This window comes from Cnephaeus nilssonii, assembly GCF_951640355.1.
Source record: "Cnephaeus nilssonii genome assembly, chromosome: 16".
Taxonomy (NCBI): domain Eukaryota; kingdom Metazoa; phylum Chordata; class Mammalia; order Chiroptera; family Vespertilionidae; genus Cnephaeus; species Cnephaeus nilssonii.
This window is the reverse complement of record NC_137087.1, coordinates 40,161,606-40,427,635: the sequence shown is the minus strand read 5'-3', so window position 1 is coordinate 40,427,635 and position 266,030 is coordinate 40,161,606. Positions and strand designations below refer to the sequence as shown.

General features: G+C 48.0%; 2 protein-coding genes across 15 annotated transcripts in view; both read left to right on the top strand.

The window, feature by feature from the left end:
- The first annotated feature begins 27,591 nt into the window (after positions 1–27,591).
- Positions 27,592–252,394, top strand: SORBS1 (sorbin and SH3 domain containing 1). 14 transcript variants are annotated; one of them, XM_079792953.1, is made up of 29 exons: positions 27,592–27,746; positions 87,718–87,812; positions 136,800–136,846; positions 138,997–139,065; positions 142,812–142,967; positions 152,075–152,187; positions 162,000–162,144; positions 166,634–166,663; positions 172,018–172,190; positions 174,269–174,332; positions 186,530–186,577; positions 186,698–186,827; positions 188,446–188,560; positions 193,779–193,862; positions 197,662–197,727; positions 198,278–198,379; positions 201,151–201,200; positions 209,927–210,099; positions 210,614–212,086; positions 212,752–212,837; positions 215,836–216,003; positions 219,756–219,802; positions 222,180–222,294; positions 222,430–222,555; positions 224,434–224,625; positions 226,153–226,917; positions 238,234–238,292; positions 241,327–241,439; positions 244,136–252,394. In XM_079792953.1, exons 3-29 carry the CDS (start codon positions 136,837–136,839, stop codon positions 244,201–244,203), a joined length of 4,740 nt encoding a protein of 1,579 aa, XP_079649079.1. In that variant the 5' UTR covers positions 27,592–27,746; positions 87,718–87,812; positions 136,800–136,836; the 3' UTR covers positions 244,204–252,394. The 14 variants fall into 14 exon arrangements, with proteins under 14 accessions (XP_079649079.1, XP_079649085.1, XP_079649087.1 ...); XM_079792959.1 differs by lacking the exons at positions 197,662–197,727; positions 198,278–198,379; positions 210,614–212,086; positions 226,153–226,917 and adding exons at positions 141,324–141,419; positions 158,167–158,529 and having other exon boundaries at positions 27,626–27,746; positions 142,812–142,940; XM_079792961.1 differs by lacking the exons at positions 197,662–197,727; positions 198,278–198,379; positions 210,614–212,086; positions 226,153–226,917 and adding an exon at positions 158,167–158,529 and having other exon boundaries at positions 27,626–27,746; positions 142,812–142,940.
- A 12,310-nt stretch (positions 252,395–264,704) lies between these two features.
- Positions 264,705–266,030, top strand: part of PDLIM1 (PDZ and LIM domain 1) — a 32,162-nt gene continuing 30,836 nt past the window's right edge. The window contains exon 1 of the mRNA XM_079794131.1: positions 264,705–264,927. Within this exon, the coding sequence (XP_079650257.1) occupies positions 264,832–264,927 (96 nt within the window). The 5' untranslated portion in view covers positions 264,705–264,831. The remainder of the gene's footprint in view (positions 264,928–266,030) is intronic.

Genomic DNA, 266,030 nt, shown 5'->3' with positions numbered 1-266,030 from the left:
CTTGGTTCCGCCACTTACTTGCTGTTTGACCTGGGGAAAGTCTTAAGTTCTCTGAACTTTGATAATGCTTATCTATAAATGGGCTTTGTGAGATTATAGGTAAAGCACTCGGCACAATATCTGGCATATGGTAAACCTTCAATAACTGCTGTTATTATTGATTCTGTTCTAAGGAGTAGCTTTCTCTTAGTTCTGGATATTACGCTTTTATTTAAAGTCCAAACATCCATTTCTAGAAAATCAGGTGGAGACACTCTTAAGAGATATCTACAGTGTACCAGGCACTAGAATAAAAGCCTTATGCCACAACAAAATGAGTGAGGGCATTGTGATCTCCTATTTGACAGGAGCAGAAAGTGAGGATCAGAGAGGGTGAGTAAATTGCCTAAGGCCACACAGTTGGAAGTGGTAGGACTTGGATTAGAACCCAGAAACTGGGCGTCAATGCTCATAACCGCTACGACAGGCTATAGCAGCAGCGTTTTCCCAGAAGCTTCTTGTACCTTAGTCCAAGGCAAGTTGTAAGGAAGGCTGAAGAAGGAGGTTGCCATAGCTACTAACTGGACCCCTTTGCGAGTAATCAGATCCTCAGTCTGCTCCAGTTTTGCAAGAGGAGATGCTTGTCTGGAAACTCTCCTCAACACCTGCCCCTGGAGGGAGCCAGCCGCACCTGAATTATTTAGAGCGTCTCTAGACACCTGATATAATGAGCAGGTGTGGATGCTTCTCCAACATTGCCTGACATGCCTTTACTTACCCCTTTCCCCCTCCCCCTTGTTGCCTATGAAGAAAAGGGAGGCATCGGCTATCTCCACATTGTGTGTCTACCTCCTCCGCCATCCCCCCTCCTGAAAATTATTTGTTGGAAATGGACTGTTTTTCTGCAAATTTCAAATCATGTTGATTTGAGTTTAAATTGGTGGTATAAACAGGACCCTAACTAGTGAGTGTATAACTTGTCTTTTTCTATTGATACACAGTTCCTTTTCCTCTATCCTAAACTTACACAAATAAAACCCAAAGACTGAATTTGTACAAATGAAAAAAACACACAACAGGTATAAAAATATTCATAGTTTAGATTTCACCTATGTAAAAGGAAACAACTATACTTAGAGAAAGGGGAGGGAGTATGAATACAGAGGTGTCCCATGGCCTATAATTGTTAGGCCATCATAGCACAGGGAATAGCACGATAGCAGTTATACGCAAATTCTGTGATCAGGGCCATGAGCTTTCTAGGATCCGCTCCCCACTCATGCACCCTCACCTGTTGCTTACATACACCCCTCGCCTTGACGATCCATCCATCCATCTCTCCCTTTCTCTCGCTTCCTGTTCAGGGGCCAGTGCTGTGGGCTCGCTGTGCAGTGGGAACTTGTCCTGGGAGGGAAGAATTGCTTCCAGGTCTGCTCCTCATCCTCTCCATCTGGTCGTGAATGTATTGTTATCAGCATCCTTTGTGGTACCCTGATTAGATTGTAATGTGAAATCAAATTGAATCCTAATTAATAATATTGGAATTTTATATCTCTTTATAGTGAACTATTTGAAAACAATGAGCCATTACAAATCAAAGAGTATTGACATAGGGTAGAGGCTCACCACAAAACATTGAATAGAAAAAAGCTAGACTATGAAAGAAGTATAATTGACATTTCCCAACGATATTACATATATATTTGGTCAGAAAAAAGACTGGAAGAAAATATATCAAAGTATCATGAGTGATTCTTACTGAGAAGGGAGGCTGTTAGTGAGTTTTATTTGTCATTATATTCTTCTAAGTTTCCCAAACTATTTTACTGCTTGAATTATTTTTAGACTATTTTTCTTGTTTTCATCGCTACTGATCTTTATTCCTCTGGGAAATTCTTGGTACAATGGTGAAAATAAAATTGGTGATAACAGTTTTTGAAATCAAAAGAGAGGCTTATTTTTCCATCCCATCCCCCTTTGCAGCCTGCCTTTTGCAGACAAGAAATCAAGGCGCAGGGCCTAAGTTCAGACAGGAGCCCCGGCCACTGCCTGTTTGGGGATTGTGGCCTCAGAGGAGAGGCTGGACTGGCAGCTGCAGGGAGCCTCTAGCCTGGGCTCTGTCTGTCGCTGAGCTGGTTTCACCCACTTTGCAGGAGAACTTCAGAAAACCAGAGGGGCATCTGCTCCAGGCACTTCACCAAACTCTGGTTTCCCTTCTCTAACTCGCAAATAAGGCTACATCGCTGACTGTGTTTCCAGATTCTGTTTCAATGCAGACAATTAGATGGTAAATAATTCAAGAGAACGGAAACTGGCAAAGTGGTGTGTGATGTCCAAATAGCTATCTTGTTTACCCTCTGGTGTAAACTTCAGGCTCGCCTGCAAATCCGGAGCCCAGGAGTGGGTAAAATGTGCAAACACAGGAATTTCCCTGCTTGCATTCCTTCCCACCTGTGAGCATTGTCCGGAGTGAGGACAGTTTCCCAGCTTGATTCAAGTGAAACAGCATAGCATGGCTTTGGCAGTCAGATTTGATGACTTCTCAAGCAAGTCTGAAGTTCCTCCCACAGGGTTGAATTTCCAGAATCCAGAAGCATCCTCTTCTCTTTGGGGTGAGGTCTCGTGATCAAAGTGGAGGTCTCAGCAGTATCACCATCCCTCCGCTCCCTCTTCCTTCTGAGCAGTGAGGGAGCTACTTTCACCAGGTCCTTCTAAGCCTGCCCATCATTCAATAAGCAGTCTTATTTAAGGCTCTTTGAGTTACAGGTAACATAAACCACCTCCACTTTGCTTAAGAAGAAAAGGATAATGTATAATATGGACACAGGGTACCTCAGAAAGCCCAAGGCCAAAATAAAATGAAAGGAAGGAAGGAAGGAAGGAAGGAAGGAAGGAAGGAAGGAAGGAAGGAAGGAAGGAAGGAAGGAAGGAAGAAGAAAGCTCGCCCAGCCGCTCAGGAGACAGGAACTAGCTCAGCAAAAAAGAGTAATTAATGTGTGTGGCTCAGGTAAGCAAACCACAGTGAGCACCAACGACAGGAGTCGGGGCCGACAGCATCTAGCCCAGTGGTCAGCAAACTCATTAGTCAACAGAGCCAAATATCAACAGTACAACGACTGAAATTTCTTTTGAGAGCCAAATTTTTTAAACTTAAACTTCTTCTAACGCCACTTCTTCAAAATACTCACCCAGGCCGTGGTATTTTGTGGAAGAGCCACACTCAAGGGGCCAAAGAGCCGCATGTGGCTCGCGAGCCGCAGTTTGCCGACCACGGATCTAGCCCCTGGAAGCTCCTCTGCCTCTTCTCCATGTGGGAGGGCTTCATTTCCTGCTGGAGACTGGCTTCTTCCATGCACATGGGACATAACCAGTGGAACCTCCAACCTCTTCTCAGAGCTTTCCCCACCTCCCAAGTATTAAAAGGTTCTTGGCTCCACGTTCTAGTGCAGGAGGACTGTGGTTGGTCCACTTGGGCTGCCTGTCTCCTTGCTGCATGTAGTGATAAAGAGGAGGGCCTTGGCATGATTTGGCTCATTCAGCCATACATCATCCATATGTCCTGGCATTCATGTCATATCTGCATGACCATAGTGTGGTTAAGTCTTTTTTTAAAATATGTTTTTTTCTGATCTTTAGAGAGAGAGAAAGTGAGAGGGGTAGAAAGAGAGAAACACGCCCCCTGCTGAGGATCGAGCCTACAACCCGGGCATGTGAATCAAACCAGTGACCTCTTGGTTCATGGGTTAATGCTCAACCACAGAGCCACACCGGCCGGGCTGTGGTTAAATCTTGAAATAATTTCATAGGACTTCTTCTGGATAGGATGGGGTATGTAGCAACAAGCCAGTGTTCCTGCTGAAACAACTAGAAACATTGGGTAAATTATAAAATCATATTTTTAAAGACATTGGATTGATGTAGCAGCAATGAGGACTAATGAACTAGAATTCTGGATAGGAGAGAGTCCTTTGTAAATGAGCTGATAATTTTCTTCCCTGGGGGGGGGGGGTGTTTGCCAAATCTGGGTGCAGGCCTAGGATAGAGCTTGGTCTGGGCATAAGGTCTTCACTCGGACAAAAGGAGACCAGTAGGGCCTTGATGATCAACGTGATCTAGAGGAGTGTAACATTGGAATCTACAGGACTCTAGGCACATGGTCCGTTTTCCCCAGGGACATTTGCTGAATTCTGGGATGGAGCAGGAGCGGCTGGGCTACAGGTGTCTAATAGCAGAGGGAAATTTCCCACAGAGTTATAGAACACAGGAAACAAAATCCTGTTGCAGGGAGGAGGGCCGCATCAAACATAAGATGGCTATCCCCTTCAGGACATTTGCTACATTTTGAAACTGTGTGGGGCAAGAGACCAAAGAGCTTAAGCTCCTAAGAACAGAACTGAACCTTCCACAGGCTTTCAGGGTTGAGAAGACTTTGGCAGGCTGTCAGTCAAAAGACTGAGTGGGCTCCCCCAAGGAACAAGATGACTCCAAGTTGGACTGGGACTATTAAAACTGCCATCCAGCCCCGACGCAGCTGAATCCCTGGCCAGATTGAGGTGATCGGTCCCTCACCCCATTTGCTAACAGAAGCAAAAGAGCATCGTCACTGGAGAAAACTAACATCATGTACAACCCCCACGGTTATTTTATACAGCTATAAGATACTGCAAAGAGCAGAAAAATATGACGAATAATTCAGAGAAAAAGCAGACCCACGAATGATTCTGATAACTGAGCTAGCAGACCAGGACTTTATAATAGGGATTATAAACATGTTAAAGAAAATGTGTTTTCACAAATAGGGAAAGATAAAGAATTTCAACAAAGAATTGAAATCTATAAAAACAAAACAAAACAGTGAAGTCTACCTCTTCTCACTTCAAACACTGACTCGGGATGTCTGAGCCAGAAGGACCACACTGCCCTGGCATTTGCAGAAGTGCCATTGTTGCCCCATGTGTCGTAAGTCTGAATGCTTAGAGCTCTACATGAAGGTACATTCACCTCTGCCCCATGCTCCCACCCAAGCCTTTCTCTTCCCCCACAGCCTCTGAGAGACCTGGAGGCTAAAGACCCCCGTTCTCAGCTCCGTCCTGCATCTGGCACCGGAGCCAGATGAAGCAGGGATATGCTGGGGCTGGGCAGAGCAGAAGCTGGCCCCAGGCCCGGGACTCCTGGGTGGTGACTGGTGGTGACTCGGTGCACCCAAACCCAGGATAGGGAGTCACCCAGTCAAGCTCCCCTGGAGTTAGGGTGTCAGGTTACCCTCCCCTATACCTTACTTGTCAGTCCTAGGTGCCTCTCGAAACTGCACCACCCAGCTGAGGAGCAGGGAGTGGGGATGGGGATGGGCGGGAAGGTAGTTATCGGGAAATCTGTCTGTCTAGACGCCCATTTGGGTTGACGTGAGAGGCCAGCTTTAAACTGAAGCAGGCACTCTTTTCCGGACTCCCCAGGGCAGAAGCTGTGGTTATTGTCACCCATTCCCCACACACCCACCCCATTCAGTGGCAGTCTCAGCCCTCATCCTCGGGCCTGAGGGGACTCGTTGGTCCCACACACATCCCCTCCCTCCTTGACTCAATCAGCCACCCACCTTTCAGAGAGTTTTCCTATGAGACCCCAAAAGAAAAAAAAGCACTTGGTATCCCTGTGTTGCTAGGGGAAGCCAAGGACAGGGCTCCTGTGTCCCAGGTCTGAGGTCAGCGCTAACAAGGACCGTAGACATTATCTCAGAAGCTGAGTCGACGGAAAGTAAGAACCTGTCACAAACTTCCAGGAATGAGATGAGCAAGTGCTGGGCTGTAAAGGACAGATGGTGACTGCAGTTACGAGTGCTGTGTTAGGTGTTTGAAAGTTCCTAAGAGTGTAAATCTCGAAAGTTCTCAACTATGTGAGGTGATGGATATTAGCTAAACTTACTGTGGTCATTATTTTGCAATATATACATGCATCAAATCATTGTGTTACACACTTTAAATTAATGCAATTTTGTATGTCAGTTATATCTTAATAAGACTGGAAAGAAAAAAAGAAAGTAGGAACCTCAAACACCACTGGAGTTGGGCCAAATGTCCCTACAATCCCAGTGGCCAGTGATAGAATAATTAATAAGGATTATAACTTCACTGAACTCAAATTCCTTGAATATATTTAAAGCCAGGAGTCTGTAATAGCACTTTTTAAACCCTCATTTGTCATCTTTTGAAGGATGCTAGCCTATTATTTTGAAACTGGTAAAGAAAGGGAAAGAAACAGCATTTACTCTGCCATCTCTTTCCAGCTGTGTATAAGGATAGGGATAACCAGGTTGCTGAAGGGAAGTGGTTCTTTATAGAAATGTGTCCGCGAATAAATGAAGAGATGAAGCTAAGAAATGAAGTTAGCATATCAACATTTTTGCAACTTGCAATGAAATCATGGATCTAGACAATGATCATCAATGGTTGCTAACATTAAAAAATATATATATATGCCAAAACCGGTTTGGCTCAGCAGATAGAGCGTCGGTCTGCGGACTGGAGGGTCCCAGGTTCGATTCCGGTCAAGGGCATGTACATTGGTTGTGGGCACGTCCCCCGGTGGTGGGTGTGCAGGAGGCAGCTGGTCGATGTCTCTCTCTCATCGATGTTTCTAGCTCTCTATCCCTCTCCCTTCCTCTCTGTGAAAAATCAATAAAATATATTTAAAAAAATATATATATATATAAAAGGGCATTATATGCCTTCTGATGTAAATACAGAAAACTACCTATGAAGCATTCTTAAAAATTCAAAAAGGACCTAAACCTGATCAAGCCTTTTGACTTAACTACCATTTTGTAGGAAATACAAAGTTCATGTATTTCCTTTGAAATACTGTGGAGAGGCAACTAGCAATATACCAACTGTGGGAAATACTGGGACAAGAGACCAACTCCTTTCAAAAAGCAAATCACAGGTGGGTGGGTGTGGCCGGGCGGAGGGGGGTGGCGGGGAGGGGTAATTACAGAAAACAATATACATATCACCCAATTGCAATGTTTAGATCCTAATGTAAACAACCTCTAAAAAAAACATTTTTATTTTTTTAAAATAAATCTTTATTGTTCAGATTATTACAATTGTTTCTCCTCCCCCCCCATATCTCCCCTCCTCCCAGTTCCCACCCATCCCTCTGCCCTTACCTTCCCCCCTCGCTATCCTTATCCTTATCCTTATCATAGGTGTATGATACTGTCCAGTCTCTTCCCGTACCCCCCCACACAGACACCCCCTTCCCCTGAGAATTATCAATCCACTCCCATTCTATGCCCTTGATTCTATTATGTTCATCAGTCTATTCTGTTCTTCAGATTTTTAATTCACTTGACTTTTAGATTTATTTGTTGATAGGTATGTATTTGTTGTTCATAATTTTTATCTTTACTTTTTTCTTCTTTTTCCTCCTTTTAAATGATACCTTTCAGCATTTCATGTAATACTGGTTTGGTGGTGATGAATTCCTTTAGCTTTTTCTTATCTGTGAAGCTCTTTATCTGCCCTTCAATTCTGAATGATAACTTTGCTGGGTAGAGTAGTCTTGGTTGTAGGTTCTTGCTATTCATCACTTTGAATATTTCTTGCCATTCCCGTCTGGCCTGCATAATTTCTGTTGAGAAATCAGCTGATAATCGTATGGGTGCTCCCTTGTAAGTAACTAACTGTTTTTCTCTTGCTGCTTGTAAGATTCTCTCTTTGTCTTTTGCCCTTGGCATTTTAATTATGATGTGTCTTGATGTGGTCCTCTTTGGATTCCTTTTGTTTGGGGTTCTGTGCGCTTCCTGGACTTGTAAGTCTGTTTCTTTTACCAGGTGGGGGAAGTTTTCGGTCATTATTTATTCAAATAGGTTTTCAGCATCTTGCTCTCTCTCTTCTTCTGGCACCCCAAAAATTCGGATGCTGGTACGCTTGAAGTTGTCCCAGTGGCTTCTTACACTATCTTTTACTTTCTGAATTCTCTTCTCTTCTTGCTTTTCTGGAGGCGTATTCTTTACCTCTTTGTATTCCAAATCTTTGACTTGATTCTTGTGTTCCTCTAGTCTGCTGTTGGGTCTCTGTATAATATTTTTTATTTCAGTCAGTGTATGTTTCATTTCTAGTTGGACCTTTTTCATATCCTCGAGGGTCTCATTAAATTTATCGGCTTTTTCCATGAAATTCTTGAAAAACCTTGTAACCGTGGTTTTGAACTCTATGTCCAGTCGTTTGTTCTCCTCCATTTCTTTTTTTTGGGATCTGTTTCCTTGCCTCCTCATTTTCGCTGCTTCCCTGAGTTGGTAAGGTAACTTTGTGTCCTATTGGTTCAACAGGTCAGCCTCCCAGTTACCTGAGGTGGATGCTCTTGGTGCACCCCTTTTTAGACTGAGTGTACAGCCTTGTTGTAGTTAAGTCTTGATTGTTGTTGGTGTCACTGGGAGGAAGTGACCTCCAGGCCAATTGGCTGTGAGGACCCGCTGTATCTATAAAGGAAGAATTGCTATGCTGGAGACACGTTTATGGGCCGGGACTTGTTCCAGTAGGGCTTTGGCGCTCACTGAGTCTGCCTCTTGAATGTGTCCCTTATGAGAGTAGTTGAAATCTGGTGTCGTCTCACACTGACCACAAGATGCCCTCGTTTCTGGGTCTCCAATGGGGTGCAGGTCAGCTACTGTCTGAGGCCACTCAGCAGGAGTTACAGCAAAAACTGCAGTTTTCTCCTCTTTGCTTGAGTGGTTTTGGAGCAGTCTGACTGGAACTGCAGTTTATTTGGTTAAGCTGCCACAGGGCAGGCCATTTATATGCAAAAGCTGCTGTTTGGAGCCTGGGCGGGTTTGTAGAATGTGTGGGGCGGGTCTCAGGGCGGGGCGGGTCTCAGGGTGGGGCGGGGTCTCAGGGCGTCACTAGGCTAGGGCGTGGCAAACAGCAATGGCTGCTAGTCTGCCTTTTCTGCCTTTTCTGCCTTTCCACGTTTCCAAGTCCCTGCGTCCCACGCTCTAACGCAGTAAACACTGATTGCTGGGCACACCTCTGCAAGAAAGTCACTCTCAGTTTCCAACACGATGGCCAAGAGTCCAGCTTCTCCCCGTAGGTGTATGGGTCCCCCGCGTGTCCCCAGAAACTGGATTTCAGAGTGATGGGGAGCTTATCTCCCTTAGGGTTGGAAAAAAAGCTGCACGTCCCTTCACCCGCCACCAGCCCGATTCACGCGCCTCCGTACCTCAGGCCTTCCGCGTTTGTTCTCTCTTTTTCCTTCTTAGTTGTAAATCTACCATTCAGCCAGCTTTCCCGTGGTTCTGGGTGGTAGACGCTTTGTCTTTTAGTTGTATTTTTGAAATTGTTGTGCGCGGCGCAGTTTAGTTGTTTAACTTTGCCGCCATATTGGTTCTGTCTAAAAAAAAACATTTTTAGGACACAATTAGGGAAATTTGAATACTGAATTGACATGATATTTAAGAAAGTATTGTTCATTTTTCAGGTGTGATGCTATTCTATGTGTAAAATACCCATCTTTCAGAGTGACACATTGGAATACTGGTGGGTGAAATTATATGATGTGTGGGAACTGTTTCAAAATAATCTGAGAGGAGGTGTAGAGGTCAGTGGGTGGGAGCTGGATGATGGGCACGTGGAAGTCCAGGCTGTGTTCTCTCGGCATCCGTGTATGTTTGAACCGTAAAGAGAACTTGGGGAGGTGCCAAGCTGGGTGCTAAGGTCGCTTGGATGAAGCAGGTACCATCCCTCCTCCAGAGTGTCCTACATACAGACTCGTTCCCAAACTCTTAGCACAGAGCCCTCTCTTATTATTCTTTTTCCTAGCAAGCTCCATCTTTGAATTATTCTGCTCACTAAATAAATGCATTTATTATGTCATAATTTAAAAGTACTATACCTTTGAAGTGGTTTGAAACATCTAGACATTTCTTCTTTGTGAGCCTTAAAGGAGGTCTTGCCTTAGAATCCCAAAGTCATCCAACTGTTTGCTTTTACAGGGGTGGAAACTGAGGCAGACAGGGAGACTGCCAAGATCACCAGTTGGCGGAGGTGGGACTGGAGCACTGTCCTCCTGACCTTAAGCCCCCTGCTTTCGCCCAGTACACCGCCATCCGGTGAGCTTGGGAGGTGTTCTGGGACTGCGTATATAGTCTGGTTTACTGTGCTAGGCACAGTCGCTTCGTCAGCCCATCATCTTCTCTTTTTAAGGCTGAGCCATGCCAGTGCCTTCAACTTTTCTTCCTAGATTTTGTTTACTCGCCACCTCTGAGGCTACTCCAAAGCCGCCTGACACATTACCAGCGTGTTTAAATCCCCCCCCGTTGATAGGTTGCTTAGCACTGATTTTCCTCACCCATCTTAAGCATGAAATTAAGAAGTGAAGCAAGTCAACTCTTGGTTTTTCAGGGGCATGTTGGCCAATTTCCCTTCACTCATGGTAGAAACAAAACCAAAACCCCCAAAGCCACCATGCACAGCAGGGGTAGAAGAGCAATCGATAGATGCCACACTGGGTAATCTTGATGTCCCTTCCTTCCACCAGGCCCACAGTATGAGCAAGGTCGCTTATTGATAAATACTCTATGCATGAGAGTTTAGCACTTTATTTTGGATGCTTGTCACAAACACTTTCACAGAGGTTTCCCAGTGTTAAAGTGCCCCTCAGCAAAGTTTCCATTGCAACTTCTCCTCCATCCAGAAAGAACCTCCTGTCAAAATGGCAGACTGCATCTCCGCCCAAGCCTTCTGTCCAGCTGACAATGTAGAGCAAGGAACCAACCTCGCTGCCAGTGTTCTCACATGCAAGATTGAAATCTTTAAAAGCCCTTTTGGATGGTACTGTGGTCAACTCTTGTCTCTGTTGGGAATTATTCGGTTTCCTTCCTGAATTTCCATCAGGGGGAAAACGAGGCTTGATCTGCCCACAGCAAGAACAAGTGGCTTTCACAGCAGCTGATTGGAATGGGAAACTGGGATCAGATCCACCTCCAAAAAGCTTTCACGTGAAAAGGGATGAAGTTTCAGTTATCTGCTCCAATTCAAGAATCTCCAAATGCTTCTTGAAAATCCAGAATTGTTTATTTAGATCAATAAAAGAAGAAAAAGAACTATAACTAGAGCCAAGTTTTGCATTGCTACCCTCAAGGGCCCATCACGAGGGCAGAGTATGAGGAGTAACTGTTAGCACTGTGGCCGTCCCTTGGGACAGGAAGCTCCGTCATCCCCCAGCCTGCACGCTTGGCCTCAATTCTTTCTCCTGATATTCCCAGGCTACCTCCCCAGCCAACCTTCTCATCACCCTGCCTCCCTGATTTTCAGTGCTCTGCTTCCAGCCTAGAAACACAAGCCCAAATAACCATAACTACACATTATATACACTTAGCAAACCCGACATGGAAGAGAATCCCCCGCATTGGATAAAGACTACAGAGCACAAAACCTAGGGGGGGAAATCATAATTAGTGGCAGAATATTAGAAGCATTTCCATTGAAGTCAGGAACAAGAGAGACAACTCCCTGTGATGTACGAATACAATGGGCTAGAAAGGGAATGAGAAGCATACATACAGGTGAGAAGGAAAGAGGGCTTCCTGTTTCTCCTGTCCTTACTGCTAACAGCTCCACTTCTGACCTTGATTTTAACCACTCGGTCTGTGGCAAGGAGCAGATGGGAATGGTCTGATCCTATGTGGCAACTACCAATTTTACCATTACCCGGTTGGTCATTTCCCTTTAGCTATCTGCAACCAAGGCAGGAGGCAGAAGCCTATCTAATAAAAAGGGAATATGCAAATTGACCATCACACCATAACAAGCTGGCTATGCCCACAGCAGAGGCAGGGATCCCGTAACACAAGATGGCTGCACCCACAGTGGAGGCCAAGTTCCCGTAACGAGCCTTAATGAACAATCAGCAGGGATCTGAGGCTGCGTGGTGCTGGGCCAGGGCAGGGGACCTGAGGCTGCGCCCCCCGCCTGGTGGGGCTTGACAGGGGACCTCAGGCCGTGCCCCCCGCCTGTGGGGCTTGACGGAGGACCTCAGGCCATGCCCCCCACCCGTGGGGTTTGACAGGGGACCTCAAGGCGCGCCCCCTGCCCCGGCCTGGGCCAGGGAACCTGAGGCTGTGCCCCCTGCCTGGTGGGGCTTCATGGGGGACCTCAGGCTGAGCCCCCCACCCTGGCACCAGGCCAGGTGACCTGAGGCCACGCCCCCCACCCAGCAGGGCTTGATGGGGGTGGAGCCGACCGGGTCTGGATCTAGCCCAATGGGGGTGGGACCAACCGGGTCTGGGTCTCGCATGATTTTGAGGCACATGTAGGTGGGCGGGGACTTGACTCTGGTTCCTGTGGCACGCCCCCAACTCTGACAGGAGGAAGATTTTCATATACATTTTACTAATTTTCTTTCTTCTCTGACACTTCTATTATAGAGAAAGGGCAAATAGCAATATTAAAATATTTCCTATAATTAATTCCCTTTTAATGTGCACGAATTTTGTGCACCGGGTCACTAGTAGGAAATGAAAAGAACACACCAAACTTAACTGGTTAGAGTTGCATGATTTAAAAAAAGATGCGGGGTTGGGGGTGGGGGTGGGACAGGAAGCAAGAAAGAATTAAGTGAGCAAGAAGGACAAGTGAAAGAGAAAGGGTAGACATGTGGATGAGTAGCCAGGAGTAGGTTAGAGAGCAGAATCCTGACATGGAGGGTGATGATGAGAAATGGGAAGAAATAATAGCCAGGAAAACATCTGGATACAGAACCTGGAAGCCTTATCATGCCTGGAGGAGCGTGGAGGTGTCTGTGATGGAACTCGGTTAGCAGGAAGGTTTGAGTGGGAAGAAGTCGCTGTGGGGCACGGAGATCTCAGGTCAGAGGTAGAGTTTGGGGGAGCTCCCAGTCCTCAAAGATGTGCCAGGAACTCTGCTAAGTGCTTTACACCCATCGCCTTATTTAATTTAACCCTTACACCAACTCTATGGTGTAGGTGCTCTTACTCCCCTCGCCCCCTTCTATAGACAAAGGTATTAAGTATTTTGCCTAAGATCAGTCATCTAAGAGTAAGGGGAGCTGGGATTCAACCTGGGTCTGCTGACTCCAGAGCCCTGGCTGGTATCTCTGCAGCTTCACTCCTCCAAATCCTTATCTGGCTTGACCCAGTTTACCTTCCAAGGTTGGGTGTATTCAGGGTGCTGTGGGAGGGATCGCTATGCATTCCTTGTGTGGGTAGGTCAAAAGAATTTTTTGGGGCCTAGTGAAATTATGGAGCCAGTGGCTCTAAAATCCGTGTCCAGTGAGGAACCTTTGGAGGAGCTGGGGCTGGTTAGTCCAGAGGAGAGAAAGGAGGGACATTGAGCATCTGACATGGAAGAGGTGGCCATCTCCTGAGTTGGTCCAGAGGGGAGGGTGGCTGGTGTGACCCAGAAGCTGATTACAGCTCAGCCTTGGGTCAGACTTGCAGGTAAGGCTCTCTGAAAGTGGGATGACCTGTAGAAGCTCCCCATTGCTGAAGGCGTCCAAACCAAGGTTCTGCCGTCCATTTATCTATTCATACTCATTTTTGTGGAGAACCCACAATGTGCCATCTCTACTCCAAGCATTGGGGTACAAAAGGTAACAAGACAAATGTGCTCACTCCTTTTCTTGAAATTTCATTTTCGTGGAGAAAACAGACAAACAAATAGAGAGACAATGATATAAACTACTTGTAGGTCATGATGTGTGTTATGAGGGAACTGAGGTGGGAAAGAAGGGAGGAAACTGGAGTGGACCTTGCCCTGCTCCATCAGGGGTCCCTGCTGTGGTTTCCGCATGTCAGTCACCCAGCTTCTGTGCACTTGCGTTATAAGGACCAACTCGGGCAACTTTGTTCCAAGGACACACAGCCCTTGGGCCACTGGGGCTGGAGCTCTTTGCCCCGTGCACAGAGAGCTCCTCCTGCCCACTGAGCCAGGACTTAGCTGGAAGAGTGGGGGTGGGAAAGCCCAGCCCTTCGTCTTTAGGAGGGACAAGTCTGGATGCAGCCTGGGCCTCCAGGCTTCTTCCTTGCTTGGTGACTGCCGATTCCCTGCATGGCTCCCCTCATTCACGATGGGTTTCTCTTGGGTGCACTTTTTATTTTATTTTATTTTTAATATATTTTTATTGATTTCAGAGAGGAAGGGAGAAGGATAGAGAGATAGAAACATGAATAATGAGAGAATCATTGATCAGCTGCCTCCTGCACGTCCCCTACTGGGGATTGAGCCCACAAACCAGGCATGTGGCCCTTGGCCAGAATCGAACCTGGGACCCTTCAGTCTGCAGGCCGATGCTCTATCCACTGAGCCAAATCGGCTAGGACTCTTGGGGGCACTTTCTAGATAAAACACTTGCTCATGAATCTGCATGTCTCAGGGTCTGCTTCTGGGGAGCTCAACCTAAGATAGGGAGAGAGTCATGATCTGATTTACATTTTTATTTTTTTTTTTATTTTTTATTTTAAATATATTTTATTGATTTTTTACAGAGAGGAAAGGAGAGGGACAGAGAGCTAGAAACATCGATGAGAGAGAAACATCGACCAGCTGCCTCTTGCACGCCCCCTACCGGGTATGTGCCCGCAACCAATGTACATGCCCTTGACCGGAATCGAACCTGGGACCTTTCAGTCCGCAGGCCGACGCTCTATCCACTGAGCCAAACCGGTTTCGGCGTGATTTACATTTTTAAAAGATACCCTGGTTCCTGTGAAGAACAGGCTATAAGATGGAAGCATGGAATAAGGAGACCAGTTAGGGGCCAGTAGTCTGGGTAAGGGATGAAAGAGGGGACAATGGTCATAGCAGGAAGAGGAGAGATTTAAGATCTCTTTGGAAGATGGAATTGACCAGGTTTGCTTGGACATGACTGAAGGAAAGAAAGGAATCCAGAATGTCTCCTAGATTAGATAAGTACACGTCGGGCTGTTATGATTAGAAGTCCTCTCATTGGGTGGGAGGTGACTTCAAAGGCCATGTGTCCATTTGAAAATCCACCTGCAATGGCTGGATTTAGCGACCAAACAAAAGACAGGCGTGAGAGATGGCTGCACAGGAGAACAAGCATAAAAACAAGGGAATGTACATAGACGGGCAGGTGGCTTGCAGAAATCATTAAAGTAGCCCAGTGTGTTTCTATTTCCTGCTCCCATAGCTCCCCTCCCACTTGAATCCAGGCCATGCCTGGGGTTGTGAAATGTGCTGGGCCTTTCTCTAGGAGGAAAGTGGTGGCGTGAGAATCATGCTGACCTTCTTGGCTTGACTATCTCATGTTCTTGCTGACTATTCACCTTTCTTTTTAAAAAAACATATGCTCAGCTGTTGTTATTAACATTTACTGAGTACTAACTAAGTGCCAGGCATATATATATATATATATATATATATATATATATATATATATATATATATATATATATCCCCAAAACATGTATCACACTTTAACAGCTGATAGAACAATTGGTGTTTCTTTTCAACCAGACTTAGGTTTGAACAGAGGAAATTCATCCTAAAATGCTACTGGAAGTTTGAAAATGCAGTTGAAGTATAAACACTGCCTTTATAATTACGCAAAGTGTGTGTATATTTTGGGGACAATATATATTTAACCTTCATGACAACTCTTTGAGGTGGTGTTCTTTCATTCCCCTTTGGAACTGAAGCCATCATGGCTTAGCCACTTGTCCAAAGTCAGGTAGCCTGAGAGTGGCTGAGCTGGCATTTGAACCAGAAGTCCCACAACAGACCCCAAGTTCTCCACCAGTATGATTCAACTGACTGGAGATAAAACAATGTTCTCAGGACAGTCTGAGCATTTCCTCTGCCTTGGCAAAACTCCAGGCACTCACGGCTGTCAGCCCTGGGGCAGTGGGCAGGTTCTCACGGTCTCTCCACAGACACGCCCACTGCCCTATGTTCCCATCCAATCCCAGAGTCCCAGGTCTTCAGGGCACCCATCTAGCTCTGCTCTACAAAACAGGGCTCCCCAATCTCTTGTATTTCTAGTGAACAATCCAAGCTCTTGAAGAAGGCAGTCCCCTCTGTGGTTATGGAATTTCCTTAGGACCCCAAGGACACTTGATTGGGGCACATCAGATCCATTGCACCCATGGTCCCCAAAAGGCAAGTAGGTAAACAATGTCGTTGACTGTAGGGAACTCACAGTTAATGTCTAACATGTTGTCCTGGATGTTCCCAATTCTCTGGAGACTTCAAGGGCCTTTTTTAATTTAAGGGGAGCTCCTCAAGGCCAGAGAAAATGCCTGCCACAGGTGAAAACAGCCTAAATGTCCAAGAGTATTTAACTATTAGTTACCTCACGAGTATAACATTCCACATCACAAAACATTCTGGATCCATGGTTAATAATGACTATATCGAAATAGTGAAATTAATTAATAGTGAAAAAATAACTTACTCCGAAGTCTATCTGCAAAGGCTACATACTATGTAATTCCAACCATATGACATTCCGAAAAAGGCAAATCTCTGGAGCAGTTATAAGATCAGTGCTTGCCAGGGGTTTGGGTGGAGGGAGGGAGGGAGAAAGGTATGATGAACGAATAGGTGGAGCACAGGGAATTTTTAGGGCAGTAAAACTATGTAATGATAAATGCATGTCATTATACAATGGTCTAAACCTACTGATGTACAGCACAAAGAGTGAACCCTAATGTAAACTATGGACTTTAGTTAATAATGGTGTATCAATATTAGCTCAATTTTAACAAATGTACCACACTATAGCAAGATGTTAATAATAGGCGAAACTTTGTGTGTGTGTGTGTGTGTGTGTGTGTGTGTGTGTGTGTGTGTATGTGTGTGTAAGGAGAGGGTGGTGAGAAAGTATATGAGAATTCTTTGTACTTTCTACTCAACTTTTTGGTAAACCTAAAACTGCTCTAAAAAGTGAAGTTTATTAATTTAAAAAATGATAATCTATATTTCAAATATGCAGAGAACATGAACACATATTGATTCACCACATAAGTTTATCTTAAGAGATTGCCATATTTGTTTTAGATCACGTTTTAAAGAACAATATGTAGAAACCAGTATCTTTATACCCTCCCTAAATTTTGACCTCTTTCCTCCCTCCCCAGAGAAAATTCCTTCTATCCATTTTTCTATCTTTTTACACATCTGATGACATTAACAGTATGTAACATTGTTTTTGACCTTTTACTTCTTAAAAATTGAATTATATTTCTGACTCTGCTAATTACCTTTTTATTACTCTTATATTAAGAATTAGTATTTCTTGATGCATTGCAGCTCTTGTTTATTCATTTCAAATGCAGTATAGTATTCCATCTGCATATACCACAATAGGACATTTTAAAGTAATATTTTAGACTGTATCTTTATGACATAAGGAAGTATTCCTAATGTTAAATGAGAAAAACAAGATATAAAATGTTATTTATAGCATGGCATTAAAAATATATACATACAAAATACTGTAATAACAAGTACAAAAAAGCTAAGGACTGTCACTTTGGGGAGAGAAAGTTCATATTTACTTATTTGTCAGTTAAAGTTAACATACAGTATTATATTAGTTTCAGGTGTACAACATAGTGATTAAATATTTATATGACTTACAAAATGATCACCCTGATAAGCCTAGTATGAGACATAGTTATTACAATATAATTGACTACATTCCTTATGCTGTACTTTATACCCCTGTGACTGTCTTTTTGTTTGTTGTGTTTTTAGAGTGTGAAGTGAGAGCGAGTTTATTAGTGACGCAGTGAGACAGAAAGTGGCTACTCCACAGATAGCAGTGGCTACTCCATGTGACTGTTCTTATAACTGGCAAGATGTACTTCTTAATCCCTTCACCTTTTTTTTATCCATGTCCCTACCCACCTCCTATCTGGCAATCATCAATTTGTTCTCTGTATCTAGGAGTTTGTTTCTGTTTTGTTTGTTCATTTATTTTGTTTTTTAGATTCCACATATAGGCGAAATCACATGGTATTTCTCTTTCTCTGTCTGACTTATTTCACTTAGCATAATACCCTCTAACAATGCTATTTTTGGATTGTGGGATTATGAATAATTTTCCATATTTCCTAAACTTTGTACAGTGACTAAGTGTTGATTTTCTAATTTTTTACAAAAGTAAGACTAAAAGCATGCAGTGAGACTGAAACAGGAGTTTGAACTGTGTATCCCACAAAAGTATTACCTCCCTCCCTGCCTCATTGGCCGAGCCCCTGGCGAAGCTGTGATCAGCCCTGCCTGTGTCACCCAATCACCTCTCCGGGGCAGCAGCTGACCCTGCGGCTCCCTGTCCCCACAGCTGTACCTCCCTGGTCTCTGCGGCACATTTGGTTGTTGGTTTTTGATGCCTGATATCCGCAACGCAATTACGGGACTGGCTATAATTACGCCTGCAGTGGTATTATAGGATTGGATATAAATATACTTGCTACATGTGAGGAGGGTTTATTTCTGTTCACAGTTTACCATCTGGCTGCGGTACACCCGTTCCTCACTGAGAGGGTGAAGAGCATTGTCCCAGCTAGAGGTGAAATGGGAGTCAGATTGGAGGCTTTAAATAAGCAACTTCTGCACAGTCCTCTCAGCACCTGTGATGGGGCCACCGGGCCAGGAATCCCAGGGGAGAGGCAGCAGCTTTGAGCAGCTTTGTATTGGGTCTGTATTGTTCGTTCCCTGCCCCGAGCTTGGAATGAGGCTCAGCCAGGCCAGCTCAGACCTTCCTAAGCCACAGTTCTCCTATGCAGCCCCTCTCCCTGCAGAGGTACCCGTGTCACCACCTTCTGCCTCAACTTCCCTCTCCAGCTCAAGTCCTACATGTCCACCTGCCTGCTAGGTCATTCCATCTGCCTGTGCTACAGCCACATCAACAACATCCAGAATTATTTCTTAGATGCCCAAACAAGGTATTTATTCTGACTTCTCTATTTCTCGTAATGGTACTATCACGATCCTGTCATCCAGGGGATCATATTTTTTGTTGTGTTTTCTAATATCTCTTCATTGATTTCAGAGAGGAAGGGAGAGGGGGAGAGAGAGAGAAACATAATGATGAGAGAGAATCATTGATGGGCTGCTCCTACATGCCCCTTACCGGGAACCAAGCCTGAAACCTGGGCATGTGCCCTGACCAGGAATTGAACCGTGACCTCTTGGTTCATAGGTTGATGCTCAACCACTGAGCCACACCAGCTGGGCTACATGGTCTTGCTTTATTAAAAAAATTCTGCATGGTGAGAAATTTGGCAGAATGTAAATAAAATTTAATAGAGATGATGAAAAAATTTTTTGCTTATCAATAGTTTCTAATTTTTTCACAATGATTAAATTTTACTATTAGAATACTTAAGAGAAAATAAACCGAGTGGCACAAAAATAATAGGATATTAAAAACATCACTCTAGCCCTAACCGGTTTGGCTCAGTGGATAGAGCGTCGGCCTGCGGACTGAAAGGTCCCAGGTTCGATTCCGGTCAAGGGCATGTACCTTGGTTGCGGGCACATCCCCAGTGAGAGGTGTGCAGGAGGCAGCTGGTCACTGTTTCTAACTCTCTATTCCTCTCCCTTCCTCTCTGTAAAAAATCAATAAAATATTAAAAATAAATAAATAAATAAATAAAACATCACTCTCTATTTTATGTGTTATACATGTGAGTTAATGACATAATACTTTTGTGACTTGCTATCTTGAAAGTTCACCATTGTGTTCCTTGCTAATTACATCACCTGTTATAGGGGTGGTTTAGAAACACAGAGGTTTGTGTTTACTTATAAAGCAGAAAGGCCTCACTTCTCACAAATGGTGGCTGTCCTGGCCTCTGCGTTACAGCCAACAAATCTTGGCTTTTTTTTTTTTTTTTAACCAGCCTCTGGACACAGGAAACCCTGGGTGAGGGAGTTCTCCTGGCCTGGCCTACGAAGCTCAGACCAGAATTGCCACAGAAGCATTGAAACAATAGAATGTGATGTCGTGGGCATCCCAGGAGGAAATAACGCTAGATTGAAATGCGTGTTTGCATCATTGATTTTCCCTGCTGATTGAGCCCTGTGTATCTCATTTGGCAGATCCGCTGCAAAGTGCATGAACTGTTTGTGCCTCAGTAGTTGCCAGCAGATTGATTTTGCTAGGATTGCGAGTTGGCCATCTTGAACTGCAGCCTGCAGAAGCCTCCTCCGGGTCACAACAGCCACAGCAGCCGCGGCCACCGGAAAAAGGGACTGAGAGCTGTCCTCAGGCCTCAAAGACAGCAGGGCCTTAAATCCTTTCTGCAGCCAGGCAGGATAAAACATGGCCGTGTGAGAAAGCAGACAAGGGTCTCTTCTGCTCTTTCCTTTCTCTCTCATGTATCCTCCATGGTATGTTCTTCCTCTTGCCCTCAAATCTCTCCCTCTCTCTCTCTTTTTCTCTCTTCCTGTCATCTTAGCCTCCTCTTCAAAAGCAAAAAAACAAGGGTAACATTTACAAAAAGAAAACATAAAATAAAGACTAGTTTGTAAAACAGTGAATGGTGAACTACTTGCAATAAAATGATCAGAGAGAAAAGCAGAATGTAAAACTAACCATGCAATATGGCATTGCTTTTTAAAAGTATACAGAGGAAAAAAAAGGTGAAAAGGAAGAAAGCAAGCCAAGTGGGAATAGTGGTAGCTTTGGGCAATAGGAATATAGATGATTTTCTTTTTTTTCCCTTTTAAACGTTTTTGCATTTCAAAATTATCTAAAACGATTAGTAGCATACTTATCCTCAGGAAGTTTTTATAAAAATAAATACAGTAATAATACACACATAAACAACTAAAGTGGCCTTTGCTTTTCATTCAGCAAGGTGTATTGGCCTCTGCCATTTAAAATAACAGAAACCTGACACAGACAATAGGGTGGTGAAGGCCTGGGGTGAAGGGTGGGGGGCGAGCTGGAGGAGGTCAATGGGGAGGGGGAGAAAGGGGACATATGTAATACTTTCAACAATCAAGATTTAAACAAAAATAAATAAAAAAACAGAAACCTAACTCAAGCTAATCTGGCAGGTCCTCAAAAAGTTAAACTTAGAGTTACACATACCATATGACTTAGCAATTCCACTACTAGGTATATACCCAAGAGAACTGAAAACATATGTCCACATAAAAGCTTGTACATGAATGTTTATAGCAGCATTATTCATAATAACCAAAAGTAGAAACACCCCAAATGAATATGAACTGAAGGGATCAACAGATTGTGGTAATACGTACAGTGGAATGTTATTCAGTCATAAAAAGAATCGAATACTGATACATACTATAACAAAGATGAACCTTGAAAACAGTATGCTAAGTAAAAGACCTAAAAGGCTTGGATTGATTTTGCTAGGATGGTATGATTATATTGATATGAGATGCCCAGAATAGGCAAATTTATAAAGACAGAAAGTATATTAGTGGTTGCCAGGCACTGGCAGGAGAGGGAAATGGGGCTAACGGCCAATAGATGTAGGGTGTTTTGTGTATTTGTTTGTTTGTTTACAGTGATGAAAATGTTCTGGAATTCATTTCTAGTGATGGTTGCGCAATCTTATGAATATACTAAAAACCACTGGATTGGACACTTTTGAAAGAGTGACTATTCTGGCATGTGAAATATATCTCAGTTTTTTAAAAACAGGGTGTCTGTCACCCTGTCTTGTCATTGCCTCTATGTTTATTGGTCTCTCCCCCTAGGTTGTGAGCCTCTTGAGGATACGGTCCCATCCTTGTTCCCTGGTTCTCCAGCGCTGGGTGGAGGACCTGAACAGAGCAGGCACATGAAGCCAGTTAACTGGGTGACTAGAGAGTCGCCTCCCCAAAGCCCAGGGCCACCTGGCTGGCTCTGCTCCCACCCTCCTGAACCATCCGGCTGTTTGCAGCCCTAGTCCAGGTATGGAACCAAAGTGTGGAGCAGCCTACAGTTTGAATAGCAGCTGGTGGAATCACATTGCTTTACACCATCGAGCCTTGTCCAGGGTCACAGTGAGTTGAACAAAGGGGCTGCGACTGACCGTTCAGGGGTCCTTACTCTCCTCCTGTTGGAGGGTTCACCATGCATAACCCTCCTTCTCTGCAGGTGGCAAGCTGGGCTGCAGCAGATTCCAGAAACCCGGTTCTAACATGCGGTCTGGTTCTGCTCCATTTCTAATCACGGTCAGATGAACAAGTCCTTGGTTCCCTTGGCCTAAGGGAGGAGACAGGTAACTGTCTGCTTCTCTTTTGTACAAAGTCCAGTTGCCCTCTCTCCCTCGGCTGGGGGAAATGATTCTTTCTTACTTACTTTTTTTTTTAGTTTCCATTTTTATTTATTTATTTATTATTGGTTTTGGGTTTGGGACATGATTCTTTCAGTTTATCTCCTTCTCACAGACAGAGCCAGATAAACAGGTAGGTTGTGCAAGCACTGCTTAGGTCACCAGTTATAAAAGGACTCCCACCTCCCCAGAAATAGGACTTTCCCAGACCTCCTGTCACAGGGAGCCACGTGTGCCTGGCTGAGTGGCGTGGTGCAGCCAGTTGGGGAAGCAGGCAGTGAGATCCCTGAGCAGATGGCTCAGTGGCAAGGGACGGGCACGAAACTGCCATTCATAGCAATGGGCCCAAGTAAGCTAAGGTTTAGGACAGTGATGGGCAACCTTTGGAGCTTGGTGTGTCAAACTTCGCCAAAAAACTGAGCATAACTCGGGTAGTGTGTCACTTTGAGAAAAAACATTATTTCGCGATATTTATAGTTTAAATAACATAAATGTATAATTGTTATATATAATTGTATTTAATAAACCTCAGCGGCCGCGTATCATCAGAAATGGCTACGCGTGTCAGTGCTGACACGCGTGTCATAGGTTCGCCATCACTGGTTTAGGAGATGGCAAGATGGTTGGGGGAGGACCGACCTTTGGAGAAGGGGCCGTCACCTCACAGGCATTCCTGCCGCCTCCCTCCTGCCCTCTCCCCACACTGCGCTGGGCATCTCCTCCTGGTAAATGCTGGCAAACTGTGACTAACTGTCCAGGGCACCATGTGACTCCATTGGCCCTGTGCAATGAGTTTCCTCAGCGAACTCTTCCAACACCTCTGCAAGCTTCCAGCTTGTCAGTGGTTCCCTTAGTAACATTGCTGTTGATTTTTTTAACCTTGTTAAGGTTACATTCGTTTAGTGAGGCTAGGTTGCCCCATTTCTGAAGTTTTATTTTTTTTCTTCAGTCCATTTAATGATCTCTCTTGCCATCTCCCTCACCCCCCCCCCCCCGCCCCTTTTTCTTCACCACCCTCTTTTTCCTCTCCTCTCCCTGCTTATTCCTTCTTCCTGGCTTTTTTCGCTAACCTTAAAAATGATTTTTTTCAGGTAAACACTTCATTAACTACATTACTTCAGAGTAGTGAGTCTTCTGAAGTAAACTCAGCATATTCCCATTGATGAATCCTCTGCCCGCAGCTGCCTTCAGGCGCTCCCCCCTCTTGTGCCCCTCCCAAACCCCTGACCTAGGGCAGGCCATTCTATTAATACAGTGGGAGTGGACAGACTTGTCCTGTACTTCGGATTTCTCGCAGAGGTTTACCCAGGTCAACATTTTAAATGTCTTATTTTGACTACTTCATAGCATGAAACAATCTCAAAGTCAAACCTTACATACCTGGTCAAATACAATGCAATTGTATAGAATGGGGATTCTATTATGTACACATGTTTTTATCCAACTAACAACACAAGACATGTTGGAGGAAGTGCTTTTAGACTGATAAACAGAGGCCTATGACTAGACTTTTGGAGTTACGGATTTATGTTCATTTTGGCCCTGCTTCCCAAGCACAGCGACCCCCACGGCCCCTCTCATTTCTACCTGGCCCCGAACATTCCTCCTGACCAACCTCCACGCATCTCACAAACGTCCCCTAAAGCAGCATCCCCAGCATTGACCTCCAAAGAATATAGAATTCTTGGACCTGGCATTCCACGATGTTCAAATCAGTTTAAAAAAATTTTTTTTAAATTGATTTTTAGATAGAGAGGAAGGGAGAGGGCAAGAGAGGGCAAGAAACATTGATGTGAGAGAGAAACATCAATCAGCTGCCTCCTGTACCCATCCTGACCGGGAATTGAACCCGCAACCTGGGCATGAGCCCTGCCCGGGAATTGAACCAGTGACCTTTCGGTGCAAAGAATGAGCCGCACCGGCCAGGGTTCAAATCAGTTCTGTGCCCTCAGTAATCTACACAGCGCAAGGGGTAGATTCGCTTTTTCTCCTGCTCCCTCTTGTAATGCCTCACACTCATGGCCCACTTCCTCCTGCCTGTTTATGATCCTGGCTTGTGAGCTCCACTCGCCTGCCTGATATTTTTACTTCTCTCCAACAGCAGAAGGACTGCTGGGAATAATCTGATGCACATGAAGAGAAAATGAGGATTTACTAATAAGATTAAATTAAATTTAAGCAGACTTTTATCAGTGTGTAAAGCACACTGCTAAGCACTGTTTGAGATGAGCCTGGACCTCATGGAATTTACAATCTGGGGAGAGGATGAGGAATAAGACTACCCGTACATACATGAGTTCCTGCCAAATACGGTGAAGTCCATGAGAAAGGAATAAATGAAAGCAGGGGTGCTCACGTTTCCCTAGGGAACCAGGAATGAGACCATGTGATATAAGTGAATGGTTGGGATGGAGAGCGGAAAGCCCTGAGCTTTACTCCAGGCTCAGTCACTGGTAAACTGATAAGGCCCTAGTGTTTCTCCTTCCCAGGACAGGCCCTCGTAACGTACAGGGCCCAGTGCAAAATGAAAACGCAGGGCCCCTTGTTAAAAAAATGAAGCATTTCAGGATGGTGAGAGCAGAGCATGGGACCCTTCTCAGCACAGGTTGCACATCCAGGGGCCTGGTCTTCTAGGGGCCTCTGCTAAGTCAGGGGTTACCTTTGGGAGGCACGGAGTCAAGTGCCACCAGTGCCCAGCACAGAGCCTGCTACTCAGACGAACCAGTGAATGACTGGAAATAAGAATGAATTGACATGATTACCTCTGATGATTTCTTGGGTTGCTTTCACTGTTAAAATGTTGTTAGACCATGATTCTGAATAATTTCTGGAGGAGACATTTTAGATGAATCTTAAAGGATAGGATTTTTCTTTCTCTCTGTTTTGCCCTCTTCCCTTCCTTCCTGTTCTTCCTGTATTTTCCCATTTAGCTCACATACTTTAATGGTAATGGTAGGCTTTACAGTGAGAAGCGCAACAGTCACACAGACTGGGACCAGCAGAGGAGTTCACATTTGAAGACTTTGGCCTCATTTAAGATTCCTTGAGGCATACATCAGATGCCCACGGGCAGAGTCTGGTTTTTCATTTTAAAATTATTTTGTTTTATTCTCATTGAACAAGTGGATAGATGCTTTTGAAGAAAAAAAATCAGAAAAATATAGAGGAGCAAAAAAATACTCATAATCCCATTAGAACTATTAGACATAGTTCTAATGGGATTGCAGTATAAAACTAGTTTTCAACTTACTTTTTCATTCAATAACATATTATGAGCATCTTTATGTGTTAATAAGTGTCACTGTACTCCTTTGTTATGGCTGTTGGTATTGTGTCATTTGGTTGTATCATAATTTTCTTATCCAGTCCACTCAATTGGATATTTGAGTTGTTTTGATTTTTTTTTTTCTATTCTAGATGGTGTTGCTCTGGCCCTGGATGGGTAGCTCAGTTGGTTAGAGTGCTGTCCCAATAGGCCAAGGTTTCAGGTTTGATCCCTGGTCAGGGCACATACGGGAATCAACAAATGAATGCGTAAGTAAGTAGAACAACAAATCAGTGTTTCTTCTCTCTCTCTCTCTCTCTCTCTCTCTCTCTCTCTCTCTCTCTCTCTCAAATCAATCAATAAAAAGTTTTAGATGGTGTTGCCCTGAATTTTCTAGGTAGGCAGCTTACTTAGTCTCTCTACCTGTTTTTTTCCTCCTGTGTGGAAAACCTCAGGATAGTTCTAGTATTCCTCCTGGGCTTGTTGTGTTGTGTCAGTGAGTTAATGCAGGTAATGCTCTTAGGACGAGTACAGTACAGAAGAGTGCATAGCAGACTAGATGTGCTCGATAAAGGCCTTTTTATTACTCTACAGGCCCAGAAGGAACCGTCTTGCCTATGTCATGGAGTAAGTTAGTAAGGGAGCCTGGGGAGCCTGATTCCTAGTCTAGCGTTCTTCGCAAAGCAGCAGGATGAGGTGCAAGTGGAGAGCGGCCTGGGCTGGGGTTCCCTAGATTGAGCCGTTTTCTAGTGGTGCCTTGTCTCCTCAGCTGTAGAGTAAGCCCCCAGGTGGCGAGGGGTCTTCTAAAATTCTATTTTTTACACAGAAGAGGACAGCAGGTGCTCAGCAAAGGCTTGTCACCGTTACTTGACATCTAAGTATGTTAGCAGATGTGTTTCCCATCACCCTGTGCAGTCCTCAAGGCCGGTCTTTACTTTGCCACACACAGCCTGTTAACTGGGCATGTGCCCTGGCTGGAGATTGCCAAGGGCAGCTGACCAAAGTCAGTTCTGTTCAGCCCAAGGATGACTGGGATGTCCAGGGATGTGGGAAGCTAAGTCTGGAGGGAGCAAGTTCCAGGCCAGCTATTCGCTGGCCCTGTGCCCTTGGATAAGCAGAACTGGAGGTCAGGATGGCATGGTACAGTGGTTAGCTCTGAACTCAATCTAGTACAGTACTCTTTTCTCCTTGCACATTTCCCTGTTTTATTTTGTACACCCTACTTTTCACATTGCAGGTGATCTTGTTTATTTATTCACCTGTTTGTCTCCCTCACTAAAAAGGAGGCTTCATGAGGGGAGGGCCTTGCCTGCTTGGTTTTTCTGCAGTGACCCAAGGGCCCAGCACATGCCTGCCATGCAGCCCCTGAATAGATGTGTTGCATGAATGAACACTCAGAGCCTGAGTTCAAATCCTGATTGCACCGCTTTCTATATGACTTTGAGCAAGCCATTCAAACCACACCTCCGTTTTCCTGCTTGGAAAATAGGGATTAATAACAGTGCCTCTCTTATAAGGCTATGAGGATCAAATGAGAAAATACACAGGAAGCATTAAGCACACTGGCTGGTACAGGGTATAATAACGAGAGTAGCAAACATTTATGTATCTTGACAGCCAGACAGTGACTTAAACGCTTTACCTAGGCTAACTATACTCATCTTCACTACATCCTATTATTATACCATTTTACAGATGAGCAAACTGGGGCACAGACGTGAAGTAATATATGAACTCAAGACATGATAGCTGTTATTTTTTTTGTCCAAGGTTCCTTCTCAGCTTCTCGTGGGCGATCCCTCCGAAGGGCCAGAGGGCGCGCCGCGCCAGCCTCCAGCCTAGCCCGCTGCGGCCCCGACTGAAAGGGTAACGGGGCCCGCGCGCGCTTCCTCTGCCTGAGAACCGCGGGCCCGCGCGCGGGGCTGACAATGCCGCGGGGCGGGGCGGCGGGGCACTTCCTCGCCTCCCATTGGCGCACACGCCCCTTCCTGTCACCACTGAGCCCGGCCCCGCCCCCTGGCCCCGCCCGCTGCCCGAGCGCCGCCGGAGTGGACGGTTCCAGACGCATGCTAATGAGGGGGCGGCCGCCGCAGCCCATTGGCCCGCCGCGGAGTGTCGGTGAAGTCAGCGCCGAGTCCCAGAAAAACAGAGCGGGGCCAACTGCAGCGTGTAGTGCGAGCGGGGCAGGACGCGCGCTGCCCGCCCGCCCGCCCGGCGACCCGCAAGGTAAGCCCGCGCCAGCCGCCCGCCCGCCCGCCCGCGCTCACCCGGTCCGCTGCGCCGGCGCCGGGGGCGTGCGCCAGCCCGGCCCCCGCGGGCGGCGCCTTTGTTCCGCGCTCGGAGGAGGCGCGTTTAAAGGGCCAGCTATTGGAAGGACTTGGGGGACCCCCTCCCCCCGAGCATCCCCCGTAGTCACAGGGAAACCATGGCCCCCCATGGCCGAACCCTCCTTCCTGTCACTCTTTCAAGGAAAGTTCCCCAGGGTGCGGGGGTTCTGGGAGGTTCCAGGGTTTTTTTTTTGGTGAGTCGGGGGTACGTGCGATCATGGCCTCGGTAGGAAAGAACGCCCGCCAGCTTCAGGCTGGCTGCAGCATGGGCGGTGGAGGCGACATCAAAGCCCGGGTGGGTCCGCGGTGTAAAGTGAAACTACCGAGGAGCGAGAGGCTCCTCTGCCGCAGCCAGGGGAAGGAAGGAGCGAGCGCAGGATGGAGGCGTCTCAGGTGTTCCATTCATCAGCATCCTTCTGGAGGAGAGGGCGGCGGGAGGGGCCAAGGACGACCGGTCTGGCCTAGCGCCCGCCTGAGTGAGCGGGTACATGTGTGTGTCCGCGTCCGGGGACAACGAGCCTCCCATCCGCCCATGCTCCATCCCCCAGCGTGACTGGCAGCTCATCACCGAGACGGGCAGAAAGCGACTCCCTTCTCCGAATTCCCCGGGCATCCCCGGCTCTCCCAGGGCGGCTTTACGACGTGGCTTCCTTGATAAGCGGTGGCTCCGTTCAAGATAGAGGAGGAAAGAGGCTTGAAGTCATTATGTTCCTTTCATGGAGGAATGTGCTGTCGAATTCTGCATCCCCCTGCATCCGCTGTCGTAAGATGGCTTTGAAATTCACCAGTGCATGCTTTCTTCAGGCAGACAGAATTTATTACGCTCTTGCACTGCTACATAAAAGCAGGAGGGATCCCACTGAGAGTGGCTCGCTTTATCCAGACCCTGGGTCTTCCCGGCATGTTCTGGCTGAGCCCTTGGATTTTTGTTTTAAACTGAGCGCTAGGATGCTCCTGTTGTCACAGAGCAGACTTGCTGAAATTGGCCGCATTGATTTCACCATCAATAGGAGGGAGTTCATTTAGCGATATCATGGAACTATTCTGGCCTGCCAGGCATCTGACATCACCCCCTTTTTCCTCTCACAAGTGAAGGCCAGGGATGGCTGGTCTGTATCCACTCCCCTCCTTGTTGGTTTGTTCTAGCTCCTCTAGATTTCAGTTTTATGTTTTTGGCTTGGTGGTGATCCAAGAGAAGGGGGTCAATTAAAAGAGGGGTGGGCAGCCAATGTGGACAGGCACCTCAATGACAGAAAACACACACTGGACATTTTCGGACTCCAGATGTACAGCCCTTAAGAGACATAGGTGAGATAGGTGACCCTCTAAGGGTGTGTGTGGGGTTTGGCTGTGAGGGAGGGGTGGGAGAAGAGGATGCTGCCAGCAATTTTCTGCTCCACCCTCTTGATGCTCCTTAAATAGCTCCTTGCCAGCCAAGCTCTGATGTCCCAGGCTCTTTCCCCCACCCACAGGGAGGAGTTGGTCTGTTAGCTGGGCACTATTAGAGTTGATGGTTGGTTAGTCAAGGGTTCGTTCTCCAGGATTGCTGGGAGCTCATTTCTCAGCTGGAGGGAACTAGCTCTGGTGACTTCCCTACAGGGTATTAGCAACTGAAAAGAAATGCTTCCTACCCCATAGGGTGGAGAGAAGGGAGGGTATTGTCATTTTCCATTGGACACCCACCCCCTCTTGGCCCTCTCCTCCTCTGACCTGCTTTTTACTGTTCTAGTTGGAGAGTTGCTGTGAACTTTTCTGAAGGGCTTGGGGATGTTGGGGGGTGAGGAAGGAGTTATGGGAAAGGACGAGCAGGTAGATGCTCCTTACTGGCAAAACAAAGAACTGTTCAGCTCTCTCCTCACTTCCCCTCTCCAAAATAGAGTTCAGTATAGATAGCAGGGTCTGGGGTTTTCTTTGCAGAGAATGAATGGGCAGGGCTCAGGAAAGCAAGCTTTTATGAGGCCGCGTTAGTGAATCATCTGGTCATCGGATTTAGTTCTAGACCCTTCCCTGGACATGGACATGGATTTGCTGTAGAGGGCACTCACTGGTAACTTAGGATTTATTCTGTCTCCGTGAAAAAGGAAATGGATGGTCTCAAAAAGCTTTGGTGGAGAAGTTTTGGACCAGAGGCAGGACATTTGGCTTTGATCCTAGCCACCAACCTGCTTTGGGCTTTGGGCTAATAGTGGCTTTGGCTCTCTGGGCCTTGGTAAAGTGGAGGGCTTCGGAGCAGACTGTTTCCGGGGTTCCTGACAGAATTACTGTTCTTAGATTCAAAAGTACAGTTTGTGGTGGCATTTTTAGATTTTTTTTTTTTTCTGTTTGCTAAACTGATGTTAAATCCACAATATTGCTCAATGGCATGAATGAAGCGTTTCAAGACTCAAGCTTCTGTTGGATTCAGACTCAGCTTTTTCTTGATTAGTGTGATTCTTGAGGTTTTATTGTACGTAAATAATTCAGAGCTAGAACTGCCCAGAGGAAGAGGCGCAGACCCTCAGAGTGGGTGGCTGGCTGGGCAGATGAGGGTGGGATGGTAGAATGCTGAGGGAAGGGAGTTGCTATAATTCATTCTCTTTCTCTGTGTGCTTAACTCATAGGTTAACTTATGGTTACACAGGTGACTGTTTAGATATTTAGATATTTAGAACATGAGAGTTGGAAGAGTCCTCTGTGATTGCCAGGTTCAACCTCCCTCACTGAGTAACTTGAAGGGCTGGAAGGTTTGGTGATTTGTCTGATGTCATACAGCTAGCAAGATGCAGAGCTGGGCAGAATCCCTGATGGACATAGACTCTAGGTCTTGCGTTCTAAATGTACCTCTGAAGCCCCGCTCCTCTCACAGAAGTGATTCTAAGATGGGATAAAGTGAGGAGGACATAGGGGCTGAAGACCGGAGAGGTTGGAGGTTGAGGGCACTGGGGAGGAGGTTGAGGGCAGGTCAGGTGGGGAAGGGGAAACCAGACATCACGCTTGGAGGAGAAAGGATGGAACTGGAAGTGGGGAGAGGGGCTCGATCAGCTGTGAAGTAGCAGATTTCTGCAGCCCTGAGAGCGAAGTTAGTACGAGAGCCTTGGCCCAGACAAGGGGTAGGGTGGGTGGCCTCAGTCCAGCCTGGGGCTGGGACTAACTCCGTGTCTCCTTGGGAGCGCTCCTGTGGACCCTGCGATTGCAGTGTGGAGGCTGCTTCATTTCAGGGCCAGCTGAGGCCTTTGGAGCCACTGGGGCTCCCTGAACTTGAACATGTGGAAAGTCAGGTGTGCTGGTGATGATGCTGGAGAATGCTGAGGTTGGACTCAGTTCTGCTGAAGTCCCAGTTTTTTGTTGTTTTTTTCTTTCTAATGCAGAAAATGAAAAAAGTTTTCCATGGAACTTCTTTTCAACTCAAGCAGCATTTTCTCCTCTGACTTTCATTGCACGTTTTTTGAGGTAGTGTTTCATGTACTCCTTTTCAGAGGAGATACTTTGAAATGACTGACTAAATTGTAGCTCATTTGGGGGGAGCTAAGTCTCAGAATGTTTCAATGATCAATTGAAGAGCTGTGAACAGTTGTTACCCAGATCTGTAACCATCAGAGGCATAATAGGTGATAATACTTGGAAGTCCATAGCCCAAACCAACAGCTGGCCATGTACAGTATAATCCACTTTGGCTAACTCTGGCGGCCCAGGAAGTGTCTCTGCGGATGTTAGTTGTTCCTTCTTGTTGTGTATGGTTAGGCATGTGTCTGTCCCTCTGTCTCACTATCTTCCCATCCTTTTCCCACATCATCCTCTTCTGTATATTTCTCTTTCTCTCCTGTTGTATTTTTCTCTTTGCGACTCCTCCCCATCCTTTCTTTACTGTCAATGATGTAGCTTTGTAGTGTATTTTAATGTATGTATTGTGTCATTAAAATTTCATCTTCTCTTTTTTTAATTTGAAATCAACTGAGTTCACTCATTTTGAATGTGTATATGTGCTTTACACACAAAACAAATAAACCAAACCCAATTGAATTGCTTTTTACTTCTGTGTGGTCTTCCATTGATCCCCCATCCTCTCTCTTTTGTGGTCAGTAGTGGCTCTTTATAGAAAAAAAAAAAATTCCCAACTCACTGTCATGTGGCTATTGTTATAACAAAAAACAGCTATAACAATGGAAAAAGTTTCCACCCTAGTATTGTGGACACAAGGGACACCCTCTCCCAAGAGATGTGCCCTATTTCTTGACTTCCTGCCCTAGAAGCCTATCTGCAATGTATTCTCTAACAGACGCCTGCACTGGAAGGGGCTGGGGTGGGGGGTGGTGGTGGTGGAGCTGGGCTCTTGTTGGTGGATCTGGTCATGCGTACAGAGGGGGAGGTGGGCAGGCTTATGGCCAAGAGAGCACTCTTCAGTCCTTGGAAGTGTCTCTGTGGATCCTTTAGTGTTCCCTCTGAAAAATTCAGTGCAATGATTTGACTTTGTTTCCCCAGGCTGAGCTAACCCACCCAGCAGGAGCAGCACCCAGGCCCCTTTGGAAAAGAATAAGTCGCTTCCCAACTTTCTGATTCTTGTTGGTTAGGACCCAAGGGGTATCTTGTGGTGACACAGGGAGGGTAGGCAGCCACCGACTGGTTGCTGGTGTGAGGTCCCAGCTGCTTTGATGGATGCATGCTTTAGCCATTTAAACGTTTCTTCTGACTCTGATTAATTACCCAGGAGATTGAGTCTTGGTGCTCATGGTCACCAAGTGAGCCTCCCAAGCAAGAAATCCCCTTGAAGTCTCCAGTTTTGTATGTTAAAAAGTCACATGAGTTTTGTGTTCTATAATATGTGCTGGTTTTAGTATAAAAGCATTTAAAATGCTTTACTGTTGAGTACAATTGATGGCCCAGGAAAAATGTGTTTCTCTTGGGCCTTTACCTGTCCATGTCCCCACTAAATATTCATAGCAGACTCTGTACTCCATCCAGAAAAGCCAGCTGTGGGGCAGGTGCCACATCTGGTGGTGTTGAGAACTGCCCCTCCAGCCTTTTCCGTGGGTTCTGGCAGGCCCAGTGAGGCCCCAGTCCTTCAGAACTCTTCCATGTCCCCTGAGACCAGGACTTGTCCCCTCACCAGAAGACCTTTTTCTCTTTTATCTGGCTGACTCCTCCTTCTCTTTTTAGACTCCCCTGACATCTGAAAGAAGATTTTCTTCCCTAGTTTGCTTTTTAGCAACAGCTGGTTCCCTGTCGATCTTCTCCACCAGATTGTGAGATCTGGCAAGAGAGAATCTGCATTTCATCTTCTTAAATTAAAGATGTATATATGCATATTCAGTTAAAAGTCAAATAATACCTCAAGGCTTATAAGAAGGCTGTGTCCCCCTCATGCTGGTGATCCACTTCCCAGTCAGTCACCGAACATGATTTTCTATTACTGAAGTAACAAAGTACCACCAACGTAGTGGCTTAAAACCACAGAAATTTATATTACAGTTTTGTATGTTCAAAGTCTGAAAAAGGGTCTCACTGGGTTAAGATCCAGGTGGTAGCCTGGCTGCATCCCCTCATGGGAAGAATCTAGCTTTTTCCAGCTTCTAGAGGTCACTTGCATTCTTGGCTCATGCCCCCCTTCCTGTCTTCCCAGCCCCAGTGGCCAGGTGAGTCCTCCCATTGCATCACTCTGCCCTAACAGTCACATCTTCTGAATCCCTTCTTCTTCCTCTCTCTTCCACTTTTAAGGACCCTGTGATTACTTCAGGCTCACCTGGATAGTATAGGGTAGTCTCCCTATTTTAAGGTCAGTTAATTAGCACCTTTAATTCCATTTGCAATTTTAATTCCCCTTTGCCATGTAACATGTTTATAGGTTCAGGGATTAGGACATAAAAATCTTTAAGGGGCAGTTATTCAACCTACCACAGTCATTTCCTACTCTCTTAGTCATTTCTCCTTATATTACTATCATTTGTATTCTATTATAATACTAGAGGCCTGGTGCACGATATTCGTGCACTGCGGGGGAAGGGTCCCCTCAGCCTGGCCTGCGCTCTCTCACAGTCCGGGAGCCCCGCAATCGATCGCCCCGCCCACCCACCGCAGCACCACCAGCCGGGTAGCCTGGGCCTCTCTCTTTGAGGCGATCGATTGTGGAGATTGCCCAGCAGAGGAAGGCCCTGCCCACCTTGCCAGGGCTCTGTGATTCATCGCCATACAAAGAGAGGTCCTGCCTTCCTGCTGCAGTGCCGCCAGCCGGGTAGCCTGGGCCTCCCTCTTTGGGGCGATCGTGGTGTTATGGCGGGGCCCCCCAACCAATTGCATTGTACCCGCCTTGGCTGGCCTGGCGCCAGTGCGTGTCATAGTGTGGTCTTCCAGACGGTCGTTCTGCTGTTTGGTCGTTCGGTCAATTTGCATATTGCACTCTAAATATTATAGATACTAGAGGCCTGGTGCACGGATTCGTGCACCAGTTGGGTCCCTCAGCCTGGGCTGTGCCCTCTCACAATCTGGGACCCCTCGAGGGATGTTGGACTGCAGGTTTCAGCCCGATCCCCGCAGGCTAGTTCTGAGGGACCCCACTGCTGCACAAATGCATGCACAGGGCCTCTAGTATGCATATAAGATCTTTGGTTAATCTCTTTCTGCCGTCCACTTTGCCCCCTTTCCTCTGAGATTCATCAGTCTGTTCCATGTTTCCATGCCTGTGCATTGAGTGTCTGCCCCCTGGTGGTCAGCGCATGTCATAGCTACCGGTCAATCGGTTGAAAGGTTGCTTGGGGCTTTTATATATATAGATTATTTGTAAGTTATCTGTTTATAAAACTGGTTCCTGGTTGTTCATTTTAAATGTTATTTCTTCATGTCCTACTTCGGACTAGAGGAACCCATATTGCCCTCGTTTCCCCTCCCTTCCCCACATACCGGTACTTCCCTTCCTCCCTGTCCTCCCATTAAGGTTACCTCACAGTTTCTATGCTCTTTTGAAATAAAGATTCACATCCTTCAGTTTTTGGAAAATTTCTTTGACAGTTCCTTTTCTCCATTTTCTGTGTTTTGTCTCTGGAACTCACATTAGTTGAATGTTGGACTTACTGGGGGTCGAGTTAGTAATTTTAAAATCTTTGATTTTTTTGTTTTGTTTTCCATTTTATTTTTGTTTTACCTGTTGAGAGATATCTTCCGCTTTATCCTTAATTAACCTTTCGAATTTCTTATTCATGCTTTTATGATTTTGCATGAAACATACTTGCGTATTTTACTTTCTAGAATTCCCTATTTTCTGAATGCTCACTTTTCTTTCTTTTCTAAATACATCCGTTCTTGTTTCATGGGTGCAGTAAGTTCACTTACAATGGGTTTTTGTTTGTTTTGGGCATTTTTCTGCGGTTCCCCACATTGTCTTTGTTCCCCGAGTCCCTTTTTCTGCTTGTCTTGGTTACTTTATTTCCCACTGGAGCCGTCCTTCCGTGTATGCTGATCACTGAGTTGTCCATTTGTACTTTAAGAGTGGACCTGAAAATGCTGATAGGGCATCAGTGCGACAAGGAAGGGGTTGTTAATTTCATTGTAGGGTGATCCCTTTTTTCTGCTGGGGACACCGAGGTGTCAGTGCCTATAGACCCTTTCTCTGGGCATATTGGGTTTTTTTGGAGAGGAGTTTGCCTGCGGGTGTCATAGCTTGGCTGTCCCGCATTCTGGGAGCCTTGGTGGGGAAGGAGGCTGGGTGTATGGACTTTCACTCAATGCATCTATTTTCTGAAAGTTGCCCCCCTTTCTGGCTACCCCCCCCCCCCCCAGTTGTGTGTCCCTCCCTCAACTGTGTCTGAATTTATTTATTTATTTTTTTATTATTTTTTAAAAATATATTTTATTGACTTTTTACAGAGAGGAAGAGAGAGGGATAGAGAGTTAGAAACATCGATGAGAGAGAAACATCGATCAGCTGCCTCTTGCACACCCCCCACTGGGGATGTGCCCGCAACCAAGGTACATGCCCCCGACCGGAATTGAACCTGGGACCCTTGAGTCCACAGGCCGACGCTCTATCCAGTGAGCCAAACCGGTTTCGGCGACTGTGTCTGAATTTAGAGTGTCTAGTGTGATTTTCCTAAACAGGGAACCTTCACCTTCTGCTGGCTAAGGAAGGGGAGTCACCAGACTGAGGAGATTGCAGAGGGACTCTGGCATCTGATTGCTCTTTGTACCAACTTTTAGCAGGCTGTCCTCTTTTTTATCCACTCCTGCTTCTCACAGTCCTTGGTGCCTCCAATTCCTGCGCCGTCTCCTGTTTCTGTGGCATAAGTTGCCACTTGTTTAGTGGTTTCCTCCCGTTTGCACTTAGCAGAGCAGACGAAGCAGAAACCTAAAATCAGCTACTGCTTGGTGGTCAGCTCTCTGCCTTCCAGAGTTCTGTTGACATTTCTTGCCTGCTGCTGTCTCCTTTTCATTAAACAAAAGAACAGACCTCGCTTTTAGCGGGGTTTGGGAGAGAGCAGAAATAAATATGGCTGTTCAACCCTCTGATTTGACCAGAAGTTTGTTTCATCTCTTCATTCAAGCCTTTAACTGGTGCCTGACATATAGTATATTCCCAAGAAATGTTTGAATAATTGAATGCACGTTTCTAAGATCGTATGCATACGATAGTCATCAGATTTCAAAAGTCCCAAACACACAATCTTACAAAAGTAAACCCATGTTTTATTCTGAGATAGACATAATAACAGGCAGATCTTGCCACTCGCTGTGCTATCCGATGAGAAGCAAGGGGAGACAGTGTATAGATTGTTGAGCTGGTGAGTGACAAGGCCCAGGTGCTATCTTCAGTCCCATCACTAACTACTCGGGTCACCTTGAGAAGTCCCTTAACCTGTCTGTGTCTTGGTTTCTTCAGCCATAAAATGAGCTGTTGGTAAAGATTTGAGTCAGGGCCCTGGCTGGGTAGCTCAGTTGGTTAGAGTGCCCTCCCATACACCAGGATTGTGGGTTTGATCCTTGGTCAGGGCAAGAATCAACCAATGAATGCATAAATATATGGAACAACAAATTGATGTTTCTTTCTCCCCCCCCCCCCTTCCTTTCTCTCAAATCAGTCAATCAATCAATATAAAAAGATTTGATTCTGTTTACTGCACTGAGTGCCTACTATATGCAAGGCATGGTATATATGACTGTTACAGCATATGTCACTGAATTGATTGTGCTTGGCTTATACCTTTCTCCTGACTGTAGTTCAGTGCCGTCCACAGCGTAAAGGCTCTGTAAATTTGACCTCTTACTCTTTCTGGACTGTGGGCTCCTTGTGAGGACCACATTGTAGTCATCTTTGTATCTCCTGTGTCTGCCACAGTTCTTGGTGCATAGGAGGTGTATGTTCGGTTTTTCAACTTAGAAAGAGTACATCAAGGAAGTATGAAAACGTGAGTTGCTCTGTCAGAATCCCCAGACCCTACTCGAAGAATGAGGCCTCGCTTTCTGGGAGTTCAGCTGCGCATGCCCTGGCTCATCTACAGAGCCCAGGGGTCCAAATGGTTGATCTCAAAGTTGGCAGAGATAGCAGTTCTGGTCTATAGCCTGGACAGTAGAGGATTATTTCGCCCAAACAGATTGTAGTTATGTGTTTAATCGGCCTCACATTGTTATGAGTTAAGATCAGATTCATATTGACTAGGAAAATGAATGACAGCTATAATCCTGCATTTATAGTGTTTAAAAATGTTTAAGCGCTTTTTCATAACTTATTTTGGTTTTCCCAAACTTGTGAGCTAATTGCTCGGACCACTAAGTAGACTACTCCGGGGTCTATGCTGGGCTCTGGGAATACAGTGATGACCAAGGAGAAACGGCACCTGCCTTCCTGGGACGAATAGACTAGAGCTGAGTTTTCCAATATGGTACCACTAGCCACACGTGGCCATTTAAGTTTAAGTTAATTAAAATGAAACACAATTTTAAATTCACCTTCTCAGTCACACTAGCCACATTTCAAGGGCCCAACAGCCATATGAGGCTCGTGGCTGCCATATGGCAGCACAGGTCTAGAATGTTCCCATCATCTCAGGAAGTTCTCTGGGGCAGTGCGGGCCTACAGAGCTAAGAAACTGTGTTGCTGGACCAGGCATCTGTGATGAGCTGTGTTTCACAGTTGAGGCAACTGAGGCACAGAAAAGCCACTTGTTTTAGGCCATGTGGCCGGATGGGCCTGACGTGGGAACAGCTCTCTTGTCTTGGAGTTTGGCTCTTCTCTCCCTGAGGTGAGTTAGGGGCGGAGGCTGATAAGAGTGTGGGCTCTGCACTTGGGCTGCCTGGGTTCGCACCCTGGCTCTGCTGCTTCCTGGGGCAGTTACTGCTCTGTGCTTCAGGTGCCTCACCCATGAAATGGAGACAATAATGGGCCTGCCTCATAGGATTGTGCAGAGGATCCGATGATCCAGTTAGGCAAATCTTTAGAGCTGTGCCTGACACATGGAAGTCACGCAGTGGTGCTGGTTGCTATATTGCGAATGAGAAGTTATTGGCAGAGTCTAGGAGGCATTATCCAACAGGAGACTGTGGAAGGGGAAAAGCACACAGGCAGGTGAGGCTGAGTTTGTAGAACGACCTGACCACCTGGAGAGGACGTATAGCCGGACGTTTCTAAGCCAGGGCTGCTCCCGTCATGTGAGCTGATGTAAAAATGCCAGCATGTTCACCAGACCCTCTGAGTCCCTGTACTGGTCACTGGTACTCTGCACAAGGATCCTTTTGATGTCACCTTCCTCCTTGTCCGCCTCTGCCCACAGCCCTTTCTCCTGTCCCCAAACGCCCCTTCTCCCCTCTCTGTATCTCCACGTTGGAGGGGTGGGGTCACAGACATTTACCATCACCCCTGGGAGCAAGGGATTTGCCAAAGGCGTGCAGAAGGCAGAAGGGCCAGAAGCCCTGTTGCCACTGTTGGGTCAGCAGTTGGACCCTGGCCTTTTCTTCAAGGTTTCTGTTGTGTGGTGATTTGCATTCCCATCATCACTCAGTCTTGTAAGCAGGTCCGTTTCATGTATCAAGGTGTCCTAGAGGTGCCCCATTTTGTTGGGTGAAGAGAAGGAGAGCTCTATGTTAGCCCGAGGGATGGGAGGGCGCCCCGTGTGATGGTTGAATCCCTCACATGTGGCTCTTCAATTTAAGAAGTGCTCAATAGCCAGTTTCATTTCATTCATTAAGCAAATATCGGTGAACAGTGTAGACATGGGTACTGCCCTCCTGGAGTTTATTTCTTCATTGACACCAAGAGGGCTAGGCTCTTTCTTATCTTCCCCAGCAGGCATTCAACAGTTTGCTTCAGGTTTTGAAGTAGGAAGGTTTCAGTATGACAGAGTGTGTGTGTGAGGGAGGGGCGGTGAGGGCATGCTAGACACATAACCCATGTGGCATCTCGCCTTGCCCGAGTGAGGCACACAGGACAGCTAGTACAGAGAGGGCAGTGCCGGGCCAGGAATGACCTGCGAGGAGACGGTTCCTGACAACCTGGGTTCTCGGCGTGGCATAAAAATCCTGCCTGAGGACCAGCACCCGTGGTCAGGATGGAGTGCTTGGACCTTAACCTGTAACTGGCTCTGCCAGCCTCGTTCCTGTTTGGGCTTTTCCATCGTGGGTGACGTTCGAGCTCGTAGCAGCTGTTAGCAGGAACGAGCCCTTAGATCCAGAAGCACCCTCTGCCTGCTTGTCGATGTGAAAACTCATTACTCATTTACTACTGTATAATGCCTTTCTCATCGATTGTTAACATCAGCTTGCAGGCCGGCCGTTAAGCTTGGATTCCTAGTATGAAGGGTCACTGGGACATACCTTGTGAAATCCAAACAGTTCCTCTTACTGCCGGGAATTTGCGTGGGACCTGGTGTCTGTGCACACGAGCGGTTTCCTTGACTGGCGTGTGAGTAGATGGTTCGTTGGCAGATTGCTTCTCCACGGAGTGCTTGTCTTTAGTCGGGGCAGAGCTAGTGTTGGGTCACTGTTTTCTGTGAGCGCAGCATGGTGGTCAGGGGTTGTAGGTGCTTGTAACAAACTGACAGGAAAGTGGGAGCATTTTTGTGGACATTGATGTTAGGGGGTCTTTCCAAGATGATTGTAACGTACATGCACTGCTGACTCTTCTGTGCTTGGGTTTCTCTTTATAGACAATGCACACAGGAGGCCGGTGGTAGGAGACTGGGCGGGATCTAGAAGCCAGGGATGAGGTAAGAGGCCGGAACTGAGCTGGGAGATCTGAGCCGCTGCCCCAGTGGCCCGGGCAGTGGGCTTGAGATCCAGCCAGAGATCTGGACGGAGAAGCCAAGGCAAAGTAGGAACCGGGCTGCTGTAAGCAGGACAACATGAGTAAGGCTCTGGAGAAAGCAAAATCCCAGCAGGGTCAGAAAACAGAGTCGCTGGAGAAAGTCGGGGCTCGGGAGAGCCGAGGCCTAAGCAGGGTTTGGCGGTGGTTGCCGAAAATCAGGCTGCCCGGCCCACAAGCCTGGGGCAGGCAGTCTCAGGCCTTTTAGGACTATTTTGCTTGCTTTGTGGGGCCTTTATGCTGGACATGGCACAGGAGTGAGCCAGCACTGGCAGGTGTGAGGGGGCGAGGCCCCCCAGGAACTGGGAAATGTTAGTCATGCCTGAGCACTGACAGAAGATACAGCTCCTCCTCGAGACAGCTGCCGCGGGAGGAGGCCCCGCCGCCCGCCAGCCTGCATTAGGATCTATGGTCCTGGTCTTGTCTTTAATTATTCAAGGCATGGGCTATTTAAATGCTCACCTGAAGCATCACGGTAAATAATTTTCCCTTCCTGGGGTGAGAGGAGCTCCGGTAGAGAAGAGTTTTGCGGCTGTGGTTCTAGATTGCCCAGGTTGCTCCCTTAAGGAGCAGGCACCTGGCAACCAGGAAGCCCGGAGGATGCCCTGACGGTGGGTGCGCACCTCCAGACTGTCTTTCCGATTGGCATTCTATTTGTGTAAGTAGGGAAGGAAGAACCGTGCTGTTACATGATGTGAAATATTTAACACGCTCCTTAAACCATTAAACTGCCCAGGAGCCTTTGATTGGTGGTGCCCATGGCAACATGCATGGTTTTCAGAGGTGTCTTCCTGGGGCTTTTGGGCTCCTCAGAGGGAGTGGGGGTCCTGTCTGTGGGAGGACTGGGCAGAGGCAGGGCTGAGTGACCCCTTCAGAGGTCCGCAGCTGGGCGGTGGTCCTGGTAAGTGGAGAGGAGTAAATGGGAAAGAAGAATGCGCCATCCTTTGGGGGCCTGTTCACTCGTTCACTTCGCTGGCCTCTCCGTCCAGCCTCAGGGCTTATTCCCATTCCTTAGCCGGCAGTGCGCTTTCCTCCCTTCACCTGGTTAGCGCTGCTCCTCCTCCGGATTCACCTGGAGCAGCAGAGGGGGCAGCCTCTCTGACCCTTTGGAGCAGGATAAACCCTCCTGCGTGAGACTCTCATGAGCATTCCTCACAGCACCATCTCAGCTGCTTTGTCCCACTTGGTTAGAAAATCATTGTTTCTGCCCAGCCCTCCAGTCAGTCAGTAGGATGGATCCATGATGACAGTGGCCAGGCTGTTTCTCTTTACCTTTCTACCCCCAAAGCTGGCATGTCCTGGCCCACAGTAGCTGTTGTCTATCTGTGGTGTAAGTTAGTTCATTTGGTAAGTTTTGGGTTCTGTACCAGAATCTGGGAATACAAAGAGAATAAACCTCCTTTGCTGTCCTTGTTGTTTGTAAACCAGAGCAGTGGTGAGCTCTCAAGATACCCATTGAGGGAAGGAAGAAAACTTACCAATTGAAGTTCCACTTATTCTTTAATTCAGGTATGGAACAATGTAGCTTTCCTACTTATAAAACAGAGTTGTTAACTTATAAGTGAGTATGCTCAATGCTATTTTACTAATAGAAAAGTGTGACCAAAGAGTTGAGTGACCACTGGTCTGAAGGGAGACGTAGGCACATGAAAAGGTTTTTGTGTCAAAATGTTATAAGCACTAAGTAAGGGCAAGTACAGGGTACAGTGGGGGCCACGCATGCAAAGGCAAGGGAAGGCTTAGTGCATTGGGAGAAGCCCATATATTTCATTTTATTTTAAAAATCTACCAGGCCCAAGGTCATTCAGCCCCTCTCTTCATGTAGAGGGGAAGGGGAGAGGCCTGGGGATCGGCTGTAAGCTCTTTCAGGCCCCTCTCAGGGTTAGGCTTCTCCATAAAGTTCTCCTTCATCTGTTCCCCCCCCGGGGAGATTTTTACCGTAATGCCATTTAGTTCCCTCCGTGGACTGTATTTTCTGGGTCACAAAATTGTACATGAACAAGAAAATGGAATACAGTGTATGTAAATATACATATTTGATGTATTTATTTAACCGGTGTAATCATATATACGCCTTTCTTTTCTTTTTTGTTTTTAAGTCCCAGGGCTTGAAGTAATTATGTAATTAGAATCCACATAGAGTATGGCTAGATAAGGTGTAATTAAAGAGGAAAGCCTAATTTTGGAAGAATGATAAGAGGTCATTTGACTCAGTCTGGGCCCAAATCCAATCTTGGAAGAACAGTAAGAGGTCATTTGGATGTACAGAGCTTGAGGCCACCCAGGAGCCCAAACTGGCCTGAGAATTGGACAGATTCTGTTTCAGTTCACTGTGAAAGCTATTCATTGAGCATTTATTGGTATAGGGTGTTGCGGGAGGTCCAGCCATGAGTAAAGAAAAGGTCTGGGTCTCGGAGGACACCGGGGGACATTGGCTGGAGAACAACTAGGAGGTCCCAGGGTGTAGACGTGAAGACTCCAAAGGGTGGGGGGTGGGGGCTGGGGGAGGTGAGGTGGGGAAGGATTCACAGAGTAGGTAGCCTTTAATAAATGCCTTGAACGGTAAGGAGCATTTCAAGAGCAAGGATAAGAACTTTCTGGCATATTAGAGGCACTCAGATAATATTTGTGGAAAGAATGCCAGGCTGAGTTTGGAGGTGGAAGGAGCATGGCCAAGTTGTTGGGTGGCCATTGCCGTTTGGTGAGGGTAGAGCTCATACAGCTCTGGTGGTACGGTGGCAGCAGAGGCCAGGAGGGCTTAGGCACCAGGCTTAGGCAGTGGCGACTGAGCGAGAGGAGTCAGGGATTGCTGTGGGCCATAGAGGTCAGGGGAGGTGTCCTCATGGAGGGGGCCTTGGACAGAGCCTGGAAGAACCCATTGGATACGGGAGAGGGGAGAAGGTAAGACTTGCCCAAGGAGGGGAGTGATGGGCCAAGGTCTAGAGAGGGAGCTGAGAGATGATCATCCAGGAGAGAGGGGAGGGGGCACAGAGGGGAGCAGGCCGATGCTCTATCCACTGAGCCAAACCAGCTAGGGCTATCTGCAGTGGGTTTTTTTTAAATCACTGAAGGGTTACTGGTCTTGGTGATATGAAGAGGAGAAAAATAAGGCAAGGGAAGAGGTAGAGGTGACTGCAAGCTTCCTAGCCTGGGAGAGTGGTGACACCTGAGACAGGAGGGGGCCAGCTGGTGGGAAAGAGGGTGTGGGCAGAGGCTTGGTGTGGCTGGAGCCTGGAGACTACTGCTCTATCCCCAGCTCTGCCCCTGAACTAGCGGGGAGACCTTGGGCCAATGTCTTTATCTCCCAAGCTCCGTTTTTTTATCAGGAGGCCCCTCTGCCTTGTGGCTCCAGCTCATCTCACACAGTGGAGTCCTTAGTCTTGGGGCTTCTGGGCTGGAGAATTGTGAGGCCGTTGCGTGGAGGTGAGAGAAGAAACCGCCCAGTCCTCTTCCTTGTTTTCCTGGAGTGTGGCCGAGGTCAGTGCTCCATTCTGGGGCGGCACAGGGCTGGGTAGTTAATCTTCCTGAATTCACTGAACGGAGATTGTCAGGGCAGGGAACTGGTCATTAGTGAACCCCTTACCTTCCTGCTCTCCCCTGCCCCACCCCCACTCTCCATGCCTGTCTTTGGGAAACTTACGGCTTTGGACCTTTAGAAATAGGGTCTTGCAGAGAAGACTTCCTGGCAGAGGAGGGCTTGGGCAGAGCTTGGGAAAGGACTGAAGGAAGGCTTTCCAGAGGAGATTGACAGGGACTTATGTTACAGACTTTAAAATAGTCCAGACAGAAGGCATATGCTTTTTGAATACCTTGTGTGTGTACCAGCTCTGTACCAGCTTTCATGATCTTTGTTTCATAATCTTTCCATCATTTCTGCTCTCTACTATCCCATCTTACAGAAAAGGCAACAGGATTAGAGAGATGAACTAATCTGTCCAAGGTCTCAGGGCAACAAATACCCATTTCTACATTCTGCAATTACTATATTCTACTGGCTTTTGGGGGAGCCCAGGGAAAAAATAGAATGATTTGTCTTTATGATCCTCATTCCCAGTTAAGCACTTACTTGAAATGTGGTCCAGCTGCCATCCGTACGGCAGCGTTCCAGTCCAGGGCAGCACCTCAGAGACGGGTGGGGCACTCGGAGCTCAGCGGCCGTCGTTTTACAGACCAGGAAACTGAGGCCCAGAAAGGAGGAGGGACGTGCCAAGGTGAGGGGCAGAATGGGAATGAGAGCTGGAAGAGTCTGGGGACTTTGAGACTTTTTGGCTCTTTTAAGGCCTCCCTGTGGAAAAGTTTGTGTATAGACGACAATGGAAACCTTTGTCAGGAGAGTTGGTCTGGGCAGGGTTGGATCTGAAAGGTCCTCTGTGTGTGCGCGCTCTCTTTCCTTCACTTTAACCTTAGATGCCTTTGAACCAGCAGGAAGGATTCCTTCAGACCAAAGGTTAAGACCAAAGGCATTTAACAGGTGGAAAGGGCGTAGGAAGGAGGGGGAAGATCAGAAGCCACCGAAATAGAAGACTTAAACTCTAGGCTTGGCTAAATGGAATGTTCCAGGCCTGCAAATAATCTCCCACATTTATTGAATGCTCATTGTTCCATTCAATCTTTATGTCATTTTATGTAACTGCCATGACCTCCCCTTGAGGTGTAGGGGCTGTTTTGCTGTTCCCATTTTACAGATGAAGGAGCTGAGGCTCAAAGAGGTTGAGTGACCTACCTAAAGCCACGGAGTTAGTAAGACATAGAGCCAGGACTCCAAGCTAACCTCCTAAGCTTTCTGTAGGACTGGGAGCTCCAGCTGTCTTCCGTAGTAGTTCTTGGCCACAGGCAATCTTACCCCGAGGGCACATTTGACAGTGTGTGGAGACATCTTTGATTGTCACAGTTTAGGGGATGCTACTGGCATCTGGTGGGTAGAGATGCCAGTAGCATCCCCTAAACCTCTTACAATGCACAGGACAGCCCATGACAAAGAGGTGTCCCACGCCAAATGTCAGTGTGCTGAGGTTGGGAAACCCTGCCCTTCGGGGACCTGGTTATATTTTTACCTCGGAGTGCAGGGCTGGTGCAAGGCCATCTGGAAAGCCCATCTGAGGAACCTGAGTTATTCCTTTAGCTCCAGAGACTTATGCTGTATGTTAATGAATGTTTGCAGTGTGGGCCCCTCGCAGGCTGAGTTCTGAGGGGCCAGGGTGGTGGTAGTGGAGGGTGGAGGCCAGGAAGAAACATCCCAGCAAGGCGTGTCAGGCCAGGGTGGCTCAGGGCTGCAGATGAGCTGGGCAGGTGACAGGTGTGCGGGGTCCTGTCCAGGCTGCTGAGAATTGACTTGATTGTTTCTCTGTGTGTGACTGAAATAAGAACTCAGATCCAGTTAATCGTCTATTTTTTTTCTTCCTTAAATGCCTCTATTAAATGATTGCTATGACTAGGCACTATGGGAAAGGCCTGAGAAAGGGGTACACATGTTACGGATGTACTTGGATTCAACTATGCTGCTGGCCAAGCGCCCTTGCTGCTAGTTACTGTTTAACTCTAGTCTGCCCCATGCCACTTAGGGCAGAAAGACAAACAAATTTGGGGAAGTCCCAGGACTTGGCCTTCACTTGAGCTTCTGCGAGCAGCTTTATCTGAGCATTTCTGTGGTTGAATAGGTCAGATCGGGTAGCCCCGTGCCCTGAGGGGCGCTGCTGGGGCAGACCTGAGGAAGGAATTGCTTTACTCGCTCTGCTCTTACTGCAGGCCCCTCCCTCTTCAGGTCAGACACAGAAAAGGAGTGTCTGGGCCCTTCTCTCGCGTGAAGTACATCACCAGGTAAGGTTTTTAGCCTCAGTAGCAGGCCTCCCTTTGTCTTCCCTTCCAAATTTCCTACCATGGTGCCCTTCGAAACCCTGCTGGCCTCACTGGTGGAACAATCACCCACTTCCTGTCCATCCCCTGGGCCCCACCCCGAGACCTCCTTCTCCAAGCTCTCTAGCCACTCCAACTTCAGGGTCACCCCCCTCCTCCAGACACCTCTGCCCAGTGACTCCTTTGGTCCTTTATCTAGTTGTTGGGCTCTCAGGGTCACCTTCTGACCTCTGCAGTGGCTCAGTCACTAACCAGCTGTGTGCCCTTGGTGAGTGAGTCACTTAACCTGGAGAAGCGACACAGTGTTGAATCAGGTGACTTCAGTGCCCGTCCAGCACCAGTGTCGGGGGAGAGTCCCAGTTGTAGAACCTGGCCAGTGGGAAGTCATGTTTCCCTTTGATCCCATACAGATTCGTGAGAGCTCAGAACTGGTGTGAGGAAACTTTTCAGACTAAATAAGTAAACTTTTTCATATTAATTCTTTACTCAATAAATGTTTGTTAAATGCCTGCTATATCCAAGGGTGTGTGCTGGGTTCAGCAGGGCTGGAAGATGGGTGTCTTGGGCTTTGCCTTCAAGGAGCTCACAGCCTTGTGGGTTGAGGGTGAGGTGTCTGTACAAAATCACCACAGAGTAGACTCTCTAGCTTCTAATCTCCCTGTGCCCATCCTTGGTACCAGCTGTCACAATTGTGTACTAGTACACACACACACACACACGGATTAAAGTTCCATTAGAGGTGGACTTTTTTCAGTCTTCTTCATTATGTGTCTAACATAATGAGCAGTCAGTAAAGATTTGTTAAATGAATGCAATAAAGAATGGTACCATTTGACTTGGGATTTGAAGGGAACATAGGAGGAGAAGAGGCACATTACTGACTGGCCAGGGATGGGGAAGGACAGAGGCAGGAGGAGGAAATGGCGTGAGCAAATGCACAGAGGTAGTGAAGCCTGCGGCATGCTGGGTAACGGCCAGACCATTGGGGTTGGATCATGTGGTATGGTCAGGATGCAAAAAGTGATGAAGGTAAGCTGGGCCAGATGGTGGAGTGTCTTGAATTCAAGCTTATACTAAAGGGACTGGATTTGTCCTACAGTAGGATGACCTCACATTGTAGTTTCCCAGGGTGATTGTGAATAGTGCCCCCTTTCACTCTCAAGTGCCCGTGTTTGGGTGGACAATTACATGATTCTGTGAGGAGCCCTGAGGGTTCATAGTGGGACATGGTCAGCTGACCTCTGGGAGGCAGGAGTTGAGACATTCTCCAGGACCTGTGTTTCAGGCCTGAGCCCGAGGAGCGGCAGTGTGAAGGGAGGAGACGGTTACAAAGGAGACTAAAGGCCAAAGTGCCAGCAACATCTTTAAGAGGCTCCAGAGCAGCTCTTCCAAAGAAAGACCCGTCCTAAAGCTCAGGCATCCCGGAGACGCGCTTTTCTAACTTGAGTTATGACTGATGAGGAAAAAATACACGTGTGTCTTTTCTGAGCAATTAAAAGTCAGAGGAGCTTCTCCCAGGCTCTGAAACGTTCTGGTGAAACGCCCTGGCATTCACTCTCCTAAACCCCAGCATTGTTCCTTGGAATTTAAAATAGGTTATGAATGTGCCTGATGTCAGGAAAGATAAATCTGTGAGGAGGACCGTAGTCAATACATTTCCTTTTTAAGTAGAAACAATATAAAGAGCTTGATTCAGCCCGGAATCAATCTCACTTTGTTGCCATGATTGTGTAAAACCTGAACTGCTTTCTGTCTGTCACACTGTTTATATCCCCGGCGTTCCCCATCTCCGCGGCCGCACGGAGTCCAAGCCTTTTTAGGCCATGCACAGCGCTCCTCTCCGGCTGCCTCCCGGTGCGCTGCGAAGGGTTGTGCTGTGAGCGGTGACTTCATTGACTATCTAGGGGTGCTCTTCCGGGTGGCTATTCACTGGTGCCCCCAAAGGAACTTTTTTTTTTTGTCCAAGAGAGTTAGAAGGCTAAATTCTTGGGCTTTTTTTCCTTCCTATTCAAAAGATTGTTACATTTTCAAATAGTTGATACAGATGGTTCAGAAAGCAAAACACTATAAAAATGTATGCATGGAAAATTTTCACTGACAGCCCGTGATGTCTACTTCACCCCCTCTCCCAACCTGGACCCCGTTAGGTGGGCCCAACATACATTCCAGGGTGCCCATGACAGTCCTGGTTTGTGTTCTTTGTGCCAGTGGGTGATCAGAAACACCCTCTCTCATTCTCAAATGTGTCCCTAATTAGGTGATAACTGATACATTCCCCTACAGATTGATAATCACTTTTATTAGTTTTTTTATATGCTAGTATTCCTCTAATATTTCTCTATGCAGACACACACATAAAGTGAGGGGTGGCTGACACTGCCTTTGTCATTTCACAATAGGTCCTGGAAAACCGTACCCGTGGAAATGCAATGTCCTCATTCTGCTGAGCTATCTTTGGCTAGCAGTGTTTGTAGAGACTGTCAGGCAGTGTCTTTTCTTTGCTTTATCAATTTAATTGCTATTTAGGAGTGGCCTCTGTTTACATAGGGAGAAACAAAAGGCTGTGGGAAATGAAGCTAGTTTCCTTCACTCAGGAAAGCCAGTTCAGTAGTGAACTCATCCAGGAAGACCTTACTAAGCACCAGCTTTCTGCCTAAGATGGTACCAGGCAGGTTGGATGAAGTGGCCAAGTGCTTCAAGATCCAACTCAGATGCTCAGCCTTCATGAAGATGTCCCTGATTCCATGGCCAGAATTCTTGGCTTCTCTGTCCATCCACTGCCCATTCATCCAACCACTGTCCGTTTCATCAACCAGCATCCCTGCTGCTTCCTTCCATTCACTGAGTACAACCGGCATTCCACAGGTGCTAGGGCCTGTGCTAGAGACGTGGAGATGGACAAGACGAGCTCCTGCTGTAGGAGACAGAGACGCGAGTGAACGGGCAGTGGTTCATCTAGGCAGCTGGTATCCTGCAAAGGCCTCTCTAAATCAGTGCCTGCCCCTCCCTTCAATCGTTTTCTTCCCATGCTACGTGGTCTCTGTCCCCCCTCCATCCATTACATGGCCATGGTAAGAAGCCTCCTAACTCTGACTGATGTTGAAAAGAAAGAGCTGTGTGAAGGGGAGCCCCGAGTCCCACCCCTCTGTGCTCTTGGTTTCTCCCTTGGAATGAGGGGTGTGGGTATTTGACATTTCAAACGCAGTGATTTCAGGAATCAGCCTGGTGGCTCAGCCAGCTCCTTCTTTTATCTTCTAATAAATACAGCTTCCCCTGCAGTTTCCTGGTGCCGCAGAGGGTGATCGGTCCAGGATAAGAAATAGCCGGGCCAGGAAAATGACCTTTTAATAAAGTTGAAAGGGCCATTGGGAGAGCCGGGACGGCCAGATGGATGGCTGTGAGCCACTCTGGCCTGTGCCATGTCACCGAACGAGGCCCAGGTATGACTCCGGCTGTAGCTGCTGAGGAAAGGAGTAGTCGGGTTGTAATGGAAGAGGGTTCTGGCTGAATGTTAGCAGATGTTTTTCTACAACTGTGCAGAGCAGCCTTTTGTGGGAAGAGGTGAGATTTGTTTGACAACCACACTCCCCTCGGTTCTTCCTGCAGTAGCTTTTCACAGGAAATAGGCAGAGGGATGGTGTTTCTCTGGAAAGTCCATTTTGGACCAATGCTTAGGGTGTTGACTGTGTGCCTGGCCCCACTGGGTATCTCTACCTTCCATTAAAGCAGTGGTTCTGAAACTGGGGGGAGCCCCGCAGTCAGTTAAAAATGCATATTACTCCCTAGTGGGACCCAATAATCGGTATTTTTAACATGTTCTATAGGTTTTATCCAGATATTTTAAGCTACAAGGAACAAACTCCAGCTCAGATTGGCTGACAGGGCACATCACTGCCTCTCAGACAACTCCAAGGCCCACCATTATGTGGACTGCAGTGTGAATTGTGTCCCCGGGGGTTGTGCAGTGGGGCGGTTCTGAACCCCGAGATGGGGCAGGCTTCAGGATTGATGGCTTCAGTGGCTTCGTGATGTCAACAAGGCCCCCGGTTCTTCCCACCTCTGCCATCTTGGTGCTAGCCTCGTCTGCAGGCTGGGAATATGACTGGCATTTCTAAGCATCTCAGGCACACTGCCATCCAGAGGAGGAAGGGGGGCGTAGATTGATTTCTCTCTGAGGCATGATGCCTCCTTGGCTGGAGCTGGGTCACATGCCCACCCCTGAGCCAATCACTGAAGGTGCTTATACTTTGGGAGCTGTCTGGGGAAGGGGTGGGCACCCTAGCAAAGTGGAGGCTCTGTTAGCAGGGAGGGAGGGAGTGAGGGAGGGAGGGGACTGGGAGCTGGGAAGGCATCCACGGGCCCAGTGCACAGGTGGTTTGCAGACCACACGCCAAGGTACATTGCGTCACGTCGTCCCGAGCAGTGGTAAGGTTATCTCTGTTGTGCAGATGAGGAAATGACACTCACTGAGCTTCAGGCTTAGATAACACACCCGGAGGTTGTGCGGGTTGGGAGTGAGGGAGCGGGTGTTTGAGAGGCCCTTTAGCCCTATGAGAGCAGTCATCCCTTTCTCGCCTTCCTGAGGTCTCCAGGCAGCCCCTTCATTTCTGATTTCTCCCCCACGACTGCGGTTATTCATGCGGCAGGCCTTCCTGAGTATTTCCTAGGGAAAGACTTCTCCAGACATAAGACAAAAGATATATTTTGCTGCCCCCACCTCCACATAGGCTGTGCCCCAAAGCAGTTGAAATAATGATACCAGCTCAAATTTTGGGGGGCTACCCAATTCAGCCCCCTGTGCTAGGTATAGTGCTGACATTATCTCTAATCCTGGCAACAACCTCTGAAGTTAGGTCTTATTATTGGTGTGTTTTTTGTGTGTTTCTTTTTTTTTAACAAAGTACTTTAAAAAAGATTTTTATTGATTTCAGAGAGGAAAAAGTGAGAGAGATAGAAACATCAGCGATGAGAGAGAATTATTGATTGGCTGCCTCCTGCACGCCCCCCACTGGGGATCAAGCCTGCAACTGGGGCATGTGCCCTGACTCAGAATCGAACCATGACCTCCTGGTTCACAGATTAGCGCTCAAACACTGAGCCCGCCAGCTGGGCTTATTATTCGTGTTTTATGGATGGGGAAATTGAGGCCCAGGAAGGTGAGCTGGCAGTGGGGGAGCGAGGCTGGCTGACTGCCTGACTCAGATGGTGCCGCTTCTCTACCCCACGCTGGGGCTTATCAGCAGCTGCCAGCCTTCTTACGCCCCCAAGGACGGTTCTCAGGGAAGAGGGTTTTAGGGTCAAAAAAGTTCCAAAGGAGCTGAATGTTTCCTATGGGAATAATTCTCAGGGCACTAGGAAAAAAATATCCTGAGCATAATAAACACAAGAAAGAAACAGGAAGTCTGGTTTGTTATATGGCAGTAAAATGTGAATAGGAAGAACTCTCAACAAAGCCTGAAGGTTTGTTGGATTTGCAAGTGGAAGGCCATGGTTGAGAGGGTAGGACAGGCACTCTGGGTTCAGGAGACAATAGGTAAATGGTAGACTGTGCGGCTGCAGTAAGGAGTGTTGGGCAGAGAATCTGAACACCCCGCTATTCCCCAGTTCTGCCTTTTTTTTTTTAATCTTTATTGTTCAGATTATTACAATTGTTCCTCTTTTTTCCCCCCATAGCTCCCCTCCACCCGGTTCCCACCCCCCTCTGCCCTTAGCCCCCCGCACTGTCCTCATCCATAGATGTACGATTTTTATCCAGTCTCTTCCCGCACCCCCACACCCCTTTCCCCCCCGAGAATTGTCAGTCCACTCCCTTTCTATGCCCCTGATTCTATTATATTCACCAGTTTATTCTGTTCATCAGATTTTTTATTCACTTGATTTTTAGATTCACTTGTTGATAGATATGTATTTGTTGTTCATAATTTTTATCTTTACCTTTTTCTTCTTCTTCCTCTTCTTAAATAATACCTTTCAGCATTTCATATAATACTGGTTTGGTGGTGATGAACTCCTTTAGCTTTTTCTTATCTGTGAAGCTCTTTATCTGACCTTCAATTCTGAATGATAACTTTGCTGGGTAGAGTAATCTTGGTTGTAGGTTCTTGCTATTTATCACTTTGCATATTTCTTGCCACACCCTTCTGGCCTGCGTAGTTTCTGTTGAGAAATCAGCTGACACTTGTATGGGTGCTCCCTTGTAGGTAACTAACTGTTTTTCTCTTGCTGCTTGTAAGATTCTCTCTTTGTCTTTTGCTCTTGGCATTTTAATTATGATGTGTCTTGGTGTGGTCCTCTTTGGATTCCTTTTGTTTGGGGTTCTGTGCGCTTCCTGGACTTGTAATTCTGTTTCTTTCACCAGGTAGGGGAAGTTTTCTGTCATTATTTCTTCAAATAGGTTTTCAGTATCTTGCTCTCTCTCTTCTTCTGGCACCCCCATAATTCTGATGTTGGTACGCTTGAAGTTGTCCCAGAGGCTCCTTACACTATCTTCATATTTTTGGATTCTTTTTTCTTTTTGCTTTTCCGGTTGGGTGTTTTTTGCTTCTTTGTATTTCAAATCTTTGACTTGATTCTTGCGATCCTCTAGTCTGCTGTTGGATCTCTGTATATTATTTTTTATTTCAGTCAGTGTATGCTTAATTTCTAGTTGGTCCTTTTTCATATCCTCGAGGGTCTCACTAAATTTATCGGCCTTTTCTAGAAAATTCTTGAAAAACCTTATAATCGTGGTTTTGAACTCTATATCCAATAGTTTGCTTTCCTCCATTTCTTTCATTTGTGACCTATTTCTTTGTCTCTGCATTTTGGCTGCTTCCCTGAGTTGATAGAGTGGCTTTGTGTGCTAGGTGTCCTATAGGCCCCAGTGGCTCAGCCTCCCCAGTTACCTGAGGTGGACACTCTTGGTGCACCCCTTTGTGGACTGTGTGCACAGTCTTGTTGTAGTTAAGCCTTGATTGTTGTTGGTATCACTGGGAGGAATTGACCTCCAGGCCAATTGGCTGTGAGGATCAGCTGTGTCTGCTATGGTAGAACTTCTGTGCTGGAGACACCCTTATGAGACAAGACTTGCTTCAGTGGGGCTTTGGTGCTTACTGAGTCTGCCCCCTATGGATCTGAGGAGTTGTAATCTGGATGGTCCCACTCTGACCCCTGGGTACACAGGCTCTTGGATCTCCAAGGAGGTGCTAATTTAGCCTCTGCCTGAGGCCACCCAGCAGGAGCTTTGGAGAGATCTGCAGATTCCTCTTCTTTGTCTGGGTTTTGGAGGTGCCCAGATGAGGCCCAGCTGTGAAGCAATGCAAGCTGCTTTGGAGCCTTGGGCCTTCTTTTGGATGTTCTGGGTCTGACTGACTCAGCTGCAGTTTGTTAGGTAAGTTTAAAATTCAAAGGACCAGGCCATTCATATGCAAAAGCCTCTGTGCTCAGCTTGGATGGGGCGGAGTCTCAGGGCGGAGCAATCAGCAATGGCTTCGTGGGGCCGGGATCTCAGGGTGGAGCTAATAGCGATGGTTTCCCGTCAGCCCTGCCCTAAGAGGCCCCTGGTTCTCAATGTCCCGTGGTAATCGCTGCAAGCACCTCTGAGAGAAAGCCGCCCTCGAGTTTTGCCCGCTGCCAGACAGTCCAGTTTCTCCCAGTATGAGTCTGGGTCCCCAGAGTCTCGCCCAGAACTGGAGTTCACAGCAGTCGGGAGCTTTTGTCTCCCTCCGATTGAGAAAGCCAGCCGCGTACTCAGTTGCCAGCCCTCTCCGCGCGCATGCCTCTGTACCTCTGCCTTCTGTAGCTCCTCTGAGTCTCAGTGTGTTTTCTCTTTCCTTCTAGTTGTAGAATTTCCACTCAGCCAGCCTTCCTATGGTTCTGGATGATGTCCGTTCTGTCTTTTAGTTGTAGTTTTGAAATTGTTGTGCGAGGCAGCAGCTTAGGTGTTTACCTATGCCGCCATCTTGGTTTCTCCTCCAGTTCTGCCTTTGAGACACGTAAAATGCAGCTCTGTGGGCAGGGGGAGCAGAGAGGTAAAGGGTGGAGTAAGCCATGTCAGCTCTACAGGGCTTTGCAAAGGTGATGGCGTGTCAGGGGGAAGCTCCAGAGTTGACACTTTATAGTTTTAAACTCAGTGCAGCTCTACCTGGTTGTGAGCTGTTCATTGCCTAGAGTGCAGGGGCACGTCAGAGCCAGTGGAGGGCAGATGTTTGGCTTCCGCCTCATCTCAAGGAGAAATCAGCTTTGCCTGAAAAGCCCCTTTTTAGCTCTGGACATTTGGAGTTCCTACTTGGCTGGTTGCCTGGCCTGTGCCTCAGGGACTATTGTCCACAGATGCTCAGGGGAGATAACCACAATGCAAAGTACAGAACTTGGCTGCTCTGGGGAGGATCTTGGGGGCTCAGGAAGTTCTGGATACCTGGGAGGTGGGAGCTGAAGATGTGTGTTGATGGTGGACCACAGGTGTGTGTGTGTGGCGGGGGGAGGGGGCATCCACAGGTGAGGCCCTTTCTAATTGTAGACAACACACCCCTGATCACAGTGGCTTTGGAGAGACAGCGACTTGACTTTATGAACAGAGGAAGTAATAGGGAATTTTTCCCCCAGTGAAGTACACCTGCAACTTTAGAGTTTTGAGTCTGTAGCAAGATATTTAAAATAAGTTTCTCCTTTCCATCCTTCCTACACCACCTCTCCCCCCTCCACTCCCCCCCCCCCCCCAATTTATAAAAAATTTGTTAAGCAATTTTTGCATGGCAAGCTGAGCTTGGTACTGAGGTTTCAAAGACCAAAATCATTGCCTTCAAGGAGGAGTCTTGTACGTAAACAGAACCATTATAATGCTGTGTGATAAGTGCTAACAGGTATGGACAGGGTTCTCTGGGAGAGATAGGAGGGAACACTTGATTACGTGTGGTGGGGGAGGGGCAGTTATTTCTCAGAGGAGGTGACACCTGAGCTGGGGCTGGAAGGCTGGGAGAGAAATGTGCCAGGTGCACCAGCTTCTTGGAAGGGATTCTAGACAGAGGGCGGTAATAGCTTTCATCTGACAATACGAAAAGTTCATGGAAGCCTGCTGTGTGCTGGCGGTGATGCAGGGATGGATGGGACTCGGTCCCCGCCTGCAGATGCGCGAAGTCAGCGGTGGATCGGAAATGACCGTGCAGGTGGCAGTACGATTGGAGTGTGGACAGAGTCCTGTGGAGACATAGGGGCCCTGCTTAACTTAGTTATTGGCATTCGCTATTCATTCTTCTGCTCAGGAAGGTTCTTTCTTTGCAGGTTTTTGCATTGGTGAGAGGCTCTGTTTAAGAAGCTAGCTTGCTGCCTGCTGCCCTTAGGGGTTGGCCATGCCCTTCAGCAATTTGGATTATACTCTGACATTTGTTTAAACTTTGATTTCTTCCTCCTGGTCTTAGGAAGTTGGACTTGGGCAAGGCATTGCACCTCTCTGGGCTTTATTTTTCTCACTTATGAAATAAAAGGGCAGTTGGACCAGGCCATTGTTTCTCAAACAGCAGTGTAGGGACCACCTACTTTAGAATGGCATGGTACCCTGCGGGGTGGCTCAGTGATTAAGCACCTACCTACAAACCAGGAGGTCATGGTTTGATTTCCAGTCAGGGCACATGCCTGGGTTGCAGGCTCAATCCCTAGGAGGGGGTGTGCAGGAGGCAGCCATCAATGATTCTCTGTCATCATTGATGTTTCTGTCTCTCTCTTCTTCTCCCTTCCTTTCTGAAATCAATAAAAATATATTAAAAATAAAAAGGAATGGCATGGTGTGTGGAAGTCCTTGTGCGGTAGCTCCGCCCCATTCGTACTCCAGATGCTTGGGAGAGGGGCCTGGGAGTCTGCATTTAACAGGCACTCCAGGTGGTTCCTAGACACCTTGGAGTTTTGGCACACCTGGACTACATTATTTCAACCTAATCCTTTCAGCTCTGAACTCCTCAGCCATAGATATGTGCACAGGAACTGGAAAAACAAAGTGTTAGTTTCCTGATGTTTTGCCCTTGCAATGGTGCCTGCAGCAAGCTGCTCCTGGTCGAGGTGTCCCGACTCTGGGCAGCTCTGCTTGTGAGCTGTTCGCAGGCGGGTTTGAGATTCCTTAAGGAAGGAAAGCCTTGCTGCCAGGCACCTGAACGTGGCTGTCAGAATCTGTTTAGGAGCTGAATCGTTACAACAAACACCCGTCTCAGCTTTGCAGCTCTGGCTCCGCAGTGTTTGACTGGCTTCCCTGTCCCCAGCCCTTCTCACTGGCCTCCTGCATTCTGACGAGGTCATTTGCCTTGGCGAACTGAAGCCAAGGTTTCATCTTCTCTTTCACAAACGGCGTCTCCACTCCGGTTCCCCTCAGATCATCTTTGTGAGGTTACTAAGCGAGGCGCACACGGGTTTAATAGCTGCTGCATGTGTTCTCATTTTTTGAAGGTCTGAAAACAGCTTTTAATGCACAAGTTAGTAAATAAGGGCTTCATATAGCTGCCTGGGAGTTGCTCCAGTTTCTTGTCCTTTCCCCTCAGAAATCTCCTGGTAGCCCCTAAGACTCCACAGCGCCGGTGGTGTTGAGAAGCTGTTTCCTAAGAACCTCTCTCAGCTGGACCCCTTCATACCATTCAGGTCCCAGGCGAGGCCATTCTTGCCTGTTATAAAGATGAAACCTCGCACCTAGTATCTGAGATCTTAAAAATTGAGAACGCTTCTCTGGATTTGGTTCTGTTAGTCTGTGTTGTGGTTTTCTTTATTGAAATCAATCTGTAAACACAGGATTCTACACTAGTAAATTCTGATGAACCCTTGGATGTTACTCAGGTGGGAGGAAGAAGGCAGAGCTGGGCGTGATCCTTCCCTCTATTTCCCGATTCTCCATCCATAGTGGGTGCCCAACATGTGGCTGTTGGGAGCATGGACTAAAAAGAAAAAAAAAAATAGGCTGATCATTAAACTGGTAAAGGCCTGGCATTCAGAAATCGGATCAGTGTGAATTTGAATTGACCCTTAGTTCTTCCTTAAGTTTAATTTTCATGGAAATATCCGTTAGATGCAGGATTAGTTGCAGTGCAGAATGAGAGAGAGGAGAAAGGACAGGTGTTGTATGCATTTCAAGTACTTTGTTACATCTGTTAGTTGTTCATTATTTGCAAGTCATTTTGTTAGATAATCCCCAGAGCTTGATTAGCAAACCCCTTCATTTTGTGTTCAGGGAAACTGAGGCACGGGAGTGAAGTAAGGAGTCTAAGTTTACATACTGAAGCTATTGGCAGACTAGTTGACTAATCATCAAGAAGGATTTATGGAGTACTTCGTGTCTGCCGGAATACACGTGAATTAAACTGTATCTTTGTAAATGCTGTCAGAGGGGATGGAGGTCACCTTGGAGTGCATAGTTGCTTTGTGACATTTCTGTCACTTGGCTGTCACTTGGCTGTTTGGCTTTTGCTGGTGTCTCTCCAAGGACAGGGAGCTCACTGTTTACGGAGGCACTTCATATTATTTTTTAATGTTTCTAATTATTACAATTCTTTAATATGAGGTACAGTCATCCTATCTTATAATTTTCTTCTTCAGGACCCATGTCTCACTATATTTACACCCTGATTCATTCGTTCATTCAAGCATATGTGTTGAGCACCAAGTATGTTGTAGGTTCAGGAGGAATAAGAGAAAACAAGGTAGAAAAGGTTCCTGCCTCCTGGAACTTAGAGCCTGGGGTTGGTGCACTGGAAGGAACATTGAACTAGATGTCAGAAAACCTGACTGCAAGCTAAAGAAAATGACTAAAATAGAAAGAAAGGAAAAAGAAGTGAAGGTTTTTTACCACTTGCACACTGTATGAACTTAGCTAAGACACTTGATTATCTGTTTTCACTTCATTTTCTAGAGGACATTATCTCAATTGGACCTTTCAAAGCCGTGAAAGTTCCTTGGAGTGATGTACCTTATAAAATGTTAGTTGCTGTATATTTCTAAGAGTAGTACTAGCTCTTGCTTCCAGAGCAGAGTTCTCAAAGTGTAGTCCCCACGTCAGCAGCATCACCTGGGAACTTGCTAGAAATGTGAATTCCCCAGCACCACCCAGAGGTGCTGACTCAGGAACTCATGGGTGGGGCCTGGACCAGGTTTGCCAAGGGCTCCAGGTGACTGATGCCTTCCCTGCTTGGAGAACTATGCTGTGTGTAGACTACAGCAAGAGTTCTCAGTCATGGCTACACATTGGAGTCACCAGAGAGGGGGGCTTTTACACCTGTGCCTGCTGTGCCCTGACGAGGCCGATGAGAATCTGAGGTGGGGCCTGTGCAGAAGCCTCCCAGGCCATTCTGTGCAGCCAGGGCTGGAGGGACTCCGGGTTGTGATAGTGAGGAGCTCATATGGTGGAGTTACCCAGTTTGGGTTGTGTCCCGGCTCTGCCCCTTATCAGCTCAGTGGAATTTGGCAGGAGGACTCTGGCCTCAGTGTCCTTATCTGCATAATGAAGATAAAAATGCCCATCCCTCAGGGTTGTCATAACAATCAAGTGGGATATGTGTGCAAATCTCTGAGGATGTGTCCGGCATGTGGTAAATGAAATAGGACTGAACTTATGGTGGTAGCTGTAGGTATTTGAAGCTGATGGTGCTCATCTCTTCTCTCAGCCCTCTTTTTTTCACCAGGACCACTCCACAGATAAACTCGAGGAAGTTTAGAACTGCCCCTTAGCCCCTTTACCTCTTTAAATAATTTTCGGTCCCCTCTTTTGGGAAACTCCATGACTTTCTTTAAAAACCAAGGTCTTGCCCAGCTGGTGTGGCTCAGTGGTTGAACATCGGCCTATGAACCGGGAGGTCCGTGCACATGCCCGGGTTGCAGGCTTGATCCCTAGTGGGAGGTGTGTGGGAGACAGGGAATCGATGATTCTCTCTCATCATTGATGTTTCTATCTCTTCCTCTCCCTTCTTCTCTGAAATCAATAAAAATATATTAAAACAAACAAACAAACAAAAAAAAAGCCAAGATCTCATTTGACAATATCCATCAAAATTACAAATGCATTTGCTTTCTTTCCTTGTTCTTGGACTTTGTCCTACAGTTCTTGGACTTTGTCCTACAGATATACCTTCACAGGTGAGAAATGATGTATGTTTATTCCTTACAACATTGCTTGTAGGAGCAAAAGACGAGTAACCTTAGTGCTCATCATCTAGAATCCCCACGCAATCGACCCCTGTGCGGCCGTGGGAAAGAATGAGGCTGCTCTTCTAGTACTGTGGTGGGCCTCTAGGATCTATTTTTCATATGAAAAAAGTAGAGTGTGGAACTGCATATATGATGTGCTACCAGTTGTGCAAAAAAAGGAGAGGACAACATGTGTTTATTTGCCTGTATATACATAGAGAGCCCATGGAAGGGCACAAAAGAAATGGGTCATACTGTTAGCCTTTGAGGAGGATACTGGGTGGAATAGGAACTTTTCACTATAAACCACTGGGTGCTTTTTAAATAACCCATTTAAGAAATTTACTTAAAAAAACTGTGGTGTCCTGAGCTGAATCCTCCACTTGTGGCCTGACCGCTGTGAGGTGCAGTGGGAGTATTACCATTTTTCTGGGATTTGGACACCGTCCTACTTTTGATGCCATTGAAGATTGCATTACTCTTGGCCTGTGGGCTCCAATGAACCTTGTGGTCAATGACAGTACCCAGCTCTGTTTCCCGTGAATGGCGGCCAGGGCAGGTCTGATGGACTCGAGGAAGTTTAGAACTGCCCCCATCCTGGACTTGCACAACCAGCTTTGTGTTTGGCCAGAATTAGGTTGCCGGGAGCATTTGCATCTTGATTCTGTCATCTATAGTATTAGCTCCTCTTCCCAGTCTGGTGCCATCTGGGGGTTTGATGAGCCTGACTCCTGTGTCTCTCTTCAGTCAAGTGATTGTTAAGACATTGGACAGGTCGTGGTGAAGAATTGAACCTTTCTCTACCTTGTCGTCAAGCCATTAAAGACCTCAATATGCGCAGATGTTTAATGTGCGCCTGCTATGTGCCAGGCACGTGCTAGTGCTGAGGGTACACAGGAATGAGACAACCTTCCTGCCTGAAAAAGGATAATCATCTGGAATAGAGGTAGGAGAACTTTTTTCTCTAAAGGGCCATAGGACATAGTTTTAGCTTTGTGGGTTGATCTCTGTTATAACTACCTAACTCTGCCCTGGTAATGCCAACATAGCCATGGACATGTAAATGAATGGCATGGTTGGGGGGCTAGATGCGGCCTGTGGGCCATAGTGTGCTGACCCCAGGTCTAGAAGGAAGACAGACTAGGAGCTCAGTCAGGTTTAATACGTGCCATGAGAGGGATATGTACAAAGTACAATTGTGGCCCAAAGGAGGCAGAGATGTACATTCTGTGCGGGTAGTTGTTCAACGGGCTAGATAGTCGTACGCTAGTACAGGCTGACTCGGTGTCACTAATTTACCTGTCAGGGAATCACTGGACATTTTTCTAGTTGCTTTGCTGAAATCCAGATGCATTTTCTCTCTCACATGCCACCTGGTCTGCCAACTTGGTAATCACGGCAAGAAACAACTGGTTGCTTTTTGCCGTGACTTGGTCATCGTGTACCACATTGCCTTTTCCCAGTGTTCCCATTCTTTTCTAAACGTCCCCCGAACCATTTGTTTTATAGTTTTGCCAGGACTCTCTTAGTTTGTTGTTACCAGCGCTTTTTCATTTGGAGATGTCAGGGTGGCCCCTTTCCTGCTTTAAAACTGGCCATGTCTCATGCTGTCAGACCCCTTCCTCCTCTATGCGATTTTTAAGCTGGTCAATCACGGTGCTAAGAAACTTTCATAGTCAGTTAAATATGCGTGAAAGAATTATATGTTGTCTAAAGAAAATTTGGAACCACATCAAAAGTCGAAGGAATGCTAAAACAAACCAGTCATGGTGCGCCACTCCAACTTGGCCCCTGTTAACATTTTGGTGTCGTTTTTGCCAACTATGTGAAAAATAATCCAAGTTTACAGTCAGACTGCTTTGGAAGGACTGAGGTCTATCAGGGGAGCCTGATGTGTAGGCCCATTAGGAAAGTGTCAGAGGAGCATGCTTCAGAGGATAGTGGACGCAGAGAGGACGGAAGAGGTCAGTTTCACCTGGGCAAGGGGGTGGCTGGGAAAGGCTGCGTAGAACAGGTGACCCTTGATAAAGCAGAAGTAGTTGTTGGAGGAACAGGAAACAGTTGTATATAAGCTACAGTCACAACCTTGCTAAATGTATATGAAAAAATCTGCAAGGAAATGTCCCCAAATAAGACCGTGGTAGAAGTATTGGTGAATGTGGTTTTATTTTCTCTGGTTTTTCAAATAGAACTATATTGCCTCTTGTTAGTATTTTTCTTAGCATCACACACATGTGCCCCGGTTGGTCGGCAGTGACTCAGGGTTGCAGAGCTTGGCTGCAGGTTTGCTGCAGAGCCAGGAGCTCGGAGCCAGACCGGCAGTACCCATGCACCCCTGGCATTGCCATCTGTGGTATCTGAGGACAAAGTAGAGAAGCTAATAATCCTCTGATAGCCCCGATCCCTGGGAGTCATCTGGTGTTATCAGTGAAATCTGAAAGTTCTAGACAAATCTTGGATGTAACTTGAATAAAACAGTACAGATTGCTTCTTTGCAAGCCAGCCTGATTAGGCCAGACCTTGCTTCTCTGGCCTGCAGTCTTTTACACAGCGAGAGCCACGTTCAAAATGTTCAAGTGCAGAACTTGAGATAATGCTTTGGGAGGACAGTGACATTATTGGGTGCATGCAGAAAATATTTACATACAGATTTCTCCCTTTCCCCTTCCCTCACTTAAATCATGAAAAACAAGCACGGATTTACTGCCACCATTCCTCCTGATATTTCTGGTACACAGCTTTCCCACCCCAGCATTCATTTTCACCGCCATGTCCAGACACAGGATGGAGGGGCACCAGCAATGGGAAGGCTCTTGCCCCATGTGCTGCTGGCAGTGAGTCCTGTCTGACTCTCCACCACCGGGGAGAGAAGAGTTGTTGGGCTGCCCCGAGTTCATATTTTGTCTTTGCCTCTTACTTGCTGTGTAACTGCAGGCAAGTCTTTGAGCTCAGCTTTCCCCCTCTGTTAAACTGGGATGATAACATTGACCTCACAATTGTAAGGATTGAACCAGGTGATGTACGGAGCCCTGACCTAATGCCTGACCCATGAGCAGGTGCTCAGTACATCATGGTGGCTGACCCTCATTATTACTTCTGGACTGACAGTGCCATTGGCTCATGTGTGTCCCACCTGTGGTTGTGCAAAGAGAACTCTGGCCTTGCATTCATTATTGGTACTTTGCACCCATGATTCTTTTTTTTTAAAAAAAATTAATTTCCAAGAGGAACAGAGAGATAGAAACATCAATGATGAGAGAGAATCATTGATCACCTACCTGCCTCCTGCAAGCCAACAATGGGGGATCGAGCCTGCAACCTGGGCATATGCCTTGACCAGGAATTGAACTGTGACCTCCTGGTTCATAGGTTGACACTCAACTGCTGAGCCATGCCCGTCAGGCGCACCCATAATTCTGAGGATTGATGTGAAGTTGGTGGGGTGTGGGTCATTGGGGAAATTTCAGTTCAGAGATTGTTTTTCACAGAAGACTTTCTACAAGATCCCCGAAGGGCAGACTTCATGAAATGTCAGGTTCCATGTACAGTTGCATTGTGTTGATGAAGGCTATGTTAGGAAACGTGCATATGTTAAAGTAAGCGCTCAAGAAATGTGTTCACTAGAAAACAAAGCAACAGGGAAGAAGAAAAGAGAGAGAAGGAGGCCCCACTGGGTTGGGTTTGAGACTGTGTAAAAGCTTTCTCACCCTTCCTGTCTCTAACCACACTGGGACCTGGCTCTGAGCTTTATGAGGGCCTGGAAAATTTGTCTTCTTGAAGGTAGTAATGTGATTTCATCCCATTTTCAGGACAGCCCAGTTTTCACTTTCCTATTACTCTAAGGTCCTGCTGAATTCCAGATCACTGGTGATCAGAAACAAGATAAAATTAGCGGGGGGAGGGGGGGAAGTTCTGTCCTCAATCAGAAGGACCTGAAGGGTAGGAAGATTGACTCAGCAGCCACCAGAGAAAAGATGATGAAAGAATTTATCAGTCTACATTTGTCTGCCTCTTAAGATGAAAAAGTCATCTCTAAATTAGGGCTGACATATTCCTCAGTTATGTGGAGCACGAAGCTGTTCACCTTGGCCTGCTGTTAACTACCAGCTGAATCTGAAGGCATGGCATTACCTTCAGTCCCCTTTCTCTGTTCCTAACCTGTCACAGCTGTTTGGGAGCTGGGAAGACAAGGGGTCAGGCGAAAGGTGGACCTGAGCTCTGAGGTCTGGCACATAGTAGGTGCTTAATAAACACTCTTTATCTCATCATCCAGTGCAGGACCCATCTGTAGTAATTACATCAGATTCAGGGCATGGAAAGAACTAGAACCATCTTTTGTGTTTGTGTCTTTTTAATATCAGAACAGTAGGGTAGGTGGTATTCAGAGTACTCAAATTAATAGACACCACTTTAAATATCTTTTTGTAGAAATGTTCATTTTAAACACATCTTACAGGGTGAAAATCTATTGATCTTCGTGAGCTGCCTATTACTCTTTTCCCTAATTTGTAGAACCGTAGCTTTACATCTATTAGATTAGATCTGTCCTCAGTCTTACTATACTCTTAAGCCTTCCAGTATTTATTGCAAAACCCTATCCTGATAGGTTTTCATGCCCTTTCATGCAAGCACAATGCATCTGTTATTTTTTTAAAACTTAAAAGTTTGTATTTGATAAATGTATATTTCATCATTTAATTTGAAAGGATTTGTTTGCCTAAGTATATTTTAGAAGCTAGAAAATGTCTTCATACCTTGTATCTGGTATCTGACGTGGTGGTGGGTCCACTCGACTTGCCAGTTTGCTTTTCTTATTTTGCAGATTGGGTGCTGACGTAGTACAGTTGGTTTGCTGGGGTTGTTATGTCTTTGATGTTTGATGTTTAGGGTGGAATCGCAGACCTCCCTCATGAACAGCCTTGGTAAGTAGTAGGTCTGGGGGAGCAAGACCAAGGTTACTGAGGCTGGGTCAGGTGGGGCAACTTGACATTGGGCTTCCTCTTTAACACCATTCACTTCTCTGTATTTTTTCTTTTCTTCTTTTCTTTTTGCTCTGTTTCCCTTGTTTCTTTCCACTTTCCTACCCCTATTTGTTGCTAGACTTAGTGCATCTGGGCTTGTGGTAAAGAAGGCGGCGTTTCCTTCTCCACTCCTTCTTCTCCTCATAGTTTAGGCTTTATTTTACTGAACATTTTGCAAGCTATCTTTGGCCACTTCCCCTATGCCTTGCCATGCATGTAAAGTCAGCATGGGTTTTACAAAGAGGGTGATAGCTCAGGGGTCAGCAGCCTTCCCCAAAGTGGAGGTCAACTCTTTGTGACTCCTATTTTGGTGCTGGGGTGACTGTGTTTACTCTTGGCGGGACTGGCAGGAGGCGGTCACATTCATGGGGGTGGTGGCAGCGCAGGCCCAAGTGCTGCTGAGGCCTGGCCAGCCGGGCTCCTGGCTACTGCTGTGCCGCTGCTGACTCCGCGGTTTGGCCAGTGAGTTTTGGCTTCTGAATTGTCCTTGTATTGGCCGTTTAGTCTGTGCTGTTCCACAGCCTTTCATCATAGGAGTGATAGATACAACGTGAACATTTTTGACCTTGTAAGGCTTTGCAGAAGAGGCTGTAAATTCCAGATCGCTCTGTACAGCAGTGCAGAGGCCGACTCTAGGGAGAGACTGTTTCTGGGACAGTGGCCCTGACCTCTGAAGGCCGTTCCTGCAGTTGGTCTTGGGTATATGTTTGTGTGTTTTTTTTTTAAATTTATATTATTTTTATAGATTTTTAGTGATTTCAGAAAGGGAGAGAGCTAGAAACATCAGTGATGAGAGAGGACCATTGATTCGCTGCCTCCTGCATGCCCCCTACTGGGGATCACACCTGCAACCCAGGCATGTGCCCTTGACTGGAAGTGAACCCGGGACCCCTCAGTCCACAGGCTGAGCCAAAACAGCCAGGGTGGTCTTGGGTATATGTTAAACCCTCCCAGAGGGAGCTGGTGCTGCATAGGAGACTGCTGGTGGGCATGAGCCCAAGGGAAACTTGGGGGGCGACAGCTGCTTTTTCACAGCATATGATGGAGGTTCAGCTTTAATTGAATGTATGGTAAACAGTCTCATTTCCCTTGTTGCTTATCCTTGGTTCATTCCAAGCCTGTTTCAGAGGGCTTGGTAGAAAAGTCAGTGGCCTCTGTCGTTCTTTTTTTCTATCAGAAAGCTCAGTCTCTGGTAGTCCTCCACTCTGGGTGAGGGAGAGCTGAGCAGGCCTATAGTGGAGTCCAGATGAGGACCAGGCTGATGTGATTTTTAAAATATATATATTTTTGTTGATTTCAGAGAGGAAGGGAGAGAGAGAGAGAGAGAGAGAGAGAGAGAGAGAGAGAGAGAGAGAAACATCAATGATGAGACAGAATCATTGATTGGCTGCTTCCTGCACACCTCCTCCTGGGGAACGAGCCCACAATGCAGGCATGTGCCCTGACCAGGAATCAAACTGTGACCTTCTGGTTCATAGGTCTATGCTCAACCACTGAGCCACACTGGCCAGGCAGATATGATTTAATGGTAGGTTTGACTGGCAGGCGATTTCATATGCTGAGCAGCACTGGCTCTTGTCAACGGTCATCTGGTCCACCCTTCTACATGACTGGGGGAGAAGTCTTCCTGGGCCCAGTGAAGTAAACATGACTTACCCTGGGTCACATAGTAGTGGAAGAACCTGGATAGAATCCTCTCACCACTGCATTGGCCTGTGCATCTTCAGCCTGAAGAAACTTAAACCCTTTGGGGAGAGGTAGTTTAATATGGCCAAGAGTACACACACTGTGCAATCTGACTAAGTTGGATTTCAGTTCTGGCTCTGCTTACAAATGTGATCATCAGTATGTTCCTGATTTCCTGAGCCTCTGTCTTCTCATCTGTAGAATGGGAAACATACCCACCTCATTGGGTTTTGAGGATTGTCCCAAACTGTTCCCTGATACATACAGACGCTCCGTAAAATGCAGGGTGAGCAGCATTTCCCACGCCTTGCTTCAGAGTTCAAGCTTGGGTGCGCTGGAGTTTTCCCTCCTCTTTAACTGATAGTGAGGCAGGGAGAACTGCCTGGACTCCTGCACCCTCACCACTTCATCCTGCACTTGCCCTGTGAGCAGACTGAGGCCTGGGGGGTGGGGGATGGGGGCCCATTGGGAGAGGATGTCTGTAGGTTTAATAATCAGCCTTTATTGGCTGAGTGATAAAGCTGAGGCAGATTGATTTTCCTGGGGCAGAAAGAGTTGTATGCTTGTCTAGGCTATCCTGAGTCATAGACCTCCAACTTATGAGTTATCTACACATACACACAGCCAGCTGCACACAACCTCTTCTTCCCATTACTCATCCCTGCCCAGCTGCCCTGGTATGACTCATTATCCAAATATTTGCATGCCTACTGTGTTCCAGACACAGGGCAAAGTACCAGGGAAAGATATTGGTGAGCAGAAAGAGACCTGGGTCTTGACTCCATGGAGCTAATGGGGTTGTGAACATAGACTTTAAAGATATAAGAATTAATTACATAATTATTGTAAGGCTATGAATAGGATGTACTTGGGGCCATTGGAACATATCCTAAAGAGGTCTGACCCAGTCTTGGAGGACAAGGAAGATTCCCCCCCAAATTGAGCTGAGAGCTGAAGGAAGGCCAACGGGCAGGGGAACGGGTGACCTGACCTTTTGTGCTGCTCCGTAAGTCTGCCATCCTCCCTCTTTTTCATTGGTCTTTTAGGAGATAATTGATCCTTCTACAGTTAATCCTTTTATAATTTCAAATGTTTGCATTTAAATTTCTTAAAATTGATTTCAGAGAGAGGAAGGGAGAGGGAGAGAGGGATAGAAACATCAATGGTGAGAGAGAATCATTTGTCAGCTGCCTCCTGAATACCCCCTAGTGGGGATTGAGCCTGCAACCTGGGCATGTGCCCTGACTGGGAATGGAACTATGACCCCCGCTGGTCCATGGGTTGATGCTCAACCATTGAGCCACACTGCCAGGCTGTTTGCTTTTTCTAATTGCATTGTTTTCATGGCAAAAATATAGTAGGATGACTATTTTAGGAGTTAAACAACATAAATTGCAACCATTTGTTGAATGTCTGCTGTGTGGCAGGCACTATATGTACATTGTCATTTAATCCTCTCAACAACCCTGCAAGGTATTATACTTTACAGATGAAAACATTGAGGGTCAGAAAGAAGTGACTTGGGCTTTCTCTCATGTTGGTTAATGATGGGAAAGCTGGGATTTGAACTTTTTGTCTCACAGCCAAACCTACCCGTGCCCTTCTGCCTCTCCCTCTTACAGAGGGACTGGAGGTGGCTTGATCTGGGGATCCAACCGCCGGCTCCATGTTGTGGCCATGGGAAAATGCAGCCTGAGTTCCACCGCCCGGACTTACAAATGCACCTTTGGCACGTGGCCTTCTTATCAGTTGAGGATTGTTGTCTGTGTCAGGTCAGCATGAAGTCTGAGCGGATCTGTCTTGCAGTGGTTTTAAAATTGCCTTTTCAGTTCAAATCCAGAATTATTGGAGGATGCTTTTAGAAATAGTCATTTGAGGTGAGTAACAATGGGCCAGATAAAAACGTCAGTTTCTGCTGCCAACAGTATTCCCTTGGGCTACGGGGAAAGAAATTGGTGTGGGCTGATAACTCATTTCCTCAAAGTCTCAGTGACTTACCTATGGCTTGTCAATGAGTGGGTTCTGGATGGGGGTAATGTGTCAGTCACTTCATCCCTCTAAGCCTCAATCTCCTTACCTACAAAAGGGGATAATAATGCTGCTTTATCTACCTCACCATTGCTATGAGATTCCAGTGAGTTATTGGACCTTAGGATTAGAAGAGGGTATCCCTAAGATAATACATTCAAAGTCTTTGTAAATAGACTGTGTAAATAGATACCTTTTTTGGTTGATTTATCATTATGGTTCATATTATTAATAGTGTTAACACACTGGTTCTCAAACGTTAGCTGCATCACAATGACCCGGGGAGCTTGTTAAGCCACAGATTGCTGGGCCCCTCCTGCAGAGTTTGGTTCAGTAGCTTTAGAGTGGGGCCAGAGAATTTGCATTTCTAATAACTACATGATACTGATGCTGTTGGGCGGGTGACCACACTCTGAGAACTGGCACACACCGCTTAGATCTGGAGCCGCTTAGCCCTGCCACTGCCTCAGGCCTAGAGAGTGACAGGCGAACCTACTGACCTTGGGGGAGTGTAGATGCCAGTTCAGGGCCATGTTGTAGCCGGACAGAGCTAATGGGCATTGGCCACTCTGGGTCAGTGGCTGTGATGTCCGGTGTTGGGTGTTGCAGCGTCACCGTTTCCTTAGATCCATTAGGACTTGGGATGGTCTCTGCTGGTCTCCAGTTCTCAGGGCTGTGGTGTGTGGGAAGAAGGTACCACTTGCAGGGTGCTTTGGGCCAAACTTGGACAGTCCCATCCACATTGGTGAACTCCTCCATTCTTCAGACTGGCCCAGATCCACCGAAACGCAAGCCCTCTTTCGTTCCTGGGAAGAAATCACCTTCTTTCTTTTGATCTTCCAAGGCTGCAGTGGATGCAAGGTTTCCCTGTGCGGCTGAGTGGCTCATCGTCATATTTTCTTTCTCACCCTAAGAGATTTCCCACTGATTGCTCCAGCCATGCCCTCTCTCCACCACATGTGTGGTTCCCACTTAATTTTCTTTCTTAATTGAGACACCCAGCCTTTTCTTTAATTACCTCCATTTTGGAAGAGGACAGGCTGGAACAAGCTAGCAGCACTTTTTATACTTTTGGGGTCATGTTGAGTGGCTTGTTAAAAACGCAGATTCCCTGGCCACACCCTCAGGGATTTTGACTTCTCGGGTCTGGAAAGAGTCCAGGGATTTTGATGCAGGGATCTGAGAACCACACTTAGGGAGAAAATTAAAGAGAACTTGATTTGCTTTTCAGTCTGCCAACATGTGGTGGGTACCACTTTTACTCCAGAAGCTCCTCTTGGACATCTGTCCTTAGCGTTTACCACCTTCGAGTCTGTAATCCACGCCAGAGACACAAAGCTGTGGGCTGGAAGAGGAGGGGTTTGCTAATGGTTGCTTTCTTGGTCCAACAGATGGCCTGGCCATTGATTTCTCTGTGAAGAAAGCATTAGGCTTTCCATTATGATCACTAAGGAGGTCTTTTACCTGGAGTGTCTTTATCGTATTCTACTTACACAAACTTCCTCCTGCCCCAAGGTCCACTGCAAAGTCTGGGTGACCTTTGTAGCCCTCACTAGATTCAGTCTCACAACTTCTTGTGACTGATGATGGGTTAAAAAAAATTTATTTCCCTTTTGCTTTATATGGCTGTCTGATTAACTTTCACTGGGCTGATTTTTTTTTTTTTAATCGTCACCTGAGGATATGTTTAGAGGGAGGAAGAGAGAGAGAGAGGGAGGGGGAGAGAGAGAGAGAGGAGAGAGATACAGTGATTGCTTGCTTCCTGTACATGCCGAGAGAGAGAAAGAGAGAGAGAGAGAGAGAGAGAGAGAGAGAGAGAGAGAGAGAGATGAGAGAGAGAGAGAGATGAGAGAGATACAGTGATTGGTTGCTTCCTATACATGCCCTGACTGGGGATTGAACCTGCAACCTTTTGGTGTGGACGATGCTCCAACCAACTGAGCCACCTGGCCAGGGCTCACTGGGGGCTGGTTTTTATCGCTGAAATTATGTTGCAAGCACCACGGAAGTTATGATGTCTACATGCTGTGCTGCACATGCAGGCAGGTAATCAGTAGTAGGATAGTTAGATTCACCATGATGCTTTTGGGCTGGCTGCAGCTCGATCCCTGCACAGATCTCAAAGCCATGGCAATAAGGGTCTAAATTGGCTTGTTCTTCACGGTGTCATTTTTAGTACAGACCCTAGAGGATGACCATCATCAAATAGTACTTCTAAGGAGGGAGCCCCAGGCATGTCTGAGCCCTATCTGAAGCCCAAGTTTTAACCAAAAATAGACCAGCCTCAGGAAGGGAGCTGGTCAAACAGCTATTCTGCAGCATCAGTGCTTGGCAGGGACTGCTGGCTATGACAGAGTTAGCTGGGCATCAGCCATGGCAGCGGATTACTCATAAGCCTCGTTGAATATGTGTATGAGGTTGTGTGTGAGAGAGAAAAGGCCCTTACTTCAAACAGCATTCTTCCTGTGTCTCCCAAAGATATATTTGTCCCTTTAAATGTTTCCTTTTTTCTACATAATAGTCAGTATTTGAGATTGTGGGGAAAAAGAAATCGGGAAACAACTCAAGAATCCAGTTTTTCAAAAGGGCCTGGGCAGACTCTCAGCATTTTGTAAATGGCCCTTTCTAGACTGGGCCCTTTCTGTGGTGACACGCCAGTTCCCTCCGGTAAGGTGACCGGTTGTTTTGCCCATTCTTTGCTCTCAGTCTAAAGTAACTTCTTAGTTCATCCTAGTCCTTTTACATTTTTGTGACTTACTGCAATTGGATAGCTAAATTTAAAGCAAGAACGTGGAATCAGTCGTACAGCCACAGACCCAGAGACGGTTAGAGCTGTGAGAGTCCTTCCCAGGTGGTCCTAGCTGGGCCACAGAGAGCATGCGGCCCAAGTCCTGTGTGTGAATTGCATATTCCTCTCCCTGCCCTGCCATTGCAGAGAGCCTGGTTCCCTTCTGCTCCCCCACTTGGCCAAACTGAGGTGTGGCCAGGGGAAAAAGGGCTTCCAGAACTGAGGTTGATGGAACCATTTAAGTTCAAGGAGGCTGATGAGGAAAGGGGTGTTGTTCAGATTGCATTTTAAAATGGGTTGGGAATAACACTGGCTGTGAAAACATTATCAAAAATCTGCAAAATCAACACTCATTCTTCCTGGTAAACACGAAAGCTCAGCAGCTGCACCTCCCTCACACGTGTTTGGCCAACTGCTGTTCAGGACATTGTGCCTCCCTCGGTGGCGTATGGGAGCCGATTGAAGCCAGCACTGGCATTCCAGGTCTTTGCTGGGTGGAACAGGGCACATCAATGATCTTAAAAGCTGCCCCGGTTCAGGTCTTTGTTGAACTTAAACTGGAGCATATACCCATCCCTCTGGGGTACGCAGACCCTTGGATGGCTCTTAGGTCCCTCGTCAGGCTTTCCAGATCAGGACCCAGTGGAGGCAGAAGAGCTGATCTTATTTCTCAAAGGTGATTTGTGGGGATTTCTTTTCCGTTGGGATCCTCACCCTCTTAATCATCTCATAACCTCTGTTATACAAGAGAATTTTGTTTATTTCAGAGAATTAGCCCACACACAGGTTTGAAGCAAGTCCAAAAGGAACATTTGCCACTGTATAAAAACTTGACTCATCTTCTGCTCTTTGATGAGAACTGGTCCTTCTGTTTGCCCCTCCACATCACCTCCCCCAGTTGCCGACATCATTTGTAGAAAATGGACTATTTAGGAATGTCATGGTTTATTTCTCAGAACTAGAACTATTGCCTGATTTTCTTGAGGAGATCCTTGGGAAAAGCAGAACTGCCTCATTTGTGCTTCCATTTCTCTTTCTTTTTTTCTTGCTTTCTTAATTTCATGTGTCCTCACAAGGAGATGACTTGGGAACAGTTAAGAAGAATGCAGGAGTAGTTAAGAACCAGTATAAGTTCCTGAAGTACGAGCCTGTCATTGGATCATATTCCTTTTTTGACATGGACTCAGGGATGTGCTGTAGATACAGTGCTATGCGTGCTGACTTCAGGCATCTAACGGGAAGGCTCCCTCTAGGAGCCTATGGCTAAAATGGGCAGAGAGGGCTGGGTGATGAGGTGATAGGTAGATTCACTGCTTGCTGGATTGCTGGATCAGGTGTGCGTGCTCTACGTGGGAGGCCTCTTGTGGCAGACCTAGGATTGTGTCTGGTCAGTATTTTTTATCGGGCACTTAGAGCTGTAGAAGGCAGCCGTGTGAAGTGTGCGTGTGAAGTGTGCAGATCTCCGAGGGCTGGGAGATAGCACTTACACTTCAAAGAGTAATCAGGACCCAGAAAGCTGTTCTAAGATGTGCCCAGCATCTGGGTTACAGAAAAGTTTTGTGTGTGTAGGATGGGGGTGACCTGATTTTAAAAGAAGCTCTTGTGGAAAAAGACTCGGGCATTTTAGATGTTGAGAAAAAGAGGCAGGTCCTTCTTAGAGGAATGGAGAGTAGGTGGGTACCTGATCGTTTTAGGTTTGCCTTCTGGACCTCATCACTTCCCCGCTACCCCAAGGGGTGATGCTGGGCTGGGAACCTCAGGAGCAGAGAAGTGGCTTTGACATTGGTCCTTTTCCTTGGCTTCCCCTCTGGGGAACCACCCCCTTACCCATACAGGGCCTCTTCCATGTCTACATTGGAGTTTCCAGGCAGGAGTCAGAGTTCTTCTTATTCAGAGGGTTTCCTAGTTAGGTCCTGGGCCCTGAGGCTGTAGCTGCCTTTGTGTTTGTTTGTGTGTGTGTGCGCGCGCGCGTGCGCGCGCGCGCGCGCGTGTTTAAAAATCAATGGGCTTTAGAAAATGCATAAATAGAATGCTTTGTATTCCTGTTTTAAACTTCAAAATAATTACATTCTGCAAATGCAAAAAGTAATAAATGTATGACTTCGGTTCCATATTGCATCAGGTTGAAGGTGGCAGGGAGAAGGTATAGGCGTGGGAGAGAGGAATAAAACAAGATATTGGGGTGGAGTGGGAAGGAAAGACAGTGACAAGTCGGGGGCGGGGAGAAGCAGCACAGAGAGAATTGCCCAGGAAGAAACTAACAAGGCCCACAGAGTCAGAAAACAACACACTTTGAGGTGAAACCAATTGGCAGCACAGCCTTTATCTCGTTGCTGTAATTTGTGTCTAGGAATTCTGAGAAAATCACAGAATCACTATGCAAAAAGCGTTTATCTTTTCTTTGTAAGTGCACCATGAAGTCAGAATATGACAACCCGATATGCCTCGCCCTATGGAATGAAATCTTGATATGTACTGATGGTATAAGAAGCAAAGGCCCAATTTATTTAATAGCTTCAAAATGAAATATCCCTTCCCCCTCAAAATAAAACAAAAACCTTATGGTCATTGTGTAAGTCCAAAGAGTTAAAGAACATTCTCAGTGTTTTTATCGATATGCATATACATATGCACATATATAAAAAGAAACTACCTCTCAGTCATCCAGTGGTTATCTCTGGATGGTGATTTTTATAACTATTATTCCTTCCCACCTTTTTTTTGAGGCGATGTTATTTTCTAACTTAAAAAAAACACAGTGAACTGTATTACTTTAATCAGAAAAAGTTACTAAAAAATAACACTCTGGTTGAAAAATATGGAGAAACAACATTTGAATACTATCAGTTATCTAGAATATTATTTATTTTTTATATCTTAAATTGGAAAATATATGCATCCTAGGTATCCTGGCCCATTATCCCTTTTTTTTTCTTGTTTTTAAATTTTGTAATGTTAATCACAGTTACACACGCATAGTTCTTCAGGACCACAATCTCCTGCCCCCTCTTCTCTATCCCAACTCCCCAGTGACAGTCATTTAAAAATATTAGCTAATTCTCTTGGTATTTACTTCCAAATTTTTCAGTAACTTGTCTGTTTTGCTGCTTTTGGGCATTATCTGTTGACTCCTCACCATGTAAGGTAAGAATTTAGCTCTCCTCTCCTCCTCCTCCCCATGCACCACCTCTCTTTGTCTTTGAAGGAAGAAAAATCCTGTCTTGCTTCTCTAAAAGTCATGACATACATTATCCTAGAGGACAAGGGTTCCTTACATGGGGTAACATGCACATTTTTTGGCCTTTTGTGAAGCCAATAAGATTCTTAAGATTTGTCCAAAATTGTAAGTTCTAGGTTTGATTTGGGCCACATGTTATTTTTAGCTTTATGGACCAACCAAAACAAGGTTCCATTGGAATCTGGACTGAACCAGGGCTTCTCCTGGATGATGTTTTTTGGCACGATCAATTTACTTCGTTACCCTTTGCTTTTATCATAAAAATAGATTGTAGAGAAAATATGGCATCCTAGTTCATTATGGCCATGGTCTGCTGGACTTGGCTATCTTGGGGGTCCAAGAAGGCATGGCCTTGAACTCTCAGTTCCAGGGCACTATCAAGGAGACAGCTTCTGTTTATGTTTGACTGGTCATGTCCAGGGTTTGTGGGACAGTGGCAGAGATGCCTGTGTCCTGAGGCCCCAGGGGGGTTTGTATGTAGTTCTAAAAGTGCCATCTTTCTTAGAAAAGCTGCTGCAGTTCAGTCTCAAAGCAGGGCATGTGGTCTCTACTCCGAGTCTCCGAGTTCCCCAGAGCCACCCACAAACACCTCTGAATTCTTTGTCCAAATCTAGAGGCCATTCCTCTGGGCTTCTCTGTTTCCTCCAGGCTCATGAGTGACTCTCACTCCTGACTTTTGCCTCTATTTATGGCCCTTCTGAGTTCTGAAAAAGTCTTCCCTGGAACTCACACCAGTGATCTTACCCTCTTTCTCATCAATGAAGAATGAGGGAAGGCAACAGAGCAATGTCCTCGTGACTTCCACTGTAAGAAATGAAGACTCTGACTCTTCAAGTTGTAAGCCATTCTGCTTGCATATCTCCAGTAGTGGGGGCTCACTCTCTCAAGGAGACACCCTTTCCAATGTTGGGGAGCTACTCTCAGGAAAGTTCTTTCCTACTGAACCGACATCCTTGTCTGGGATGTCTATCCACTAAACCAGTGGTCAGCAAACTCATTAGATAACAGAGCCAAATATCAACAGTACAACGATAGAAATTTCTTTTGAGAGCCAAATTTTTTAAACTTCTTCTAACGCCACTTCTTCAAAATAGACTCGCCCAGGCCGTGGTATTTTGTGGAAGAGCCACACTCAAGGGGCCAAAGAACCGCATGTGGTTCGCGAGCCGCAGTTTGCCGACCATGGCACTAAACAGATAAGGGCTTTGAAGGTACAATTTGTTGAAACTAGTCGACAAAAATGATTCTTCCTGTTACTCTGGCATAAATGGTATTGAAAATGGTTTTAAGAGGCAACCATAAAAGATGTTGGTAGAAACTCATGTTTTCTAAGCACCAGCTGTGTTGCCAGAGAGGTTCAGTTTTGTTTTTCTTCTTCGTTTTGATTTTGATTTATTTGAGTCTGATAGACGGTATCAGTGACATGAGGAATAATTACAGTACCTTTTGAAATTCTATCCTGGAACCCCACCAGGAACTGACCCAGATTTGTGCCAAGGAACACATCATAGGTTTGGTTTTTTTTTAAATGTGTTTTTAAAAATGCTCGTTTGAAATGCTAGGCTTTTTGTTACTTAAAGACCATTGTTTTAGTGGGTGGAGTTCTTTTTTTGATCTTCTAAGTTTAAACTTCTTAGATCAGGGTGATCATAGTGACCATCCTGGATGGTGAGTTGAGGCGGCCTCTTAGAGGCAAGACCTGCACATGTGTGTGTGTGTGTGTGTGTGTGTATGCATGCGTGTGCACACTTCTCTCCTTTTTGTCAGCCAGTTATAAACTTTTCTGGATTTTTGCTGCTTTTACTAATTCTTCTGATCTGGCATCTTAGGAAAACTGTGTGATGTGATTCTTGCCATAAAAATGAATTGCCTTAAAAAAGAAAGAAACTGGCAGCACTAAATGAACATGTTAACATTGGTGGTTGGATTACTGGGTTTCCTTTGAGATTTCGTTTGTTTTCCCAGCTTTCTGCGATGAACATATATTACTTTTGTATTAGAGAAAATTACTTGGAAAAAAGCTTGGTTGCTTTCAAACTCATTCCTGGTCTGCCAAGAAGGTAGCAAGGTGAGTTCAGGAGGAATAACAAATTGGAACCTGGTGATGTTGGGAGCCAGAGCTGCCCTGGGGACGGTTGTCCCAGTCTTTTTACCATCAAAGGTGCTTCTCTTTTATCTTTATACTTATTTTTCTTCTGAATGTCCTTGCTTTGAAAGATCTCATCTAACCCAACATCGTGCTTATTAAGTAGTAATTCCCCCATTGTTGATCAATCAAAGATAGACTAACTGCCTATTGGAGGATTACCCAGGTTACTTTGTGGAGGTGATGCTATTCCAGCTAAGAGGAAAGACGTGTGATGGCTCCAGTTGGCCTTTCTGTTAGGCACTTGTCTGTGTTGCCTTCATTGCTACCACAGTGGACCTGTCTGAGCTGAAGGCTCAAGGTTGGGTTTCTGCAGTTAGAGCTCTTTTGTGTTTTGAGTCCAGGACTTGGTATTTTCTCTAGGACTGATATTTCCCCCCACAAATTCCTTGATTTTGTTTTTAATGTAACAACATCTTAAAACCCCAAACCAATAATACAATAAGGCTTCATGACTGTGCTGACCTTTGCCTCATCCCTCAACATCAACATAATCCTTGTAATGGTAATAGTAGTTGGCATCAGTTGAATGTGCTTTACAGATTTACCACCAGATACTATGTTAAATGTCTACCCAGATCTCAGTTGATCCTCATAACTCCTCTGTGAAGCAAGTGCTCTTAATGAACCCCCCTTTTACTGATAGAGAAACTGAGGTTGAGATTTTTATCCAAGGTCATGAGGCCAAAGAGCAGCAGTTAAGATTTAAGTTGTTTTCCATCTCTTACATCTTTCATACCCTTTCTCTTTCATACCTTTCCTCCTAATCAGCTCTTTCTAGACAGGACCTCAGGTCTTTTTCATAATCCAATACTTCACCTTTCTGTGTGTCTGGAGTGAATTGACTCTCTTTTCTCAGTTCCTCAGCAAGAGGTCCAGGAAACATGGCCAGACACCGGGAATGAAGGCCCCATGCCAAGAGCTCCTCCTCCTCCTGCCCCCTAACAGGCCAGGGTGGACAGGCTTATTCCGAGTGTGTGGGAACCGGAGTTGGCATTCGGTCCTCTCTTTTCTAATTTCCCACTTTTAGACTGGGACTTTACGGGGTCCAAGGAGACATCTCCCAGCCACAGAAACGACTGCTCAGTGCCTCCAGTTCTCTTTCTTGTGCCCTCTCAAAGTAGGAGGCATAGAAAGCCTCAAATCCCTTTCTTCTGGAAAGGTGAAGAAGCTAGCGCAGGTACCTCTCTTCCCACGGAATGACCTTAGTTCCATTCCGAGCATGTAGAACAGGGGTTCTTACTTTTTATTGGGTCATTGACCCCTTTGAGAATCTGATGAACGCTTTGGACTCTTTCCCAGAAAAATCATAGTGGTTACAACCAACATTTATTTTGTAGGCATTGTGCTAAGCACTTACATGTATTATCTCTTTTAATCCTCACCTTAACCCTTTGAGGTGTACGGACTGTTGTTATCCCTCTTCTACAGATGAGGAAACTGAGGCATTGAGATGTTAAATGGCTTGCCTGTGGATACACATTTAGAAAGTGGTTGAGGGTCTTTGCATATTATTTCAATTGAACCCCATGATCTAAAGTATCTCTGTTCTAGAGTACAAGCCACCCCTACACTGCTTAAAGAAGGAAATTTGTATGTGTAATAGGGTAGCAGGTGGATACCAACCCCCACAACGGGTGATCATCCTGCTAGTCAAGGTGGTGGAGGAAGGAAAGGCTGCTCTTGGCTCCCCTTTGCAGAGTCCTATTGGATCAGTTCTGCGAATCTGCATGGGGTTTCTGAGTGTCCAAGCTTTGCATGGATCCCACGCAGTTATCTAATTGGCATTTAACGGTAGGTAGGGAGTCAGACAATCTGGGCTTCTCTTAGTTCTACCCCACTAAGCTGTGTGACTCAGGGAGTCATTCACTCTCTGAGCCTGTCTGCTCATCTGCAAACCTGGGTGGATGACTCTGGGTGCCATTAGGATGGGTAGGGTGGCTGGGGGGTCCTCACCACTGTGTGAGGAAGGCACTGCTCTTAATGTGCTTCGGTGCAGCTCCTAAGCAAAGGGCCTGTTCCGAGTGCATTGTGCATATTGTTCTGTTATTAAGATCAGTGGGCCCAGAAACTGACCCGTGACCACTCACCACGCTTGTCAACTACAGCTTTGGAAGGTACAGTGAGTATATCCTAGAGCAACAGTCAGTGATCATAATACATCAGATTTTGGAATAGTTTGTACCCTCCTCCTGACTCTGCCTTTCTGTTTCCCACCTGTTTGTCCATGACCCTCACAGCAGGTGTCCTTACCATAGAGCCATGGGATATGTCAGTACTGGGAAGGAATGGAAATAGGCTCAGAGAGGTGTAGGAACTTGACCAAGATCACACAGCTAATCCATGGCAGAGCCGAACTTTAGTTGTGCTACGTGGCTGTCCCTTATCGCTCCTCTTAATGCCCTTCACAACCAGATGCAACTCTTCATCAGTTTATACTTTATCCCTTCTATTTGCTGGGTCATTCTCTCCATACCTTCTCCCTCTTCCTCCTCACTGCCTCCCACACTGCCTCAGTGTGTGGTGAATGAAGGAACAAAGCCATCTGTATAAGCAGAGCCATCTCAGAAGTTCTTTCTCGTGCTAGGCGCACAGTTCACACATTCAGATGCTTGTAACTTCTGCAGGTGTCAGGATGGATCTCTGCTGTAGACAGAGACCCTCCTGGGAAATACCCCTCTCCATACATTGCTGTCTCCCCATTGCAGTAGTGATGGGTATACTCAGCCAACATGTCACCGGACGTTTGTGGGAGCCAAGATGGTATGGTTCGTTACTGGCTGTGTGGGGTTCTCTCTCCAGCAGAAGATGTAAAGAGCATCTTTTCTGGGGCTTGGTCAGGTGTTCAGAGTGGTGACATTGAGCACTACTGGGCACTAGCTTAGCACTCACTACTCCTTGCCACATGCCACTGTGAATGTCCATGGACCTTCTCTCTGCTGAAGAGTCCCATTGTCTATTACTCACTCAGCTTTCCCAGTTATCTTACCTTCTAAAGAAAATTTTCTCTTTTTTAACTCAGTTCCTGGGCATTTTTTTCATATAAAGTCAAGGCAACTAGTAAAGGCTGAGTTGGGGGACCAGGAGTTGAGGGATGGTCAGTGTGTGTGTGTGTGTGTGTGTGTGTGTGTAGGAGGGGCTCTATTTACACTGAAAAGGCCCAGTGCTTGTGTGAGAAGATGGAATGGTGGCTAAAGGAAGGAGATGGAAAAACCTTGATGAGCTGGGGGTTGGGGCAGTGGGGGAGTGGGGTGATGGAGAGTAGAGGAGGGTTTCTAGAACAGCTGCTGTCTATGTATGGGGTATCATTTGTAGATAAGGAAGAAGGACTTTAAAGATAGTTTCCTATGCATTAGGGATTTAATTCCCTCCCATTGGTGTTCAACAAGATCACTCACATTTTGAATTATTTTTTATATGTGGGCTGGATTGTTTGCTTGAGTGGCTACCTGGAGACCCAGTAACATTCACGTTACTGGTGTATTCTGTTGGGAGACAGGCTGAGTGTGGGGCAGAAGAACGTGAGAAGCAGACTCTGGAGGTGGGTGATTGGGGGAGATGCACTGCGGTGGGGGGTCCAGGGCTGATGTGCCAGAGTCAGCGTGTAGGTTGTGTTACTACACTCTGGACAAACCCCGGATCATTTTCCTGCATTAAAAATAAAGAATGATGCCAGAGTTCTCAGATTAGTGCTTATTCACTTTGTTACCCTATTTCCAAAAATAATCTGAGGCAGTTCTACCTGGGGGCAGTTCTACCTGTAGTGAGTCATTCACATTGTGTATTTTTTTCCAAAGAGAGCAGATTTGTCCTAAGAAGAAGGAGAAGGTTGATTTTCTTGACCATATTTTACTGAAATATTATTGGGGAAGGATATTTAATTTTTCCTCCAAGAAATGTTCCTTTGTACCGTTTTGAGATGGAGGTAGCTTAGCACAGAGAGGGATTAGGAGCAGTGACTATTCAGCTTAAATAAGGAAAATGCTTTTTTCTGCCAGTGGGCCTCCTGGGGTTGATTGATCTGTGTGTTCTATCTGTCCAGTCAAACCTTTTCCGCTGGCTGAAGGCCCCACAACAGAGGCGCCGGAACTTGCAGGTCTGTGGCCCCTTTCTGGGCTGCGAGGAGAGCGGAGAAACGCTTCTGCAGAAGAGCCCGAGAGGTTGGCCTGGCCTCCGGGGAGTTCAGGCCAGAGTTGGTGCTTTTGGATACCAGGCAAGGGCAGAAAGAATACCTGCCCTGGTCCCTCTCCTGTGCTGCTGGTGGTGATGCTGAACAGCTGTGTTCTTAGTCCATTTGCCAAGCTATTGGGCATTTTTTAATTGTCCATAGTTTTTGATCCTCTTAAGGACCTGGTGTGAGGGCAGGAAGTGTCGGCTGCCTCTGGTGTAGCAGGAAAGCAGCCCTCTGCTGGGCAAGGTCCTGATCAGTTTCTGGCCTCTCCAGGGGCCACACCTGCCTTGTTTCAGGCTGGCCTGTCTGCGGGCTGGGGCGGTCCAGAGGCGGCCCTGACAGTAGGGGTCACAGTTCCTGAGTGTTTCTCAGAGGGACTCCTAGAATGCTCCACGATTCTTGTGAGTAGTGTGCATGCTGGATCCTTTTACCCTCTGGATGGAAAGCCACTGTGCCATTGCCTGTCACTGTGCCTTCTGCAGTCACTATGCGGACTGGGTGTTGTGGTTAGTAAATTGGATGCCAGGAGATCCTGGGTTCAGATTTTGTGATCTTAAGGATGCCACGGAAGGAAGAAGGGCGGGACATGTGCAGGTGTTGAGTACCAGCTATAGGAAGATGCCATGCCCAGTGCTTCTAGTTACTTTTTTATGTCTGCTCACCCTACGTTATCATGCTCAGATGCAGGGGAGGAAATGGATGCCAGGTAGGTCGATAACTTGCTCAGGGTCATGTGGGTGGTAGATGGAGACAGGCTTGACCAAGTTCTCATTTTTTCCTTTATGATTATAACCCCCATGCTAGAATGTGTCTCCTCCGGCATGGCTGTGCCATAGAAACACGTATGGAATTTAAGATTTTCTAGTAGCCACATTAAAAGGTGAAAGGAAACAATTGAAATGATTTTTAAATATGTATTTCTTTAACCCAGTGTATCCAAACCATCATTTAAATATATAATCAGTATTAAGGATTATCAGTGAGCTATTTCACATTCTTTTATTTCCACAACAGAATTTTCAAAACCAGTGCGTGTTACCGTCACAGTACACCCTGACCACATTTCCAGGCCTCAGTGGCCACGCGTGGCTAGTGGCTATCCTGCAAGATAGTACAGCTCTAGGGTTTGACCCAAGAGGTGTATCCTGCAGGCTGCCAAGGATAGCTAGGGGTCACCATGTTTTAAATGAATGGTTTCCAAATGCCGTGGGATAAATCAGTCTGTGCTGGGCAGTCTGTATGAGTGTCACCTAAGGAGGAGGATATTAAAATGCCTCCATCAGTCTGGAGCCCCAGGTGATTCTTCTGCGTAGCCTGATTGGAAACAACCGCACCAAAAACATTCACAGGGCAATTTCTCTGGGTTCTCTGATTCTGCCCGCCCCTTGTCTGGGCACTTGCATTCCAAGCACGTTCTGTGGGGGTGGAGGTGGGGTGTGATGGGAAAGGTGGGGGAATGCGAGCCCTGGAGGCCTTTTTCCTCTCCTGCATATAGAACTGCAGTTTCTATGCAAACAAGAAATCCTGTGTATTTACCTGGATGTGATCATGCATAAGGGGTGGAACCTGCCCTTTTGGAGGCTTCGAGCAGGATCCCGTGCTCTCAGTGACGGTGAGACCAAAGAACCAACATTTTCCCGGGAGAATGGCATACTGTTTTCTTTTCCAGGGGTTTGGTTTTAAAATGTGTTTGGTGACTTAGAGTAAGAATTTGTTCCTAAAGAGTTGTAGTTCTGGGTTCTAAACCGCAAGGGTCAGGCAGGTGGTGCGAGATGGAGGGTGGGAGGTTGCAAATCAAACTGGTAGGAATGCTCTTCACTTGCACAAAGATGTGGCTGTCTCCCCCTTTTGGGGGAAATACAAGACCCTCTTGGTCTTTCATTTTCCTACTGTTGATAGAAAAATATTTCTCTTCTCAGAGAAAAAAAGCAGAACAAGCAAATGATAAATGGCAAGTGACACTTGACCTCGGTGTTTAGGGAGGTGAGTCTGAGAGCCTTGCCCGCCTAAGGGGGAATAGCTGCTACCCAGCTCCACCAGATGTGGTCCTTAAGGCCCAGTGTTACCAGGTCTTGGTATTTTTAAGGAGAAGCCACAAATCCAGAATATTTAAAAGGTGAAATCTTTGGCTTTTAAAAAAATAATTAAAAAAAAAAGAATTAAACATTCTAATTTAGAGCTTTGCAGGCAGGAAGACTAGCAAATGCAAAGGCCCTTGAGGGGAAGGAGCGCAGGGGCTGCTCAGGGAAAGAGGGAGGGAACCACCAGCTCTGGGAGGAAGAAAGTATGAAGTCACTGTGACTCATTTAAAGTAGGCGCGCTTTTTTTTTTTTTTTAAAGGGGAGCTAAAAATCATTTTCCTATTTTTAAACTAATTTTATTCTACTTTATGAACTTTTGTGTCATTCAGCAAACTTGGAAACATTCATTCTCCCTCCTACTGAATTTGCGGAGTGGGTGGGAGAACTTTAAAAAGCTCCTCCAAACCCACTTTCCGCTGCCAAGGGGTGTGAAGGGAGGACAGCTGGGCAGTGGGACCAGAGGCGAGAGATGCTTGAGCCACCTTGGCATTGAGACCGTGGAAGTTCAAGTCCTGAGGATGTGGCACTGGGCATGGCCTCAGTGATACTGGTTCTGGGAAATAGGGAAGTGCTCTTCAAGGTAAAAAAAAAAAAAAAGAGTTTATTTGGCATATACTAGAAGGTTATCTTTAAAAAAAAAAAAAGCAATGTGATTTAAGAAAAAAACATTGCACAAAAGAAATAAAAAGATAGTTATTCTGATTTGTTTCCTTCCTGAGTTGGTTAGCCTCAGGATCAGTTGGGAATTTTCTCCAATTCTACACTAGCTTTCTAAGCAGAGTCCTTCATAAAGTTCACTAAATCAGTGGACTAATTAGTGGCTGCTTAGATTTCAGAGGCTAGTGGCAAGACTAAGGAGTTGGGGAATGGGTTGGCTTGATCATCTTTTGGCTGGGAGACATGAAATTTGAGGTGTATTCTTGAAACAACCTGGAGGTTTTGAAGGAAGTATATTGGGACACAGTGATTAGCCAGTCAAACAAAAGACCCCTTAAAGCATCAAAAACAACAGAAAGGTGAGCATGAGTAGGTGCTCTATGCCGTGGTGGAGTGGTGCGTGGTCTGTGAGAACATTTAACTGGAGAGGCCCCATTGGTCCAGAGCTGACAGGATGGTCTGGGTTGATGTTTGGTAGGAACAAAGGTGGCTAAGGTAGTGACTTGCTGCCTCTAGTATTATCCTTTATTCTTGGTATGGGGTAGAGATGAGGGTATAGATGAGGTAGATAGGTAATGGTTCAAGGTAGTTGGTAGAGCCTGGAGCAATTCTTTTGGATGATTGAGTGAGAGAGAGTCCTGTTTTAGGCAAGTTTATAATGGTTCTGTAGGGAATAATGGATCTCCTAAAAGTTGAAGACCACCAGAGTGGTCAGTTAGTATCCTGAGCTCTTCCTAGTCCTCCTGCTCAACCATGCTCTTCCACATCTGCATTATGACTCAGTGAAGAACCCTCACGTTGAAGGGGACTCTCGTCTTAGTGAAGGACATTGTGCATCGTTGCTGGGCCTTGCCGTCAGGAAGGCTGACCTTGCTCAGCCATTGGTTTCTCTGGCACTGGGCTGTCTGAAGGTCGCCCGGTAGCATCCGGTGATGTCAGGGAAGAGATCTCTCTAGGCTGGTCCATTCAAGGAACCAGCTTACTCCAATCTGTCATCTTCGTGGTCCACAGCTTTTACTTTGCCATTTTTGGCTTGAGATTGCTCAGGTTGTTACTTGACCACAAAGTGGAATCTGGGAAGAGAAGTGCTCAGCTGGCTTGGAGGGTTTCCAGGCACTGCATTGATCTGCAGTGTCCTGCTCTGTGGGCAGTAAGGACCTGATCCGAGCGCTGTGTGCCTTAGAGCTGTTCCTCGAAGGCCACCTTGATGACTGAGTGCCCCCAGACCCTCTGTTCTGCCAGGGTGAGCCTCACAGGTGTATGAGGGCTCAGTCTTTGCTGAGACTGGACAACTCCAGTGGTTTATCTGGAGGCATTGGCATTGGGTACAGGAGGCCGCCTTCACTTACCTAGTTTGCATCCTGGCTGCTGGCGTTTTATGTATTTTTATTTACTTAAAATAAAAAGGAGTTAAGTGATGATTGTCATAATGCGATGTAGGGAATGGATAAATGTACTAAGAATGTTTAACTCCCCCAAAGCCTGGACCCTTGAGTACTGCCTCAGGGAAGCTGAATTAATGAGCTTAAGGAGCTCGTCCAGGAGCTCCTGAAGCCTCTGGGTGAAAGATGCCCTTTTCCAAATGGTACCAGCGTCTGGGCAGCAGAATCACCTGAATAATTCTTGGGCCTTCAAATCAGAGACTCAGTGAAGAACCCTCACGTTGAAGGGGACTCTCGTCTTAGTGAAGGACATTGTACATTGTTGCTGGGCCTTGCCGTCAGGAAGGCTGACCTTGCAGTCAGGAAGGCTGACCTTCTCTGGCACTGGGCTGTCTGAAGGTTGCCCGGTAGCATCCCGTGATGTCAGGGAAGAGATCTTTCTAGTTGAGACTCTGATTTAATGGGTCTGGGACCCAGGACATTTTTTTTTAGAGAGAAGAGCTTGTCAGTTAGAGATCTAGGGAAGCTTCTCACTTTTCAAGTGAATTCTGCCTGCTTGTATCCTTGTCCTGGCCTTGAACACTGAGCTCTGACCATGGCCATGTACTTGGTCTTCACTCCTATTTATACCCCTTTCCAAAAGCTTGTCTTTGGGGGATGCTATCCTCCCTCTCAATACCCCCTCATCCCACCACCCCTCGCTTTGCCTCAGCCTAGATCAGGAGTGATGCCTCCTCTCTCTTATCCATGAAGGACAGGACAACTCCTCCTGGGGAGTTGATGGGCAGAACAGGACAGTTCCTCCTGGGACACTTTCTCATAAACCTCCTTCTTGAGGCTTGACTACATAGTAGATTCTGGCCCTGGAAACCCAGGCCCTGGGCTGGAGACAGGACCATGTTGTGGCTGGCACAGGAGAAAAATCCGTTGACTGTCTTCTCAGAGACCTCGTTTCTTCGGCCCTCCAGGCCCTGGAATAGCACTGGTTGCATTGCCACGGAGCAGGCACACTCTTGATGAGGGCACCTGTCGAGATAAGTTTCCAAGAGTGCACGTGCAGGGCTGCACATTGAGTCTCAGCAGATGTTGGGGCGCATGGCATAAGGCAGGGCTTTTTAAAGATACATATATTTTTGTGGATTTCAGAGAGCAAGGGAAAGGGAGAGAGATAGAAACAGCAGTGATGAGAATCTTTGGCTGCTTCTTGCATGGCCCCTACTGGGAATCGAGCCTGAAACCCTGGCATGTGCCCTGACCAGGACTTGAACTGTGACCTCCTGGTTCATAGGTTGATGCTCAACCACTAAGCAACATTGGCTGGGCAAGGCCAGGGCTTTTAAAAATATATATATTTTATTGATTTTTTACAGCGAGGAAGGGAGAGGGATAGAGAGTTAGAAACATCGATGAGAGAGAAACATCGATCAGCTGCCTCCTGCACATCTCCTACTGGGGATGTGCCCGCAACCAAGGTACATGCCCTTGACCAGAATCGAACCTGGGGCCTTTCAGTCCGCAGGCCGACGCTCTATCCACTGAGCCAAACCGGTTAGGGCGGCAGGGCTTTTTAAGACCTCTGAGAGCATGTGAGATTTGGACTAGGCCTCATTGGAGGGGCTGCTGTCAGTCCTTGCTTTTGCCCATGTTATCCTATGACCTGTAATTCTCACCTTCCCCTCAGTTTGCCGCCTGCCTGATCCACTCCCATCCCTGCTTTAGGGCTTCCTCAGGCCTCTGTCCATGCAGGGAAGCGCCTGTTCACCTCCGCTGCACTAGGAGCCTCTGCTCAGTGCTCCCGTAACACTGTGGCTGCGCAGGTCTTTACATTTACCCATTGTTTTCAGATTCTTTCCGAGTGTCTGGGCCTGTCTTTCATCCAGACAGAGCAACTTAAGGGCAAGGACTGGGTCCTGTTCATCTTTGTATCTCAGTCACCTTGCACACTGCCTGGCGTGTAACAGGCTCAGTAAATATCTGCTGAGTGAATGAATCAATACATCCGTTGAGGGATGATATAAATAACTCCCACCAAGGTCTTCTAGTTGTGAACATCATTCACTTATTACATTGCTAGTACCTTGCACATACGCTTATTTATAGCTTGGTAAAGGGGAATTTTCCTAGCATAAAGATTATATTTTAGACAGTTTAGGACATTAACTGAACACTTTTGAAGTAGTAGATGCATTGTATTTGTGATAATTATTTTTGTATTTAAAGCAGCAAAATTATTGAAAATTTCACATTCAGAAACAAACCCTTAGGGAACCTGATAGCATTTACTTTTTTAAAAAATTTTTTTTTACAAATAAAGGTATGGAGAGGATTTTAGTATAGAGTGGGTTGGATACTTCAAATGTATTTCCTTGTATTTAGTATTAGCTTTGAGAGACACACACAGAGAGATCTCTCTTCCTCCCTCCCCCTCTATCTATCTATCTATCTATCTATCTATCTATCTATCTATCATCACCTGTCTATATAATATTTATTTTTTTGGCTTCATAATATAAGACCGCTATGCAATGGGGCACAGTGAAAGTTTGTGGATTGGCAGTCAAGAGACCTAGATTCTAGAATTAGCTCTACCCTTAACCGTGGAAGTGGGCTAGTCAGTTTCCTGCTTTACATTATAAAATGGGAGTGGTTGTACTTGTTCAGGGATGGCGAATGTCTACAGGAGTGAGCTTACTAACTTAAGTTGCTGTATGTGCTCTCCCATTTATTTTCCTCTTGGAACTCACAGCCCCCTTTTCTTCTGTTTTCCCACTTTTGTTAAATCATAGGTAGAGGGAAACATTTCTGTACCACAAGAAAAACAGTAATGCAAGGGCAGTGATATTACAATTACAGCTCTTCTCTGTAAATTACAATTTCAGCTCTTCTCTGTGTTGAGACACTAGGGAGTGATGGGGACTGTGGCATTGGGATAACCAAGCTTGCCTATGAAAGGCAACTACTACTTAGCATCAGCTGATCATGTTCAGACACGAATATGGGCCCATTTTGAGATCCTCTAGTTTTTCTTTTTTAAAGAGAAGCCAGAGGTCTCGGTTCCAGAAGTCTGGCTTTTATGACGTCTCTGACTTTTTAGCTTGGCTTGCATTTTCTAAACATACCCTGTAATCCACTGTAATGCCACTACAGGCTAGATGTGACCCATTCGGCTTTCACTTTGTGTTCCCATTGTGCATGATCTCTAGTGCTTCTTTCTGCCTGAGATCCAGTGATTCTAAAGGGGACCGTTTCAGCTGGTGAACTGAAGATTCTTGTCCTCCTGGGGAAGTCAGAGTGGGAAGGGAGTGGGCTGGAAGAGGAGGGGAAGCTTTGAGTCTAACAGGGTGCCTTGCAGTGGGTGTTTGGGTGGCCTCCTTGGAGAGAGGCCACAGGTGCCTGATTCATACCAGATGTTCTGTGTGTTTGTCATTGCAGGACGTGGCATTTGTCGGAAGAGTCTGTGAAACCCTCTCTCTACCCAGAGCTCCAGGACCAATGCATCTTTCCATCGCCCTAAACCACTGGTGAATGTATGTGTGATTTCTTCTGCAGTGAAGGGAAATGTTTTCAGTGGACGATAGGATGTGATTTTCAGGGAGCCACGCTGTCCTTCCTATCATGGAAGGAAAGGAAGGGCTGGACCTCAGCATATCTGGGTTCTGGTACCTACTGGGTTCTGCCACTCTTACTGTGGGATGTTAGGTGAATTGCTGGACCTCTCTGGGCTCCAGACAGAAATGAATCCTGTTAAAAGAGATTGCCTAAGAGAGAACACTTCCAGGGAATAAAATGCTTGGCAAATATAAGGTAATCCTATTTGGCAGGGCAATTCTAAGCTAACAGATAAAACGTGACTACATGATGAAAACGTGAATTTTAAATACCTACTTTCTGAGACCTCCAGACCTTCAAAGATTTGCATTTTCTTTTCTTTTCTCCTTTCTACCACCGCAGCTGCTGTGTGTTTTTTAAAGACAAATTAATTACATTTCATAGTTACCTTTATTTTTATTTGCAATCAGATAATTCCACAGTTAACAAATGTTCTTCCTTTTTGGAAAGAAACTGATTTACTCATCACAACAGTAAACGTTTTGCCTCTGTGCAGTTGAAAGACGCAAAGATATGTGCTTAGCAATACTTTGTTCCAAAGCTGAGGTGAGACTGCTTTGAGGCCTGCCAGCTAGCTGATGTTGAAGGTCTTGTGTGAGCTGTGGAGGAGCCAGGAGGCAGTCTGACCTGTGCTGTGTGATTCCAGACACTCTCCTTTGAGAAAGCTGGCTTGTCTGATGCTGACTGCCTGGTCAGCTCCCTCCATGTGGACCAGCTGCTCTTGTGTCCCTGTGAGACACACCCCAGTGGTACGGCCTCCTGGGAAGCTTGCAGGGTGGTGGGTGCTGGAGTGGGAAGGAAGGGCAGGCCGTTGGGACAGGCAGACCTGGGGTTAGGGACCCATCTCAGACTTGAAGAGCTGATTGTCCAGATTACTGTGTCTTAAAGGGACATGGTGGACATTCTGGGCCCCATAACTGGAGTCCCATCTGGTAGGCAGGAAGGCTCTGGGATGTGAGTCCCCAGGGGAGCAGATGGCCTCGAGTGGGTGGGACACTTTACCCATTCAGCAAGCATGTATTAATGCCCTCTCTGTGCCAAGGCACCGCTCTGGGCACTGGAGACAGACTGTGTACATGCTTCCCTGGGGCTTAGATCTGAGAGGGGGTGACAGACAAGAATGTGGGCTCCACTGGGGCAGGAGTCTGCTCATCTCATTCACCGCTGTATTCTCAGCTCTGAGAAGAGCACCTTGCTCCTGATGGGTGCTCACTAAATATTGTTTTATGAATGAAATAAATAACTCAATAGGTAATATCATTTTGGGTAGTAATAAGTGATGTAAAAAAGAAAACAAAGCGAGGGGCTGGATGGGGCTCTTTTTGAAAGACTGGTTTGAAAAGGCTTCTGTGGGGTGGGGGCGGGGAGAAGGAGGGGGAGAGATTTTGTGCAGAGATCTGAATGGAGTGACGGGATCTGGGGAGGAGTGTTTAGGCAGAGGGAACAGTAAGCTGAAAGAGAGGCTTTTGATGATGGCGGATCTCGGAGTGATAGAGGACCAGGAAGGCAGCCAGTTTGGCTGGCCTTGAGCTGCGGGATACTTATAGGAAGGGAGAGTGGTATGAAATGAGATCAGTGGTAGGTGGGAGCCAGATCTTTCAGGCTATGATAAGGAGTTTGGGTTTTCTTCTAAACGTGATTGGATACCACTGGAGATGTTTGAGTAATCTAGTGATGTGATCCTTCTTGTGCTTCAAAATGGTGTTTCTGGTTCCTGGGTGAAGAATGGACTTTGGGGGCAAGAGTAGAATCAGTGTAGCCCCCAGGAGGCCCTTCTAGTGGTCCAGGCATGGCTTAGATTGGTGTGGTGGTTCTAGAAAGATGTGAAGTGGTGAAGGTCAGGATATATTGAAGGGAGAGCCTGCTGGATTGGGTGTGGGTTTGAGCAAGAAGAGTCAAGGATGAGTTGGTGTTTTGGGGAAGATGGCGTTGCTGTTTATTGAAATGGGGAACAAAGAGGGAGGTTTAAGGGGATCCTAAGAATTTTGTTTGGGATATATTACATTTAAGATGTTCACCTGATACCCTTGTAAAGATCTGGAGTTGCCTGGGGCTGGAAATGGTGCCTCTGAGAATCATCCAAATGCAGATGATATTTAAAATGAAGAGACTGGAGGAGATCACCCAGGGAGAGAACAGAGGGATAGGTAGGGTGTGGACAGAAAAGAGGGAAGGCAAAGCATGCACTTTCCACATAAAATCTCTACTAAGAAGTTAATGAAGACACATGCTAATGAATATATGATTTCATGTAATGCAAATATAAATCATTTAAACAGATAACATGATATAAGAGTAGTAACAAAGCCTCTTCTTATATAAAAATATTGGAAATACTGTGACTCCCCTAAAGCAAGAAAATTAATTTTAGCTCAGACATACAGAGAATAGGTTGGTGGTTGCCAGAGGTGGGGGGTAGGGAATGGGCAAAATGGGTGAGTCAAAATGTATAATCTTCCAATCCTATACAATAAAAGGCTAATATGCAAATTGTCCCCTCTACCAGGAATTCAGACGGGAGTTCAACCAGGGGGCGGGGCTGGCGGCCAATCACCTGCAGCCCCTCCCCCCGGCTGGCTAGGCCCAATCGGCCCGATTGGGGCGGGCCAGCTGGACCCCACCTGTGCATGAATTTGTGCACCGTGCCTCTAATTATAAAATAAGTAAGTCCTAAGGAAGTAATGTATAGCATAGCTACTATATTTAATAATATTATATTGCATGTTTGAAAGTTCCTAAGAGAATAGTCTTAAAAGTTCACATCATAAGAAAAAATATTCTGGGGGAAAAAAAAGAAAGAAAGAAAATCCTGTAACTATGTATGGTGATGGGTGCTATCTAGACTTATTGTGATCACTTCACAGTATATATTAATATCAAATCATTATGGTGAACACCTAAAACTAATACATTGTTGAATGAAAGTTATACCTCACAAATATATAAAATGAAAGAATATTCATTTTAGAATTACATAAATTTAAATCTGGTCAGCTAAGTGAATTAGAAACTGCATTTATACAGTTGGCACAAGACTGTGCCTCTGGCTGGCAAGTGGAAAGATCCAGCATCCTTTGCCAATAGTTTGTAAACTACACTGTTCTGTGTGTGCACTGGGGCTTTACAAGCTATTTTGATGACTATTAAGTTTAATTCACTGTTAGTGTTTCAGATTCTTTTCATCCTATAATCATATCATCCGAAAGTTCATTAAATGAAGGTTCACTAAGTGAAAAACATGTCTGAAAAATCAGTCACTTTGCAATAAAAGCTAGATGTGATAATATTTCATGAAGACGGTCAAACAGGCACCATGATTTTGCAGTACCTCAGTTTAGGAAGTAATTAGGATATCTTTGAAATAATAAAGAATAAATGCTACAAGATGAAGAGCAGCGAAAATATACTCTGATGCTTGTACTTGATCTATATGTTTCCAGTACCACCCAGACCCCTCTTCTGCCATTGACTGAGGAGAAAATCAGTTCTGAATCCCACACATTCTCAACTATTTGTGGGCTTCTGGCATAAAACAGCTGTTACATACTTTTTCTGTCCATTTTCCAGACAAACTGCCCCGCTGAGCTTCCTGCATAGTCTCATTGGGCTCCTTAGTTTTTCCATTTTGAGGTGCGTTTCTTTAGTCTTGCTACCTCCAGCCCCCATGGACGGTGTGGTCCCCTTCCCAGAGTTACCAGCTCAAGGCCTGCCAGCCTCCTCTCTCTTGCCTTGAGCTTGGGCCCTGTCTCTCTCTTGCCCGCCCTGGTGAGCTCCCCCAGTTTAGCTCTCCCTCCAGGCTTTTTGTTTAAAATGTTTGGAAACATTTTCACTTTTTGCCCAGGCCTGGTCTTCTCAGGCCTTTGTCAGGAATGACAAGAATAGGACCTAGTACAGTACTGAGGGCAGAGGGATACTGCAGCATTCTACACTGTGCTGTTGCAAATCACTTGGCAAATGGACAGCCCTAACTTGCTTTTACATGCATTTCAAGACCCTCCTATTACAGTGAAATATTCTCAGTGGGACTTCTTTAGCATCTAATCTCTGGAAAGCAAGCATTGATTGAATAGTGTTCTATATCTGTAACCAGCCGTTTACGGCAAAATGAAGGTTTCAGTGAAGTGATATTCATGACGATTGTCATCCACCCTGGTTTTCATTTGTCTTCTGATCCCACAGAATGGAACCTAAATAAGATTAAAAAAGAAATGAAACTTACAATCATGTTGGGGAGATTTCTCCTCCCTGTTTACTTCTTCAGTAAGTGATTTTAGGAATAAAAGGATGGCACTTTCTTGGGCCCCTAGAGACTTAGAGTGATGGGCCATTTAAAAAATGGTGGTGTCCTCCTTAAGTTAAAAGCAGAACAGTGCTGCCCCTGCCAGGTAGCTCAGTTGGTTAGAGCATCATTCAGTGCGCCAAGGTTGTGTGTTGGATCCCTGGGCAGGGCACATATAAGAAGCAACCAATAAATGTAGAAATAAGCGGAACAACAAATCAATGTTTCTTTCTCTCAAATCAGTCAATAATAAAAAATTTTTTTTTAAAGCAGAACAATGCTTCAGTGCTTGTGTGCATGTAGACTCGCAGGCCTCGGCTGTAGCCCGCGAGCCGAGAGTTTGACATGCCTGATGTAGACCATCTCAGGATGTGGTGCTGGAGATGAGGAGCCTGTGGGGAGGGCAGTGGTGGGAGAAGGAGACTTACTTTTCACTATTCACTATGTACCCATTTATACTTCTAATTTTTGTGTGTCATGTTTATGTATTACCTTTAAAAAGCATAACAGGATCCCTTTTAGGCTTAATCCACGCTCTAGAAATATTTAGAGTTCCTTCACTGCTTGGTTTTCTGAGTGCTCTTGCTCAGCGTGTGTTTTGATTGAGGTGATTGCCTGTTCACTGTCCACTGCCTTTGCTTGTTTGAGGCTTCGTGTTCATAAGCAACTTGAGACAAGCGTCTTAAAAGTTGAATTTCAAATTTTTGCATGTCAGGCCAGTTTCTTTCCTCCTTCCTTGCCTTCTTCCAAAAAGGATTTAAGGCTGTTTCTAGCCAATATTTTTAAAGTATGTTTTTTATTGATTTGGGAGAAGGAGAGAGAGAGAAACGTCAGTGATGAGAATCATTGATTGGCTGCCTCCTGCATGCCCACAACCCAGGCCTGTGCCTTGACCAGTAATTGACCTGGTTCATAGGTCGATGGTCAACCACTGAGCCATGCTGGCCAGGCTAGCCAATATGTTATTCAGCTGTTTTAGACAAATATGGATTTGAAATGAGTTATAATTGCCATGAGCTGAGCCACAAATTCTGGCCATTTCAACTGGACAGCTCTCTGCCGCCCTTCTGAGCAAAGGCTTAGTGCATTGGAGAACAGGACAGGGCATTGGGAATCTATTGCTTTTGATAGTTTCTGACTCCAAAGTTCAGTCAAATTTAATTAAGAATGTCCACTACCATAGGAAAATGCTCAAAATGGAATTTGCATAAATTGTCACCTTTCTGAAAGGGGAATCTGGGATTCAGTGTCGGACCCACGCTGCTGCTCACCCACTGCTGTTCAGGGGGTGTGCTGTTGGGGCAGCTTCTGCAGGGGTCATTGTCTGGAAGGACTTCTCTGGGCTGCCATATTGGGTTGTTGTGTCCTACAAAGACACGAGACCCATTTCGTGTAGCAGTGACATTTCTTAGGTGCCGGTGCTTCTCCAAGAGATTCACACATTTGATTTTGTATTTTTTCAACAAACAGGCAAGTTGTATCACAGTTACTGGCCATGTGTAAAGCCAAGATGTTTTCTCCTTTTCCATCTAGTGACCAAAATAGAGTGAAATACATTTTTTGTCTTTCCTTTACCCCCTTGGTTTGGGGAGGTAAACATTAGCTTGTATTTGGGGTTGTCACTAAAACAAGGAGACCAACCTTATCTCCAGTGATTACTGAATGTCATGGGACGAAATCGTTGATTGCTCCACTAATTAGAAAAGGCACTGTCTGATACCTACTTCACAGCAGTTCCCTCATCCTGCATTCTCCTTATCAACATGGAGATGACTCACTCTGTTTTCCTCACTCAGAAAGGATCTACTCTGGCCTGCTGATTACGGCAGTGATTAAATAAAAAATGGTTCCTGCAGAGGTATGCTTTAAAAATCGACTGCACTATTTGTGCTTGAGCTTGTGCAGTTGAACTTTCACTGTTATAATCAGACTAGAGGCCCAGTACATAACATTCGTGCACTGGCGGGGGGCGGGGCGGGGAGAGCCTCAGCCTGGCCTGCGCCCTCTCTCAGTGCGGGACCCCTCAGGGGATGTGTGCCTGCCAGCTTAGGCCCACTCCCCTAAGCCGGCAGGCGGACATCCCCCAAGGGGTCCTTAGTGTTGCTGTGGAGGCTGGAGAGGCTCCCGCCACGGCCGCTGCACTTGCCAGCCATGAGCCCGGCTTCTTGCTGAGCAGTGCTCGCCCTGTGGGAGCGTACTGACCACCAGGGGCCAGCTCCTGTGTTGAGCATCTGTCCCCTGGTGGTCAGTGTGCATCATAGCGACTGTCGTTCTGCTGTTTAGTCAATTTACATATTAGCCTTTTACTATATATATGACTAGGGGGTCAGTGCACAAATTTGTGCACCTTGAAAGGAACTGTGGGCCACGAGGCTGTGGTGGGCACTGGGGCCGGTCTCAGCCCATCCTCTGTGCCCCTTCTCGGTCCCTCCCGCCGCGGCCCCTGTCTGCTGGCAGCCCCTCTCCTGCTGCCGCCGTTCCCATGTGCTGACAGCGCCGGCCCCACTCGCATCCACTGACGGCGTGGAGCAATTGGGGCCAGTGCCAGCAGCAGGTGTGAGTGGGGCTGGTGCCGTCAGCAGGTGTGAGCAGCGGCTGCAAGCGGCAGCTCTGGCACTAGCAGTGGGTGCGAGCGGGGCCGGTGCCGGCAGCAGGTGCGAGTGCCGGGTGGGACCGTGGCACATGGGAGCAACCACCAGAGGCTCACCCTGATGACAGGGACCGGTGCCCCGCCTTGGTCTGGTGCCCCCACTCACCTGCTCCACCATCCCGCCGCGGCCAATGCCTGCCGTCTTCCGCGCGTGTCCCCTGGTGGTCAGTGCACATCATAGCTACCGGTTGTTCAGTTGTGCCGCTGTTTGGTCTATTTGCATATTAGGGTTTTATATATATAGATAGGTATTGGTTCATCGGTTCTTAAGCTTTTGGGGAAGAGGGGTCAAGAATTCCTTTTAAGACACATATACAATTTGCATATATGATAATGTTTCACTTTCAGGAGGTGACACTCCCCAGCTAATTATCAAGCCTTCTAACTTAGTCACAAACCATTAGCGTACCATAGTAACAGTGATTGCATTTGGATAGCTCTGAGGGGCAGATAACTGCTCTAGAATGGCATTTCTTTTAAAAAAATATTTTTATTGATTTCAGAGAGTAAGGGAGAGGGAGAGAGAGATAGAAACATCAATGATGAGAGAGAATCATTGATCACTGCTTCCTGCACGCTCTCCTCTGGGGATCAAGCCCACAACCTGGGCATGTGCCCTGACTGGGAATCGAACTGTGACTTCCTAGTTCATCAGTCGACACTCAACCACTGAGCCACACCAGCAGGCTAGAATGGCATTTTTATTTGACAGAGAAAATTTAGGGAAGATAGCTATGTTCAAGGCAGCCTAATGTCAATGAAATTTGCAACTTCCAGAATTATCCCAGCATGGACTCAAAACTTAGAAACCCTCTTGTATGAATTGCTTATTGTTTTCATTTTTTAAAAAGGAAGTAGAGATACCTGTGCCCTTTTTACTTTCTAACAGCTAATTTCATTTTTTTCTCAAGTTCACTCATTCCCCTTTCACTCTTCCCTTGGCCCAAAGAAAGGTTATTATAGGAGATATAGGTTTTTTTTAAAAAGGATATAGAGACCAGCCTTCATTTTTCAACAGAATTTGTGTTTCTAGATGTGCATGAGTTCTCTGAGTTAATCACATGTATAGCATTCTGTGCTTTGTGGCCGTTTGCAAACTAGATGTCCACAAAACACCAGTGTTTTAAAAGGTTTTGAAGTGGCCAGCATTGTAAAGGTCAGGAAATTTCACATAGTTTGATTTCTAGCTTCACTTGACAGTTAGTATGGGCCATATTCTTGCATGGAACAGTGTGGGGTAGAGTGGAACCAGCAGTTGTCTCTGCATGTGGGGGCATGCGAGCCCCCATTTGCTGCAGTCCCCACGCCACCCTTACCTGTTTGACCTGCTCAGACGTTTTGTTTTATAACCCCTGACTTAGAGTTTCAGTTTAAAATTTTATCTTGAAAAATCAAGGGATCTTGAGGTTCAGCAAAACATCATTTTGGTATCCTCCTTTTTAAATAATAGGAACTAAGTTTAAAATGATAGGGAGAAAAAAAGATTTGTGCATTTTTAAGCAAGAGGGGAAGGAAAGAAAGCAATAATATAATTTTTGTATTCTTTAAAAATATCAAATCATTATATTAGGTTTGAAACATATCATGTCCTCTGTATAATGCGGTTTACTCATAAAATTACCATGTTGGGAACATTTATACAAATCTACTAATTACATTTCCTTTTAAATATTTCCAGCGTTTTTTCCCTTTCAAATAGAACTGAACTACTGAACTTGAAGTAGCTGGCCATTTCTTAGTTTGCTTCCCTTTTTACAGTAAGCAGACAAAAACATGAAATTAGACAACAGAAGTCACCATTTTAGGGAGAGAAAGTCGTTAGTTTTTTGGAACCTGGTGCCTTCCAAAGCACCCAGTAGATCACAGGAAAGGAACTTCACATAAACAAGACAAAATCAACAGACCAGCCCAACACTTTAATAGCTTGTGAACTGAAGCCCTTTTGATGAGCTATTGTGATCAGCAGTTTCTGTTTCTTCTGATAATGCCTCTTCCCTCCTAAAATCATTATTGTAAACTTCTGGAAACTAAATGCTAGCCAGGATGGAGACAGCACCTTGATCTTTCTTCATTTTTAGCTTCTTGGTTTTAGGGTGAGAGCTCATGACAGACGCTTGGTATGCTGGGCAGGCGATGAGGAGGCTGGAATTTTCACCCTGGCCACCTGCCCGGTGCTGACTTGCCACCTACCCTAGGACAACCTAGGGTGGTTTGTTCGTTATATAAAAGGAGATTATGTTTGGGTTTCCCGCACACTAACAGCCTGGAATTCTCTGTTCTGTCCCATGCTGCACCCGGTGCTGGGCATGCGCTCTGGGAAATGGAGTGCTCGCTGCGGAACAGTGTCTGTGGGATTAGAAGAGCAGAGTCCGGTGGAGACGGGTCCTGATGCCGTGCTTTACTCCTCATGGTTACCTGTGATGAACACGGAGGAAGAACTGCGTATAATGAGTGTTGTGCTCACAGCACTGGGAGAGAACTCCGGTGCTCTGCTTAGTAGATGGCATAGAGGTGGTCGAGGCAGACGGATTTGTATGTTCTTGGCATTCATCCTACAGACTATTTCTGAAGCCCGTGTTCCCAGGTTTATAAGCTGACCCATGTTCACTGGTTGGACTACCCTAACACTTGAATTTTATAATTTTATTTTCCTTTATTTTTAAAAAATTCTTGTTTTGACTTATTTTATTAAGTTATCTTTTTATTTTCTCATTATAGCTGACATGGAATATTATATTAGTTTCAGGTGTACAGTAAGCATAGTGATCAGACATTTATATAATTTATATGCAGTGATCCCCCCTACTTTTCCTTTTTTTTTTTTTTTTTTTTGGTAGATCTAACACCATTTGCATACTCTCTCTTGACTATTATGAGTCAAAATTGCTTACCAGAAGAAAAAATAAATGGCAAAGTCTTTAGTAAACAGACATGCTATAGAATATGCCCAACACAGGATGGTGCCGTGGGGGCTGCTAAGGGTGTTTCACATGGGGGCTGTGTCAGCAACTGGCTGAGTGTGCGAAGTGCTTCTTTTCATTGGCTGAGAGCCTACAAGGGCACTTAGAGCATGGAAAAATAAATACACACGGTATAATATGTATGCAATATATATTAAACTACTGAGTATGTATTTTATATTAAATATGTTGTGTTTGTTTTAGGAATTTTATTTAAGAAATAAATGGCACTAAAATGATTTAGTGCTGCTTGGGTTGGCATTAAATGGGCCGTGTGTGTGTGTGTGGGGGGGCAGAGCAGGGACCAGAACCCCCAGGCTCGTGAAGACCTTGCCATTGTGTTACAGAAAGGATCTTCTGGGCAGAATTGTAGGCTGCATTCTTGGTTTACGTACCTGAAGACACTGTGTGTTTGCATCTCTTTAGATTGCCTCTTTGACATCAGATTTATTTACTCATTTATTCAGCCAACAGTTATTGAATTGCTAATAATATTTGCATGCGGAGCACATCCGTAAACCTTAGCCCACTTAAGTGCTTGTTTCATAGCCTGGTCAGGTGCCTGGGCAGCAGCCTGCATTGGTTGGTGACTGTGGTTTCTGATTTTCACTTTATTTTATGCTGTGAGCGGAGGTACCCACAGCTTGGCCTGCGTGGGCTATTTAGGAAGGAACTCGGGACAAGTGGGCAGAAGGGTTGCTATGGGAGCTGTGCTTGGACAGCCAAGCCCAGGAACAGAGGTGGGAATCATCTACTGAGCATGAGTGGGGCGGGTGGGATGCGGTTGCAGCTCTGAGGAAGGTGGAAACTATTTGGAACAGCTGCCAGGGGTTGGGCAGTAGGGGCTGAGCAAGCACTGAAAGCAAGGCCAGCTGAGTGCCTGGGAAGAAGCCATAATGCACAGCAGGTGTGGCCTGCTGCCTGATCAGGGACAAAAGGAGAGGCTGGAGGCAGGGGTTGGGTGGTTGCTTGGTGGTTAACCTGGTGTTGGCATATACCAGCCCTAAGAATGTGGCTGTACAGGGAGATGTTAAGGTGAACAGCAGAGAAAGTGGGGGCCAGTGAGTGCTGGGCAATAATAGCTCTTCTTAGCATGGCTTATAAGACCCTTTATCTCAGAACTGCTCCCCCCATGCATGCCCCATTGGGCCATTCCTGTGTCTCTCGTACATATCACTCTTTTTGGCTTGATTACCTCCTACTTCAGGTAATGCCGGCCTGGGCATCATTCCTGGGATGCTGTTCTTCATTGACTGCCCTCTCCCTCATTCTCTGCTTGGTCAGCTGACCTCACCCTGTCCACACATCTTCCCCTCTGTACTCTAGAAGCTGTCTACAGGCTGCTGCTGTATGTAGATCAGAAGGTTCCTTGAGTGCAAGACTGTTCCAGTTAGTACTAGCAGAGCACCTGACATGCAGAAAGTGTTCAACAAATGCTTGCTGAACGGAGGCGTAGCTGCCTTGCTGCAGTATTAGTAGTACAACAGAATGTTAGAGCTGGAAGAAAATGACAACAGCAGCTCATCCACTTATTTTATAGTTCACACAGATCTGAATCTCAGAGAGGCTGAGTGCCTGATCCGATGTCACACAGCTTGCTTGAGGAAGAGCCAGGATTCGAGTTCACCTCTTCTGATTCCAAATGCCACGTTCTTTCCACTCTTCCACAACAGTCTCCAAATGTGCCTGTGGGTGACGTCTAAGTGTGCGAAGATGGCAGGCCCTGCCTCCGCTTAGCTCCTGCTTTAGCCTCCGCCGCTGTTCAAAGCCGTCTGCCCTCTCATTTTTCTGGCGGGGAGGAAAACAGTGTCCTGACAAGCCGAGGAGCTTTTCCTCTCACGGTGCCAGGTTTACGACAGCCCTTACCTCACTGCTTCCCCTTCCCTTTCCGGGTTTGTCCTAGTTTATCTTTGGTTGGGGTAAGCATCAGCAACTGTTTCTAAGTAAACAGAGGAACCTCCGATTCCGGTCTGTGGTTTAAACATTTAGTGATTTTTGCCTTAGCCTGTCCCCCTTCTGGCTGCTATCACTGCTTCTCCGGTCTCCAAACGGCCCTGGGGGAGCGCGTCTTAAAGGCTGGTAGTTTCCTTGTTGGAGCAAGAGCTCTGCAAAAGGGAAGCCCACGGGAGAGAAGGCGGACACTTGTCTGAACCATTTTGTATCAGTAAGAAAAAAGGTCAATCTGTAGGTTTCCGTCCATGGAGAATGGGACGCAAGGAAGAATGTCTAGAAATGCTTGTTTGCATATTTTCTATCTCCAAACCTTGCCTGAGCTTTTGGACAATATTTGATGTTCAGAGTGCTCTGTTTGGGGTTAAAGTCTCAGCGTGACAGGGCGGGGTGTGGCTCGATCCCTTACTGCCTGTTCATGGATGACACAGTTCTGTGAGGTTGGTTCCAGCTCACTGCAGATCATCTGTGCTCTCTCCCCGTCACCCTTGGTCCAAAGTATCTCACCCTCCGTTCCAGGAGGTTCGCTCATTGAGCTCTGGGGGTGGGGGACACTGGCTTAAACCTTTGGGCTCCGCTGTTAACTCACCAAACAGTACATGGCAAATATGCCCATTTTGGAAAAAGTACTGTGGAGACCGGGATCTTTCAGTTCTTCATTACGTTAGTGAGCTCTGCAGTACTGCCGCCCTTTAGCACTTCCATATTCCCTCCCTTTTTAATAAAAAAATTAAGAATTAGAAATTCTAGCTCAGAAATCCTGTGGCTTGGAACAAGCCCAGTGTCTTTGGTCGTAGGGGTTTCTGAAGCCACTTTGGACATTTTGGGCTCTCAGCCACATGGAGCCTGTTTCTGAATCTCCCTGGACTGGTCTTGAGTTCCAGGTATTGAGCTGGAAGGACATCAGCCAAGGGTCTGGACTGCGCCAGGAAGTATTTTGATTTGCTATAGTCTCTGGTTGGCATCGACTCATTTCCTTCAGGGACGTCCCCTTCCTTGGAAAAAAATACCTCCAAAGATGCTCGTCTGACTGATGAGCTCAGAAGGCAGTCCAACCAGGCGTTTCCATTCAGGGATCTTGGCTTGTTTCTCACAGGTCACTGGGTGAGAAGGGTGTCACCACATTTAGGATGCTCCTGACACCCCCTCCTCCCTGCCCCATCCCTGCTGGCAGTGGGACTTTGCTGGTTAGTTTTGAGAGTGACAATCTTGAGACAAACAGCTTTGACTACAGCAGGTATGGAGCAGAAGGTGTTTCTAGATGTCAGCCATCACTGCTGGCTTGTGACCTAAACATGTATTCTAAGAGGTGGCCTCTCTTCAGCCCCAACCCCAAGCTCTCCTCCAGGTGTGTGTAATGTTTCTGCGTGGTGCCACGAACGAGCATTAGAAGAGATTCTACTGGCATCTCAGAGTTGTGTTGGGGTCCCCTCCAGAAGTTCTCTGAGGATCCTAAAACAACCAAGACTTAACTACTCTTTTCAGTAGCCACCTCTGGCTCTTCGTTCATGTGGAATATGTGGTTTCCCCCAGAAATATGTAGACTTCACATGTACCCAACTTACATTTAGTCCTGTTAGATTTGATTCATCATATGTCCTATGAAGAACTTTTAAAATCCAGCTTTTGTCATCTAACAAGCAGATGTATCCCTCATCTGTGTCACCTCTCGACACAAGTCATGGACCAGAATGTACCAGGACAGGGCTAAAGCCACGTGCCCGCGGTCTGATGGTTCAGGCATCTATATATAAATCCATCTAATTGCTCATGTTTCTTTCGTCATATTCACAAGAATATCATGGGACTCTGTTAAAGGCTGGCCCAAGTGAAGTTGCAGTCATCTGAACTATTGGTCTAATCTAAGTTTAAAAAAGAAATTCATTGCCCTGGCCGATGTGGCTCATTTGGTTGGGCATCATCCAGTGAACCGAAAGGTTGCTGGTTCAGTTCCCAGTCAGGGCACATGCTTGGGTTATAGGTTCAATCCCTGGTGGGGGACATGCATGCAGGAAGCAGCCGATGGATGTTTTGCTCTCACATTGATGTTTCTCTCTCTCTCCTTTTCCCTTCCCCTCTCTCTCCAAAAATCAATAAAAACAAAAAATAAAAATAAAGCAATTGGCTAATTTAGTACTTATTTATAGTGCAACTGTGTCAGTTCTTGGCGGTCACCACATTTTCTTTTCTTAGGTATTGAATATATATTTAACCTTTTGCACTCGGATGTCGAGTGTGACGGTTATTGAATGTATCAATAATCTGAAATATAAAAAAATCCAAATAAATAAGTTTGTATGAAAAGAAACTCCAGTTTTTTATTCTACTGCAGCGCTTTGTAAAATCTGGGGTATTTAAAAAATTAAATCCCGAGTAGAATAAAGGAATTGAGAAAAAAGCAAGCGAGTGCAAAGGGTTAATACTCCAGGCTAGAATTTTTCTGGACATTGATGCCAGGCTTCTTGGTGTGTACATCTAGAACTTCCCTCCTCATCCTTCCACGTCGTTCCTTTCTGGGGGATTACTGACACTCGCCTCTTGGCTGTCTGTGTATGGATTCATTTGAGCCTGAAAACCTGACTTGACTTAGGATCTGTGGCTCTGCTCCTGGCGCCACACCTGTCTTCTGCTTCGTCATCTCTCCCAGAGTTGCCTTCTCCATTATGAAGAACGTGCTCGCAGATGGAGGCGGTAGAAACAGCACGGCGAGGCGAGGAGCCGTTTCTCTGGTCTCTGCCGCTGAAACATTACACCGTCTGCCCCAAGCAGGTCTATTACTTCTTTGCTTTCCTTCTTGCTCTGATCATAGCTTTAAAAACAACAACAACCAAAACCCACTCACCCCAATGCTTATTCAAATTGCTGATATTTTCACTCATCCCAGGCTTTTTAGCCGCTTGGACTTGCTTCTGACTGATAACTTCCACTGACAGCTTTTAGCTTTGACTGTTTCTCCTCCCGTGGCCCGGACATGCCCACAGAGCCTCTCGTGCGAGGAGGGCTTTGCTGCCACTCACAGCACTTTTCCCGGCTCTCCTGGCTCCAGTCCTCACCACCCTTTGGGGAGGGGACCACAGGAGGTTTTCAACAAGCTCGGACCACCCCTACTCTGTTTGCCCATCCGAGAACTTCACTTCTCACCATCGATTTCTCTAATTTTAAGTTGTGACAGGCTCTCCAGGCTGCCTGGCGTAACCATGCAGGACCAAGTTAGTGACTCAGGACAAGAGTCAGCCCTGCCAACTAACTGCCCATAACTTATTCCCACCCGACTCCCCGGGAGACCATCAGAGCTCCCACCCAGGGCAGGGCTGGGCTGGGTCCACCAGTGCCTCCGCCAGGGTTGAATTCTCGGCATCTGGGCCTCTCCCTGAGCTGAGGCACAAAACCAAGGTCGCCCAGCCCAGGGTCAGAGAACCAAAAGGAGGAAACAGGGCAGGGGCGGGCCAGCGGAGAGAACGGGCTGCCTGAGCTGGAGCTGGACATCTGGGGAACAGAGAAGAGGGGGAGGTTTGAGTCTTGCTTGTGACGGCTGTGAGCACTGCATAAGCCGGGGCCCAGGCAGCGGGGGTCCCACTTTTCTGCGAGAAGAGTTCGGTGTGGGCAGAGTGTCCTCTCGCAGAGTTGCCCATCCTGTTTGGGGATGAGTAAGTCAGAGAGCAGCTCTGTCCTGGCACCTGGAAGTGCCTTGCATTTCCTCATTTCAGTCTTGTCATTCCTCTAAAGAACAACTTCTTAACTTCATTATTACAGATTTAGGATCCTCAGGACTCGGGCTGGGTTAAAATGTATCTCTTTGTTGTCTGTGGACAAGGATTTACTAAGAAAAATCTCAGTGAGGGATGTTGATTTAGGGAAAGATTTTTAAAGGGCCCACTTTAGGAATGTACATTTGCATATAAACAATAAAAGTGCTAATTAAAATGATTCTCACATAGTCATTTCGGCAGTGTGGGGACTGCTGCTTGGCAACCCTTGTAGAATGGAAGCGAGTACTTGGAAATAATAAAATATTGCATCTTCCATTTGTCTAACCAACTAATTCATGCTGAGCACCTATTTGCAAGGCACTGTGCTAGAACCAGGGGGTGGGGGTGAAAGGTCAAGAGTATAAAACCCAATACTCCCGGGACATGAGACTGCCGTGAAACAGGGAGAACTGGGATCAGATGGTCATCCTGAGACGCTGAAAGTTCACTAGGAATGAACAAAGTACCTAACATATGCTACCTATTCGGATAGACTACACCTGTTCACATTGTTTTAAAAACCATGTTGGCATTCTGTCTGCTCCGTAGGGCTTTTTCAAACCCTTCAAATCAAGCAGTCTAATTCCCTTTTGAAACTATGTCCTGACATTTAAAATATTTCAGTCCTCGTCATCCTTATTGGCATCAGTTATCCCGGGGCACCTGCTGTGTGCAGGGCTCCAGATGCCCGGGGAGCGTGGGTGGGGCTGCCTTCGCCTTGAAGTGATAGGAGAGTTTCCGCTCCTGAGGGAGCACCACCTCCTCCTCACCTTTTTCAAAAGTAGTGTTTTAGAGCACAGTCGGTGCAGAGTAAATATTTGTGGATCGGAGTTTATTCACTATGTGGTTAAGAGTACAGGGTCTGGAGTCACATGGACTGGGTTTCAAACCCTGGCTCTGTGCCATATGCTTTCTTTATGATCTTATCTGGGCTTGTGACAGCCTCTGAACCTCATCCTCCTCACTTGTGGCATTGGGTTTAATAGGAGGGTCTTCATAATAATAATAATGATGATGCTGATGCTAGGCCGCATGGTATACTATATAGTCGTACGTATTATGGACTATACATGTCTATATCTATAGTCGCACGTACTCTGGACTACATAGTCGCACGTTTTTTTTTAAAAAAAGAAACTTTATTGATTTCAGAGAGGAAGGGAGAGGGAGAAAGAGAGAAACATCAGTGATGAGAGAGAATCATTGATCGGCCGTCTTCTGCATGCCCCCCTACTGGGGATGGAGCCCACAACCTGGGCATGTGCCCTGACCAGGAATCAAACTGTGACCTCCTGGTTCATAGGTCGATGCTCAACCACTGAGCCATGCCGGCCGTGCGGTGCCACACCGCCAAAGTTCAATCCCACTTCCTAGTTACGTAACATTGACAGACTTATTGAGCCTCTCTGGGCCTTAGTGTTTTTATCCAGGAAACAGGGATAACAATAGTACTTACACCGGAGAGTTGTTAAAGTGAGAATTGCACAGTACCTCATGCCTGGCGTACAGTGTTAGAATGTTCGCTAAAGTTTAAAAACCATAAAACCATTGTCAGTTATTTCATTTAGATTCTTATAGAATTCCTGTGAGGTTAGATGGGCAAGTATTACTCCCCATGCCCTATTTTTTGTTGTTACTGTATTTGAGTATAAAAATGAGATTCTGAGGTGTTAAATGGTTTGCTGAAGGGAAGCTGGCAGGCAGATATTAACACGGGGACCGTTTCCTAAGGTTGCCAGTTTAAACCTCTTCCAGATTCGAACTGCCAGGGTATTTGCTGTAAGAGAAGGCACAGGTGCCCCTGTACACATTTATCAAGGCCACGTCAGCGTGAGTGACAATCTTAAGGCTTCGGTAGAGTAAATCTGGAGGCAAATAAATTTGAGGCAAGTGAATAGTGGGTCTCCTTCTTCTGCCCCCACACCCTCACTCAAATGTGCCACGATCCCCTGGCCCAGTGGTCGGCAAACTCATTAGTCAACAGAGCCAAATATCAACAGTACAACGATTGAAAGTTCTTTTGAGAGCCAAATTTTTTAAACTTAAACTTCTTCTAACGCCACTTCTTCAAAATAGACTCGCCCAGGCCGTGGTAATTTGTGGAAGAGCCACACTCAAGGGGCCAAAGAGCTGCATGTGGCTCGCGAGCCGCGGTTTGCCGACCACAGCCCTGGCCTAATGCTAACAATGCTCTCTTGGAGGTGCAGCACTGAGCTTGTACCCTCCCACTGGCTCTCTTCCAGAGGTGGACAGCTTGCCCTCTGTCAGGTCCTAACTGCCGTAGTTAGTGTCGCCTGCTCTCTGGCTGCACCTAATTTCAGGACACCTTCAAGCAGCTGTTGCACTCAGGCCTAAACAGGCATCCTGCCCCTCCCCTGGCCTTTATATTTGGTGTTGAAATTCTTCATCGCTTGTGAGGAACTTAATTATGAAAGCAGTGTATTGGGGACTGGGGAAATAGCCTAACAACACTTGCGTGTGCCAAACCTCTTGTCACTTAGGCAGATATCTTTAGATTAAAATGTTTCATGTTTACACTATCAACAATAAAAATATATATTTAAAATTAAAAGAAAATGTTTTGTGTTGGTTCACAAACATGGGCACTTCTTGAAAAATGCTGCAACGTAAGGGGTTAAAATGTAAGCATTACCCTATAGGAGCAGTGAAAGGTGCTTTAGTACTTAAGTCCTATTTTTGAGCGCTGGAATTCAATTCCTTCCTGTTGCCAGCTGAACCTGGGGCTGATGTATTACATGAAAATATATTCCTATCTTCAATCCGGGACAACAGGACATTCTGTCCTCCAAATTTCAGTGTTTGAATTGGGTGTTGCAGGAAACTTGGCACCCTGTCTTTCTTTTCAAAATAATAAACAGAGATGATGTCGCCTCAGGTTTCATCTGATAGGGCTTAGATGCTATTGCCTCATAAAGGCTGATTCATAGACAAATGGGGACTAATTATAGTAACTCCAAAATAATGTCCCCGTTTAAATTTGGCAAGGCAAGATGCCTTGCGTGTTTTGTAGGACATGAGAGATCCCGTTTCTTTAGTGGCATGGAGGTGACATACCCATTTCTATTTTAGCCCCGCAGTGGTTGTGCTGGGTCATTACCTGCCATCGTGGCTTTATTTTTTAAGGATTTCTCTTGCTCTGTCCTGCGTACTCATGCACAGACACTGAAACACCTCTACAGCCATCTACACAGGGATTTATTTCCTGCTGTCTGTCTATTGCATTTTTAAGAAACAAGTGTCTGAGTTTAAGAAAGTGGATAGCATAATGTTTTTCTTTTTTTTTTTTTTTTTAGTTCTAAGCCTTTCAGAATCTCTATTATTAAAAATTGCAGGAAAATATTAACTTTTTCTCTATGGAGTGAATAGAGAATTGTCAGAGCGAGACTGTTCTGATCCCTTTGACTCCACTTGCCCTGAATTAGGTTAGAAAGCAAATCATTGATTTTCTTCAAATAGTTTTTTATTTTAAATTTGTTTCAAATAAATAGGTGATATGTGACCAGGTTCAGTATTCAAAAATGAGAGAAATGTTTGTAGTGAAAGTAAATCTTCCATCTCTCCCATATCCCGGTGCCTGGTTCTATCTTCAAAGCAATTCTGGGCACCAGTTTCTTGTAGCTGTTCTGGAGGCTTTCTCCGGGTTTATAAATATGTGTGTTTCTATGTTTTCCTCACACAAATGACATCATGCTCTTCACAGTGTTTTACACTTGGCATTTCTATTTAACCACAATCTTAGAAGTCATTCCATCTCACATTTCAAGCTACCTCACAATCTCTCATAGTTTTGTTATTTTTATTGAGTAGATGTGTTGTAACATACAAACAGTCGCCGTGGGTGGTATTTATTTAGGCTGTTCTAATCTTTTGCCCCTAAAATCACGATATAATGGTAATCTTGTATAGCTGCCAAAGGATAGGCGATCCGTCTCCGTGGGTATGAGAGTGGGTTTTGGAGTCCAAGGGCCTGGGTTTAAAACTCAGTTTCTCCATATTCTGTTGAACTTTCTGGTCTTGGCCATTACTTAATCTTGTGCCTCAGTTTCCTCTTTTCTGAGATAGTATTTATCTCATAGATGGTATGCCATGATTAAACACATTAAAGCTTATAGACCAGTGTCGGGCATGTAGATAGATCTGTATTTATTTATTAGTATTATCATATTACTAGAGGCCTGGTGCACAAAATTTGTGCACGGGGGGGGGGTGTCCCTGCACCCTCTCCAATCTGGTACCCCTCAAGGGATGTCCAACTGCACGTTTAGGCCCGGTCCAAATGGGCAGTCAGACATCCCTCTCAAAATCCAGGACTGCTGGCTCCCAACCACTCGCTACCTGCCTGCCTGATTGCCCCTAACCTCTTCTGCCTGCCAGCCTGATCACCCCCTAACCACTCCCCTGCCAGCCTCATTGACGCCTAACTGCTCCCCTGCTGGTCCAATTGCCCCCAACTGTCCTCCCCTGCAGGCCTGGTCACCCCTAACTGCCCTCCCCTGCAGGCCTGGTAGCCCCTAACTGCTCTCCCCTGCAGGCCTGGTTCCCCCCAACTGCCCTCCCCTGCAGGCCTGGTCCCCTCTAACTGCCCTCCCCTGCTGGCCCAATCACCCCCACTCCCCTCCCCTGCTGGCCCAGTCACCCCTAACTGCCCGCCCCTGCCAGCCTGGTCGTCCCTAACTGTCCTCCCCTGCAGACCTGGTAGCCCCTAACTGCTCTCCCCTGCAGGCCTGGTTCCCCCCAACTGCCCTCCCATGCAGGTCTGATCACTCCCAACTGCCCTCTCCTGCAGGCCATCTTGTGGCGGCCATCTTGTGTCCACATGGGGTGGCCATCTTTGACCACATTGGGCAGCCATCTTGTGTGTTGGAGTGATGGTCAATTTGCATATTACCTCTTTATTATATAGGATGTGATGTGGAAACTCCTGAATCCTAAGATGTTCCTACCTCTGAATGTTTCTGAACCACTGAGTGGCTTTTAGAAGCCACAACACAGTTTTTGAGCCTATGGTTATCTCCTAAATTTATTGAAATGCCATGTTCATCCTCTCTTCCCTCACTTCCTTGTAGCTTTTGTGTAACATCCTGGAGGAGAAAAAGCTAGATTTCAGGCCACTATACTCATGTGTCCAAACCCCTTCAAAGGCCAAAAATGTATTGCCCCCTGGTGATAATTTTTAACAAATAGTCCAGATATCCCCCCCATACTTAACTAATTTTGAACTTTATGATACTTAAATATTTTACATTTTGGCAAATACATAGCTCGTGTGTGTGTGTGTGTGTCTCAAATTTAATAATTTCAATGTGTTTTAAATTGCAAATTAAATCTTTGGAAAAGACTGGAGAGTGTACTTACCCTGATTTCGTTGACTTTGATGGTGGAAGTTTACAGGGTCTCATGTCACTTGGAAGTCGGATAGCATCAAAGATCACCACTTTCAGATTCAGACAAACCAGAGCTAAAATCCCCGTGTTGGTGTTGCTAGCTGTTTGACCTGGGGCAAGTCACTTACGTTTCCAGGGTGTTGGTTCCCCATCTGTAAAGGGAGACATTGACTTAGCCCGTAGGACTTGATGAAGATGACAGGAGAGGGTGTATGAAGAACCCAGCAGTGTGTGCACAGAGCAGGTGCTTTCAAACCATCGGTTCTTCTAATGGTCCCTCTCCTGCGTCCCACTTCCTCCCGCCACACCACGGGCCCCTGGGAGTAACCGCCTCCACCTTAAACTCCTCTGCTCTTCCTCTGCACTCTTCCAGGTTTGCCTTAGGATGTCACCGTGTGCTGTGCTTTTTCTCTGCCTTAACTGGGAGGGCCGTGTATGTCTCAGTTGTCACTTGCATCCTACCTTATGCTAACCCAATGTCAGATGTTCAGTGAATGCCAGCAATGGAGTGAGTGAGAGGCAGGCTTGCCGTTTTCCTACCCCAGGGAGGTCATTACCGTTTCTTTGAAAAGCAGTAGCTAGCAACAGTATTGCAAGATCGGGAGCCACAGGGAGTTATGGTACCCCTGAAGTGATCACAGAGAATGGTATTTTCATTCTTGGTTATTCCTTTGAGGAAATTCGCTATAGCCAATGCGTGAAAATTATTTTCCCAGATCTTTTTTGAAGGGGAGGGTGGGGTGGAAGAAATGTCTAGAAACTGTTCCATTTCATCAAAGCTCCAGGCACCTGCAGGAGGACTACTTTGGCTGTCTTCCTCCCCCCCCCCCCCCCCCCCCGCCCCGCACACACACACACTTCCCAAGGAAAGCAGGAGCCATTTGGCTTGTAGACTCAGTGGCCAGCTTTGCTTGGCCCTTGGTTTGTGTCTTGGGGGTGGGCTGCTGGGCACCCAGGCAGAGAGGGCGAGCAGGGAAGTACAGCGGGCAAGGGAGCGGGAAGACCTCTGCTAGATCCTCCAAATCACTTATTTGGAGGGGAGCGCCTCTATTTTGCATTAAGTGTTTTGCTGTGAATTTTTGAAATAGCAGTCACACCCATATTCAAATGTAGGGACCCGAGTGTTCTCCAAAGACACGCAGGCCAGGTCCCTTCTAGCTACAAAAGGCTGGGATTCTACAAACAAATATTTGGATAATAGGAACCATCGTTGTCACTTGGAATGCTCTTCCCAGTTCTTCTCTTTTTTACTCAGACCTTCCTGTCCTTTAAGATACAGCTCGAGTCCCACTGTCCAGGTTGTGTAGGCCATTGACTCTGGGCCATTTGACTGGCTGTTAGTTACTGGTAGATACAGCCGCGTGTGTTGAACTGTTAGTTATTAACCCTGTTGTCCTGTAGGCGTTCCCCTGTGTTTACGCCTTGGCTTGCCCGCTAGGTCTTGACTCTGTAGGCCGAGGGCTGTCCAGCCCCTGTACCATTGCAGGTGGGTGTGCCACACTGCTTCTCCAGTGTGCTTCCTGGCTGAGCCGAACATCTCCTTAGATCTGGCTAGAAATGCACACCCAACCCACTGCATGACAAAGTCGGGGTGGAACTCAGCAGCTTAGGAAGCACTCCTGGTGATTCCGCTGCAGATGAAGTTTAGACAACCTCTGGTGTAGTGAGAAGAGGGGTTGGGGGTCTGTGAGGCTTGGTTTGAAGCCAGCTCTGCCATTTACTGGCTTGTAAGAAAGTGAATTTTTCTCTTTCTTCTCTCCCCTTCCAGGGGTATTTTGTAGAACTCTTTTCTGCAGGATGTTAATGGGTGCCTAAAAGTGGGATAGGTAAGGGGTTCTGTGGCCAAAAAGTTAGTGAATGTGGTTTTAGTGAGTTTTGACAGGTTTCTTTATGGCAACACTTCTCCGATACCCCAGGATGTCATTGAGGGTCACTGAGAATCACCATGGAAAGATGTTGCAAGCTTGTTAGCTTCTAGAACATCTTTGCTGCTGCATACCTGCTAACGTTTGTGGCAGCAGTGTTTTGTGGAGCGTACTTTGGGAGATGCTGGCCCGGGAGATCTGTAAGCGTACTTTGAACCTTGAGATTTTTTTGGCCTGTAAATCAGTGAGAGATGCAGAAACCTTGTGTACAGGGAAAGTCATTCCCGATGCCAAATTTATCATCTGAGTAAACCAGATTTACAGAGCAACTTGAACACTGAGACGACATGGAAGTAAAGAATAGGGTTATACTTTCCTTAGGCAGTAAGTTTTTCTTAGGTGGAAAACCGTATGTTAGGAGAAAGGTGGGGAAGGCAAGTTTAGGGGAATGACATTTACTGAGAGTATTGGAGCCCTGGCAGGAAACATATGGCATATTCAAATCAGGTAATTTAAGAGATTTAAATAAAGGAGCTATTTCTAAAAGGTGTAGGCAGAGTTCAGGAAAAGCAACAATGGTTGATGCAGGACTTTGAATTCCTCTGTGTACGCAGGTTTTATATGTATCCCATTCACTCCTCATGGTAACCCCAAAGGTAGGTGATGTTACTTCACGCTTTGCAGAAGGGGAAAGTGAAGCTCAAAGAGGCAAAGGGAGTGACCTGTAGAGAGGAGCTAGGAATGGGGCAGACGTCAAAGGGCTTGTCAGACTCGCAGCCCCATGCTGTCCCTACACGGTTCATGCGGAGGAACATCCTGTCTTCCTTCTGTCTTTTTCCATGTGATGAGGCTTAAAACACTGCTCTCTACAAGCTCCTGTTCTGAGCTAGAAACACTGTTCTGAGCAATCAGGAGAAAGCCCCTTAGGGAAATATGTAAATTAACAATAAAAGTATGTAGATTATGCCCAGAGCATTGACCCATGGACCAAGAGGTCACTGGCTCAATTCCCCGTCAGGGCATGTGCCAGGGTTGCAGGGTCGATCCCCAGTAGGGGGCAAGCAGGAGGCAGCCGATTGATGTCTCTATGTCTCTATCCCTCTCCCTTCCTCTCTCTAAAAATCAATAAAACATATTTTTAAAAGTATGTAGATTATATATTATGGGGAAGAGACAGATGGTAAACATGAAGTTTTCATGTCTAGATGGGTTGGGACTGTGGAAATCTGTCTTCCATCCTTTTGGGAATTAGTCTTATCCTAAGAAATGTTTTTGGCAGATGTGGGAGCCATTTGAAGGGCATGAATGGGTGCTCAGCTCGTCTGGGCTGGGGGGAAGGGGGGTAGAGGGGCATTTTCAGACATATGGCCCAGCTTGGGAAGGCATGGCTGTGGGAGTAGAATGAAAGGGTGCTGTATTCTTAGGTGCTGTAGCCAAACGGGAATGAGGCTGGTGGTGGGAGGTGGGCGGCAGTGGGGAAAGAAAGAGGCCATGGCGGGATCCCAGGTGCCTCTGACTCCGGTTTTGATATTGGGGCCCACTGGTCAGTGAAGTCTCTTTCCCCTACCATTTTTGTTAGGAAATGGCCAAGGTTGAATTTCCTGAGAACTGATTTTACTTTTCTCAGGAAGTTTCAGAGTATATGAATGCTTCATTTCTCTCATGCCCTAAGAAAATGTACAAGTCTCGTTTCTGAGGAGGTTACTTTTTCCCATGTCATTTTGAATTTGGGTTGGCTTTTAGTATCTCATGGTTAAGTCCTCTTTATTCCAGAAAACAAAAACACTTCTCAAATACTGTGCACAAGCCCTGCCTTTGAAAACATCTGGTAAAAATAACACGTGGCTTGGAAAGCTGTGATTCTCAGCTGCGACCCCTGCCTCTTTATTAGCAGGGCGTCGCTGGAGTAAACCTTTATTTCCTGTTGCTTCCACACAGCACTCCTTTACGGAAATATTTCGAATGTTTCTTTAGGCAGCAGGGAACCTTGAAGGGCAAGCTGAGTGCTGAGGCCCCAGACAGGGACAGAGATGCCTTCTCTGCCCGGTAGGGCCTCGGGCGCGTGGAGAGGTGGCTGGGCCTCAGCTCTGAGGCTGCGCCAGGTCCCTGCCCCAAACTGCTAAAAACAGCTCCCCCCAGGCGCGCACAGCCCCAGCCCGCCACACCTCCAGCTCTCCTTACAGCGAGATCTTTTAAAATAGTCTGAAATGTCAGACATGTTTTCTTTTTTTCACAACATGCCTCGGACATCTCATAAATTATTCTGCAGTAAACCTGTCATAGCAGTGCTCGGAAAATGAAGAGTCCTAGTCCAGGGAGTATTTGCTAACTAAGACAACCGTCCGCCCCCAACCCTCCTGCTTTTGGCCCCCACCCCCACCCCGAACTCATTGAAGAAAATCACTGTGAAACGGAGCTAGTTCTCCTGAAGTCGTGTGTGAGGCTGTCTTCAATGGCCGAGGTCTTATGTTCCCTCCGAATGCTATGTTAGTTTTAATGTGATTTTTCAGTATTTGACTATTTTCGACTTTACAAAGGCCATGTGATATGGTTCAATCTGATAATATACCAAGTATAGGAGTTTGAGTTCAGTGTTTTCTGACTTCAAAATATATCTGAGAAATTATTTTTTGGTGTCTTAGTTTTCTTAAGAAATCTGTGACAATCCACCTTTTTGCCGTTGCTTCTTTCTCATGGAAATGGGTAACGGTTCTGGTTATAGGATTTGCGCTGCTGCCCGAGCTGTGTCTGCGGTCACATGGGCTCCACTTGAGGCTGTTACAAATCCATGCCACATCTACAACTGCACACATGCCCAGTTGTAGCTCGTGTGGATATGCCTTTGGGGGAAGCCTGCAGCTTCCATTTAGGGGTTTTTAATCTGTTGTGTCTTATGGTTTTTACGTATAATGCTTACTGACTTGGTTTATTCAGTTACTAGTTTCTGAAAAACTGGCATTTGGGAAGAACTTCAAGTTATTTATTGGTGCGAAGAGGAAATTTGAATTTGGGCTGTCCTAGTAGCCTGGGATATGTGGTACAATTCAGATGCGTGGCCACTGATGCCCAAAACAATGTTCTCTAGATGTCTGTTGGCCCATCGAAAGATAAACCACATTAAGGATGCTCGTTTGTTTCACTTCATGATATTTCTCATTCTTTAAAAATTTGATTTTTTTTTAGTTAACCGGTGTCTTAAGTCTTTTCAGGTTGCTACAGCACAATACCACAGACGGGGTGGCTTATAAACAATGAAAATGTATTTTTCATAGTTCTGGAGGCCAGGAAGCTCAAGGTCAAGGCACCAGCATGATGGTGTTCCGGTGAGGACCTTCTTCCACGTTGCAGACTTCTTGTCCTCTCACATGGCAGAGGGGGTGGGGTCTCTCTGGGGCCTCTTTTATGAAGGTACTAATCCTGTTCGTGAGGGCTCTGCCCTCATGACCTAATCGCCTCCCAAAGGCCCCCAACTTCCAAGAACATCACCTTGGGTGTTGTGTTTTCTGCGTATGAATTTGGGGAGACACAAACATTCAGACCATAGCAACCAGGATATTTCATTATTTGTATATGGAAAGTTAGAATCTAGAAGAATTTTTCCTACTGCGGTATATTTCTTAGTATCATATACTTTTCACATAAAGTCAAATCAACAAAATATTTATTGCCTATTTACTACATCCAAGCCATTGTATGAAAATCCAGTAAGAGTATTTGCAGCAAATAAAGACTTTTGCCCTCCTTGAAAGATGACATTCTCCTTATGATTTGTTCTCTAGAAAAGTAGACATTAGCCATGTCTTGACCCAAGGCAGCACCCTTGGGGGGAAACAGCACTGGACTGGGAGTTAAAAGTCCGGTTTCATTCCTGTCCAGGTCACAAGCTCACTCTGACTTTGTGGGCAGGCTTCCCACCTGGACCGGTTTCTCAGCTGTACAGATCGGTGTGAAACGAGATTATGTCTAAGGTCTTCATAACAAAATAAACCCGACAATGATTTTTATTGAATACTTTCCACTATGTAAGGTACTGAGATCCAAGTAAGTGTAAGAGAGTCTCTTGCTTCTGGAAGTTTCTAAAGATCCCTCATAGTTAGATAAACCAACCACCAACCAACAAAAACATTTTCTGACCATGCTGCACGAGCAGATCACTGCCAAGAGCAGAGAGAACGCCACAGTGAGTGGAGTGCTCGGCACCCCCTTAGAGAACTTTCCCTGGTTTACAGAAGAGTGAACAATATAGGAGCTGTCACATAAGTAGGCCAAGGAGTGGACTGGACAGCGAGTGCCCGAGTCCTGAGCAACGGCTGTCATTTATTAAGCACTGGCACCAGGCCTGTCTTTGTGCCAGGTGCTTACCTATGCTATCCCAACCAAGCCTCGTAGTAGCCACATGAGAGGAATGCTGTGATTACCCCATTTTACAGATGAGGAAACCGAGGTAACTTGCCCAAGGTCGCACAGCTAGTAAGTGGAGGAAGTGATAACTGATACTGAGCCTGTATTCTCCATCACCATGCCTCTGAGGAGAGGTGAGGGCGTGGGGGGAGAGAGAGGCAGTAGACCTCTCATTAAAGGGAAGCATGGAATTGTCAAGGGTTAGTGATGGAGGGAGAAGGGGTCATTCATGATCATGAGCCACCTACACTGACCCATTTCTTATGGTGCTCTCACCTTGATTACCTGTCACTGCCTTGCTGGACACTGGGGAATACTGCCTGTCTGTGAAGACTGTGGCCCAAGGTTGGCCAGAAAACTCCCTCCAGCTCCCCTCCAGCCCTCCTACCCGTGCTAAAAAGAGCCGCGTGTTTACTGGAACTTTTACTGGGATATCTTTGCTACTTGAGTTGGCAAGAGTCACGTCAAGGGAGTAGACAGCTGGACTCAATTACTTGGGAGTGGAGGTTGACCCCAACAGCATAACTATGAAAAGGTTTAAAAAAATTTTTTTTCCAAATTTTCCAAACTTAATTTTACTTTAAACTAATATTTCCCTTTTTAATGTCTCCCCTTGAACTAAAACACCCTACATTTGGAATTTGTGCTGTGAAAGGCTCCAAGTGAACAGTGTGACGTTAACTAGCTCTCAGTTCCTTTCCTGGACCAGAGCGGCCCCTCGTATCTGCTCACAGGCCTCGGTCCGAGCTCCTGTTCACTGTCACTCTCAGCAGCCAGCGGTGGACATTGTCCAGGCATCACATGGCATTAAAACAAAACAAAAACAGAAAACCATTATCTTGCTTTTAAGCAGGCCTTGGATTGTAAGTCCCACAAGGGCAGTGAGTGTTCATCTCTGGCGCTCCCACTGAGCACAGTGTGTGGCACTGAGCAGACGTCATAGAGGCTGAGCCCATGTGTGGAATGATCTCTTTAGTACATTCTCTTAATAACTGTGAAATGAGTGCCATGGAAAGGTGTTTTAAAAATGAGCAGGAGGGTGATGCACTCACTCACTGTACGACACATCTTTGTAGTGAGGTAGTAGTTAAGAGCCTGGGATTTAAGGTCAGATAGATCTGGTTTATGTCACAGGTCCACCACGTACTGGTCACGTGACCCTGGAGAAGACATGGGACCATTGCCTCCTCTCTAAATTGGTAGCAACAGTACATACAGCATAAGCTTATTGGGATTAAATGATTTTATATATAACTTGCTAAGCATAGTGCCTGGGGAGCTCTTGATAATAACAGCAGTTGTGTTTTATTGTTAGGGGGAAAAGAAATCAGGTTTGGCTACCTTTCAAAAGAAATGGGTAGAACTTGAGTATGTGTCCGTCATCCCCCCTCCTCCCCCCCCCCCCAAATTAAGAAAGTTTACATGGTGAAGAACGGTACAGTCGGAATACTTTGTAGTTACCTGGGTCAGATAGAAGCTTGCCAGGGAACGAGTGCTGTTTGTGGAAGTCCGGTCCCACAGATTAAGGGGTAGTTAAGATAGTGACATCATGGGTCTCTTTATTTAATTTTCAGATGTTTAGTCCTGTGCTTATATTTCTTTTGTACTTTAAAACATGTTTTAAAAAATAAAACCTATTAAGTCTAAAAACTACACTCTTGAAATGACATGTAAGAGGGATTATTTCAAAAAAGAGTTTAATGTTTGAACAGCAACCACTTTTGAGTTTGGGGGATTTTAATTGCCTTTGCAATTTCTTTGGATAAGAAAGTATTTTCTGTTGCTGAATAATTAATAAGACTCTATTTAGTGGAAACACCTTGAGAAGTTAAGAGTGATAAAAAATGAAAACTTTCCCCCTTACTAATATGGTAAGGTAAAGTGCTAATGGACTGTTAGAAATGAAAGCCTGTGTGATTAAAAAATAAATCTTTGTTCTTTAGATGGCATCAGCAAAAGAGTCCAAAGATATTCCTTGTTTAAGGTTGTAGTCACTATGGAGTATGATATGAAATAGCCCTTATTTTAGGGTACGGTTGAATTCTTTGTGTTGGAACCCTGAGCCAGACTGTGTGCAGATGGACAGCAGTCACGTCTGGCAGGCCCTGCAAGGGGGATTACATTTGCACATTGTTTTATTCACTGTGAACATTTTGCAGAGAAAAAAAAACAAAACAACAGGAAAAACTGTCTCCCTGCTTAAATGAAATTCTGACACCATCAGTGCAAAATTATAAATTATATTTAAAGCAATGCAACAAATTCACGATCATTTCCAGCTTTGTGTAAAGTGTTGTGCTGCAGCTCTGGCCGGTGTGGCTTAGTTGGTTGGAGCAGGAGGCAGCTGATCAATGTTTCTCTCTCACATCAATGTTTCTCTCTCTCTTTCTGCCTCCCTCCCTCCCTTCCTCAGTTAATATATCTGAGAGCAGAACTTGTCAAGATTTAGTTATCTGAATTAAAAGTATTTTTAAACCCAGAGAATTCAAACTTATGATGAAAATTGAAATATAAGTTCAAAACTCAGTTGCAGGGCACATGTGAAAATAAGTGTTAAAATGCTTGTGCTCTTTTCAATATTCTCCAGCTCATCAGAATTGACTAGAAATAGCGTAGCAAGAAGTACTTTAAGATACTTTCTCAGTATCCACAGCAAGAAAACTTACATTGATTATTAAGTCATTTGTGAATTTATAAAACAGTAACTTGGGAAGAAATTATTAAATTTAGAGGGAAAGGGATGAAAAGATGTTACCCCTTGTCAAGGGTTAAAACCAATATTTAATTCAATAAAGACTCGTTATTTGGAGATAAAAGTAAGGACAATAGCTGGCACTCCACAATAAGATAATGATGGTTTTATTAGGACCTTTTAACCACCTAATAACACAAAGCAGCATTCTTGGCTTTTGAAATTAAGGCCAAAGAGGAGTCAGTTTGAGTCTCACCATACCCTGTATTATAGATATATCTGCAAGGAAACAAATCAGAACACAAGAAAAACAAGCACTTGGATTATCTCAAAATTTCTTTGACTTTAAAAATGATTTCACATAACATTGCATTTAAATATAATGTCATCATGTCATTTGTGTAAATTTCAGGGACAGAAGAAATCTATACTAATAAAAGCCTAGGTGGCCCTCATGCCCTCGCATGACGCCCTCACGCCATCACAAGATGGCTGCCCCCATATTGTCACAATATGGCCACCACAAGATGGCCGACAGGGAAGGGCAGTTGGGGGCGAGATCAGGCCAGCAGGGGAGGGCAGTTGGGGACGATTAGGCTGGCAGGAGAGGGCAGTTGGGGCGATCAGGCCTGCAGGGGAGGGCAGTTGGGGGTGACCAGGCTGGCAGGCAGAAGTGGTTAGGGGCAATCAGGCAGGCAGGCAGGCGAGTGGTTAGGAGCCAGCAGTCCCGGATTGTGACATCCCCCAAGGGGTTCCAGATTGGAGAGGGTGCAGGCCGGGCTGAGGGACACTCCCCCATGCACGAATTTCATGCACCGGGCCTCTAGTGAATGAAATAAGATTTAAATAAAACTTTTTAACCTCTATTTAGTGAAGAATTTTATGTTTCTATCAATATAATTTTAATAATTCTTATAAAGAGTTGACCTTTATTTTTTCCAGTTGAAATATTGTTTGGACTGGGAAACATTGGTCTATTCTTCATCCACATGGTTTTACTGGTCTTTAAGGACTCCTGCCCCTCCTCCACCTTATCTTCCTCCATCTGCTCTCTCTCCTGAGGGCAGAGGGGCCCAGGGGACTGGAATGTGGACCCAACATAACACATCCTATAGAGAAACCACAGTTTATTTCTAACCAGAAGCAGAGCAACACTCTAAGGAGGTTTCTGTATCTTCCTTACAATTAATTGCCTGAAATATCCCTTCTAGCGCTGTGATCTATGAGCTCGAGTGACCCAGGCACTCCATTTATTTTCTTTGCTAGGAATTTCCAGAGCCATGGCTGGGTCACCCTCCGCCTTTCCCGGCAGCTGGTTTCACTCTGAATTTAATGAGGGAGCAGAGTTGAGTGGCCTGGGAAGGGTTTCCCCATCTGGCACCCCATTGGAAGAACTCGGCTGCTTGTCCGTGTTCAGTGAGTAAATGCCAATTGTTGGGTGACTCCAAGAAAGGGCCTTCCCAGCCTGTCCTCATCTGGTCAGAGGCAGGGCGCATTCCTGAGCCCCCCTTCTCTTTGGTGTAAAATCTTACGTGCAAGCACAAAGTACTTACATACAAGTACTTTGGTGTAACCGGCAGTGAAGTAGGGAGGTATTTTAAATCACACATACATGTGCCTTAGAGCCACTGGGATTTTTGTTCTGTTCGCTGGTGGACTTGCTCGGGTAGCAGAACCTGCTGGCAAACTGCATAGTCCTCGTGGGTTTCCTGCTGCCCAAGGCCCCACTGCACCTGATTCTCTGCGTGCAAATTGCTGGTTAGGTTTTAGAGCTGTGATATTAGCAGATGCGAATTTGAAACACTTCATCACCATGCTGAGAGTTCAAGTGTTTTTCATTTCTGTTTTTAGAGAGTTAAACTCATGTTTTAGGTTTTTCTCCCTCATAATCTCATGTATGTACTTAGACATTTTTACAGAAGAAAACCTTATTTATTTTTGCACCTTTATTATTAAACAGATATGAAGAAAGCCTATAATTATATGCTTCTTAAACTGCATGTCCTCCAGAAATGTAATATATTCAGCGAACTCCACGAACACCAAAGCTTCCTTTAAGAAGATTGGGAACCCACCCAAGAGTTCTAAATTTACATATTTATGAAGGATTTTTGTAGCATACTTAAATGACAGGGGAGATTGTTGTATGGGACTTTTATTATCTTTCCCATCTCTATAGTCTTATGCCCTGTTAGAATTTTTGAAGCCTTGAGTTCCAGATACGTAAGATGTGCCATAAATTTAAATAGTGAGAAGACCCACTATTCAGTGCCTCACATTTAGTGAACTTTCATTGAATGAATTAATGAGTTCAGAAGCACCAAAGGGCAGTGATGGTGGACTTGCCTTAAATTAATGATTTATTTGTTAAAAAGGAGAAAGCCATTTATTCCCCAACTTTGTACTCGTATGTAAGATTTTAGACCTTAGTTTTAGAGACATTTGGACTTACTATCAATGTTATGAGAATTCAGTTTTAATTTTCTGCATTTTTTTAAATAGAAGAAAGAACAACAAAATTTTACAAAGCAATTTAGCATAATAATATTGTCCTTGTGACTTACAAACTCACACCGTCACGGGCGCCTGTTCAGGGAGCTTAGCTTCTAGAAAGCACAGCAGGACCAGGTGCAGTCGTTGTACCATCTATTTCTGCCTTGCTTGCCCCCCTTGCCCTGTCGGAAGGGCTTGGCAGGGTGGGGTTCTTTCTGTTTCAGGGAGAATGTATGCCTGGATTTTGCATTTTCTCATCTCAATGTCAGGACTTCAAGGCTGATAACATTTAGAAATTGTGGCCCTTTCCAGCCCTGAAATTCTATGATGCTCTGAGTCCTTTGGTCACATGAAACCTTCATAAAGACATTGCATTTCTTTTTCTTTTCTCTCTCTCTCTCTCTCTCTCTCTCTCTCTCTCTCTCTCTCTCTCTCTCTCTCTCCCCCCCTCCCTCCCTCTCTGCCTCTTTGTCTCTGTCTGTCTCCCTCTGTCTCTCTCTCTCACTTTCCTTCCAACCTGTTTTGCAGACAGCCAAGGGCACCGCTGTCTGTAACCTGCCGAGTTCTGTACACATGCGGTGCTGAGTGGGGTCACTGCGAGTTTTGTGTTTTCTCTGCCCAAGGCAAAAAGCCTTCATTCCTGCCTCCTCCAACATAATCTCAGTAAACTGTTGTTATAGTAAAACAGTGACTAATTAGAGCCTCTTATTAACCAGGATTTCCACCCGCCTCCAACTCACCTCATTTTTGGAATTAGAACCAGACAAATGGGAAATAGACCAATTATGTCAGTACATGGCTGTTTATTGAGCTCTTACTGTGTGCTGCCTGGGTGGATGCTCGGCCCATTATTCCTCACAGCAGGGAAGTTGGTGCTGTTTTAATCCCTGTTTCCCACATGGGGGTTCACAGCTGTAGGGTCACTGCCTAAACCACTAGAACTCTTTGCTGATGGAGTTGGGGGTGAGAGATTTAATATTCTCGTAATCGGGACCTCGGTGTCATTATCCTATCCCCCCTCTTCCTACAATAACTTTAATTGAATACATAGTTCTTTTCTTCCAGTGTTTTACGCTGTATTTCTATGAATTGTGAAGACAGGGTCATTTTATGTGGAGAACTGTTCTCTTTAACAACAGTTTGAAAATGATCTTAAACATCCCTGATTCTGTCATCTTTTCTTCTATTTTAGTGGTTGCTATTGTAGTGTCTCTAGTTAGTAAGCTTCTTTGAGTTCTAAGGGATTTTTGACACCTCCTATTTTCTGATAATTTTATGTTGTCAGCCACCAAGGCAATTGGGCAGAAAAAAGATTCGCTGTGGGCAAAAGTAGCAGAACGAGATTTCAGCAGTAAGCTCAGAAAATCAAATTCTCTCTGAGCAGCAATTTTTGCTACAAATAAGCAGGACAAGACAAATGTAGAAATTGTCAGCTGTGGTTGCTGTAATCAAGGCCTCGGTGGAGCTTTTCACAGCCAGATGGGCAAAACAAGTTTGCTGGGCGCTTCTTTCCTGGGTAGAGAAGGGTGCATGTGGTTGAAATAAATTTGTTGGCAGGTGGGGGATAGGGGGTGGGGGACTCTGATGAAAATCACTAGGCATCAATGCCCTCTCTGTCGGCCTGGCCTCAGCTCACATGCTCTCCCTGCCCCGGTGCCCCCACCTCTGTAGCTCATCCTGCATGCCTCAGTCAGATTTATCTTGAATCAGGAACCTTCTGAACTTACTTTGGATTTATGGCCTGACCGAGGCAAGCACTGTGCCTTTGCCTGCATTCAAAGCCATCTTGTGGCCTGTGCACACCATCTAGCCAATGTTAGGTCCATGTACTCTTTAATACAACTTTTTCCACCAATGAACTGGACTTGGGTCTCTTCTTTGCTGTGTACCAAGCACTACCTGGAAATCACCTTGGCAACTGCAGTTGAACAGCTTGTTAATAGCCAAAGACATGGAAGACAGTAAGGTCTAGATGTAAATCAAGTGACGCCTAGCTAGTAAAGTCCATGAGAGTTAACTATTTGGAGCAAGAGTGGATGAATTTCTTTGCTTCTTATGGGAAGTTGAGTTATAGAGGGGATTGTGCTATTGAGGAAAGACAGGCCATGTAACTTCAGGAGAGAGAGAAAGTAGGTATAGTAAGCTTTTGAAAGGAGAGCCAGGGCTATAGTTGGAAAAAATAAAATAAAAATTTGCAGCTACTCAGAGAAGCCAGCTGAGGATGAAAAGGTTTTGAGCCTCAGACGCTATTGCTGCTGCTGATCACGCTGATAGCACCTTCGGTTTATTGAGCACTTTCTAACACTGGGGTGGGCATTTGATGTGCTTGAATGATTTAGGGCTCACCATAACAGTGACATTGGGTGTTGTTATTCCCATTTTATAGATGAGGAAACTGAGGCTTGGCAGGGTTAACTGACCAACCTCAGAGCATGCATCCAGTACATGACAGAGCAGCAGCTGTGAATTCCAAGTTAGATTTATTCTTGAGTTCCTCTACACATTTGTAAAGGTATTTGTGGGTAAAGGGGTGTTGATGGGTGTCTTTGCTTCCTAAAGGCTCTTAGAAAATGCTGTGTGAGAGCTTACTCAGTTTAATTTAACCTCCCCCAATGAACATTCTCTATATAGAAGTAAGTATCATAAGATCTACAGGGACCTTTCACCATCCAGGAAGAGGTGCTTTTGTCAGCATGTCCCAGGTCTTCTGCAGATAGGTCCTGAAGTGTGGCATTCTCCTGGCGGGCACATGCAGCGGAGGGCAGTCTGCAGAGACTCTTCCATGCTGTCTTCAGTGATTCCTCCAGGTTTTGAGGCCGCTCCTCTTCTCTCCCCAATTAGAATCTAAGATCTTTGAGGGTAGGCACCATGTTTTACCTTGGTTGATAACTTGGATTATTTCATTACCATAGCTGGATAAAAATGTCCCCTAAAATTATTCATGTCTCTTTTTTAGGCCTGTCTATTCTCTGAACAACCCTCAGGCAGGGACTGTTTTGTGCCTCCTTGTGTGAGGGAGGCTCAGTGGAAAGAGCGCAGGGTTGGGAGCCAGTGCCAGGGGCTGTATCTCAGTTTTCCTGCTGGCTCCTGCAAGACTCTTGGTGAGTCTTTTAAGGAATGAAGAGATGGTTAATCTGTGCTCTATAGCATGGCCACAGGGCCTCGCACAGAATGCTGCACCATAGGAATGGTTTGGTTCCTCAAGAACTGGCCCTAAAGAGGTAGCAACTCTGAAGTCTCTCTCTCTCTCTCTCTCTCTCTCTCTCTCTCTCTCTCTCTCTCTCAAATACACATAACATAACATTTAGCATCTTAACTATTTTTTAAGCACAGAGCTCAGTGGTATTAAGTACATTCGCATTGTTGTGCAACCACCACCACCACCATCCATCTCCTTAACTCTTCTCATCTTGCAAAACAGAAACTCTATATCCATTCAACAATAACTCCCCATTCTCCCCCTGCCCCCCGGCTCCTGGCAACCAGTCTACTTGCTGGCTCTGAGTTTGACTCTATAGCTACCGCATGTAAGTGGAATCATATACTCTTTAGCTTATTTCCCTGAGCATAATGTCCTCAAGGTTCATCCCTGATGCCATTATTGAGTGTCCTTCATTGCCTGGCTTTGCGTAGGAAGGCGGAGCCAGAGATGGATGTCTTGGTTCTTAGATGCCACTTCAGTGGGTAAACCCTGGGTTTTATACAGGTAAATGTTGATAATATCAAGCTCACAATAAGATACACAGTGGTTATATTCATCAGTCTGTTAAAGCAGTAAACAAAAATATTAGGACTAGACCAGCACCTTCTTTGCTAGAATACTTTCCTTTTATAACACAACAATTTACAGTGCTTCATATGTTTTTAAATCTAACATTAGAAACACCTTATTAATTTAGGTATTATTCATTCCCTTCATTAAATAAACTCTGAGGCTGAGGAATTACGGGATTTCCCAATTTGCATAGCCCTGGCAAAAATAGAACTTTGTATCCTATATACAAAGAGTTGGAGAAGGGGCTCAGGGCTCTGGCAGAGCTTGGATTCAAACCCAGTTCTTTTCACCCTGTTTTGTTTGTTTGTTTTTTCAAAGCCACTAAGCACATACTCCAACTATTAGCATGCTATATTTTTCTCGATCCATTTATTTTTCATCATGTGTGTCATTATAGTTAAAGTGGGTTTCTTACCCATAACATACAGCTGGGTCTTGTTTTTTGATTCATCCTGACAATGTCTTTTAATTGGTGCATTTAGACCTTCGGTGTTCAAAGTGATTTTTGATACAGTTGGATACACATAGAGCAAGTGTGTGTTTATGTATATATAGGCATACATATAAAGTTTGTATTTATTAGTATATAAATATATAATAGATGCCAACCTATTTCCATCGTCTGGTCTGAGAGACAAGAAGATTTATTTTTAAAATACATTTTTATTGAATGTTTGCTGTGAGCTTGGCACTATGTTGAATATTTTAGTGGTTTTAGCTTACTTTGAAGAAAACCTATTTCAGAAATTTGCACTGTATTCTCAAATCTTGGATGCAGCCTTTTTACCTGATATATTAAAAAAATTGCCTAAAATCGGTGCAAGATCCAATGACGAGAGTAGAGAACGGTGGCTAATGGGATAGAGCTCGCTGAGGGTGGAGCCGGGGTCTTGTGTGTATACAGCCAGGCATTGATGACCTCTGCGGGCTCCGCAGGGGCCTGGGCTCAGCGATTATTGGTTCTGGGTCCGTCTGTGTGGGTTCCACCCCAGTTATTAAATAAATGCCACCAAGAAGAGAGGCCTCCTTAGAAAAGATAATGTTTTCAGTGTTTCATGTTGGCTTTTGGCGAGGTTAGTACACTTTCAGTAAAACTTCAAAACTTAAAGAAAACAAACAATTCCTGAATAAGCCAGTATTCTGAACTGAGGTATTTAAGTCCTTTTACTGAATGGATCTTCTGTTCCCGCATTCCTGAGCATGGTATGGGCCTGCACTGCAGATGTCTGTATGATACATGATGTGGTAAAACATAGCCCTAGGAATCTTGTGGTTAAAAGTTGAACCGTGGTCTGTCTGCGAGAGTGGACACCTCGCCTGCCATATTAAACCTACCCTTCTTTCCTGCTCTCAAGCTCTCACAGACCCCCTTTCAGATTTTTTGTCCAGCCGCACACAGTGACATCTCAGTCTCCTTTACTTATACTGTAGCCTATGGCCCAGTAGTAGCTCTCCTGAGAGTTCAGAATGCTGCCACTCATGCTTTCTCCACAGGTAGACATTGTGTGGTGGCCGCTTCAGAAGGAAGACATCACCTCCACCCAGGGCTTGCCTGTAATAGTTTGAGGTTATGTGTTTACAATTTAAACAGAGCTAAAATGCTCTGCTTTTATCTGGTGAATTTGGGAATCTGCCCTGGTTTGAATTATCTAGATTGTCTAAGTGGGGGGTTCCAAATGTCCTGGATGCTGCAATTAGCTTTGTTTGGGCTCTGTAGACACAGCCATATTTGGGAAACACAAATGGGCCAGTTTTTGTATTCAAGACTTTCTGGGTTAACAATGCATGTTTAAGAAACTTGTGTGCCCAGAGTTGTACATATAAAGAGTTTGGGAGGGAGCTCAGGGCTCTGGAATGCCATGAAGCCGGGTTAGGAGCAGGGAATTGGCAGCGAGCGGGCCTAGGGAGCAATGGGGTCCTGTGTGTTGTCACCTGGCAGCCTCTGCTGACTATTTTAAGACAAAACCTTTTGGTGCAATTGCTTCTTTAGGAAATCTGGCGGAACATTCTAGTCGTTTTATTGCCCCCTGTCCTCATAAGACACTGCCTGGGAGTAGTTTGGCTTCATTAAACAAAAGCAATCACTGGCGATCCATGCTGGAATTCCACATTTGGTGCATTTGCCATTAGTTCTGTGGGAGATTGCACCACGCGGGCCGCCATGTTCTAATGGACAAGACTGTCAGTGGCATTTTTAAGCTTGTCTCCTAGAATTCTCTCTCGAAAGTTCTAAAGATTACACAATTGGGTATCAAATGCTAGGTGTGAAATTACCTTTCAGTAAAAAGGAAATGTATTATAACTACCTTATAAAAGGGCCTGAGCTCAGGGATTATTGATTCTGGGCCTGTCTGTGTCTGTTCCACACAGTTTGGAAAATATGAATGAAATAAAGTTACCAGTAATTCCATGTTACCGTCTTATTACTAGAATTTGGGCATATTTCCTTTGAGTGGCCCGGTGCATGAAATTCGTACACTTGGGGGGGGAGGGTGTTCCTCAGCCCGGCCTGCACCCTCTCCAATCTGGGACCCCTCAAAGGATGTCCTACTGCTGGTTTACAGGGATCGGGCCTAAACCGGCAGTCAGACATCCCTCTAGCAATCTAGGACTGCTGGCTCCTAACCGCTCACCTGCCTGCCTGCCTGCGTGATTGCCCCTAACCATTCTGCCTGCTGGCCTGCTCACCCCTAACTGCCCCCCTGCCACCAGCCTGCTCACCCCCAAATGCCCCCCGCCAGCCTGATCACCCCCAACTGCCCCCTGTGCCAGTGTGCTCGCCCCCAACAGCCTCCCCTGCCAGCCTGCTCGCCCCCAACTGCCCTCCATGCTAGCCTGCTCGCCCCCACCTTCCCTCCCTGCTGGCCTGCTCACTCCAAACTCGCCCCGCCCCCCGCTGTCCTGATCACCTCCAACTGACCCCCACTGATGGCCTGCTTGCCCCCAACTGGCCCCCCTGCTGGTCTGCTTACCTCCAACGGCCCCGCCCCCCCACCAGCCTGATCACCCACAACTGCCATCCCATCCTGGCTTGATCACCCACAACTTCCCTCCCCTCTTGGCCTCTAACCGCCTCTATCTCAGCCCCGTCATCATGGCTTTGTCTAGAAGAACATCTGGAAGGTCTCCTGGAAGGTCTTCCAGTCTAATTAGCATATTACCCTTTTATTAGTATAGAGGCCTGGTGCATGGGTGGGGACTGGATGGTTTGCCCTGAAGGGTGTCCCGGATCAGGGTAGGGGTTCCCTTGGGGTGTGGGGTGGCCTGAGCGAGGGGCCTATGGTGGTTTGCAGGCCAGCCATGCCCCCATGGGGTAAGGGTCCCCACGGGGGCGGGGGGGGGGGCCCAGCCTGGGTGAGGGGCTGATGGCTGTTTTCAAGCTGGCCACAGCCCCTTCAGGGTGGGGGTCCCTGCTGGGGTGCCTGGCCAGCCTGGGTGAGGGGCTGAGGGCTATTTTCAGGCTGGCCACACCCACTTCAGGGTGGGGGTCCCTGCTGGGGTGCCTGGCCAGCCTGAGTGAGTGGCTGATGGCTGTTTTCAGGCTGGCCACAGCCCCTTCAGGGTGGGGGGGTCCCGCTCTGGTGCCTGGCCAGTATGGGTGAGGGGCTATGGGCTGTTTTCAGGCTGGCCACACCCCCTTCAGTGTAGGGGTCCCCACTGGGGTGCCTGGCCAGCTGGGGGAGGGGCTGATGGCTGTTTGCAGGCTGGCCTCGCCCCCGGGCGACCCAAGCTCCCAGCCCCTCCTTTTTTACTTTTTTTTTTTTTCAGCGCTTCCTTGAGAGGAGGCCAGGGCCGGCTGGAAGCAGGTATCTGGGATTTATTTATCTTCTATAATTGAAACTTTGTAGCCTTGAGCGGAGGCCAGGGTCAGCCAGGGTGGGTGGGAAGCTTGGTTTCGTCCATTGCCAGGGGCAACCTAAGCCTCCTGGCTCGCTCCAGTTCTGTGGCCGCTGCCATCTTTGTTGGGTTAATTTGCATACTCGCTCTGATTGGCTGGTGGGCGTAGCGGAGGTACGGTCAATTTGCATGTTTCTCTTTTATTAGATAGGATTTGGGCATATTTCCTTTGAGATATATGCATGTGTGTTGTTTCTTACATAATTATAATCACAAATGTCATAGAGACCTACGCCCTGCTTTTTCCCCCTAATCTTATGATAAGAAGTCTTTTCCCATGTTGCGTGGTCCATATAGCCATTATTTTCATAACTATTCAACAGTCCACACAGGGCATTGGGGAGTGGCCATGGTTCGCTGTCACTCAATACTAGAGTGTTACTAGGTTTTCACGATTATTCATAAAGCTGTGGCAAGCTTCTCTGACTGCGTAGCTTTATTATTCGGTTCTTTTCCAGGCTCCATGCCCCTAATGCAGCAAGGGTCAGAGGAGCACAGCTCCTGATGCAGTGTGCTGCAAACAGCCTACCTGGCTGCTGGACCGTAGCAGGCTAGCGTCTCTGCATCTGTCCACATTGAGTATTAATGTTTTTAAATTTGTGGACTAATTTAAGAAGTGGAAAAATGGTTAGTCATTATTTGAATCTTTTGTTTGTTTGTTTGTTTTAATTAATCAGGTTAAGTGAACATTTTCTCATAGATCTGTTTGTTGCTTGCATTTTTTCTTCTGGGAATGATTTCTTCATGCCTTTTAAATTTTTTTCTTGGTAATAAGTATGAATACACTGTAAAATAAGGATATTAAACCTCTGTTAATATATAAATAATAAATGATTACAGGCTATCTCCTAAATTGTCTGAAGTGTAGAAAATACTGCATTCATAAGACTTGAAGCTATTTGGGGCTGTATTTTGGTTGTTGGCAACTTTCTTTTAAATATATTTTTATTGATTTTAGAGAGGAAGGGAGAGATAGAAACATCAATGATGAGAGAGAATCATTGACCGGTTGCCTTCCACACACTCCTCATGGGGATCGAGCCTGCCACCCAGACATGTGCCCTGACCAGGAATCGAACCGTGACCTCCTGGTTCATAGGTGGACACTGAGCCATACCAGCAGGGCATTGGCAATTTTCTTGGCAGAATCAACTTCGTATGCTGACTTAAAGGCTCCATTTAGGTATAAAAGGTAAACAATACCTGCCGATTTATTGGTAGTTAACTTTCTAGCCCAACGGTCGCCAACCTTTCGGACCTCGTGGACCACCAGTGGTCCGCGGACCACCAGTTGGCGACCACTGTTTAGCCCCTCTCCACACGGACCTGGGATGAGAGTGTGATGGTTTTAGTGGACTTGGGCATGGGATTTCTGAATCCTGTGATTATAAATAGGTCTTATTAAAATGAGTTTCTTATCACTGTGAATTTTAATGGAGATTTAAAAACAAAACTAAATCAAAATAAAAACCTTTACTATTGTGGATCTGGCTACTGGGATTGGCCTTAAAGTTTGGAGAGGTGAGAGAAAGGGCATTAGTGGAAGTAACAAGATCAAAGACTTAGGAATGGGAAATCTTGTCAGTGTTCAGTAGGAATAACAAATGTGGAACACATGGAGTTTAGAGCGTATTGAGTATATGGGGGAAATGAGACTGGGAAAGTAATTGGAACCTCATCTTACAGGGTTTTGTGGTACATTACAAAGTTTGGACTTGATGTTTTAGGCCAGTGTTTCCCAAAGTGTGACATTTGAGGTGATTTTAGAAGGTATGTCATTGAATGTTTCAAAAAGGTTAGTGTTTATTCATTCCTTGATTCTATTTCCCATGCAGAATTCATTCCTTTTCTTTCTGTGCTCCTGTAACACTTAGGTCAGATTGCTAGCAGAAGGGATACCCATCGTGTTATGTTTCAATGAGATATGTCTGTCTCCCTATAACTCTGATAGCCGCAAAGTCAACAGCTGTGTCTGATTCATGTTGGGTCCTTTAGGCCAAACACTATCCTAGATGCATAGTAGCTGCTAAAGAAATGCTGTTTGGCCTGGCTGGTGTGGCTCACAGCCCAGCCGGTTTGGCTCAGCAGTTGAACATCAACCCAGAAACCAAGAGGTTTGATTCCCAGTCAGGCCACATCCCTGGGTTGCGGGCTCGATCCCCAGTAGGGAGCGTGCAGGAGGCAGCTGATCAATGATGTTCTTCTCTCATCAGTTTTTCCATCTCTCTATCCCTCTTCCTTCCTCTTTCTCTAATAAACCAATAAAAACATATTTAAAAAAGAAAAAAGAAATGCTATTTGAATGGCATCATTGGATCTGTGATTTAGGTACATTATTTTTCCCTAGGAGTCTCACCACCTTTTTTCCTTTTGCCCTGTACTACCCAGCCAACCCCTCTGAGCTCATAGGGGTCCAGTAGATGTTTCTTCCCCATTGAAATCTGACCCAGGACCTCTTTCGCTGCTGAAGATAGAATGTGGGAGTACTGGACTCTTAGGGTGATTCTGAGCCTTATTAGGCTATTGTAATGGTCTAGGAATGAGGTAATGGACTAGAATGGTGAACATGCGGATGGAAAAGCAGAGGTGGCTGGGATACATGAGCCATGAAGATGGAAGAGATGACAAGACTAGGCAACTTATCCACCTTGGGTGGAGGGGGTGGCAAAGGAAAGAGGAGAAATTAGTGCACTCAGACACATGCGAGGGACAGGTATCCTTTCCACCAATATTAGCTGGGTGCTGACCCCGTGCTGGATGCGTTACTAGATGTTAGGATAGAGGTAAGCAACACTCTGTCCTGCCTGAAGGTGCTCACTGTCTGGTAGGTTTTGTGTATGAGGCCTGATTGGAGCAGCAGAGACCAGGAGGGAAGGTGGGGAGAGGTGGGTGATGGCCTTGGCTGGTCCTAGTAGTTTATCATCAGAATTTTGCATTGTTTGGTGAGTTATGGGGCAATATCAAAAGGGGAACATGGCACTGTCCAGTCATCAGCTGTGGAGGGCTGATTCTTATCTGGAATTCAGATTCTGTTGCCAGGTGGCCAAAGGTGCTCTGAGGCAGTTAGAAGAGGGATAGGAAAGTAGCTTACTAGGAGGACTATAAAGCAAGACAAAGGGAAACTTTCTGAATCTGTTTTTGCACCTAAATAACAAGGGGAAGATTATTTTTCTGGTTTACAAACTTTTTTTGTAGCCACAGAACCCATTTATCCAAGGAAAACTCAGGAAGTTTAAATGAATGGAATCGGTAAAAGGACAGCTGCCCTGGTTGAAGTGAAAGGTGGGGAGAGGGTGGGCGGGCGCCTGCACTGTGGCCTGAGGAGGCTCATGGAACCTCCTTCTGATCTGAGTGGAAAGCCATGAAAATGGGCTGTGTAGCCTGCATGGATCCTCTGGTCCTAATATTCCCGATGAAATCCTCAGGGAGCAAGTGTGTCCTTGGAAAGGAATGACAACCACCAACTCAGCCCCTCTGGCTCTTCAAGTCCCAGAAGAACCCAAGAGGCCCCTTCTTAGAGGGCGGATACTCATGGCCCGCGGTAAACCGGTGCACAGCGACACTTAGAAATCAGGACCCGAGAGCGTCTGTGGGCGGAGGAAGGAGTTAACTGTCCTCAGTTCGGTGGAAAGGTCAGCGAGGCCCTGATCAGTGCGGAATTCGTTGGGCTTGGCGGTGTGTGCACTGGAAACCTTTCTGAGGGCCATTTCAGATAATTGGTTAGAACGGAAACTGTGTTGGAGGGACTCCAGGAGGAAATGGGAGGACGTGGGGGGTGGCCTTTCTGGTGTGTTTGCCTATTGCTCCCTCTCCAGAAGCATCGATCTTTTCACAGAAAGATTGTGTGTGTTGTGTTCTGAGCCCCCAACTGTGCTATGGGATTGCAGACTGAAGTTAATGTCAGGGTCGAGTTTATCCTAACTTCCTCCCCATGCGAGGAAGTGTTAATAGCACAGTGTTTTATCCTTTCTGGCTTTCTGAGGAGCCTCTGCACCCCCTCCAATAACGCAGAGAGTGCATTTGGAGAGAAATGACATTAATAGAGATGGAGAAGAGGATGAGCTATTGAAAAACTGGAGAAGCATGGCTTTGCTGGTGGTTTAAAGCCATAAGTTTAAAGCAGTAAGGCTCTGTGAACTGTCCCTATGCTTTTCAAGCCTTTGGAAGTAGCTACAAATATATCAAGTCCCAGATTGTATTTCAAAGCTAGAGTTTAACCAGAGTTCGGTCAGGGAGCCAGCTTCCTTTTAAGCATCTGCAGTGGAGTTAAGGAGGGTCTGGTTATCTTGAAGATAAGACTCCAAAGTAGGTTCTGAAGGCTAAATAGAGACAAGGGCAAAGTTCATGATTGAGCACCCACTGTATCCTTGCTCCTGAGGATGACATCTGGTCTCCACTCCTGTAACTTACAGTCCTGTGTTAGTGTGTGTGTTGGTGGGGGGTTGGGGGGGGGGGTGGTGCTCTTGGAGGCAAAATACCGCAGTGCATAGGAGAAGCTGGAGCGTGCTGTGTTGAGAGGTCAACCAAAGGCTCATTCTCCTCCACAAACTTTTGCTGGACCTTGAACTCACTCTTACAGGCAAACTCAATTCCTCCCTAGTCACATATCCCTGAACCACCCATATAAGGACTTTCTTTCCTTCCCCAACAAAAACCCGTATTTAGTTATTGGATCCTATTTCAGCTGGAAGCAGGAGTATAACTTTTGCTTTTTAGTAATTATTCACTCCGTGTCATCTCAGAATTATAGGGTTGTGGAGTGAGGGAGGGACCATACCGAACTGTTAATTATCCAGATGCATTCTTAACAAGTCTGGCTACTTCACATCTTGTTCTTCTGGTGGAATGCTTATGTGGATGCTGCGATGCTTTGACCAAGTATGGTAGGTCCCATGGCCCAAGGAGTGGAATGGTGGCTGGACCCTCACTGGCCCAAGCTGTGATATTGTGTAGGTTCCTGCTACCCATTGGGGGAATAGCTGTCTGGTTTTGTCACTAGTTGGCACTGTTCATCTTTTTGGCCTTTACCCAAAGGTGCCCCTTGGAGGGGACACATGGGAGAAATTCCAAAGAGGCTCCATCACGTTCACAACCAAATCAGCTCTCTACAGCTTAGTTTTAAAACAAATATTAAGTGTCACAGGTTTTTTATGTAAAATAAACTCTCACATTCTACATATGATTGTAATAGCTTGTACTATCTATAATAATAAAAGCATAATATGCTAATTAGACCGAACGTCCTTACGGACGAAGCCAGGGCTGCGAGGGCCGAGCCTCTTGCATGAATTTCGTGCATCGAGTCTCTAGTGTCTAAATAAACAGCAAGGACTGGATTATGACTTTCAAAAAGCTCTTGGCGTTCTTCTGGTCAGGCTTAATTTGTGCAGCTTCCGGATACATCTTCGCTGACAAAACCATTTGCTGAGCCACGTGGGATTCAGATCTGGCTGGTCTTACTGCAGAGGGATGAAGGTTCTTCTCTCCCAGCGAAACCTTAGGGATGCCCTCCTCCTCCTCGTCTTTCTTGGTCAGGGTTTTTGGGTTGCAAACGACCAGAAACCACCTCTGGTCCATTCACACTAAAAAGGGATTTATTGGCAAAATCTCAGGTAGTTCTGAGTTTATGGGAGGCTGGGGAATGGCACTCAGAACAGGGCAGGAATTCAAGGAGGCTGAGTTGGCTGGAATCAGAGCCAGAATCAGGCTCTGGAATAGTCTGGATAGGGTGTCACTGCTGTTGCCACCCCTGTTGCCATCCTTGGCACAGCTGCCACTGCCATTCTTGCTGCAGTTTTTATTTTAAACGGCCACTGCGTCTTTTGTGTCACCTGCTGCAGATTCAATCCATCACCAAGTGACAACAGCAGAACCTACTCCCCCAAAAGTCTTTGTGTGCAGAGCTGGTACTCACCTATGCATCATCGTTGACACCTGCTGTCATACTAGTTCTTAAAATATCAAAACAGGGTCCTACCTACCAGCCTGGGCCCATTCTCTTCCAGCTTCTTACAATCCGGCCACTGCATGGTTAGCACTGGCACAGGGAGGGGCGCCCCGAGACGGCCTCAGCTGGCGTCTGCTGTGGTGGTGGACATTGTGGCAAAGTGATGGGTAGTATATTGGATATTAGCCCTGACCGTGTGTACTTAAGATTAGTTTGTAAGTAAGAGGGGCCGACACTTAGAAATCACCAGAATCTATATTAAGAAATATAAAACGCACAAAGGGCTACCCACTCATCATGTGTGAGACGAGGCATCCTTTGTGTTTGGTTTATAGATCGTTTCCATTCATCTCTCCCCTGCCTAAGAATGCTGTTGTGCTATGTACTTATTTACAAAATTAAGATGAATTAAACTAAATTATACAGAGGGAATTGGTAAATGAATTATGGCATGTTAATACTATGAAATATTATACAGCCACTAAAATTACGGATTTAATGACTGTAGAAGTCCAGGAAATGTTCATGAAATATTTAATTTAAAAGTTAGAACACAAAACTGCTCAGACATATGGTTACAACTATGTAAGTGCTATTTATACAAATAGATGAAGGTAGAAAGGACTGTAAAGGAATAAAAGTTCTTTCTGTTAAGATAGCTCTGTGGTTGAATAATACCATTTCTTAAATAATGCTTTAAAAAATAAATAAAACCTTAACATAAAAAAGTTGATTACCAAAATAATGTTTTACATGAAAATGTTTGGATGCTATTACCACAGCCCTTTTGGTCCTGGGAAGCAAATGGATGTATCATCAAACCAGGGTTGGAAACCACTGGGGCATTCGGAACACAGGTTGTGTTCTTGACTGAGAGAACACATGTTTCCACCACTTAGAGAGTGATCCGAGGGGGCTGTTGAAGGTCATGGGTCGTCTCAGGTGTATTGACAGTGACAGAGGCAAAGTTCGTGCTGATTTGGGCTGCACAGGACTTGGAGTGATTGTCTTGTTGCCTTGAGCATTCTGCTCGGTCAATTCCAAGGACAGCAAGGCAGCCACCTAGAAAGGAAACAGGTGCCCATGTTAAAAAGGAAACTAAAGCTTGTCTCCTTGTGCAGAGCCTCAGGCCATACCTTGACCTTCTTGCTACAGAATGTACGCACCTGGGAGTTGATTTCCTCTACATCATTGCTTCTCACACCCTAAAGGGCATAGGGACCAGCTGGGGATCTTTTCAAAATGCATATTCTAACTCAGTTGGTGTGGAGTCAGAGTTTTCTGCATTTTTAATAAGCTCCCAGCTGATGCCAGTGCGCTGGTGTGCGGACCACACCTGCAATAGAACAGTTCCACTTATCCCGAAGACGTGCTTTTCAGATTGTCCTTCATATGTGTTCAGCGACGCCTGGCTATTGGGAATATGTGTAAGACCTGTGCTTTGAGCACCACAAAACTCTGCTGGGAGAAACTAAAGACTGCAGAAAGGGGGAGATTGTCTATTCTCATGAACCGGAAAATCCAACATGGTTAAAATTTCCCCCAGCTTAATCTACAGATTCAACATGATCACAATAAAAATTCCGGCAGGCTTTTTGTTTTTGTTTTTGGGAAAAGTTGAAAGATGATTCTACACTTTATATGAAAATGCAGAGGACCTAGAAAAGCCAAAACGATTTTGAAAAAGAACGAAGTTAGAAGACTCATGCTACCTGATTTCAACACTTACTATAAAGCTATAGTAATCAAGACAGTGAGTTATTGGATAAAGACAGATCAGTGGGACAGAATGAAGTCCAGAAATAGGCCCACATATATGTGGCCAAATGCTAAATTGTGTTATGCTGAGCAAGAGAAGCTATATAGAAGATTACATGCACTATGATACCATTCATATGAAGTTCTAGGAAAGAAGAAACTAGTGACATTACTGGTGATGAGACCATGCTAACTGAGAGGGTTATTCATTTGAGTGTCAGTGGTGAGTGCAGTGCCTAAGAGCCTGGGCTTTCAAGTCAGGCTGTCTGGGTTCCAGTAGCAACTCTCTGTTCGCCTCTCTGCGCCTCGGTTTCCTCACCTGTATGAAATAACACAGTGTTAGTGCTTGCCTTGTAGGGTCATTGTGAGGATCAAGTGAATTAATATAATTAAAGCATCTTGAACATTTCCCTGTGCTTTGTAAGCTATATTTATTGCTGCTTCTCTTGTTATTATTAACCTCCAATAATATTGTGATTTCACCTTTCTCCTAAAACTTGTTCTTTCCTCCATGACCCATGTGCACTCATGTAACTCTAGGGTTTTATTTGAATACTAGAGGCCCAGTGCACAACATTTGTGCACGGGGGGGGTGGTGGAGGGGCGGGGAGAGGGAGGGGGTCCCTCAGCCTGGCCTGTGCCCTCTCGCCAGCCGTCCTGCGCCCTCTTGCCAGCCATGAGCCCAGCTTCTGGTTGAGTGGTCCTCCCTCTGTGGGAGTGCCCTGACCACTAGGGGGCAGCTCCTGCGTTGAGCGTCTGCCCCCTGGTGGTCAGTGTACATCATAGTGACCGGTCGTTCCACTGTTCGGTCGATTTGCATACCAGGGTTTTATTATATAGGATTAGATCTGAGTGGATAGTATTGAAATCAAATACGGGCAACAAAACTGTGGCCAAGGTGGTTGAGTGGCATGCCCACGGTCATGTTAGTACGTAGCAGACCAGAAGCTTGGCCAAGTTGACTCCTGGTTCAGCTCTGTTTTATCAAGGATGTATGTGTTATTTCCTTTTCAATGTGAGCCACAGGGACTTATCTCGGACCTGCCATTCATCGGTTTCATTGTGTGGTTTTGTTTTTCTGCAGAGCAGTGCTGAGCCCCAGTTGGAGACTTGTCACCACCATGAGCTCTGGTAAGTCATTTAAAACCCCTTTTCTTCTGGACCAATCTACAAAACTGGGCAGTTTCCCCAGATTTCCTACTTACTCTGAAGGTTCCAACTACATTTCATTTTTTATTTTTGAGACCTGGGTAAGTGCCAGAGCTTTGTCATAAATTGTCGTCATCGCTATCATCACAGGCATTGTTGAGGATTTATTCTCTACCACGTGACAGGAACTATGCTATACACTTTACATGCACGTGTCCTCATCTTCGTAATAGCTTCCTTTCTCTCTATTTTTAACAACTTTATGGAGGTATAATTGGCATACAGTAAACTGTAGATCTTTTAAGTATACAATTTGATAAATTTTGACATGTATACACCTCAGTGGCATTTCTTAATCTCAGTGAGTGCAGCACAAAAGGACTATAATTGCCCCTGGGTGCAAGCTAATCTAATACTTCCTTCATCCAGGCTGACGGAGCGGTTTGCTCCCCTTTTGCTATGCCTGTGGTAGTAAAAATCAAGACCTACACAAATGACCAGTTTTGAGTATATTGAATTTAGAGCTGAGGTGGAAAGCAGGGGCTAGGGAAGATGGGGAATGGAACAAGCCCCTGCTCATTGTGCAGCCAGGAGTTTGAGGCAGAGAAGTTTCCATCTGGAGATTAAGGCCTGTCTGCCTCGGCCACTGAGCCCACCTCGGCCACTGGGCTCACCTCAGCCACTGGGCCCGCCTCGGCCACTGGGCCCGCCTCAGCCACTGAGCCCGCCTCGGCCACTGAGCCCACCTCGGCCACTGAGCCCACCTCGGCCACTGGGCCCGCCTCGGCCACTGGGCCCGCCTCGGCCACTGAGCCCGCCTCGGCCACTGAGCCCACCTCGGCCACTGAGCCCACCTCGGCCACTGGGCCCGCCTCGGCCACTGAGCCCGCCTCGGCCACTGAGCCCGCCTCGGCCACTGAGCCCGCCTTGGCCACAGGGCCCGCCTGGAGCCTTGTGTGACCTGTAGGCAGTGGGGGTGAGGGGGATGACCAAGGGGCTAGCTTATTCAGGGTGTTCCAATTCTGCGTTATTTCCAGCATGTTCCAGAAATCTGAGGATGAGAAACAAGTCTTTCCACGTATTTGCATACAGTGCCCTTTTAGCCAGGCCCTAAACTGGCTGACGTGTGTGCTTAGGACTGAGGAGGGCTCTGGGTGGGATAGCTCAGGGCCACATCTTGGCTTCCTCGGGTACCACTCTGTGACCTTGGGCCTGTGGTGGACCCTCTCTGCATTCTCTTCCGTAAAACAGACATCCTAAAAGCACCAACTCACGGGGATTGTGTGAGGATTAAGTGGGGCATTGCTCCCTAAGTACCAGGCGCAAGGCTCGGCTGGTCTTCTGCCCATGGGTTCCCAGCTCCGATGTCCTCCTTGCGAGGGGGGACTTGCCCCTGATGCCTTCGGTGCTCTTGTGCGTAAGAGGCTGCACACCTTTTCCCTCCAAGGGGCTCAGGTACTGCCAGCAGCTCCTGCTTTGTAACGCTTTTTTTGTTGTTGTTGTCATTTTTTTAAACGTTGGCTCTGCAGCCTAAAGTTGTTTTGTTCTTCTAATGTCAAAATTAGCCCAAACTGGCATTGCTACCTACTCCTGGCAAAATAAGGGCAGAGGAAGTAGGAAGGGAGGGCCGGGCCGGAGGGCGAGGGTGTGGAAGTGCCCGAGGGAGGTCTCCCTGCTTCTCCCTCTCGGGTGTGGTGCTAGAAGGAGGCTTTTCACAGCCAGAGTCCAAAAGGTCTGGACCCTCTGACCTGATAACCCCACTCTTGGGAATTTCTGTCTTAATTCCAAGAAAACAAAAACACCACCCACATGAAGGTGGGGACTCTAGGTTCATGCTGTGTATTTACATGGTGGAATATTATGCCGCTATTAAGAATGATCATTAGGGAAGAAAGCTGTTCTGTGGGAAATATTTCTTTTAACCTCTGCTGGACAGAGCAGCATGAAAACAGCTTTTGCCTTCTCTCCTGGACCAGACAACACACAATTCTCAGAATTCTCCCATGACACCCAAGGGGGCCCATCTCCAGGCCTGAGAGAGCCCACACGTCCCCAGCACCTCCCACCGGGTGGGACTCAACAAATGTTGGGGAGTCCTTATCACTAGCCTCATGCTTCTTTCTCTCTTCCAGAATGTGACGTTGGCGCTTCTAAAGCCGTGGTGAACGGGTTGGCACCAGGCAGCAATGGGCAGGACAAAGGTAAGGCTTTTAAAGGGAAGCCCGGCTTGGTATTGGGAAGCATTTCTAGAAGGGGCAGGATACCGGGGCGGAACCACCTGCCCAGTGGGAATAGCCATGATCCAATCGGGCCCTTTACTGGAGACCTGTTTCCCACACTGAGTTTCTGAGACCGTGAGCATGATCTTGCATCTCAGGAGTCTGAGGCTGCTGCTTCCCACTGTGAGGTGACTTATTAAAAACTGTCCCTTGCTCACAGGGTGTTTCAAATAGCAGATCAAATACACACACCGAGGTGTACCTCCTGCCTCCTGCATATGGCATTTATCAGCCTGAAGTTTTCCTCACCGGCATTTCACCTTCATAGCCCCGACCCTGAGGCAAGAGCCTTAGTTGCTGAAATAAATGATTTCCGTGGCATTCATTTCATGCACATCCTCTCATATTTTCAGTTTTTAAAAACTTTAGGATGAAAGATTTAAGTGTGAAATGAGTGATGGAGAAGATGACCTTTGAGGTCCCATTTGCCCTGTCATCTCTCATCCCGAATGTCTCGGTGTGGCTGCCCAAGTAGCAGGCAGCAGGGCTTCCCGTGCACTTCTGCGGCGAGGTGTGGGTTGGAGTGATAAGATACAGACATCTCGGGAGGTCCTTTGTCCTTATGGGCGTGTCTAGAAAACACAGGCACTGCATGATCTGCAGTATTTATTCCTGCTTCAAATTCTGGGTGCCAGTGATTCTCTCCATGTCACCCCACTAAATTTTAGGCTATCAGAGAGGGAGGGCGGAAGTCCTATCATTGGGCCTTTAAGTAACTTCAGAGAGTTTGACGTGTTTGGCTTTTGTAATTTTAGGCTGGCTAAGCCAAGTGTTCCTTTTGGACCAGGCCAAATGCAGAGTCAGAAGGAAGAGCTGGAGAGGGAAGGCATAGAGAGCGGAGGGGTGGGGAGTGGGGCGGTGGTTTGGGGCGGTTCCTCTGGCAAGAGGTGTCCTGCTGCCGGCCTGTTCTTGCCTCCCTGCTGGCCATCCTCCTGCACTCAGGGTGTGGGGCCGTGTTCTCGGGGTCCTGGACAATCAGGCGGAGTTGCACCAGGGGAAGTTGAAGGGCGGTGCCTGTGGAGTGGCTCCAGGGGAGGGTTTAGTCCTCCCGTGAGGCGTGAGGCGCTGGGAGAGGATGGGCTCTGATGCCAGCAACACCGTCCCTGTGAATTCACTTAAGGAAGAGGCTCAGGGGCGTGGGGGAAGGGTGGCAGATGGGGGTGGTTTCTGCTCTCTCTTCAGTAAAAATCACCTTTGGTTGGGAGGAGGAGGCAGATGCAACCCACAGGTCATCCTGGTGGCCCAAGGAGGTCCCTGAACCCAGTGCCGGGACAGTGAGCTCTCGCCTCAGCCTCTTCCCTTGAGAGCCGGGTGACTCTGAGCAGCTCTCTGAGCCTCTGGCTTCTTCCTCTGAAAATGATAACATAACAGAAGTCTCCCACCAGCCAGTCTCCCCGCTGGTCTTAAAGAGCAGTGAATAAACAGGATTGCTGCGAAAGCATGTTTGTACCTTCACATGTGAAGCCCTTGCCGCGCCCCATGAGTTATCCCGGCTCTTCAAGCTCAGCCGGGGTCAGATCCCGGGCTGCGCACTTGGGTGCTGCCCTTGTCTTGAACATGCACTTGGACACTTGGCAACCTCTTGCCCGAGAAAGGGTGGGTTGAAGCAAGACCATCTGCTGCCCGACAGATGGGGGTTCTGATTTGCGTGGGGACAGAGGGCTATACTTGTCAGAGCAGGCACAGGACCCCAGAAGGTACGATTCTGTGGAAGCAGTTGAGATGGCTGAAAGAACCAGGCAACTCACAGACCGGTCCCTTTCCTTCCTCCACTCACCTGGGGCCGGAGCCATAGCTCTCCTTCTCGAAGCCCCTCCCCCCAACCCAGCACAGACACCCCAGCATCCTTTCAGGGGCCCCTTGGACCCTGATTCTCTCCCCTTCCTCTGTTTGCCAGGCCATCTGCATCTCTAACTCTTGGCAAGTTCCTGGTGTGGCAGGAGGTACAGAGACACTGACCAACTGCACGCGGGCACCGGTAGGAGGGAGGGTTCTGCCGTCTTGGCACAGAACTCCAAAGAGAGAAAGCAGGTTATTTCAAATCACTGCATCTACTGCTCTTTCTAGTGTTCTTTCCATGTGGGCGACTTCCTCCTATTGTCCCTGCCGAGTTCCTCAACTGCCTGAGTGTTTCCCAAATGTCCTTCCTGGAGGCACCATTTACCCTTTTGTGTTTGCAGCAACCACCGACCCCTCACGCGCACGCTCTATTTCTGCTGTTAAAATAATTCCTGTGAAGACAGTGAAAAGCTCTCCAGGCCTAGTACTCCCTCCAGGTACCTCTCCTTGGGTTGGTTTCTTCTTTTAATTGTGAGCAGATCATGCATGGTGTTTCTTCTTTCCTTCTAACAAAGATTGGAGGCTTAATCCTTGCATGCTTAGGAACCACTCCTCCTCACTTCCTCGGTTGGTTTCCTTTCTGTGTGTGTGTGTGTGTGTGTGTGTGTGTGTTTCTATGAGCCAGCCAGTCTGGAGACAAACTGACAGCTACCTTGTGCCCCTTGCCCTCTTTAGGAGAAGGGTCACCCAGAGGCTAAGCATTTACTCTGTGCAGTTCTGAGGTACAGGGACTTCTTAGGCTCTCCCTAGAGGGGTCCAGCTCCCAGTACTTTACTTAGAACTCCAGTCTCCCCGAGAATTCATGTGGCCGCACAGGGACCCTCTGAATCGGCTGACCTTGGAAAAGAGGCTTCGCTTCTCTCTGCCTGGCACAGGCCTGGGGATGAGGTGGACGTCTGAGCCCACATCCTGTCCACTGCCCACCTTAAACTTGACCTCAAAATCCCAGGCTTGACGATTGTAGGTCAGCGATCCCAGCTGGGCTGTGGAATTCAGTTCAGCTCGGCCACACAGAAAAAAGCGTGAGCACGTGCGCCTGCGAGGGCTGTGCTCTGCGTGCGGCGCCTCCCGGGCCGACTCTCCGGAGGGTGAGCAGCCAGCTCTTTTGAAGCCTGTTTTGAAACGCTTCTCAGTGCGATTCTGAAAGATGACCCGGGCCTGTTATTAGGCCATTGTCAACTGCGGAGAGGTCGGGACCCAGTGGCGGCTCAGCTGGGTGCCGCGCACACTGTTCAGGGAAGGATTTAGCGTTCCCGGTCCTTTCCTTTGGTGTGCATTTTCTTCATTAAGTTGGAATGCGAGGCTCTCTCCCCTGGTCGTTCTGCCCAGGCAGCAGATCCTGTCTCATCTTTTCAGGGTCCTGACTTGCTGGTGCAGGTTTTCTTTTCCTTTTCCCACTAGAGAGTGATTCTCTGCAGAAAATCACTGAATTCCTGATGTGCCTAGAGCTTTTCTAAGACGGATGGTCTGGAAACTTGAGAAATCTTTCATAAACTCTGCGCCTTACTAATTGGTCAGACGTCTGCTCACCAACCTAAACTTCATTTAATACAAGAAAGAAACCCGCTTTCATTTTGAAATGTCTTCAGCTGATAGTGTAACTCATACATTTACTCCATTTCCCCCTAACCTCATGATGGGTGGTAAACCTCTGAAAATGGGGTTCATTCCTCTCCACGACCCACAAATTAATTTTCATTGACCATAAGACTGTGTGGCTGTGACCAGGTTCATCTCATCCCCCAGCCGTAACAAGTTGATTGCTGACTGTTGCTTAATCCTTTAGGAGCTTTGCATTCAGTCCTCTCTTTTGGATCTTTCCTTTTCAGACATGGATCCTACAAAAGTCTGCACTGGGAAGGGAGCCGTGACTCTCCGGGCCTCATCCTCCTACAGGGACATCCCAAGCAGTAGCCCTGTGAGCCCTCAGGAAACCCCACAATACGAAAGCAAACCAGGTGAGCCACCCCTGCGACTAGGGGCAGGTATTCAAGTCACGTGGGAAGGGCCACGGATTCATCAGCTGCTTCCTGATTCTCCCAGGGGCCCCTGGGTCAGTCAGCTTTTTGTCCCACCTGGGACACATGGTGATCAATGCCCTGAACTGACAGGGTCCCCTTGCTTCTGGCAGAGGCACAGCAGCAGCCACCACTTTATTTTTGCTTTTGACTGGACAGGTGGGCAGACACCCTGTCTCAGGACTGGGGGCTCTGCTGACTGCACTGGTGAGGACGGAGAGGCTTGGGGACATGGGGAGGCAGTGGAGAGATGGGCTAACGGTTAGGTGTTTCTGAGGGCTTGGCTGTGCCTGGCCAGGCAGGGCTGAGGCTGAGAGGAAGCCAGAGGGCACTGAGAAGTGCAGGCAGCTGACCCGGCTCCCAGGAGAGCAAAGGTGGGGCAGGGCTCAGGCTTGGCGGGCGGTGACCTGGCAGCTCAGGGAGCAGGACCAAAAGAGCAGGTCTCAGTGCAGACTGGGAGCTACCGAGACAAAGAAGCCCGTCCGAAGCCCCGCTCCCCACGCGCCCCGCCACTCGGGAAGCCTGGGTGTCTAGGTTTAGACCTGGGGCTTCGGGAGCTGGTAGATCTGTGTTCAGGTCCTTCACCACCTGTTGGCTGTGCGAGCTCGGGGGATATGGTTAGTCTCTCAATGCTGGCAGTCTCACCCGCACTGCCTGCTGCATCCTTGTGAGGATGAAGGGCGGGAGGTGATTTGCACCACACCTGGTGGCATGGAATGGGCTGCATTTGTTGCAACAGGAGAGCCAGACATGGGCCCCTCATCCACTGCCTTGGTAGTGCTTTCATACCTGAGGGGCTTGGGCAAGATGGCTTCCAAGCCATTCTAGTTCCAAATGCTCTGGAACCTTGGGAAGACGTGATTATTTTGGCCTCTTTGGAGAGAGCTTTCCATAGCCCAAAGGTCCTGGGAGCTGGGAAACGCTGATGTTGAGGTTCCACAGGCACTGTCAGGATCGGGCAGGACGGCCCTCTCCACTGGGGGGGGGGGGGGGGGGGAAGGCGTGGGCGGTCCTCACACTTGCGTTGCATCAGAATCACCTGGATAAAAACACAGGTTCCTGCGCCCACGTCAGAGCTTTAGAATTCCTGATTCCCACCCGAAGGGCTGGGGTGCAGTCTCAGGTTCTGCATTTCTGACAGGTTCCCAGGTCATGCTGATGCTGCTGGTCCGAGGATCACATTTGAGAGCTACTGCTATAGGGGATGGGAGTTTCTTGAAGGAAGGAAATAAAGGGAGAAAAGGAATTGGGGTGACAACTACTCCCTTGGGACCAGAGAGGAAAGGAAGGGGGCGTGAAAACTCTTTGGTACAGTGGGGAGCAGTGTGTGGTGATAGAAGGGAATTAGACAAGATGGGGATGGTCATCCTGGGAACTGGCTTTCTTTCTGTCCCAGCCACCTGTAGCAGGTGCCCAGGCAGATGTCCGAGGGCGAGACCAGGCTGGAGTGTGAGCTGCTTTTCCCTTGACTAAGGGAAGCCATGAGTGGCCTCCAGCACTAAAACTCAAAAGTAGCTTCTTGGCCCTAGATTCCTGAACTTATGCCTGACTCTTGCCCCACTGCTGTTTGCCATTCTCATCTCCAGGAAAGGTGGGGCCAGGAAGTAAAGGCAAAATAATTTCTTCCTAAAACAAGTCTAATCCAACCTCTTCAGGCCTAATTGGGAATATCCAGCTCCCAAGCTGGAGGACGTTTGGGGAAGAGAGAATCCCAAGTGCTGGTTAAAGAGAAAAACCCTCCTCCAGCCCAATGGCCCAATAAAACGACCTGTCACCACCTGGCCCTATCTCTGGTGGTGAATGAGAGGTGAAGGGAAGGAGGAGCCTTGAGCTCCCCCTGGTGGTTATAGCGTGGCACTATCAATGCAAATGCTACTCTTTTTTTAATTTATTGATTTTAGAGAAAGAAGGGTAGGGGAGTGGGGAGAGAGAGATCGATGTGTTGTTCCACTTATTTATGCATTAATTAGTTGATTCTTATATGTACCTTGACAGGGAATCAAACCCTCAACCTTGGTGTATCAGGATGACACTTGAACCAACTGAGCTACCCACCCAGGGTCACGCTGTCAGTAGGCTTTCACTACAGGACTCTGCAGTTATTTGAGTCACTTTAGGAAACTCTCTCTAATCCCCAAATAATTCTATGTCTTATACATTTATAACAGCTCATTTGGGTGATAAAAGATCATGTTTTAAAATGCAAAAAACTCTGAAGAATTAGGGGATAGCTATCAGTCATTCACACTTTACAGTAAATTAATCTTAGTAGATTATTTTCATCCTCGTAAATTGAGGTCACTGAATCCAAATTATTCATTCAGCCATTCACTTAGCATCATCTCTGTGTCAGACACTAAGCGAGGCACTGGGAATTGTGATGAAAAGCGGGGAGAAAGGAAGGAAAAGGGAGAATAATTCTGGGTGCATTAGGTGAGGACAGAAGGCAGTTGGTTGTAATAGGAGAGCCAGGCGTGGGCCCCTAATCCACTACCTGCTTTCTGACCGTGGTTAAGTCACACATTTTAAGCACATCTGAAGTATGAGGGACTGGGTAACATGGTTTCCAAGCCATTCTAGTTCCAAAATGCTGTGTGGCCTAACAGGTTTGGAAACTGACCTGACACAAACTGATTTCCATTCACTGGACAAATTCAATATTGTGTGCTAGAGCAATTTGGGTGGGAAGGAATAAGCTTGCTTTAAGTAGAGGGGGAAAGCCCCATACTGATTAAGAGTACACAACAGGCTGGAACGAGTTAACACTGGGGGTGAGGTTAAAAAGATGTGACTCTAGAGATAAGACCTTCAGGCCTGGGGATCTTGTCCCTGTACTCTGCTGCTCATTGGCCAGCATCTTGGCTCCCTCGTCCTCCTCTCATTCCTGACTACTCCCTCCCTCTGGGCCTCTGGACAACTTGCTGGCCCATACCAGTCTGCATCCTGTCCTAGGCCTAGGGGGCCCTGGGCCTGGACTTGCCTCGTGAAAATAGTCTTTAACAATATTTGCAGGTAGCCATGCCCAGTCTAGACTGGAAGCCCTACCAAGTACGAGGTAATGAGTGGCTCTTGCCAAGGATTGGGCATGCGTTCTACCCCCAATGTCTTCACAGAGAACTAATGCCAGATAGTGTCCAGCTCCCTCCCTGATCACTAGGCCAGTATCTGTCCTCCAGCTGTTCTGTCTACCCCCCTCCCCACCTTGCTACCTACCTTTGCCACCTTCTTCCATTCCTACAGGTCTCCAAGTTGCTGATCATTGGCCTACATAGACTGGAAGCTCCAGTCCCCAATACTGCCCTGCACTTGCATCTGATTTATTTCCTTACATGGGCCTTTGACACCCACATTTCAGAGATACCCCCTGTTTCCAGTCCTTGTTCCAACTCTCATCCTGGGCTTGTCATCCTGGGCTTGTCCTTGAATCATAGAGCTCTCCGAGGCTCAGCTCTGCCACTTACCGTCTTTGTGATAGGGGCAAATCACTCAGCCTTAGAGAGCTTCAATTTCTCATTTACAAAATAGGAATGATCATAATAGAGTTGTTGGGATTCAATGAGCTCTTTCATATCAACACTTAACACAGAGCCAGGCATGTAACCATTCTAATTACTGCAGACAGGAGGCCCCTCAAAGACATTCGGTAATTTCAGTTAGAGGCCATGAGGGCCTGGGCCTGGCGTGGTGGCAGCAGGAATGAAGAGCAGGAGCCAAGGGTGAGTGGATTCGGAAGAGGGAACGGGCAGGGCTCGGTGCAGTGTGGGTAAGGAGCATGGAGGGGTAGAGCTCGGTGCGGACAGGAGAATAACTGGCACTCATGGAGATGGTGGATTTATGCAGGAAGGTGAAGAATTCCTTCGTTAGACGTCTTGAATTGTTTGGGCAAGGAAAGAACTTCTAGGGGGAATTTGGAGTCGAAGTATGGATTTGGGAGCCACCTGATCAAATGAACATGGGGAGGCGGGGATGCTGGGGATCAGGGGCAGATGGAGCCTTTGGAGTTGCCCAGTTCAAACCCACAGTCCAGACTCCTGCTCTCAAGTGGTAGCTTGACTCTGGGTCCCTGACCGTGGCTTCCCAAACAGCCTCCTAATCTCAGAACATGGACCTTGGTTTTTGGATCAGAACCACTAAGGTTACTGCGAGAGGCATTACCTTATCCCTGCTTCCTGATGCCAGTGCCTGGCCAGTCTCAGTGTTGGCCCCGTGGTTCAGAGTGACCACACCACGTCCCAGGTCAGGGCGTTTTCACTCAAGAGGAGACAGGGAGCCTGAACTGGTGATGGGTGTGATACGCTTCCTGTCCGGTGTAACCTGAAGACCATCACTCCCTGCATTTCGACTCACAAGCCAAAATCCAGGTCAAATCTTACATGTTGCTCATTCTGTGCCAGTTGGCTCCACTCCTGCCTGGTTCTTGAGAAACAAGTCAGCTTTGGGCATGAAGATTCTTGGACCTGCGATCAGCTCATTTCCTCTAGTTTGAACCTCGCATTTGCTCTCCAGAAATGGCAGGAGCAGAAAGGTGTCACGAGAAAATTAACATTGAAGCAGTTTAAGGCATTTCCTGCCCTTGTTACCGCAGAGTCCTTTTTATGAGCACATGTGTGAGAATTGGCCGGGAGATGGCGGGAAAGTCCCCAAAAGAGAACCCCCTCACTCTGACACCAACTCCAAGTTCAGGGGATTCCCAACACCATCCTCAGAGGTGATCATTTGCTAGAAGGACTCGGAGAGCTCATTGAAAGCTCTTATGCTCATGGTTGTGGTTTATTTCAGATTAAAATCAGCCAGGAGAAGCACAGTTTCCAGTGTCCCCTCCTGTGGAGTCAGGACGTGCAGTTCCTGGCCGAGGTGTACACTATGCTCAGATACTCCAACCAGGAAGTGCCCCTGAGCCATGTGTCCAGAGTTGTTGGTTTTTTAAAAATAACATTTTTATTAATTTCAGAGAGGAAGGGAGAGAGAGAGAGAGAAACATCAAAGATGAGAGAGAATCATTGGTCGGCTGCCTCCTGCATGCCCCCTACTGAGGATCAAGCCTGCAACCCAGGGAATGGAACCGTGACCTCCTGGTTCACAGGCTGACGCTCAACCACAGAGCCACACTGGCTGGGCGTCCAGAGTTTTTGTTGAGACTTCCTTAGATAAGCTTTCCCACTGCCCAAGTGCTGATACCCTGAGTCACATTATTGGTGTGGCTCAGGGACACTCCTATCAGGATGACCTTCCAGGGGGTTAGAGAATATCTCCCAGAAGCCAGAGGGCAAAGCCAGACGTCTTTTTGAGTAAGGTTAAGTTCTTTACCACATAGCATGAGTAAAAAATAAACATGACGAGCTTAAAACACTCCTAGAGCCACTTTTAACACATCTCATCTATTAGACACTCTACCAGAAGACGTCACTTCTCTCAGAGAAAGTTATCCTAAGATTCCAAGAAGAACTGATCAGTAAAACAATGTAGAACAGATCAAAATGAAATTAGCACAGAGAGAGATACAAGAAAATGTCAGGGAGCTATTGTCTCAGGCCAGAAAAGATTGTCTGTGAAGGACAGATGGAGGAAGAGATAAGGCAAAATAAATATTACTTCCTTCTTGTGGGAAGGCTCGGGTCTCTTCCGAGCTGCAGAGCCTACCTGGGATCCAGCTTTCCGACATTTATTGAAAGAAGCTTTCTGATAGTCTCCTCACACCGGAGGTAATAGTCGATGGTTATGTGCATAAGATTTCACGTGCTGTACTCGGGCACATCATGGTCCTGCTGCCGCCAGCCTTCAAGGTTCAGAAGACGGGGTAACATGAAGGGAGATGAAACATCAGAAACACAGCTGTCCTTTAAAGGAAGCACGGGGAGGGATGCTCAGAGGGGTCCTGGGTCCCGCAGGGCAAGGGCAACCATTTTAATGACTAGGAATTAGAAGAAAAAGTGGGTTGAGCCCCAAGAATAGGATGTTCTTGACACTATTTATCAAATGGCAGATGTTAGCAACTCTAATTTATTTCTATATCTGGGCAGTTTTTTCCCCCTTTTGCTTTGGATTCCTAGTTTACTGAGCTCATACTTTATGCCAGACATTTCCCTTTGATCCTCATGACTCAAAAGAGGCAGATAATGTCTCTTTCACAAATGAGGCTAAGTCATTTGCTGCAGGATGTGCAGTTAGCGAGATAGTGAGGACTCCAACCTGGCAGTCTGGGGCCGACATGGGAGTCCTTTTATGATGCCCAGACCTTCGGCGGCACAGACTCTTCTCAATTTTCCATGGCATAATCTGTTTGCCAGTGTCACCTGAGTAGAACCAACCCAACTGAGAACCAAAGAAGGTGCAAAATAAGGTGCTCAGAATCCATGTAGAAGGCTCACATCCTGTATGGAAAAGCCCCTCACTCAGAGCCTATGGGTACTTTAGTGTATTTGTAAATCTAATAAATTTGATAGGATGATTGACAAAGGTAGACTAGAAATAATGTAGGCAGGAGGGTGGGACAGTAAAAGCGACAGGTGCCGGGGAGTAGGGAGAGTCATTGTCGCAGTGTGTCACCTGGTGTTTCAGGATCCGTGAGGTGTGAGGGCCAGGGTTCTGGATGGATGCAACAGAGAGGGTTGAAAATGATCACGTTGAGGCTACTTCACATACCTGACCTCTGGATCTCCAGCAACCCTGCGAGGGGTACACGGAGTAAGGATTGTGTTTTATAGATGACGAGAGTGAAGTTTCGAGTGATTGACAGCTTGCCCTTGGTCACACAAGCTAATACATTGCAATAATGTGAGTAAAATTCAAGTCCTGTAAATTTCCCAACTTCTATGGTTCGGAAGAGAAGACAAATACCTGTGATTTGTTCGGGTGGTGGTGGTGGGGGGGGGGGGGCAGAAATGCAACAGGCAGCCTACTAAAGAAATAAACAACTGAAATCTGTAAAAACTCTGACCAGATTTGGGGGCGGGGGGCGGTGGTGGAATAAGCAAACAAAAATATAGTTAGTTTTCCAGAACAAGGATGTTTTTAAGTATTCCTTGTATCAGTGGTTCTCAAAGTGTGGGTTATGGACCATCAGCCTTGGCCTCCCTTGGGAACATGTTAAAGATGCAAATTTTTGGACCTAACCTCCCATCATGAGTCAGAGGCTCGGGGCGGGTGGGGGGTGCAGAGCACAGCAGTCTGCCCTCTGTGATTCTGATGCAGCTCTGACACCTGTGGCTCCCCCACCTCCCTGAAATGTAGGCTCCGCTTTGTGGCCCTTGTGGGGTTGCTGACTCTCCTACGGATGGTGGGCGGGGCGCCGTACTTCATTCTGGAGACCTGGGCTGACTGCTTTGTCGCCTCCTGGCTGTGTGACTTTGGGCAAGTCAGTTGGCCTTTCTGTTTCCTCGTCCGTGAAGTAAAGACTCGTGTGCACTAAAATACTAAATAGGAGCAAAAGTGACTGACAGTGTCTGGCAGAAAGGTGTTCAATAAATGTGTGTAAATCTCAACAACATCTGGAAAGCCCATCTCTAGTCCTTGAGGGACGCACTGAAACGGAGCCTTGGGCTGGGAGAACTGCTGTGTTGTTCCCTCTCATCTCTGTACAGAGTCAGACGAGAGCGGGCGCCCAGGAAGAAGAAGGAAGCTGAGGGATTGGCTAGACCAGGGGTTGGCAAATATACCCAGGGGCCAGATGTGGCCGTGCCTATTTTTGTACAGCCTGTGAACTACGAATGATTTTTCTATTTTTAAACGGTTGAAAGAAAATCAAGACAGTATTATATGCCGCTTGGAAATGACATGAAATTCAAATTTGTGTCCGTAAATAAAGGTGTATTAGAATGTGGCCACACTGGTTCATATGCATATCATCCATGTCTGCTCTTGTTTTGCAACAGAAGAGTTTAGTCGCCACTGAGACCATATGGCCCGCTGAGCCTAAAACATTTACTGTGTGGCCTCTTATAGAAAAAGCTTGCCGACCACTGGGCTAGATGGAGGATAGAGAAGAGAAGCGAGAGATGATGCAGAAGATGATAAGAGTAGATATTTACTGAGCTTTGCCAGGCGTGGGCTAAGCATTTCTCATGCATTATATCATTTAATTCTTAAAACAGCACTTATGAAGCAGGCATGTCATTATCTCCATTCTTCAGATGGAGAAACTGAGGCTTATCACCAGGGACACAGAGCCCAAAGGTAATAGAGTCAAGATTTGAATTGAGGTCCAGCTGCCTTTCCAGCCGAGCTCATGACCATTGTGCCCTGTTGCCCCATGGCATTAAGTGGGTCAAGTTAGGAGAGGTTTAGGGTCTCAGATATACCGGGCAGTGACTGGGAGGGCAGGGGAGTAGCCGGCTGGAGGGAGACAAGGGTGCCTTGTAGTGCAGTGAAAACTCAGAAAGGGTGATTAGATTTTAAATGTTTATGTGGCTCGTTTAACAGAAAGAAGAAAAGCAGCGGGGAGAATAGAAGCCCTTACCACAGCAGATACCTCTGGGCTGAAATCATGTTGTCCCCGAGCCCAGCACCAGCAGCCACGGGGAAAGTGCTCATCTCCTCTCCCTCTCCGGGGTCTGCTCATTAGCCCCCTGCTAATGGGGGGGGGGCACTCTGTGCCCACATCAGGCGTGAAGGAGGGGATGAGCTTTAGTGAGGAGGGACTGGACAGTGGAGTTCTGTTGCCTTTCAGTCTGTAAAATAAGAATGTCAAGGAACAATTGTTTCTTCATTGCTGTGAATGTGAGCCTTGTGTTTGCAAAGGTCAGCGCCTGTGAGCACATCGTGGCTTAGAGTGGGTTCCTATGGTAATTAGGCCGCTGGGACTGAGGGCATTCTGTGTCCGGCAGCAGGGCGCTGGACTTGGGCCTTTCTGTCGGGCGCATTGCTGGTTTCCTGCGAATGTAACCATTTCTGTCCCCCGCCCCCCTTTTTCTTGTTTTCATCCTTTCTGCACCACACACAGTGCTGGAGTCAGAGAATTCCCCAGCAGGTATGTGTCCCTTGATTCTTCTGTCCCTGCCTTCCACCCGGGACCCTTCCATTAGAGGGAACCGGAGCGTTCCCTGCGAGTGAGGGTGTTGTTTTCTCTTCCATCGCAGATGAGTGGCGGCTTTCTTCCAATGCTGATGCCAATGGAAACGCCCAGCCCTCTTCACTCGCTGCCAAGGGCTACAGAAGCGTGCACCCCAACCTTCCTTCCGACAAGCCCCAGGTAGGCATGTGCCCAGGGCGGGGTGGGCACCAGTGAGGGGTACCTGTTTCTAAGTCGTTTAGCTTCCGTTTGTACTGCCAGCTTGCTCCGCTGGGGAATAGGCTGGCTCAGAGTTGTGCTGTTGGCCACTCTGGAGAAACTCGGGCACCAGCCTGAGGGAGAGTAGGGGCTGAGGGGAGCAGAGGTGTGGGACCAGGTTGGTCTGTCCCAGGGGATTGGAAATAGAGGCTCGATGTGTTATAGTAGTAGCGCGTGTTTAGGAATGTTCTGGAACAGGGAAGCCATTTGGCCTTGGATAGTGGGGAAAAGTTCTGAGCCTGTTTGTTAAAAACTCTTTAGAGTGTAATATTCAAGACAAGAGTGCACTCTTGTGTTTATTCCGTTAACCGGCTGCAGGTGGGGCTGTAAGAGTTCCAGCAACTCTTCCCTTTTCAGCCTCAGATGGGGAGCTGTGGCCAGACCTCACGCCCTGGCCCAGGAGCAGCAGCTAGAAGTCAAAATGGGAGCACCTGTAGTTTAAACCTCTCTCCCTGCCCTAGGAGAGAAACCCCCCAGGTGTTCAACTGGGAGTGGAGATCGTTTTGCTTCAGTCTCTCGCCCTAGATTGTTTTCCTGACGGCCCCTCCCCTCCCTGTGGCTACTTTGCTGTTTTGAAGAAGGAATGGCCCTGTTTTAATCCAGGCAATCTGTGAGGGGCGTTTTTACACAGAGGAGCCGCATCCATGGAACGGAGCAGTTCCATCTTTTAAAGGAAGCCGTGCTGCCCAAAAAGTATTGCAGAAGTGTGCTCCTCGGGGGTCCTGTCCCTGGGCCTGCTTCTGACAGGGTGCCTCTCCCAGGACCCGCCGGGAGCCCGGGAATTCTGCATTTCCTTCCTGGCTCCCACACGCCTTCTCCAGAGATCCTCTGGTTCCTGTTCCCGAGGACTGGCCCCTGAAGAGAAACTGAGTCAGAGATAACGTCCTCCTGCCTCTCTGCAGACCCCGCCTCCCCAGCTTTAGAGCTGGTCACTTAATGGTCTGCCTGTGTGCCCAGCAGCACCACCAAGCCTTCCCCTGACCGTGGCTGCCTCTCTGGGCCATGGCCGGTGCATCCAGGGCCACTGGTTAGAACCAGGAGCTGCTAATGCGCCTCCTGAAGTTTTCATCAGACACAGGGACCTGGGTTGCCCAGTAGGTGGCGTGCCCTAGTTTTCCCTTTCTACGACCTTCCCGGCGGGTAAAGCGTGCTGCCTGCTTCCTGTGCCAACAGGCCTCCTTCTCCAGAATGGATACAGGCGGCTCGGCCCGGTTAGGAAACAGCGCTGACCCATGCTGGGCAAACATACAAGCATGCCCTCTTCCCCTCGGTGATTTAGCTCAAGGATAGCTCACCGATTCCTTTTGGCTTCTTAAGCAGCTCTTCAAAAGAGATAATTTTAAAAGCATGTGAACTAAACAAAAGTCACTTAAAACACATTCATTTACCGCAGCTTTATTGGGCACTTGTGTTCAGATCACTGTGTTAAATGTCGCCCTCGAGGAGTTTGTAAGCTTTATAAGTGTGAACATCCTGTAATATCGCCTGTGAAGAGCGTATTTTCTTATCTGTCACTATCCAAAACGTTGCTTTTTTTTAAAGGGAGCCTAGTAAATTGCTGCTATCGCAGTTGAATCCCGTATGTTCAGAGTAAAGTTGCCCATCCAAATGTCAAGAACCTTTAGGTCATGCCTTACCTCTTGAATTTATTGGCTGAGTACAGCTTGTCTGTAGAGCCATTGCCAAAGCTGCAAGTATTCACTGGCTCAGAGCAGCCAGGTGGCTGGGGGGACTGCCCGGGCCTGGTTTCAGCTGAAGGAGGCTCTCATATCCCTACAGACCTAGCATCTCCTCGGAATGACTGAATCGGGGTCCAGAAGCTTTAGGGGGAGCCTGTCCCTGATGTCCCCACAGGCTTCCTTTCCTCCTGCCAGCCTGGACCTGCTGCCCTGCTGTCCTTGCCCCCAGTGACAGGGAGCCAGGGCTGCCCTCTCTGACAGCATCATCGTGTTGGTGTCCCCAGTGGAGGGGGGATTGGTATAAAGTAGGAGCCGCTCAGATTCTTCCAAGCAGTCCCATCTTTTCACTGCCTCACCTTCTGCTAAGAGAAATGAGATCTCATTAGTAGCCTGCTGGGGAGGATGCGGACTGCCCATGTGGTTCCTACCACGTTTACAATGAAGCAGCGCCTTCCATGTAAGGGGACTGTGGCTGCCCCCTCCTTCTTTGGGGCTAAAAGCAGCCCCAGGACAGGAAGGCCTCTGGCTCTGAGTGCGTTGTCAGCACTCTGGGGAGGCGTCCTCTCCACCCGGTCAAGGCCCTGGGAAGGCTCGCGCCTGATGTAATGCAGCTGTGGCACCGTATATGGCCAGAGCCAAATCAAGTTAAAACCTCATTGCAATTGATTTCTATCTTTGGACAAGAAGGAATCACATGTGGGACACTCCAGCTCAAAGTAAAAGTAAATCTGAGCCTAATTCAAAATTGTCTTTTACTTACTTCCCTGACCACCATTATCACCTTACCCCACGGTCCCTGGGGTGCGTGTTAGTTCAAGCACTTTGTTTCTAGAGAGCATCGTTTAGTCTATAAACGCGCCCCAGCCTCCAGCCTGCGCTCACGGGGGCCAGGTGAGCGCGTCTGGAAGGCTTTGCTTCTGGTTACTACTGAACTGGGGCTGCTCCTTTTGTCTTTTTGGCCAGTATTTATGTGCCATAGGGCCGCATTCCACCGGCACGGTCATGGGCAGCCTGTGGAAGGATAGGCATCAAGTCAACCCAAGATACCCAAGGAGGCTGTTCTCCATCCAGGTTATTTGAAAACAGAGTTTGTTAAGGGATAGGACCTATCATAGGTCAGCTGCTTCTGGCTTGATATTCTAATCTAGGCTCATCAAACGTTTTTATTTCTCACCGATTGCCCTGGCTAATATTCCTTTACCCCTTGCCACCTGCACTCCACAAAGAAGTAAAAACAAAAATAAAAAGCAACCTCAAAATAGACCCATACCCTTGTATCTTCCCAGTTTTTGGTCACAACCCATTTACCAGATATTGACCGCACTCTAATGATCTCACCAGTGCCATTTGGAGGAAGGTTATCTTTAAAGACCGGGGCCAGTGAAGGGCATCTAGGTGTCTGGGCTTGGGCTGCTGGAACAGAACACCATAGTTCGGCGGCTTAAGCAACATACATTTATTTCTCACAGTTGTGGATGCTGGGAGGTCCAAGGTACTGGCCTATTTGGTTCCTGGTTTGGGCTCTCTTTCTGGCTCGTAGATGGCTGCCTTCTCACTGTGTCCTCACATGCATGGGGAGGGGGTAGTGAGAGGGGGAGGGAGGGAGGGAGGGAGGGGGGGAGAGAGAGAGAGAGAGAGAGAGAGAGAGAGAGAGAGAGAGAGAGAGAAGGAGGGAGGCAGGCCTCTGGTCACTTCCTTTTCTTATAAGGACACTTATCCACATCTTGGGAGTCCACCCTCTTGACCTTACCTAATCCTATGTGCCTCCTAAAGGTCCACCTTTAAAAGTTATTACTTAGGGTTAGGGGCTCAGCACATGAATTTGGGGGTGGGGGGTGGGGGGGACACAGACATTCAGCCATAACACCAGGAAAATAAACTGCACATCTTATGGTCTGATTCCCAGGTGAGCCACAGGTTGACAGATGGCTCTCACTGACATGAGGATCAGTCTGGAGATTTCCCCCATTTCCTGCCCTTCTGCTCCACTGAGCCCCAAGGAGGAGTCATATGAAAGGAGAGGGAGTGAGATGTGACCGTATGTAGCTTTCTAGCTCTGAAGCCAGGAGCCCTGGGCTGATCACATCCCTCCAGAATGCACTGCCTCCTAGTGGGCTGGGTGGGAATGGCTGGAGTTTGATAAACCCGGTACAGCCCAATCTGGTAGGCGAATCAAGTGCTTCATTGTCGGATCCCTTTGTTCCATGTACGTCAGAAATTGGAGATTCCATGCTTTTCACCCCACCCTGGCTTCCTTCTAATAATTAGTTCCATCGACTTGTTTCCTAGAGGAGAGAGCACATGTGGATGCTAAGCCCTTAGCATTCTCTTCTTGGTGAGCTGTGATTGTTCTGCTTATGGAAATGAGTGCTAGAGCTCAGGATTCCGTTAGACCTCTGTCTCCTGTGAGCACAAATAAGGATGGCTCTTCCGAGTCTCCATTTCCTAAGGGAAAAGCATGAAAGACCCTTGAGAGTTTCAGTGGACTTAAACTTTTAAAGCCAAACTCATAAAGAGGAGAATCTTTGAGGAGCGGAGGGGTAGTAATTGGGGGCCTGGGGCTTCTTCCCCTGGCTTAGCCCCTGGGCACCCTTCTTCAGTCAGGAGGTCTAAGAGTGCAGGTCAGCCAAGGATCGGCGTCAACATTGACTCAGCGCGGGGCCTCTCCTGGCTGAGCTCCCTCCTGCGGGTGAGGGATCGGGCCTGCCCCTCCAGGTGAGTGAGTCGGTCCTCGGCTTGACCCAGAGAGAGACGTAGACTCCATGAGAGTCTACGCTGAGATTTGCTTAAAAACTTGTCTAGAATTGTTTTTTTTCTTCAGATCATGTTATGCTGCTGTTTCTAATGGTCGTCCTTCTTTCCATTTCCCCTCCTCTCTCTTTTTTCTCTGTCTTAATATTGTGTCTTGAAAATCATACTAAAGGTTCTCTCTCCCCCACGCCCTCCTCTCCCTAAAGTGGGCCACTTTGCATGGCAGCCCCCTGCCCTCCACAGTCCCTCCAAGGACTCGCTCTACCGGAGCTCACCAAAGCCTTACGCCCCACCCGGCACCCCCAGCCAGCAGAACCCCTCACCACCCCAGCCTGTCTCTGCCCCCCTGGCAGCCAGATCAGCTCCCAAAGGTGTGGTGTGTCCGGGGCCCTCGCTTCCAGGTTCCACGTCCCCCAGTGCTTCATCCCAACCCCAGCGCCACTGTGCAGCCACCAGGACCGTTTATAGTGGGAATGTGAGCTCTAACCCACGTCATAAGGCAGTTGGGAATAAAAAGGTCAGCAGCTTATATGTACCTTGTTTAGCCAATAACGTTTGCCCGGTGGCATCGGAAAGCTGCTCTCGTGTTGCACGTGACCCAGCCCAAGGCACTCGAGCACCGGCTCCCAGCATTGTCTCCTGCACAGCGGGCACGGGAAAGCCACGCTCTGCTCCTCCTCACTCTCCCAAGCTGTTCTCTGACCCCCGTAAAGATGCTGGTAACCGTGGCGAGAGTCCTTCCCTGGGGACTCGGCCTTCGTTCCCAGACGCAGTGGGACCACCTGTGCTAGGCCCCCAGGTTACCTCTGATCCCGAAAACCGGAGGAGAAAAGAACCTTACCTTTTGCAGCCGTGTTATCCAGCCAAGGCAAGGAACTAGGAATGTTTGTGTGTCTGCTCCGTCTCTTCTGGAACTCATGTGAGAGCTTGTTTGTGTTCCGGGCTGCCCTCCCCTCCCTGTCCTCGTTAATACCGCTGCAGCTTGAACCCCGAATTCTCTAAACATCTCAGCACAGTCCTTCCTGTCTCCCTGTCTGTCCTTCCTGTGAATATGTAAGTATGCCAGAGTGTGGAATACGTAGCCTGATAATACGGCGAGACACGGCGTTTATGTTTTATAACAAGTGCCAAAGAAACTGTATTTACTCCCAAGCTTTCAGGCTCCGCAAGCGGCTCTGGGGGTTAAACACAGCCTGCCTGCCTGTTCTCTCTCTTTCTCTCTCCTAAAGTGTTAAAAGGATTCAAAAATAGATGGATGGAAAGTCAAGTTGGATGGGGTTCCCTCTGTGTCATAGAGTGTCAGGAGGCCAGCTGGCTAGCACCAACTGTCTCATGCACCCTGAGCAAAGGGCACCGATTAAATAGTTCTCAGAGTACATCATTGCATGTCCACTCTCAACTGTTTAAATATGGAATTCCTTCTCCCCTGCTGCCGTACCCCTTTGCGTAACGACCCCCTTATTTCCTACAGGATGCTTCTTCCTCCAGCCCAGCCCAGCCTGAGGTCATAGTTGTCCCTCTCTACCTGGTTAATACTGACAGAGGGCAAGAAGGCGCTGCCAGACCTCCAGCACCTCTGGGGCCACTGGGCCCCCCAGTCCCGGCGGCCGCCCCTGCCGGCTCACCTCTGACCTTCCCGACTCTAGATGATTTCATTCCCCCTCATCTGCAGAGGCGGCCCCACCACAGCCCGCCAGCCAGCGCTCCGGGCCCCCACCCCCCCGTTAGCCAGACACCACCATCCTTCTCACCACCGCCTCCGCTGGTCCCCCCAGTCCCGGAGGGCCTGCACAGCGTCTCGGAGCCTGACCTCACGGGAGCTGTTTCAAGTACCGTAAGCTTGCTGGGACCCCTCCCTCGCGGCTTTCCTGAATGTCTGCTCCGGCAGTAAAAGCCCTTCTCACTGGAGTACTAAGTTCCGAGGGAGTGCTGGCTGCCCTGTGCTTGCGTGATGGCTGGAGCCGGGTCTGCTCTCCCGAGTGCATGCCTCCCGTGTGTCCCGGGCTCTCGTGGCTGTTCACGGTCTCCATCCCTCTTCCTCGCTGTCCTGTTCGGAATGCACATCTTTGTCCTCCGCCGAGAAAACAGCCTCTGTGGCCTTGCCTCTGGCTAGGTGTGCTCGCCAAGGGCAGGCAGGTGTACTGTTGAGAGCTGAGGAAAGCTGGCGAATCAGGTGGAAAAACCAACAGCCATTTCTCCACCAGGGAGCAGCGGGGGAAGAGATTCACTCTGTGTGGATTTAGCAAGTAAACAAACTCGTGTCCACAGCCATGGCAGAGACTAGGTTACAAAAGAGAGTTGAGTATGATTGAGGAAATGGGTATAAATGTCTTGTACGAATGTTAGGACTGATTCCTCAACAGACAGATAATTGCTGGGGATCCTGAGTAGTGGCTCCCAGGGCCTTTGTGGCAAAACAGCGCCTCACTGGTCATGAAGTTAAAGGGCCCATCCTGTGAGGGACAGGCCCCCAACCCAGGGGGGAAAACCCAAGAGAAAGACTGCATCGAAGTCTCTCTTCTCGGGAGCCCTGGGGATTGAGACACTGAAAGAACCTCAGTGTGAGCTGTAAAATGGGGGTGCATGTGTCTACACACAGGGTGGTGGGGTGCAGTGGGCCTGAGAATATAAAAATTCCAATTATGGTGCTTGGCACAGAGAGAGCACCCAATCAATGTTAGCTCCGTTGCCGAGGACTTGCCCTCAAAATTAAGTAACTGGCTAATTAGCAATCATTGAGTCCCTACCATGTTCTGGGCATTCTTCTCCATTCTCTACGAACAGGGCACAGCCCCTGCTCTGAGAGGGTTCATCTGAGCTGTGTTCTCAAGCTCAGAGTACGTGGCTCATTGAGCGGCAGGAAAATGCATTTAAATCGTCCTCTCCAGGTCATACTCCTAGAGATTCTAATCAAGTGGGTCTGGGGAGGGATATAGGACTCAAAGTACGTGGTAATATGCATCCTGGGGGGTTCTGATGCTGAGGGTGCATGGGCCACATTTTGAGACGTAGGGCCATGCAATTGGCTGATGGAACTAATGTTCACTGGCATCCCTTGTACGCCTCCAAAACAGGCTCAGGTGGCTCATTAAACACGCAAGTCATGCAGTTTAATCAAGCAGGAGGGAAACTTGTGGGGGAGGGAGGCTTTTAAGAGAAATTATAGTGAGATATCAGATACAATGCTGGGCCCTTCTCAAAACTCTAGATACAGCACAATGGGTTAGGTCAGGACCCTGTCAAACGTGGCCCGGGGGCTTGGATGTCCTAGTTTTGACCTCTACAACTCAGCCCAGGTGGAGAAAAATGCTAAATTGCTCCCTGATGCACTCACCTTACCCTCGCTCCACTTACAGGTGAAGTTAGCAGCTGCCCTTGTTTTGGAGAATACAGGTGCTCTTCCCCTTGGCACAGAATGTTTCTCTAGAGCAGCGTCTTCAGTGTGCTCATGTGCATGGTGAGCAGGTCGGTTGTGTAGATCTAGGTGTTCACGTTGGGTTTGTTCAGGTAGACCAGGGCAGGTTAGTTGGGACAGTGTCCTCAGTTTCTCAAACCCCACTGACGTAGACACTCCGGGAGACTTCAGTTGGCCTGATAACTTCTAGTTTGGCCCAGGTAATGTGAAGTAGGAGATAAAAAGGGAAACTGTTGGGTTCCTCCCCCGAATGAGGATCGTCACGAAGAGCAGATCCCCGTGGATGGTGGCCAAGCCACCATTGATATCTGCTCCATCTGCAGCCATTTGATAGTAAAAGGGAAGAAGGAAATTCACGTTAATTGGTCCAGGTTCTTCTAGTCAATAACCATTTTTGTCAAGTTCCAAAACTAAGACTTGTGCCACAGAGGGAAATTTATAAAATGCGTAATGCTCACATCATTCTTCCAGGCCTCATGGGCAGTATGCACACTTTAAAAAGCTGTGTGCTTTTTACTTTGGAAGTGAATAGGATGGTGTAATTGTTTTCCCACTTTACAGATGAACAATTAAGACGAGGCACTTTTGTACAAGACCATATTGTGCCTCAAGTCTTGGGGGGAAGTTTCATTCACTACCCTGAGCTGCCTCCCATAAGTAGCAGCTGTGACATTGGGGCCCTTTCAGAAGAGGTGGACTGACCAAACCAGTGGGTCCCAGGAAGCCGCCCCTACTGTGTGTCGGGAGCTGTCCGGGGTCCTGACACGCACACCCTCTCTTTTGGTGGGCATGTGTTCTCCCGAACTTCTTGTTCTTTTGAACACAAGTTGTTCAGAAGCACCTTTGCTGTTAGGTGGCTCCTGTCGTTCATGTGGCATTTTACTACCGTGCACCTGCTGTCTGCAGGGCATTATGCTAGGGTAGGGGATGGAAGGAGGAGGATGGGGCCGTGTCTCTAGTCCTGCAGGTACTTACAGAGCCATGATCTCTGATGGAGCACACGAATTGCTTTTATGCCATACTTTTTTCTGGACAGTAACAAAGTCTTGTTCTTCAAACCCTTTAAGAATGATATTCTGGCTTTAGGGCCTGTAAATTCTAAAATAGAAACATTGCTAAATCTATAGGTGTGATAGAGGAAACTGTTTACATATCCTCGCTACATTTCTAAGTCAGTTCCTATCTTTAAAAAGACTGCCCTTATTCCCATCGTGTAAATTGTAATGTTAGTAGTAATAATTTTATTGGTATTTCTGGCTGAGACCCTCAGGTTTTTAAAAGTCAGGATTTTCACAAGTCTTGACTTCAGAGATCTTTTGTCAGTCGATATTGGAGTGAAAAAGCATCGCTGTAGGACAGGGTAATATCCGAATCTCAGCAGCAAGTGCTAGCAAGGCTGTTCAGTGATGTGGCTGACAAGAATAGCTTTCCAAGAGTACCAGTACTTAACCCTTTCTATTCTTACACCTATGGCTTATCTCACATCCTCTCATGTTTCTGTCAACAGTGCACTAAACTTTCCTGATTTTTCCCTATTAAACCAGCTCTCGTGCTCAGACCGCATTTGGAATTGCATGCGTTTTGCATGTTTTTTTTCTATTTTGATTTGAACTTGCTTTTTCAGTAACTGGATTGATCCACATTTCTTACCAGGTGAAATAATGAATAATGTTGCTGAGATCTTCAGTAACATTATCTTCCCTCTCCCCTTACTAATACCAGCAAAGAGAATACGCATTCCAGGTTAAGCTTCTAACTGGAATCAATGACGTCTCATTGATTACATTTCTTTTTCTAATTAAGGTCCTTGTACAGCCTTAACTCTCTTTTTAAAAAGCATTAGCTCTAGGTTTTGTGTACTGACAGTTACAATGTTTGTCCTTTTTCAGGATTCAAGTCCTCTGCTAAATGAAGTTTCTTCATCTCGTGTTAGAACTGATTCCCAAACCTTTGCACCAGTCAGCAAGCCATCCTCTGCCTACCCCTCCACGACCATTGTCAATCCGACTATTGTGCTCTTGCAACACAACCGAGGTAAGGGAGCTTCGCCGCGCACCTCTCCCTCCGCTCACTGTTCCGTGACCCCGGGACAATAAGTCTGCCTTCCCACGGAAATTTTCACAAATCTCATTCTTCTCCGAGGCCATCTGCCCCGTTTCCTCCCACCACCCACCGAGTAGATCGTAGCGGACAGACCTCTGATTTGGGGTGACATCAGGTATCAGAATAAGTAAGCTTCTGCAGTGTGTATTCCACACCGTGGGTGTTCACAGTGTCTTCAGAGGGTAGCACCAAAAAGAAAGAAGAGACAGAAGGGGGAAGGCTGGGCCCCTTAATCCCTCATCATGAGAATTCTCATCAGAGCTTTGCTTGGAAACTAGGTGCAGTGACACCTCTTTTCAGAAGTGCCCGGAATCGTTTAGCTCTTTGACATCATGAGTTCCCTAGAAAGAGACGTCTTGAGCACCAAAACTGTAAAAAGAAAACCTAGTGATGGAATATTTTCTAAAATGTCAAACATGGCCCAGCGGATAGAGCGTCGGCCTGTGGACTCAAGGGATCCCAGGTTCAATTCCGGTCAAGGGCATGTACCTTGGTTACGGGCACATCCCCAGTGGGGGTTGTGCAGGAGGCAGCTGATCGATGTTTCTCTCTCATCGATGTTTCTCTCTCTCTCTCTCTCTCTCTCCCTTCCTCTCTGTAAAAAATCAATAAAATATATATATTTTTTAAAATTAAATAAAATGTCAATCATGTTTCTCTGCCTCTAGCACAGAGGCTACTGGACCTCTCGGTGTCTCGCCAGCCTCCATTCTTGCCAGCAGTTGGCACACTGGGCCACCTTTCAGCTCACCCTCTGGGGACTGCGTGGCTGCGTGCCCCTTTCCCGGCGCGGCCCCAGGCAGCTCTGCCGGGGTGTTGTGTGTGCTTCCTGCGGTTCCTCGGGCTGGTTCTTCCCCTTCTTTGCAGGGCACCTTGGGGAAGCAGAAGTGCTTTGAGGTGTTAATTGCATATGTTGGCCCTCTGCTTTAAGATTCCAGAAGATCTTTCTAAATCCAGATGTTTCGGGTTTGGAATTCAATAGAGGGATACGCTGCCTGTTCCCCCAAAGGTCTTTGTACTGTGAAATGTAAACTTTTCGAGTTTTCAGGGTGTTTCTGAGTGAGGTTTTATTATTTTATTCAGAGCTCAAAGCTCGGTACCAAATCTTCCTTCCCTGACTCCCTGCTTGCCTACTTCACAGTTTCCCTCCCCTCCGCCTCTCTCTGCCTTAACTTGGATGAGAATGAGAGGCTGAAATCTATTTTTAATTGTCCTCCATATTAAATCGAGTTTTCTGTTTCCTGCTTCTAACTTAAAAAACAGATGAATGAAACATTTTCTCTCACTGAAAGTCTTCCCACTCCAATCTTAGTTATTTTAGTAATTTTATTTTTTTCACTCCTTGTGGCTCCCGTATTAATTTCCACCCATGAATCTGTGTTCTTCAAAAAATAAGAAGTGCTCCCACCCCTCACACACACTAAATTATGTAAGAGCCCGTTCTCCTCTCGGCAACGGCTTTCTCTGCCCAGAAAGTGTCCGTAATGCAGGACAAAGTGAAATTTTGGTTCTCTATGAACTTCTTTATGACTCATCTTTTTAAAAAACCCAGTCAAACAGAAGCAAGTGAGTTCCCAGAAGGAAAAGCAGTTTCTCTAAAAATGGGACTTAGTCCCAAGGCAACTTGGGTTTTGAGAAGTGCCAAGTGTAATGTCAGCTACTTCTGCCAAGTCCTCTGACACCGAGTGAGACATCTTTGGGCACAGGCATGCCCGCACTTCCTTTTTGTTTCTCTCCTGAACAGACGGGATCTTCTTATTTGCCCAGATGCCTTTGGTTCTAAATTTCTCTTTTGTCCAAGCCCTGCCCCTGGGTTTAAAAATCAGAATTGTGCAGCCCGCAGCACACATCCTTCAGAAAAGGATACACGTATATTTGTGTTTTGTTTTGTTTTGTTTTGTTTTGTAATGAAAAGTAGCTTCCTATAAAGAGCAAACCGTATGTCCCCAAGGAGGTGCGGCAGGAAGAGTGCAGGAGAATGGAAGCGCCTCGCTGGCCCCCCTCAGGGGACTGATCGTCAGTGGGGTTTAGGTCAAGCATTTTTGGCTTTGCTTTGGAATTGACCCAGCCTGGCAGCTCTGCTTTGCATCATAGATAATACCCGTAAAAAGTTTCTTAACTATTGCAATGTCTCCTGAGGGGAGGATAACTTTACTCCACTTCTGGAATTCTAGTTTAGTCATCCTAAGAAAGGGTCCCTGCCGAAACCGGTTTGGCTCAGTGGATAGAGCGTCGGTCTGCGGACTGAAGGGTCCCAGGTTCGATTCTGGTCAAGGGCATGTACATTGGTTGCGGGCACATCCCCAGTAGGGGGTGTGCAGGAGGCAGCTGGTCGATGTTTCTCTCTCATCGATGTTTCTAGCCCTCTATCCCTCTCCCTTCCTCTCTGTAAAAAATCAATAAAATATATTTTTTTAAAAAAGAAAGAAAGAAAGGGTCCCTTTTTGCTGCCTAGACTGGCCCAGGCGGTGGTGTGACAATAGCCCCATAGCCCCATCTCTCGCAGCCAGCTCCCTGCACTGCAAGCAGATGGAGGGCTCCTCGGCCTGGCCTGGCTCGGAAGGTCATGCACCACACAGCCCTTGCTCCTCTCCTGAGCTTTCGCTTCACATGTGTCTGAGGGCAGATGGCTTATGATCAGTCTGGTAGGAGCACTGGAATCCGAAAACTCTCAGGACTGAGAGAGACGCATGGGTTACCTAGCTCCAAGCTTCTCGGTATTTTGTTTTGTTTTAAGTTTTTTTTAAATGTTTACTTGATGAGAGAGAGAGAGGAGAGAGAGAGAGAGAGAGAGAGAGAGAGAGAGAGAGAGAGATTTGTTGTTCCATGTATTTATGCATTCATTGGTTGATCCTCATATGTGCCCTGACCAGGGATCAAACCCACAGCCTCGGTGTATCAGAACAATGCTCTAACCAACTGAGCTCCCGGCCAGGGCAAAGCCCCGCAGTCTTGATTGTGCCTGGACTCTGGGGGGAGGGGTCTTCTTGATTTGCAGATGCAGATGCAGATTCAGGAGCTCTGAAGCAGGGCTGAGGTTCTGCACTTTTCAGCAGCTCGCAGGGCGTGTGGTGCTGCTGGTCCATGGACCACGCTGGAGACCAAGAGCTCTTTGGTCCCCAGACTTCTGTCACATGAAACAGTCTGGGGACCACCCTAGGGCTGCTAATTTCTAACTTGGCTAAATAACACCCCTGAAAAACAATTGCTGTTATCCTCATCGCATGTCATTCCAAGAAAGAAGGGCCTTTCACACTTGAGAAGTGGGAACAGCATAGTGTTTTAAATGGGATTTTGCCTGCTGGGGAAGAGCCTGCCCCAGGCTTGGAGACCAGAGTTCTGGATCCATGGATCCAGTGAGCGCTTTGATTTAACAGATGAGGAAGCTGAGGAAATGGAGGTGACGATTGGTCAGTGTGGTCTGGCACGTGGCTGGTAGCGCGGTGCCTCGAGCTCTGCTGGGCTCTGTTGTCCAGCGTGTGAGTGAGCCCCATCCATGGGCCCGAGGTGGGCAGGGCTGTTTCCACCAGCTGCGGGCCCCCCTGCTGCTCTCTTTACTTCTTGCCCACACTGATTCTGGAGGGGGGGTGGGGACGCGGCCACGGGGATAATGACAGCACCCATGGCTGGCAGGCCTTCTGTGTTTATCTATGTTGCTGCTTTATATTTAGCAGCTATGGAAGGTAGAGGTCATTCTTGTCCATATGCCATAACACGTCCACACAGGACTCTCCAAAGGAGAGGTTGGCTCCTTCCTCATGAGTGCCCAGGAGGGTGAGAACCCATAGACCTCAGTGTTAAGGAAAGGGACCTGGTGATTAGAATTGGAAAGATCCTGGGACTAGAGATAAGGAGAGTCCAGGTTTTAGACCAGTTCTAGTTTTCACTGTCATCTTGGGTAGTTTTTGCCCCTCATTGAGGGTGTCTCAACCACCCTGACCTACCTGCTAGGGTTGTTGCGAAGATTAAAAGCATTGACCTGTGGGAAAGCTCTTAAAGCAACGCCTGGCATCTGCAAGTGCTCAGGACGTGGTAGCTGCCATGGTTATCATTACAATTACTTCTCCTCAAAAGGTACCAAGACTGGGTTGTGCAAAGTCCTGCTCCCTTGAGACCAGTGGAGGTGGGAGGGTCTCCTTCGGTGACCAGATTGTCCTGACATACGGTGTAAACACCCAAAAAAACAGTGACAGTGCCTGAGTCCTGGTGCAGACCCAGAGGCTGGGGGATGAGAGATACCACACTTGGATGACAGGGCCGTGTCAACACGCTGCTTTCACTGGATGCAGTGTTTTAGCATCGAAACCCGGAAGACGGGGAGGACACAGACACTGGGATCCTAACGAGTTGTGCCCGGATGTCTTGGTTCTACCACATCTTTGTAAATCTCACACTGTGTATTTTTTTTCTTTTATCACAGAACAGCAGAAACGACTCAGTAGCCTGTCAGGTAGGTGAGAAATATTTATTTACACGTTAGCACCTGTCCGTGTTAAAGCTGGCTTCCGGTCACCACCTGATGAGCACAGTCTTATGAGCTCTTCTGGTGTGGGGGGACTCTGTTTGATGCTGGGTGGCCAGGATGATGAAACCAGGTGTGGTTCCCACCTCCCTGCAGCTTGAAGGCTGGCAGGGGCGACCAGATAAGTGACCCAAACTAATAGACGTGTCCTGATGGGTAAGAACAGGATATTCCGAACAAACATGTCGGCGGAAATTGTGAGGAAACCATTTCTGTGGCTTCTGTAGCCCCTGCTTTGAATCCTGGTTCTACCACTTACTAAACAATGAATCAGTTTCTTACCTGTCAGATGTTCTGCTTATAAACAGCTCGGCTGAGCCTTGGCATTCACTAAGGGCCTGATGGTGAGAGTCACTGTTTTCAGTAGGTGCCTCCCTTGATTTACTTATCATTTGACTGAGTGTCGACTTTGTGTCGAGCCCTGAGCAGGCTCTGAAGCCACGACGGAACTGTGCTGTCCTCACAGCTTGTGTGATGGCTGTAACCTTGTGTGGGTCATCGCCAATTTGGGGATCTGTGAAGGCGGTAGATTCATCTTCTAGAACAGGGGTCCTCAAACTTTTTAAACGGGGCCAGTTCACTGTCCCTCAGACCGTTGGAGGGCCGGACTATAGTTTTTTTAAAAAACTATGAACAAATTCCTATGCACACTGCTAAGTCGGCTGCTAAGCAGGACAGGCAGCCATGGCAAAAACACCCAGCGGGCCGGATAAATGTCCTCGGCAGGCCGCATGTGGCCCGCGGGCCATAGTTTGAGGAGCCCTGCTCTAGAAGAAGCCACGCATGTGAAAACACACGCCTGTGGTCGTTTGCAGATGGTCCTGAACTCCAGGTTAAGAGCCTCTGATTTGGTGGATAGCAAAAGCCACCGCTTTCTGAGCCGCTGCGCCATGATTCCTGTGTTGCTTCATCCCACTGCTGTCCTTGGGCTTCGTGGAAAGCCGGGTGGGCAGGACACGGGGTTCTCACACCCTCTCAGCGTTATCAGGACTTGGCTGTGGAACCAGGGCAGGCTGTGGTTGAGCACAAGGTGCCCTTCGCTGCCCCCTCCTCAAGGTGCCACTCTCCGGCCCACTTCACTCTGTGGCCCCAGCCCAGGTTGCTGAGAGCAGGGTGGCCCGGGGTGCAGCGGGAGGGGAGGTAGCTCCTGTGGGCTCCTTCCTGCCTCTGGGAGAATGAAAGGAGCAGTGGAATCGATGTTTAAAAGGCACCCAGACACAAGTTAGACCCAGAGTTTGGTCCTGGCTCTTCCCTCCTATGGCTGTTTGTCCCTGGGTTAGTGACTTCACCTCTCCGAGCCAGTTTCCTCAGGTGGGAAGTGGGGGTGACAGTCCTCGCCTCTGCAGGATTGTGGGGGCAACAGGAGGCTTTGGGGTATTCTCTGCACACTGGAAAGTGCTATATAAATGTCAGGGCTTGTCTACCGTGCCCGCAGGCCCGAGCCACTTCCCGGCTTTGAAAGAAGCCTCGTGCTCTGTCCTCTTTGAGTTTGGGGACAGATCCACTCGTGGTGTTTATAGAGGGGCACATCCCTAGCTCACTAAACGTTCGTTTTGGTTTAAAAAGAAGCACCATTGTGTTCAGAGCTCCCAGCGGAGGGGACGGCAGGCCTGGTACCCCAACCTGGGCCTGGAGTAAGTGAGGTTCTGCCATCCCACCTGCGGGGATGGGACTTGCCAGCCACCCTCGGGGCTTCTTGCTCCGCGAGGTTCACCTGTGGGAAAGAGCCCCTGGGCTCCTGGTCCCCTGGGTGGACAGACAGGAAGAAGGGGCGAGGGCAGAGGGCGCCTCCCCAAGAGAAGTGCCCGCGGGGCTGTAACCTCAGTCACAGAGCTTTCCCGCCCCCACCATTCCAGGGCTGTGGCCCCTTCCAGGATCTTGCTTTTGAAAGCACAGAATGAAATCGGAAGGAACTGCTCCAGAGGGTGAGGATCGGCAGCTGCCTGGTGAGACGGAGCAGAAGCCCTCACTGCAGCCCGCACGGCACCTGGGTGACACAGGGAAGTGTCACTTTGGGTTTTCACTGTATAAAGAAACAGTTTTCTTCAGAGGCTGCAGTTCAGCCCTCCGTATATCGAAATCCACTCAGTCATGAATCACGTGATCACAAGCTTCTAAAGAACGATAATTCGGGGCTAATTTTTGTAGATCAAAACGACTTTGGCAGCTTTGGAACAAATCCATGGACTGTCAGCCTGGGTTTTACAGTTCAGTGATTGTTGTTAGAGCCACCTGCCATAAAAAAAAATTTTTTTAATTCCCTGGACCCCAAAACCGTGAGAATGGCATAGATGCGATCTTCCTCTTCTAAAGAAATGACATTGAAGAGTAAGGAGTATGAGCACCTTCAAACACCAGCGAGACAGAGCTTGAAATCTTTATTTTTAAAATTTTTTTAATTGATTTTTAGAGGGAGGGAGGAAGGGAGAGGGAGAGAGAAACATAGATGTGAGTGAAACATTGATTGGCTGCCTCCTGCACATCCCCTACCTGGGATCAAGCCCCAAACCTGGGCATGTGCCCTGACTAGGAATCAAACCAGCTACCTCCTGGTTTATGGGACGAGCCCAACCAACTGAGCCAGGGCCAGAGCTCGATATCTTGATCCCACTTAGGAAGGCCTTTCCGGGGGGAGGAGAATGCTCAGCTGAGCCGTTTTAAGGGTAGACTCTGGCAACTTGAAATCCCCTGACATGTTCCATGCTTCCTGCCAAATCCCTGGCCTCCTGTTGGAATTTCCTGGGAGTAATAGGACCCATTCTATGAAACAGTCTGGTCTTAACATCCTTTAAAGCTCGTGGTGATGACACCGGGATCAGGTTTTCTGAAGGGCTCCCTGAACCGAGTCTCCCACCGAATGTTTAGAAATCGTCCTACGGCCCTGGCTGGTTTGGCTCAGTGGATAGAGCGTCAGCCTGTGGACTCAAGGGTCCCGGGTTCGATTCCTGCACATGCCTGGGTTGTGGGCTCGATCCCCAGTTGGGGGCGTGCAGGAGGCAGCCAATCAGTGATTCTCTCTCATCATTGATGTTTCTATCTCTCTCTCCCTCTCCCTTCCTCTCTGAAATCAATAAAAATATATTTAAAAAATAAATCGTCCTATGGCCACAGAATAAACCCTCATTTCAGAAGTTAGTGTGACATCCAGGCAGAGTCACTCCATGGAGCAGACTGTGAACGTCACAAACCCTGAGGGTACCCACCAATGTGTTGCCTCCCCTCCACACACGACATCTCCATCTTTGGCACAACGTTGCCTGCACCCTCAGGTTCCTCCAGCTAGCACTCGAACCTTTTCCTTCTCAAAGATGAGCCTCCTCCTCAATCAGTGAACAGATGCCTAATTTCCAGGGCACATCTCTGTCCCCGCAGCCTCACAGCAGGCTTCACCATAGGCCTGTGGACTCCCCTGGCTTGGACCTTTCTGCCCCCTAATCTTGTGACCTCTCTGGTTGGCATAGTTCTTCCGTGCCCACCTCCCTACTTACTACCCCACTTCCTGCTTATATATTCATTTCTTTTCCTGCAATCTGGCATCTACCCCCACTGCTCTCCCAAAATTACTCCCTCAGAGCAATTCTGTGACTTCTTTTGCCTAATCTATTGCCTCCTCCTCTGCTTCAATTTCCGTTTTGAGGGTTTTTTTAATTTATTTTTTGACGTATTTAACCACCCATTTCTTGGCATTGTCTTCTGGTTTCACTGGCACCTCACTGTGCCTGTGGTTCATCTCCTACCCCTCTGGCGACTCCCGCATCTTCTGGGGAGCCTAAGACTTCGACATTCCTTGGTGCATGAGTTCAGCCCTTGAGTCTCTCATTTACCTCCTCCACTGAGCTCTTCCAGCTCCTTGACCTCAGCCATCACTTTCTTGCCGATGGCTCCAAAATTGCACTCCTGCAGGGGCCTCTCACCTGTGCTCCGCTCCCACATTTCTTCACGGGGTTCTAAGGCATTTCTTCATGAACATCTCACTGTCACCTCTAAGTTACCGTGTCTAGCCCTAACTGGTTTGGCTCAGTGGATAGAGCGTCAGCCTGCGGTTCGATTCCGGTCAAGGGCATGTACCTTGGTTGCGGGCACATCCCCCATAGGAGATGTGCAGGAGGCAGCTGATCGATGTTTCTCTCTCATCGATGTTTCTAACTCTCTATCCCTCTCCCTTCCTCTCTGTAAAAAATCAATAAAATATATATTAAGTTACCGTGTCTAAATGGAAGAGGCCATCTCTCCCTGCCTTCCCCAGCCCTGTTCCCTTTCCTTTGCGTGGGAAGGCATAGCACCTGGCAGGGACTTAGTAAATGCCTTCCCATAACTAAGTGACATGGCTTGGAATAACAGGTTAAACAGTAATTTTATAATCTGTAGACCGCACATGGAACATTTATTAGCTCTTTGTAACTTCCAATCCTGAATCAAATTTAAAATAGTCTAATGTGGCCCTAGCTGGTTTGGCTTGGTGGATAGAGCGTCAGCCTGCAGACTGAAAGGTCCCAGGTTCAATTCCGGTCAAGGGCATGTACCTTGGTTGCGGGCACATCCCCAGTGGGGGGTGTGCAGGAGGCAGCTGATCAATGTTTCTCTCTCATCAGTGTTTCTAACTCTCTCTCCCTCTCTGTAAAAAATCAATAAAATATATTTTAAGAAATAAAATAAAATAGTCTAATGTGCACTAAGCAATGTAGAGCTTTCTGATCATTTTGGCATGAGTTATCTTGATAGGTCCTCTTCGTAGCATCCCTGTGAGCTTGCCAGTGAAAGGATTATCCCCATTTTTGGATGAGAAAACAGGGGCACAGAAAAGTTCAGTGACTTCCCCAAGATTAAACAAGGACTTTCAAGGAATGTTTGGCCACCTCTTGATGGCTTTACCTGCTCCCTGACAGTCAGAGCCACTTGATGTCTGCAGCCCCCGGTGTATACCTCTGCAGACTTTTTAAAGGGCCAGATGGTAAATATTTTACGCTTCGCAGGCCATATGGTTTCTGTCACAGTTACTCAACTTTGCCATTTTAGCTTGAAAGCAGCCATAAATAATTCGTAAATGAATGGGTGTGGCTGTATTCCAATAGAAGTTTATTTACAAAAACAGGTGGCCGGGCCTGGTTTGCTGACCCTTGCTCTACATGAAACTCCTTCCAATTGAGAATTACCAAGCACACTTCCCCCAGCTGGATTGTTGGAGAGGGTGGCTTTTTTTTTGGAGGGGGTGGGGGTGGCTGAGGAGGTTTGCTTTGGAGCCACCAGAAGAACTTCAGCTAACGGCTGTTTTTCACTTCCAGATCCTGTGTCAGAAAGAAGAGTTGGAGAACGGGACTCGGCACCAACCCAGGAAAAACCCACCTCTCCTGGCAGGTCCACTGACAAAAAGGCCAAGGATGACAGCAGGCGGGTGGCTAAGAGCACTCAGGACCTGAGCGATGTGTCCATGGATGAAGTGGGCATCCCACTCCGGGTACGAGTCCCACCTAAGTCTTCCCGAGGCCTCCTCTCAGCCAGGGACAAGTGTGCACCCCTGCATGCATGTGGGCCCCACCTTGGGTTGCAAAGGCCTCGTGAGGAGGGTCCTCACCGCTGTCCACTGTCTGAGCCTGCTGAGGGCGCGGAGCCTCAGAGCGCTGTGCTCCAGCCTCCAAGCCCACCTTGGTCCTAGGCCCCGGGTGCAGCAGCTTTCCCCAAAGAGGTGCCGTAAGTCTCGTGAGAAAAGGGATTTCACGGTTGAATGAACGTGATGAAAAGCTTCATGGAACAAGGGCAGCGAGATTTCTCTGCAGCAGAACTGAGAGGCTTTGGGATGTGCGTGTTGAAGAGGAAAATGTTGCCGGCGGTTTCCTAGTCTGCCCCACCCATGGACACGTTGTTCACTGTTCCATGGAGCAGCCTTGGAAATTGTTAGTCCAGGGTTAGAGAGCGCTGGGGAGAGTGAGGCTCAGGGTCCCTGTTCATGGGTTCTGGGAGCAGTTCCCCTGATGGGACCAAGCCCATCACCCAGCATGAGAGGGAAACTAAGGCAACCACAGAATGGCTCAGCCTGCCGAGGCCTCCAGAACAGAGTGGTCTCGGGTTTGCCTGCCCAGCCCGCCCCCCAGTACAGGCATGCCAGCCTCGTGCAGGCCCTCAGGGATTCCAGGGCAGCCCAACTTTTGAAACTGGATTAGGGTGAATTCCATTCCTCTCCATGTGCCCAATAGAACACGGGCTGCCATGTGCTTCTCAGTGACTCCCCTTGAGCAAATGCACAGGTTTATGTGCCCGAGGGAGAAGGCTGATAGGAACAACAGTAGGCCCAGCCTCCAAAGAACTGTTGTCCAGTCCTATAGAATAACTAGAGGCCTGATGCACAAAATTCGTGCACTAGGTGGGGGTCGGGGGGGGCCAGCCTGGCCTGCGCCCTGTCACAGTGCGGGAGCCCCGCAATCAATCACCCCAAAGAGGTAGGCTGGAGCCAGGGGACCCTCAGGGCTTGCCGCGCGGAGCCGCCAGGCCCCACCTCCTCCGCACTGCGTGGAGCCGCAGGACCCCCAGGCCTCGTTGCGTGGAGCCGCAGGGACCCACTTCTGTGCCGTGCACACAGTATCAAGTCCCCACCCACCCGCACACACCCGCTGCACACGCAGCCTCCTGTGGTGGATTGTGACGGCGTGGGCATCACGGTGTGAGGGCATGATGACCATTTGCATATTAGCTCTTTATTATATAGGATAGTTGTATAATAATAATGAGAATTATTACTAGTAGTGATCACAGCTACCACTTGCCAAGTGCATTATCTCATTTAAGCATCATTCACTTCACAAGGTGGATAATAATATTGTTCCCATTTTATAGATGAGGCCGCCCTTCCACTCCTCTTCTCACCAGCTCTGTCAGTTTGGACAGCTTTGACTCGTTTTTCCTCATCTGTAAAGTGGGAGTGAAACTATCTGGTCTAACCACCTATCTGTCCCTGTTCTTGTTTTATTTTTATCTTTAAATAAAAATAAAAATGAGCCCAGCTGTGTGAATAGGATGACTGCTCTGGCATTGGCTGCTATAATGGGTTCCATTTTAACGTGTGCATTCTAAATCTGGGCCCATGCAAGGTGACTTAGACACACTTCTACAGAATAACCTGGGATGGACAGGGCAAGGCCTGATAAGCAAATGTTCTTTGTCTCTTGTATGTTTCTAGGAGGTTTTACTTCAGTTTAGTCATCTATGTATGGAAAGAGAGTCTCTGTAAAAATGAAGTTTGAAAAAGTCCTATAAAAATGGACACCTTTTCAAGTGTATCTTCGTTAACTGTTCTCAAAATCTGTGTCCTGTGGGCCGAATGTTACTCTGCAGATTCAGGTCTGAAGCTCTTGGTTTGTCTGTTCTTTCTGAAAAGTTTTGCATTTTTAAAAAAAGATGTTAAATGTGAGATCATAGGATGTATAGAATTACGTGAGTTTGGACTTGAGGTGTTGCCAATTTTGATTTTGTAATTGTAGAAGTTCTGAAATGTACCAGGATTTCCTTTTCATTTTACTCTTTGCCTTTGTCTTTCTCCAGAACACCGAGAGATCCAAAGACTGGTACAAGACCATGTTTAAGCAGATCCACAAGCTAAACAGAGGTACTGGTTTGCTCTTGTAGAAGCCCTGCTGTGCTCCCATGCTGACTGTTGTGGTGAGGGCATAAACCCACTTTGCTAGGATGCCAGGACTGGCCCTGCGGCTTGACCTCATTAAGCGCCAGCCTGCCTGAGCCCAGCAGCCACCTCCAGAGCCAAGCGGGGAGGGAGCACTTGGGTGCCTGCCTCACGTGGGGGATTGAGGTCAGCTCAGAAGTCCTCCTGCCCAGATGTTGTGGGATGCTACAGTCCCCAGTCCCCGCTTCCTGCTCTCTGGCATCTGCCTGCCTGGGATGCGAGCAGCTCCAACTTCCACCTGCTTCCAGCTTTAGGGGCACCTCCCCATGTCAGCCCATGACTGCCTTGTAGGAGAGCCGGTTGAGAAAGCACTGAACTGGGAGTTAAAAACTGTTCTGACCTGGAGTCAGTTCCCCTGGAGTCAGGACTCATCTGATCTTGGACCAATCACCTACCTCTCTTTGTCTCGCTTCCCTTCCTCCAAGGGATGTTGGAAATTTGCCTTGTGAATAGCATGCCTGGTCCCCTGTAAGGTGGTGTTAATATGAAAAATAATCTTCCCCATCTGCAGCCAGCCGTTGGCAGGTAGCCCTGCGTCAGTCAAGAGCTGACAGTCCAAAGCCCATTCACGCTGGAAGAGAAGCGCTTCCAAGTCGGGCCCGCTGGGCGGTAGCAGGTTCTCCGCATGGTGGGAGAGCCCCAGGCCAGTGCTCGGGCAGGTCATAACCCTCCAGCTCCCATCCGCCTCTGCCGCAGTCAGCTGATAGGCAGGGATGCAGCTGCACCATGGGATGGTACCACGCCTCCCTCGGGCAGAGCATCCTGTCCTTCCATGTGGCCAAATCCAGTCTGGCTGCCTGGCACAGATGACACACGAAGGCAAAGAAAAAGCGTCCGGTCGGTGTTGGCCTAAGCCACAAATAACCAGTCTCCCTGATTAGCTGTGGACGCCAGTGAAGGTCACTGTTAATTACTCCTGCAGTGTTCAGAGGCGCCCCTCTTCAAACTCTCTAAATATTGAGATGCTCGTGTTTAGTGTTTCGGAGCCAAGAGTAAGTCCACTGTAGTTGGGTGGATGAGCTCCGTCCGGATGGCGAAGCTAAAGGCCAGGTCTCTCTGATGGGATAGTGCCAGTTCCTCTGGTTACTTCCTGAAGCTGATGTTCATTTGCACCAGCAAGCTGTGTCTCACCTTTAGCCTTTAGCCCCAGCTGTGGCAGCCCCGATGTGGAGACACAGGCACACATGTGAAAAACATGTGATTCTGCCTCACAAGCAGTGTGGGCCTCTCATATGTTACAGCTGTTAACTGCTCAACTACAGGTCCCGAACAAAACTGCCCGCCTTAAAGGTAGGCAGAGGTATGGAAAAATGAAAACCTCAGTTGTTTGCCTTGACTCTAATGTCCACAGCACAAGTTTGATTTATTTTACAAAACATTTTATGATAGTGTTTTCATTACATACTACTTATTAGCATACCTAATATTCTTTGCCTATAAAAGGTAAAAACTTGACACTTTGTGTTAAGTGCCTCTTGCTTCCCGGAGCCTATATATACGTAATTCTCTGTCAAAGAAGAGAAATGATATTGTCTCTTTAGGTGTGTCTCAGTACTTAAGGCAAAAGGACTGGATTTTTAAACGCAGTGTGAATTTCTTTCGTATCGCAAGTGAAGCTTATGTTCTGGAATTCAAGGGGCCTAAATTGTGTGTGGATTCCTATTCGTTCATTCTCTCCATTTGTATCTTCCTCTATTCTCTCTCCCACACCTGTTCCTCTGCCTAGACACTCCTGAAGAAAACCCTTATTTCCCTACGTACAAATTCCCCGAACTTCCTGAAATCCAGCAAAATTCTGAAGGTACCATAAACTTAGTGTATCTGTTGTCCTAGCCTTAAATTAATTCTTAATAGTTCCATTATAGGAATGAGCCTTGGCTTTTAGATATTATTTTTATAGTCGTTTTTGGTTGGCGAAAATTTTATTTCACTCATTTGCATGATGTGCTATATTAAAATGACTAAGACCTCTAATACATTAACCTGTTTTAGGTGTGATGCCCACGGGCTTTAATAACACTAAACAGGTAATCAGTCATTTGCAAGAGTCAGTTGGGGGTTTGTCAGTTCCTCCACTTCGTGGTGGATCGTTTCAAAATCCACTGCTTTTCTCTGCTACAGAGGACAGTCCTTACACTCCTACCTACCAGTTTCCTGCATCTACTCCTAGTCCTAAATCTGAAGGTAATCAAAGGAAAATCATGTGCCTCTCTCTATACCGGTGCTGTGACTTTCTCTCACCGTGGGTTTTTTTCTGGTGGCGAAGGGCTGTCTCCCAATCATTTGCTTCCCTCTGACCTTGCGTTGTGTGGTGTTGTCTTGCTCCTTGCTGACTGTGTGATGGGAGTCTGTCCAGATGGCGTTTTAATCCTATTTCCTTGGAATCTACATGATGAATGGGGTAGCCAGTGTAGCTTAGTTAAGAGCTGTGAGCATGCGGAGCTCTGGGAAAAGCTGCCGTTCCCAGCCACCAGGGCTTTATGCTTGGGGTGGTCACATAGTATTGTGGGTGGCTGGGCATTGACTCAGGGAGGCTGAGTCTATGGCTGGTGGGCAGGAGGTAGCTGTGCCATTTGTCAACAGAAAAGTCACCCAGTTCCTGTATGTGCAACTAACTCCGTCACTGGGACCCTCTTGTCATGGACCCTCGGGGTGTAGCTCCTTGGTAGGGAATTCCCGAAGAGGTATCCAGGTATGAGATTCAATCATGGCGGGAAATGACATTTCTTGAAAATAAAGGCTTTGGCCAAGCTATGAAATATTTCATGAAAGAGCTGGCTTAGAAATTTGCACATGCTGGGGAGGATAGTCACACTTACACCTAGAGATATTCTTTTCTAGGGCAAAAAATCTAGGTGTCAAGGAAGCTTCTAATAGGCAAGTTCAGGGCAACATCCTAGGAATTACTCTAGTCCCAGGGGTTGTCTGATCTTTGGGGAGTGACCCAGAAAGAGGAGAGCATGGGACTTTCCCTCAGTGCTCTTCCAGGACGAGATGTCGGATGCTCTGACCTTCATCCATTCAGGCAGGGTTGAACCCTTGCATGTGCCATTCCCTGTGCTGGGGACTGAGGTTAGTGCCATGAATAAGATAAGTCCTCAGTTCTCAAAAGTCCACATCTGGCAGGGAATCAGGCAAGGCCACTCCATCGTACTCTGAGCAACATGGTGGCATCTGCAAAAGCGTGTGTCCAAAAGGCCACAGCAGGTCCTTGGTGCATACCTGGCAAGTGTTGATGAGTGAAGGCTTTGGGCTATGGAGTCAGAGTTGTCTTCTAGGATGAGCCACCACCTCGGTTCCTCTCTGCTCTAATTAGGTCAGCAAACCTTTCCACAGCCCTCTCACCATTGGTAAAGTCGTCCATTCAGTCATTCACCAAACTTTTATTGATCAGTTAACATATATGAGATGACACACTGGGATGTGTTAAATACAGCTTTAGTTAAAAGACCATATTCCCGCCCTAGCCATTTTGGCTCAGTGGATAGAGCATCGACCGTTGGACTGAAGGGTCCTGGGTTCGATTTGGGTCAAGGGCACGTACCTCAGTTGCAGGTTCCTCCCTAGCCTGGGCCCTGGTCAGGGTGCGTGCAGAAGACAACCAATCAATGTGTTTCTCTCACATCGATATTTCTCTCTGTCTTTCCCTCTCTCTTCCTCTCTCTAAAAATCAATGGAAAAATATCTTCAGGTGAGGATTCAAAAATAATAATAATAATAATAATAATAATTAATAAAAGACCATATTCCCTTTTGGGTCTCCCTGTTGTTCTGTGATAGTCTTTGGTTTCCAACCATTTCATGCCTCGGGCCTATTATGAATGAAAAGAAAAGCCTACCACACTAAAACAGATGTAAAAATTAAAAGCTGATGATTGAATTTTAATCTCTGACCACCTCACTGCCAACAAGAGTCTACTTGGTGTGAGATAACCTAGTCTTTTTATCTTGGGGTACTGAGTCTAGCCAAAAGCACTGCTTACGAAACAGTTGACTGAGGACAAGGGGTTTTTTTCAGGGTAATTTTGACTAAATGTACTTTTTTATTTTGGCTTTATTTGGACCTGGGAGCCCAACCCACTGAATATGGTAGGGTTCACGTCTACAGTAAGTGCACGCCATGCCTGAAGGCATATTGTCCTGTAGACGTGGGCAGAGGAGGGGCACCTGGAGAATCCTGTGAAAGGAGCAGCGACTCCCATTGAAAACTGCGGGAGGCCTGGCACAGGCAGTGCCAGCAGCTGCCACGGTCAGCCTGGCTGTTGGTCTGAAGACAGGGTTTCATGGCTTCACACCCAGAGCTGCCACGTCACCCGCTCCCACACCTGGCAACCCTGGCCAACGGTGACGTCTGCCTTCCGGTACACATCGAGCCAGGCCCATGGGGGAACTAGGGTTATTCTGCCTAAAGGCTTAAACAATAAGGGATGACAATTCATCTATAATTTAGGAAGCAGACTATATATTTTTTTAATTTTTGTTAATCCTCACCTAAGAATAATTTTCCTATTGGTTGTTTTTGTTTTTGTTTTTCAGAGAGCAGGGAGGGGAGGGGTAGAGACAGAGAGAAACATCAGTTGGTTGCCTCCTGCATGTGCACTGACCAGGGCCAGGGATTGAGCCGGGACCTTTCATTCCTTGAGCCAATGCTCTGACCACAGAGCCAAACCGGCTAAGGCCAGACCTTATTATTTTTTATTTTCAAAGGCCAAAAAGGAAAAAATTCATAATACCCAGTATGATTAAACTTGAACACACATTTCTAAGAAAGTCTTCTTCCCTGGAGGTCTTTTAAAAATAGGGTAGATTTCATCTCTTGCCCACGCTCCTGTCTAGATGACAGATTCCAAGGTAGAGCACAGATGCATTCAGTTAGATGAGGGCTTTTTACAGTGAGTGAAACGTTTGACTCTCTTTTGAGAACCGTTTCTTGTGTGTGTGGTTTTTTTTTTAATTTTTGTAACTAGTAAGAGATTCTCTGGCTTGTGGCTTGTGCCGTGAGCCCAGCAGGTCCTCCTCAGCCTGTCCTTGGTGCAGCTCCAGCCCTGCGCCTGCACACCCTTCTCCGCATGGGGAAGATTTAAGCCGTTCAGAGAAAGGTGTTAAAGACAGATTAGCACCTCACGGGGGCTCTACCCCTAGTTTTTAATGAGCAATAAAAAATAGACAGCTTGACTGAGAGATGTGAGCCCTCATTCCAGAGTTCATCCCCCGGGGAGGAGGAGTCAGTTGTTGCTGCTGGTTTTTTGTTTTGTTTAATTCAGAATTTGAAATTTGCAATAAACCTATCAAAACCTAGCCTACAGCTGCTGCCGCTGTCTAGATTCTGGTTGTTTATACAGTATAAAAAAAAGACATTTCCAAGTGTCTCAAAGCTGGTTCTCCTGAATAGTAAAAGACCACATGAAAGTTTGTTTATGCTGGCTTAGCAACCTTCTTTTTCCCCTCGCTACGGTGCAAAAGTAAACTTCTGGCCAGACTTTCAGAAGATAAGTAGGATTAGCATGTCTTAATCAATGAGGTTTAAAATATCCTTTTAAAGAAACCTGTAAATTCCAACAAGGAGCAGCCCCTTCTAATTAATTGCTTTATAATCTTGGAGAGTGCTCTAAGGGACAGGAGCAATGTGATGTTTGCTACTCTTTGTTTCATGAGGCAGTTGGGAAGAATTGGGGCTAGGAAATTTGGGGAGAGTAGAATGAATTCAGGAGACTTACTTCCTGTCATTTTACTATATGCCCTAGTCCTTAGGAAGCTAATAGAAAATAATAATTTACCAGAAGTTCTTTGGGAATAACTTTCAAAGAAGTCTAAGCAAATGAGTTTTACTTTCTTTAAGAAAACAAACAAACTTTCATTTCACCCCCTCCTCCTCATCATTCCTTCCTCTCTGACCCAGAGCGACTTGCCTGGGAATTACATTCCATTCTCTCTCAAAAGCAAATGTCCTCTGAGATACCACCAAGTCAAAAGATTGTGGGGGTGGGGAGCAGGGATGTTGATGGAGCCCAGCACCGCCCCACCCTCCGCTGCACCCAGGCCGTGGAGGGGCTGCCAGAAGGAGTCTTCAGACATCCTGCCCAGGGTTTCCTGCTAAAGCGGGAGCGAGAGGAACAAGCTGTGGAGAAACACCTTCCGAAACGCCTCTTCCCCGCCTCCTCCCTTCTGCTTTAGGAAATAGCGGTGTGGTGGCCAGCACCCCGGCCGCTCACAATCAGAATCCTATTAATAATAATAGTAGCATAGCCACTGCGATGACTGTGCCTCACCTGCCCTTTGTGGAGCCCCTACCAAATACCTGGCTCCGTGCTGAGTGCAACATAGTCGTTATGTCATTTCATCTTCCCAGCAACCTCGGGAGGTTCGTCCTCATTCTATCAATAAAGGATGTGAGGCTCAGAAAGGTTAAGTAATTTGTGCAAGATCACACAGTAAGTGGCAGCACCAGGATTCAAACCCAGGTCCCTGGGGCCCACCAGACGGGCTTTTATGCACTCTGTTCTGCTGCTCTGCTGCTTCCCAGTCCTCTCAGGCAGTTCTTGGTTGCCCCCCTTGCCCAAGGGCTCTCTGATGCCTGATTCCAGGCGTCGGGCCTGCCCTGCTTCTGAGTCAGTCATGTGTCCCTGGCTGAGCCGATGTCTCCCGGGATGGTGTCTGGGAGTATGAAGTCGGCCAGGACTGAGAACCACTGGGATGGAGGAATGCCACCCTATCCACCCTCCAGAAGAGGAAGACACTCGCTAGCACAGTTTGAGGGATTTGGATATAGAATTAGAGTGGGGAATACAGATTCAAAAATTCCGTGCGTGAAAATAGAAGATATTTTCAATTGATGGCCCCAAATAAGCAGTAAAACCTCGTGGTCCATGGCCTGAGAGGACCCCCTTGTCCATGTCAAGATGAAGAGCTACCACATCAGCCAAGGGTGATGTCCCCCTTGCTATCTGGTGCCTCTGCCGCCACTGTCAGGCGAATGGTGGCCACTGCCACCTCCTGGCGAAGTGACTTAAGACACCATCCCCAGGACATCCCCAGGTCGCGGTGACACATCGTGTCCTATGGGTCTGTCGCATTGAGCTTTTCCCTCAATTCTTGATGAGGATGCACTAAGGCAAGGGTTTAGGCGGCTGATTTTCCCAGTCACGTCTATATTTGAGTTAAAATAATCCCCTACTGGCCTTACAGGATTTCTAAGAATAGCCTTATTTTGCTTGAGTTCAAGCAAATCCTTCTATTGTGAAGATGCCTGGCCAGGATCTGTGCCTCCTGCCCCAAACTCCAGCTAGTACTGCCCGGAGGAGGGGCTGAGCCACTCCCAGCGGTCACCTTTGCTCTCCTAACTCGAGCTGCCCAGAGGCCTCCGCCTAGCAAGCACGAGTCTTTGATGGCCGCAAGCTGGTTGAGACAGTGGCGGACTCCCTTCCCACCTTCAAGGGCCAGGAATGCCCCAGGAGATGAGGTTGGTGAGTCTTTCTCCAGCTTGCACTCCTTTCCTGTCCCACCTCCTTCTCTCCCCCTCCTTCAGATTCTACTTTTTCCCCAATTTGTCTTCTATAGCTACTCTACACCCTATATTGATCTTTGTTCATCCCTTACAATTTGATTGCCTTTAACCGGGACCTAGACAGCTTGAGGAATCTTCCCCCAAGCTCCCTGGGCTACTGACCAACTTGCCCTATTTCCTCTCTTGTAAATTCTTCCTCTTCCCTCCATCCACACTTGGTCTCTACCTCTGCACAGGTCTCTCTTCTTCTTTGAATCTTTTTGTTGGTGGTGTGTGTCCTTTTTCTTCCTAAGCGTGTGGGTTAAAGTAGGAGAAAGAATTAATTTGAGCAGTGGAAAAAGACTGTGTTAAAACAAGCTGTTGATACTGAGAAATAATTTGAACTTTCAAGGTCTAAGAAATGCATAAAATTGAAACTTAATTGATATAGGCAAGTGATTATGCAAATACTGCTTTTTGCCCATCCCATTTTGGTCAATTACATAGTTTTTATAGAACAATTATTCTCAACCAGCACTTTTTCCAGTGTCTAAGATTGTCATTAATTCTCCAAGAAAGTCTTTTTTTAGAAGTTCATTTTTAAAGTCACTGTGGTTGAAAAGGCAATTATGCGCCTCCTGGCAGTTTTGAGGGAGTCGCTGTTCCCAGATGCGCCTCCAGGACAGACTGCCAAAGCCCCGAGCGGAGTCGCTGGTGTGTGAACATCAGAGCCCAGCAGGGCCCTTGGACCCTGGAGTGAGCTGTTCACCCCGTGAATCCCCTCAGTGTTAAGCTTCCTGGAAGTGGCTGGCACAGGAAGTTCTGAGCGTTGCTGCCAAGGTTTGATGTTTGCCTCTTTGAGGGGCACAGTCAGCATGTGGTTCCACCACGAGCAAGAATCACAGGATCCCGGCTCAGCTCAGCCCACTATGGCATCGTTTTAAAAACCCTGGAGAGCCCAAGCCCGTGTTGCTCAGTGGTTCAAGTGTCGGCCTGCACACCCAAGGGTCCTGGGTTCAATTCCCAGTCAAGGGCACGTACTGAGGTAACCAGTTGATGTGTCTCTCTCACATTCCCCCCTCCCCTCCTCTCCCCCCCCCCCCCCCGCTTTTTCCCTTCTACTCTCTGAAAAGCAATGGGAAAAAATAGCCTCAGATGAGGGTTAACAAAAAAAGAGAGAGAGAGAGAGAGACCCTAAAGAAAGAGTAAAGGCAGGATTTCAGACACTGACAATGTCCATGTTATTGGACAATTTGAGAAATGTTTTATTTAATGTATCTGGACTGTGGTTTAACTCTCTCTGTCTCTCCATCTCTCTCTCTGTGTGTCTCTCTCTCTGTCTGCCTCTCTCTCTTTCTATCTCTTTGTCTCTGTCTCCTTTTGGCTAACCCTAGTGTATAGACATACGGACAGGTAACCTTACACCCAGTTTTCCCATTCACTGCCATTCTGAACTTCATACCCCTCTACCCCAGTGTGGACTTAGCCTGCCAGGCGTGGAGGGCAAGAAGCAGCAAGTGGGAGATGTAGCAACAGTGACTCGGTGTTACCCATGTCCCTGGAGACCAGCAGGAGGAGAACTGCAGAGTGGTGGGGTAGCGCAGCAAACTTGCCTAAGTGTCACCAGGGAGGGGACGATGCAGAAAAACAGAGCAAAGGCCTCAGGGCTGGGAGGCAGGCCAGCGCTGCAGCAGGACTTGAGTTGCAGAACAACCCTCTCCCTTGTCTCTTGCATGCTGTAAATTATAAAGGAATAGCCAGTTTTCCCCCAGGCCTGGGCAGCCAGGGTGGGTGAACCTAGAACAAGGCACCACCCCTGTCTCAGGGCTAGAGGCGGCCCAGGGAAGTGGAGTCAGGAAGACGCGCTCTGTCTCTTACTGTGCGGCTACGGGCACATTTCCTGACCTCCCTGGGCCTTAACGTCCTTATCTGTAAGTGAGATGTTTATGTATTCCCTATTGCAGAGATTAAGTGAGATGATATTAGTAAATTATTGGCTATTATTAGGCACTTAATAATGGGAACTGCTATTATTTTTACTCATAAGTACAGGTAAAATTTTCTTCCATTAGTTTTGCAAGACACACGTAAAATTTTAAAGAATAAATTATATGTTCCCTGGATATTCAGAGGAATCAGTACAACTTCAATTTGCCCCCCTAAAGGTTTGAACTGAAATCTACATGCCAGACTGGGATCCCACGGCCACCGGGTAGGGAATGAAAAGCTGCTTCACTCTGCGCAGCCCCTGCCCTGGGTTAGCCTCGGATGGGCGAGGTTTCTTTTCCCACCTGCACCAAATAAGAAATAGCATCAAGAACATCATTCATTCATCTTCTCCGTGGCCTTCACCCCCATCTTTCTTACGTCTGCATTTCAAAATACATAAATTGTTTAATACTCCAAGCTATTCCTTTCATCTTATAAGAACTATTTCTCCTTTCCTGTTAACAAATCTTCTAGCCCTGGCTGGATAGCTCTATTGCATTGTCCTATACACCAAAAGGTTGCAGGTTCGAGTCCTGGTCAGGACACATACCTAGGTTGTGGGTTCAATCCCTGGTCAAGGTGCATATGGGAGGAACGCCCCCCCCTCTCTCTCTCTGCCCCCCTCTCCCCCCCCCCTCTCTTTTACTCTCCCTTCCTCTCTCTCTTTCCCTTTTCCTCCCTCTCTCCCTCCCTCTAAACATATCCTCAGGTGAGGACTAAAATTAGAAAAAGAATCTTCTAGAAGTCCACATTAGAAAGCTCTAGAGAGAAAATATTTTTAAAGATCTCAGGGTTTTTAATTTTTTTCTTTGAATCTTTAAGTGCCTTTTTCTTCCCCATTTGCTTCTTACCTCAAGAGCAGGTCATAGGAATTAACCCTCATGCTGCCGTTTACAGAAAGGCTGTAATTCTCCACGGCTCAGAGAGATGCAGAGTTCTGAGCCAAAATGCTAGACTGGATTTTAAGCACTATGTACGGTGGTTCCCAACTGAGCTAATTTTTCATTTGACAGACATGATTTTTCCAGTCAAATGCCTGCAATCAACGTTGATTTTTAGTTTTCTTTGACATCATAGCATTTTATCAGTACAGTAATCAGAAGTTCTGTTTAAAACAAAATTCTTCAGAGCAGTACTTCAGAATATATATTTCCGGATGCCATTTTATCTCTCTGGCCTGCTGTCAAAAGTTAAAGACACTCACCCGCTCAGGTTATAGCAGGGAAAGGCTTGGCTGTGTTGATAGAAGAACATTAAGCCCTGTTCAACTTTGATGCTGACTAATCCTAGCCTTAACACAGAGAGAGGGATGGGGAAGGAGGTGGGGGAAATAACTTGGTACCTGATGACTTTTCTTTATTTGCGAGGCGGGGGCGGCGGGGGAGACCTGGGACAGATAAAAATGGGGAGAGGGGAAGGGGTTAAGAAGGGGGGGAATAGAGGCTATCTTTGCAGAATACTTGACTCACCATAACAGCTGTTTTAGCTTTATTTACATTGCACAAAATATTATGACCTGTACTACTCGAAGACTAAAAATGATTTTTATAGCGACAAAGACTTGATTAACACGTAGTCATTAACATGTCCTGGATTCTCTGACGTGTCTTTTCAGGTTAGTGCATGTGTTTTGTTAAACTTGCTTCAGATTTGAAGGGAAGGTACTGGGTCTTCAGTCCACATTCATGAATCCTGAGTTGGGGTTAGCGAGATCTTAGAAAATGGGAAAGGCTGTCTGTTTCAGCACTTTGGAGGGGTCGTCGTGGGGATAGCGACCAAGTACCTGACATTCTCAGGACACTCCCCGTTGTGAAATCTGTCCCTGTAAGTGCACCTGTAGCCTCAGTGTTGGTTCAGTGCAGCCACTGGCACAAGGGTTCAGATCTTATCTCGTTCCCAGGTCTGAGAGCCCAGTGCCCAGCTTCTTTAGGGGCGTGTCGTGCCCTCAGAGGGCATCTCACACTACAGAAACCCCGGGAGTCTGACTTATTCCAGGGCCACAGTGTAGACACTCCCCGAGCAGCGCCTTTGCAGAGCAAACCACACAACCGCACAACTGCACCTGCCATGGGTGTTACATCCCAACCAGGTCGGGGTGGAATCAAAACACGATTGTGAGGGTTTTCTCCAACTGTTCTTTTAGCTGCAGAGCCTGTTTGTTAAATGATATTGTATGGGGAACCTTAGCATGTAAAACAGGTCACAGCTGAGGTGGGGAGCTAGAAAACACGCCTCTTCCCCGACAACGCCACCCAGTAGCAGGCCTGGGGGACTCCGAGGACCTTGCAGGCTAGACCAGAGACTCGGGGTGATCATCCAGGGAGGTATCTCAGCCAGGCTGGGCCCCCTGTTCCGGCTCTGCTTGTGGAAACTCTCCCTGAGGCCCTTCGGCTACTTGTCCCCATGCTTTTCTTGGTGTCGGGCAGTGGTCATCTCCCAGGCCACGTGACTGTACCTTCCGGCCTGCAGATTCTGTTTGGGTGGGTGGGCTCTGCAAACCTGGCTCCTTTCGCTTAGCTCCTTCCCCGCCCCCCACCATGGGCCCCTGGTGTGACTGGATGGCGGTGCAGGTTGGCGGGAGTGGGCACAGGTCGCTCGTTCTCCTGCCTCAGCCGGATTTCTCCTGATTGCATTTTGTTTTGTTCACTAGATGATGATTCAGACCTGTACTCTCCTCGATACTCCTACTCTGAAGACAGTAAGTGACTTAGAATTTCCTGATCATGGGAGGAAGAGGGAGCATTGGATAAGGGAAAACATCTTCCTGTTTCCTGCTTTCACCAGTTTTAAGTCTTTTGTACCCACTTTTCTTCTCCAGCAAAATCTCCCCTTTCTGTGCCTCGCTCGAAAAGTGAGATGAGCTACATTGACGGTGAGAAGGTAGTTAAGCGGTCAGCCACACTTCCCCTGCCGGCCCGCTCTTCCTCACTGAAATCAAGCCCGGAGAGGTAAGTGCTCCTTCTCCCCGATCCGCTGTGACCTCAGGCTGCCACGCACAGTGTGGCAGCCACGTCCCGCCTCTCGCTGCTGGGCAGCAGCCGTGGGGCCAGGAGCTGGGCAGCCCTGACCTGGAGTCCCTGCTCTGTCCTGTGTTAGCAGCGACGTTTGCTTTCGGAGTTCCCGTGTTCTTATCTATAGAATGGGGACACATTTTACATTTGTTAGGGGTGTTGCAAGGACAAGACAAGATAGTGCATATAACATTTCTCAGTGCCTGGTCACGTGTGGGCTTACTTCACGTTGGCTATAACTCATCACTTTTTACCTTCTCCCAAGAGAAACCTTGGTTGTAAGTTTTGTCATGTGTTTTTATACTCTCTGTGTTTACTGACGGAGCCTGTAGCAGAAAATATAATTTTAGCATGAGTTACACTTTTTAATACCAGTTTATTTGCACAGCACGTATTTTTGAGACATGGGCGTGGATTGGCTATAACGATGACATTAGTCATGTCTTGACACCCGCACGGAATGACCCAGTATTCTTTCATTGGGTCCCGATGCCCATGGAGCAACCCTCTTATGCCATCTGGACTGGTGTCCCACACACCTCCCGCTGCTTCTCAACACAAAAGAGGCTCTTGCCAAAATGAATTACTTTTCCTGAAAGACACACTTAGTTTCACGCCTTCATACCTTTTCCATCTTCGTACACCGATGAATAGCTGTTCTGAAAGTCCCACACATGCGTAAGTGGCACCTGCCTCAGGAGTTCGATAATGCATTTGAAAGGAAGGTTGGGTCTGCCTATAAATTCTTTGCAACTGCATTCGTCAAACCGGGTGCATTCTGTGTGCAGATGGGGCCACATGCTGTGGGGGAATCTAAGCATATATAAATCACCATCCCTGCCTTGCAGCAAAAACTAAATATAATCCCAGTGCAAAGGCAGTCATGTGCATGCATAAGAACTCTGCAAACAATTTTCAGGGATTCCTATCTCCTCTGAAATCCACCACTGGATCCGGTTGAATTTGTGTGCCAAAGGCTGCAATTTGGGTGATTACTGGGATGAAGTGTGGAATAGGGAACAACATGGTTATAATAGCAAATAACATTTACTGAGTGGTTACTGTGGACCTGGTGATTTACATGCACTTAATCCTTGCAACAACCCCATTTTTCAGATGAGGAAACTAAGGTAGCAAGAGGTAAAGTGTGTAGCCTGGATCACCAGCTAGCAAGTACTATCGCAGGGATCGGAACCACAGCTGACTGGCTCCAGGACCTGTGTTCTCTCTCCCTGCACGAGCATGAGTGGGAAGTGCAGGCATGTTTGGGGGATGATACGCTCAGGAGAGCAGAGCAAGCTTTGCTGCTGCTGCTTCCCTCCCTGCCTCCCTCTCTTCTCTGCTTCCTGGTACCCGGTTCCTGGTACCTTAGGCCTTTTGTGGAGCAAACCCAGAGCTTTAACTGGTTGTTTTGAGAAACTAAACGCTTTGCACCGAGTCCGATTTTATGCTTTGGATTTAAAAATTCCTTGATTAGACTACAGTCAGCCAAAGTCAGAACGTGTTAGATGCCAATTTTCATGAAAACAGCTCTAATAGGATTTTCTTCCTACAGAAACGACTGGGAGCCCCCAGATAAGAAAGTGGATACAAGGAAATACCGTGCAGAGCCCAAAAGCATATACGAGTATCAGCCGGGCAAGTCCTCCGTTCTGAACAACGAAAAGATGGTAACGTGAATATTACAGTCCCTTTGTCTCACCCCGTCGTGTTCTTTAATCTGGATGCATTGTGCACTTGCATCACATTCTTTCTCCCTGGAGATAGACGTGCTTTGTTTAGGAGACAATGAGAAAATGAAGTATTTTTACCCTTTTCATTTTTGCAGGTGTTCATAAAATGAGTCCTGAGTCTGCTTTGAAAGAAGCTCGTCTTGTGGCTTTCTGGCGCTTTTCTGCATGGTTTTAACGAATTTAGAATTTTCTACTGACATAAAGATTGATTTTGCTGCTGTCTTTTCTTAAACATCTAACCATTAATTTGGCAGGCTTATTACTAACTGGACTAAATTCGTGGTGGTTTTTTTTTTAAGTGCCTCTTATTTGAACACATATAAATTTTGTAGAAGGTACTACTAGTACATCACTAAAAGCTAAGTAATTAATATGATGTTGTGATTTGAGGGGGGGAAGCCCCAGGCTGTTAAAACAGGCGTTTTAGGTCTTCCTTTTCTGACACGTGCAGTATCGAGGACGAATGTCATAGTCCGTCTGATTTGTGGTTCACGTCTCTTCTAAGTGGGGAAGTGGCCTGTGGGGCAGAGCAGACCACCCTGGAAAAGCGGCCTCTTCTGTGAAACGGGGAAGGATTTGTGCAAACCCATTAGTTTCCTGTCTGCCAATCACACTTCCTTTTATCCATCCTTCCTTTGAAAACGCTGGTTCAGAATTCTGATCATGGTTAAAGGGATTCTCCAAAGCTCCGTGACATCGCAGCCTCCGCCGGGCCCGCAGGATGGAGCTGTCATGCTGGGAACTGGATTCTATTAAAATGCTGTTACCACACTGAGCACACAGCAAGTAACCCCGGAGGTGTGGGGGCGCATTCTTCTCCCCCTGCCTCTCCCGTGCCACGTGTTTTCCAGGAGTGATTGACTTCGCTTTGACTAAGATGAAAGTTTGACATCTTTGAAAGCACAAAGGGCTCGGTAATTTTAATTAGGATAAAGCAGCCTGCAGAAATGCTCCAGATTGTCATTCCTCAGCATTTTCTGTGCACTGCAGTTATTTTAAGCAAAAAGTTCAGAGAGGAGCGGAGAATGTTGCCTCACTGGAGGCTCTCTCCGTGTTAGAAGATGATAACCTCAGAAGGTAACCTTCCGCACAGGTGTTCCAGGAGAGAAAGTCATGCTCTGGGTGTATTCCTGACCCTGGAATAACAAGTCAGGACACGCCGTCACATATCAACGCACGTGAACGACCCCAGAGACTGTGTAGGCCTGTGGGCGCTTTGTTTTGGCAGTATTATTATTTACAGATGGTCACTTCTCTCGAAGCCTTGCCCCTAAAATTTCTTCTTGGTTTTCCCCTCCTCTCCTTAGTTCCTAATAATGTGACCACTAATTCAGAACTAGGTGTTCCTTGATACCACAATGGTTACAGATATCTTCCATGTGTTTACAAACCCGGGGAAGTAACACATAGTAGCCCATAGGAGCTGTCTTTGAGGACCTGCCCTGATCACACGTGTGGATCACAGAGCACCATCTGTGTTCCTACCCAGAAGCCCTTGTGCTGTGCCAGGACCGAGGCCCATCCTGTCGTGGGATGTAAGCGCCAGAGGGCCCATCACATGGCATCCGCGAGCTTCCACTCTGTGGACTCTTCCTCCAGAGACTCTTTCTTTCAGAGAGAAATTTCAGTTAAACCTCATCTTTGAGCCACTCTTCACGGTAGTTAAGTCAGTCCTTTATCTTTTATTTCTTTCTCAGCTATCTTTGAACAGAAAAGTTAAAACGTTGGTTTCAGTGTGTGAGTCTTGCCTTTTGACATCCTGTATCAGGTTTGCCAGAATTTGAAGACAAACCCCCACCCCTAGCTACCACACACACACACACACACACACACGCGTTAACTGTGGATGAGTGCACTAACTAGCGACAGGTGTAGAATCTACATTTGCTTTCAGGAATACACAATTCCTTTTTTGGGGAGGAGGGGAACCATGATTTTGCTTCCAATTTGAGGTACTCATGTCTGCTTAAGCCTGGCCATCTAAGTTGCGACCTCATTGGCACACCTCCCCGCTGTTTGCAGGAAGGGTTGAATGGAAGACTGTAAAGACTGCCTTAGAGCTCATCTTTGTCCCTGGAGCGAATGCCAACCACCCAGAGAAGTAAAACACTATACCACCTTCAGAAATCCCACCAGGAGACGCACAGATTTGATGAGCTATTCAGCTACTTGGCAAAATCATACGAAGTTCTTCATAGCTGCTCGGCCCATCTTACCGTAGTGTGAATCCACGTTCTTCTCTTCTGGCCGTGGAATTGGAGATCATCGGGCAGGCCCTGCTTGGTCAGGGGTAGCCTTTTCAGGCTTTGTCCTTTTACTTGCCTCCCAAGCCCCTTACAGGCCTTGGACTCGATTCAACAAGTCCAGAGAGAATGGCTTTTCCATGCCACGCCCTGGGTTAGATGTTGGGGGAACAGTGGGAAGGAGAGACACCAGTGTAGGAATTACACAACTTATATTTGCAAGTGTAAAATGAGGGGATTTTCCCAACTTGGTTTCTTCCCAGTGCAGGGTCACTTTGAGTTCCTCCCTGGCTTTTCAGGTCTGTCCCTTAGCCCTGTTTTAGCTTCGTATCATCTGCAAACCTAGCGGGCCTGCCCCTTCTCGCGGGGAGTGTGAGGGGTGCAATGTGGCTAAAGAGCACCAGGACTTGGAAGACTGAGTTCTGAATTCAAGTTTCGGACCAGGTCCTTTGACCTTTCTGAACCTCGGTGTTTTCATCTGCAACCAGAAGTGTTACCTGGCCCGACCTGAGGTCATGAGTGAGAGGATCGAGGACAAGAATGTGGGCAGAAGAACCCCGGACATTATGAAGTGCTGTGCCAATCAACGTACCGCATTCAGATTGCTATTTAATTAAAAGTTGAAGCTGGTCTCTGGCTCCTGTTCAAGCAACAAAACTGTCCTTGAGGAGAATCAGGCATTTTCCTGGCAAGGCACCCGCCCTGTCCAAGGGTTTTGCCAGCTGGGAAAAGAGGAGCCCCGGCCGCAGAGCACGGAGCCTGGCATTGTGGAGCCTGCCCTGCCTGCCGTCCCGAGATCCTGCTGTGCGTCCGGAAGGACCCGTGCTGTTTGTCCGTCCCACCACCGACCGACAGCGGAGTTAGACATGGCCCAGTCAGACGCAGACGGCACCGCTGTGTGGTGTTACCACTCACTTCCTGGGCCAAGCTGCTCGACGTACCTCCTGGCTCAGGCTTGGCACAGTGTGAACCTCAGCCGTGGGACACTTTGCAAACAACCTTCTCGATAAAATGGGTTAATTCTTTCAGGACCAAGTACCAAAGAATTCAGGCAGTTTCCTGGAAGAGTTGGTACATTTTATTTAAAAAAAAAAAAAAAAAAAAGCCTAACCTATTCCCAGAGAGCAGCTTATAAATAGTCTCTAAAAATAATAAACACGAAACAGGTTTCATGAAACCCCATCATATAAGGACCTAGGATGTCCCAATGTTTTTCCTGAATAGTATAGGTACCGGGCCTCATCTCCCTGAATGAACACAGAACCCATTATTGTACATGGTTACAGAGCCCACTGAGGAGGAGCGCCGTGTCCCCTTCAAGATCTAAGCCAAAGTCCCTCAGATGGTGGGGGGAAGTTTTAAGCTGGACACTTCCCTCTGGTTTCAACTAGCGCATAGTCAGTGAACCTCAGTTAGAGGAACCTTCTCTGTCATCTTCCTCCATTTAAAACAAACGTAGGGAAAAGTTACAGTGACAGTTCTGGTGGAAATAAATATTTTTATTATACTTGCAAAAAAACAAAATAAAACAAACGTAGAAATAATAGTAAAGGTTCTTCTAAGGATCTGAGAAGAGGGGATTGGTGAAGGTCGCTGAGACGTTTGCAGCATCCGTGCGAGCTGCAAAGGCCGGAACGTTAAGAGAACGAGTCCGGAGGAGCTGCTTGGGAGCAGGCGCACTGAGGAGTCCGCGGCCCGCGGCCCCCTCCTCCTGTGCGGGGCCCGAGGGAGTGACGTTGCTCACTTACCATTTTCCACCTCCGTGAGAAATGTACATTTTCTATTTCATATCGTTACCGGAAAATCCCCCCCTCTCTTATGACTACCAAGGTTTTTTGAAACATAGACATGTATGAATTTAATTAAGCCATGAGCCTCTAACACTTTGTCTGCTGTGAACATATCTCCAGTTTATTAGGGGAAACGTGATTTGCTTTCCAGGCATTCATTTTTAACTAATTATTTCCAGAAACACGTTATTCCACAGCAAGGTACCAGGACTTTATAAATACTTGATTAAATATGGAATCCCATGGGTCCATTATCACTCTATGTGAACTTCCTCTTAGAATTCTGAAAAGTGGGAAATCTAACTTATTTTTGTAACATAAGCCAGAAGTTTTTCCCTCCCCTGTTCTGCTATCTGTCTTGTTCAGCTTTTCCCTCGCTTTAATTTTCCCGGCTCTTTAACATTTACTTGTTAGAACATAAAGTATATTCTATCTGTATCCATCCCCTCGGGAGCTTGTTTAAGATGTTTCTTCACTCGTGTCCTCTGTTGTTACTTATATCATCTTTCACTTTACTGTGTAAGGGACATGGTTTCTCACCTATTCATGTGCCATTAAAGATGCAGTATTAACAAATTGGCTTGTATAAAAGTGTCAAAATTTGCGTTTATTTTGAAAACCTTAAGGCAGCCTTGCAAATAAGTACTAAAACTGTACTAGCCCGTAAAAATTGTTTGCTCTACTCACCTGGCGTAAATGGCTAAATGTTTGGTGTGCTCACCAGGTTATTTGCTCATAACTAATAGTTCTTTGTGAAGAGGAAATGAGGTCTTCCTTTTCTCCCATGATATGGAAATACTGCTATCCCCGCATTCGTATTTGTGTGGGAGCAGCAGTGTGGTGCAGAGTTCCCCATCCACGCTCCATCCTCCTGCCTTGGGGCTGAGCGTGATGCGCCCACTGCTCCCTCGCTCAGGGGCCCTGTTTCTATAAACACATCCTTCCCCGCCTGTTTTAGCTTCGTGATGTTGCCCGTGTCCGTGGAAACGGGTGATTGCTGCTATTGAATGCAGTTCTGTATATATCTGGAAACCACTGCATCTCTACTGGCCTGTTCCTATGTAATCTTTGCATAATGTTATCCTTCTCTCTCTTCCATTTCCCTGTCACCAACCCCTATAGAGTCGGGATATAAGCCCAGAAGAGATAGATTTAAAGAATGAACCTTGGTATAAATTCTTTTCGGAATTGGAGTTTGGGAAACCGGTAAGTTTAATAGCTTCAGTGGTTATAGACATTTTTAAAAATCATGCTGTTGCTGCATTGTCGCTGCTAAGGAATCAGATCTATTTGTAAGGACTTCGGGGAGTGGGGCGCCCCGTGTCGGTTGTCCAGGTAGGATTGCCTAGTCTCACTCCCATCTGTAAGCTTTCTGTTGCTTTACTTCACCAAGAAAGGACAGTGAGCTCTGGATTTATTGCCAGAAAATCCCGAGAGACGCACCTAGATCCTTGCTGGTCTTAGTCCCTCCCACCACTAGCAACGAATGCCACGTGCCTGTGGGTGACATTAAATTGGCCATCCGTTCAGTTCCTTGGCCAGAGTCCTCATGGCATACTGAAGATAAGCGGGAAGGGGCACCACACGGCGATAGAGCTTTTAAAAGCACCTGTGCAGGGGAGTGCCGAAGCCGGCCCGAAAGGCTCTCTCTATGCAGATGTGACCCACGATTACAGCCCCATGTCCGGTGACTTTTAGGGAATGAGCTCTATGAGTTAGGATAACATTTCCCAAAATTTGAAATGAGAGTTAGGAATTCCAGCACGTTTAGTATTGAGCCTAATAACATTCTGCAGCTTCCCCCGATGTGTCTGAGTTGGCTTTGGTACCAAAGGATTTTTGGGCACTTAAAGAGGGTTTCTTAGCCCTGTACTCCGAGGAGTATCCACCAGAAGGGAGAAGGAAGCTCATTTTCCCACTGGAGATGACTGCAAACTGACTTTAAAACTCCAGTTACTTTAAATGTTCACCACTGCACTGCAAAAAGAATTTACAAGTGGGGGTTAAGTGTATAAACGTAAAACATTCCATTAGATGTTTGTGTGAGACTTTAAGCATTGCCTCCAGTATTTGAATCACCGTGGTTTGGAATGATGGTTTTATCTGCAGACAGGAATTAACTTTATAGTTGAGTAAAATGTTAAATTCCCTGGTGTATATTTATATCAAGATTTCTCTGTTGATGTAGCGATGCTGAGCTTTGTTTCAAAGTTCCTGCGTCTTCTGAGAGGAGCACTTGACTTGCAAACATCCTACTTGTAGGAACAGACATTCCTCCCGCCTGGTCCCTCGTTGGACACTGGCTCCCAATAGCAGCTAAGCTGTCCTGGGTGAACAGCGCCACCTAGTGACCAGTGGAGAGGGAAGCGTCTAACCCAAAGTGTGTCCATCTCCCCTCCCCAAAGCTGTGGTGCACACCTCACTTCTCCTTTCTCTCCCTTTTTTTCTCTGCTGTCCACCATTCAGACATCAATGGAGTCTACCCAGACAGTCTTTTCCACATTCAAATATTTAACAGTATTCTAACCCTTTTTCTTGTCTTACAACCTGCTCAGTTATCTCACAGAAAAACCCTTTGGTATATGTAGTTCCTCCCCTCTCCCAATGATTGGTATATATAATACCATATTTCCATCAGGGAAAACAAAAGCTATTTGCTTTAAATTATGCATAAGCAAAAGTCCATGCCATTGACTTTTGAAGTCCATTCAGGTCCACAAACTTCTAGCCATCTCATTGGCCAAATAACTAAGTTAGTTTTCTCTTTAACGCTGGCTTTTAGGAAACCTTATGAAATGTCTCTAATTAATCATTTGTTTTACAAAATCTGTCACTGCAGATAATTCTGGTTTTGTCAGCAAGACAGTACTTCGGCCCCAGCACGCACTAAGCAGCTCTCTGAGGAGCTCAGGGAATTGACCCTGCTCCTACGGGAAGCTGGTCTGCGTGCCCCCAGCCACGCCGAGCAGGTCCTGGGAGCACAGCCCATTCGTACACTGGGACCTCCCGTCATTCGTACCCCTCCCCTGTTGTCCTAACTGCCTCTTACTTATTTAAAGAGATGCTTTTCCAAAATGTCATTTCTCTCAAGCCACGAGTGTTCCTTACATAGACCTTAGAGTCCTTAAAGGCACTGCTCCTTTTTTGTGTGGGTCTTTTAAAGTAATGAAAGGTAAAACTTTTAAAGATTTACCAAAATAACGTAATTGCTGTCTATCCTGAGGGAACAGTGTTGAGACCATGTTTCCCATGGTCTGAGGCATTCGAAGGGTGGGCTCCTATGTAGTTGAACCAAGTTGAATGACTGGATGACACACTGAGCGTTTCGGAAGAAGGGGAGGTGGGGAGAAATTTTTTCCTTCTTTTCACGTCTCTCCTGCACCAGTCGCTCTGGGCCATACAAGGGTAAGAGACATAAATGAAAGTGGCATAAACCAGGAAAGTTGTTTTCGAAGGTTTTGCCATCATTCAGAAGCAGAATGAAATTAAAACGCCTACCAAAGCGTGTGGGTCATCATTTCTGCTTTTTATTCCACACCCACTCGACCCCACCCCCCACCCCCCACCCCCAAGGGAGGAAAGCCTGCCAGGACTTGGATGCTAGGCCTTCATTTACCCTGGGCTCCTTTCTCCTTCAGCCCCTTCCCTGAAATCCACCAAAACACGCTGACACTTCAGCAAGATGCTGACTTTAACACCGTTCAGCTCTCACAGGTGCTATGGAATAATACCAAGTCAACCCAGACTCCAGGGACAATTTGGGGAAGGTTATTTACAACCAATTTAATTTGTAAGCACTGTCTTATTTTTTACAGTCAGTACACGTAGGGAGACTGTATGTGACTTTGAAAGGTCTCCTTCCCATCTGAACCATCTATGAAATGTGTAAAGTGCTTAAAGAAAAATGATGATTGTTAATAGCACCTACTTTATAAAGTGCAGAATATACATCTACAGAGAACACATTGCTGTCCTGTTGCTGTGGGTGGTGAATGCATCTTGAAATCAGATTACTTTTCATTTGCAAATTTATTACTAAGAGCCTGGGTGTCAGCTTTTTTTCTCCCTCCTTCCCCCTCTAACTTCTACAGAAATTAATGTGATTTCTATAAGTAAGCTCAAGGCAAAATGTCACAATGTAAACCAATTTGAAAAAGCTTCCCTAATTGGTTATAATGAATATAATTACAATATTCCAGGAGCTAGTAAGTGACAGCAGAGGGGAGGGGGAGCTGTTTAAGAAATTTCAAGCCTAAGTGGGCAGAACAGAGGGTTCACCTGGGGGCAGTTAGAGTGGCTTGTAACTTCCAGGTGTCCTACGTTCGAACCCCTCCCTCACTAAACTTACAACGGTTCTCCGGGCAGATTTCTGTTTTGGGCATGTACCCTATTTCTATCTTAAAGAGTTAAAGGAAAAAAACAAAAATAGCCTTACAGCCTGCTGTTTAAATGCAAAGTAGAAACTCTGTTCTCTAAGGGAGATGGAAGGTCTGGCTCTACCACTCACAGTGTTAACATCTAAGCAAACAGGGAACGATTTTTAAAATTGCCTAGTCACACCGTGGGAAACGTAGCCCCCATTTGGTACACTGGCCACAAACCACAGAAAACACATTTAGTGCAGTTTGCCCTCCACTGGCCAAATCTCCGAATTGCCACATTGGTGAACAATGAGCTTCGCAGGGCAGAAGCCTGTCGCAGAGATGTGGGCTCTCAGTGTCCATCTTAGTTTGAAAAGAACAATGGGGAATTTTAAAGTTTCGATTTTTGTTCAAATTGGTGTTAATGCTTTTTTTTTTTTCTTTGTGTCTTTTAAGTTTGCAATATTTGGACTCCAACAGTGATCTGCTCTTGAGACAGAAACGTAGCAAGGAAGCTCCCCGTTAGCGCCCACGCCCGGGCTAGCTCCCTGTCGCTGAGTCCCGGTGTGCCCCTCTTTGTGTGAGCCGGTCTCCGTGTCTGTCTTTATGCTCATTTCTCCATTTCCTCCTCTGCTTCCCATCAGCCTCCCAAAAAGATATGGGATTATACTCCTGGAGACTGCTCTATCCTTCCTAGAGAGGATAGAAAGGTAATGCGTGCCTCTCCGGGGGCTGTGTGTGTGCTCCTAGCTGGTTAGTGTGAGTGTGCTGTGGGATTTTGCTCTTATTTTCTTCAATCACTTTTTTTTTAACTTGATAATTTTTTTTTTTTGCTTGGTGATAAATCTATTTAACAAAGTCTCTAAGATATATACTGATGTTTAGAGGTGTGGGTGTGTTTTTAAGCAATGACGTACTCTCCTGACATGTAGTATTTGTCACAGTCGCCAGACTCTGAAAAGACAGAAACTAGCTATTTCCTCCCCGGCAGGTGCTGTGGTATTTGTAGTTCTCTGCCGCCAGGAGAACAGAGTTCTGAAGCTCTGACTACTGCGGGGCTCATATTTTCCAGGCCTAACGCCGCATTCTCTGTTCTCGTGGCTTTTAGTAATTTCCAGGGAGCTCGTTGTTTAATCATGCCATCTCTGCCTTGTTAAAGTATAACCCTAAACAGGTTCGTTTTTCAAACTTAACCTTCCATTCTCTCTGCCTGTCCTCTAAACTAAAACCCTCTTTTCCATCTTTTCTTTCTTGTACCAGACTAACCTAGACACAGAGCTCAACCTCTGCCAAGCAGAGTTAGAGGCAGATGTAGGAAAGACGGAGACGCTTAGTAAAGCACCCCGTGCAGACCTGGCGCAGGTACTTCTGAGTTTTCCTCCTGCCGCCCATGCCTGGCCCGCACGCCAGGCGCGGCCCTTCGATTTGGGCTGTCGCTGAGGAGGGTCGGGCTGTCACTCAGGAGGGTCGGGCTGTCGCTCAGGAGGGTCGGGCTGTCGCTCAGGAGGGTCGGGCTGTCGCTCAGGAGGGGAGTGTCTCGCTGATTGCTGTGGAGCTGCATGGCTTTCTGGCTGCTGTTTTCCAGTCCCTTCCCCAACTTGGTTTTTGCTTTGGTTTCTCTGGAGCTTGGCATCTTCCTTAAAGGGGGCTTTCCAGATATCCGTGGGGTGGCTGGTGATTGCCACTGCTCCCCCTCTCCTCTGCTGTCAGGGGGGACCCTCTTCCTTTCCTGCCTTCGCCTTGGGATGCCTTCTCGGGGTTTTCAGGGAGCCGTGTTTTGGCAGCTGTCATTTTTGCAGCCTTGGGAGGCACCGGCCTGGGAGATGGTTCCCCAAAGCGTGGCAGTGATTGGGGCGCCGCTTACGCGCAGGCACGGTCAGAGCTTGTGGTTTGAAAGGTCAGAAAGTTCTCAGTGAAGACATGCGCTCCAGGGGCCAGACCGGCAGCCACAGGCAGGCGTTGGAAACTCCACCTGCACCGGCATTCTAAGTGGAGCTGTGCCACAGCGTGGCTTACTAAGGCGGCGTCAGAGAGCGGGTCCAAGGGAAACGGGCTCCCCGCGGAAGGAAAACACCCAGTGTTTGGAGAGCCGCTCCTAGGGCCCCTTGAAGAAACAAGAGGGACCCTTAGAGGGAAGCGGATCTTTACAGGAAATAGGGAAGGAATGTGGGCTCTGCTCGAGGCTGGGAGGGCCGCAGACCACGGCAGGGAACGTGGATGTGAATGGATCGTGTTCTACTTCAGCAGAGCTGGGAGAGCAGGAGGGTCAGACCACCAGCATGAGTGACGAGGGCACCAAAAGCCATGTGAGTGCCAGGGACGTAGCCCAGGGGAGGAAAGGAAGCGGGGTCACCGCTGCGGCCACGGTGGGGGGCAGGAGGGGAACAGACAGCGCGGGCGCTTTGTCCAGACAGCGGGAGCCGTGGGGACATGAGTATGTCACGGAAGAACCATGGGAGAGAGTCATGCAGAGGGCAGGTGAAGGACGTGGTGTGAGGGCATTTGTTTTAAATGTTGGTTGGGTATCACATAGGGAATAGGCAGGTGACTGTTTGAAATGTGAGACCAGGTTCTGTGAGACGGGCAGAGGCTGACAAAGGCAGTGCAGTCCCCTGAGGAGAGGTGGTGGTGGACATCCTGGGGCAGATGAAGACAGCCCACCTGGGGCAGATGGAAACGGAAGGGAGAGTCCCATTGAAAGGATGAAAGATCCAGAAGTACCTGTTGGGATGCTGGTGGCAGCAGCAGAGCAGGGGAGGGTCAGACAGACAGCATTCCCGGGGTGTAGGAGGAAAGACGAGAGGTGGAGCGAGAGGAGCGGCCTGAGCACGACCCAGTGCTCCTGAGAGGCCCCCGCACTAGACTCGGAGGAAAGGCCAATGGGGTTGATAATCCAGAGGTTTCTAAAAGCTTTGGAGGCTGCTGAGCGGTGGATGGGAGAGGAGTATGTGGAGAGGAACTGGAATCCCCAGGGGTACACACCGATTAAAAATGTGACCATGGAGGAAGGCGAGGGGGGTGTTCCCCGAGGGCTCAGCAGGGTCGCGCAGACCTTTCCACGCTGGAGACCAGGGCGTCGTCCACAGAGGTGGGAAGACCCAGAACGGGGCAGAGGCCAAAGGGCAGGTCCGCGGAGGAAGGGTGGGCAGGGGAGACCAGTGCAGCAGAGGGTGGACGGTTGAATGTGCGGGTAAGAGGGTGCCTCCTCTGAGGAGTATGGGGAGAGAGGGTGGGGACCTCCTGGGTGGAGGTGCCCTCAGAAATGACAGGCCAGCAGGCAGAGGGCCGGGGGCTGAGCCCCTGAGGAACGTTAGCTCCTTCCTTCGCAGTCTCTTCCTTTTTTCCTGGTGTTCCCTTTCCTCGAATAGCTCCCCTCCAGGTAGTTTGTTTCCCTTGTGATGGTCAGCATTAGAGATAGGAACATCTTTAAAAGTTAACTTTTTCATTGATTTACTCAACCACCACATTATTTTTAAGAGCCTTTGCCTGTTTCTCTCCAAGATAACAGAAACCCTAAATAAACTACACAGTGTGTTGCTTTTTCTCTGCATGTAGCTCTCGATTGTTTTCCTCCTTTTGCACAGTGGTCTGTAACCTTATAAAGTGTTCCCCACTGAGGCTGAGGTGGTCATTAATAGCTTTTGTAAATCTGCATTTCTCCCCCTTTTTGCACTTGGAAGTCTTCGGGGCTAGACAAACATCTAAACCCAGTGTGGTCTTTTAAAATGCATTTCTGTGCATTCTGTACCTAATGTTTTGGGTGACCCTCTCTCTGGATGTGGCATCTGGGGCGCATGAAGGAGTTGGCAGGGGGTCTGAGGGTTGGGGTACGCTGGGGGAGGGTGTGTGCTATGTCATTAATGCATGTTGACCACATGGTGGGCCTGTCCCCCAGTGGGCCCAGGAGGCCATCTCCTGACCCAGCCGGGGAGCCACGATGCAGCCCCTGGGAGGTCAAGGCCAGAGACAAAGAGGGCCCCTCCCTCCGGGCCCTGAGACCTTTCCAGCCAGGCCCCCTCCGCCCAGAGGCCCTGGCTAAGTTAGGAAGCGAAAGGGACGCCCCTTGGCTTGGCACATCTGAGTCCAAATAAATCATATACACTTTTCTTTCTTTCTCTTTTTGACGTTTACAGAGCTCAGCAGTCAGCCCCACTCCGGACATGTCTTCAGAGCCTCCTGGATAGTAAGTCGCCACTTTGTGTCTACGGCTCACTGTATGGAATGTCTAAACGGGAGAAGCTTATGATTCGGACCTACGTGTGTATACAGGCAGCAGTCTAGTGGCTTTGAATGATGTACAGTTGGGTGATAAATAGCAATTCAGTTCTGGTCTTCAATTTTTTTCCTTCCGTTTTCTCCTCCTCTTCCCAATGAATTTTGTGATGATTCATATTAACCTTGATAAGCTTTTTCCTGTGTTGTCACCTTTACCTTTAGAACGTGAGTGGATTAGTATGCGTTCAGGATCAAAGTTCACCTCATTTGCTGATTCTTGTGGGGGGAGGTGTGACTTTGTGCGGGGCTGGGGGTGGGGTTCGGGTCCTTGGCCTGGACCTGTCACAGGGAAAGATGGGGCCGAAACGGGGCTCACTTGTCTGTTTCTCAGAGATGTGGCTTCATTGGGGTTATCCCTGGGTGATGGGTGCACACCTCACTCACTTCTTCATGGCAGCCTTTCCCAAACCTCCTGCCTCCTCTCCTCCAAATCAGCCCCAGCCCATCCCCCAAGCCTCCTGCACCCTCTCCCAGACTGTGTCTCAGAGCTTGGCCATGCAGCTGTTTTCCCAGCTGCAAATGGGTCAGTGCTGCCTGCCCCTGCACACACGGTAAAGTACCAGCATTTGAGCCTGTATGAGAAGCCCTAGCTGAGCCTGTCTGTGCCCAGTCTCAGGTTAGGACCTGTTAGGACCCCGACTTCCGCTGCTGTGCCTGAATTGTGTTACTGTGTTTGTATAACTCTCATAAATTATAAACTCCTCGAGAGCGAGGACTGCACCTCCATCGTGCCGGGTGCACCCATAGGTCTGGGAGTTTGTTCTGGTGGGGGCAGCTCCTCACCTCATCACCGCTGTGTCTGTATCTTCTTCTTCAAAGTACGACAAGAAGGGGAGCAGGCAGCGCTTTTACCTGTTCCATTGGGATGGGCAGATCCACAGGAGCCAAGCTCACCTGTGCAGACCGAAGCCTGACTTGCTCTGGATGCTGAGTTTATGGATGTGTGTGACAAACCTTATGGTCACTTGGGCATTTTGCAAGAGTAGTTTCATTTGAAAGTCGATTAACTGTGATTGGAGTATTTCATTGGAAAATACCCTTCATCCTCTCAGGGTAGTGACCAAATCTCTAGCCAGATCTATTAATATTTCTTCTATAAATGTGTATATTAATGGTTATGATTAACAGACCCCAGAGTCTGAGAAGAAATTGGGACGATGTATTAGGACAGCAGTTAGGGGGAAAGTCTCCTATCTTAAAGGACAGTTCCATCTTTGAGAAGCTCGGTGTCGTCTCTTGGGCTCACTGTTGGGTTGGTCATCCGGCCGCCGGTGTGACAGAGAAGAATCAGAGTTCTCCTATATCATCAGGCTGCCCAACCCCCCACCCCCCCCCCCCCCCCGCCCCCTGGGCTCTGAGGCTCACTCTGTTTTAAGGAGATGGTTGAACTATGCCTTCAGCTCCAAGGATGACCGGTCCCAGGTCCTCCAGGTCCCAGAAATGAACCCACAGACGACCTCAGGCCATCTGCAGACGAAGGGCTCTTCAAGGCCCCAGCTCCCAGCAGGCTCTCCCTGGTCCCTCAGCTCACCTGTTGGTCAGCGACAAAGCTTGTCGCTTTGCATGGCCAAGCTCTGAGACAAAGTCTGGGAGAGGATGCAGGAGGTTTGGGGGGTGGGTTGGGGGCTGATTTGGAGGAGAGGAGGCAGGAAGTTTGGCCGGTCCTGACTGCCCAAAGCCTGGTTGGACCAGATCTCTCCCTGCCCTGCTGGTCCCAGGACTGCATAATGTAAGCCTGCTGCCCGGTCTCCCCCTCTACCTCCTCGCCCCATCCCGCTCCCTGAAATGCACAGACAAAAAGGCTGTTTCAGGTGGCCAACTGAGTGAATTCCTTAGCTTCCCTGGACCAGGGCACCATGCTAGGTAATAAATAGGAGCATAATTGTCCCTTAGTAGTTTGGAGGTAAAACAAAAAAAGGAATGTTAGTAAATAAGAAGGTAAAGTGGGCCCTAGCTACTTTGGCTCAGTGGATAGAGCGTCGGCCTGCGGACTGAAAGGCCCTGGGTTCAATTCCGGTCAAGGGCACATGCCCGGGTTGCGGGCTCGGTCCCCAGTAGGGGGCGTGAAGGAGGCAGCCAATCAATGATTCTCATTATTGATGTTTCTATCTCCCTCTCCCTTCCTCTCTGAAATCAATAAAAGTATAGACGGAAGGAAGGAAGGAAGGAAGGAAGGAAGGAAGGAAGGAAGGAAGGAAGGAAGGAAGGAAGGAAGGAAGGAAGGGGGAAGATTAAGGATTAAGAGTATTCAGAAAAAGAAAGCAGTGCCCAGTCTGTCAGTTAGGCACACAGGTCTTAAACAGAGTGGTGAAGTGAACAACTTATTCAGCATTTACTGTGTGCCAGGCACTATGCTTAGCAGCTTCCGTAATTCACCTCAGTTGGTCCTCTCAGCATTCCAGGACCAGGCATTCTTTTTAACCCGCAGTTTGCCGGTGAGGAAGCAGGCAGTGTGATGCCCACGGCGCTGCAGCTGGTAGGGGGCCGAGTTGTTCCTCCTCCGACCAGACTAGCAGTCAAGTTCTAGGCCAGGGCACTGGTGTTGGCTGTGCGCTCTCCCTGCACCATTCTGACAATAAACTAATAGCCTCCCATAATTTACTGTCTTCCAAATGACTGAGAAAACCATTTAAGCACCTATTTGTAATATTGTGTTAGCAGGATTGAGGGGCCTAATGCCGAAAAGAGCAAATGGCTGTCAGACTCTGGGGATTCGTGTGCATAAAGCTATTCGATGTGTTAATTTACCCAGCGCTCTTATTTCTGTCATCAGAACAGGTCTCCAAAGACCTGTTTTTTCCAGCCTTACCCTAGCTCACGTGAAATACGTGGCAGGGATAAATGAGGGTTTTTTTCTCCTGCTATTCGACCATTTGGGAATTTACCAGAAATTCGGGCTTGGTTTTCTCCCGGTTTGCTCAAATGAATAAGGTTTCCCTGTATTTGGAATTGGTGAGGAGCCAGCTTAAGTGTAGTGCCTGACTCATAGAAAAGTGCACACTAAATGTTTGCTGAGTAAATGAATCATCTGGAAGTCTTAATTAACTAGAATCCACCTCAGCACCAAGGCCGGCAACTTGTGGATTGAATCTGGTTCCCTTCACCCGAGGGGCAAGAATGACCTGCTGAAAGAAACATTGGCAAAGACTTGACTGAAGAAAGAGGAATCACAATGGCCCAGGTGCAAAACTGTGGTCAGTGGAGAAGTGATGGTGTTGCTTTGAGTCCACTTTCATATCTTGGAGAGACTTTAGTTTAGAAATGTATTAAGTTGATTACATATCACAATATTAAAAGAACCTGGGAACAGAGAGGAAGAAATTCACCCCTTGTTCCAATATCCTAATACAGTGGTCGGCAAACGCATTAGTCAACAGAGCCAAATATCAACAGTACAGCGATTGAAATTTCTTTTGAGAGCCGAAAACCGACTTCTGCGCATGGGCCACGAAGTTTCAATTGCACTGTAGGTGCGTGCCCGCACGTGGTATTTTGTGGAAGAGCCACACTCAAGGGGCCAAAGAGCCGCATGTGGCTCGCGAGCCACAGTTTGCCGACCACTGTCCTAATACAATCTACCAGTCCTTCCTCTCAAAAAATATATTTTTATAGTTGTTATCACAATGTATGCCAAATTTTGTATTTCATTTCTGTGGAATTACCAGATCTATAAATCAACAGTGTAGCCTGCTCTTCTTCCTCATTGCTTAGCATTTCAGCATTGGTTAGCTCGAATACAGTCTTTGCCTAACCAAAGAGCTTTACTTTATTTGGCCAGCAGGTGGCACTCAAGCTGCTGCTTTCCTAAGTGGTGATGGTGCACTAGAAAAAAACACCCTTTCCCCTTAATCTAACTTAAGATCAAAACACAAATCATTGCCTGGAGAACTTGATGAGATATTAGAAACTTCCCAGGGCTTAAAAATGTCTCATAAATCTGTGTGTGTAGGCATTCAATTTTATGGAATCATTTATTCCACTAATATTTATTGAACAAAGGTGCTAGACACCAGCCGTGCAAAGGTTAATCAGTTAAACTGCCTCCCTCGAGGGAAAAACCAAGTGTAATGGGAGGCAGACTTGTAAACAGCCATCAGAATCCAGTGCAGGACCGGCAGTGATGGGACCAGGAGGGAGGGAACACCTCTGTTTCGTGGAGGAAGAAAGGTTCACTTTACAGAGGAGCAGCAAATAAAAAGTGATTAATAATGACATTATATTACAAATAGAAAAGGTAAATTTTTTTTCATGCTACGAAAGGCTAGAAGATGAACTGCCCTCCCCGAATTGTCTAGACGCCCTCTCCCATAGCCAGTTGAAAACTGTTACTTTTTGTTTCTTCCTGAAAACACTAAATGGTTTTGAACAGTGGATTCCATGAGGCTGGAATTTTTTTGTCTGTTTTGTTCCTTATTGAGTCTCCACCTAAGAGTGATGGACATGTAGTAGGTGCCCAGTAAATGCTTGTTGAATGAATAAAATGAGCCATGGAATGACATGGTGAGATCTTTTCTAGAAATATCACTGGCAGTAGTCTGCAAAAATGATTGGAGGGAAATGGGGTGGAGCCTGGGGGAGTGGTGGTGTGCTTACTGCACAGGTGTCGGTGAGTGGTGGGAGGTGGGGACCAGGGAGGTAGAGACGGAAGGGATTAATGTGAGCTGTGTCAGGACGGAGTAAGCAAAAGGTGCTGAAGTTTGCAGGACCAGGAGAGGGATAAGGAGTTGATTTTCTGGGCTCTCTGGCTTGGGTGATGGGAGGTGGAAGAACGGAGTTGGGTTTGGTTTGGGATGTGTTGGGTTTAAGATGCCTGAGGAACATCTAAGTGGAGCTGTCTAGAAGGCAGTTGAGTGTATGTATCTGGAGGTCACAAGGAATGTCTGTGTAGATAAGGGATTTGAAGGTGGACTTTTTGGACAGTCTCACCGCACCTAATGGTTTGGTAGATGAAGGAAATTGAGGCTGAGAGAAACATGTCTCCAGGTTTTTAAAGTGAGCGGGTTTGCCTCCACTGCTCACATTCCCTGCTGGAGTCAGGCTGGAGTCCCGACCCGGCCGGTCAGCACATCGGAAACATTCGGCCCTAAAATGATTGCTCTGTTCTCTCCCTTTGTTCTTCGAGTGAGTTTCTGTTGAATCCCCTTGAACCTCAGCAGCCAGCACTGCCTCTTAGCCAGAGGGTCAGAGGGTCCGTTCCCGGCACTGCCTCCTGCTGGCCTGCTCTTCCTCAGCCCCAAACCGCTCCTCCCGGGCTGCAGAGCCGAGCTTCTGGGCCTGGCTCGTTTTGGTGACTTGGTCTTTATCGGCCAGACTGGGGGTACTTTTCTCACCCTCTCTGATCTGTTCAGACACAACAGACCCAGCAACTCTGTGACTTGTGACAGATGCCTTCCCCACTCCGGTCCTCAGTTTCCCCTTTGGTACAATGGACAAATGGTGTCTGTCTTTCCAATGAGGAGGTCTGGGGAAGGTAATGCTTTTAGACGTTTTTAAACAAGTTGCAAAAGTGTCACACATCTGGAAAAAGTATGTCGGCTTCGGTATCAGAAAGAAAACAATTGGCCATAGCAAGTCCATCCTGAGAGGTTTCCTGAGGGCTGAGGGCTTGTCGTTCTGGTGGGAAGCAGGAAAAAATGGTGATAATGGTGGAAGAAAGCCAGAAAATGGGGTGGCGTTGAGGGGGGGTGAGTTCTGACAGCGGGTGAGGTAGGGAGGTGTGAGGTCAGCAGCCGGTGTCATGGCCGAGAAGTTAGGAGGAACGAGGGGAGGTGGGTCGGATGTTCTGGCCGAGGCTGCGGCAGTTTAAGGACAGCAGGGTAGAAGCCACTGTCGGGGTCGCTCTGTGCTGAGGTCTGGTCGCCCCAAACCAGAGCTTTTGAGGTGCTCCTCTCACAAAAGCGACCTCGGTCCCACAGCTGTTGGTTGGCAAGCCTGAAGGACGCCTGTCCATGGGTCTTTCTGCGGATGGAATGGACGGAGGAGACACGGCTGAAGCTGAAGGACAAAATCGGGAACTGCAGCCAAAACGAGAGGGTGGATGGCGAAAGGGAAGTTTCGAAAAGGCAGATTTCTTTGCAATTAGGAAGTTCAAAGGGAACGCCAGGTTAGATGACTTGCCCTGGTCTCAATCGGCATGGACAGCTTGCCAGTCTCCTGAAGGGTCCTCCCCTCGCTAACTAGAGTGGGTGGCTTTGGCCAGTCAGAACGGGGACACCTGTGAATGCCCTGCAGGCAGAAGCCGGAGGGCCCAGAGCTGCGTGGGCGCAGCCCTGTCCCTGGCCTGGCCCCGTCGCCTGGGAAAGCCAAGCCTTTTTGTCTCCAGGAGGGAGTGGGCCTCCAGGCAGAGCCCCGGCACCAGGCAGGACAGCCCGCCTGAGCCCAGGCCACGGCCGCCTCGCCTCGTTCCTGCAGCCCTGCTCTCCCCACTGCTCCGATGGCCTGAGGTCATGGACGTCAGGAGCTCAGAGCCCCAAGTAAATGCAACGTAGTTCTTGCTCTTGTGGAAGAATTCCTAAGTACGGCATTTCACCAATCAAACCGTATTCTTTGTTGTTATTGTTGTTAATCCGCACCCGAGGATATTTTCCATAGATTTTTAGAGAGAGTGGAAGGGAGGGGGAGAGACAGAAAGAGACTAAACATCGACCAGTTGCCTCCCGCACGCGCCCTAACCAGGGCCAGGGATGGACCCTACAACCAAGGTGCGTGCCCTTGATCAGAATTGAACCCGGGACCCTTCCATCGCTGTGGCTCAAAACATATTCTTAATCAGATCACATGTGCCAAATTTGCTTTCAGAAAATGTGACCTTTTATTCATTCAGCAAGTATATGCTGCGTGTCCTCATGGGCCCTATAGTCCAGTGGGCTCTTGGAGACCAGGACACGGCCTGGGGAGAGCGCCCCGGCTGCTCTGTGGACTCACTCCACCTGCCTGCTTGTATTTCTCAGCTGTGAGGGTTGATTCTCTTTTCCCTTAGATTCCATTTCCGTGGAGTGTGAGCCTGGGCTCGAGGGGGCCGGCGGGGGGGGGGGGGGGGGGGACACACTGCCTCTGCAGTCGTGGGGAGATGTTCTAGAATGGCGGCTGAGAGCTCCGTGTGGTGCTGCGCGTCCTGGGTCTGGGTCCAGCCCTCCCGTTCCACTAAACCTCGCCCGCTCCCACCACAGCCCCAGTCGCTCCATGTGGGGCTCCCCCTCTGGAAAAGGGAGGACCGGGTTGTTTGTGGGGATCAGAGGAATTCTGCCGTGATCGCTGGGGAAAGGGAAGGCAGGGGGCAGATGTGGATAAAGCAGATGCAGCCCAGTGGACCTTGGGGCGGAGGAGGGGGGAGGCACTTGGGTGTTCACTATTACAACTCCTTAAGCATTTTTATGCACGTGATAATATTCATGATAAAATATTGGGAGGAAGAACCCACCAAGCTGTTGACATCTTTAGAGCTGAGAATTCCAGCAAACGGAACTCAGTAGGACCGAGCAGCAGCCTGGCCGAGGCCTGGGCACGTCTGCGGGGAAGGAGTCCTTCCCCGTCTGTGAGTGTGCATGCACCTGGCCGTGTGTCCGCGGGCGAGGGCACAGGACACTGGGACTCGGGGAAGGGGCGGTTCAGGGTGCGAGTGTTCTTCATTCTCCCTGGGCCCCACCTCATTCCAAAGAGGATTTGTGGTAACTTGCAAAATACCCAGGACTTCAACAAGATAAAATAAGTGAAGGCTGTGTCAGTGAGTGAAGGATGCATCGATAGGTGCATCTCATAACATGTCATCATGTTCTGAGTGTGAATTTTGAAAGCAGTGGGTGCAGAGGTGGCTGGCACCGTGAGAGCATAGAGAGCCCAGGTTCCTTTCACTTGGCTCCACACCAGCTGGGCCTCCTTTTCATGGTTGATTTTAATGCTTCATCAGCCAAAGAGAACTAACCCCGAAAACTAATCCAAGTGGTGGACTTAAAGTTGTCAACACTGGTCAGAGGCTCCACTTACGTTATTTATATATATATATATATTTTTTAATTGATTTCAGAGAGAAAGAGAAAGGAGAGAGAGAGAAAGAGAGAGAGAGAGAGAGAGAGAGAGAGAGAGAGAGAGAGAAACATCAATGATGAGAGAGAATCATTAATCGGCTGCCTCCTACACACCCCGCACTAGGGATCGAGCCCACAACCCAGGTATGTGCCCTGACTGGGAATGGAACCATGACGTTCTGGTCATTAGATCGACAGTCAACCACTGAGCCATGCCAGCCAGCCCCCACCTATATTCTTGACTGCCCCATCCTGTGTCAGTACCTGGGCCCCAGCATCTCTTGCCCCGCCCTCCCCACTTCCTAATCTGGTCTCCTACCCCTGCCCCAGCAGTGTTTCTCAGTTATTCTGTGAAAGCACAAATGCAGTCATTCAATTAGGGCGGTTCACTATCTGGACAAGGGGCACCCGGGGCCTGCCTTGCCTGTCGAACTCGACCTCTACGTAAGGAATGCTCCTTAGAAAGGGCGGTGCTTGATTAGGAAGCCGGAAAGTGTGTTTCTTATCCTCAGCTGGAAATGTACTTTTTAGAAAAATGTTAAAAATACTAACTCCTATTCTTTTTTTTTCCCCCTCTTCTCTCTTCCTTTTAAAATTACATTGTTCTTAGTATATATTCTTCCAACTTCCACGCAGTGAAGAGGGAATCCGATGGGGCTCCCGGCGACCTCGGGAGCCTGGAGAATGAGAGGCAGATCTATAAAAGCGTCCTGGAAGGTGGAGACATCCCTCTCCAGGGCCTCAGTGGGCTCAAGCGCCCGTCCAGCTCGGCCTCCACGAAAGGTAACCCCGCGAAGCCTGCAGGCCTCTCGCCTGTCTGCCGTCCTGGGGTGTCTCTCCCGTCCACACTGTTACCGGGGTGTTGGCAGGGTGAACCTCCCGCTGCTGGAATCACTTTTGTCTTGTGCAGGTCCACTTCCAGGCCTTTGAGCCTTCCGAGTCCCCTCCCCTCGTCTCTCACCGGCCATTTTTCTTTCTGGTATTAATAGTTCTCCTCCTTTAATCCCCAGCCTGCTCTCCCTGAAGCATCTCTCTCTCTTTTTTTTTTTGTTCTGATTCCCTTTCCTTAGAAATTAGCTGAGCTTTAGCCTTTCCTGACTCTAGCAAGGTGGCCATTTTTTCGTTGCATTTTGCACCTGCTTTGCAGCACAGATTATTTTGCTTCTGGACATCGACTGGAAATTTAAAATAAAAACACCTTATGACAAATGAGCATGTTACCTCTCCCTTTTTTTTTTTAAGCAGCTTTCAGCTTTAACCTAATGGGTCTGTTTATTTTATTCTGCATGCTTTCCAGTGGATCATAAAGGTGGGAATGCTCACATGATTTCTTCATCTTCAGTTCATAGCCGAACGGTTAACCCTAGCAATGCCTTAGGCCCTGTGTGTAAGCACAAGAAACCCCTGTCTGCTGCAAAAGCCTGCATTTCCGAAATCCTCCCCTCCAAGTTCAAGCCCAGGCTCTCCGCTCCCAGCGCTCTTTTGCAGGAACAGAAGAGTGTCCTGTTGCCGTCGGAAAAGGCTCAGAGCTGTGAGAACCTTTGTGTTTCCGTTTCTTTGAACGGTTCCAAGAGAGGGCTCCCCCTCCAGGTGGGTGGGAGCATCGAGAACCTGCTCATGCGCTCCCGGCGGGATTACGACAGCAAGTCCAGCAGCACCCTGAGCTTGCAGGAGTACGGCTCCAGCGCCAGGAGGCCCTGCCCGCTCTCCAGGAAGGCGGGGATGCAGTTCACCATGCTCTACCGGGACATGCACCAGATCAACCGAGCCGGCCTCTTCCTGGGCTCTGCCTCCTCCTCCAGCGTGCGGGACCTCGCCTCCCACTTCGAAAGGAGCAGCCTGGCCCTGGGCAGGGGCGAGCTGGGCCCTAGCCAGGAGGGCTCGGAACACATCCCCAAGCACACCGTCTCCTCCCGCATCACGGCCTTTGAGCAGCTGATCCAGCGGTCACGGTCAATGCCGTCCCTGGACCTGTCCGGCAGGCTGAGCAAGTCCCCCACGCCCGTGCTGTCCCGGAGCGGCCTGACCGCAGCCCGCTCCGCCGAGTCCCTCCTGGAGTCCACCAAGCTCCGGCCCAGGGAGGTGGACGGGATGAACCCCGGGGGCGTCTATGCCTCCCCGACGTGCAGCAGCGCGGTGGACTCCCCCTTGGGGTTCAGGGGCCTGGCGCCCTCTGAGCCCCTCTCCACCTGCTCCGACGAGCTCGACCACTGCTCCAACGTCTCCAGTGACAGCAGGGAGGGCAGCGGCGGCAGCGTTCACGGAGACTTCCCCAAACACCGCCTCAACAAGTGCAAGGGCACCTGCCCGGCCTCCTACACCCGCTTCACCACCATCCGCAAGCACGAGCAGCAGGCCTCCCGGCAGCCCGACTGGCGCCCGGACTGCAGAGGGGACCGCAGCGCGCTCCTCAGGAACATCTACCTGATGAGCCCCCTCCCCTTCCGGCTGAAAAAGCCCCTCCAGCAGCACCCCAGGCAGCCTGCCCCTGGGGACTTCTCGGGCCCTCCGGCGGGCCGGAAGCCAGACCTCCCCGGTCAGCCCCAGCAGGACGAGCCCCGCGCCGGGGGGAAGCCCTCGGTGCCCAAGCGCCTGTCTTCCCGACACGCCATGGCCAGGCTGGGCCGGACCGCAGAGCCCCCTCAGGAGAGACCCACGGTCCCAGAGGACTGCCCGGGGGCCTTTGATAACGGGAACCCCGTGCCGTACTCAGACCACGGCCTGGACAGAAACAACAACCCCCCCAGTGAACTGGGACCATCCCGCGGAGGTGGCCTTTTGTGTATTTGCCCAGTCTCAGCTCCCCGTCTCCACTCTGCTTGCTCTGTCCCCTCCTCCTGTGTGCCCTTGGTGCTCATTTTCTGGTCCGTCCTTTGTTTTCTGTTTGTTTTGCTTGGCAATTAATCATGGCTCGTAGTGGCTGCACTTCTTCAAAAACAAAGCCCCCATGTCATCTAGACTAACCACCAAACTGTTTCGAAAGAAAAATTGGCCGCTTAGCTCATCTGAGAAATTGGTTCATTTGAACCCTCACGCCCCTTGCAGTTTGCGCCAACCCCGACTCACCGTGGTTTTTTGAGAGGCAGCCTCTCCCGGTGGCCCTGTGTGTGTGTGTGTGTACAGTGTGTGTGTGTGTGTGTGTGTGTACAGTGTGTCCCTGTGAGATCCTGCACGCCTCTTCGCAGGGACACTTGTCTGAGAAGGTCCTCTCTTTTTGCTCACCTTTTGCCTTCTAAGGAGTTTTGTATTACACGAGTGAATCCAAAACGTGGGGGGAATTCGAGGGTTCTTTCCTTCGGAATTTGATTATTGATCACTGGTCTCTACAACTGTAAAACACCTTGCTATTTAGAATGGATGAAAGGTGAAATCTTTTCCCAGTTTGGTTTCCCACTAAATCTTTGCCTGTTTTAATTCCACTTTGTTCTTTTGAAGATTCAGAATCACCGAGACATTTTATACCAGCTGACTACTTGGAATCCACAGAAGAATTCATCCGAAGGCGTCATGATGATAAAGAAGTAAGTGCCATCTCTAAAATCTCTTGGCTTTGGGGCAGATAAAAATATGAAGGAAGTGAACATCCCAGATATCTGCCAGAGAGATGACGTGGCCTAGCAATTGGAAGCAAAGATTCGCTTTGTCAGAAGTGGCTTTTTATATGACATTGGCTCAGTCAGGCCTCTTTTCATCCAGTTCCCTTAAAGTAGATTTTCCCAAGGCACTGGGTTCTGAATGCCACGTTGCCCCCGCCCTGGGAGTTCCAAAAAGAGGTTGCCCACCCTGTATTGCTCTTTGCTCTTTCACCCTCCTCCATACCCCGGCCTTATTATTCTCTAGGGAAATCCTCTCACATGTTCCTCCAGTACTGCCATCCCTCTGTTGGCACCAAGCACAGTTCATGTTGGGAAGGGAGCAGTAGGAGAAAGCGGAAGCTGGAGAGGAATAATGACCATGATACATACTGTGGTCACTAAAAGGCAACCATTTGAAGTTGCCTTTGAACTCAGAAGAAGAGATGCCCCAGTAAACGTTGGTAAACCCCCACCGAGAGCTTCAGGCTGAGCCCTTTCCTTGCAGCTGCGGAGGCATGACTGACGGGGCAGGGAAAGCAGTGCGCGCCCTTGAGGTTTAGGAGGCGGCCGCGCTGCCCCTCCGTTGACTGGGCCTCATCGCAGCGTCTGCTGTGGCACGGTGTCGGTACGAGGCGCGCTTTCTAGGCTTTGTCCCCAGGAGAACGGGTCCTGTAGCTGAAACAGGCTGCAGTGCCTGTTGCTGTCTTGAGGGAAGAGGTGGAGGAACGGCTGGAGCCTGGCAGCAGGAGGTGGAGGGTGTTCATGTCTATGCAGCTCTTCCTTCCTCTGCCAAGTCTGAAGTCCCTGGCTGTTCTGTTTCATGGTGGTTTCAGGGTTTGGGTGGATTTTCCTTAAGGATTTCGGGTGAGGCCAACTTTGAGGAGAGCCGGATGGTGCGTCAAAAGACAGAAAAGACATGGTCTCCCCCCTCCGGGCATAACACAGGCAGTATTCAGTCAGACACTGGCACGTGTCCCTGGGGAGAACGAAGAGGAAGGATCTGATGCATAGAGTAGTTTGTCATAACAAGGTGAAAAGCTCAGACACCGTGAGTGTTTATGAGGCCACAGAGCAGGTTCGGTTCTCGTCACCATCACTGAGCCACAAGAGCCGCCCTGCAGGCCGGAAGCTGTGGTGGAGGAGGGCATTCCCACTCGCTGTGTAGACCGAGTCCCCAGCACGGAAGGTTTTGTGATAGAACGCTGCCTGCCACCCTGGAGGCAGGGTTTTATGCAGTTGGTTTAGCCATTTGGTATATTAAGAGGTACATTCAGAAGGTGAGCAGCTCGGTTCCTGAATCACACTGCTCAAAGGCCCTTAAAAACTTTGTCCTTCCCCAGGTATTGGCTTATGTGGTTAAACTAGGGGGAAGGTGGATTTATTGAGGTCAGATTCAAGTGCTCCATTGCCTGGCCACCTTCACTGGCTTCATGTGACCTGGGCCGGAGCACCGGAGGTCTGGCCTCAGCGTCAGTCCATTCCCACTTCCCAGCTAATGGAGCGCCCGTGCTGGCGTTTCTAGCAAATGCTTTCTTATTCGCATTGACATTGATGATGGTGGCATTGCAGGAAATGGTCAGTCAGCCCTGGCAGGGACATTCGTGGTCATCCAGTCGCCCCCTTGTTCATCCAGGAAGGGGCTGCGAGAGGGTGGTGGTTTCCGGGGCCACATACACGCTGCCTTATACCCGAGGCAGAGCTGGAGACCAGGGCTCCACGTGCTTGCAAAGCGCCTCCTTGTCTTGTCCTATTTAATCTCTACAACAACTTACCCGAGCACTGGAAATCCCACGGCCTTTGGTGAGTCGTTACTTTATTATTTGTGACCCTGGGAAAATAGGAAAATTGGGCCCACCGTCATTTGGGGCTAGGTGTTACATGAGGCATTTCATTTCCTTCTGAAAAAAGACGAGTGTTTTATTAAGAATGTAGGAATCATCCGTTATAATTAATGCTTTTTCTACAAAAATGGTAATCCCAAGAATGTATGTTTGGTTTGAAATAGGAAAACACATTAAAGTTCTATTCCATAGGGTCATTTCAATAGGCAATGAGGAAATAAAACATTGTTTAATTATTTTAAAAGATCACTAAAAATAGAAATAGATGACTCTTTCCTTAATTTAGGGGAGAATATTTCTTCTAAACCCAAGTACCATCATTCTTAGTTTATCTTCTGTATTTATAATCTACAAATTAAACTCAGTTTCATTTCACCTAATGAAGAAATAGTTATATTTAAAAGTATAGCAAGAAAGTAACTGATGCTCTGTCAGTCAAACATAGCCTTGGCTGAGGCCTCCTAAAATCTGTGCCCGGAGAAAAGATCGCTGGCCTCGAAGAGGAGCTGTTTGCTGAAATGGGCAGCTCCACTCCGTCAAGCATCTTAGAGTAACAGGCATAGGAAGCACAGCAATGACCTCGTTGGCCTTGACCCCACAGAGTAAAGCCCATAGCAGGGGTAGTAGGTCAGATGTGGGTAGAGGAGTCAGCCAGCCCTGGTCCCACCATGGGAACAGCTGTGGGAACTCATCGCTGCCCCACGAGGTAAGGGCAGCACTTCCAGCCTCCTGCCGCCGGCCCAGCATGCGTCTGAATGCATGGATGGACCTGGGTCACCCGGCCTTGCTGCCCGCGTGAGGAGGTAGGAGGCTTTGGGCTGCGGCAGGGGCAGGTTGCAGACAGTGTAACTGTGTGGACTTTTCCTTCACCGTGTCCCAGTGTCCCCCGGTTTCTCCTGTGCAGGGTTGTCTCCTTCCCACAGTGGCGCCGGGGGGTGGTCATAGCAGAACATAGTAGTTTTGGCCATAAAGCCCTTCCAGCATCTAACCCTTAAACTTCCCTCCTATTGACCCAGCACCTTTTCCTCAGTTATTTCTGTTGGCAGTTTTCCAATGCCCTGGACCAGATGATTCACTGCCCATTTTATGCAATTTCATGGCAGAAACTTTTAGCGGACCAGCGACGACTTAAGCGCGAGCAAGAAGAGGCCGATATTGCAGCTCGACGCCACACGGGCGTCATTCCAACGCACCATCAGTTTATCACTAATGAGCGCTTTGGGGACCTCCTCAATATAGACGATACGGCAAAAAGGAAATCTGGGTCAGAGGTCTGTTTTGGTCGCCTCGATCTGCTGCTTGACCCAAAGCCATATTTGCCTCCCCTCAGCATTGCCCGCTGTAGGCCGAATTAGTTCTGTCATCCTGGCTTCCCTAGGCTCGCTTTGGCTCGCTGTGGCTGGTCCGTGGACATGAATCCCATCATGTCCTGTGCTCTGTATGTTCAAGCATGCCTGGCTGCGGGACCGGGGTCGGCTGGCACACACCCTCTGCATGCCTAGAGCGTCGGCTGCCTCCATGCGTCCAGTCTTCCACATCCTGCCTTTCATCGTGATACCGTGTTGCCTGTGCATTCTGCTTAGAAACCTTCTACCTTAGTCCCTGTGCATTAGCTTTGATGTGGACAAGGACAAGGTTCTTCTAAGAGACGGTGGAGTGAAACTTAGGTTACAGAAGTTAGCTAGCAATGCATCCTTTACACCGACCTTGAAACCTAGTCCCTTAACATTGAACTGTCAGAGAACCAGGCTGCCTCTCGGTGGTACTTGGGTAAAGTGCCCAGCAGCCTCACTGGCGCATTTGGAAACTGAGGAGTTTTGCAGCTGGATGAGCTCATGGAGGGTGAGAGGCATTTCATTTGTTCCCTTAATTTTGACATTTCTCAGCTGAGGTTATGAAACTTAATATTATAAAACAAACAAAGAAGCACAAACCTTTGAAGTGATGTTGTTCAGGCCCGGCCTCCTCCCCTGAGGTCGGCATGTTGAAATCCTGGTGCTGCCAAGGCTGCCTCTTGCGCCAGAGTTTGTTTTGCCACGTGACCCTCCAGTGGCCCTGCTGAGGTTGGCTCCTTTTGGGGACCTGCGTGTCTGGGGCTTGGGGTATAGAAATGAGTTACACCCAAAGTATATACAGTTTTATCATCTTTCAATATAATAGTAGATTAATACTCATTTTTCTATCTTTTGAGTGACAGAGGTGACACTGGCTAGTGGTCAAATTGTCTGGGAAGAAGAGGTAGAGAAAAGGAGGAGCCAGATTAGAAGACGGGAAGCTAGAGAGGGGACGGAGACTCTAACATGATGGGGAAAAGGTCATAGGAAGAGGCAGGAGTTCGCAAGGTTGATCAGTTTCGAGAGAAGGACGCCCCTCGGCCTCTTGTGCCAGCTCCTCAAAGCCACCCTGTTCTGAGGCTGCAGTGGTGGCGGGTCCTCCTCCGTGGGCGGGCTCGCCCGAGAGTGGTGAGGAAGATGGGAACACGCCAAGGCACCGAGGCCTGCACACTCCCACGGATAGACAGCACACGGGCGTGAGAATGCACCGGGGTAGAATAACCATGACAGGCAGGCACACTGCCCAGCCCGCCTGCCTCCCTCCACAGCAGTGGTTCTCACACCCGAGTTCTCGAATCCTCCAGGGGCTTGTTAACATACAGGAGGCTGGGCTCCGTCCACAAAGTGTCTGATTCTGGCGAGGGGCCTGAGACTGTGCATTTCTAACCAGTTCCCAGTGACGTCGGTGATACCGGTTTAGGGACCACACTTTGAAAATCACTGCCCTCGATGTTGGCCGACAGACATGAGAAAACAGACACCGACAAGTCCCAGGGCACCGGGCCGTGTGGACACACTTCAGACCCATCACGTAGACTTTGGGTGACCACTGGATCTGCGCAAGACCCTGTGGGGAGGCGGGACCAAGACTCAGGTTGTGCCCGTGGGAAGCTGGCAGTCCAGCTGAAGAGGCCCCTCCAAACAGGTGTCTGTGGTAGGAGGGGTGTCTCTGCTGTGGTAAGTAGCACAGCGCTGTGAGAGCCAGAGCATCCGGCCCCAGGGAGATTAGGAAGACAGAGGGAGATGCTGTACAAGCAACGGTGACTCAGGTAATGCGTCCCGGCAGATCAATGGAATCAGTGTTGCTCAACGTTGAGTAATATATGGGTTTCCTTTAATGAAAAAAGAAATTTCACCAACCCCCAGTTTTGACCTAAGCCAATTCACAAATTAAACAGTAAACTACACACCTGTACAACTTTATTCATTTAACTGATAGGTCATATCACTTTGCCTGAACCCAGTTGCCACCCCAAGTGTGCAGAGGGCGCTGTTTGGTGCAAATACTTACATCACACAGTTCTGGCGCTAGCTGTCAGGGGGGCCACCACTTTCATTGCAGTCACTCCGCAATGTTTGTCCTTGCAGTTTTGGTCATTTTCTCTTGTCATTTATCATCAACCCACATCCGTTCTTTTCTTATTTGCCCACAGCTGTTCAGTTATGCCCCTTGGTCACAGACTCAGTGCAGGCATTGAAACTGTGTAGCATTGGTTGTAAGGTCATCCTTCAATTGACCTCTAATATGCATGTGTGTAGATAGAAGGATGGAAGCATCAGCATGAAGATGAAAAATAAAAAATTCCTGTGGAGAATTCATGCCCTTAAGAAGATCCCTCCAAGACCCCAGCTTGAGGAGCCTGGTCACATGGGGCGTCTCACTGAGGGGCCAGGATCTAAAGCTTGAAGAGGTTTCTCAGTACCACCTTTCTCACCTAGAGTCGCCCATTTCCCCTGTACTTTGGCCATGGCCTCTAATATTGAAGAGGAAGTGTGCGATTTAATTTCCATCACATTGTTCCCCTAGACCAGGTGGTCATGGGGTCAGAATTATATTGGCAGCTATATTGCTCACATGATTTCTCTCCCCTACTTTTTTTTTTTTAATTAGTTAAAATAACTACTTTTAATGGTGGGGAAGACAGATGTGCAAATACATATGGGGGTAAGTAAAGGGGAACTTTTTGCCGGAATTGGAAATGAAAAAATTCCAGACCAAGAAGGCGGTTTAGCCAAGGTGTAGCAAACAGACTTGCCTGGCGGGAAGAGTGTAATAAGAGATAAAGGCCATTAGGTGTGAGGGGGGAGACATTACCCACAGGCCTTAGCAACACTTAGGAACTGAGATTTGATCTGAGGGCAGTTGAGAGCCTCAGCCAACTTCAAAGCAAGGAAGTGATGTGATGGAAGCATTTGAGGAATGTTCTTTGTGCTCCTGAGTGACAGCAGATTAGAGCAGAGAGAAGTGAAGTCAAAGGAAGCTTTGTGCCTGTGAACCAGAGTCAGACCTGAGCGGGGCTGTGGAGGGAGAGGGAAGCTGGCTGACTTCATGGCAGACGGATGAAGGCGGGGAGACGGATGGAGGGGAGACGGGCTGAGGGTGCGCCCAGGCCTGGAGTCTGGAAGGAGAGGGCCACCCGACAGGCAGGGGAGCCTTGGAGAAAGAATGAGCGCAGGGCCCACTGCATCTGGCTGTGGGCGATCACAGGCCATGAGAAATGGACGGAGTTGAAGATGACGTGAGAGGTGAACTGGGGTTTCATCCACTTGCAGGTCGTAATCTAAGTCAGGCAAGCAGAGGATGTAAGCGTAGGACAATCACAATTCCCACACAGTAAGACTTTCTGGCTAACTCCCTTTTCGTTTTTTATTAGTTTGTTTTTGTTTTGTTTTGCTTTTCATAGCCATGGTCAGCTGTGGGGAACTAGAACGTCAGCTTTGGGACTTTGGTCACCAACCCCTCCCCAAATCTGGCCCTCCTTAGGGAGAGTCTCATGCATGACGTAGCTGACCAAACATCCACCTAGTGTTCTGCTGAGGTCAGACGAGAGGAATCCTGCCCAGATGTGTACCCCAGAATGAACTGGTTAGATTGCGTCTTTCTGCTTTGCTTTCCGGAAACGCGTGAAAATGTGTCCTGTCCATTGTTCGTGAATTGTGATTTTTAACTTGACATTGTTTCTTTTTAGATGAGACCTGCCAGAGCCAAATTTGACTTTAAAGCTCAGACACTGAAGTAAGTGCCACCGGTCCTATTTGTCTGTCATTTTAACTGCCTCTCTAAACGCAGACGTCCACTTAGAGAGAAGAGCTGGGGAAGTAACACTGATGAAAACCAGTCGTTCATGGCGTTTGCCGTGTGCCGAGCACTGTTCCGAGTACTTTGCGCTATATTGTGCTGTGGCACAGAGTTTCTGTGGGCAGCAGTGGCCAGCAGCCATCCCATTGTCCGGCTGGTGGGAGGCCCCACGTCTGATGATGAGGGAGACCTCCCATCCTCAGACACGGGAACTGCTGTGTGGAGGCTGCTGGGCCGCGATCTCCAGCACAAACCAGGCCACGACTTCCAGGACCTGGGCCCCAGTCTGGTGCTGGGGTGTGTTTGTCATGACGCCTCCAGCCCTTTGGCTCAGCAGCTAACAAGAGGCGGTGGCATTATGTCCCAGAAAGAATATGGGCTTTGGAGTCCTGACTGCCACTCTTGTCTCTGTGGCCATGGCCTCTCCCACCTCAGATTTTCTCATCTGTAAAATGGGCATAAAGGTGCCTCTCTTGATGTAACCAGAGAGGGTAACAAAGATTTATAAAACAGACTTTAGTTTAGTCAAGTAGACACCTTCATCCCTCTTCTTTTTAATTAAGAAAGGTCCATGTAGTATTCATTGAATGGTATCGTATTGACAATATTACATTTACCTAGATTTCCTTTTTTAAAGTCTTAAAACAATTTTTTTTTTTTTAAGAGCAACCCTGTCAAGTAGAACAGATGAGAAATCTGAGGTAGACAGGACTGTCACCACTTCCCACAATGCGGGCCCCGGAGAGGGCGCCTCCCTCCCGACTGGGCCTTCGTCCTGCCCCGCTGCTGCCGCAAAACCAGTTAGAGCAGCGTCCCTACAGGAGGCTCGCGTCTTAAACGTCTGCGGTCCCTGGGTTCTCTCTCCCCCGTAGTATGTTACTCAAAAGAGTTCTTAACAGCGGGCCCTTGCGGCTCCCACCTGCCTGTGCAGCTGCAAGTCACGTAGGTGGCCGCGTTGGGCCTGCAGACCCCCAGCACCCGTGGCTATGCCGAGGGTCCTGCTCCCCTGGGTGTCCATGGTTGGGTGTAAAGGGAGGGTGATTTCAGAACATCCCAAGGAGGACTATGGCCAAAATCTGGCCAAACACATTCCTTCTCCCAGAGACAGATGCCCGGATCCCTTCACGGGCCTCTTTCGGATTAGAGTCCCGTCTACCAATGAGAGACCACAAAGGCTGCCTTGTCCCTTCGTTCGGCACAGCCCTGGCTTTGTGTAAGGTTTTCCAGATGTGGCCCCATTGTTCAGCCAGCATCTCTCACGTCCGTGGGACTTCCTGGCACAGGCCAAAGCAGGCACACCCCTCCAGACTGCAGGCAGAGGCCTTGCTTCCCCGGCGGTTGGTATGGCACAAATGGAAAAGATCTACGTGTGTGTGTTTTCAATTCAAGAAAATTTCAAGTTACAATTTTTGTTCTCATTTTATGTTATCGTATTGTCTCTATTTTTTTTTAAGGGAGTCCTGAATAGAGGTTAACATCATCATTATTGAGGCAAACAAAGGGATGGATATGGAGAGGTTGGAAAAGGGGCATGAAGAACATTTGAAAATCTGCTTTTCTTTCCAAGATCCCTTTATGCTGAAAGGAAGTGAATTAACATTTACTGAGTGTTAACTACATGTCAGGCACTGTGCTGGGTGTTTTATTTGTAGTTTGTTGCTGAATTCTCCAACAACTCTGAGTTAGCTCCTATTTTGAAAAAGTATCTCAGAGATGGTATTTCGCCCAAGATTCCAGAGCTAGTAGATGGTATAACTGGCTTTTGAACCCAGATCTGCCTGATTTTAGAGCCTTTCTACTGCACGTTGATGGATGGATGGTGAGATGGATGGAACAATCGGGGATATTGATATCGGAGAAATAACTTGATGATAATTTAAAGCAATGAAGGCATGCCTCGGCAGGGCAGAGAAGAGGGTAGGGAAGGCAGTGAAAGTGTTGAGAAGGAAACGTTGGTCATCATTGAATGAACATCAATTACGACTAGTAAGTGTGTTGCTAGGTGTTATGTAAACCGTGAGCATAGCACAGCATTGGCAAAAAGTACTTAGAGAAACCACAACAAGCTAATAGGCTCCTGAGCACTTTCAAGAACTGGTCAGTTTGAAAGTTAGCATCCAGCCTCCGAAAGCCCAGAAAAATGCCAAAGATGATGTAATTTCCCGCCTCGTAGGGTTCTCACTTCCAAATATGGAGCCCCACTTGTGTCATGTGGTTCTTTTGGCCTCACTTAACGTCTTTTGCTAAAAAACTACACGTCTTAACCTTACATGCATTGAAACGTCTGCTAAAATGCATAACCCTCTGTTGACAGGGAGCTGCCTCTGCAAAAGGGAGACATTGTTTACATTTATAAGCAGATCGACCAGAACTGGTACGAAGGCGAGCACCACGGCCGGGTGGGCATCTTCCCGCGCACCTACATCGAGGTACCGCAGCCCCTTTTGCTAGGGAAAAGCCGGTCGTGCCCAAAGGGCCATTTATTTATCAAGAGCTTGTGTTTTGTTTCCTCCTTTCCTCTCACATCCCCACTTTCTTCCCTTTTACCTCTTTTCCTTTCTCAGCTTCTTCCTCCTGCGGAGAAGGCTCAGCCCAAAAAGTTGGCACCGGTGCAGATTTTGGAATACGGAGAAGCTATTGCAAAGTTCAACTTCAATGGGGATACGCAAGTAGAAATGTCCTTCAGGAAGGTAAGCCCTCTCACCCGTGCTTCGGGCTCTGTTGGGTGGCCCTGTTCTCATGGCAGGTGGCATGGCAGGGCAGCAACCCCTTAAAGATGTACCAGTCAAAGGTGCATGAAGGGCACAACTGGATAATTTTAAAAATAAACCCTAGGCTAGTGTTCAGTTTTAATTACATTGAGTTCACTGGCTACAGACAGTATTTCTGGAATCTTACACACCTTTTATAAACTGTATTCAGTTGGTATTTGTCAAGCACCTAATGATGTGATAGGTGCTGTGTAGGTGACTAGGTTTTACATCACAGGTTCTGGCCTCGTCGAGAAAAGCAAGTCTTGACACCAGGAGAACTTTGAAAAACTGTGAAGCCAAAAGTCACAGGTTCTCAGCTGTGCAGCTTTTGGGGAGTTAAATCATTTTTCCGAGCCATCATTTCTTTATATGTAAAATGAAGATAAGTGGCTCTCCTAGAGCTGTTGCAAGAGGATTACATGAAACAACCTAGTTGGTACTCAGTAAGCAGGAGATGATGCCAGTATTATTATCATCCATTATTGCCTTTGAGGAGCTTAGCATGCTTATTTTATATTATTATTGATTTTTAGAGGAAGGGAGAGGGAGAGAGAGAGAGAAACACTGATGTGAGAGCAAAACATTGACCGGCTGCCTCCTGCGTGCTCCCTACCGGGGATTGAGCCCTAACCAGGAATCAAACCAACAACCTTTCTGTTCACAGACGATGCCCAACCAGCTGAGCTACAGTAGCCAGGGTTTAGCTTGCGTATTTTGAACATAATTAAGCTGGCAGAGACATGTTCTTCCCAGGAATTCCAACACTTTACCTGTCAAAGTTCTCTGGCTTATTAAAGTTATTCACTTCATTGAGGACTGAGGAAAGTGAGCACATGCCTTAGATCAGTGATGGGCAACCTTTTGAGCTTGGTGTGTCAAACTTCGCCAAAAAACTGAGCATAACTCGGGTAGTGTGTCACTTTGAGGAAAAAACATTATTTCGCAAATGTTTAATCTTCGGCATGCGGCCGCCTCAGCGGCCGCTTGTCATCAGAAATGGCTACGCGTGTCAGTGCTGACACGCGTGTCATAGGTTCGCCATCACTGCGATGAGCCCCTCATAGAAAAAAAGAAACACTGGAAGCAACCCAGGTGAATGGCAACTGAATCGGTGCGTGCATGTGCAATGGGATATCCCACAGCGGTCCAGTACGCTGCCAACACTGTTAGAAATGTAGCATTATTTTTCTTGAGAAAGAACCAGGCTCACTACATGTTGTTAAGTATAAAAAAAGCAAGTTGGAAAAGGGAAATACAGTGCATACTCAGCTTTTATAAGAAAAAAAATATGTGCAAGTCCAATTCACAGATACAGAATTCAATCTGGGAAGTACATATATATCAAATTATTAACAGTAGTTACCCCAAGTGATAATATTATAGGTAACAATTACTTCTGCTTTATATTTGCTTGTGTTTTCATTTTCCTATAATGATACAGGAAAAAGTAAAATTATAAAAAGGAAGAAAAAGGAGAACCCCTCCCAAAAAACCTTTGCCTTAGAGAAGAAGTTTGCATATCTGTCCATTTTGCAATCAGTGAGTGAAAACACTCCATTTGCCTGCTAGCTTGGGGGAGTGAGTCTGACCTTCTTTACGGAAATATTTACAGGCCAAGCTCAACCTCCAGCATCCAGGTAGCTCCACTGCTGGGAGCATCTCCATCCCAGTGATAGTAATTCTCTCCAGGTCTAGCAAGGAAGGTTTATGTGAGCAAAGAGTGTGCTAAATTAGCAGGACAGCGAGGGGTGCAGGCAGGGCCTCAGGGTGCTGGGGCATGGTGAGACACGGACCGTGCCTTGCTGTGTCTTACAGGGTGAGAGGATCACGCTGCTCCGACAGGTGGATGAGAACTGGTACGAAGGGAGGATCCCGGGGACGACCCGGCAAGGCATCTTCCCCATCACCTACGTGGACGTGATCAAAAGGCCACTGGTGAAAAACCCAGTGGATTACATCGACCTGCCTTACTCCTCCCCAAGTCGTAGTGCCACCGTGAGCCCACAGGTACCTACGCGTCTTGTCACTGGTTTTCACAGTGGGCGTGACAGCCACTTGATGCTGAGGGCACAGCCCCCCGAGGGTGGCTCCTCAGCCTATGATTGAGAACCGTGCTCAGCAGGGGGGCGTATACACACCGGGGCCTGTCTTCATGCATACAAATAGCACTTGTCACACGCTTGGTTGGAGAAATATTATCACACACCTGGTTGGAGAAAAGGGAGAGCTTAAGGAGATTGCTCTGGGATAAGGTGATGAGAGGGAGAGAAATCGGAGCCTTTATAGCTGGTCCAGGACTCTGTGCCGGGCGTACCCAGTGAAGCGGGCGGGGTGCCTCCACTGTTCTTACGTGCCCAGTCGGTGCTTGGTCACCACATTGGTCAAGGTTGGCTGCAGAAGATATAGACCCAGAGTATCCTTTGCAAGCAGAGATCAAGTTAAAAAGTAACGTATAACACGTCTGTGTACACTGGGCTGAAGGAAAGAGGTTTATCAAAAAACGTTTGCTTTCCTGAACATTCATTATGAGCAAACTGGTTTTAAAACATGAATTATTTCAAATCCCCACTTCCCCAAAGCCGAGAAAAATGAGGAGCTCGGGAGAGGCATGTGGGCGACTTCCTGCCAGAGCTCCGCCTGCTGCCACTGTGGGTTGTCTGGAGGAAGGAGAGCAGGCCCGGGGCCGGGTGACAGTGGATGGTCCTCTCTCCTCTCCTCCCTGTCATTTCCTCCTCTCTGACAGCCCAGGGCTCACCCAGGAGATGGGTGCTGGCAGGTTCTCTGCCCGGCAAGGCCCACCTCCTGTGATCTTGTTTGTGGGCACAGGGTGTGAGATCGTGCAGCACATGCTACTTGATCTGACAGGGACTTCAACTGGATGTTTTGCCTGACGATAGCCAAGCGAGACTATAAACAGGCCACCCTGCTCATTCTCCTCTCTGGAAGGCTCTTTGCTGAGCCCCCTGGAGAGAATAAAGCCCAGGCAAGGCCGGGGCAGTGACAAGTCACCGTTTTCCTCGGTTCTGGGTCAGGGCCTCGGTTCTGGGTCAGGGCCTCGGTTCTGGGTCAGGGCCTCGGTTCTGGGTCAGGGCCTCGGTTCTGGGTCAGGGCCTCGGTTCTGGGTCAGGGCCTCGGTTCTGGGTCAGGGCCTCGCTTGCCCAGGTGGTTGGTGGGGCAGACGGGCTGCTTCCAGTGTGTTCCTTTGGAAGTGACTCTGCAGACCAGGTGGCATGCGTGTAAGTGCCCAACGGGACCCCTTTCCTTTATCTCTTCCCCCACTCCACTCACTTCTTCACCCTCCCCACCTGCACATGATCACGCATACACACACGCACATGTGTGCGCGCATACGCACACGCACATCCCAGCTTCTCTCCGAACCTAAGCAGACAGCTTCCTCTGGACACCAGTGTCCCGCTCTCTCCATCTCAGCCTCTCCGTGCGTCCCTGTGGTTATTCCCTCCTTTCTTCTTTAAGCTGACTCTACCTTGTGCTTCTTCCTTTTGTTTTCCTCTCTCTCCTTTTCTTTTTAAGTTTCCCAGTCACAGCAAGCTCATCCTGCGAACCCCCTCATCTCTGCCTCACCCCCACCGAGCCCTGTCCCCTGAGATGCAGGCTGTCACCTCGGAGTGGATCTCGCTGACCGTGGGGGTCCCAGGCCGGCGTCCTCTGGCCCTGACCCCACCTCTGCCTCCTCTGCCAGAGGCGTCTGTCTATTACCCTGACCACCTTGCCTTTCTGACAAGGCCTAGTCCCTCCCTGTCCCTCAGCCTCCCCCATTCGAGTTGGTCGGGTCGTTCCACCCCCCACTCAATTGTCTCCCCACTGGCCCTCCCTGCCCCCCAGCGAGCCTACTCCCCGGTGCCCGGTGCCCAGGCCTCCCTTCACGTCAACGGAGACAGTGGCAGCCACAGGCCCCCTCCCGGCTTCCCGCAGGGCAGCTTCTCCCAGCCTCTGCTTGGGAGCCCTGACCGAGTCATCTCGGAGCTTAGCAACGCCTTTAGCAGCCAGGGCCCGTGGCGAGAAGAAAGCAGACAGTACGAAAGGAAAGCAGAGAGGGAGGCAGGTGAGAGACGCCTGGGCGGACCCACGATCTCTAAGAAGAGCTGCTTGAAACCTTCAGACGTGGTCAGGTGCCTGAGCACCGAACAGAGACTCTCAGACCTCTGCACCCCCGAGGAGAGCCAGCCCAGCCAGGCCCTGGGCAGCCCTTTCCCGGGAAGGGAGGCTGAGCAGACAGAGCCGCGTAGAGGTGGCGAGCAGGCTGAGCGGAAGGCTGCTCGGAGTGGTGTGCGCCAGGTAGGCCTGCAGCATGACGTGTGTGCCCTGGCGTCTCCGTCGGCAGGTGGGCCAGACGTCTCACCCACGGTCCGCCTGCCGAGGCCACGTGATGCCAGGGAGACCCACTTGCTTGACTTGGGAGCAGAAACACCCAGGAGGGAACAGGGGGGTCCTTGATGAAGGTGTCAGGGCTGGGAACTCAATGGCAGAAGACAGGCTCTATCCTGGCCATTTGAGGGGATTCCAAAGTCCCCCCATCCCTGCTGCGGAGATCAGCTCGGTTTGCTCGGACTAACAGCTAGAACACAGGCTTCGGTGTGCTCAGTGTGGTTTGCTTTTGTGCGAGAACTGCTCCGTGGCGCTGCCGTGCCGCTCCGTGGTCTGCGTCCTGTCTGTCTGTGGGTGCACAGGCCTTTGTTCACTGTGAACAATGCGCTTTGCTTCAGGAGGGGCGTCCGGGCCCAGCACCGGGGCCTCACGGATTTGGGTCCCTAGATGGGCATGCCAGCTCTTCACGTGCCTGTCCCCTCCTCTGTCTGTGTCAGCTGCAAAGATCTCCGAGTGTGGACCAGGGCGGCTGCGGGGTGTTTGAGCGCTGAGAACTTGGTGTCTGCGGGGGAGATGAACTTGGCAATTCGATCACGATTCTAATGTGGCCCTGCTGTTCAGTACCCCAGCTGTCAAAGAAGCAGGTGTGAATGCTTGTTTACCTCCTAATGTCTAGTGACTTGGGACTTACTTCCCTTTCGGAGCCTCAGTTTCCCCATTTTTAAAGTGGACCTGATAACACCTACCTCAGAGAGCGATCGGGAGGGTTCCAGGATGTCACGGGTGAGAAGTGCTAGCACGGGGGCTGGGGCGGAGCATGGTCGGCATTTTGTAAATGGAAGCCACCCATCCCGGGTGACCTAGAGCTGCTTCTGGAGCTGAGAACATTCTAGAATGTCTTTAGCCCCCAATGGAATTCTTGACGATGTCGCTCCAAACCATTTGTCGTCTGCTGTGTACGATGCCCACAGGAGACTTCTTGATCTCAGACCTGGTGTCCCCATTTCCCTTTGAAGTTTCAGTTTTCACTCAACAAATATTTACTCCAGACCTGTAGACACCCGCCTTGGGTCAGGGGGCAGGGGCCATCCATCCCTGCCCTCGAGAGCCTGGTCAGCAGCGCCAGGACTGCAGTAACGGAGGGGCGCTTGGAGCCCATAGGGACCCAGGCGCAAGTGAGGCCAGACCTCCCGCTCCAGCCAGCAGTGGGAGGGGCCGTGTGCTGCGGGAGGGCAGTGAGGGGCAGTGTCCACTCAGGCCAGCCTCACGCTGGCAGCCACTGACCCTCCCAGCGCGGGCTTCTCCTGTGCAGGGCAGTCCCTCCCCACTGGGGTGGCCTTGAGGGTAAATTAGGAGGTGTGGTGCCGGGCCCGGGGAAGGCTCCACAGGGTGGATGTGGCTCCGGCTCGGGGTGTGCGCCGAGGGGAACAGCAGGCGCTCCTGGAATGTGTGTTCACTGGGGAAGAAAAGGGTGCGGCCCGTGAGGGAACGAATAGCTCATTGGGGAGACGTGGTGAAGGGGCTGGTGGAACAGAATTAAATGTCTGACACAGGAACAGTTCTGTAAACATTCCCGGTCAGTCATGGTGCCCGGAGACCTCGTTATTGTCAGCAGTGAGTCACGGCGACCTGCCTCCAGGCCCAGCAGCACAGGAAGAGCGTGGTGCCGAGCCCTGGGCCAGGCTAGGGGTATACCCTCTCCCTTCCTGACGGAGGGGACGAGAGGAGGAGCTGGCCACTCGGAGGCCAGGCTTGATGAGCTCGATGTTCCGTCCTTGGTGGCCTCCAGGCCGCCAGTGGACCACTTCCCGTCCCCTCCCTCTCTCCTCTCTTCCATGTGGCGCCCAGGCTCTGGGCCTTGCTCCCTACGAGAGCTAGAGGGCTGTGGGGAAGGGGCTCCTGCCCACACACCTCCCTCCCAGCCCCTTCATGGCCCTCCTGTGCCTGGAACAGGACCCCGACACCGGGAAATGGGTCCTTCAAAAGAAGCTCCCTGCCTCGTGAGGCCCTCTGGGTGACAGCTCAAGATGGAGAGGACTTGAGTGACACTGTTCTTTGGTGGCCCGTCAGGATGGTGCGAGCTCAGGCTGAGTCACTTGAGGTAAATGTGCTCCAGACCAGTCTGTGTCACCGGGAGCACTGCCGGCCACTCTGCTTGCTGTGGGAGCTGAACCAAAAGTTCAAGTGTATCTGACCAGTAAGTAGAGGGAATTTTGCCCGAGAGCCTTAAAATTGCAGATGTTCTGAAATGTGATCATTTCTCTTCCATCAAGGATGGCCAGGCCCCGAGCTAAGTCTGTGAGAGACAGAGGGGAGATCATCAGGGTTCTTCCTGTTGCTCTTGGGAAAGTGTCTCTCAGGCTCAGCGGACCATGTGCCGGGCTGTGTACACAGCAAGCCAGCCTCACCTCCCCAGCCCCCCATGCTGTGTGCCTGGGCGACGGCCACCTGCCTGCACTTCTCCACTCAGACGTCCCTCCAGAAGTGTTTCCTGACGTCCTCCCGCCCCTGCGAGGCGGATTAAAGGCTCTGGCCTTGTGCTTCCACAGCCCTTGCACCTCACCTGCGGGCACGTCTTCAGCTCTACGGCATTTGCCCCTTTGCTTGTCTGGGTCACAGTGAGAGTGAGAGACCTCCGGTGGGAGACCGGGACGCGTGATAAATGGAAGGCGCCCAATGAATACTTGTTGGATGAAAGAAAAGATAAAAGACGACTGACCCCAGCTAAAGGAGTGTGTGCTCTCCACCGGGGAAGTGACATGTCCACAGCAGTTATAATGCAGAGAGGAGGACAGACAGACACAGCAGCTCACTCGGAAGGTTTAAGAGGCGGAGGGATGACGGCACCAGCAGGGGAAGGGCCATCTGCAAAGGCTGCATGAGAGAAGTGGGGTCTGACCTGGGAGCTCTATGGGGGGCAAACAGCAGGAGGGTGGCATTCACGGCAAGCACATAGGCCTGCCACAGCCCAGGAGTGGGGACGTGAAGGGGGGTACAGGGAGTGGCGAGTTCCTGGTTGGAGTGACCCGTACGGTGTCTGCAGGCGGGGAGAGGGGGGTGGTGTGGAGAAGAGGCTGGAGCAGAGCGTGGAGGGGCTCGTTGGTGCCACGGCGGGCATTCGTCAGCACAATGTGGCTAGTCAGCTTCCTCACGGTCATGTGACCCTTGTGACTGGGTTGTCAAACTTCCATTTTTGGTGCTAAGTCCCTGCTTTGCTGCTTTCCTTCCCCTTAGTCACCTGTCCAGTCCTTCCTGCCACCCCCAACTCTGAGATGTGCGAACACTTCCCTGTGACTTCCCACTCCTTTGTAGCCTCCCAAACTGATGTCACACAGGTCCGTCCCTCGTGTGTGTAGGTGTGTATTCTCTGAACAGCAGAAGGGGGTGAGCCAAGTGGGGGGAGGGGCCTGGGGAGATCAGGGTTCTGGGGGAGGCGCGCTGTGCAGACAGGATGCTGGGCTCCAGCTCCAGCTCCCATCAGCCTGTGTGTCTTTGGATGAGTCACTTCCCTCCTCTGGCTCCCCAGTCCGTTAACAAAACATTCAGACAAGAACTAGGGTTCTTTCTGTCTTTGCTAGTCTTGACTAGCTAAAAGTCCTATGTGAATTTCAGTTGAAAGGGAAAGCAAGAACAAATGCCAAGTATGGCATTTATTATGGACATTCGGACCTTCTCAATTAAAAGTGAAAGTTTTCCCTTTTATTATTTGAGGGACAGCTTAATTGGACAAAAACATACACAGAAAACGCCCAAGAGTTAAGAATCATCCACCAAGTTCTTGGATTTGAGGGGCATGATTTTGGCCAAGCAAGTTTAGAACAACCAGGCCAGAGGGTGCAGGGGAAGGGCCTCTCGGAAACCTTCATGAGCATCAGCAGACATTCACTGAGCATCCCCAACACAGGGCCCTGTCAGCTGACTGACACCCAGCCTTGGTTTCTGAGCTCCTACCATTGGTGAGAGCCTTGTGGAATTTCTGAATTAAAAAGCATCTTTGAAGATCACCTATTTCAGTGACTCCCAACTTCTTCTGGGTCATGGGACCTGTGGGAATCTGAGGTCAGCCAGGGATCCAGGCCAGCATCCACAGTCCGCGTGAAGTTTCAAGAGAGCCACACTTGAGGCCACCTGGGAGCTCATGGACCCCAGATTAAGAGCCCCAATCGATTGGACTTCCATGAGGAGATGAGAAAGCTGAGGTCTGAGGAAAGTGACACACTTTTGTGATGTCAGTTTGGTTCCTAAAGGGAAGGAAGCCAGTCAAACAATAAAATCTGAAGGCGTGACATTTAAAAATAAAAATATTCAGGAAAGCTACGTGTCCTCAAAGCATCTGTCAGAGAAATGCAAGAACTGATTGCTCTGCGGCCTAGAGGAAGGAAAGCTACTCAGCTGACGACAGAATGATGTGCTTTAGTGGCTTGGGAACATCCCTTACCACGTGGGAACTAGGTTAGTCCCAGAGAGAGAAGAACAAAGACACAGGCCTGCTTTGGGCACAGACATCAGAACTGGAAGGAAAAGCTTGTGATGCACCTTGTGAGAACCAAAAGGAAATTTAAAATGTTAAGATATCCAACTAAGAATGGGAATCATTTCCCTTCGGCTCCCTCAGGAGGGAGATCTCTCAGTACCGAGGGCATTTAACAATTTACAGGATGCGGAGAGACATTGGCTGAAGTTCTTACTAAAACAACCAGCATCTCAGCATCTAAGATAGGAAACTAAGACCCAGCGTTGAGGTGTCTCCCCCTGAAAAGTGTTAGGAGAAGTGGTAGACAGCAGACCCCCTAACTCCAGAGATCAGGGTGTAGTGGAACTCGCAGGACTTGGAGTCCCAGAGACCGGGCTTCAAATCCTGGCTCTTCAAATTCCCAGCTCAGACATATTGGGTCTTAGTTTTGTAATATGAGGTCCATGGCGACCACTCTGAATTATTATGAGGATTAAATGAGATGCCAAGAGACTAAAGCACCTAGCCCGAGCATGTAATTAAACCCAATAAGTACCCGTTGTGTGATACTGGTGTAACAGGGAAAAGAACTGTTCAGGTAATTTACTTTATCCTCCTTACCCCGTTCCACCAGAGAGAGGAAGGTGGGGGAAGGAAGAGAAGAACGTAGGTGATGGGAGAAGCCTTTACTTTGCGTTGCATAGATCCAGAAGTTAGAAATTCATTTGACTGCCAATCCCTGCTTCTCCTTATTCTCTCCCACCTGGAGTACAAAGCATTCATCTTGGAAAGCGTGAAGTGTTTGGTTTCTTCATAGTTGAGTGCCATTTGCCGTTACTCCTCGGCTTGTTTTAGGAAGGAAACAGTCCACATTCCAGACTCGGAGAGGTGGCTGAGCATGGGAGTGTTGTAATCAGGTTTACATTACAACAGAGCTAATGTGTAATCTGGGGGGGAATCTGATGGAGATTAAGTCTAGGTGGGAAGCAGTGGAACTAATCGGTTGTCACTGGTTTTATATTTAAGCTGGGATCGTTTGCTCAATAAAATCAGAATCCGTGGAGTTAGAGACGGGAGGGCCACAGAGCAGGGGCGCTGCAGGATGGCTCTAGGTTTCCTACAGCCAAAACCCAGGAGCCCGAGTCACTCTTGGCTTCCTACTCCTCTGGCAGAGTTTGCCCGGAGTGTGCCAGGACCTGCAAACCTTCTGTCTCCATCGGGGCACCCCTCACCTCCCACACGGCCAGATCCCCCTCTACATCGGGGGGCTACTGTCAAAGCCCTCCGTCCAGTCTTCAGTGGGCGATGAGTGGGGTGCTGTCCCCTTCAGCCAGTTCAACCCTGCCCAGTGCCAGTTCTCAGTCATAGGGTGCTCACACTCCAGGCATGGAACATTACAGCCGAAGGACATTGATGTAAATCTTGTCCAGCCCTCTGATTTCACTAAGAACTGGAACTCCAAAGAAATTAAGCATTGTGTTCAAATGACAAATTGGTATCAGAGCCTGGCCTGGAAGCCAGATTTCTCATCCCTAGTCCAGTGTCCCCCCGGGAGGCCAGGGTAGGTCACCAAAATGTGGGTGGGGTCTGAAGAGATGGGAAGGTATGGGGCCTGAGATGAGAAGAAGAATACCGTCTCCGAGGGCTCGGGCAGGTATTTCTAGGAGGGTCCTGCACTTTGAGGTTGACTTCCTCTATCCCTGTGGTCGGCAAACGGCGGCTCGAGAGCCACATTCGGCTCTTTGGCCCCTTGAGTGTGGCTCTTCCACAAAATACCACGGCCTGGACGAGTCTATTTTGAAGAAGTGGCGTTAGAAGAAGTTTAAGTTTAAAAAATCTGGCTCTCAAAAGAAATGTCAATCGTTGTCAACTGTTGATATTTGGCTCTGTTGACTAATGAGTTTGCCGACCACTGCTCCATCCTGTCCACACCTCCAGGACTTCCTGCTGTTCTTTAGCCTGCAGACCATTATTTTGGGCTTCGGGCTTTGGCACACACCGAACACTGGAAGAAGGTGCTTAGTAGCTCCACAGTAGCACCAGGTGTTGTGTGGATCCAGAGGGATTAGCAGTCCCAGGGAGCTAGGGTCGGATTTCTGAGGGACTTCCGTGAACTGGAGCTGGAAGGGCAGCAGGGCCACAGATTGCTCACCCGGGAAGAACGAAGCCGGCGCTCCAGCCAGGAGAGGTGCTTGGCGTGTACGTTTGCCAATAGGAAAGCAAAGCTGTTTCTGAATCCGAGACTACCTGTCTATTGTTCATGGGGGAGGGAGGGGAGCGCAGTGTGTGTGTATGTGTATGTGCACACCTGCACCCGTGTGTGTGCATGTGTTGGGCCAATTGCTGTTTTCTAAACATGTGAAAAACTTCACTGCATCTCCAAGAGTCCAAAACGCACTTAGCATGATATAATACCCTCTTTATTCTTAACCCTGGATGAGGTCCTGGTGAGAACGTGTATCTACTTTTAGGCCTGAATAAGGGCAGAGTAGGAGGACCAGGGATCAGGGCGGCACTGTCCAGTGGGAACATAATGTAACCTTAAATTTTCTGCTAGTAGAATGGAGCAGGTGAAATTAATTTTAACGTTTTATTTAACCCAATATATCAAAGTAGATTCATTTTAACATATAAACCATATAAGGATTACTGAGATATTTTACATTCTTTACTTTGTACTTTATTTTTGAAGTCCATTGTATATTTTATCCTGGCCAAGTCACATGTGCCTACTGGTGACCATATTGGATGGCATAGGTTTGGAGGAAGAGTCTAAGGAAAGCATTTCCAAGAGGGAGAAATTGAGCCCGGCCGGTGGGCTCAGTGGTTGAGTGTAGACCCAGGCACCAGGCAGCCACTTGTTCAATTCCTGGTCAGGGCACATCCCTGGGTTGCGGGCTCGATCCCCAATGTGGTGCGTACAGGAGGCAGGCGATCAATGATTCTCTCTCATCGATGTTTCTCTCTCTCCCTTCCTCTCTCTCCAAAAATCAATAGAAATATATTTTTTTATAAAAGGGGGAAGAAATTGAATCTTAGTTAATAGGGTAAGTGTTTATCTTGCCTTCTCTCTCACTAATAAGATAAATGTTTATCTTGCCTTCTTCCTGCATTTTTCCACACACGATAAATAAGGAACCAAATCGTCCCTACCTCTGGGAGATGCGTTAAGTGTGTCCAGATGTTAAGTGTGTTTGGATGTGAAGGTTATGATGAGGATTGCCTTCTGGTTTGGATAGGACCTGAGACCAAGGAAGGCGGGGCATCCATATCCCTTTCAGTACTGGGGACCCTTGAGTCAGTGATAGGATGATGCCTGTTGGTGCACATCGCACCTTTCACGTGATGAAAGGGTAATGAAGAGAAGGTACACGCTGGTCTTCTGAAGAGGCTGAGCTGGGTGTGTGCTGGTGGTACCAGCTGCCCGTCATGACTCGAGGGGCTGGCGTATGGCGATCAGACGCGGAGACTCAGCTCTCAGGGGCTTTGCCACCTTGTCAAGTTCTCAGACTTCCCTGAGCCTTAACATTTCATTTTCTGCCCTCCCCATGTCACCAGGTTAGTACATGAGTCAGATGAGGACTTGGACTTATATGTGCTTTGAAAGCTGCTTTTTAAAAATGCTTTATAAAAGAAAGGGTTTAGCAGAATATCAGTCCTTCTTTCTGATTCACCAAATCTCTTATGTGCCAACTATTTGTGGATGATCGATTCCGGTCACCGCTTTGGGATTAAGTCGATTGAAAGATGCTAGGGACTTCCGTAAACTGTGCAGACTCCTCTGAGAGACGGTCCGCATTCTCTCTGGTCTGCATTTGACCTGAGGTCGTCAGGCCCCCAGCTGGAGTTGGGAAATATTTTTATTTGTATGAGAACTTTCTTTTTATGAGGTGCGACCCATGTCGGTCTGGCACAGAGAAGCTCAGTGTCAGATAGTTGAGCGCCTCCGCAGCCAGTGGACCAGCAGTCTCAGCACACACACACACACACACACACACTCACACACACACACACACACTCACACACACACACACACACACACACACACTATGTGCCCCTCGGGAGCCTGCCTTTCAACAGGATCCCAGGAGAGACCAGCGTGCGTGAAAGTCTGAGAAGCACTACCCTGCAGTGTCCCAGCTAGTGATGTCAGCACAGCCTCAGCTCGGACAGCTGCTGGGACAGGCCGAGCACTCTCATGAGGCAGCCCCTGCTATTGCTGGACAGACGGCTCTTACTCTTAGAAAGTGTCCCCTTCGCTCCCCTCGCCTGGAGGTACGCCCCGCTCGGGGTGCCCAGCATGAGTTTCATTCTGCTGCTGCGGGAAAGCCCACAGAGTCGGCTGCTGCTGCCCTTCGTTACACAGAAGCCTGGACCCCGAGGCTGGTGGTGGTGAGGGGCTATGCAGGGTCAGCGCCTGTCACCTGCCAGAGCCTGCAGGTCCTGAGACGTTATAGGAGGAGCTAGAAATGGCCTCTTCCAGTCCTGCATCTGCCTTCACTCCTCCCGAGTCCAGGGGGCTGGTTAGGTGATTGCAGTTTGGAGGGGTTTGGAGAACCTGAAGGGGTTTCCCAAAAGGACAGGAGGGTAGAAGTGGTGCCTGGAATGGATGTGGGTCCTGCAGGGCGTGCCTGTAAGGGCAAGGTCATGTCAGTGGCACCAAGCAGGAGGGGCTGGGGGTGGCCTGGGAAGAGCAACCCAGCAGCTTTCCCTGCCCCTCGCTGAGCATCAGCTTTCAGGGTTCTGAAAGAAAACGGGATTGATAACCCCTGCCCTGCCTGTCTCCAGGGTTTCTGCGGGACTCCGTAAGATAAGGTCAGTGAGCACACTTGGGAATGTGGGACATGGTCCAGGGATGAAAGGGCAGGTCCACGGGGAGAGTCGATGACCCCAGGAACCAAGTGTACCACTAGCTCACTGTGTGACCCCAGGGGAGGCCCTCACCCTCTCTGGGCCTCTCTGAAACGAGTGAGCTTTGCACAGGTCTCCCTGGAGGTGCTGAGGCTCAGTGCTATGACGGTGGGTCGCCGGGGGGATGTCTCCAAGGATGGCTCTTCAAATATTTATTTAGGGAGACTCCCTAGAGCTTGAGATTGAATCCTTTGTGAGGGAAATGATTTCAGACACCCTTCCGGTGCAGGCCTGGCCCCCGCTGTGGGAGACCCACTTTAAAGACGGGTGCTCGGCCGAAACCGGTTTGGCTCAGTGGATAGAGCGTCGGCCTGCGGACTGAAAGGTCCCAGGTTCGATTCCGGTCAAGGGCATGTACCTTGGTTGCGGGCACATCCCCAGTAGGGAGTGTGCAGGAGGCAGCTGATCAATGTTTCTCTCTCATCGATGTTTCTAACTCTCTATCCCTCTCCCTTCCTCCCTGTAAAAAATCAATAAAATACATTTAAAAATAAATAAATAAATAAAGGTGGGTGCTCAGCCGTGATCGCCCCTGGGGTACCCGAGCTGATGAGTGGTGGCTTCAGCTCCGCTCTGTGAGACGTCTGCACTCCTCTCACACTAGCTGGAGTGTGTCGTGTGCAGCTCTTTCCAGAACAGTCTTGTTCGATACTAAACATTACCCAGGAGCTTTGCGGAAGCGTTACCCAGGTTTGTGAGTGCTGAAATGGGGCGTGCCTGGTAGTTCTGTGAGCCTGCTTTGCCAGCAGTCGACGGGGTAACTGAAACTGGCTTTGGTCCAGCAGCCCGTCCATAGATGCTGGGCAGCCGAGAGCAGGGGACCAAGCGTGGCAGCGGAGGGACGCAGCTGTTCCTTAGACAGCCCTTCCGTGCCTGTCTGCTGCTCTGGGGCCTGTGTTGTCCTTCTCACCTCCCTGCAGCCATCTCTCAGCCTCCCATCTCATTGCCCGGATGCTTGCTTCTAACTCTGTACATTGCATTTTCTCCTGTGCACCCACCGTGTTGTCATGGAGACTCGGTGGCCCTAGGCTACGAGTGTCCGGTGTCATCGAGTGTGATGGTGTGGTACGTGTATTTGCTCACGCTTTTATTTTGAATTCTTTCCAATGTGACATCTGCTAAAATGTCTCCCTTATAATTTGCTTGGTGATCACAGCCTTCTCATCATTCATTGAGCGCAGGACCTGATCTCACAGAATCTGAAAAGAGCTATGTGGTAAGACGCCTGTTGACTAAGACTGTAGCTTTTCTAAAGAGAGTCCCTACTGGCTTCCAGAGTACAGCCGGAAGTACTGCCTGGTTAACGCTCAGCCACTAGTTACAGGATCATGTGGCTACTGTCGTAGAGAGATGTTAGGCCACCCCCTTCCCTCTCAACAAAGCAGAGGAATTTAGAGATGCCATCTCTCCTCTGCCTCCATATGGGATTAAATCCATGTCTTAGTGCATGATCGGGGATACATACTTGCATTTCTATCCTGAAGTTATTCTGTTTGTAACAGTTACTCACTAATTGCAGGCTTTTGTGCTGCTACCTTTTTTTTTAATATTCATACTAAATTCCGAATTCTGTATCTTACCTGTTTTCCATGCTTACGCCTGGATCCCTCCTGCACTCCACTACTGGAATATCTATTTTTTTAACCTGGATCTTCAACTCTGTTGTTTCCCTGGACTTATGTGCTTCGTCTGGAATGTTCCATCTCTTCCTCTCTTTCTTTTTTTTTTTTTTTTTTGTCCCCATGTTGACTGTTTTATGGGGGTTTCTGGATATCGGGGCCACCTCACAGGAAGCAGTGTGCAATGAGATCATAAACATTGCCGAAAAGTCTGTTCATTACTGCAGCACTGTCTCTCATCCCCTTGACTTTCATCACAAGGTACCCCCTTCTGACAATAAATCATCTTTAATCATTTCTCAGCAACCTCAAGCCCAGCAGCGAAGAGTCACCCCAGACAGGAGTCAAGCCTCACAAGATTTGTAAGTACACGTGGCAAACTGCAATTCTCTCATTTTAGCAGACTGTTGGGCTGAGAGAGTGGGTCATTGACTGGCTGTGGGGCAGCCAGGTGGGGAAATGAGTGACTCACTCCCAGCTTCTCTGAGAATTCCGTGTTTCCCATCAGCCAGTGTGAGAACAGGTGGCAGGTAAATAAAGGTCATGACCTACTGGGAGAGAGACAGGTAAAGAATGAACTGCCCTCCAAGGACAAATGAGGGCTGTGCTCACTGGCTTCCCTCCTAGTGCTGTGGGAATAGAGGAAGGAAATTAATTCTGACTAGAGCTGAGTGAATAGGGTTGATCCATTCATTAAAAACAATATATTGGCTCCGTCTCCTCTTTTAAGCACAGAGGAGTAAACTCCATTCCCAGAGGGACGGGATTTGGAATAAGCACTTGAAGACAAACTAGAGCAGGGTCTTCCCGGCTGAGGAAACCACAGGGGCCAAGGAGGGCTTGGACAACCTCAGAGGAGCCCACGTGGCCGCAGGGTACCGTTCACGGAGGAAACAAAGCTCAAGAAGTAGGTTGGGACCAGGCTGTAGAATCCATGATGCGACTGAAATAAGTTTGGATTTTGTTCTGCAGTCTCTCAGGAGCCACCAGAGGGTTTGAAGTGAGAAGCATATTGATTCTGTTTTGTTTTCGGGAGATAACTCTGGTAGCGGCGTAGAAGTGGATTTCAGAGGCGGGGGACAAAGATGGTGGTCAGGAGATGTTAATCCAGACAGGAAGTGATGGGGGCCTGAGCCAGGACAGAGTGGGTGCTCTGTGACCATGGGCACATGCAAGGTGACCCAAGGAGATTCCGGGCAGAGCGAGAAGGGAAACGAGGGTAGGTCCTTGGAGAACAACTTTTAAGGCAACAGAGGAGCCACAGGAGTCTCGAGAGAAGGTCTAGGAGCGATCCCTTGTGCAGATTGGAGCAAGCGTGTTCGGTCAGCAGTGCCTCCTGCTCCAGAGCGGCCAAGGCGGGAGGAAATGAGATGGTCCTCCAAGTGTTCTGTTCGGCATCTGGAGAAAATCCTGGGTGACGGCGGAGACAGCAGTTAGAGAGGAGGATGCAGATGCCTCCTTAAAAAGGGTTGGTAGTCAGGGCCATGGTGGGTGAAAGGGCTCTAGACGGAGGGAATAGCAGGCAGAGAGGAGGTATTTTTAGGGTGCAGAGACTTAAGTACATTTGTACCAGAGGAGAGGGGGTTGACAGAGTCAAAAGATGTAAGAGAGAGCACGGAAGCTAAGCAAATAGCCCAGGGAAGGGAGTTCAACATGAGCAGGAGGGAGGGGGTCCGGAGACTTAAACCTGAACGGGACAGCGTGACGAGCCCTGTGCACAGAGAGGCAGAGGCGGTGGGGGACTCCCACCCAACATCAGCGCTGCCTGGGCGACCCAAGCAGCGAGGCTACAGGACTCTCCCCAGCCGTGCTCCGTAGTCTGGCAGTGGAGCAGGAAGCAGCATCAGGAGTTACTTACAGAGCTGAGCAAGGAGGTGAAGGGAAGCAGGCGTTCCAAGGAGGCCAGGTTGGGTGGGAGACAGCAGGCACATACAGAAACAGCAAAGTGTGTTCCTTTGCCAACTGAAATCTGTGGCCTCTCTTGATTCCTCATTAGAGACCCTCCGGCAGGCAGATCCACCTACCACAAGACAGACCCATTCAGATAAATATACACAATGGAACCGCCCCTTGGGTTCCAGCAGAGGAGAAGGAGCCTCTTGTTCTGGGCGCTGGCTTCGCTTACCTGGGTCTAGTCTGTCTTGCCCACACACTGGAGATCACAGCATCTACTGGAAATGGTAGATGTTTGGCTCATGGCAGAGTTCTTCCTGCTACTGTTGTGTTTCAAAATAGTGAGCGAACAGAACTGTGAACTGGTGTGCAGTGGATGCGTCTTAATTATTTGTCAAAGGAATAAGTGAAAACGGAGCTTTTCCTTGTTGCCAAAGCAGATGCCAGACTTCATGCCAGCTTTCTCCGAGGTTGCTGTTAGAACAAGCAGGGCAGCACACCCCAAATCGCCTTAGGCCAACTGCCACCTAAATAAAAATCTTAACCCCCAGATCACTGGGATAGGAAAAAAGGCTTTTAAGAGTTTCAGAAAAATGACATACATATTTTAAAACAATGAATGAAATGTCTGTTGGTGGGTTAAGAAACTCTAGTTTTGCTAAACAGTGAGGCAACTGGAATATATTTCATATAAATATGATAATTTTATAACATATGACAATTGTCTTGGGCCATCCAATATAAATTACCAGAATATAATGTCTATCTCTGGACTTCAGTAACCTCTGACTATTCTCAATAACCTATATAAATTATCCCATGTTAAGAAAAAGCCTTGGATAAATTTAAAAGGGGAGGAGGACATCTAGACAAAAATCCTCCGTTATGGTAACCAAATGAAACTAACGAAAAGGATTGGTCATGACTTGCTCAGAAGTTCTCCATCCCTGCCAGTCTTAATTTATTATCAGACTAGAGGCTCGGTGCTCAGATTCATACACTAGTGGGGTCCCTTGGCCTGGCCTGTGCCCTCTCACAATCCAGGACCCCTCAGGGAATGTCGGACTGCCGGTTTCTGCCCGATCCCTGCAGGCCAGGCTTGAGGGACCCTACTGGTGCACGAATCCATGCACCAGGCTTCTAGTATGCATATAAGATCTTTGGTTAATCTCTCCCCATCCTCCTCCCTCCCCCTTCCCTCTGAAATTCATCAGTCTGTTCCATGTTTCCATGCCTGTGCATTGAGCATCTGCCCCCTGGTGGTCAGTGCATGTCATAGCTACCGGTCGAACAAACAGTCGCTTAGGCTTTTATATATATATATATAGATGTCGAATGGATCTCCCCCAATGCTAAGTCATTAGAGAAATCGTCAATAAAATACTTTTTCTCTCCACTGATGAGCAGGAAGCACTACCTAAATGTTGATTTAACTGAAATGGCTTTAAAAAGGTCCTTATTTAATCCTATCAGTCACCTAATATTCCTTTTTCTCATTGATAGATTTAGCTACCAAGCATTATATAGCTATATACCACAGAACGATGATGAGTTGGAACTCCGAGATGGAGATATTGTTGATGTCATGGAAAAGTGTGACGATGGATGGTTTGTTGGTAAGTGATCTGGTCCCGCTTCTCTTACTAGCCGTGTTCTGAGGGAACAACTAGGAGTGATGAACCGTGCAAAAGCCATATTCCCCACAGGGAAGAAGAGCCTTCTCGGTCCCTGGACCACCGTGAAGGCTGGGCACAGTTCATGTTTGCTCTTGAGACTGTGTGGCTGGCAGTAATTAGTGTTGGACCTAAAGCTCAAACATGCCAGCATCAAATGCATGGGAGGGCACTTGTCAAATTCATTAAGTTCTGTTTGTATTTCTATTGTGCATGTATCTGTTCTACATTTGGAAATTTCATTTTTTAAAACTCTTATGAAACAACACAAGAAAACCTGGCCGAGCCTAGGTCTCTACCATGAAACTCAAGCCTATGTGTAAACATTTTAAGATCTTATCTACTCCAGCCTTATAATAATTTTAATCAAAGCAATCTGCTTAATTAAAACAAAGGATCCACCTTTATAAAATAGGGGAATAAGTGAAATTCTGTTACAAAGCAGATACTTGCTTGATATACTTTCTTATTGATAGTCTTTCAACAAACAACCCAAAAGCCAAGAATAATCCTCATTTCACCGATTCAAAAACTGAGGCCCAAAGAGATTAAGTGCCTAGCCCGAGGCCACCCAGGCAGCGAATAGTTGGGCCAGTGTTTGAACCCCAGCCCACCTGTCCCCAAGCCTCTGTGCTTCTTGTCAGGTATGAGTATGATACTGGGAGTCACCGACTCACTTTCCCTCAGTTTCCCCCTTGTACAATGGCTTTGCCTTTATCTTCTCTCCAAAGACTCTTTCCTCATCTCTCTGCACACGCTTACTAAAGCACAGTGATGCCAGGGCTGGGGTAGTGAGAACAGCAAGGTGTCAGCATACTAGCAAACAGGAAGCCAGAAAGACTTGCCGTGGCCTCACCAGCCTCTTAGAAGCCGCCCATCCTCCCAGGGCCCCCAGAAGCCTGCGGGCGCGCTTCCTCGAGTGCCGGGTTCAGAGGGAAACCAGATCTGAGAAGTCAGCAGTACACGAGTGCCGCGATTTTCAGCCCGTGCGCCACAGGAATTTTTAAAACATGCAATTCCTGACTACTCAGTCAGGGGCACTGACCTCTTTTCCCTTAGGTTGTCAAATTTTAAAAATGACAACAGCAACACAACAGCCGCCTGGTGTAAATGATTCAAAATTATACCTTTTTTTTTTTTGGCAAATTAGCAAAAAATATATATTTTAGGTGTGCCACAGAATTTTCGTAATTAGTTTATGTGTGCCATGAGATGAAAAAGGTTGAAAATCGCTGTTCTAAGAAGTTCAGTAGAAACGTAATACAAGCCATGTACGAAATAAGTAAAATGAAGCCAGTGAAATGGATTTTAATATATTTTCTTAAACCCAGTGCATTCAAAATGTTATCATTTGAACATGTAATCGGTATAAAAAACTGTGAGCTACTTTACATTCTTCATTCTGTACTGAGCCTTCGAAGTCCGGCCATGTGTCCGGGGCAGCCCGCTCAGTTCAGAGCGGCCAGCCTCAGTGCTCAGCCGACGCCCGTGGCTGCCGCGCTAGAGCCCAGCTCCCGTGCATACGCGCTGCTAACCTCTGCTCTCCCAGAAGCCCTTACGGTTTTCACCAGAACCTGGGGTGGGGTGAGGGGCACCAGTTCTCTAACGGAGCATCCCAGCAGCTTGGAAAAGGAAATATTTCAGATTCCTCAATTCCTCAAACACTTCCAAAAGTAACCCAATATTCAGACTTCCAATAAAATAACCCGGCCAAGCTCCTTCTCCTCGTCCATAGGCAAGGCGCTCACCAGCTCTGGGCCTTCCCACCTTCTTGACCCTCCTCCCCCCCTACTCCCCCAAGGGGTCAGGTAGTGCTGTGACATTCTTTTATCTGAGAAGTTTCTCTTCGGGCAACAGCTCCAAACCACTGGTAGTAGCTGCTTGAAAGGTTGTATTCGACAGGATTCTGAGCCGCATCCAGGCCAACTGGGAAAAGGAAGCAGTGCTCAGATTGTGTTGTCTGCTAATGAGAGGGTAATGGTGGCATAGCGTCACACACGCACACACACACGCACATGCACACACACACACACACAAGCACACACACGCACACGCACATCCACAGCGCCGCTCTAGAGAGAATCCCGAGGGCAGGAACTGGATAGGGATCTGGAGCAGCCCAGGAAGGGCTTTGTTCCCACACCGTGTTCTTCTCCTGGCTCAACAGGAACCCTCATACGGTTGGTCGCAAAGGCTGGGAGTCAGTGTGGGGCTTGGGCAGGCTTAGGAGAAGAATGGGGGGTCCTATCCATTGGGCTTTCAGAAACGCTGCACTTTAGAAATTGTAAGTCCCCAGGGTCTTGTGTTGGAGAGATGTGTCCATTCTTCCAAAACGGAGAAGCTTTGGGAAGAGCAGTGGCTGGAGGTCGGAGGCCGGGGTTCAAGTCTGCCCTGATGCTTGCTAAGCTGTGGGGCCTCAGCAATGTCACCTAAGCTCTCTGAAAATAGAGCTCATTGAACAGAAAGCAGGAGTGTTAAACGCCTGCCCTGCTCGCCACCCAGCCTGCCGCTGAGCCTGCGTGGGATGAGAAGGGAAAGCGCGGCGGAAGCCGCACCCCGCACTGCCGGCTGCGGGTGGCTGCCCGGCCCTCTGCACTCACGCAGCGCGGCTGCTCATTGTCCCGTGTGGTTTTTTACAGGTACTTCAAGAAGGACGAGGCAGTTTGGTACTTTTCCAGGCAACTATGTAAAGCCTTTGTACCTGTAAGAAGACTGAAAACCGCAGAGGTGATTTTTATTGGAGGATGAAGCCTCACCCATGAACTGGTCTCTTGATTTAAAAGTTGAGTCAGTAGGAAAAGGAATACAGTGGATAAAGAACGAAGCAAAAGAGCAGGACAGAGAAGTGTGCTGTGTTTAGAACCCGGGCCTGTCTCAGCTTACCGAGTATCAGACAGGCCCGGACCATGCGCTGAGCAGAAAGGAATGAGGCAAATCTGTATTTATTTAGCTGCTCTGGGAGCCTCTCCAGCCCTCCCCTGCGTTCCCCGCCTGAGGTAACCTGACCTGTGGCCACAGAAATGCCTCCTGCTGCTCCTCCCTCGCCTGCCTGAAGCAGCCCTCGGAGCCCCTGGCAGACCCCCAGCCATTCTCCAAAGGCTCCACACAGACCCCGCCCTACCCCAGCCGCCCCAGCCCGCTGATCCCCCAGCACCATCAGCGCCGCTGGAGATCAGTCTGGGCTGCGAGGTCATCCCTAGACGGTGGTGGAGGCCCCGCGCTGGACCTGCCGAGGTTAGTGGGGAAATGGAGGCGAACCTTCGGCGCCCCAAGCATGCACACCCAGCCTGCAGCATTGCCACTGACCCCCTTGTGTCAGACAGAAAGGCACGGAAGGTTTGCCCGTGGGAGCAGGTGCCAGGCAGACAGTTAAATGTGTGTGTCCGAGTGACTTAGGCCAGGAAGCCCTGTGGCTCCTGAGGTCACATGCCCTGTGCTCCTTTCCCAGATCACTGGCTTCCACAGATGTTCCCTTTCAGGGCACAGTTTCATTGATCAGACGCCGTTGCTAATCTTTCTCTTCTGGATTGTTCTTGGCCAGGACAGTTTGGGGTTGATAAGCCTGTTCTCAGGGAGAACCAAGGATGGTGATGTTCAGTGATTCATTTAACACACTCTGATAGACACTGGATGCCGGGCACCAGCAAGCAGAGACTTAGCGCATCCCCATAGGAGTTCCAGGGCCACTCAGAAGGGCGTCCCCCAGGGCTGTGAGTCCTGGTGCACCCTGGCCAGGCTTCGCTTCAGAGCAGAGGGGCGGGTGCAGGGCCCTCGGTGTGGGGAAGTGGTTCTGCTGCTCCCAGGAGGCCGGAGCTAAGCGGGGAGGCCCCTGCGACACCTGGGTGTTCACAACTCTGTCCAGTCGGCCCTCTGTTAGACCCCTGGGAGAATGAAAGATAGAAATGGCCCATTCCCTGCCTGCCGGGGACTCAGGTGATTGGAGACACACACACACAAATACGCACTCAAGAGAGACTGTGAAATGTGCTAAGAAGGGTGTGAGAGAGGAAGAGGTGAATTTCCCTGGAGGGATCCTAGAAAGTATTGTATTTCTGTCCCCATGAGCTCACTGTTGAACAACCAGGATGCTGGAAGGAAGGGCACTTTATGACTGAAAATACTTGGAGCTGTTTCCAAGTCTTCAAACTCTCACCCTCTCCACAAATCCACATCCGGCCACAAGTAGGAGTAGCAATGCCGAGTGCCAGAGTGTGTACAGGAGCCCTGGCTCTCTGCCTGTAGCTCAGAAGTGCCCAGCACCGTTGTCCCAACATCTGAGTCTTCATAAGTAAGCAAAGTTTGTCTTCAGTGTCTCTGCCTCCACTTCTGTCTCCACTACTCCTCTTAGGATCCCACCGGCTGCCCACCCCCCACCTGACAGCTACAGTGCCCTCACTTCTCTCCCTGTCCTCTTTTCAAATCTTGCTGGCTGACTTCTTCACACTAAAGTGTAAATGACTGATACAGGAATGTGTTACCTCTTCCCAGAGACATTTGTTTTTAACTAGAGCAGAGCCTTAATCCCCAGGGAAAAGATGGTAGAACTAATGGTGGGGGTGGGGTGGGGTGGGGGTGCAGGTGGGTGGAGGAGCCTCCTGGGTAGAAGTTCCTTAAATAAGACTCCTTGCTTTGGAAGGCCCACCCCACCGCCCAGGGCACTGTGATTTGACTCTGAGGGAATAGAATACAAGTGTGTGTGCACGTGCATTTGGCCAGCAGCATTTCACCCGTTTGGAACTGTAATTCTTGTATTGGCTAATGTGTTTCCCCGTCTTTCTTAGATGCAAACCATTAATATCATGATCTTACCTAATAGTTTTTTGAGGGGTGCTTCTTGATTACGTAGGTAATTGTGAACACCTCTTTAAATACAGCTAGAAAATAAAACCAATTTGTAAAGCCACATTTGCATATGATGCCAGCCTCGCGCATTTGTGTATCAACAGAAACCCAGATATGCCTCACCAGTTTGCCCGTCTCTAATAAAATCATGTGTTCAAATTTGCATCAAACTTCAGCTTCCTATGTATGACCAGACAAGGAACAAAGGTTCCCAATGCTCTTTTGTCTTCAGACATTTAGTATTATAAAATGCCTATTTTTATGCTGAGATGTTTATACAGGTTTATTAATAGCAAGTGCAGCTCACAGGCGGCATGCCTTGCAGACAGTTTTGATATATTAGCCACGCTTCTGGGGAAAGGCAAGCCCCGAACCACTTCTCTTGTGCAGTCTCTCTGGGAAAAGCCAGAGGAGAAAACCATATGCTTAAGTGGGACTGTAAATATGTACATTTAACTTTGTATAGCCCATGTACCTACTTTGTATAGAAAAATAATTTTAAAATTTTCAACTGAAGGGAGGTAAAATAAAGAAGTCATGAAGTTTTTTGCATTTTTATTTAAGTGAAGGAATTCCAAATAACTCACCGGCAGATTTTTAGCACAAATATAGCCATTGTAAAGTTAAAATTTTTAATACATAATCATTATTTCTGGGAGAGAAGGTAGTAACTATAATCTCAGTTACAGTTTTTTTTGTTTTTGAGTTTGTTGGGGTTTTTTTGTTTTCTGTTTGGTTTCTTTCTTTCTTTCTTGGGCAGTTCTAGTTATCTGAAGTAGCATTAAGTCCTTCCTATTGCTGGACTAGGTTACTACAAAAAGGAACAAAAGGTTATATTCTGAAAGAATAGTGACTGCCATCATACATACGCAGCTAATGTAAAGTGCTGCCATTTACATTACACACCGAGAGCACATGCTGTGCAGACACGTTCTGTGCGTTTATTTTTCCTTATTGCAGTGGGTTGATTTGATAAATAAAGGTGTTGAATTACCACATTTGCTGTACATACTATTTAATAAACTGTATTCAGAACCACGTGGTATCCAGTTGTTCTTACCTTTCATTGCTTCCTCCTTTTGCCAACCTTCCCAAAGGAGACTTACATTCACTGCTTCAATTTTTCTTATTCTTCTTTTTCATTCTTGTTATTTTTATTTTTTTATTTGTAGAGACGGGGGGGAAAGGGAGAGAGAGAGAAACATTGAGATGAGAGCCAAACATCAGTTGGCTGCCTCCTACACACTCCCCACCCAGATACTGAACCCATAACCCGGACATGTGCCCTGACCGGGAACCGAACTGGTGACCTTTTGGTGCCAGGACGGCGCACCGGCTGGGGCTCCTTTTTATTCTTAATCACTTGCCATCTGGCTCCCACTCCACTCCGTGAAGACACCTCTTCTTCCCTTACTCTCTTCTCAGTAAGCTAACTTCATGACCTTCTTTGAATTATCATTGACCATTTCACCATTCTTTCTGTATGTTTTTATTTGTTCTGATTACAAAAATAATGCATATGTCTTTTAAAGGAAAAGTAAAACATTATGAAATATGTAAAATGGGTCTTGATTTGCTCCACAAGACGGGGGCACAAGAAATGACACTACACTTGGTTTTTCTAAATCAGATTAAACCTAGAAAGTGAAAGCTCTCCATAATTACAGTTGCCCCCACACAGGTCACCAGTGCCAACTATCGATGTGTGGTCCTCCAAGCTTTCTCCTCTGCACATAGGACATACCCAAATCTATAAACAAACGCTTTGCATAGTCTTTATCCCCTTAACAGTGGAACTGGGGTAGGTTTCCATAATTCACCAACCCCCTATTGATGATGCAAATGTTTGAAAGTCTCGCCAGCTTTCTACCACAACCAACAATGGTGCATTGAGTACAATTATTGGCTCCAAGAGCAGGAACATTTCAAATCTTGAGATCCTGCCAAATTGCCTTCCCCCAAAAATGCTGGTTTTATTCTAGGCCAAGTCCTCGGGAGTGTCTGTCTCCCCGCCACCCATTAAAACTAGCTCATTATCCGCTTCGACGAAATGCCCCTCGGTCCACCTGCCTTTTCTCTGACTGGCCCCTTCTCAGTCCTCTTCCTGTCTTCGCTGGGTTCTCAGCCTCTGTTATTTTCTCTCCACACGTGCTCCTTCGGGTCTCAGGTCTCTCACAATGTAATTTGAGGCCAAGGAGTCCATTGTATGCGGGCTCTTTTCAATGAAGAGTGGTAGAAACCTAACACCAAGGACCATTCTTGAGTGACATCACTAGGAAGAAGGGAGTTGGAGCTAGCCTCAGGCAGGCACGAATCCAGAGACAAAGTTTCTGTTGGTATGCCCTGACCGGTTTGGCTCAATGGATAGTGTGTCGGCCTGAGGACTGAACGGTCCCAGGTTCGGTTCCAGTCCAGGGCATGTACCTTGGTTGCGGGCACATCACCAATAGGGAGTGTGCAGGAGGCAGTTGAATCGATGTTTCTCTCTCATCGATGTTTCTAACTCTCTATCCCTCTCCCTTCCTCTCTGTAAAAAAATCAATAAAATATATATTTTTTAAAAGTTTCTGTTGGTATTTGTCTTATCCTTGGGGTTGCTGGTCTTGTTTGGCTGCACGTTCACCTGCTGAATGCAGCAGCAGGCAGCCTCGCAGCAGCTCCCACCATTTCTGACTCCAGACGAGGCTAAGGCCTTCCTGTTAAGTTCCTACTTGGTGCAGGTAATTGATTGCATGGATTAGCCAAGAAGGTGGTTCAGATTGAGAATATCCAAAAACATTTAAGATGAACCCATAGATGCAAAAGGCCTTAATGAGATTATGAGTGACTGTGTGACAATTCAGTTTTTGATGTCTGTCCTGGAAGATAACTACTCTTCCCTTCACTCAGCCATCAGCAGAAGCAGAATGCTGCCTAGATTGAATCTCTCTGGAAAACTTGTTTTCAAGTGAGATCTGACAAACTGATAAGCATCTGCCAAAGAGCGGTGGATCTGAGAATCCTCTTCAGAGCAGTAGCATAAGTCATGTAGCAACAATTTTAGCGAGAGCTAAACGTATCGACGTCCATGGATCTCAAAGGACGGTCAGTGGACCCCTTGCAGCCCTCGGACCCTTTCAGGAGACTTGTAAAGTCAAAACTATTTTCATAAAAGTGTTAAGATGCGTGTGGTGCCAGCTCCCAAGAAAGTCTTCAGCGATCCTCACCTCCCAGGACTCACAGCCTGGAGTGGTCCCTTCTGCACTCTGCCAGGGTTGGCCTGCGTGACGAACAGATTATGACAGAAGAGAGGGTATGTCGCTTCTGAGTCCAGGTCATAGAAGCCATGTGACTTCTGTCTCTTGCTCTTGGGGAGAAACAGGCTCTAATTTAGAACTTCTGGTGCCAGGTACCTTGTTGTATTAGAGAAATGTGCTAATGCCTCCCAAAACAATAGGTATCCAAAGAACAGTGGGCTGGGAGTCTGAAGACCTGGTTCAAAAGACCCGGTTGCAAGACCCACTGCCTCAGATTCTTGTTAGGTTATGAGACCTCGGAAGTGCCGGTTGAGCTCTCTGAGCCTGGGTTTCCTCGTCTGGGAGGAGGAGGTGCCTGGACCACAGTGGAGTTCCGTTAGAAGGAGGAAGAAGTGATGTTTGGAAGGCAACCTGCAAGGCCCACCACAGAGCTCTCCAGTTATTCCAGTGCCTCCTGTATACCAGCACCTTCCATGCATCTTCTCGTTGCTCTTGCCAATCCTGTGAGGTAGGTATTCTTGTCTCCATTTACAGGTAGGAGCCTGAGACTCGGGGATTCAGCCTGAGATTACAGCCAGTAAGTGGGTTCAGTTGGACTCCAAGGCCAGTTCTTTCCATTCATCACACTCTACTGCCTCCAGGAGACCACAGCTGGGACAAGTCTGCAAGCGTGACTTCATGGAATACAAATAGTGATAACCGTTTGATAAACACCTACTATGTGCTTGAACATCGAAAGTTCAATAAAAGATTGATGTCCCTCCCCAGTCTAATGTCAGAGCCAAGACAGCAGCAGTGGCATAGAAGAAATCTTCATGTACCCCTGCCGATTCCATGTCATCCTATTCTTTACCACTCACTAGCCTCTCTGGTCCAGACCCCTGCCTGTACTTCCTCACCCCCACACTAGCCCTTCAATGCCTGCACTGCGGCTCCCATATGTAGTGTCATGGATCCGCAGAGCTCCTAGGCCACCAAGAACCTTGTGCTCCATATTTTCTGTGTCAGTTAAGAATAACTTCAACCGCAAGAGCACGTGGCCCAACAAGTGACAGCTTATGTGACACAGATGTCTCATTTCACAAAAGAGAAGGCAGGCGTCTGGGTTAGCATTTCTGACTCCCCTGGCCTTTCCCAATTACGAGCTGACTACTACCATGGCAACTCCAAGCATCACGTCCTCATACAACTGCTTCTGAAGGCAGGAAGCGGGGAGCAACCCAGGACTTGGCAATACCTACTCATCTCTACATCATTACTGTAGTGAGTCCATGGTGTTCACGGTATGGGTGCACCGTGGTATACCCAGCAGCTCCCTCTTGTTGACAGGGTGTTTTCAATATTGTGCAATTAGGCACAGTTCTCTGATGGACAACCTTTTACATACTCTTAGTACATTAAGTGCCTACTTTTTTTCTAGAATAAATTCCTAGAATGTATTGGGGTGGAGAGTCTGACCTTGCCACGTGATTTGCAAATGAGGGGAGAGGCTACTGTGAGTGTGTGTTTCATTTTCTAATTTACACTATAGAGTGATTCCCCTCCTTCCCCCCCTCCCCCGTCAAGTTTTTACCCTGTGGGTACTGGAGTGTTTATTTCATCTATTAAAATGTTATGTTTCTAAAAAAAAAAAAAAAATCCTAAAAGTGGAATTGTTAGATCAAAGGTTATGATGTATACTTTTTAAAAAATATATATTTTTATTGATTCCAGAGAGGAAGGGAGAGGGACAGAGAGAGAGAGAAACATCAATGATGAGAGAGAATCATTGATCGGCTGCCTCCTGCATGCCCGGAAAATTGAACCGTGATCTCCTGGTTCATAGGTTGACGCTAAACCACTGAGCCACTCCAGCCGGGCATGATGTATACCTTTGACAGCTACATAGTGTCACACAGCTGTTGACAAGACCGGTCAGGTCTTTCTTGGAGGTCACCTTGGATGTGTGCTTTCCTGTCTGTGGCTAAGACTTCATCATCGTAGGCTCTCCCGCAACCGACACCTCTTCCTGAAATTCCTTCCTCTGTGACAAAACGCTTCCCACTCACCAAGTGAGTGTAGGGTTAGAGGTGCCCTCATCATCTTCCGCTTGGGAGTCCAGTTGTAGGTGAACGGGCTTAAGTTTTTGTGTGTGTGTGTGTTTTTTTTAGCCTGACCAGTGTGACTCAGTGGTTGAGCATCAATCCATGAACCAGGAGGTCACTGGTTCGATTCCTGTCAGGGCACATGGCCAGGTGGTGGGCTCGATCCCCAGTAGGGGGCGTGCAGGAGGCAGCCGATGGATGATGCTCCTCTCCCATCCATGTTTCTATCCTATCCCTCTCCTTTTCTCTCTTTCTAAAAATCAATAAAAACATTTTTAAAGTGTTTTTTTTTTAAGTTTCCAAAGAATGCAGTGTGGCTCCTTCACCTAGGAGCCCAGGGGAGGCAGCCTGTGGAGGGGTGTGCCGAGCAGTTGGTGTGGAATCAGAGGCGCTTCTAGAGAACGGTGGGAGAAGCAAGCAGAGATGGGGGCAGCGGGACTCCAGGGGCGAGAGGAGAGCTTTCAGGAGGAGCTGTGTGCAGAAACACGCAGAGAGGACGCTAAGCTTCAATCCAGGGGCTTAGAGAGTTCACCCAGAGCAGGCGGGGTCAGGCCTGAAAGAGAATAAGTAACAACTGTGTCCCATTTACCTAGAAACAATGAAGTCCCTTATGCACAGCAACCTTTCCATGACCCTGCAAAGAAGGCCTGGTCCTGCTTTCCAGTTAAGAGGAAACCTCTCAATCCTGTTCCTCCTCCAGCGACGGCCTCCTTTCTCTCATTCCCTCCCAGCGAAAGGCCCCAAAAGAGCTGTCTAAAAGGGCTGGGTGGAGGCGGGCACAGGGGTGGGGTGGGGAATGGGAACATCTGTAACGGTGTCAACGATAAATTTTTTGAAAGAAAATAAAAAATAAAAAAGAGCTGTCTGTACTTGCGGTCTCCCAATTCCTCTCTGATTCCCTCTTGAGCCCACTCCTTTCAGGATTTCCTCCCACGCCCCAACAAAACCCGTCTCTTCAGGCCCTTCTACGACCTTCCCGCCTCTTAATCTTGTGCTAGGTCTCAATGCTCAGCTCCCTGGACTTCAGCAGCATTTGACACACCGGCTCCCCCCTCCCTCCGAGAATCACTTTCCTCCCAGGCCAGCATCTTACAGTTGGTGACCCAAGGCCCCATCCTCGGCCCTCCCCTGTTTTCCTGGTCCCGGGGCCGCCACCCACTCTCATATCTTAAAAATCCACTGTATGTTCCTCTCCTGCCTGGCCTCTCCTGTGGGCTCCAGACTCCTAGATGCAACTGCTGTGCCACATCCCCGCTCAAGCTTCAATATGTCCAGAGCTAAATTCCTTAGCGTACCCCCAAAGCTGCTTCTCCCACAGGCCACCCCGTCTTCGTTAACGGCAGTTCCATCCTTATAGCTGCTGTTCAGGCCAGAACACTTGAGTCATCCTGGACACCCCTCCGGTACCTCCCTTCCTCTCCATCAGCAAACGCTCGACAGCACAGCGGAATCCCAGCGCTGCGCCCCGGCTCCTCCGCTCTCCACCCTGGGTCCCCGCCAGTAATCATCTCTCGCCTGGATTAGGACAACAGCCCACTCACGGCTCCCTGCCCTGTTCTTGCCTCCTCCTCCATCTGTTTCCACACAGAGAGCAGAGTGTTGGGAACACAAGGCAGATCATGTTCATCCTCTGCCTGGAGCCCTCGGGACCGTCCCTCTGACTCCCAGTGATTCTCCGATGCCCCTCCAGGCACTGCCGGGTCAGGCCCTCTGTCGTCTCTCTGACCTCATTGCCTGCTCCTCCCTCCCGCGCTGACCCCAGCCCCCCTGGCCGCCTTGCCAATGGACATGCCAGGAGTCCCCGTCTTTGAACTGGCTACTCCTCCGCCTGGAATGCTCACTCACCTGGCTCAGGGCTCCATTCAAATCACTTTCTGGAGAAGTCTTCCCTCACCACTTTTATTTTCGACGCTTGCAACCCTGCTTCATTTTTCTCCATAGAACATAACACCGTCTATTGTGCCATATTTTATCCCCTTTTTAAAAAACATTTTATAAGTTCAGGATCACAGAAAAGTTCCAAGAATAAGGACAGTGCAAAGAACTTCAGCAGGGCTATCCTTTAAGCAGATCCACCTATTGTTAACATCTTATCCCATTTACTTCATTTCTCTCTCTCTCTCTCTCTCTCTCTCTCTCTCTCTCTCTCTCTCACACACACACACACACTCACACACACACACACACACACACACACTCATATACACATAACTTTGTTCTGAATGTTTGAGACGTAGTTACATACATGCAGCCCTTTATTTCTTTAAAAAAATGTTTTCATTGATTTGAGAGAGAAAGGAAGGGAAAGGGAGAGAGAGACATCGATGTGAGAAACATCCATCGGCTGCCTCCTGCACGCCCCCTACTGGGTATCGAGCCCCAGCCCAGGCACATGGCCTTACTGGGAATCGAACCAGCAAACTTTCGGTGCTTTAGGCCAACTGAGCCACACTGGCCAGAGTGCCGCCCTTTATTTCTGAATACCCCAGTGTGCATTTCCTAAAGACAGGGCTCTTCCCTTACGCAGCCACCATCTAGTTATTTTAACCAGTACCTTTAACACTGATACAAGCCCTGACCGGTTTGGCTCAGTGGATAGAGCATCGGCCTGTGGACTCAAGGGTCCCAGGTTCAATTCTGGTCAGGGGCATGATGTACTTTGGTTGCGGGCACATCCCCAGTAGGGGGTGTGCAGGAGGCAGCTGATTGATGTTTCTAATTCTCTCTCCCTACCTCTCTGTAAAAAATCAATAAAATATATTAAAACAAAACATTGACACAAGACTTCAACCTCCCACCTGTATCTATTTATTGCCACCAACTTTCTCTGTCTTTAATGACATTGCCATTTTAAAGAACATAGTTCCTCGCCCACGCCCTTTAATTTATGAGGGGCTTGCCTGATGTTTCCCTGTGACTGTGTTCAGGTCATGCGTTCCCGGCTGGAGTGTGTCCTTCTCAGGATGCCATATTTGAGTCACACATTGCTCTTTGCCCCTCGCTGGTGACGTTAACGTTGATCTCCTAGCAAAGTGGTGTTGTATTTTGCCATGTATTGTTATTTTTTTCCCTTTTGCATCTAATAAGCAATCTGCAGGAAGGTACTCTAAGGCTGTACAGACGTCCTGCTCATCAAACTGTCACCCCAGATTTTGTACCCAATGATGATTCTTGTTTGAATTAATCTTTACTATGATAGTTGCAAAATGATGGTTTTTAAACTCTTTTTAAAATATTTTTATCTATTGATTTGAGAGAGAGAAAAGCATCAATTTGTTGTTCCACTTATTTATACATTCCTTGGTTGCTTCTTTTTTTTTTAATTTTTTTTCATATATATTTTTATTGATTTTTTTAGAGAGGAAGGGAGAGGGATAGAGAGTTAGAAGCACCAATCAGCTGCCTCCTGCACACCTCCTACTGGGGATGTGCCCGCAACCAAGGTACATGCCCTGACCGGAATCGAACCTGGGACCCTTGCGTCCGCAGGCCGACGCTCTATCCACTGGGCCAAACCGGTCAGGGCCCTTGGTTGATTCTTTATGTGCCCTGGCCATAGATAGAACCTGCAGCCTTGGTGTATCGGGACGATGCTCTAACCAACTGAGCTCCCCGCCAGGGCGGTTTGCAAACATTTCCTACTTGGCCTTCAGAATTCCATGGTAAACAGGAGCCCTCTTCCTTCTGCCCTCCTCCCCTCCCCGTTCTTCCTTGCTTCCTTCACTATCCATACATCCATCTACTGTGGGAACTTGTTGGTCCTTGTGTCTTTTTTTTCTGATAAGCTGGACAATTTTAATGCTTAAATTGTTCCAGTAGCAGTGGGAGCTCCGTTAAGCAGGCCTCTGTGCCCTTGTAACATGCGCTCACCACCTTTTCAAGCACTTTCTTACTTTCTCCATAACCAGCTATTCTGGGCTCATCGTGTACCTATCTCGCCACAGCCCTCTAATTTCCTTGAGACGCACTGTACCTCTCATGGTGCTTAGGAACCAAGATCAGGATACCAGGTGTACTCATTGCTCTGCAGTATCATTCTTCCAGGCCCTTTTGGCAGGAAAACATATACAAGCAAATACACATATACATACTAGTTACACGTCCTTATTTAAATACTAGCGGCCCAATGCACGAAATTCATGCAAGAGTAGGTTTTCCTTCCCCCGGCTGCCGGCACCAGCTTCCCTTGCAGCCCCGGCTTCGTCGTCCGGAAGGACGTCCAATCTAATTAGTATATTATGCTTTTATTATTATAGATACACACGCATACGTAACCATACATACACAAAATATGCCATATCATTTATTTATTTTATTGTTTGTCCATTACACTAAAATGTTAGCTCCATGAGGGAGGACCTTTTTGTCTGTCTTGTTAGGTGTTGACTAAAAGAGAGAAAAAGAAACAGCCCCAGTCAGCTAAATGCCTCACAGCTACAAAGGGCAGACCTCTCCTTTCACCGGGCTTCAAAGACCCCTCAGAGGAGCTGGCGTCTGGCTAGGATAACAGACGTCTTCATGGTCATTTTCCCCCTTCATTGTTTTCTGAACTCTTTTACCTCCAGACATCGTAGTTCGGAACCACTCTTCCTATGCTCTGGGATTCATAATTTCAGGTGGGCGGTGGGCGGGGGCGGAAGTCAGAGGTTCAGTGGCTAGGCCCAGGGGTAGGAGAAGACCCCAGGCCCACAGCACTCAACGGTGATGGCTGAGACCTCTCTTCAGCCTAGAATGGAACCTAATGTGAGGGGTTGAGGGGGACAGGTGGTGATACCTGTCAGCATTGTCATTTCTAGCTGGCCTCCTGCTCTGTTCTCACCCAGCAGCAGCCCTGATGCGACCCCAGGAATGACCGCAGGGAAGCAGAATGCCCGAGGTAATAGGAGAGAAGATGAACCCAGAGGGGGTGGGTGCAGACCCAGCAGAGAGGAAGCCACCCTCTGGGAGGCCTGGCGTCATGGAAACTGGCCCTGCCACTCATCTGTCCCCAAGTGCTATAAATAGTTTCAGTATCAGCCATAACCAGACCAGGCCCGAAACTCAGGCGAAGCCCCAGAGGAAATGATTGGGAGGGGATGTCACCGAGAGAGTGCAGGGTGGAATGGGTGGAATGAGGCTGGAGGAAGCCCGTGCCTGTCCCCACTGCACACCCTATCTGGTCGCTGGCGCCCAGAGCCCTCCCCACAGAATTCCCCAGCCTGCCTATTGTCCACTGATGTTATCCCACAGACCACGTCGCGCCCCTCCTACGACCTTGTTTTGTTTCTGCTGCCTGTCAAGGCCTTTCTGCCTTCATATTTGCAGAGACTTTTGAATCTTATCTCAAATTCCACCTCCTCCAAGGAGGAAGTCCAGAAAGCCACCCACCAAGGGACTTAGTCCAGCTGAGTGGCTGGCACTGGGGCTGCGGGTGTCCCTGCCAGTGGGACAGGGAGATCTGGCCCTGGGACCTCCATGGAGTGTGGACTTGAGGAGTTTTCTGGGATCCCAAGAACCTCTGAAAAACTTCTCGCCTGCCTCTCCCTCTTCTTCACAGAGCCCTCCAGGCCCCACAGGGGTCTGCCTCCCCAGCCCAGACTTGGCCTTGGGACTGGGTGACTGAATGACTTCAGGGAAATCCGTTAACCTCTCCGGGGCCTATTGCAGGCTGGGTTCCCTGCTCCCAGGGAGAGGATAGCCTGCAGGATGTTCATTAAGGAGGCCTTGGCCCTCACCTGCAGGCCCTCACCGCCTGTGCAGGGGCATGGAGAGGAAGCTGAATTGGACAGAGAGAGAAGGGGAGCTGCCAGGTAGGCCTGACAGCCTCCACCTATTCCACAGGGAGCTCTAGAGCCAGAACGACCCACCAAAGTTGTCCCCTGTCGGCCAAAGCGGCCATTCCTTTAGCCCCACCTAGAGCAGCCTGGGGAAGGGCCTGCCCTCAGGCGAGGCTGCTCTCTGCAGCAACAACAGTCCCTGCCGGGGCTAAAAGCTGACCGCTGTCCTCCTCTCAGCAGCTGGGACGAGTCCCTCCATGAAGAGGGATCTGGGCTGTGCACTGGTGTCCCGGATTCCTCCTGTAACAAGGGTTTAAGACACCTCATTGGAATCTTGTTCCAACGACATGCAACAAACTAAGACAAGTTCCTGGTACACACTCTGACTCACATCACTGCTTAGTAATGAGAACAGTGTTTATTGTCTGAGTATTGGGTTAAGGCCTGTTGGGTAATCCTGACCCCAAGCCAACTTTCCTCTCTTGGGGAGGGGCCAAGGGGTGATTCCATGTGAGCTAGACTCAAATTTAAACTTTTAAAGTTTCTTTTAAAAAAATGTTTTTTATTGATTTTGAGAGAGTGAGGAAGGGAGAGGGAGAGAGAGATAAAAACATCGATGAGCCCTGCTGGTTTGGCTCCGTGGATAGCGCGTCAGCCTGCGGACTGAGGGGTCCCGGGTTCGATTCTGGTCAAGGACACATGCCTGGGTTGTGGGCTTGGTCCCCAGTGGGGGACGTGCAGGAGGCAGCCGATCGATGGTTCTCTCTCATCATTGATGTTTCTATCTCTCTTTCCCTCTCCCTTCCTCTCTGAAATCAATAAAGATATATTTAAGCCGAAACCGGTTTGGCTCAGTGGATAGCGCGCCGGCCTGCAGACTCAAGGGTCCCAGGTTCGATTCCGGTCAAGGGCATGTACCTTGGTTGCGGGCACATCCCCAGTGGGGGGTGTGCAAGAGGCAGCTGATCGATGTTTCTCTCTCATCGATGTTTCTAACTCTCTATCCCTCTCTCTTCCTCTCTGTAAAAAATCAATAAAATATATATTTTAAAAAAGATATATTAAAAAAAAAAAAAAACACATCGATGAGTCTAGCTGGTGTAGCTCAGCGGTTGAGCGTTGAGCCAGGAACCAAGTGGCCCCAGATTCAATTCCCCGTCAGGGCCCATGCCCGGTTTTGGCTTAATTCTTTGTGGGGGGCGTGCAGGAGGCAGCTGATGTTTCTCTCTCATAGATGTTTCTATCTCTCTATCCCTTTCCCTTCCTCTCGCTCTAAAAAAATCAATAAAATATATATTTTTAAAAATGGATGAGAAACATCATCATCAATGGGCTGCATCCTGCACACTCCCTACTGGGGGATCGAGCTCACAATGGGGGCATATGCCCTGACCAGGTATCGAACCCTGACCTCTTGGTTCCTGGGTTGATGCTCAACTACAGAGCCACACCAGCTGGGCAAAGTTTCTCTAGATGAAGTTCCATATAAAGTCACAGAAATACAATAACAAAAATTAAATATGTTCATCCCACAAATTTAAAAGAGGTCTCAGATTAGCAGATTCATTACATTTTATTCATTTATTCATTATCTTGTGAACAACACTGTCATACTACATTTTGTGTTTTTGTCTTAACTTCTCCAATATACTAAATGTTTAATATGAATCGCTTTGTCCCGGATCCTATTATGGAATTTCTTCTCAATATTCAGGCATGCTTGAGAAATGGTGGTGGTCAGGCTTCCTCTGCCTTTGGGAACTCAGGTGGGGGCCAGGAGGCAGGTGGGTAGCAGCTTCAGCTCTGGGGCTGGTCCCTCCATTTCGTGTCCACTAGGAGCACGGCCTTGGACCCAACAGCTCATCTGTCCCCAGCTTTTCCAGCCGCGAGGGAACCCCAGGCAGGGCAGGTGCACACGTGTCCTTATGGTGCAAGCGCCCAGGAGCATGCTCTGTGCCGCCTGGCGCCCAATCCCGAGTGGCCACTTCAGGATTTCCTCTGGGCTGGAGCAGGAAGCGGGAGAAAAGCAAAAGTCGGGAGCCAATTCCCTGCCCGGCCCCTGGCACAGCCGAGGGCACCTCCCCCAGCAGTCCAGCCGCCCGCGCTGACCAGCCGCCCGCGCTGACCGCGGATCCCAGGAAAGGACGCGCGGCCTCCGGGGGCAGGGTTAGGGGTTGAACGCGGCTGGGCTGGCGGGATAGGGCCGGGCGGGGAAAGACGTCTTTGTTCTGCGAACCTCTAAGCTTAGGTTTCATTCTTTTTACAGAAAAAAAAAAAAAGCATGTCGCTCGGCTGTCTTTTGAGCAGGGCGCCCGGGAGGACGTGGGAGGCTCTGTGCGCCCTGCCAGGCGGCTTCCCGCGGTCTCCGGCGCCCGGGCAGAGCCGGCCTCACCCCCCAGCGTAGGCGCTGAGTCTGCGAGCCACCTACGCTCCCACCTGGGTCGGGCCAGAACCGCTCAGCCCGGAGGAGGGTCCTGGTGGCGATTTCCAGGGATGGGAACACCTGGGCGAGTGCAGGACCTGGAGATTAAAAACGACCCTAGGGCCCTGGCCGGTTTGGCTCAGTGGATAGAGCGTCAGCCTGCGGACTGAAGGGTCCCAGGTTTGATTCTGGCCAAGGGCACATGCCGGGGTTGCGGGCTCCATCCCCAGTAGGGGGTGTGCAGGAGGCAGCCAATCAATTGTTCTCTCATCATTGATGTTTCTATCTCTCCCTCTTCCTTCCTCTCTGAAATCAATAAAAATATTTTTAAAAATTAATTTAAAAAAAACGACCATAGGTAAATTCCTGGTCTCTATCTCCATCCACAGAGTGGCCCCCTGGGGGTCCTGGCAATGGCACCCTGGGTGTGGGGTTGCCAGCTCTGCAGAAGCCAGACTGGGGGAATCCGCAGGCAGAGCCCCCCACCCTGTCCACACTGCAAAACTGGATTGATAACTGGAAAGACCCACTGTCCGCCCCGCTCCCTGGACCATTCCTCTGTCCGGTGCCTGCCCTCCTTGCTTCCATTTCTCCAGCATTCTCCTGCATCCCCTCCACCCCCACCCCACCCCCCCCCCCTTCCAGACATTTGGTGGCGGCTGTTGAGGTCAACAGACTTCTACGGAATTCATTATAATAATAACAAGGCAACTGACGTTCAGAGAGGTTGCTTAAGGCCTCCGCAGGAGTCAAAGGTCTGAGGGAACTGGGAGGAGGGATAATTCAGAAGTGGTGTTTAACATAAGACAGGGTTGCTTGCGTTCCCGGCCAGAACTGTCAATGGCCTGGGCATTTGAGTACGTGCTGTGTGGCCAGTTCAGAGCCTCCCCCCCCCCCCCCCAGGCCTGGCCCCTCCCCAGAACCCCCCTAGAAGAGATGACAAAGATAGAAGATGAGATTTCCTACCCTCAGAAAGACTGACCTTTAGTCACCAATCCAAGAAGCTGAGAACATTTTGTTTTGAAAACTTTACACCATCATTAGAGGAAATTCTTTTTTTAAAATTCCCCAATTGCATCTCCCAAAACAAAGTTAGCTTTTTGTGCTTTCTCCTAATTTTTAGCAGTAAGAAGACATAATTTTCATTTTTTGACATAAATTTTACAAATAATAATATTTGGTTTACAAATAGTCTTGTTCCACTTATTTTTACCTATTCTGAAAACACATTTCCCTGTCTCCTCTTAGTCCTCAGGGTCGTTATTCTCATGCTGCATACTATTCCCTCATGTGGCCACACCATATTTAGCCACTTTTCTGTTACTGGTTGATTCCAGTTTTGTTTTTTGTGTTTTGTGTTGTTGTTGTTTTTTTGTCGTTATAAATAATGTGGCTATAAATATCTTTGTACATATAGCTATTTTTTTCTTCTTTTAAATTATATCCTTGGAATCACTGCCCAGAAAGGGGATGTATGGGTCAAAGGGTTGACTGTTTTATAGCTCTTGCTACGTAGATCCAGACTACAACTGAGAGCCTTTAACAACTAAATGAAGCAACTGAGGACTCACGGCCCTCACAAATGTACCAGTGCCCATGCCTGTAAAGAACATTGTGTAGCCTGACTGGTGTGGCTCAGTGGTTGAGTGTCGACCTATAAACCAGGAGGTTGCGGGCTCCATCCCCAGGGTGGGCTGTGCAGGAGGCAGCCGATCAATGATTCTCTCTCATCATTGATATTTCTATTTCCCTCTCCCTTCCTTTCTGTAATCAATAAAAAGATATACTTTAAAAAAGACTATTGTGTAGAATAAGCACTGTTGGCACCTATGAGTATCAGGCCCATGCTAGCAGGACACACAGGGTGAATGAGAGAGAGGCAGGCCCCCTCCTTGGGAGCACAGAAGCTGTGGCTTTTCCACCTTTTCCTCCTCCTAGGACACAAATTACTTCAAACTGCTACACATCTAAGGGCAGACTCAGAATTTATCAATTCTCCCCACATTCTGCAAGGACTTGAAACACTAGCATGCTTTCTAATCAGCAGAATCTTAATCAAAGCCAGTGGATTTGGGGCTTCCATGAAGCCGGTGGCTGGCTGGTTCCTGACTGTAAGTCCATTCCTTTTTTCTCAGACTCAAAGAATATCAGGGGATGGGAGGGATGTATAGATAACATAAATCCACTTTGCTTTCTAAATGTAAGCAAACCCTTCCTAAAAAATAGACATTGTGCTGTGATACAATCAAAGCAGTAAGATGATCCTTTCATGTGTAATCTGGTAGGTAGACCAGGAGACAGAGCCCTGCTTTTGTTTTAAAAATATATTTATTATTGATTCCAGAGAGGAAGGGAGAAGGAAAGAGATAGAAACATCATTGATGAGAGAGAATCATTGATTGGCTGCCTCCTGCATGCCCCCCACTGGGGATCGAGTCTGCAACCTGGGCATGTGCCCTTGACTGGAATCGAACCTGGGTCCCTTCAGTCCGCAGGCCGACACTCTATCCACTAAGCCAAACCAGCTAGGGCAGAGCCCTGCTTTTAACAAACACATTCAATTAAGTTCCTGGACCCAACTGGATCGTGGGATGCGGTGGGGTTCTCCCCACGCCAACAATTCTTAGACACCAGCAAGGTGTTCAAGAAATCAACTCCATTTTGACACTATCTACAAGACTGCGCCCCTCCACACACACACTTCAGAAGCCAGCCTTAATCAGGCTCACACCCGTGCTTCTGACCAGCTGGCTATAGATTGGAGGTTCCAACACGACCCAGGACACTGAGCAATTTAAAGCTTCAATTGTTTATTTCTGAAACTTTCCATTTCATATTTTCTGCCCGGGGGGTGACCACAGGTGATAGATTGGAGGTTCCAACGACCCCCTCCAACTCAGAATGCCAATCACAAGTCCAGGTTGTTACCTGCACTTCTGACCGGCTGGCTATAAAATCAGAGGTTCCCAAAACCTCCTCCTTGAGTTCAATTAATTTGCTAGAACAGCTCGAAGAACTCAGAGAAATCTGTTACTTGCTACAGCACTGGTTTATTGTAAAAGGATATGACTTAGGAACAGCCAGATGTTAAGATGCATAGGGTAAGGATGTTTTTTTTTTTTGGGGGGGGGGGTGCGGAGCTTCCAAGCCATTCCCAAGTGCACCACTCTCCCCGCATCTCCATGTGTTCACCAACCTGGAAGCTCTCAAAAGCAAGTTCACGGAACCCAATGAGAAGAAGGTTGTGGGAACCTCTGAGTTGAGGTCAGTCGATTTTTATGGAGGCTTTTTATACGTAGGCATGGCTGATTAAATCACCCGCCATCGGTGATTGATTCATCTCCAGGCCCTCCCTCCTTCCGGAGGTGGGGGTGGGGAGTACGGGATTGAAAATTCTAAACCTCTAAATCACGTGGTCCACTCTCCTGGCAACCAGCCCCCATCCATAGGTGCTTTCTAAAAGTCACTTCATTCACATAACAAAAGACACCGCTATCTTTCTCAACACGGGAAATTTTGTGGGTTTCTGCAGTTGTGAGCCAGGAATTGTAGGTGAAAACCAAATATTTTTGAGAACTATATTTTAGTCACCTGAATGTGTAAATATATATGGTTTATAAATCTCTATATCGCATACATCGGGCATGTGCTCTGTGCCAAGCACAGCACTGGGGCCCTGGGGCAGGATGAACGAGGGCCAAGAAAACTACGAGGTACCTGGTCCCAAAAGGGTAAGTGGTCCTAATGGCCCATGCATTGCATCCATTAAGTACTGTGTGCCGGGCACTATTCTAGACACTGGGATAATCTGATAAAACTGATGAACACCTTACCCCCACGGAACAAAGGCTTAGGGGTCGGGTAGGGCAAGTAATAAGTAAAATGCAGAGTCTGTCAGATGGCGATAAATACAACGGAGAAAAATAAAGCAGAGGAAAGGCGACAGCGTTCGCGAGAGGAGGTTTAAGTAGGGCGCTCCGAGAGGGTGACATCTGAACCAAGAGAGCCAGGGTGAGCATTCCAGACAGAGGCTCCGAGGCAGGAGCCCGAGGTGCGGCGGGGGGCCGCTGGAGGAGATGAGGTCAGAGAGGGTGTGGGCCTCCTTGTGGGTGGCCCCATAAGCGTTTTAAGGATTTGGGCTTTACTCAGCGTGAAGCAAGGAACCAGTGGGCAGCGTGAGAGACGGGCTGGTCTGGCCCGGAGAAAGCAGGAGGCCGGCGGGAGGCTGGTGGCAGGCTGGGAACCAGGCTTCCTACGCAACCCCGTGCCCTTTCCTCTTATTAGCTAGCTCTGGGCCCGCCCCGCCAGGAGGCCTGAGCTGTTAAGGTCTGAACCTACAGCGAACTCCAGCCTGGAGGAAGTTCCCTAGGAAGGTTCTGGATTCCAAATACCAGACAACACCGTGCGACGGTCTCCTTGGCATTATAAACGCACCCCGACGGGCTTCCCTCGCTAGGGGCGCGCCAGCTGGGCAGCCTCGGGCCAGTCTTTGAACCTCAGGCCGACCCTGTCACCCCGGCGGTAAAATGGGGCCAGGGGCCCTGTCTGCCCCGTAGATTCCAGAGATCATTCGATTGCACCGTTTACACGTCATTACCGTCTACAAAAGGCACAGGTGAAGCTGGGGCCGCTCTCAGAGGGCGGACTGCGCACAGCACTTCTTATCGTTTTCCAAAGCGCCCAGCCCGGGTCTGTCGGAACCTGCTCGCTTCTCACCGAGCGCCCTCGGCGGTGCTGGGGTGGCCCCAAGACCCGACCCCAGGCTCTTTCTCGGACCGAGTCCCTAACCCTCGGCGGGACACTGGGCGGGGAGGACGCGCGGGGCGGGCGGCCTCACTGCCTGGGCGGAGCCGCCCCCGCCCCCCCCGCCCGCCCCGCCCGCCCCGCGCTCCCGGCCCGCGGCGCGCGCACTCGGAGAGCTGCCGGGGAGCCCAGCGCGCCCGCCGCGTCCTGCCGCGTCTGTCTTCGCGGGTCGCCGCTCGCCTTCGCGGTGCCATGACCACCGAGCAAATAGTTCTCCAGGGCCCGGGGCCATGGGGCTTCCGCCTCGTGGGGGGCAAGGACTTCGAGCAGCCTCTCGCCATTTCCCGGGTAAGAGCAGCCTGGGGCGCGCGGGGAGCCGGGTGCGCCGCGGCTGGGGAGCGGCGTGACCCGGGGGGAACCTGGGAGGCCGGGGCCCCGTGGGCGCAGTCGGAGACGGCCGTTTCGGGAGCCGGGGACGGAGCTGGGGCTGCGGGCGCAGCCAGGTGCGCCGGGAGCACCGCGCATGGAGCGCTTCCCGCGCGCCTCGGGCCCGTCGCCCCTTCCCAGACGCTGCGCTCCGGGGAGAGCCGGGCGGCCGCCTGCCTGCGCGCCGTTCCCGTGTCCGTGAGAAAGAACAAGGCACTTTTCGTGCCTTCGCCCCGGGAGCGCGTGCAGGCGTGTGGACGCGCTTTGTCCAGCGGCGAGAGGATCAGGGTCCCCGCAGACCCCGCACACTGGGGGCTAACACCTTGCGGTTCTTCAAAGGCTCAGAGTGGCGGAAGGTCCTTTGGAAACGCCCGGACCATCTGTACAGTGAGGTGGGGTGGGGGGGGGGAAGTTTACTGGGGCCAGTGAGATGAACTTTAAACACCTCCCAAACGACTCGTTTCTCACTCTTTGAACCCGATCCATGGCCAGGTCTCACCTCCCTAATGCCTTTTGGGAAAAAGGTGGAATTTTGGAAACAACCCCCCCCCCCCCCCCCCGCCCGCAATAAACCTTTTTGGACATTCTCCTCCCCCTGCGGGAGTGGCCGTGATCATATTTCTTTCTGGCATTCCCGGATTATCAGCCCATCAGCACTTTTCGAAACCCCGGGAATACTTGAATCAGAGGAATAATTAAATTCTTACAAGGGCCTCATCTCTTTGGAAGGGCCCAGGTTCCGTCAGAAACCTCCGGACCCGGCACCCTCAAATGAGGCAGAAACCGCGGGAGACCCAGCCTCAGTGTTGAGGCCCAGGCTCTGGTCATGAGCCTGGGCTGCAGGCAAGGCTGGGGTCCCACTGAGAGTCATCACATTCACTGCCTGCTCCTACAAGGCGGCCAATCCCCATTTGTGGACCAAATGAAGAAAAGGAGCAAAAAGCACTGCCTGGTGTCCTGGCCTTGCCTTCAGGTCTCACGTTCCATTCTTGGGCCCACCTGCTAAAGCTGACCCTAAACTTGCC

Coding starts and splice junctions, on each gene's coding strand:
- SORBS1 (XM_079792953.1), top strand. Junction 224,626..226,152: donor GTGCCACCGTGAGCCCACAG/GTACCTACGCGT, acceptor TTTCTTTTTAAG/TTTCCCAGTCACAGCAAGCT. Junction 226,918..238,233: donor CTCGGAGTGGTGTGCGCCAG/GTAGGCCTGCAG, acceptor ATCATTTCTCAG/CAACCTCAAGCCCAGCAGCG.